A 288,358-nucleotide genomic window follows, 5' to 3' on the forward strand; every position below is an offset into this window, starting at 1 on the left:
AGAAACTCAAGGCCAGCCTCTGCTACATACTATGTTTAGTATACCATCTCAAAAAGAAAAGAAAAACTCACAGGATCTATACTAATGGGTTTAGATGACGCTCACAGGAACAGAAACCCTTGGTATTAAATGGCACCATTACCCACCCCAGCTCCAGCCCCCAACTCTTACTTTGCGGTCCTTTGTGATGGCCCAGACCACACTGACTCCCGCGGAGACGTGCATGATACCATTTTCAGACCCAGGAGGCTCCACTATGGACCAGGAACTTCCTGCCAGTCCCCAAAGAAACCCCAGGCAGCCTCCATCAGCCAAGATTCTGGACAGGAAGTACCCCGCTTCCTGTTATGGGGCTGGCTACCTTTTGGGTTATTCCTGCAGATTCCTTCTCTGACCAGGGCTTGCCCTTCCCAGAGGGTGGCCCATATGAGGTCATGAGGCCCACAGCTGATCTGGACCACCTCCCCTGGGGTATCCACAAGAGACCAGGAGGAGCCTTCTGGGTTGGGGTGGCTGACATCCTCTCGATACCACACCTGGGAGGAGAGAAGCAAAAGTGGTATTCACATCATCAAATCTGTCTACCTGCAGAGGCCACATATGAGGGTCTCTGACACACTCACGGACCTTCACTCTGTAGACCTCCCTTCACATACACACCTTGGTGAGAAAGTGCAAAGCCTGGATTTTGGTGGGTCTAGAGAGACAGACCTATTCTCGGCAGCTGCCTGTGAGAACAACTACAAGCCGACTCCAGTGTCAGCATGGAGTGCTCAGCAGCTCCCAGGCAGTCCATGAAACCTGTGCCCCCTAGTGGTGAAGTGCTCCCAGGACACCTGTCACAGGGGAAGGCGGGCGGGGTGGGGGTGGGTGGGGGGTGGGGGTGGGGGACGCCGATGACCCAATGTCTGAAATGTCCACTTCTTTTGCTCTTTAACCTGAACAATGAAATTCCTCTTTCCCATATCTTTGCCAAGGATTGTTGTCCGTTAATTTCTTGATGATAGCCATTCTGACTCCGGTGAGATGGTATCTCAAAAGCAGTTATGTCTCTGTGTGTGTATGTTTGTGTGTGTGTGTGTGTGTGTGTGTATGTGTGTGTGTGCATATTTACATTTGTGCATGGTCACGTATGCATAGGGCCCATCGAATAGGACTTGTAGCTGGGATCGACAGCACATACCTACGCAATTGATTCAGTTCAGGTAAAGGAGAACCATCTTCAGACTAGGGACCCTGACTTCTCTGGTCTTGCCACCCTACCCTTACGATGGGCCCTGCTGGACCAGCTCTGGGAAGCCTCTTTTTGGCTACCAAGTAGGCAGCCTCAGGGAACAAGTCTCTCCCTTCCGGAGCACAGGGCCCTGGGGCCACTTCTTACAGAGCGCAGGGGTGGTGCTGGGTGATCCTGGCTCACAGCCAGCTGACACTCAGGTGGGTGGCCCTACTCTACCTTCTCTTCGCATCAGGTGGGATGTCTTGAGCTGGCGCTCCCACTCTGCTGGACCCCCACTCTGCTCGGCCCCCACTCTGCTGGGCCCCTCTCCACCACCCTTCAGAAAGGCTCCGAGGAAAGGACTGTGGTTTACCTAAACCTGAGAGAGCATGACCCCAGCCAAAGGAAAGCCTGCTGAAAAGATCTGCTCTGATTGTTCCAAAGACAGTGAAGACCTGTGGTTAATGTGGTTAATGCCGGAGTTACTGAATAATCATAAAATAAGGTCTAAAACCACAAGGAAGGCATCAGGACCCCTATGCTTAGGATCATCTGTGCTCCTGTTACCATCCAGGTTTGGTGTTTTTCACAAACTCTCTGAGAAAAGATTTCTCCCTAAATATGCATCTATCCATCACTACCAGTCTACATACCTACCACCTACCCATCCATCCAACCATCCATCCATCCATCCATCTACTCATCTATACATCTCCCTCACCCTCCATCTATACACCTACCATCCATCCACCCGCACATCATGCATCCACCCTCCCATCCATCAACCACTGGACCCACTCCTCATCCACCTAATCACTTCCCATCCATTCACACACCCATCATCCACTCAACCATCCACCCAACCATCTACTCACTCACCCAGCATCCATTTGTCCCCCCACTGACCCATCCGTCTCCCTGTCATCTACCCACCCACCCACCTACCCACCCAGGAGTCTTCTGTTATCTATCACATCTACTTACTCTACATCATCCATCCATCCACATACCCACCATCATCCATCTAGCGATACACCATCAGTCTCTGCACACATCGGCCATTCGCCCACCCACACATCCACAATGCTCCTGGAGACTGGAGGAAGGAGCTGGCAGGGACCCCAGACTCTGTCCCAAGGAGACAGAATTGACTACATCTGAGTCTGAAGTGGGCTAGGATGAGGAACAGGTCCCAAGGCTTCCAGGGTATCGTGGAGTCTGGTAACTTTTGTGCCTGCCCAGAAAGTCCCAGTTCCAGGGACAGGAGGCCGATAGCTCTCTTCCTCCTGCACCGCTCCAGCCTGCAGCTGGTCTCCTTTGCCACGTCAAACCTTGGGCACCGTGGTAGCGGGACTTACCTTTCCCTGCAGGGACACAGCCCACACTGACAGGCGGCCCACAGGCTCCTCTGTGATCTCCCACCCTCCCACAGACAGGTCATTGAAGGGGTCAGGGAGTTCCTTGGGATCATCCTTTGAGGGGATCTGAAAAAAAAAAAAAGGGGGGTGAGAAGCAATGGCTGTCACCACCTGGTGACCCGCACTGTGTCACCCTCCCCCGCCGGCCTCTCCTCCAGTCCTTCCACCCTCCCCGTGGGCCACGCTGTCTGACTTCACAAGACTGCAGGCCTGTGGACCTGGCCGTGGATACCCTCTGTTGTCCCCTTCATACAACGCCAGACCTGAGCCACTGCTTTGGAGTTGGGTCATGGGGACAACGTTAGAGCTTTGGTGGGGGAGGGGAAGCCTAAGAAAGGACAAGTTTGGTGTTGACTTTGGCCCCTGTGTGGCTGTCTCCCAAATGAGGGGACTTGTAGGGCTACAGCAAATAAATCAAAGGCCAGGTCCTAGGGTGGGCATGGTGTCCCCTTCCACCCCAGTGCGGGGAAGAAGATGCCTATCCTTGTGACGCTATCGGGGACCCCAAGCCCCACACTCTTGCCCCATTTAGGCACAAAGACCTTGGCCCAGGTGTCCCGGGATTTGTATCTCCTATACCGGATCCACTTTCGCCTCCGCACGCATGAATTCCACTTCTTGTCTCTAGTGTAGGTGGCGGGAAAGTCCATAGCGTACGTCCACCCCTGAAATACCAAGGTTGGAGCCTTATCTGGCTTGGCGGGGGAGGGTGTGGAATCTGAAGGGATGGGAAGGTGGAGGAATAAAGGGAGGGAAGGAGGGACTAGGGTATCCAATCCCGTAGCAAGCAGAGGTTGGACACCAACAGGGAGGGTGCCACTGGGGGACAAGCTGAGCCCAAGGGGCATCCATGGAGGGTACTGAGTTCACCTACCCCTTTCTCGGTGGGCTCCCCTCCAAAGTTCTCATCCACGTACCAGTCCGATTCCCATTCCCAGTGTGGCGAGGGCAGGGCTACCCCGTCCAGCGGCCGATGCTGGAGCCCACTCACATCACTCCACGACCAGCGGTCACTCGGCAGGAGCTTCTCACAGAAGCCTCCCATGGGGTTCCAACGCTGAGGCCAGGAGATACAGGGGTGGTCTCAGGGACAAGCTGGAGGAGAGCGGACCACCTCAGCAACCCCCCCCCCACACCCACCCACCAGCACTACCTGATTCTCATAGGCCTCCTCTCGGTGGCGGATGGGCACGTCACTGGAGCACACGTACAAGTAGACCTGGTTGTCGCAGGCGATGCCCCAGCAGCACTGAGTAGCTGCGCTGACCCGCTTGAACTCCATCTGGACATCCTTGCAAAGCTCCCAGTACTGGCCAGCCGTCGACAAGGTATACACTCTCCCGAAGAGGTCCACGGCCCACAGCACAGAGGCGGGCATGGCCACAGCGCTGTGGCGAAGACGGGGACGAGAGAAAAGCCATCAGCGTCATGGCTCCTGGACCAGGGGACATCATGGGAACCTTGTTTAGTGGCCGCATCATCCCACACACGGCACAAGGAGGTTCCCAAGAGACAAGGAAGCAGTCACCATAGCAACCAGAAGCAAAGTATGCCTTTTAGTATAAACTTCTTTCTTTGCCTCTTCTTCTTTCTCGTTATGGGGATGCTTTGCCTCTTTAAATTTGAGATAGGGTCTCATGTGCCCCAGGGCTGGTCTCATGTTCTCTGTAGCTAGGATGATCTTGACTTCTGATTCTCCTGCCGCTGCTTCCCAAGTGCTGAGGTTACAGGCGTGCACCACCACACCCAGTTTATATGAATTATATTAGCATGCACGGAGTGCTGGGTTTCATCTCCAGCATCCCAGAGACTAGGTGTGGTGGCTCACGCCTGTAATCCCAACACTCAGAAAGGTAGAGCTGAAGGTCCGCCTAGGCTATGTGAGAACCTGTTGAGAGAGTCCAGCCCGGGGAATTGGAAGTACTGGGAAGATAGGTAAGTTTATTTAGGGACCTCGAGGCTGTGCCAGGCCGCTCCACTCTTGCAGTCTGCCACAGGCACGGGGGCGCTCCAGAAGGCTCCGCCAGTGTGATGAGGACTGGAGATGGAACAATCTGGAAATAGGAGCATCTGCCTAAGGCAAAATCGGCTCTTTTGGAACCCACTGAGTCTGACAGTCACAAAGGAGAAAGCGGGCTTGCAGGGATATGCAACAGGAAGCCAGAGGCAGGCAGGGACAACTTTTGAGAAACATCCATGACCTGAAATAGAGACTCCAGGAGGGAGACTGACCACCAGAATGCACCAGAATGCAGTGATTTTTTTTTTTTGGGGGGGGGAGAGAATGGAGTGTTCCCACAGAACCAATGATTTCTTCAACCACAGGGGCTCTCTCTTCCTCTCTAGCAAACACACACACACACACACACACACACACACACACACACACACGTGTACACATGTGGGTGGGGTGGGAATCAGGATACTAGCTTTCTGAGTTCATCTCTGTCTAGAGACCTTAGTTGGGGCCCCAGTGGCACCAACTAGCTATCCTTCCTTCCTCTGGGCCAGTCTTGAAGGTCCCTCTACCTGCTTCACACTGACCATTGAGAGTTGTCAGAATCCAGAGCACCAGAGTTTGGGGCCTGGCTCTATGACTTCTTTTCTTTATTATTTTGTTTGTTTGTTTTTATTTTGCTTTGAGACAGGGTCTCCCATAGCTCCAACTCACTGTGAAGCAGAGGATGATCTTGAACGCCTAACTCCACCTCCCGAGGGACGGGCTTACAGGTGTGCACCCCCACAGGTGGCTTTTAACATCACCAAAGCTAACTACCCTCTCTGTGCCTTGAGTACATGTAACAACGTGTGACAATCAGAAAGGAAAAGAACTAAATGAGGTAACACAGAACTTAGGATAAACACTGTTCAGTGTCCAGCATGACCTCTGTGACTGTCACTGACGTCAGTTTATCACTGGATACACAACCATTACACGCTCACCTCAGTTTTTGTTTATATGTTGGAGTCAAGGTCTCACCCCACAATCTTTCTGCCTCAGTCTCCCTAGTGCTGGCATTACAGGTGTTTGCTGTCTTACCAGGCTCCAGTCTCTTGAGGAGAAAAATCAAGCCAGAGGTGGGCAACAAGGCTCAGTAGGTAAAGGCCATTTGCCACACAAGGCTGGCGATGTGAGTTTAACCTTCTGAGTCCACATAAAGGTAGAAGAGGAGAACCTACTACACAAAGTTGCCCTCTGACTACGAGTATGTGCACACACATACACATACACAATATTAACAAATAAATTTAAAAAGCAATTTTTAAAAAAGGAAATAAAACTCAAGCCAGCCAAGGTGGTACATTCCCGTAGTTCCAGCACGTAAGAGGCAGAAATAGGATGAGGAGTTCAAGGCCAGCCTAGGCTACATTGTAAGATTCTGTCTCAATCCCCACCTCCTCCAAAAACAATTCACAGCCGGGCGTAGCTGCAAACTGCCTTTAATTCCAGCACTTGGGAGGCAGAGGCAGGCGGATCTCTGTGAGTTCGAGGCCAGCCTGGTCTACAGAGCAAGATCCAGGACAGGCACCAAAACTACACAGAGAAACCCTGTCTCGAAAAACCAAAACCAAACCCAATTCACAATTCAATGTATAAACAACCAATTAAGTCAAGCAGAGCCTGAAGGTTGAGCTCAAAAAGTAAAGAGGTATTTGAAACATTTTCCTTCAGATAAATGACTAAGCAGTAATTTTCTTTCAGACATAGTTGAACCTTCTGGGCAGTTAATGGAAGAATACTCTGCTGCAGAAACAGGATGGAGCGGGGGCTGTATTTACCAACTCCCTTCCAAGTGGGGACTCAGGCACCAGTCACATCTGAGCTAAAGGCCATACCCGGCAAACATCCTTGACCAACCACAACTCCTTTGTGCCTCTCCACAGGATGCTTCCCCAGCGGGTCACATGCCTCTTCCTGTGAGATCACCATGCAACCTGGCTTGGGTCACTGGGTCACAGGACTCTTGAAGTGGGTGTATGGAGGTCTTGTGATTCTGGGATCCTGAGATATCATTGTTTTTGCAGAAGCGAAGGGATAGAGGGCACATCTCCCACGGAAGCAACCTCTACTTCACCACAAACCTAAAAACAAATGTAACTCGGTCCTTCGGGCGTTTGGTTAAACAGACTCAGCACCACAAAAGCCAGCTGCCTTTCTGGGTCAGTTTATCCACAGATCCCTTCTGAGACCGAAAGAATAGCCTGGTGTGGTGGCACATGCCTGCACTCTCAGCCCCCCGAAGGCAGGATTGCCCTGAGTCCAGGCTAGCTTGGCCTCAATAGTGAGCCCTATGTCTCACAAACAAAGACAAGAGGGCTGGGGAAGTGCCTTGTTGGTAAAGTGCCTTGTAAGGAGGAGGACCTGAGTTCAACGCATGTTAAAAAAGAAAAAAAAAAAAAAAAAAAAGTGTGTCCTGGGGGTGAGGGGAGAGGTGTGGTCAGCCCGGGTGGCTGATTGGGTAAAGATACTTTCTGTCAAGCTAGACAACCTAAGTTTGATCCCCTGGGACTCACATGGTGGAAGGAGAGAACCCGCATCGGCAAGTTGTCTTCTGATCTCCACATGTGAGCCCATGGGAAACGCAAGCGCAAGCGCAAGCGCGCGCACACGCACGCGCACACACACACACACACACACAATAAATAAATGTAAAATAAAAATTTTAAGTGAGGCATAATGGCACTTGTTTATAATCCCAGAGTTGAAGAGGTGGATCCTTGGGGCTCCTTTGCCTGTCACCCTAGCCTAATCAGTGGCCCCAGGCTAGTGAGAAATCCTGTCTTACAAAAAAAAACAAAACAAAACAAAAAAAAAACAAAAAAAAACAAGGTAGATGGTGCAGGTCGACCTCTGGCCTCCACATTCACGTGTGCATCTATCTGCACAGAGAGAGAGAGAGAGAGAGAGAGAGAGAGAGAGAGATAGTGCCTAGGGCAAGTAGGGGGTAGATGTCCTAGAAGCCACAACCCTGCACCAGGAAGCATCCAAATGTTTACTTCTCCCGAATCTAAGGGCTTCCTCTTTTTTCTATTACACCCCCACTCCTATCTGCTGTGCACTGGCTATTAAAGTTGTTTTTCTGGCTGCCAAGTGCAGGAACTACTCCAAAGCGACATTAGAGTTAAAAGAGAAGACAGAGCTTGTACGGGAGTGGGGGCCCTTCCTGAAGAATAAACAGAGTCCGCCCAGCCCCGGCGGCGGGCAGGAGGCACCCTGGCTTTCATCCAGTTCCTGCACTTGGCCGACAGGTGGGTCCCCCGCACTGCCATCAGGAGCATATGTTCGGAGCTGTAGGGCCCTGACCATCTGCCTACACTAATCCCAGGGCAAGGAGATTTGCTCCCAACAACGTCAAGGGAGAAGACTACAGACAGGCCCGTGGACGCTCCATTCCTCTAAATCATTCAGGCTTCAGCGATCGGCTTCTTCAAATCACTGCGGTCCTAAGGCTGCAGTGGGGGCGTGCTGTGAACCCGGTCCCTGGGCTGGAATTTGGGGGTTCGAGGTAGGGGTTGGGGTGGGGGCGGTGCCCCGCAGGTGTGCAGCAGAGAACACAGGTACAGTCCCTCTCCCTCTATCGACCGTCCCAGCAAACGCAGCCAACGGAGGAGGGGGAGCGGGAAACCGGAGGCACCTCGGCTCTGAGCCGCCCCAACCTCCCCGGATAGGAGCCCCCCCCGGTCCTGTCACCGATGCTCTGGGGACACCGCTGCACTTACCTGGGCCCACGCCCGGCGGGGCGGGTTCCTAGTGGATGCTCCTGAACTCCTAGTCTATTGCTTCAGCCGGGTCCTCCCCGGGCCTCAGGTGAGAGGGCAGGCCGGAAGCAATGGTCAGCTCAGCACTGATTGGTCAGACTCACGGTGACGCAACTGCCTGGGAGCTCTCGATTGACGGCTGCTCTCCGCGGCCGGCGAGCTCACCGGCGCTGGGTCGGCGCGCTTGCGCACTCCCGCGGCCCGGCTGAGTCCTGCGTGCGAGGATGCTGGGCGCCAGTTGCTGCATCCTGTCCCCTCAGGACCTGGCTTCCGGAGCGGAGCAGGCCGGGGTAGACGCGAGAACCTCAGGCGAGGAAGGGCGGGCCGGGAGCATGTTGAAACGCAGAACGTATGGTGACCTGAGGACAGGCGGGCGTGTGGGGGGGCCGCGCCTGGCCTGGAACCCGCAGAGGAGGACATGGCGACTGGATGGATTCCTTGGAACTAGAAAGTAGCCCTGAGCACAGACGTTAATCTTTTTGGGAGGACTCCTGGAAACGTGACTTTTGTGACTGCACCGTGGCGTCAGGGTATTTATTGCTCCGTCTCTTGGGGTTGCCGTTTGATAACCTAGATCGATGGAGCATAATATTAATGTTGATGTGTGAGTGTTCCCTGGATGTACTGATGTCTTCCCACTTTGTTGCAAGAATTCCTTCCCTGAAGGGGGGAGGGGAGGAATGTCTTCCTACTCCTCATAAGGTCCCAATGACTGATCAAACTGATTGCACTGAAGTTCATCGGACTTATGGATGAGGGGTTGCCTACAAGAGTGACCCTGAAGTTGGACCCCTGAAAGTCCCCACCCGTCATAGCTAATGGCTTCCGCATAGTCTGTGTGCTCTAGCACCTCCTAAGATCCTATGCAGTCGGGGCCGAATGGCATATAAACGGCTGGGGGAGCATCTGAAAGCTCTGGTCCAGTGACCCTTCCAGTCCCCTCTGAGGGAACGTCAGCAGTCTGGCCTCTAGCACGCTGATCTCATGAGCATGGCAGCTGCTCTCCTCCGAGGACCTCGTTCTACAACACACTTTGACCTACGCAATAATCCGAAAGAGTGGAGAGACTCAGCCCTTTACTTTCACTCACTTCTTGAGTTTATGGCCTGATAGAGCAGACTTTGCTCGGCCACGTGCTTCCTCCATGGTGTGTTGCCTAGCTAGGGACCTAAGAGCAACGGGAGCCATGGACTCACAAAATTGTGAGGCGAAATAAACATTTATGTATTTTTATTTTATTTATTTATTTTTTTTTTTGAGACAAGAGTTTTGGTATATAGCCCAGGCTGACCTTGAACCCATGGTCATCCTACCTCAGCCTCCTGAGTGCTAGGATTACAGGTGTGTACCATCGCACCCGGCAACCTTTCCTCTTTATTAGTTATCTCAGGTGTTTGCTGCAGCAATGGGAGGCTGACCGCACACCCTCCTCCTTTCTTGGTTCTTTCAAAAACGTTTATGTGTATGAGGGTGTTCTCTGCATTAAGGTATGTGCACCGTGGACATGCAGTGCCTGAGGTCAAAAAGGGCACTGGATTCCTGGGATCCAACCCCTGGGGTTGTGAACCACTGTGTGATTGCTGGGAATGGAACCCAGGTCCTCTGTAAGAGCAACAAGTGCTCTTAACCACCAAGCCTTCTCTCCAGCCCCCTGTCTTGGCTCCAGTCCGTTTCTGAGGAAGCATATGTCCTGTACAGGAAGCCCCAGACAACTTCAGGGGAAGAAAAAGCAGAGGCTCCTTGTGAATACTGTGAGATTGGCATTGGTGGGTTCAGTGTGGAGATATGGGGAGAACTCTTTCAAAGCATAAGGTCTCAGAGAGGCAAAGGGGGCAGTTCCTCTGAGATTAGGATACTGTCTGCTGCACCACACAAGCATTAGCGCGGTCGTAGGAAGACCTGGATTCTGTTGTCTGTGACACTTGTAGTCTTCTTTGTCCCCAGTGTGCTCATTGAAAGACACCAATGAGATCACCAAGGACCCTGTGGAGTTGGTTTTATTTTGCTGTCAGGAGTCTGTTTTTCAGCCTCCACCAGAAAGGATAGTCGTCATTTCCAATTCTGTATTTTTTAATTAGTTTTTTAGATCTAGTTTTGTTTATTTATGTGTGAGAGTGTATGCAAATGTGGGGGGCCGGGGTGTACACCCGTATACAGCTCTCACAGACCTGAAGAGAGTCAGGTGTCCTCTGCTGTGGCTTTCTGCCTGTTCTTCGGAGGCAAGGGCCTTGCCTGCACCCAGGACTGACTCACTGTCTCAGGCTGGAAGCCAGCAAGCCCCAGGGATCCTCTTGTCTCTGCTCGCCTTGGGGTTGGAGTTAAAGGCATTTGCAGAGCCACCTGGCTTGTTTAGTGCCCGTTGGAACTGAATTCTGGTCCTCACGGTTGCAGAGCAAGTGCTGTGGCTGTCAGAGCCCTCTCTCCAGCGCCCAGTTAGTTGTAGGGTCCTTCCCCCGCTTACAACATTGTTTATTTTGTGTGTGTGTGTGTGTCTGTGCACACATGCACATGTGCCACAGCACAGGTGTGGTGGTCGGAGAACAACTTAGTAGAATTGCTTCTCTCCTTCCACCGGGTGGGTCCCACATGGGATCAAATTCCGGTTGTTAGTGAGAACTTTTACCCTCTGAGCCATCTCGCTGGCTTGCTTGGTTAGTTTTTGACACAGGATCTCACTGGGTTGCCCAAGCTGGGATGGAACTCACTATGTAGCTCAGGTTCGCCTTGAACTTTTTTTTTTTTTTTTTTTGGTTTTTTTCGAGACAGGGTTTCTCTGTGTAGCTTTGCGCCTTTCCTGGAACTCACTTTGTAGACCAGGCTGGCCTCGAACTCACAGAGATCCGCCTTCGCCTTGAACTTTTAAACCTCCTGCCTCAGCCTCATGAGTGCCGAGATTACAGGCTGAACCACGACACCTGACGTTCCGCTTTATTTTGACATTATTATTGTGTGTGTGCATGATATTCCACAGTACTTGTGTAGGGGTCAGAGAATAACTGTAGAGCGGCCCTCTCCCTCGACCTTTACGCATTCTGGGGATCAAACTTCCCGGTCACCAGGCTTGCCCAGCAAGTGTCCTTAGCTACCAACAAACCCTCTGTATTCTTTTAACTTCCTTCATACTTTGTTCCTCTCCATCCTTATCTTGCCAATTCTCTAGTCGGCCAAATTGCAACTCTGTCCCGTACACCGTGAGTCACTCAGGCTCTGAGTCTCCGCTGTAACGTCACGTTATCACTTGCCTCTTGTTGGGAGGGTGGAGGAAGAAGGTATGCGGTGCCACCCAACATGTTGCTGTGTCTTCTGCATCCATGGTTTTCTTACAGGGCCTTGCACACACACGCTAGGCAGGTATTCCACCACCAAACTCCCTTCCCAGCTTTTCTGTACAATCAGATTCAGGTCATTTGGTTGTCGTTGCCCATTGCCTGGTGGGAGTTCTGGAAACACTTTAGGAAAAAACACCGGCTTACCACCCTCTCCCAGAATTGACAGTTGCTGTGCCTTCTCTGTCAATGTGGAGTGTACTCTTGAAGTATAAGCCCAAATTCATCCTTCTTTCTGCTCTGGCCTCGAAATGGACAACATACAAACTGTAAGGATTCTGTCCTTAATTACGTCACCATCCTGTGATGGCGTCCCAGCCTAAAAAGCGGGTGGGCCCTCTGTGTGCCCCCCTTCTTTTTCCGCTCTCTCCTTCCGTCTGTCCTCCCCCCCCCAATAAAGCTCTAAAAGGTAACCATGGCCTGTGATTCTTCCGATCAGCACTCTCCTCCGGCCAGCCACAAGCAGCGCGCCGTTTAACCAACACAAACAACACGAGAAATAGATAAAAGTGAAGTTAAAAGTGTGTGTCCCTCTACCCTTGGCTGGGGAACGCTCATGGAAACTGCTTACCGAGGCAGCGTGTGTATGCACCCACGTCGGCATATCTAAACGTGATCAAAAATGCCCTGGAGAAGTGATCTTGTTTTTGTTGTTGTTTTAAGACAAGCTCTGAGTATGTAGCTCTGGTTGTCCTGGAACTTACTCTGTAGACCAGGGTGGCCTCGAACTCTCAGAGATCCGCCTGCCTCTGCCTCCCAGGTGCTGGGATTAAGGGCGTGCACCACTACACCCAGCTAAAAAGTGGTATTTTTGACTGGTGACGGCCTACTATGCAGAGTCCTGGACTTAAGCCCTGGTTCAACCCTGGAGGGAAAAAAAGAGGAAAACAGAAGTTTTTTTTTTATTTGTAAAAATAATAATAAAAAATATTAAGCCACAAAAAACCTCTAAAATAACAATTTTCCCAAGTCTCATCCCTGAGAAAATTCCTCCCAGAGTCCTGGGGAAGATGCTACCTCAGCGTGGTGTATCTGAGGGAAAGGAATCTACGTACATTACGCTCTTTTGTCCGTTTACTTTATTCCTTTATGACTGTAGCGAGCACATAGCCCGGTTACAGGGGAGGAATAATCACTCTTGGTTCAGACTTGGTATAACACTCATTTATTCACACAGCAAGATTACAAGCAATATTTATCTCATCTTCCAAATGGAAGCAGGAGTACCTCTCCGGGTGTACAGGTCTGGACTCGCCACGTCTGTTCCTCTGGATCTTGGGTCAGCCTTCCTGTGGTCAGCGACATCTGCACTGGGGACAGGATCTCACGTCTCTGGTGGAGGAGAGTCGTCTCGCGGGCGCGCGAGGGCCTGACGAGCTCTGTTGGTCGGGTCTGAGGCTTCATCTTTTATATCCCTTTCTGGCTAGGTTTCTAGTCTTATCCCTACTTCCACACATAGCTTATAGCTTATCACTACTCCGTTTGTGGTTTACTTACATCATTCTATTGCTTATCACTCCTGACCAGGGTTGTTCACCCTAGGCCTTACATGTTCCTTACAATGACAAAACTCTTCTTCAGTTCCGTCCTGACTCTCAGTTCCTCTCTCTACCTACTTTTTCTGTCCCCTCATAGCCCTGGTCATAACTAAGCCCTTACGCTTTGGGTCTCATCTTCATCCTTTGTTCCTTCGTCCTCCATCTGTTCTTCCTGGCTCCTTACCCCTGGCCCTGATAAACTCTACAAGAGATCTGCTTTACCCTCTCCAGAATATGACTTACTCTCTTTTCTCTGGCCACACAGTTCTGTGTCTGCAGCTGGAATTCCGCTGCAGTCCTTACTGCACCTGGTTATGCAAAAACCTCCTTTGTTGTCTCAGTCAATTGCTCTGGAAAGCCATTAGGCCTGAAGGCAAGGGATGGTCTGAGCTTCATTTGCACAAGAAGCAAAGCTATGAATCTACAGCCTGCTTGTTTCCCAGGCTCAGCAGGGGAGTTAGTTACCTAGAGGTTCAGCAGGTCTGAGAAGCTGAACCATTTGCCAAATGGTCTAGTAGTATATGGGCCCACAAGAAATTCATAGCAAGGCACAGCTCAATATTAAAGCTGTATAACACCAAGTATTACGTGATAAATGGCTTCCCACTTGACGGACCCTTGGTCGGTCAAAGTATAGCTTTAATACACAGCTGAATCTCTATAATATATTCTTGCAGCTTGCGAGACTAAAATACAGATAAACAGCGGTGGGCCAAACCTGGAGGTCAACAGTAGTCACTCAGGGTGCCTGAGAAAGTGCAGGATCCTCCCTACATCTTTACAAAGTCCCTCAGACATGGTGAATGAGGCATGCATTTGACAGGCATTTACAGATTCTGTATTAGCACAGTGGTTTATTCAAATTAGCCAAGAGATCTTTTTCACCAAGAGCTGAAAAGGTGCCTGGGAAGAGAAAGAAATGTTTGAGAGAAGGCAGGAAAGAACCCATGCAACTCTAAGGGTCTGAGCTGTGTGAGTGAAGGGTTAAGAAGGCTGAACTGATAAGGTCTGTGGTGGAAGTACAAGGGTCAGGAGCAGGAGGTGGAAGCCTCAGATTAATTTACCTAACAGAAATTACTCTATGGGAGGCAAATAAAATTTGCACTCCCCCCAGTGCGTGCACACCAGCTGCTGCCCGCCCATCCCTGTGTGTTCATGTGGGACTAAAGCTTGCTCTTGCGGTTTGATTCTTACAACAGGAAAATTTCAGTGTATTCAAAACCAAGCTATAGCTCCGGAAACAGTTTTTGTTGCTTTTGTTTTTCTGGCAATGCTGGAGATCCAGTATAGGTCCTTGCACACAGACTAGGCAGCTGTCCTACTACTGAGCTGCATCTCCAGCTGTGGTATACTTATCTAGACAACCTATCTGGGGCTGGGCTTGGAGCTCAGTGGTAGAGACCTTGTCTTTCAGGTGTGGGGACCCTGGCTTTGATAGCTAGTAGATCACTAGGAAAAAAAACAACATGCAAACATATGTATTTTGTTTTTACTCAAGAAATGTAATCTGTCAAATAAACCAGATTTTGGAACTAAGTATCTTTCATGGTTTTCTCTAATCATTTGCACAAGCATTTGTGTGTATGTGGTGAATACCCGTATACATGCACATGTGTTGGCCATGCCGGCAGAGGGCAGAGGAGAGTGCTGATCGGAAGAATCACAAGCCATGGTTACTTTTTTAGAGCTTTATTGAGAGAGAGAGAGAGAGAGAGAGAGAGAGAGAGAGAGAGAGAGAGAGAGAGAGAGAAGAAAGAGAAAAAAGGGAACGCACAGAGGGCCTGCCTGCTTTTTAGGCTGGGACACTGTCACAGGCTGGTGACGTAATTAAGGACAGAATCCTTACAACATGTGTGAAGACAGTTTGAGGACATCACATGGCTTCCTCTATTGCTCTCTACTCTTTAAATTTGATTTTTTTATTTTTTGATTATTTTTATATTTTAAGTGCGTGTATTTTGCCTGCAAGTATGTGCACTGTGTGTGTGTCATGCCTGGTGCCTGTGGAGGTCAAAAGGGGGTATCAGGAATGCCAGCTCTGAGAAGGGCAAGTGGATTCAAAGTCCCATTCCTAACCAAGAAGCTATTTGCGATTGATACCTGCTGGGAAGGGAAAATCCTTTTCTCCAGTGGAGTGTCACTGGGTGTATCAACCGCATTCCAGGGCTGAGATTAAAGGCATGCACCCCCCCCCACCTTGATTGAAATTTTAAAAAAGAGTTGGGAAAAGAAAAGAAAAAGGTGCCAGATCCCCTGGACCTGGAGTTCTAGATGATTGTGAGCCACTGTGGTGGTCTGAATGAGAATGGCCCCCATAGGTGCAGATGTTTGGATGCCTGGTCCACAGTTGGTGGAAGTGTTTGATAAGGATTAGGAGGTGTGGCACTGGGGGTGGGCTTTAAGGTTTCGAAAGCCTATGCCATTCCAGTTAGCTCTCTCTGCCTCTCACGTTTGGATCAGGTTGTAATCTCTTAGCTCCATCCACAGTGCCATGCCTGCCCGCCTGCCTGCCTGCCCACCTGCCTGCCCGCCTGCCCACCTGCCTGCCTTCGGACACGCTTCCCACTATGAAGGCCATGGACCCACCCTCTGAAACTGCAAGTAAGCCTCAAATTCAGTGTTTTCTTTTATAAGTTGACTTGGTCATAGTGTTTTCTTCGCTATGTAATGAAACTAAGTAGTAGTAAAGTAAGTAAGACAACCACCCTGTGGAACCACATCCTGGTCTTCTGCAAGAACAGCAAATGTTCATAATCACTGAGCAACCTTCTAGTGACTTATTTTTATTTTATTTTATTTATTTATTTATTTATTTTTGGGAAGCAGGTTCTCACTCTCCCTGCTGGCCTGGAACTTGCTCTGTAGACCAGACTATCCTCAAGCTCATAGACATCTGCCTGCCTTTGTCTCCTGAGTGCTGGAATCGGGGGCATGTACCACCACGCCTGGCTCACTGCCTCTTTTCAATCTTTGTGTGTATTGTAGGAACGCGGGTCATACTATAGCACACTTGGGGAGGTCAGAGAATGTTGTTAGGTGTTCACCCTCGCCTTCCACCTTGAGACAGAGTCTCTTGTTCTGCACTCGGACACCAGGCTACCTGGCTTTGAGGCTTCTACTCTGCCCACCTCCAAACTCTGCTAAGAGCACTGAGATTTTGGACACGTGCTACCATATCCGAGGGTTTGTTTTAACATCACTCCGCAGCTCACCCAGCCCTCCACCTTTAGTTTGTGAGCAAAGGTCTCTCACTGAACCTAGAACTCAGCAACCCAGCTAGACTGGCTGGCAAGCGCTGGGGAGCCTCCTGTCTCAACCATCCTTGTTCTAGCATTTTCTGTGCTGACACACCCGAGTGTTTACACGCATGCTGGGGATCCAAACTCAGATCTTCCTGTTTGCATGCCAACATTTACCATCTCCACAGCCTCCCACACAAGTTCTGCATAGTGTCATCGACCTAAATGGTGATTTCTTTTTTTTTTTTTTTTAAAGTATTTTTTTTTTAAAGATTTATTTATTTATTATGTATACAGCATGTATGACCAGAAGAGGGCACCAGACCTTATTACAGATGGTTGTGAGCCACCATGTGGTTGCTGGGAATTGAACTCAGGACCTCTGGAAGAGCAGTCAGTGCTCTTAACCTCTGAGCCATCTCTCCAGCCCCCGATTTCTTTTTTTTCATCCCAAACTCCAGCACAGAAATGGAGTCCCATTGACGGCTGCTGTAGGTAGGATGCGCCCTCTGTGGAGACTGACGAAACCCTGGTTTCTGCCCTGCTGAGCCTCATACAGCAGTTTTAGGCAGGCAGGACACTCAGATCCCAGATCCGTGTCACCCAACCAGCAGGTGAGAGTTTCCACAGTGATCCATTATGATCCTCCACACTTCCCAAGGGCAGTCATGTACAAGGGCCAGACTTGAGATCAGCAAAGAAGTAGTCTTTGAGAAGAAGAAAAACTTGAAGAAACTTTACAGGCACATTGGAGAGCAGAAGAACGTAACTGGATGAGCTGTCAGGAAGATGCTTGAGTCTGGACATGGTCACTGTGGTGGTTTCAATGAGAAGGCCCCTGGAGGCTCGTAGATTTGGACCCTGCTGCTGGCACACGTGCAGTGAGTCTCCAAACCCTTTGTTCTGGTTACATCTGAAGTCAGAGGCCTGAGTGATTGGCTCATATCCAGACCTTCATCCTTGTTCTAGGGACTGGGCAGTCGAGAGAGCTAGGGCCTTGGTTTTACCACCCCCTACCCTGGGGAAATAACTGTTTCTCTACAGTTCACATGAACACTCTGAAGTAATTTGTGTGTGTGCATATACGTGTGCGGTGTATGCATGTGTGGCAGTTGTTTGGGTGTGTGTGCGCGCGTGCGTGCGTGCGTGTGTGTGTGTGTGTGTGTGTGTGTGTGTGTGTGTGTATGTGTGTGCGTGTGTGCATGTGTGTGTGTGCCTCCACCTCCTGGCTGCTGGATTGCAGGCATTTTTGCAGTGCTGGGGATGGAGCCCTGGACTTCCTGAACTTTATGCATGCTCAGCGAATACTCTACCAATTGCCAACTGAGCTAACTCTTTATCCCCCGTTATGACTCAAAGACACCATGTGTATGTCTGTGTACACACATGTGTATGGAGGCCAGAGATCAATGTCAGGTGGCCTCTTCAATAACTCCACCAAATGTTTTTTTGTTTGTTTTTTGTTTTTTTTAAAGACAGGTTTTCTCTGTGTAGCTTTGCGCCTTTCCTGGAACTCACTCTGTAGCCCAGGCTGGCCTCGAACTCACAGAGATCCGTCTGCCTCTGCCTCCTGAGTGCTGGGATTAAAGGCGTGCGCCACCACCGCCCGGCCCACCATATGTTTTTTGAGACAGGGTCTCACTGAACCTGGAGCTCATTCAGAGGCTGTCCTGGCTGGCCAGCAGCTCAAGAGTCCTCCTCTCCCTCCCTCACACTGACATTACAGGCACGAGGCACGGCACCTGGCTTTTCCCCCCCGAGTGCTTGGGATCCAATCCCTGGTTCTTGTTACCTGCGTGGCAAGCACTTAACTGAGCCATCTCCCCAAACCTCACTTGTAGTCTTTTCTGTTAATATGGGAAACACCAAAGACGAAGATTTGCTTAGTGTGGTGTGTGTGTTGTGTTGGAGACAGCCCCTGACTTTGCACGTTCTAGGCTGATACTGACCTACATCCCAGCCCCATGTATGTGGTTGGTTAGTTAGCTTGTTTGTTTGTTTTGTTTTTCTTAGGACGAAAGTCTCGGGCTGACTGGGATTAAATTTGTGGCAGTCTTCCTACCTGCTCCTCGTGAACACTGGAATTGCAGGCAGGGGCCAACATGCCCGCCTTTGTGTCCAGTTTTTTCTTTTGTCCCTTGGCTTGTAGAGCTAGAAAGGCTAATTTCCAGGAAGTTTTCTTTTCTTTTCTTTTCTTTTTGTTCTTTTCTTTTCTTTTCTTTTTGTTCTTTTGTTTTTCGAGACAGGGTTTCTCTGTGTAGCATTGCGCCTTTCCTGGAACTCACTCTGTAGCCCAGGCTGGCCTCGAACTCACAGAGATCCGCCTGGCTCTGCCTCCTGAATGCTGGGATTAAAGGCGTGTGCCACCACTGCCCGGCTAGGAAGTTTTCTTTTCTTTTTTTTTTTTTTTTTTTTTTTTTTGACTTTTCAAAACAGGGTTCTCTGAATATCCCTGGCTGTCCTGGAACTCACTCTGTAGACCAGGCTGGCCTTGAACTCACAGAGATCCGCTGCCTCCCGAGTGCTGGGATTAAAGGCATGCATCACCACCCTGGCTCCAGGAAGTTTTTCTAAAACGAAGGAAAGAAGTGACTAAATGGAGAGCTGTTAACAGTTGGCTATGAAGTTCTCCCACAAAAGGCGCATGTAATAACTGCATGTTCCCAGTAGATGGCAGTATTAGAGATGGCTTCATGAAGGCACCAACCTCACCACTGGGCTCATCATAGGAAGCAAAGCCTCCGAGGTACACATTGGTGGCACACATTTGTAATCTTAGCAAGTGGGGAGGCTGAGGCAGGAGGATCTTGAGTTAAGACCACTCTGGGCTACATAGTGACACAGTGTCTCCTCTCTTTCTTTTTGAGAGTTTCTCTGTGTTGCCCTGGCTGTCCTGGAACTCACTCTGTAGTCCAGGCTGGCCTCAAACTCAGAGATCCACCTGCCTCTGCCTCTGGAGTGCGCCACCACTGCCTGGCTGTGACACAGTGTCCTAAGAAGTAAAAGATATTTAGTAGGCAGTGGGACCTGTTTGGGAGGATTAGGTTACTGGGGATATACTTTCGAAGGGTCTGTCTTGCCCTGGACCCTGCCTGCTTGTCTGTGTCCTGACCACTGTGGTGTGAGCAGCTTGTAGCTCCTTGTGCCCCAGGTCAAATACAGTGCTGCCACAGACCTGAGACTGAAGCCCCCAAACTGTGAGCCAAAGGAAAATGTTCCTCCTTTTAAGTTACCCTCTTCGTAGTCAGTCGTGGGGGCACACACCTTTAGTCCCAGCACTCGGGAGGCAGAGGCAGGCAGATCTCTGTGAGTTCAAAGCCAGCCTGGTCTACAGAGCAATTTCCAGGATACCCAGAGCTGTACAGAGAAACCCTCCCCTTCCCCACCAAAAAAAAAAAAAGAGTACGTCACTCTCTTCAGATGTCCGTGGCAGAAACACAAAGTCCAAATAACATAATGAGCAAAAGGAGTCCAGGCAGCTAAAGGTCGGGTCTTGGGTGTTACCTCAGTGTCTGTCAGGCCATCCAACAGACGTGACTGGCGTCTTCTGTGTCCTTTAATTGTCATTCTGGCAGGAGAAATGGTGACATAATGTATAGCATCTAATACAAAGCACAGCAGAACACAGGAGTGCTAGTGAGCGCATGGAATACAGAGGTGAAGAGAAGGATCGTCACAGTTCTTTGTCCTGTTTTGGGAGAGCTGCCTACATCTACAGCCTTATTTTTCCAGGGATGGGCACTTATTAGCTGAATGTGTAGTGTTTTTAACCTGAAGTCTCAAGGGGCTTCAGTAAGCCACTTACATTGAGATAGTCTCTCTCTCTGTGTGTGTGTGTGTGTGTGTGTGTGTGTGTGTGTGTGTGTGTGTGTGTGTGTGTTGTATACTTGTGTCTGCATGTGGGGGAATTGCTAGAAGAGACCAGAGGTCGACTTTGGCTAGCTTGCTCTATTGTTCTCCACCTTATTTTTTTGAGGCATTGAGCCTAGAGCTTGCCATTTTGCCAGACTGATAGCTAACAAGCCCCCAGAATCCTCTCATTTCTGCCCCAGAGCTGAGGTGACAGGCACACACTGCCACATTCAGATTTGATGTGGGGATTGGGGAATCTCAATTCAGGTCTTCCTGCTTGTGAGCCTCTAGGATGGTGTTCTTTAAGTGAGACATAGGTCTGTCACTTTAGGAGCACAGGGGATAGTTAAGAATTCCTAACGTGGAGGCTGAAGAGATGGTTCAGCTGTTAAGTGCACTGGCTGCTCTTATTGGAGGACCCAGGTTCAATTCCCAGCACCCACATGGCAGCTCACAGCTGTCTGTAACTCCAGTTCCAGGGGATCCACCTTCCTCAAATGGACATAGATGTAGGAAAAACAGAAATGCAGAAAGTAAAAATAAATAAATTATTTGAAAAAAATTCCTAATATGATCTATGAGGCTGAAAGAGCTTTTATGAAGGTGTTTCCAGTACAAATAATCACAGAGTAGAAGACCACATGATGGTATTTTTCATCTCTAACAGTGTGCTGTAAAAAGATTGTTCTATAAGCTGTGGGTTCAGTTTAGGGGCTTTTGTTAATTATAATAATAAGTCCCCGTATTTGTCAAAATATTTGTCAAATATAAAGAACCACTTAGGAGGGGGAGAGAGATGCCTCAGAGGTTAAGAGCACTGGATGCTCTTCCAGAGGTCCCGAGTTCAATTCCCAGCAACCACATGGTGGCTCACAACCATCTATAATGAGGTCTGGTGCCCTCTTCTGGCATGCAGGCATACATGCAGGCAGAATGTAATAAATAAATCTTAAAAAAATAATAACGTTGGAGCTAGGCCTCTAGGCATGCCTGTAGGGGATTGTCTTGATTGTATTGCGGTAGGAAGGCCTGCCCACTGTGGGTGGCACCATTCCCTGGCTGAGATCCTAGACTCTACAGTTGGAGCAGGGGAGCTGAGCCAGTGTGCATTCACCTCTCTGCTTCCAGACTGTGGATGGGTTGTGACCAGCTGCTTCAAACTCTGGTATCCTTGACTTTCCCACAGTACTTTTTTTATTTGTTTGTTTTTTGTTTTTGTTTTGTTTGTTATTGTTGTTGTTTTCCAGACAGGGTTTCTCTATGTAGCTCTGGCTGTCCTGGGACTCACTCTGTAGACCAGGCTGGCTTCAACCTCACAGAGATTGCCTGCCTCTGCCCCTCCCAATGGACTGTACTTTAATAGTGAACCAGAATAAAGCTTTTCTCCCTTAAATTGCTTTGGTCAGGTTTTGGGGTGGGGGTGGTGGTGGTGGTGGTGGTGGTGTTTTTGCCTGTTTGTTTTTTATTCACAGATTTAATTGGCAGGATTTTTTTGTTTTGTTTTGTTTTTTGTTTCTTTGAGACAGGGTTTTTCTGTGTAGCTTTGCACCTGACCTGGAACTCACTTTGTAGCCCAGGCTGGCCTTGAACTCACAGAGATCCGCCTGCCTCTGCCTCCCGAGTACTAGGATTAAAGGCGTGTGCCACCACCGCCAGGTGGCAGGATTTTTTTTAAATCACAGCAACAGAAAGAAATGAGACAGTAGTCCTTTATCTAGTCTCATGAGCGGCCACTGGTGGTTTAGACAGTGACAGCTTTTAGCTAGCGGAGATCTGTGATTATGCACCATCGTGGTAGTCTTAAGCCAAAGAAAATTAAAGTTTTTCAATAGTTTAATCATTTGAATTAGCACATGCCATCCGTCTCAACAACCAAGAACCATGTGCAAAATGGCCAGGTTGGAATGTGGAATTGCAGATTTTGCAAACGACTGAACAGATCACCTAGTGTTACAGAGCCCCTGTCACTGTGCAGCTAGGCTTCTCCCTGTCTCATCCTTAGTCACTGTCCATTGCCGTGAAGAGACACCATGACCAAGGCAACTCTTATAATAGAAAACATCTAATGGGGGCTAGCTTACAGTTTTAGAGGGTCAGTCCATTCTTGGCGGGATGCAGGCAAGCATTGGAGCTGGAGCTAAGGGCTACATCCTGATTCGTAGTCAGAGAGAGAAAGACTGGGCTTGGAATGGATTTTCGAAACCTCGAAGCCCATCCCCAGTGACACACTTCCTCCAACAAGGCCACACCTCCTAATCCTAATCCTTTCAAGGAGTGTCACTCCCTGTGACTAAGCATTCAAATCTATGAGCCTGTGGGAGCCGTTTTTTTACTCGAACTTCCACACTCCCTAAGAAAGGATAATCTTCGTGGGTAGTATTTTACTGAGTGCCGTGTCTCAATTGCTGAGATTACAGGCGTGTACCATCATACCTGGCCAAGAATCATTTCCATGTGTGTGTATATGTATGTGTGTGTGGGGTCAGAGATCAACACCAAGTGTTTCGGTCACTCTTCCCTTTCTGTGTTAAGACAGTCTCCCTCCCTCACTGATTAGGATAGGCTGGCCGGCCAGTGAGCTTCAAGGATCCCCCTGTCTCTGCCCCCCCAGGACTAGGATTATGGATGTGCACCTCCAGTGCCTAGGGATTGGAGTCAAGTCTGCATGCTTGCAGGGCAGGCACATTACTAACAGCCACTCCCCAGTCTGTCTTTTTCTTTTTTGCAATGCGAGGTGTCAAAACCCACAGAGTCTGACACAGGCTGGTCAAGTGTAACTGGGAACTCTACCCGAGCTTTTCCCCCAGGCCCCTGCGGTGCCAGTGGTTCTGAATCAATGCTGTGTGGGAGCGCAGGTGCTGAGAAGGAAGAGATAAAGAGAACGTGGGCAGATCGGAGCCTCGGTGTGCATCCTCTGGGCACAGTGTCCTTGACTGGCTCTCCTAATTTGCTTCTCTTACTGTGATAAACGCCGTGACCAAAAGCCACTTCAGAGATGGAAAAAGCGTATTCGGCTTGCAGGTTATACAGTCCGTCATCAAAGGATGCCAAGACCTGAACTCAAGGCAAGAACTTGAAGCAGAAAGTGTCCACAGAGGAACACTGCATTTGGCTTACTTAGCTACTTGTACAGCCCAGGCCCCACAGCCTAGGGAACACACACAGTGGGCTGGGCCCTCTGATGTCAGTTAGCCATTAAGAAATACCCCACAGATAAGGTCACAAGCCAAGCTGAGGCATTAATTCGTAAGCTGAAGTCTCTTCTTCCCGGTTACCATAGGTTTGTGTCAGTCAAGTTGATAGCTGAAGCTAGTTAGCTCCAACATTGGTTGTTCCCTTTTCTTCCGGCTGCCAGGTATCAAAGGATGGAGGTCATTGCCAAAGCACCCGTTCCTAGGCATTTGATGAATTGTGTACCAGTCCTTCCTTGACTTGCCAATTCATTCTAAAATACCCTCTAAAAGTTGCTTTTGTTTTAGTTTTTCTTTTCACAGTTCATTGATGCATTATGAGGGATGCACCTGAGAAACAAGCAGCCACAAGACATACACAGCAGGATACGGTTTGGCTTTTGGCTTCCGTACCGCCTGGGAGCATATATGCATATATTCATTCATCAAATGTCACTGAGAGAAGTCCCTCTCCCCTTTTCCTGTATGTATGTACACCAGGTGCATTCAGTGCCCACAGAGGCCAGAAGAGGGCATTGGATCCGCTGGAACTAGAGTTACAGACAGTTGTAAGCTGCCATTTGGGTGCTGGGAACTGAACTTGGGTCCTCTGGGAGAGCAGCCTGTGCTGATAACCACTGAGCCATCTCTCCAGCCCCAGAAGCTAGGTTGTTTTTTTTTCCCCTCCCAAGGGGATGAGGAGCTGGAGTTTTAGCTCCATTGCTAGAGTACTTCCCAGCATGCACGGGCTCATTCTCCAGCACATAATATGCCACCACATTTGTAATCCCAGCACTCGGGAAGTGGAGGCAGGAGGATCATAAATCCAATGTCACCCTCAAGTGCTTATCAAGCCAAGTGCTCTCCTGACTTGTCATCTCCCTGGCCCTGTGTTTTAAAAATAAGATGATTGAATTTCTCTGAGGGCTTGGCTATGAAGTATGTTGAAGGCTTGGTCTTCAATGCAGTGTTCAGAAGTGAAGCTTGGACATGTGATTGGACCAGAAGAGTGCTGACCTAATCAATGGATTAGCGATTGATGGTTTTGTAATTGATTGGACTATTGAGAGATGGTAGAAACTGTGGAAGGTAAGTTCTGGGAGATTGCTGAGAGATAGGCCATTGAAGACTATATTATTTATTTGTTTGTTTGTTTGTTTGTTTATTATTTATTTATTTATTTATTTATTTATTTATTTATTTATTTTGGTGTTTCAAAACAAGGTTTCTCTATGTAGCCCTGACTGTCCTGGAACTCCTCTGTAGGCTAGGCTGGCCTCAAGCTCACAGAGATCCACCTGCCTCTGCCTCCGAGTGCTGGGATTAAAGATGTGTGCCCGGCTAGACTATGTGGGTCTCCCTTTCCTCTGGGGTCATTGGCCACTGGCTCTTGAGGCCAAAGGGAGGAGTGAGCAGGGTTTGGATGGTCATGAGCATGTTGAAAAAAACTTCCGGGATACAGCTCATTTTATTGGCCCAGGGGTAAGGTATATAAGGTTCCTAGGGTTACAGATGGGAAGGGCTGATTGGTCACAACACAGCCTCTAATTATCATACTGTCGGGATGAAGATCGAGACTTACGTGCTGAGTCATACAGCGTTTGTAGGGAGCTCTGTGCAGGGTCACCCTCCAAATAAGGTCGGGCATCTGAACTTAGAGACACTCTCCAATAGGTTAGAGGAGAGGAGGAAGCCCCGCTGAGACAGGGGGTCCTCCATTTTGTGCTGAGCTGAGAGAAAGATCCTGACATGGTGGAATGCACCCTTAGTGGCAGGGGCTCTTCAACAAGACTGTATTTTTTAAAAAAGATATCTGCGCCGGGCGGTGGTGGCGCACGCCTTTAATCCCAGCACTTGGACAGCAGAGCCAGGCGGATCTCTGTGAGTTCGAGGCCAGCCTGGGCTACCAAGTGAGTCCCAGGAAAGGCACAAAGCTACACAGAGAAACCCTATCTCGAAAAACCAAAAAAAAAGATTCATTGTGTATGTATGTGTGTGTGCTTGTGTGAGTTTATGTGCACCATATGTGTGCAGGTATCTGTGGAGGCCAGAAGAGGAGTCAGTTCCCTTAAAACAACAGTTAAAGGCGGTTGTGAGGCACCTGATAATTGGTGCTGAGAACTGAACTCTGATCCCTCCATGAGAGCAAGAAACACTCCTAACTACCAAGCAGTCTCTCCCGCCCTGAAGACTGTGTCTTGTCCCTGGTCTCCTCCATGTCCCAATCTCTCGGTGTGTGTGTGTGTGTGTGTGTGTGTGTGTGTGTGTGTGTGTGTGTGTCCCGCATTCCTGAGGTGAGTGACTTTGCTTTGCCACACCTTCCCCACACGCCTATAGTAGTGAAGCAGCCCAGCCCAGACTGAACCCTTTGCTCAGCCATTTTGTCGCAACAAAAGGTGACCAATACTTTCTCTTTTGAGCCTTTTATTGTCATCAAGTGTATGGCTTGTTCGTTTGTGTGTGTGTGTGTGTGTGTGTGTGTGTGTACAGGGGCATGTATGTGCATGTATGTCCATGTGGAAGCCAGAAGCTGAGTTAGGCTGTTGTCCTCAGGAATGCTATCTTAATTTTTGAGACAGTGTCTCTCACTGGCCTGGAACTTGCTGAATAGGATAAGCTGGCTGGCCAATGAGCCCCGGGTGTGTGTGTGTGTGTGTGTGTGTCCATCTGTTTCTGCCTACCCAGTGTTGGGATTACAAGAGCATGCCATCATCAGGGGCTCAAGCTCAGATCCTCATGTTCGCATGGCTGACACTTTCCTGCTAAGCATTTTCCCAGCCCCTCATATGTATGTGTATGTTTTGGGAGCGAAGGGATCCTTATGAGATATGTTCCCCTAATTTCTTTCTCTCTCCTCCCTCCATCCCTCCCTTCCTCCCTCCCTTTCTCTCTTTCTTCCTTTTCCTGGGACAGAGTCCCATTCTGCAGTTCAGGGGGTCCTGGAACTTGCTCTGTAAAACAGGCTGGCCTGGTGCTCACAGAGATATGCCTGCCTCTACTTCTCAAGTGCTGGGATTAAAGGCGTGCGCCACCATGCCTGGCATGTCCCCTAATTTCTATTTTACACTTCCTGTCACTGCCCTTTCTCCCAGGTGGTAATGGTCATCTGTTCAGGGAAACTGTAGGAATGTTCACTTCAGTATAGCTTGTCCCCACTTCACTTCGTGACTCCCTGTGAGACAGGGTCTCACACTATAAGGCAGGTTGGTCTCAAACTTGATATCCTCCTGCCTCAGTCCCTGAAGCGCTGGAGTCATAGGCAAGTGTCACCGTGCGTACTTATCCTTGGCATAGTCCTTTGGTATCACTGGTGCTCTGTAAGTGCTGGTGTTGGTCTCAGGAGATGATGTCCCAAAATGGAGGACTTTGACATGCTGCCTGGGGAAGTCTTGGAATTCAGGACACTCTAACCTCTCACTTCCATGTGTGTGCACATGGAGCTAGAGGACGATTGCGTCACTCTTTACTTGTTCCCTTTTGATAGCATGTCCTGCTGAACTTCTAGCCAGCAAGTCCCAGCAATCCTACCTCTGCCCCATGACACTGGGTTACAGGTTTTTGTAGCCATACTTGGCTTTTTTGGGTCATGTGGATGCTAGGGATTTGAACTCGGGTCATTATGCTTTCTTAGCAAGTGCTCTCACCCACGGAACCATCTCCTCAGCTCTTTGTCTTGTCTCCTGCAGGGCAGGGGAGAGAAAGTCTTTGTGATTCCCTTCCCTGCCTAGAGGCTAGACTTGTCAAAGCAAACACAATCCTCTGTCTCTGAAGTCTCATGATTTGTGACAGGGAAGACCTTAAGGCTACAGCTGGGCCCAAGTACATTTGTCAAAATATAATGCCTGTCTTAGACTCATTCCGATTCCAAAGGAAACAGTTTATGGGGCTGGGGAGATGGCTCAGTTGGTAAAGTGTACCCAAGTATGAAGCCCCAAGTGTGGATTCCCAATACCAATGTGAAAAGCTGGGCGTGGTGGCACATTCTCACAGTCCCAGTGCTGGATAGGTAGTGATGGGGGGACTAGGGGGCTTGCTGGTGAGCCACCCCAGCCAAATGAGTAAGCTCCAGGTTAGTGAGAGACCCTGTCTCAAGAGAGGTGGACACTGTTTCTGAGGATGACATCTGAGGTTGTCCCTGGCCTCACCAGGCCATGTGTGCAAATATACTGTGGGGGACCAGCCCCCCACTTATCTACCCCAGGAACTCTTGAGGATTGAGGAATAAGAGATTTAGTTAGAAATAGAGGGGAGAGAAACAGAGAAAAAACACAGGATAGACTTGGTCAGGTAGGCCTGGATCCTTATCCACCGGCCCAGAACTTTATTCCAAAGGTCTATTAATAACACTTGCAAAGGGTGGAGCAAAAGACCTCCCCCTTGCTAGTTACAGTCACCTGGTGCCCAGGCCTGTGGTCCAATCAACCTCTTAGGCAATCCTGCTGGCTACAGCCACTAGGAAACCTCTGACAGTATACTTGTTGTGTTTCAGAAACCCGGGACAAATGGCTAGCTGAGGTACCTATTAACATATCAAAGTGGACGCTGGCCAGTTCTCCCTAGCATCACTCAGTACTTGATACCTAACAGTACTCATCACTCAACACTCAGCACACACACACACATACACATTCAAGAAAACCATTTACAAGTTAATTTCCATTTCCTGGGCCCCTAATTATTTATTCCTGACCCATTTACTCACCACCATTCCCTCTGTCTTCCCCATTCAGGAAGACACAAACCCCGAGCTTGGGGTTGATGGGTAATCATATTCCTGTGATACCCTCTGTGCACATAATACATTTGTGTCTTGTCCCTTCTTAATCCCTGTCAGCACACACCTGTGAACTGTCTGAGGTTTAGGGAAGTTCTCACACACTGTAGGGAGTCAGAGATGGGGTAGGTAGTCGAAGTGATTTGGAGAAAAGAGAATTTGGGTCAGGTGTGGTGAGTCTCCCTTGGTATGTCAGCTTGTGTTATTGTCTCTGTTCTCATTAGTTAGCATTTCTATTGCTGTGAGAAACACCACGATCAAGAACAACTTGGGGAGTTTACTTGGCTTTTTCTTCACCTTAGAACTCTCAGATCACAGTCCATCACTGAAGGAAGTCGGGGCAAGAGCCTGAGGCAGGAACCTGGAGGCAGGATCTGAAGCAGAGGCCAGGGAGGAACTCACTGGCTTGCTCCCCATGGCTTGCTCAGTCTGCTTTCTTTTTCTTTTCTTTTCTTTTTTTTTTAGAGATTTATTTATTTATTATGCATACAATGTTCTGTCTGCAGGCCAGAAGAGGGCACCAGACCTCATTACAGGTAGTTGTGAGCCCCCATGTGGTTGCTGGGAATTGAACTCAGGACCTCTGGAAGAGCAGCCAGTGCTCTTAACCACTGAGCCATCTCTCCAGCCCCTCAGTCTGCTTTCTTATAGCACCCAGGACCACCTGTCCAGGGGTGACATCACCTACAGTGGGCTGGGCCCTCCCACAGCATCATTAATCAAGATAATACCCCACAGATCTGCCTACAGGCCAATATTATGGAAACATACCCTCAAATAAGACTCCCTCTTCCCAGATATTCTTGGTTTGTGTCACACTGTCAAAAACTTACCAGCACACAGCTGGTTAACGTGAAGAATTTATGCCACGTGCTTGGGCAAAACATCATGGTGGTGGGTGGGAACTCAGAGAAGAAGGCACAGTGGACAGGAAATAAACAGAAAGTGGCCAGAGCAACGCAGAGCCCCAAGGGATCACCTTCAGTGATCCACTTTCTTCAGCTCAGCCCCACCTCCTCAGTTCTACCATCTCCAAACATTTTGAGACATATTCTCATGAGTCTAGGCTGGCCTTGAACTTGTTATGTAGCCAAGGCTATGAACTCTCATGTAGCCAAGGGTAACCTTGAACTTTTGATCTTCCTGCCTTCAGCTCCCCAGGGCTGAGATTACAGGCAAGCGCTTCTGTACCCATCTTATGCAATGATGGGGATCAAACCCAGGACCTCTTGTGTGTTAGGCAACTAGTCTATCAACTGGGCTACACCCCGAACCCTTCTATTCAATTTATAAAAAACATTCATTTATAGCTAAGTGTGGTGGCACACACCTTTGATCCCAGCATTCCGGAGGCAGAGGTAGGTGGGTCTTCGTGAGTCCAAGGCTAGATTAGTCTACACAGAGAGTTCCAGGATAGCCAGGTCTATACAGCAAGATTGTGTCTCAAACAAACAAAAACAAAACCTGCAATTTTGTGTGTGTGTGTGTGTGTGTGTGTGTGTGTGTGTGTGTGTCTGTCTGTCTGTCTGTCTGTCTGTCTTTATGTGCCTGTTAACTACTTGTGTGTAGGTGTCCCCAGAGCTGGAGTTACAGGCGGTTATGAGCTCCCTGACATGGGTGCTGGGATCCCAGCTTGGGCCCTCTGCAATAGCAGTGACGCTGTTAACCACTAAGCCATTTCTCCAGCCCCCTGTCTGCAGTTGTTTTTTTTTTTTTAAGTAAAGGAATTGAGATTTATTTTTTACTTTTATTTTATGTGTTTGGGTGTTTTGCTTGCTTGTATGTCTGTGTACCACTCTGGTGCCTACTGCCCTCAGGCCAGAAGAGGGTTTCAGATTCACTAGAACTGGAATTACAGACAGTTGTGAGCTGCTATGTGGGTGCTGGGAATCGAACCAGGGTCCTCTGCAAGAGCAGCCAGTACTCTTAACCACTGAGCCACTCCAGTTCTTTAACTGAAATTTAAGCCCAGGATTTGGTTTGTGGATTTTAACATCGGCACATGCCTTTATTTGTCATGTAACAGGTGCTGTGTTTGTACTGCATTTATTACCGCAGGTTAGATTGTTGAAGAGAATTAATTTAATATTCTTATAAATTGTCAGATGTGCCAGGGAGAATGGTGTTAAAAATTTGGCCTGTAAGATTTACAAGGTTTTTGTTGTTGTTTGCTTGTCTTTTGGTTTTTCAAGACAGGGTTTCTCTGTGTAGCCCTGGCGATTCTAGAACTCACTCTGTAGACCAGGCTGGCCTCAAACTCACAGAGATCCACCTGCCTCTGCCTCCCAAGTGCTGGGATTAAAGGCATGCCATCAAGCAAGACTTACACTAACTTACTTACTAGCAGGCAGATCTCTTTGAGGCCAGCCTGGGCTACAGAGTGAGTTCCAGGAAAGGCTCCAAAGCTACACAGAGAAACTCTGTCTCGAAAAAAACAATAAACAAACAAACGAATGAATGAATGAATGAATGAATGAATGAATTGAGCATTAAACAAGATACGGAGAGTGTGGATGTCATTTTTCCACTCAGTGCTCTGGGACAGTCATTGTTTTATTGTTTTTATGTTAACAAACACATTTCCACAAAGGTAAACCATGAGCCACACACTAGATATAGACTCGTTTTATTTTTATTTTCCATTATGCGCGTGTCTGTGTGAGTATATGCATTTGAGTGTAGCTGCCCTCAAAGGCTGGAAGAGGGTGTTGGATCTCCTGGAGCTGCCTGACCTGGGTGCTGGGAATGCAACTTAGGTCCTCTGCAAGAGCAGAACATGTGCTCAGCTGCTGAGCCCTCTCTCTACCTCCAATGCAGTGTTTACAGGAGAAATATATCTACTCCGAGCTGACTCGTCCTTTCTGCCATGTCCTCAAGGATCCCCCTTTACTGCTGCTGGTGGCAGGGCTGGGCGGCACCTTCTGCTGACATCTTTGGCGGCCCGCCTATGGGTTCCTCTAAATCACTGTTGCTTCAAAGTAATCCCCAGGACAAGGTCTCCTACACAGTGTGAGGATACAGTCCATCACTGCGGGGAAATCAAGCATCAGGAGCCCAAGGCCTCTGGTCACATTGCAGCCACAGTCAAGAAGAGAGAGATGGAGCAGTGTTGTGGTCTGAATACTCCATGTCCACCACAGGCTCCTGTCTTGTCTATGTGGTCCCCAGATGCTGGCACTATTTTGAAAGGCTGTGATGGTTAATCTCCCTTGTTAACTTGACAAGTCACCAAGGAGGCAAGCCTCCAGGTACACCTGTGAGTGGTTATCTAGATTAGGTTGAGCTGGCCGTGACAGTGAGGGGTGACAAGGTCCCACCCTAAAGGACAGTGACACCATTCTCTGGACTAGAGTCTTGGATTGTATGGTGGCACACACCTTTAGTCCCAACACCGGGCAGGCAGAGGTAGGTGGATCTCTGTGAATTTGAGGCTAGCCTGGTCTACACAGTAAGCCCAGGCCAACCAGGAGATAGTAAGACTCTGTCTCAAAAAAAAAAAAAAAAGTCTTGTGAATTTCTCAACATGATGGGACTATGAACCAAAACATGTTTCCTCCCTCACATTGTTTTTGCCAAGGTGTTTTGTCCCAGCAAGTGTTAAAACAAGGTAGATACACCGTGGAAACGTCAGAAAGTCTGGCTGGATGAAGAGGGCCCCTGGGGGCTTGTGCTGGGGTCTGCTGCTCACCATTTTTCTTTATTCCCATTCTCTGCTTTCTGGCTGCCCTGCTGTGAGCTGCCCTCCTCTGCTGTGCTGAATCCACGGTTATGTGATCCTTCATCTGGATTGCTGACTTTAAAAATTACATTAATTTAAAAAATTGTTTTTGGTAGGGGAGGTATCACAGGACAAGTGGAGTTGGTTCTCTCCTTCATCCATGTGAGTGTTTAAGCTTCAGACATCTGTTTACTCCCCTTAAAGATATGGTCTCATTTAGTCCAGACTGACCTCAAGCTCACTGTGTAACCCAAGATGATCTTGAACTTCTCATCCTCCTGCCTCCACTTCCCGAAACGCTGGGATGACAGGCGTGCACCTCTATATCAGGTTTGTGTGGTGCTGGGGATGTAACCCAAGACTTGGGAAATGCTAACTGAGACACACCCCCAGTGCCACACCCCTTCATTTGAGTTTTATATTTTGCATGGTTCCCAGGGATGTGTGCATGGTGATAATTAGCCGCCTCCTCTTTCTCCTCCTCCTCCTTCTTTTCTTCTTCTTCTTTGTTTTTTTTCAAGACAGGGTTTCTCTGTTTTGCTTTGGAGCCTGTCCTGGATCTCACTCTGCAGACCAGGCTGGCCTTGAACTCACAGAGTTCCGCTTGCCTCTGCCTCCCGAGTGCTGGGATTAAAGGCGTGCGCCACCACGCCTGGCCCTTTTTTTCTTCTTAATCTGCCTTTTCTCACTATATTTTCATAAACACTGTATTCAAATCTTCAGAAGGAAAGACGTGTATGTGTGTGTGTATGTATGTGAGTTTATGTGTGAATGTGTGTATGTATATATGTGTGTGTATGTGAGAGTGTGTATATGTATGATGTGTGTATGAGTTTATGTGTGAGTGTGTATATGTGAGTGATTGTATGTATATGTATGTGTATATGAGTGTGTATATGTATGATGTGTGTGTATGAGTTTATGTGTGTGAGAGTGTGTATATGTATGATGTGTGTGTATGAGTTTATGTGTGAGTGTATGTGAGTGTGTATATGTATGACATGTGTATGTGTAAGTGTGTTTATGTGTGTTTATTTATTTATTCTGAGACAGTTACTTCACAGAACCTTAGCTGGTCTGAAACTTGCAATCTTTCTCCTCCGGACCCCGAGTGCTGCACTTACAGGTGTGCCCCACCCTGCTCAGCCTCATGAAATTATTATATAATGTTCATTGTTTATTTAGTTCAGGGAACGTCGGGGCTATTTCTGCCTCCTTGGGGATAAGGCTGCAGGTCTTGCCTTTCACTCTGACCTTTCTGGGGCCACAGGCTAAAGTCTGACACTGGACCATGTCTTTATTGCCTTGTGGCAGTTCATCACATGGTGGCTCTACAGTCCCCGCATGAATCCTGGGTTGTATCACATCTCTTGGCAGAGGGATAAAATAGCTGAGCTGGAGTCACCTCCTGCTGACCGGAGCTCAGAACCTAAGAACCTTGGCACAGAGCAGGATTGTGAGGCTACATTCTGTCCCCTGTGAGGCCCAGCCTGCCCAGTTCCTCCCTACCTCCCCCACATTCTCAATGGTATGACTCTTCCTCACCGGCCTTCTGGGTCACTCCTTCATGTCGGTCACTGCCTGTCAGCTGCTGGAGCATAAGGGGGCTTTTCCTGGCCCAACCTCAGGCTTCCTCTGGCCACTCCTGGGCATCTTGCGGGGACTAACCATGGGCACCACAGTGCAGGAAGCAGGTACGAGGCCCTGGGCTGAGGCTCGGGGGGCCTGGCTGGGGAAGGCACTTGGAGGGAGTGAGAAGGGACCGGAAAAGCGGGTGGTTTTTTTTCTCTGTCCCTTTATCATGGTACCCCCCCCCCGTGTGTGTGTGTGTGTGTGTGTGTGTGTGTGTGTGTGTGTGTGATATGTGCAGTGTATGCACATGTATCTGTGTCAGCCACAGAGGACAGAGGACGTTGGGTGACCTACTCTATTACTCTCCAACTTATTCTTTTGAGACAGGGCCTCTCACCACACACATGGTGGTGCACACCTTTAATCCCAGCAGAGGCAGGCAGATCTCTGAGTTCAAGGCCAGCCTAGACTACAGAGAGACAGGGTCTCTCACCTGGACCTAGGCTAGTGGCCAGCAAGCCTCAGTGATTGTCTTAGTGACTTTTCTGTTGTTATGATAAAACACCATGACTCAAGCAGCTTCTGGAAGGAGGGTTTATTTGGGATTATGGTTCCAGAGGGATGAGAGTCCATCCTGGCATTGATGTGGCGGCAGGCTGTAGACACGGCTGTAGGAACAGCTGAGAGCTCACGTCTCAAAAGCACAGGAAGGAAGGAGAGGGAGTGAACTGGGGAAGTGAGTCTTTGAAGCCTCAAAGCCTCCCCCAGGGATGTCTATCCTTCAGCAAGGCCACACCTCCCAAACAGCACCGCCACCTGGGGCTCGCTCCAGACTATGAGGGACATCTCATCCAGACCACCCCAGTGATCCTCTAGTCTCTGCTCGTCACAGCACTGTGGTGACAAGCATGTGCAGGGACAAACCTGACAATGTGGGAATCTGGGGATTTGAACTCATGTCCTCCTGCTGGAGAGTTAAGTGCTCTTCCCTGCCGAGTCGCCTCTCCAGCATATGGCATCCTCTCCTGTCAGCAATTCCCCAAGCTCGCTTGTCTCACAAAGCCAAGTCCCCGTGACAGCATCATCTTAGATCCTCTGACTTTGAGGAGGACCAGTTCTGGGTGGCTCTGCAATACTGAAAGTGGCTGGGAGAAAGACAGCAGGATCTTTAGCCACCCCACACATGCAGAGTCCTCTGAGGAGCTTCCAGGTTGGGTCCTAGACATCCTTATGGACCCAAGAGTCATGAATTATTTGTCTCAACTGGGACTGGCCCCTTGTCTGCTTCCCCCAAACAAAGAGAATCCATGTTTGTCACCAAATTCAGTAATCAGTAGTTGGGCACAGGTGTGCCTTCAGGTTCTACTTGGTCTCCCGTTACCATTGTAAGTTAAACACAAAGAAACTTCTTGCAGCACTCTGGATCAAACTCAGGGCCTAACGTATGTTGAGCAAACATTCTATTGATGGCCACACCCCCAACCCCTTACTGGGGGATTCTAGGCAGGGACTCTACCACTGAGCCACACCCCAGCCCCTCACTGGGGGATTCTAGGCAGGTGCTCTACCACTGAGCCACACCCCAGCCCCTCACTGGGGGATTCTAGGCAGGTACTCTACCACTGAGCCACACCCCAGCCCCTCACTGGGGGATTCTAGGCAGGTGCTTTACCACTGAGCCATACCCCAGCCCCTCACTGGGGGATTCTAGGCAGGTGCTCTACCACTGAGCCACACCCCAGCCCCTCACTGGGGGATTCTAGGAAGGGGCTCTACCACTGAGACACACCCAGCCCCTCACTGGGGGATTCTAGGCAGGGACTCTACCACTGAGCCACACCCCAGCCCCTCACTGGGGGATTCTAGGCAGGGACTCTACCACTGAGCCACACCCCAGCCCCTCACTGGGGGATTCTAGGCAGGTGCTCTACTGCTGATTTTACATCCCTACCCTGGAAAATACTTCTGTAAATCCAGGTAACTTCCTATCTATCCTGTGACAGAGTAGAACTGTGGAGTTACACACCATTTTCCCCAGTGATACTATGCAACCACAAAAGATCATTCAGTGAGATCCTAGGCAGTGCTCATCTTCTGTGATGCTGGCAATTTCCTTACTTCTGAGTGGTCTTGATTATTGCCCCCTACTCCTTTAAGGTGTCTAACATAGTACAGGCTGGCATGGAACTCTGTGCTGACTAGTTTCATGTCAGCTTGACATAAGCTGGAGTCATCTGAGAGGAGGGAACCCCAGTTGAGAAATTGTTTCCATAAGATCAGGCTGTAGGCAAGCCTGTAGGGCATTTCTTAACTAGTGATTGACCCGAGAGGGCCGAGACCATTGTGGATAGTGGTTCTGGGTTCTATAAGAAAGCAAGCTGAGCAAGCCACGAGGAGCAAGCCAGTAAGCAGCACCCCTCCATGGCCTCCACCTCCTGTCGATAGGTTTCTGCCGTGGGTGAGTTCCTGCCCTGACTAACGCGATGATGAACCATAAGAAGGAAGAATAAGGGAACTCAACTCTCTCCTCCTCAAGTTACTTCTGGTCGTGGTGTTTCATCATAGCAACAGTCACCCTAACCGAGGCCAGCTTTGAACTTCTATACTCTCCTGTTTCCACTTCCCAAATAATGGGATTCCAGGTGGTGGCCATTTTTGCAGTGCTGGGGAATGGAACCTAGGTCTTCATGCATGCTAGGCTGGCCCACAACTTTCTCCATTCTTCTTTCTAGGGGGACATAGGGTCTTGTGGAGCTGGAGTTGCAGGCATGTATGGGCTGCTTGATGTGGGTGCTGGAACCCAAAGTCTGGGCCTCTGAGAGAGCAGTAAGTGCTCTGAACTGCTAAGCCATTTCTCCAGACTCCCATACACAGACAGCTTCCCTCCACCTCATTCTGCATTTTTGAAAAACCAGACATGGCTTTCTGGAATGACGCAGACATATTTTTGACCTAAAGTGGGAATGTACTTTGTGGAGTCTGGCCAGAACTGGAATTTAGAAAAGGATTTTTGTTTTAAGATTTACTTTATATTATTTTGAGACAGGGTCTCACCGTGTAGCCCTGGCTGGCCTGAAACTTATTATATAGACCAGGCTGGCCTCAAAGTTGCAGGGACTTCATCTGCCTCTTCCTCCTGAATGCTGGGATTAAAGATGTGCACCACCATGCCTGGTAGGATTTATTTATTTTATATGTATGTATGAGTGTTTTACCTACATGTAAATATGTGTAGCACATGTGTGCCTGGTGCCCATGGAGGTTAGGATATCTGATCCCTTGGAACTTGGAGTTATGGATGTTGGTGAGTCACCACGTGGGTGCTGGGAACTGAACTGAGGTCCTCGGCAAGAGCGGCCAGCGCTCTTATCCACTGAGCCCTCTCGTCTGCTCCAGGGCGCATGTTTTCTTGACTAGGCTGGAGGCCAGGAAGCTGCAGGTATCCTCCCATCTCCCCTCCCCTCTGCACTGCGGTTACAGGTAGACATGGGATACCTGGCTTCTAACATGGGCGCTGGGATTCAAACTCTGATAGTCATGATGGTGGGGCAAGTGCTCTCAACCTCTGAACTACCTCCCAAGCCCCAGACCTTGTTTTCAGAGACAGCACTCAATGGCCTTGAGCTTGCCAATTTGGCTAGTCTGGCCGGCCAATGAGCCTGGGTTCCAGGTGCATGCCCCATGCCTGTTTTTTTGTTTGTTTGTTTGTTTTGTTTTGTTTTTCAAGACAGGGTTTCTCTGTGTAGCTTTGCGCCTTTCCTGGAACTCACTTGGTAGTCCAGGCTGGCCCCGAACTCACAGAGATCCGCCTGGCTCTGCCTCCCGAGTGCTGGGATTAAAGGCGTGCGCCACCACCGCCGGGCTGTTTTTTTTTTTTTTTTTAACATGTGTTCTGGTATCAAACTGAGATCATCATGGCAGACACTGTACCGATGAACCATCTCCCAGCCCAGGAAACTGTTCTAATGTTGAAAGATATTTGATGTCTCCAGTTTAGGAGGCTCAGTTGCTTGCTCAAATTATTCAGGAAGTTCCTAGCCTAGAACATTCTTGATGAGACCCAGTTGTTCTTCCAACCAGGATCTTCCCCTCTACCTTACCTGCCTCAGCATCTAAATTTGGATGAAACGTCCTTGGACTCTCTGTCCCTCAGTCAAGAAATCTGGGAAGATTGGGGCGTAGCTCAGTGGTAGAATGCTCGCAGTGTGCCAAGGCCCTGGATTTAATCCCCACAGAGAAAGAGGAAAAGCAAAGGGCATTATGTACATTTGAATATGTATATATATGTGACTTATAAAAGATTGTATGTGTGTCTGTGTGTGTATGTGCGTGCATATGGGTGCAGCTGCACGTGGAGACGCAAGCACGTGGTGACCAGAAGTTAACCTTACACGGTATTTCTCGGGATTGCCCATCTTGTGTCTTCTGACAAGGTCCTTTACAGGCCTGGAACTTGCCTCATAGGTCAGGCTGGCTGGACACTGAGCTCCAGGGATCTGCCTGTCTCTGCCTCTTCCCCCCCCAGCCCCCCCCCCCCCCCCCCAGTGCTGGTAGTACAAGCCTTGGCCTCCATGCTTGGCCTTTTTGTGTGTATTTGGGGGATCAAAGGCAGGACATCATGCTTATAGGGCAAGCACTTTACCTATGAAGCCATCCCGCAGCCCCGTGACTTATGAAAGATTTACCATCCGACAGCAAAAGAGACACTTTCATGTGTCGTGTGGAACCCGATATGCTTAATTTATAACAATACTTAGAAGTATTTGCCTAGTAGAATTGTAAAGCTCACAACCGGCTTACCATAAAACTCCAAAGTGTTTATCTAAGATAAACATTTAGTTGCTATTCAGCAAATATTTGGTAACGTCCTTCCCCAAGCCAAGCCCTTGCAGTTCGCTCCAGCCCTGGCTTTTGACACTCTGCTTCCTTCTTGTTTTTTTTTCTTTTCTTTCTTTTTTTTTTTCTTTCTCCTTTGGTCACAATCCCAGCCATGTGAGGTACCCAGTTCCTGTATGTGCCAAGAAACCCACGTGATGGGTTATCAGCGCCTCTCAAGAGCATGCAAGAAAAGGGCACGACCTTTGTTTCGGCTTCCTCTGGTCTTTGAGGACAGTCACAGTGACTGTCAAGGTCTGGAGCATGACCACTGCCCCAGCCCCCAGGCAGGGGCCGGCACATCCTCCATGTGCCCAGATCCCGTCTTGTGCCCTCCTTAGAAAGCATTTATATACTCTACTCAAAATCAGAGTTGCATTTATTTGTTTTTAACAGAAATGGCAATACTAAAAAAATAAATAAATTTAGTGTGCAAGAGATGTATAAGCAGATAAAGAATAGAATTGAAGTTATCAGAAAAATATACACAGGACTTACTTATGAATGGTAGGGTCTCATGTAGCCCAGGCTGGCTTCAAATCCACTGTGTAGGGTGACCTTGACCTTTCGCTTTGCCAGCCTCTTCTTCCTGAGGGTTAGGATCATGGGTGCATGCCACCACACCTGGTTTTATCGGTGCCAAGGATTGAACTCAGGGCTCATGAAGGCTAGGCAAGCACCACAGCGACTCAGTGACATCTCTAAGCCTTACTTTTATTTTCCGTTTGGTGCGGAGTCCTCTTGCATGCCACACAAACATCCTACCCCTAAGTGACGTCCCCAGCCCAGAGAAGATATGCTCTAAATGAAACAAATTCCCTCTTATTCTGTGGGAATGTATTTCTCATAGAACCAGTGGCCAGCCAGTCTGCTGAAACAGACTTGTAACCTCAGCTACTCAGAAGGCTGAGGCAGGAGGATCACAAGTTCAAGGCCTGTCTGGGCTACAGAGTAAGGTCAAGACCAGTGTGGGCAACTTAGTGAGACCCTGTCTCAAAATGGTAAAAAGACTAGATCGACTGGACTTTTGGGTAATACCAACCATGAAGAGGACCAGCAGTGTATAGCTCGGTGGTAACTCAGCTGGCGAGCCAGAGGCCCGGGGTTCAGTCTCTAGCAAGGTAAGGGCAAAGGCATGCACACACACATACACACACACACACACACACACACACACACCACAGTCACCAGTGTTTCCCTTTTGCACACTTGGTGCGGGAGAGCATGGTGTAGTCTCAGGGCTGCAGGTGGTACACTGGTGTTCAGAGGCCAGGATTCCTTGTAAGCGCAACTGAAAGCGTCTGTGCCTGAGTCTCCTTTGCAAACAGCGAGGGGGCGTTGATGTTTACTTCCGTGGGATAACTCTAAAGAAGCCAGAAAACAAAACATATGACATGCCATGGAGAGTGCCCAACATACCCAAATCACTGTCGCTGGAGTTTTTATGGTTAAAGAAGACCTGATAAGCTAGGTTCAGCCACCCGGCCTCAAATACACCAGTTAACGAGATGCATAATAGTGAAAAGCAGAGGTTTATTCAATATGGCTACATTGGAAAGAAGAACAAATGAAGAGGTCCAGGGACCCCAAAGTCCACTTTCAGCGTCCTGGTATAAGGGTTCATGATTTTTAATTTTTTTGTTTTAATTATTATTATTATTTGGATCTGCCTGGCTCTGTCTCCCAGAGTGCTGGGATTAAAGGCGTGTGCCACCACCGCCGGGCTTGTTTTAGTTGTTTTTATGTTATGTGAAAGGGTGTCCTGACTGCATGCACCTCTGTGCACCACATGCATGCAGTTCTCGCAAAGGCCAGAAGGGGGCATCATATCCTCTGGGACTGGAGTTAGAAATGGCTGTGAGCTGCCATGTGCGTGCTGGGAATTGACCCCAAGTTCTCTCCAAGAGCAACTAGTGCTCTTAACCACAGAGCTATCTCTCCAGTTTCTGAGGTTTATGTTTAAATAGGGGTTATGCATAGCTAAGAAATCTCAGTCAATTCTGAGACTTGGGGTGTGTGTGTGTGTGTGACTTCCAATTCCACGGAGACCATTGTTTCTATAACCTCACAGCTGAAGGGAGAGCACAAGTGTCTCTCTTCAGTATATCGTGGCTCCCGCCATGCCAGTGACACAGGGCAGCTGGATCCCGACTGTATGAGGGTGCTCTGAGGGAAGGGGAAGGCTTGGGCATGTGTGCATGGAAATGACAATGCCACTCTATATCAAGCTTGAGCCCTAAATGCAAACAATGACTGGTGTTCTTACAAGAGGAGGGGCCTAGAGAAACATGAGAGGGCTGGAGACTCTTTCTTTTTTTTAAAGATTTATTTATTATGTATGCAGTGCTCTATCTGCATATACGCCTGCAGACCAGAAGAGGGCACCAGATCGACAGATCTCATTACAGATGGTTGTGAGCCACCATGTGGTTGCTGGGAATTGAACTCAGGACCTTTGGAAGAACAAGCAGTGCTCTTAACCTGAGCCATCCTTCCAGCCCCTAGAGACACTTTCAATTGCTGTGTGACAAGGGATCTGGAGTCACCAGGTACTAGAAATGACAGGAAGGGGCGTTTCCAAGAGCCTTTGGAGGGAATGAAGCCCCCGCCCACACCTGGATTTTTAACTTCTGCTCTCCAATGAGACAGGACAGAAAGACAGGGCTATGATGGGGGCAGGAGAACAGAAAGGAGTCTCATCCAGGAGCCTGCTTGAAGGCTCCCTCCAGCTAGGAAGTCAAAATTCCAGCACCATTAGCCACATTTCCTTAAGACCTTTCTCCCTTCCCAGCTGTGACCTGCAACTTTCCAGGAATCTCAGATCAGACACTCCATTATGGTAAAAGATACGTCCTAAACCTTGTGCAACCCTAGTGCTTCCTGGATTTTCCTTATCAGATTACGACTCCACGCAAGTCCTCTACAGCCACTTATCAGGAAGAAGAGGGTAGGGATATGCTCAGCTGGTAGCAGGTTTGGCTGCCACCATTATGAAGCCCTGAGTCCAGGCTTCAGTACCATAAACTGTGTGTGTGGCGCACAGCTGTAATCCCAGTGCTTGGCAGGTCAAGGTCAAGGCAGGAGGGTTAGAAGTTCAAGGTCATCCTCGGCTTCATAGAAGGCCACATGAGACTTTGTATCAGAGAAAGAGGGAAGGGAGGGAAGAGAGAGAGAGAGAGAGAGAGAGAGAGAGAGAGAAAGAGAGAGAGAGAGAGGAGAATGAATACCTTTAGCAAGCCTTTGAGATGTAACTTGAGAGTCACCAAAATGGTAAATGTGGCTATTGCCAGGACACTTAATTGTTTCTCCCCCTTAAGAAGCTGTATTAGGCCAGGCGGTGGTGGCGCACGCCTTTAATCCCAGCACTCGGGAGGCAGAGCCAGGCGGATCTCTGTGAGTTCGAGGCCAGCCTGGGCTACCAAGTGAGCTCCAGGAAAGGCGCAAAGCTACACAGAGAAACCCTGTCTCAAAAAACCAAAAAAAAAAAAAAAAAAAAAAAAAAAGAAGCTGTATTAGTTACTCTCGGTTGCTATGGTAAAACACCATGACCAAGGCAACACAGAGAAGAATTTATTTGGGCTTATGGTTCCAGAGGGATAAGAAGGTTCCGTTGTGATAGAGAAGTGTGGCAGCAGGCAGCAGCTGGAGCAGGAAGCTGAGAGTTCACGTCTTTAACTGTGAGAATGAATCAGAGAGCAAATTGGAAGTACGCAAGGCCTTTAGTCTCAAAGCCCTCCGCAATGATGTACTTCCTTCAGGAAGGCTGCACCATCGCAGTCTCCCAGGGCTTCAGCCTTTTCTTTCTCCAATGTCTCAGTTAACTTTTCTATTGTTGTGAAGAGACACTAAGGCAATCTATAAAGGAAAGAGTTGGGGGTTGGGGATTTAGCTCAGTGGTAGAGTGCTTACCTAGCAAGCGCAAGGCCCTGGGTTCGGTCCTCAGCTCCGGGGGGGGGGGGGGGGGGAGATAAAAAATAAAGGAAAGAGTTGATTGGAAGCTCACCCACACTCAGAGGGTGAGCCCATGACCATCATGGTGAGCAGCATGGCAGCAGCAGGCAGGCAGGCATAGTGCTGGAGCAGTAGCTGAGAGCTCACATCTGATCACAAGGACAAGGCAGAGAGAGCTAACTGGGAGTGGTGGGGGTTCTTGAAACCTCAAAGCCCACCTCTGGTGACACACTTCCTCTGACAAGGACACACCTCCTAACCCTTCCCAAACAGTTCCACCAATTGGGGAACCATGTATTCAAACTATGCACCTATTGGGGGGGGGCACATTTTCACTCAATCCATAATACCTTAAGTACGAGATTTCCTGGGCAATTCTAATTCCTTAAGGTCCATTGTTTCATCAGCCTGATGGCCGGAAAGGAGGGGCTTGAGAACATTTTCCCTTCTGCCTGTATGGCTACATTACTGCCTCACGTGGCTCCACAATCACACTGTAATTCTTCCTCTTGCCTGCTTAGACTCCTATTCTCGGGAGTCCCACAAACCATCTCTTTCTTACACTCTCTCCTCTGGTCTCAGACTCAGTTTCTGGCTTTGCTCTCAATTTCATGAAGGAGTTAGCAACACTCAGGAGAGAGCTCCCACGCTGGGGATGTAGCTCAGGGTTGGGTGCTCATGTAGCACCCCCAGTAGGAAGGAGAAGGAGAGGGAGAGGGAAGAAAGAAAGTGGAGAAAGGGGGAATGAGAGGGAGGGGTAAGGGAGGGAGTGATATCTGTCCTAGCACCTTTGTGTCCCCTTCTATGGGTGACCAGTCCAATCCGATAGGGACTGTCTCCCCTCACCTATCACCCCTCTCCCTGCCCTGCTGAATCCTATCACTGAATCCTATCACTTTACAAGTGATCTGGTGTTTGCCCACATTAAACAAGCAAGCAAGCCTGGACACTGTTCCTTCCATCTCTACATGGGCAACTGTTTCGTTTTCTTGTTTTGAGTGTGTGTGTGTGTGCACACACGCGTGCATGTTTGCACTTGCATGCATTTGTCAGTGTGGAGGACAGAGGTTGAAGTTTGGTGTCTTCCTTGATATTCTCTCTCTCTCTCTCTCTCTCTCTCTCTCTCTCTCTCTCTCTCTCTCTCTCTCTCTTCTAAGACAGGGTATCTCTGTGTAGCCCTGTCTGTCCTGGAACTCACTCTGTGGACCAGGCTGGCCTCAAACTCAGAGACACCTGCCTCTGCCTCCCAAGTGCTGGGATTAAAGGCGTGTGCCACCACTCGGCTCCATCTTATTTTTAGAGACAGGGTCTCTGGTTTAACTTGGGTCTTATCCATTTGGCCAGGCTGGCCGGCCAGTGAGCTCCAGGGATTCCCGTTTCTGCCTCTCTAGTGCTGGGGTCGCAGGCGCACCCCGCCTTGTCTGGCTTTTACGTGGGTGGTAGGATGCAGACTCAAATCCTCACTTTACTGGCTGATCCAGCAGCACCTCCTCCCTCCCTTTTTTTTTGGTGACAGGGTCTCGTGTAGTCCAGGCTATCCTTGAACTTTCTATGTAGCTTAGGATGATCTTGAACTCTTGATTCTCCTGCCTCTACCTCCCACATGATGGGATTAGAGGTATGACGCAGCACCACACATAGCTCCTCTCTCTAGTCTTTTCTCTGGTCAAATGTCTCCTTCCAAACTAGCCACTCCGCACACCGGGGGACAGCTACAGCTCACCCCCTGTCCTGACTCCCCATCTCCTTGAGCCTGTTCATTCCCACGGCATCACCTCTTAGTAACTCCGTCCCCAGCTCGTTACATCAGCTCCAAAAGCAGGTGACTGTGTCCTTTCAACCTGCACAAACCAACACAACAATCAGGTGCTCCGTGGTGCTGGCACCTGAGCGGATTCACCATGAACAGATCAGGTGCTCCATGGTGCTGGCACCTGAGCGGATTCACCATGAACAGATCAGGTGCTCCGTGGTGCTGGTACCTGAGTGGCTTTGACTATGAAATGTCCCAGACCTTTCAGCAGCAGGGTGGTATCAAACCAGCTGTGGTGTTGTGTGCCTGGAATCCTAGCACTGGGGAAATGGAGACAGGAGCATCAGGAGTTCAAGGTCATCCCTTGTTAGAGGGTGAGTACAGGCCAGCCTGGGCTACAGAAGACCCTGTCTCCAAACTACCATCACACACACACACACACACACACACACACACACACACACACACACGCACGCGAGCGCGCATGTGCGCACACACACAGCTGGCTGGAGAGATGGCTCTAGTGGTTAAGAGCACTTGCTGCTCTTGCAGAGGACCTAGGTTCAGTTCCCAGCACCTACATGGTGGCTCACAACCATCTATAATTCCAGTTCCAGGGGATCTAACACTTTTTTGGCCTTTACAGGTACCAGGCACACATGGAGCGCATGGGTACACATGGGGGAAAATAGTCATACATATAAATACATAAATTTAGACCAAAACACCGTAAAAAGGAGGAGGATGTTCCCAACACCTGCTCAGACTCTCCCAGCTTTTATTAGGCGTCACTTAGGGAATGGGCTGGGTGAAAAACTGGACCCGTCTGGCTCTTCCCCCAAACACAGCTTTGCCTTTGTGCACAGCCAGGTGCTAGCCCTCAGTCCACCATCCGAGCCACAATCGTGAGCATCCTATCAGCAGTTTGGTACCTCTCCTCCTAGAAGTTGCCAAGTCTTTTCATTTCAGGTGGGATTTTGCTGGCCTGGAATTCTAGATCCTCCTGCCTCAGCCTCCTGAGTGCGGGGTTGCAGGTGCATGGCACCAACCCTGGAAAGGTCAACAGACTTTAACAGGTACCTCTCATTTTCCTTTCTTCCCAGTTTCTCCCTGGCCTTTGCTGCTGCCTGTCATTTTCTTATCCATCTATCACCAGGCTTCACTCCGCTCAGCTTCAGAGATTCAGGGCGGTTATGGCTGAGGACACTGGTTGATTATCTTCCAATGTGCAAATCTGATGCTCACCCCTGTTTAAACACACGTAGTTCCCAGGTGGTGGTGGCGCACACCTTTAATCCCAGCACTTGGGAGGCAGAGGCAAGTGGAGCTCTGTGAGTTCAAGGCCAGCCTGGTCTACAGAGTGAGTTCCAGGACAGCCAAGGCTGTTACACAGAGAAACCCTGTCTTGAAAACAAAGCAAACCAACCAACCCCAAGCCCGTGAGTCCCGCAGTCAGATCCTTCAAGGCACTTCCTCCACTCTAGTGTCATCGACTTCCCTGAATAGGGAGGGCCTCCACCTTTGCCTCTTGGGGACCCTTTCTGGCCACCCCAGATGACTTAGTATCAGAGCATGGAACTGCCCTACTGTTGATCTTTTGGGATTGTACCTTGTGCTCCTTGGAAAGCTCTTGCCCGCCTGGGAGGTTCTTGTTCTGGTCCCGAGGGTCACTCCTATGGCTTCCTCTAGACATTAATCCCGGGTTCCTGGGACACCCAGGCTCGTGGATTCCTTGTGTGCCATCTCTGTCCCTTTATTTCACTGCAGTGTCATTTCACTGGCTGGCTCCCTACCTGACTGCTGTTTAGCATCCCATTCAGTGTCATCTTTTCCATGGAAAGCTGTGGACTAGCAGGTACACATCCACGAGCAGCTGTGGACTAGCAGGCACACATCCACGGACAGCTGTGGACTAGCAGGCACACATCCACGGACAGCTGTGGACTAGCAGGCACACATCCACGGACAGCTGTGGACTAGCAGGCACACATCCACGGACAGCTGTGGACTAGCAGGTACACATCCACGAGCAGCTGTGGACTAGCAGGTACACATCCACGAGCAGCTGTGGACTAGCAGGTACACATCCATGAGCAGCTGTGGACTAGCAGGCACACATCCACGGACAGCTGTGGACTAGCAGGCACACATCCACGGACAGCTGTGGACTAGCAGGCACACATCCATGGACAGCTGTGGACTAGCAGGCACACATCCATGGACAGCTGTGGACTAGCATGCACACATCCATGGACAGCTGTAGAGGGTTTTGTTGGTAAGTGGCATTCTTCAAGGCTACACTGGGAAATTCCAAAGCCCCATCCTCCAACTCCAGCATTCATGAGTCCTTAAGCAGAGGCACTCCCAGGGAACCAGAGGTTCTCGTTTTCTGTGGGGTTGGATCAGCAAACATGGGCCTGTGAGAAAAGAAAATTGACCTCAAATTGAAGTCTACCAAGGTGTATGATGTCTGATAGGAAAGGGCTGGAGAGGGCAAGGGACTGTAAGGAGAGTCCGAGGTCGGCAGGATGGCTCAGTGGGTAAAGGCATTTGCTAAGCAAGCCTGGTGGCCTGGGTTTAGTCCCCAGAACCCACATAAAGGTAGAAGGAAAGAAGTGTCCACAAACTAGACCTTTGACCGACATACATATACCATAGGGCATGTCCCCGCTCCCCAAATCATTCACACAACAATAATGAATACAATTTTTTTTTTTTAATGAAGCAGTCACCACCTGGGAGGTCACAGGGGAGCATCCTGAGATGAACCCACTTCTCATGATGATAAGGGTTGGTGCTGCATCCCATGCTCCCCTGGAGAGGGGTTACACTGCTGAAGCCTTTGGGCTCTATCCTGTCCCCCACCCCACGAGCTTCAGCCCTGCTCCTTCCAAAGTCCTTAGCCATGTTCCATCAGCCAAATTCTTTTGTTGTTGAGACACAGTCTCAAGTAGCTCAGGCTGGCTTTGATCTTGCCTTTTAGCCAGGGATGGCCTTGAATTTTGGACTCTCCCATCCTCACCTCTAGAGTGCTAGGATTACAGGCTACCTTGAGCTACCTTGCCTGGTTAATGCAGTGTTGGGGATGGATCCCAGAGCTTCATGTATGTAAGGTGATTGCTCTACCAACTGAGCTACACATCCAGCCTCATTGGGTTTCTTTTGAGACTGACAGTCTCAACATGTTACTCAGGATGGCTCTGAACTCCCAATTCTCCTTCAGAGTGCCACCAGATAGATACACACACTTGTCCTTGATATCCTCTCTCTCTTTTAAGACAGGGTTTCTCTGTGTATCCCTGGCTGTCCTGGAACTTTCTGTATAGACCAAGCTGACCTCGAACTCACAGAGATCTGCCTGCCTCTGCCTCCCAAGTGCTGGGATTAAAGGTGTGCGCCACCACTGCCCAACCTCGATGTCCTCTCTAATGTTTATTGGTCAAGGGATTGACCGGCCTCTCAGTTCTCCTCATGAGATGTTGGGGAAATGACCAGTGCAAAACGAAGAGGAAAATGGGAATGGGCTTGGAAGAACTCAACAGGTGAGGAAGGGATGTGAGTTTCTTATTAGTCACCCAGATGTGGATCCTGTGTGTACACAACACCGGGAACAGACTAGACAAGATGCGCTTGGTGGGACAGTAGTAGCAAGTCTGTTGTTACAGGGCTAACCAGTCGCTCTCTGAAGGGCTGCTTCAGGGCAAGGACTCCTCACTCGTACCATAGACTGGGTCAAAGCCATGGCTAGGGATGACAGAGGCCCTAGCAGAGAAGCTCCCTCTGTTAATTTGCTAAAATGAAAGTAACAAAAGAATAGCAGCACAGGCTTATAATCCCACTGTGGGCAGATTATAGGCGTATCACAAATTCAAAATAAATAAATACAAACTGAATCTCTGAGAAGCTATAGTTACCAAACCTGGGTCAAAACACAGATCACATAGAAAAGGACAGGAGGTGGGAAGTGTCACCGAAGCAAGACCCTGGAAACACAGAGGCAGCAAACGGGAAGGGTTCTAAGTGTTCCAACATTCCTTTTTGGTTTGGTTGGTTTTGGAGACACAGTCTCCTTGACACATGGTCTCGTGGAACTCAGGCTGGCCTTGAACTTGCCGCGCATTAGAGGATGTCACTGAACTCCTGATCCTCTTGAGTCAGCTCCCAAGTGCTGGGATTACAGGCATGCACTGCCGTACCTGGTTTATGGAATGCTGGAAATGGAACCCATGGCTTTATTCATGCCAGGCAAGCACTCTTATCAACCAAGCTACAGGCACAGCTCCCAGTTCGCCTTACTAACCAACTAACTAACCAAGCATCATGCTTGGGACCACTTCAGCCAGAGGCATGACAGTAGCCATGTGGAGACTGCACCCCCTGCCCCTCCCCGTGGGTGGTGATCCTGGCGCTGGGGGCGGGGAGGGGGGGAATTTGAGGGTTTAATATAGTGATCAGGTGCCGGCAAGGTGGTCCATACTTTGGGAGGCAGAGGCGAGGGGATTAAGAGTTCCAGGCTCCATAGTAGTGAGGTCGAGACCAACCTGGGATGCGTGAGCCCACAAAAAAAAGTGTGTGTGGGGGGGTGATGAGGGGGTGGCCGTTGGCGAGATGGCCCAGTGGGTGAAGGTGTCTGCCGCTGAACCTGACAACCTATCTATCCCAGGACCCATATGGTGGAAAGCAGGAACCCACTCTCTGACTTCCAATGCATGCCCACTCATATAAACAGCCCCCCCCCAAATAAATGTAACAAACTTTTTTTAAACAAAAATTTTAAAAAGATCAGGAGCAAGGTGTCAGGACTTCCCTCGAAGCCCTAGAGTCTACGAGGGGCGGGACTGAGATGAGGACAACGCCCCACCACCACCACCACCGGCCGCCGAGGCGTCTTTAAGACGCCCTCTCCAGGCCCCGCCCACAGCCCCGCCCCGCCCCGCCCACGTGACCCCGGTCTTGTGACCGGCAGGAGGGCGGGGAACCCTTGGCGCGCCCGCCCCGCCCGGCGCGCGCCTTACAGGGCCGAGCTGCTCGGGACCCCGCCGTCGCTGCCGCCACCGCCGTCCCCGCCGGGCCGAAGGGAGCGAGCCGGGCCGGAGCTGGCGGGCGCGCGGCCCCGGGGGCCGCCATGGACCACAAGCCCCTGTTGCAGGAGCGCCCGCCCGCCTACAACCTGGAGGCCGGCCAGGGCGACTACGCGTGCGGCCCGCACGGTTACGGGGCCATCCCTACCGCGCCCCCGCCGCCGCCCTACCCCTACCTCGTCACAGGTGGGCCCGCGGCTCGGCGGGGGGTCCCCGAGCGGCCTTCTGGCTGAGCACCGCGCTGTCCCGGCGCAGGCCTGCAGGGGCAGCTGCTGCTGCTGCTGCCTGGAGCGCCCTGCCCGGCCAGGCCCTGCCCCGGTGGCCGTGAACTTTGTGTCGGAGGGTTTGCACTTGGCTTCTAGAGCCCACCCGCGGGGCGCGCTCAGCCCAGTTGGAGGCGGGGAGGACCGGGGATTAGGGGGAGGGAGGAGGAGGGCCGAGAACGCCCGGTGCTGATCTGCGCTCCGCTCCCACAGGGATCCCCACCAGCCACCCCCGGGTCTATAACATCCACAGTCGAACGGTCACCCGGTATCCTGCCAACTCCATCGTCGTGGTCGGAGGCTGCCCGGTCTGCAGGTGAGTCTTCAGCTTCTAGGGGTGGTGGCGGCGGAGAACGCACGTGCCGGGATCTTGCAAAAGGCCAGCGGGGGTGGGATGGGGTGGGGTCACAGCCGGGATCCCGTCTTAGAGGGAGTCCCGCATGGGAGGGACTGCAGTGGGAGAAAGGTGGGGTCACACACCCCTGGCTCTGAATTTACTTTATGCGGCAGAAGGATGGGGTTCCCTTTTTCTGTGGGGAGTTGAGTGCATTTGGGAGGCATGGCACCCCGAGTGCGTGGGACGCAGGAATGTTAACAATGGAGACTGATGGGTCTTTCCTCCCTGGTTCTGGGATCCGCAGCGAATCAAGGTTTATTTTGGTTTTTCGTCCAGTTTCCGCTAGTGTACTGTTACAGTTGAGTCTTATTTGGGAGGTACTGGGACTCGAGTCCGCTGGCCAGTATGCCTAAGGACTTGGGAGATCCAAGTAGCCAGGAGAGTAAAGGCCGTGAGGGTGCAGAATGAAGACTAGGGCTTAACAACTCCGGGCCGCTAGCTGGCCCAGGAGGAAACCCCGTGCTTCTTTGTTCCGGCCTGAAGTGGCTTTTTTTTTTTCCATATCCTCAAACTGGAGCTGACAGAAACTTTGTGAGGACTTTATGTAAGGCAAGAGATGCAGCCAGGCTCGTTTTAGGCAGCTTTGAGGAGTCAGCGTCCAAGTAAGACTTGGCCACTCACTCAGATGCGCAGGGCAGGGCTTCAGCCTTTGTCTGAGAGGAGGAAGTTCAAGTCTACGAGATGGGATTAAGAAACCCTTGTTTGGATTTAGACTTTTATTTCAAAAGTGTGTTTCAGAGGCGCGGAGTGGAGCCATAGGGAAGTTAATGATTTCAGAAACTCAGGAGTGGCTTCACAGATGACTGAGGGCGGAAGACACTGACTGGACCCTCAGAGCTGATCGTGTGCGAGGTGACGGAGAGTGAGTGCTGGTTAGAGTCCTCATTCAGGGACCCCAGTGCAAACTCAAGGCTCTGTCTGGCGCCCTTGGTGGGTCATTGCCCTGCTGACTTGGTCTTTGGAGCTGGTGGAGGAGAGAGGGGCAGAGGGTAGGAATCAGCTGCTCCCTCCAACTGTAGCCGGGCTCTCCGATAACTTAGTCTTGCTGACTCCTCCAGAGGGCGGTTCAATGCAAGAGTTCCACCTGAGGGTTTGAGACACACCGGGTAGACAAGAGGGAGTACCGACTGGGGGGGTGATTCTGGTTTGTTGAGCAAGGGCATCAGTATAGGGTCCCCTGTGCAGAGAGCCTTTGGGGAGTGGGGAGTTGCATGGAGATGGGCAATGGGAAACCTTCCTGTTTGGTGTTGAGGCTGGTCCCTGGGGGCCTCAGAGCCCTAAGGATGGGGTAAACGTTAGATGATCTCTCAAGTTTAAGGAGAGGTGTTAGGCTGGCTGGCTGGCTGGCTGAGAACGGAGAGAGGCATGGCACTGGAGGAGCCTCTATTTCATGTCTCTGCTTTGTTCAGCAGCGAGCTGGATGAGGAACTGGATCCAGATCCTGACCCTACCACGTGCAGCTGTTTTGTTCTCCATCAGTGGACAGGGGTGTTCCCGTGAGGCTCTTGGCCCAGACCTCTGAGCTCAGAGAAGGGGGGAGGGGAGACCAGCAGCAGGGAGCCTGGGAGTCAAGGCAGTCCAAACCCAAGAGCTGTGGAGTGTCCGTCCAGCTGCAGTCTGGGTTACTGAGAACACTTTCCCTGGGACGTGAGTTGTGTGGTTCCTCAGGCTTGTGGCTTCTCATGGGGCCCTTCAGTGCTGCAGAATCTGGGACAAGGTCAGGCTGTGTCCGCCACCCTCTCAGGAAGGTCTTGGGCTCTTGTGGGTGCTTCCTTTGGGGACTGTTAACTGCCACTGGGTGGAGGCATCCAGCATTCAGGAAGCTGGGTTCTCTGAGCACAACTTTTGGGGGTGCCTGATCCTTAAAGTGGTGACCACTCTTGGATCTTGCCAGGCCACTTGTGTCCTGGCTGGGAGGAACAGGCTGTTAGGCACACCTGGGACCCCTGCAGGCTGTTCACAGTGCCCTCTGCTGCCAGCCCCTGGCTCCAAGGCTGATTCCTATTATAAAAGCAGGCATGCAGGGTGTGGGGCTCCCTCTCCCAAGCAGGGGGCGGGAGGTAAGTATGGAGTGGGCAGCACAGGAAGGGGTGGCTGGCTTTACCTTTGGTTTAGGGAGTGTGTGTGTGTGTGTGTGTGTGTGTGTGTGTGTGTGTGCGCTCCTAGGGTTGGGACAGAGATGTTCCCCTGGAAAGATTGAGTCTGCCCCTGCCTGGCCTGTTAGGGCTGAGAGATAGGACACATCTCATGTGACCAGGCTTTCTCCCTTCCAGATGGAGCCTGCCAGGCCCTGTCCCTTCCCTCCCTAGTGGCTTGGCAGGACTTTGCCCAAGTCACACGTCTGTGATTCCCTCCGAGTGAGACTTGGCATAAGAGGCCGGCGTCGCTTGTCACTTTGCCATTCTGTCTGAGCCGCAGTTAAGCAGCCCGACTCCATCTTCCCTTTATAGACATTTGCGAGAAGATGTCTCTCCTCCCCAGTGGATGAGCCAGGCCCTTGCTGGGCTTCTTCCTTGAGGTTTTCCCGCCCCACCTGCAGCAAGCAGGGTATCCACGAAGGTCCTGTGTCTCTGAGGCTGGCACCTTTCCAGGGCTGTGGGTTGACCTTAGATACAGGGCAGGTGGGGCTGCACGGTGTGCCCCGGGAGCACAGGTCACAGCTGGAATGTGCATGCACAGGGTGAGTGGCACGGCTGTGAGTGCAGAGCTGGCAGGCACCGGCTCCTCGTGAGTACTGGCTGGGTTCTTACCCGGTGTTTAGTTCTGGAGGTGACCAAAGAGACAGGAAGAAATCCAGGGGAGGGTGGAGTCTGGATACAGCCCTGGTGTAAGTGCTGCTGTTATGAAAGCCCGTGTGGGCTGGGGTGGGTTTGGGTGATATAGAGAACGTGAGGTGGCAGAGAGTCTGGAGAAGATGGGGTAGTGGCAACCCTGGGTTTCTAATAATGGTGGGTGATGGAAGGGCTGTTCTGCCCCTTCTGTGTCTGAGGAAGGAGGTGAAGGAGCTGGCCATGCTGGGCAGGAGCTAGAGGCTGGTGTCCTGGCTGTGTGCTGGACAAGGCATGCAGTCTGAAGGAGGCCCGCTTTTGTCTCCCAGTCCTATCCGGGGCCTACCAGCTCTGGCAGTGTGGGATGGCACAAGTCTGAGTGGTGGGGCCTGAGGGCACATGCCTTGCCCTCTTTCCCCCCACTGTGAACACTTGAGGTTAGGCCTGACAGTTGGGCTTTTGAGACCTGTGCTTAGGTGGCAGGATATTTTGGGGGAGGTCCTGGTGAACTGCCCACATCAGGGTGGTGCTCTCTGCCATGTGGGGATGCTCTGTGGAGTGGAGACTGTTGTCTGGTGGCTCTGTTGGGAGCTTTCACTCAGTCAGTAGCTGGTGGAGGAAACCCTCGCATCCTGTTCCTGGGGATGTTGTCCTTCTAGTTCTGAATGTTGCAGGTGGTTCCTAGGGCTGGATGGTGCCTCGGGGCTCCCGGGCTTGGGAGTAATACTTGAACATCCGGAGGGCTGGGGCCAGCTTGGATCCCTGCCACACTTCCACAGCTGTATGGCCTCCTGCAGCTCCGACCTCATCCACCTGTAAGATGGGGCCAGGCTGTACTGATGGAGTGGGGTTCTGTAAGGACACAGGACGGCTCAGGATAGTCCTTTCTGGCTAAGTACTTGGCCCTTGGGACCTTCCAGGGTTGCATGGTCTTCCTGCAGCTCAGAGCTTCCCTCTCCCTTCCTCCGTCCACTTCCCTCCTGCGACCAACCTGTCTGGCAGATGTCAGGGTTGAGTTGCTGCTTGTTTGTGGAGGCTCCAGTTAGGGGTTCAAGAATTAAGGCTTTCGAAGTTAGTTATTTTCCTAATTCCCTGTGCTGTTTCCTCCCCTTTTCGTGTGACTGGGTAAGGGTGGAGGAGGGGCATCCAGGTGCTGCCAGGAGGCCCAGCTTTGGGTTCTGAGCCAACTGAAGAGTTGAAACCTGTCCTGGAGCTCTGGGGAGGCTGCAGAGGAAGAGAAGGTGAGGCTGTGGGGACAGGCAAGCTGGACGGCAGCAGCTGTTCTCTTGGGCAGGGTCTTCACTTAGTGCTGTTACCACCTCAGTAGCCTGGAGCATTTGGTTGAATATAAATTGACTTAGAGGCCATATTGTGTTTCTGGAGTCAGACATCGGCTTTTAGAACTAAAACTTTTGCCAATGTTCCCTTTGAGATCTGGGGCAGAACTGAAGTTAAAATGTTAGTATTTTTGCAGCAAGATGTGAATCTTCATGTTAAGTGGCTATATTAAGACTATAAATAGCTGGGCAGTGGTGCACGTTTTTAATCCCAGCACTTGGGAGGCAAAGGAGGGTGGATCTCTCTGAGTTTGAGGCCAGCCTGGTCTACATAGAGTCAGGGCTATGTAGAGAGCTTGTCTAAAGAAACAAGCAAACAACAAAACAGAGACTGTAATCTCCTCATCACATTCACATCGTGCTGCATCCAGGTTGGGCTTACTCCAAATTTGGGGAAAGTTCTGCTTTGGGCATTTGGGTTTGTGGGTTGAGGGACAGGGATCCTGGGGCATGAGTTCCCTCGCTTACAGCTAAAGATAGAGGGCTGGAGCAGCTCTCTCTTCCTCATCCCTCTAGTTCACTGAAGCCTGCTTAGAACTTGGGTTCAAGTTGTTTTTGTGGGATGAGGATATGTGAGTCTCCAGTCACATACTTCTGGTTGCTGGCAGGTGTCCAAAAAAACCGTAGGTGACTGGTCTCCAGATAGTGTGACTGAAGGAGCATCCTCACTTTTCCTGGAGGCATAGCGGCCTTAGTCCTCTCAGAGGTGGGCATCCCTGAGCAAGTTGAGGGGAAGGCTCCTTAGGAAGCATGAGGTTCTCAGTACCAAGTCTGGCACTCGTAACTGTGGAGTCAGCAGAAGGCGGCTGCTTCCCAGCTCTGAGCCTCTGACAGAAAGTGTGGTGCTTGCAGGGAACCCCAGGTATGTGAAGACTAATGCTTTGAGCCGTCCCAGTGCCTGAAGGCCCAATAGTGACAGGTCAGCTGGGTCCACTGTGGCTCTCTCTTGCTTTTGAAGGTATGAGCACTGTTAAAGGGTTCAGAAGATAAGAGGTCTTGAGCCAAGACACTGGGCCTGGCTACTTCTGGTAATTGTGCATCAGGCAGTGCGGGCCATGAGGGAGTGCTCGGAGGAGTGACCTGCCATCCTGGGCTCCTAGTTCTGCAGCTGAGTTGCTGGCTTATGGTCTGGATGGAGCATTCAGAGGGACAGCAGGGTTGGAGTGTGCTGCTGCTCTAGAAGGATTGCCCTCAAATACAGTAGTAACCCACAGCTGGGCTACTCATGTGGATGAGATGCAGGGCAGCATGGAGAGCCCACCCCAACCCCTTACACGCTGGCATAATCTTACAGTGCTCCAGCCACTGGCATCTTCTGGGCTCTCCCTTTCCCTTGGGAGCAGCTTGGCAGGTGCTCCTGTCTCTTTTCTTGGGTATTGAAGATCTTGAGGCCCCTGGTTTCTTTGAAAGTTTCTGGTGACCAATCAGAAAGCAAGATTTGTTTCCTGTGACCCAGTGCTCTTTTGTGGGACGTTTTCTTTCTTCTCCTTTCCTTTCCTAACCTTTTAAGACAAGGTCACATGTAGCCCAGGTTGGCCTCTAATTTGCTGTGTAACTGAGGATAACCTTGGACTTCTGATCCTCCTGCCTTTATCTCCTGAGTGCTGGAGATACAGGTACACACCACTATACCCAATTTTCATGGTATATTTTCTAACTGGAATATGCAGACCAGTGTTTCTTGGAATTTTACCTCAAGATTGGACAGTGTGAAGGTGCTAGGAGAAATAGAAGGATGCAACCCAGACAGAAATGCCCTTAATGGGTCAGGACCACATGGTCTTCTGCCAGCCACTCTGGACATTTCTGGGCCCAGGGCCCTGCCCACCTGTGCCTGGGGGCAGCAGAGCAGCCTGAGGTAGTTTTTAGTTGGGTTTTTCATCCGTTTCACCACTGGTTAGAGAGGGCCCTGCAGCTGCAGCCTGGTGGAAGAGTCCTGCCCAGTGTATGGATAAGCTAAGGAAGTGTGGTGACGTGGTGACCTTGTGGTAGTTAGAAAGGGACACTTTAGTAAGAGTCATATGAGACAGGCCTTGGTGGCACATATCTATAATCCCAGAACTTGGGAGGTGGAGGCAGGAGGGTCAGAAGTTCAAGGTCATCCTCAGTTATAGGGAGTTTCAGAGACCCTGTTTTAATGCCCCCACCCCCAAATCACACAAGAGGTAGCTTTGCTGACACAGTGCAGGCATCCCGATTCGTGCTGCCTTAGAACAGATTGGTTTCTCTGTGCTCTGGCCTAGCTCAGCAGCTCTGTCACTAGCTCAGGTGTTGGAAGCTCGGAACCAGGCGGAGTGGAAAGTGCCCAGAAGTGGGGTTGTTTCCCAGGCCTGCCTGTCCAGAGCCCCCGCACCCGCTTGTTGGGGTTCAGGGTCTTACTGCCTGCTATAGGCTTGTTTCTGGCGGTTCCTCTTGAGTGGGTGGGGGAAGCTGGCATGGAATTTGCCTTGTCTTTTAAGGAGTTGAAAATGTGATTCCCAGAGTATCTGGGTTTGTCGTGGCCCTAGGAAGTCCCAGAGCTGGGACCCTGCCCACTACACCTGGTGAAGCCTTCAATTTTGGCTCTCACCTGTTGGGTCTTTTAAGCCTTCACTTTCCTGCTCTCTGAGTAGCCAATGTGGTCTAAAGGACAGTTTGCAGTATCTAAGACCGTGGGGAGGGAGGGATAAGATGCTGGGAGCCACTCCACTCCCTCCCCCTCCCCTCCCAACCCAGAGGGAGCAGAGCAGGCAGGGTTGAACCTCCAGGCAGTTTGCTGTCCCTGTGATGGATGTCCCTGCTGAGCTCCGTCCTTTGCAGACCAGCTCTGATGTCACTCGGACAGTGTCTCTTCAGCAGCCCCCTCCCCTTCTCTCTTCTCTGTCCCAGCAGTGTGTACTGCCCATGGGCTAGTGCCTGGAGCACTGGCTGGGGGTCCCTGTTGGGAGAAGCCTGGGGAGAAGCTCGCGGGAGTCTGTTGGGTAGAAGTGAGGCTTGGCGTCTAGAACTTTCCAGAGGAGCCTTTGGAGCTTTGCTTCCCACCTTTGGAATTTGTGAGAAGATCCTTGAGCTACCTTGGTGACAAAGACCTGGAATCCTAATAGGCTGAGGCAGGAGGAGCCAGAGTTTCAGGCCAATATGGGTCACATGGGGAGAAAAGATGACCTCTGACAGAGACATCTGGTCACCGGACCTGTTTCCATGCTTGATACAGGCTTTTCATATGATGTCCCTTTGTCATTGTGTTCCACATTATGCATGTGCACTTGGTTTTTTTTTTTTTTTTAAAGGGTTTATTTATTTTTATGTGCATTGGTGTTTTACCTGCATCTGTGTGAGGGTGTCAGATCCCCTGGAATTGGAGTTAACAGTTGTAAGTCGCCATGTGGGTGCTGGGAACTGAACCCAGCTTCTCTGGAAGAGGAGCCAGTGTCCTAACCCCTGAGCCATCTCTCCAGCCCCCTAAACTTTTGGCTGACCTAATTTCACACCAACCAAATGATCACTTTTAAAACACTTTCCCTTAGAGGACAGAAAAGAAACCTAAAACATTTCAGCAGTGGGGCAAGACTCTGGGTTTGGAGACAGAGCACTTAGCCGGCTACTCAGGAGGCTCGGTTTCTGTTCCCAGCACAGCAGACACTCTACGGTGGGTTTCATTTCTGAGATGTCAAAATTTTTTTTTAAATAATTTATTTTTATTTTATGTGCATTGGTGTTTTGCCTGCAGCATTTCTGTGTGAGGGTGTCAGATATTGGAGTTATAGACAGTTGTTAGCTGCCATGTGGGTGCTGGGAATTGAACCCGGGTCCTCTGGAAGAGCAGCCAGTGCTCCCAACCACTGAGCCATCTCTCTAGCCCGAGACGTTGGAATTTTTATAGAATCATTTGCTTCGCTCTTGTTTTTCCTGTTGTGTATGAAGGGGGAAGCCAAAGGACAGCTTCCTGGAGTTGGTTCTCTCCAGCCACCTCCAGGGGCTGAGAGGATCCAACTCAGGTTGTCAGGGTTTTGTGGCAAGCGCCTTTACAGCTGAGCCGTCCCACCAGCCCCATCTCACCCCTTTTTGTAAGACTGTGACCTATGGAAAGTTCTTGCCTTTATTTGCATTAGGGGACACCTTTCAACTGTATTCTCTGAATTTGCCCAGGGTGCCTTCAGTAGCAGTGGCAGTTTGTACTGGCTCCAGCCAGTTCTGTGCACTCCAGCCCTGGGCTGTTTGCTGGGGTGTGTGCCTATTTCAGTCACATTCCCCCTGCAAGTCAGGCAAGCGCCCTGTATAGTGTGTGTGTGTGTGTGTGACTTACAGGAGGGGAGGGTGACATCCCATGGGTTGTCAGGCTTGGGGGTCCTAACTTGGTTGCCTCTCTCTGCAGGGTTGGTGTCCTGGAGTACTGCTTCACCTGCCTGGGCATCTTCTTGGCCATCGTCCTGTTTCCTTTTGGGTTCATCTGCTGCTTTGCATTGAGGAAGCGAAGATGCCCCAACTGTGGAGCAGTCTTTACTTAAAGGGAACAACACACCCAGTTTTCCTACATTCAGCTATCTTTTCTAATGTAAATGTTGTGTACAATAGTTTTATTTGATTAAGCTTCAGGACTGTTTTGTAAAGTGTGGTGGGATAGACTTGGCATACACGGGCTGACTTGCAGGTGAAGGCAGCGAACTGCTCCCGAGGTTAAGAGAACTCAAGAAAGTACTGCTTCTAGTTTTTGCAGTCTTCAATTTGAGATGGTGAGAAATACTGTTTTAAATAAATGAGATTCATACCATTGTGTAGCTTGTTCTGCTTGCCCAGTGTTTTTACACACTGCCCCTCTGTGAAGTCTTGTTGTGGAAATGTCACACGGGCAAAGGCCCTGTGGCCATCTTCTAGTCTTCGGGTATCACTTACGGCTCAACATGTGTTTCAGACTCTCCTTTATTATCAACATGAAGCAAATGGTAACCTTGGTGTTTGCAGCGCTGCGGCATGAGTCAGGTAAGTGACCCCGTGAGGGAGAGCACACCCCAGCAGACGTTTCTGTATGTGTGTGACAGGAAGGATGTGCGTTCTCAGTGCCACTCGCCCTTCTTCACATATCGGAAAGCCACGCTTGTTTGTTCTGTCGGCGAAAACACAGGGCTTCTGCCTTCACCTGCACTTACGTGTTGATCACCGAGACGGTTTGAAATGTGGCCCTTTCTCCATCAGGCCGGGACGCCTGCCTCACACAGTGATAAAACAGGGCATGACCCTGACTGTGATCTGCGGAGGGTGTTGGCATGGGCAGGCCTGTGCCAGTTGCCCTCCCTTCATGGGGCCAGCAGGTTTGTCCTTCCACGTGAGCCTGGCACTGTGTGGCCGAGCTGGAGAGACTGAAGTTTCACGTACACAAGCCCTGACCAATTTGCAACTTGGGGAAAAATGATTTCTCTGGTGAGATCTAAGAAACCGAGATAAGCAGCAAGCTTCTATCAGTAGTGACTTGCCTCGGTGTTGCTTTTAATCATTTGCCATCCCAGAATAGATCTACATCTTGGGCCGGTAGGGGCAGACTGATCCCTGGCTCAAGGCTCTGTGCAGTGGCCTAAGCCATTGTTGGTCTCAGCCAGAGTCTGAGTGTGAGACCGTGTTAGGCTAGAATAGTGAGCACTCTGCCTCTCCTGCCCACCAGTCACCAGGCTTTAGAAGTGCCATTTACAGGCCAGTACCTGATTAAAAAACGGAGACACCCAAACCTTTGGAGGTGTCACCACGCTTAGAGAGATGTACACAGACCCCTGCTGGTGACTTGGTAACACTGAACTCAGTAGTTCCTGGAGATAATTTCCTAAGTGCTGATGAGGCAGGCAGACTGTCAATTGAGGTCAGAGTTCTCCATCTTTGAGATGAGCTCCACATTTGTTTAATCAAAAGGTTAAAATTGGGTCATTTAAAAATATTTAATATAGTTTCATAATTTATATTGCTTACTAGATTTGCATGCTCTGATACAAACTTACATAGTTTCTTTAGATGAACATCATAATGCTACTTAAGAGCACAGGCTTTATAAAATAAAACCCTGGTCTTTTTGCATTCAGCCACAGAAAGCCAGGCACAAAAGCATAGATAAGACTAGCCCTTATTCTGGCTATTTCCTTAAAAATTAAAATTAGAAGAACTTGAACCAAATTTACTGCTTTTGAATAGAAAAGAAAATATTTCAAATGATTGATCTAATCACTAAGCTACTCATTTACCTTAAAGACAAAAATGTGTAAACCCAGCTCTGTTAAACTGAGAAAATACATTGATTTGCTCAAGTGGGGTTCACTGAAATCAGGCACCCTCTGATACTCTGACAGTGCCTGCACCGGTCCAGCAACCTGTCGTCTCGCAGGTGAGAACTCAGATAGAGGGACTAGCAGGATCCCTCCTGTCTTCATCGAATGACTGGTGCTGATCGGTCATTTGTCACTGTCGGCCGGAGTTTCACAGTAGCAAAGGGGTTCTCTCCACTGTAGGGGAGGCAAAGAGGAAGAAAAAAAAGACAGGAATTAGATATTGTGGACACATACGGGGGTGTATCCACACCAGAGTGCTCGCCACATGTGCAGGCCAAATGTCATGGCTAGGTGTTTTCTGTCACACTCCACCTCCTGAGACTGGAATTTGCTGTTTCTATGGGCTAGCCATTGAGTGTCCAGAACCTGCCTGTCTTCCTCTATGGTGCGGGGTTATAGATGCATACTGCGATGGCCTGCTTTTTTGTGGGTGTTGGGGATTTGAACTTGGGTCCTTTTTATGCATGTGCAGTAAGGACTTTACTCATTGAGCCATCTTCCCATTGCATTCCAATCCTGGACTGTCTGTTCTGAACACACAGGTGTCTGGCCGTTTACTGTGCTGAGCTAGGGAGCAGGTCACACAAAAGGCTGCTTCAGTCTGATGGACAGAGCCCTGTGGGACAGGCCACCCTGCCATGGGTTAGCTGAACCATGCTGCTCTGTCACTCTGCACCCCACTCCTGGACTGTCTAAAGCCGGTGGTGATAGGAAAGGGGACATCAGTTTCTTCCACCTCCATGAAGGGCTTCTGGGGGACACTACTGGCCACTTAGCGGAGCAGGACCATGACACTGACTTTGTACACTGGGATGTACATACCTGAGGAACGGTGGCTTTGCGGTCCCGTTTGTGTCACTCTGGAAAAGACAGATTATGTAAGGCTTGGCATTGGGACATGTTTTATAAGACCCACAGGTAAAGACATGCAAAGTTAAGTTTAAAGCCACTGGTGGGGCTGGAGATACAGTTCCGTGAGGAGATACCGAGCTGTTCCTGTAGAGGACTCGAGGTCAGCTCCCAGCCCTTATATGCAAGCTCCCAAGCACTTGTAACTCCAGCTCCAGGGGATCTGACTTCTAGAATCTACACTCACGTGCTTGCACACACATGCAGACACACAAATAAATCTTTAAAGCTATTCATGTTTAAAAGCACCCCCCGATCTCACACTGAGACTGCTTTATGTGTAAATTATTTCAAAAGAGTAAGCCAAGAGGAGAAAATGTTTTAGAACTCTGAGGGCCCTTTGTGTGTCAGAAGGTGGAATAAGGAGGTGCCTCCAAGTGTGGCAGCAGTGCTCACTCAGGTCAGCATGGGACATCCTGAATGCTCACAGAAACTCAGATCTTACCAAATTAAACAGCAACAGTCATGGCATGGAAGGAAAACATGTACAGATAGGTTTCAGACCCAAGCTATAGTAAGTAGTAGTGTATGTAGTGACTGTGGCCCCCACCCTACCCTCTGTCTCTATTTTTAGACTGGAGTCCTCAGTGATGACATGAAAGTAATAATAACTTGGTTTGGGAGACTGATGCTAACTGATGGAGCCAGCTATCTGGGGATCTGGGGTGTGGCTTGGTAGAGCACTTGACCCAGCTTGTAAGAGGTCTAGGCTCAATCCTAGGGAAAGCAGGGAGGCAACAAGGGGTGGGGGCTTCTAAATTGAGGATCTGTCCAAATCCTGCAGGTGTGTGGCTCTGAGTCTCACGGCAGGTCACAGATACCATCTTCCTCCAGCATATCTATCTCTTGGGTGTTGGCGGGGGAACTGGAAATCTTGCAGTCTCAAAAATCTTTCGTGTTGTTCCTGTAAGAGCATTGGCCGGAGCACCACCCAGCAGAGGGCAGTAGAATATCATCTTAAGCATCAGAGTTGTCTTCAAGTGTCTAGAAAGCTTCCTAGGCTTCCCAGTAGTCTTGGGCACATGTAGATTCAAAGCAATCAACTCACTTTCTAGTGTGAGTTCTGAGGCTGAAGGTCTGGGCAAGACTCCTGCAGGGCATCATCTCTTGAATACTGAATGGGATATAGTATCTCAGGCTGAGGCAGGCTGCAGGCATGTGGGCTGAGACCTCAGGCTCCCCAGGGGTCAGCACAGTCATCTAGCACAGGACGCAGTGTATACTCATCACAAGCACAAAGCGACTGCCTGGCTTGGCACATCTTAATCAGGCTTGAAGTGGTGTAAAAGTGATTTCTTCCTTCAGGGCACTCCGCTTCCTTAGCAGGCCTCTGGACAAGTCACTTCTGATGTAACTTCTTATGATAGGGATGATTAAGAGCCGATTTATGATTTCTTTGTAAAGAACATCAGGAGGTCTGGCCTGCTGAATGCCTGCTCAAATTGCTGGCATGATTGGACTGCCTGGAGCAACAAGCCAGGCAATAGCCCTAGTCTGGAAGGAGCCTCTTGGCACCCAGAAGTCAGACCAGAAGAGCAACCTTGCAGCCCCAGGCTGCCTCACTTTCCCATTGGAAACCTTCAGCTTTCCCTTGGACAACACACTGGCCTGGCCTGTGTGGCCTCGAGGAGGACAGCATCATATCCTCACTGGAAACCAGAGAGCTCTCCACTGGACATCACCTGCAGTTAACCTTTTTTTTTTTTTTTTTTTTTTTTTGGTTTTTCGAGACAGGGTTTCTCTGTAGCTTTGGAGCCTGTCCCGGACTAGCTCTGTAGACCAGGCTGGCTACAGACCTCGAACTCAGAGATCCTCCTGCCTCTGCCTCCTGAGTGCTGGGATTACAGGCGTGCGCCGCCGCCGCCGCCGCCACCACCACCACCCAGCCAGTTAACCCTCTTAAAACCACCAGTTCAGTGGCATTTTAAGGCGCTGGGATGCCTCAGCATTCAGCACACTAAGTCAGAGAAACAAGCACAGCAAATGCTTGAAAGTAAAGTGTGTCCATGTGGCCACAGACACCAACGTAGCCCCAAGAAGAAATGCCCAAAAATCCAACAGAATAGCTCTTGACTTTCATCCATTCTGTCCCTATGAGATCTCAGTGCCAGGACATGGGGATTCTGTCTTTGGAGGAGAAACAGTAACTGAGGCATACACAAGGTGTCTGAGAATGTTGTTTTTTGATCTGACACTGATTCGACAATCACTTCAAGAAAATTCGCTTTAAGGCCTGGTGTGGCATCCAACACCCATATGCCTAGTACTTGGAAAGCTGAGAGAATAGTTTGAGGCCAGCCTGGGCCACATAGTGAGACCCTATCTCAGTTCCCCCACCTACTCCCCGCAAAAGATCTATGGATATAGTTCAGTTGGTAGAGTATTTTGTCCAGCATGCTAGGAACTGGGTTCTATTCCCAGCACTGTATAAACTGGCCATGGTGACACCAGGTTGTAATCTCAGCACTGGGGAGGTAGAGGCAAGAGGATCAGAAATTCAAGGCCATTTTTGGCTACACAGCAAGTTTTAGGCTAATGTGGGCTATAGGTCCCTGTTTTTAAAAAATGAATGTTGTGTACTCTTTGTGTTATTCTTTTGTGTGTTCATGCACATGTGTATGTAATCCTTTAATAAAGTGTTTACTTGAAAATCAAGCAATGGCAAGTCCCTGCCTTAAGGTGGTTTGGTGTGATTGCTTTCAATGGTGTGAAAGTGATACATTCAGTAGAAAACTATGGTGAATTTGGGATGTTTTTTTCCTGGGCTGGTGATATGTGATATAGTCCTTTCCTGTGGGATGCTGGAGGTGGTGTTGAGACACAGCTTCGGGCACTCGGCGGTATGCTGCCTCACTAAGTTAGGACGTGCCATAGGTTAGGTGATGCAGGACATACCACCACAGCAAAAATCCAGGAACATGTATCTGTACAGGGCATTTTCAGGTAGCTTCTCCCAAACCCAATATGGCTATTGTACTTGCTCCTTAGTTACCCTCTTTGAAGCAGCACTATTCTGTTGCTGATGGCAGGGGGTCCTCATTGCTTCCCCTATCTGTGCTCCTAGGACTCTTGATTTGAGTTGGTAGCAATGACATATGGGTGGCTTGTCTAATGGGAAGGGCGGTGTCAGTGAAGATTGGCAGTTCTCTCTGTAGTCTGCATAGGATCTAGAAATATTGCTTCAAGGTGTGTTCTTTCTGTAAGTGGTAAAAATGCAGTACAAACCCATCATCTAACCTCATCCTGTAACCTTTGCATTTATGTAGGGGTCACTGTCCATCTTCTCTGTTTTAAGATAGCGCAAAGTAAACATCCATAGTGTGATTGGGGATAGGGACCCTCTAAGCCTGGATAGGGAGACACTCAAGTTTTTTTTTTTTTTTTTTTTGGAGATAGGGTCTCTTGTAGCCCAGGCTGGCCATGACCTGCACTTCGGATCCTCTGCCTCCACCTCCTGAGTGCTTGGATACAGGTGTGCACCACCATGCTGGGTTTACGTGGTGCTAAGGATGGAACCCACAGCTTTATTCATGCTACACAAACACTCTAACAATTGAGCTACACCCCATTATTTTCTAGTGACTTTTGACTAGCTGGTATTTTCCATTATCCTCTGAATCAGAAAGGCAATCCTGCATCATATCAGGGCCTTGGTAAACAGCAGAGAAGGCAGTGGAATGTGCCTTATCAGTCAGAGCTCCCAGCTCCCTTCCCCTCCTTGTGCTGATAAACAGTGCTAGTCTTTACAGTACACTTTTCTCAATACACTGCAGACCTAGGAAGTGCCTGTCATTCTTCTCTGCTCTCCCTTTTCCTCCATTTCCCACGGTCCTGCAGCCCATTCCATCCTTGGATCCAGCCAGGCCAGCTCACAGCAGGGTCCAGGAGCAGCGGCTCAATTGCTATCATTCCACTATGTGTGGGTGTCAGGTTGGGACAGGAGTTGAAAATATCTATCATCCATCCATCCACGTATCTACCTGTCTATATTTATTTAAATCTGTATCAAAATAAATATAATGGAATGTTACTCATATTCTGGAAATATAAGTATTACTAAAACTTTTCCTTTAATATTTTTTAGTTTTCAGAAAACCAAAACAAATCTATCTTTTTATATTTTTGAATGGTGCTGGGGGATCAAATCCAGGGTTTTTCACATTCTAGCCAATTGCTCTACCACTGAGCTATATCCCTAGCCCCCTGGATTATTGCTATGATGATTATTATTATATATATTTTTTGTGGTGCTTGGGATGGTACCCAGGATATTGTGCATGTTACCCAAGTACTCCACCACAAAGCTGTACCCTCACTCAAAGTGTGCTTTAGATAAGGATGTAGTTACTAGCATTTTATATTTTACAAAAGGACTGGGACAAAACTTAGACTCTGATCCTAACGAAAACGTGTAGCTGTGGCTGCCCTGTGGACTTCCGTGAGCCCAGCCCTAAACAGGGTTTTCTGACATTCCTCTAAGGCTCAGGGACATTGTACAAGAGGGGGCAGACTCCTAATTTCTTTTCCTTTGGAGGGGTGGTGTTTTTGTGACAGAGTCTCACTATCTAATCCAGACTGGCCTGAAATTTAGTTATCCTGTTTCAACCTCCTGAGCTACAATTACAGGTATATGCTACCACACTGACTCGGTTTCTCGATATTGACAGTAGCTTATGATTTAGTCAAGTCAGAGGTTTAAAAATCAAGCTAGGTCTTATTAAAACTATAAAATGCTAAATGGGGAATAAGTTATTATTACTGATTATATTTTATTTGTATGTGTCTGAGAATATGTGACTCTGGTCAGTCAGTCTGTCTATCTATCTTTACTTATTTATTTGGAGACAGGGTCTCACTATGTAGCCCTGGCTGTCCTGGAACTCACGATGTAGACCAGGTTTCCCTTGAACTCACAGAGATCTACCTATCTCTGCCTCCCAAGTGCTGGGATTAAAGGCATGTGCCACACCACACCACCCTGCATTTTTTTTTTGAGACTCCTTTTTTATTTTTTGGTTTTGAGCCAATATTTTTATTTTAAAACTGGACTTGTCAATTTGTCCATTCCATGAAGTGAGGATTACTCTCTCAGCTCACGTGATCCATGTGACAAGAGTACTGAAGACAAAAACATGTTTTTGGGAATGAAGAGAGAGGGCTCAGAGGTTAAGAGCACTTGCTGTTTTTTTAAGATGTTCCCAGCATCATCAGGCAGCTGGAACTGTAACTCCAGCTCCAGGGGATCAAATGTCCTCCAGCCTCCATGAACATCACCTCACACAGGTGTGGAACATGGGTGAGTACACACACATAAATAAAATTAAATTTTCTAGAACGGCAAGGACGTAGCTTTGGTAGAATACATGCCTAGCAAACAGCTTTGGGTTCAACCCTCAGCAATGCAAAATAAAAACAAGCAAGCAACCAACTGGCAACTGTTCCATGGGCAAAGTGCTGGAGGTTGTTGTTACTGTGGATCGAGCTCAGGGTCTCATGAGTGCTATGCACCGTACCACTGAGCAGCATCCCCAACCTCTCCTTTTAATCTTGAGAAAGAGATCTCACTAAGTTGCCTAGGCTGGCTTGAACTTGCGATCCTCCAAGCAGCTTGGGAGTATGCCATCAGACATGTCTTGGACAGGATTCTTTTCTCTTAGAACACATTAGACAACCAGGTGACCAGCAATGAACTGTTGCTATCATAAAGAGGGAACGCATGCTGACTACCAAGGACAAGTGATCAAAGAGCAGCAAAGAGACTGGGCTGGAGCTCCAGAAACAGGACAGTGAGGGGACACAGTAAAAAGCACTATATGGATATAATCGGCATAATGCAGACTGGAGACACCTTCCAGGACAAACAACCCGGTTGTTCTAAATAATGATGATGATATAATATAAAAATAGTAATGATGATGATGATGATGATGATGATTGCAAGGAAAGAGACAGAAGAGAGACTTGTCAATGGGAAAGACTCAAGAAACCTCTTGACTAATTACAAAGTCTAGAGCTGATTTGGATCCAGATTTAAATGGCTGTACTATATATACATGATCTCTCTGTCGTCCCCCCACCCCCAACCCTTCAACCAGTCTCTAGTCTAGGGCTTGCCTCACTATATAACTAAAAATGACCTTAAACTTCAAATCTTACAGTCTCTACTACCTGAGTACTAGGATTACAGGTATGTGCCACTACATCTGGCTCTATAAACAATATTTTAATGACATCATCAGGAATTAGAACAGTGACTAGTTGATGGTGTTCACAAACTATTGTTAGTTTTTAAAGATATATTGGCCTTGTTATAATTTTGAAATGGATCTTTTTTCAGTCTTTACATTGTGTGGCATTGGTACAAACTGAGCAAGGAATGGAAGAACCAGGGAAGACACAGGTTGGTAAGAGAGCTGGTAACTGTTAAAGTGGAGAGGGGAGTCATTATTCTATTTGCATTACATTTGAATTTCTATAAGAGACAATGGAAAGTTTAACAAAAGTAGGGGAAACACTGTAGGCTCAGAACATGAACAATGGCTCCATATGTCAGACTTGAAGTTGTGACATGCAATTGTTTGTTTGAGACAGGGTCTCACTCTGCAGCCTCGTTGGGCTGAGACTCACTACATACCCCAAGTTGGTCTTGAACTCATGGCAATTCTCCTGTCTCGGTCTCCTAAGTGCTGGGATTACAGTTATGAGTCCCTAACCTGGACTTTGTGCAGTTATACAATGTGCTATCCAAGAAGGAAGCCAAGACACTAGCTCAGAGCTCTCGTTTCCTGGGCCCAAATGTGCCCTGTAGCCGAGGAGAGGGAGGAAAGCAGATCTCAAGGCTCACATGAGAGCAGACGTGTTTTTTGTACAGAACCCCCATTTCACATAACTGAGAGACTGCACTTGTGCACCATGCACTGCTCAACAAAACCTGCCTTGTAATTGGTTCTTGCTGTGGGGCAAACTGTGGAATTGTACCCCTCCTGAGAGATGGGAGGCAGAAAGGACAGTACAATAGTAAAAACTAACAAGAAGACAAGTAGTAAAAGAGGTGTGGACTCAGTTGAACCTGCTCCAAGAGGAACCCTGGGGAAGGGTCGCGGGGAGCTATGGTAAACACAAGTAGGGCAGGCTCTGGTTCCACTTGGCTCTGTCCACACCTGGCTGTGCTGCATGGGTACACATAACTTTCAGCTACTCATCCTCCTGAGTCTAGCTGTTTCCTATTCTCTGCCACTCACTCCTCAGCTTCCTACCAGTTTTCTCCATGCTGATTACACTCCTCAAGGAGACGCCTGCAACTACCCCATCCCATTCACATTCCATGGAGCCTCCTTAGCCGGTATGGATTAGTCTCAGACAACCACAGCCACGCCTTCAGAAACACCCCCAACTCCCCAATCCTCCCAACTCAAGTACTATGACCTCAGGTAATCCCCAACTATTTGGTCATGCATGAGGCCTCTCCTGTGACGACAGACTGACTGACTGTGTATGATGTCTCAAGTTTGTAGTCCTCAGACTTCCAATGATACATTTCTCAGAAAGCATCCCATCAATAAGGCACACGATGATACTTCTCATCTGGACTTGAGCAGCTGGGAAACACAGTGACAATTTCAAATCACTGCCAGCAGCTTTAATGGGTGCATGGTGTTGCCCACCCTCCTGCTTTCCTGGTGTGCATGAACTATCCCTCTGCACACTTAATTTGTCAAACCTTCTTGATACCTGGACCCACCCCAGCAGCTGCTGATCTTCCTTCACCATTAGGCAAGCAGAAACAGCTAGAGAGGAGACACTGGCCAAGTCAATGCCCCGCTTTGCCTTCTCTCACAACAGGCTCTTATGCCTGGATGCATCCTGACTCCTCAGCCATCTTCCTTCTCTCTGTCTTGCCCTCTTCTGTCTTCACTGGAGAGACATCAGGAGGAAGTCCCCCTGACCCAGAGCCAGTCCTCTCCCAGCTCCATTCCCTGTGTATGTGCATCACACATAATGTTTAACTTTTCTGCTCTCTGCCTTCATACACATCTCCCGGGGACTTCTGCACAGTGGTTCTTTCCTGTTTCAGCTTGAATGTCACGTCAGAGAGACCATAGCCACATATGCTACCCTGTGATGCCTGTTGTCCTGGATGTACCCTACACTTGGGACAGAAGAGCTGACTCTCAGATGCAGGAATGTGTCTAGTAGGCTGCCCTTGCTTCTTAACCAGCTCTGGCTGAAGGTCTCGCCCCTCCCTACAAACCCAGACCCACTGAGGCCCAGCTCTCTCCAGGCAGCTTGAAGGCCATCCCAGCATGCTACTCTCAGTGGAATCCCTGGAGGCCTAGGCCAGCTCCCCACTTGGAATGGTTCTTTTCTTCCCCTTCTCAGGGCTCCATCTTGGGACACTGAACTTCAAACAAGTTTAACCTGTCACATCCACCTAGGATGTCACCCTATCCACTAGTACCTCCCCCTATTTTCATTCTCAGCATGGCTTTTAACCGGTTTTGGTTTATTATCTGCTTCCAATCACTAGGATCTATGTTTCAAAGGAGCAGGGGCCTCACCTGTTTGTCTAGAGCCCAGAGTGTGCCAGGTGCTCTGTAGACACTCTACCTGCAGTTGCCAAGGGCAAAGAAGTGGCTAGGAGCCCAAGCCCTCCATTTTCCTTCTTAGGGTAGTTTAGGATTAAAGACAATGTCTGCACACTGGCTGGCACCAAGTTCCCATTTTTAAGCTTAGTCCCTCTCCTTTTCAGAAAACAACAGGAAAGGAACAAAATGCAGAGGAAGAGGAGTAAAAGAATAAAAGATGAAGACAAACGCAAGGAGACATGAAAGTTCCAATAATACCTAGCAAACAAACTGCTAATTGTCCTGCACAAGATAAAGTAAAAAGGAAAGAAAGAAGGCGTAGAGTTGAGGAGTTGGGGGGAGCATGTGTCTATGAAGAAGAGAACTCAATGCCCTCATCCCCCACCAGCCATGAACAGAGCTAGGGCCTCTAGTCAGCACTCACCGGAGATGTGGATGTGGCATCTGGTCTGGACACTGGGGCTTTGAAGGTAGAAGTAGTAGTCTTGGGAGCATCTGTTCTCTTGTCTGAGGTGGCTCCCATGGACAGGCACTCCAGGTAGTCAGGAGGAGGGATGACAACATTGCTCTTCTCAGTCAGGTCCACAGTACTGATGCTTCTCACGGGTGCAGGGCTCAAAGCCAAAGGTTAGGGAGCCAAGTCAGATAAGATCATGCCACTTGCACCCCTATGCCCCAAACATCCCATGGCCAAGGCTAGGGTAGTGGGCAGTAACTTGACAAAAAAGGATGTGTCAGGGCTAGAGAGATGGCTCAGCAGTTAAGAACACTGGCTGCTCTTCCGGAGGACTCCAGTTTGATTCCCAGCACCCACATGGTGGATCACAACTATCTGTAACTCCAGTTCCAGGGATCCAATGCCTTCTTCTAGCCTCTGAAGGCACTGAGCACATATGTGGTGCACAGATATACATGAAACCAAAACATCCATTCACATGTAAGAAACGGTGAAGAAAGAGGGGATTCCAACACTGCACTACATACATACATAGTAGTTTATATGCATAAGTGTGCATGTTTATATACATTGTATTTATCTTTAGCTATATATTGAGACCCTGTCTCAAGAAACAACTCTTACCTACTCCCTAAAATGATAATTTTTCCTTCTTGGTACAATGGCATTTTTAGACTCTGCTAGAGAGGAACATATGGAGATATTCTATGAGGAGAGGGCCTGAAGGATGCTGGGCATGGCATTTGAGGGTTCAGTGGCCAGAGAGTAGCATGCATGAGGGAGTTTATGGTAAAGATGACCAGTTCAGTGTAGACATGTTATTTCCGAGGGTCCATTGGGCAGCCAGCTAGAAATATCCACATTTCAGCCTGGATGAGTTATAACTGAGTTCCAGTCTTGGTTCTGTCCTTGAGCAAGTTCTTAAAACTTCCCCGTGCCTCAGTTTCCCCAGTTTTAAAGTGGAGCCCTATCTCACAGGGTTGTGAGAACTCATTGTGTTCAGCAATTTAAAGCCCTTGGGATTGTCTCTAAGAAATGGCTATTTTTTTTTTTTTAAAGATTTTAAATGTACGTTTACCAGTTGTGAGCCACTAAACTGAGAACTAAACTTGGGTCCTCTACAACAGCAGAATGCATTCTTAAACACTGAGCAGCTCTCCAGTTCCAAGATGGCTATTTCTACTGTCACAGCCTAGACTGAGGAATGGGATTCTCAGCATGGAGGTGACAGGGAGGCCCAATGGTGTAGCTGCAAGTATAAAGGTGAATGAAATATAGCTGGTGAGGTGATCAGGTGCCAAGGTGCCAAGCCTGACAACCTGAGTTTGAGCCCTGGAGCCCACATGATGGAAGGAAAGAACTGACTCCAGCAGGTTGTCTTCTGACCTCTACACATGTGCTGTGCCACCCGCTTCCTCCCCCACCAAAATTCATCAATAAAACATAAAAGAAAAAAGTAGATGAAACAGCCCGGGGAGCAGTGGAGGACTGAGGGTGGATCCCGAGGAGCAGGAGCACCTACGTGGTGAACAGGGACAGAGGAGGGACACGGAGGGAAGAGCAAGCACAGCACTAGGTCAGGAACTCAGGTGAGAGAGCATTTCACGAGAAACAGCGAACACGTGCTGTGGACGAGCACTGCAGCTGGCGGGCTGGGCTGGCCTGGTCACAGCAGATAGCTAGGGAAGCTCGTGGACCACAGAAACCAGAGGAGCAGCCACTGGCTCCTGACACACAAGTGACGAAGGTTAACCCCAGCGTGGCTGCACATCTAGGTTGTAACTCTACTGTGTCTGGGGACATCAGGGTCAAGGCAAGCTTCCAGTTGCTGGGAGAGCCAGGCCATACTCCCCTACCTCGGTGTAGGCACAGACACTGCTTCCTTCACATTTTCTTCCAGCAACTTTGTGTATGATGATGGGAACCAACCCCTCCTAAAGGTGAAGATAAAGAAAAAGACCCATCTGTGATACCTGAGGCAGGCACGTAAGTAGTACTCATATTTGGGGACATCCTGGCGACAGCTTGGGTGGGCTAGCCACTCACAAACGGGCTGAGTGAAATGGAGGCTTTTACAGGTGTCTCCTACACACACAGAGACACCCACCCACCCACCCAATGATAGCTTGATGATCTCTGGAATCCACATGCTGGAAGGAGAGAACAGATTCCTCAAAGTTGTCCTCCTACCTCCAGATTATATACACACACACATGCATGTACACACGAGATAAATAAACATAAAAATATTTCTGCTTTTTGTCAGCAGTGACGTAATATGACCTGATAATCTGTTTTGTACCAAGTTCACCTATACATACACCAAATAGCTTGTGGTGTAATAACAGCAGCTGCCACACTATAAAGAAGAATAAAGGGTTCCACGGCACAGACAACTTGCAGTTCACAGGGAAGGCAGCAGCTCTCAGAGGCGAGGGCCATTTGAAACTGGTGCAGAGAGGTTCGTGCCAACTCACGCTTTGGTGGTGTCATGCTCTCCATAGAGCCAGCCGTCCTTCTCCTCGGGGATGAGCAGTGTGATGATGTCCCCCTGGGCAAAGCTAAGTAAGGTCTTGTTGTTGCCAGCAGTGTGAGGGAAGATGGTCTTCACTTTTTGTTTCTTCATCATGTTCAGTCCGGTTGCAACAGAAACGGATCTTTGTAAACTGGGATCTTCTGAGGTGTCTGTGGAAGCGAGCATGGGAATGATGAAAGAATGCTCGGCAGGCAAGCTCAGTGAATAACCCCAGAAAACCATTTGTTTCTGTATTGTACCCACATGATCCTTTTATGGAAACAATTTCTGGCCTATTTCCAGGCCTTTCACACTGCCCATGAGGAGGAAACAGGTATGCCTCAGCCTGGAGCCTTTGCAGAGGGCAGAGGAGCCCTGCAGCCAAAAGCACTTGTAAGAAGAGAAGCCCAGCAGAGTGTGCCAGCTTCACCTGCACCATGGCAGCTAGGCCGGTTCTTTTCCCTGGTGAAGTGCCCACACTGTACTGCTCTTTCAGTTTGGAACACAGAGGCCGCTGAGGCAACAGCTCAGACCCACTGCCTTTCTCTGTGCACAAGAGAAGGAGTGAGCTGGAAATGCTGGTGTTCTGCCTTCTCACCTGAGCATGGACACGTGAGCTGCTGAGTTCCCTTGGCTGGGAATTTATCAAGAATCTCAGTGCTATGTAGCCACCAGCCGCCTCCAGAGGAAGGCTCTGTGACTGCTGATACTGACAGACCAGGGAATTAAGCTCAAAAGAATTCCAGACTGGTCCAGATCACAACTGGCAAATGGCAGCTATAGTCACTGGAGGTACCCAAGTCCACAGGCACCTACACTTAGATACTATGTCACCACTGTCTCTCAACTTAAACACAGGCTGATATGTGCCACCCCAGAAAATGGGAAACTGGCATAGGGATTTAAAATATCTGCTTTATTATTGCATCTTTGTAACAATTACAATACAAATTTTGCTATTCCTTAACATGTCTCTAACTATCTCAGCACTAAATCTGCCAGGAATTCTCACTTGGCTTTTACCAAAAAGAACCAGAGATATTTGAATGAATTATATACTTTAACTTTCTTCAAAAGCAAATAACTACAAGCTATTATTTTCCCTCACTGAGCAATCCTGGTTGTCTTTATAGAAATCTCTTCTCAATCTCTCATCTCCCCCTACAGCTGAATACTACAGGCTGTGGGTTCTCTCCAGAGCACAACTTGACTGCCATCAGATTTGTACTGAGGGAGCTATCAGATACGGAACATTGTGTGAAACTAAATTATTATAGTCTATCCTGTTTATTTTTAAAAGTATTACACTTGCAGAGAATCTGAATTAAATCTTAGCACCCATGGCAAGCAGTTCAAAACTGCCCCTAACTCCAGTTCCAAGGGATCCTATCTCTCTTTTGGCCTCCATAAGCACTGTACTCATGTGCATATATGAGTATGCACACAGGCACATGATTTAAAAAAACACGTCTCAACAGTATATTTACTCTGTAGACATCTACCAGTAGATAGAATAGTGCTATAGAAACATGTTACTTATTAAATGTCTTATGGTCTAGACTAGACCTTATTTAGTTCATCTCCCTCCCTATTCCCTCCCCACCAAATATTGGGAGTGGAACCTAGAACTTCACACGTGCTAGACAAATGTCCTACTATGGAGCTACACTCTCAGCTCTGGCCTTATTTCTTTGAGGTATAAGTTATTCGAAGCTAGGGCTGTATGTATCCACTATACCTGTGTGTCTGCCTTTCCCTCATAGTACATTTATCAAAAAAAGTTATTTGAAAAAGTATTTTTAAAATGTAAAAAGGGAGCTAGAGAGATGGTTTAGAGGTTAAGAATACTTCCTGTTTTGGCAGAGGACCTGGATTTAGTTCTCAGCATCTGTATTGAGTGGCTCACAAACACCTGCAACTCCATCTCCAGGGGATCTAAAACCCTCTCCTGGCCTCCAAGAGCATTAGCACACATGTCACATACATTCATGTCACACACATACACATAAATAAAAACAAATATTTAAAAATTAAATAGAACAATTTAATACGTTTCCATAAAAGAAATCAAACTAAATCTCTTACCTGCTGAGTTGTTTATCTTTTCTGAACTCTGTGCAGCTGTTGCTGGGTTATTGAACATATCAATCAAAGGGCTGGTATAGGCTTTGACTGAAGGAGCAGGGGGCATCTTTGGTGAGTATTTAGAAAGGGTGTCATAATCTTTCCCAATCTGTAGAAAAAATCTTTTTTAGTCTAATATTAGAACAATACAAGAGACTAATACAAGTTTCTAGGATTGCTTTTTATTATATAGCAGAAATCCCACTTTCTTAGTTGTGAATTATTCAAATGTATTATTAGTTTTAAAAAATTATTGATTTAGAGAAAGAGTCTGACTATGTAGTCCTGCCTAGCTTGGAACTCTCTGTGTACTCAAACTCAGAGAGTTAACTGTCTCTGCCTCCCAAGTGTGAGCCACCACATCTAGGTAGGCTCCTTCTTAAGCACTACTTGGCTTCAGGAGTCTACATTCGAAACAATTATTTGAAAGAATTTTGAATGTGTTATATTAACTTGTTAAGCATATAGCTTCGATGACAATTAATTTATGGCCAATCTTGTATCATATATGCCCTCACTCAGATTCCCAAACAAGGCCTGCATTATTTTGATGCAATTCTCAGACATATAATTTCTTTTCTTCTTTTGGATAAAGGTCTCACTATGTAGTCTAGGTTACCTCAAACTTATGATCCTCCCGCTGCAGTCTTCCAGGTGCTGAATGGCACCAGGGTTTTTTAGTCAGTTCTCTCAGACAGCTATACTGTCTTCATTGGTAATAAACTTATAGTGTTGGAATACAGTAATAATGACATTTCTAAAACATAACAGTTTTAAGCAGAATATAAAACATTTGCACAGTCAATTCTAGTTCTAACGGAAGTGGGAAAAAGGGAAGAAATGGGGTCTAGGAATAGGAAAGAGGGACTCATGGTTTCTATCACTGAAGTCAGTCCTGGTCCTGAGTCAATATGAACTAACTCATACTAGTGAATGTACAAAAGGGGGACTGATTCCTACCATCTTGCTTCTCTCGATCATGGGTGAAGGCTGTGGTGTCCCGGACACTGGTGTGGAGATGGGTGTCTTTATCTCTTCTATCATGTTCATGATTTTCTCTGGTACTTTTGTGGCATCACAACAGGTTTCCTGCCACCGGGGCAGCTTGGAATTAAGTAATTCTGCAGACTATAAATCCAGAAGAAACAAAATTAAAGACAGCCGGGCGGTGGTGGCGCATGCCTTTAATCCCAGCACTCGGGAGGCAGAGCCAGGTGGATCTTTGTGAGTTCGAGGCCAACCTGGTCTACCAAGTGAGATCCAGGAAAGGCGTAAAGCTACACAGAGAAACCCTGTCTCAAAAAACCAAAAAAAAAAAAAAAAAAAAAAAAAAAAAAAAAATTAAAGACAAAGGTGCACTGTTTGAAGAGATGACAAAAGCTGCCTCAAACAGTATCTCTATTGATGTATTAAGACTTGCAACCAGGAGTGGGGGCTCAGAGTCTAATTCAGCAACAGTTGAAGCAACTATGAACATTTACTGTGTCTTGACTGCTGAGGAGGCAGGCTCAGGACCTAATGGGAACTTACCTGCTTTCTCAGCATGAATACAGAACTTCCAGTTAACATGGGACCATAAATGATTAAGAATCCTGCTGGGACTGGGAATAGCTCAGAGGCAGAGTACATGCTTATTATGCATGAGACGTGTGTGTGCTCATGTACATCTCAAAAACAAAACAATAAAGCCATTCAAAAGCTAAAAGGGAGGACCTGAGCAACCAATATGAAAGTCTTTCATTTTCCAGATGGCCCTGGAAAGGACAATCACCATCTCCCCACCAGTCCTTCTAAAATCAACACCTCTATTGTGGTAAGAAGCACAGGAGTGAAAGTGTTAGGCAAGTGAATGGGACTCTGTTCCAGGAATTCCACTTGTGGGAAAGAGCCTATAGGTGGAGTGGTGGGGATGGGAGGGAGCAGGTAGGGATGTGTTATGTGCCTAGGGATGCTGGCTCTGCACAGTAGTTGGGTGGCAGCACAAAGCAGACAAATGGGCAGAGCTGAGACACTGCAACACTGGAGGCTGAAGCTGAGGAGCCATTTGTGCTCCCATGAGCCTGGCTCTGCTCCTGCAGTGGGACTCTCAGAGGCTCCCACAACCTTCCAGTGAACTCCTTTTCCAGGGTAGCACTCTGGTTGGAAAACGAAGTAGGGTTCCATCCCTGAAGCTATTTGCAAGGCAACAACACTGTTTTTTTCAAACTCACACCAACCACTTCCGACTCTGACAGGCTGGGGAGTGGCATAATGAAGATCACTTGCTAGCACTGGCTAGGGAAGGACTAGAATGTTCTAACTGCAACAAGGGGGAATCACAAAGCAGTTTTCAAATAGCTGAAGAAGCTTCTGGTACAGAAAGAAGCAGGTTTGGTCTATGCTGTTCTACAGAATACTATTAGGGCCCAAGGATTAGTCTAAGAAAGACCTTGTCAGTAACTAGGACTTTCTGAACAGCCCAGGTCACCTCCTGACATTGTGGGGCATTGCCATAGGAAGGAAACTCTCCCTCTACAGTGGTGACCCTGTCATTCTGCCACAGCAGGAAGCCCTCATCACGGAAGCATGCATGCTTCTAAACATACTCAGCACTGCTCTTACTCATGTAAATGCACTGTGGGCATCTACAGACACATCCACACTAGGGCAGACATGAAAGCCAACACCGAAGACAGCACTTTTTTATTATAACCATTTTAGATCTTAAGTATTTGGATTAGGAAGCTGTCTATCCTTCGAGTTACAGAATATGTGACCCACACACGCACACACAGGGCAGGGTTTCTCCCCTTGAAAGAGTTGACTTATATTCTAGCGTTTGCAGAACTTCTTCTCATATTTCGGGATTCTCTCTTAAATCATGTGCTTATGAACAACAGTGAATGTTTGACCTCAATCATGCTAGCTTAGGATGCTTACATAGGCCCAAGAAAATTAAAAGGAAAAAAGGGCTCTAACCCCACAGCTGCGTCTGTCAGGAGGAGGGAACTAAATCAGCCATTTGGTTGAGGTGATCATGAGTGAATACTGTAAACAAGAGTGAAAAGTAACAACAAAACTCAGTGTCTTGATGGCTGTCAATGGGGAGAGGGGTGTCTGTAGCCTCGGGCAGAGCTGCCAGTGGTCCTATTTATTTCTAGGATCATCTAGAACCACTCAGAGATTGAGTCTAGTCAAGCCAGTGACACCCAAGATACATAGGAGTCTATCAAAAGTTAACTTTTTTAGACTGTGTCTTTTTATTGCTTTGCTTTGAAGACATAGCCCAGGCTAGCCTCAACTCACTATGTAGCTGGGGATTACAAGTGTGTACCCAGTTTATGCAGTGTGCTAGGAATCAAACCCAGTGCACACTAGACAAGGAGTCTACTAACTGAGTTACAACCACAGCCCCAAATGTGTCATTTTTTACAAGGGATTTTAAATATGGATACATTAGGAAATTAATGATAAGTGGATATTTGATTATTCATTCCATCTGTATTTCTGTGAAGGTCTATCCTTATCTGTAGGAAGCGGCACATCGAGGGTTTCTGACTATAAGATAAAGCTCCTGCCACACTTAGTGCACACTGCCACACACTCACCTGCAGGTGATAGTAGTGTATGTGATTGGCAAAGCTACAGTGCTTGTCCACCAGAAAGCAGAAGCGCCTTTTTTCCTCAAGCAGGGCTTCTTTGCAGCCATCTGCAATGAACTTCTGGATTTCACTCTGGCGAGAAGTAACAGTCTCCACATACTATGAAAATAAACAATAGAAGCATGACAGGAGGCATCTGGTTCCTGCACGGCATGACATTTATCACCAGCCATCTTTATACCCAGTTTACTTTGATTATGGAGAAAACACAAAATGCAAATAAACACTGGACAAAATACTTGTCGCCTAGTCTGAGCAGATATCATCGTCATTAAGACACTGACTCATATGTAGAGAAAGGTTACTGAAGGCTTTACATTCTCCACTGAGCAGCTGGCATAATAATACAACTCTGTACTCTAGGGATGACTCTCTTCTACTGAAAAATCCTTTGGAACCAGAAGTTTCAGGTTTGATCACTGTTCCATGGACTTAATCTAAGTTTCATTTTCCTGTGGTAAAATGAGGACAGTCAGGTCAAGCATGGTGGTGGACACCTTTAATACTAGCACTTGAGAGGCAGAAGCAGGTTAGAACTCTGTGAGTTCTAGGACAGTTTAGTTTACACAGAGAGTTTCAGGCCAGCCAGTTTACACAGTGAGGTCCTATCTCACACAAACAGGAGGGATAGTCATGCTAGTTACAAAGGTGCCTTCTTTCCCCTGAGTTAAGGGGAGATGCCTGTAAGTACCATGTGCTATGACCTTAACTCTGGAAAGCCCTGCAATACTATGTCAGCTTACACATGCTTTGTTTTTCTTTTCTTTGACACAGGGGCTCATCATGTAGCACAGGCTAGCCTAGAAGTTAAGTCCCTTCCAACTCAGCCTTGAGAGAGCTGGGATTACAGGCATGTGTTACCACACTCAGCTTGGAATGCTTCTATTTCACCTCAGCAGTAGCACAGAAGGGAGTGATATGGTATAGATGACTGAAGTAAGCCTCCCCTTAAACTGTACACACAATAATTGACAAAGAAAAATATTGACGAAAAGCTCACCTCAATTTCTTTGTGTTCATATTTGAGTGCATTTCTTCCTCCTTGACTTTTTCTTCTGATCTTCTTCAACTCTGCCTGAGATTTCTCCAAAGAATCTAATTTATTCCTGTGTTCTGCTTGGTATCTTTTTAGAGTAGCCTGGAAGTGAAATGCTGTTTTACTATGGCACCAGACAGGCTGTTGTGTAGTCACTTTGCTCACACATCCACTGTGTGTGGCTGACTGGCCTCGACATCCTCACACTCCTATGGCTCCATTCTGGCTGGGGCTTAAGAATGTCAGTCCACACCATTCTCACACCCACACTCCAGAGGATCCCCTCCATTCAACTTGAGTTCTTAGGCATTGTTAGTTCTAATGTTTCTGTTTATGAGCAGCTCTCTAAAGATAAAAATCCTTTCTTTTTAATTCTCTCCTTTTTCAAAGTTTTTTTAGACTCTGTGTAGTCAGTGCTTTGGTGACTACACAATACTAAAGGGCTGGAGTTGTAACTCAGTGGTAGAGTGCTTACATAGCGTATGTCAGGCCCTGGGTTCCATTCCCAGCTCGTGAGCATGCGTGTGTGTACACACACACACACACACACACACACACACACACACACGCACACGCACACGCACACGCACACACACGCACACATTCCTGGCTGTTACATGATTTACAATTCAAGACATACAATGAATAAGTGCAATTGCTCATGAGTGTTCGGGGTGCTGTATAGCATAGTGTTTAAGAAACTAGAATAGCTTCTTTCCTTATTACCTGTGTGAGCTCAATATTACCTGTGTGAGCTCAATACTTAATTTCTATAAACCCATGTTTCTCATCAAATCTGTAAGATGATCATAAGAATATTGATATAGGGATTTTGGTAGGGATACAAATTAGAAAATGAGCTGGGCATGCTAGTGTATGCCTAAACCTCTGCCCTTGGGAGGTGGAGGCATGAGGATAAAGAGTTTGAGGTCACCATCATCATACCAGTGTGAGTCTACTCTGGGCTCCATGAGACCCTGTGAAGGGCAGTGAGGGGGAGGAAGAGGGTGGTTGGAAAGTTGGCTCAGTGCTTAAGAACATTTTCTCCTTTTGCAGGACCAGAATTTAGTTCCCAGCATCCATGTCAATTGGCCTACAACTTTTAATTCCAACTCCAACCTGTGTGTATGTGCACTCACACATATACACACACAAATAAATCTTTTATTTTATTTTTTAAAAAGAGAATGTAAAAGGCACAACATGAAGTCCACCTCAGCAGGTGTGTGTAACCCTATGGCCTGTGCATGCACAGCTACAGACCTTATAAAGATCCCTGGAGAGGATAATTTGGAAGGGTAACACGGGGAGACCATACTAAAATGGGGAGGAGGCTTTGGATGTCAAAAGGAAGTAAGCATCCTACAGCAGAAAGGGAAGATGTCATGAGCCTGGCTCCTGGGAGACTGGGAGCTGGTGAAGGGAGGCCTACAAACTGCCTGGATGGACAGCTGTGTGACAGGCAAGCAGCCACAAAGCACAAGTGTTCTCCTAAGCACAATCATATCTAGGTGCCGCTTAGTGAAGGCACCAGCTGTAGACACAGACACAGATGTCCTGTCACACTAGCATGTTCTCTGAAAACACTGTCCTCTGTAAGTAGTGATTTCCAGCATTAGTTTTTCTGTGCTTTTGTTTTTTTTTTAATTTATTTTATATTTTGCCTGTATGTACATCTGTGCACCACGTGTGTAAGGCCAGAAGAGAACATCAGATCCCCTGGAACTGGAGTTACAGATGGTAGTGAGCTGCCATGTGGGTGCTGAGAATTGAACCTGGGTCCTTTGGAGGAGCAGCCAGAGCTCGTGACTGCTTTAGCCTGTTTCTGTGTTGTTTTGTGTTTTTGTTGTCATTTTAAGATAGGGACTCACACTCCTTTAATCCCAGCACTCGGGAGGCAGAGGCAGGTGGATCTCTGTGAGTTCGAGGCCAGCCTGGACCACAGAGTGAGTTCCAGGAAAGGCTTCAAAGCTACACAGAGAAACCCTGTCTCGAAAAACCAAAAAAAAAAAAAAAAAAAAAAAAAAAAAAAGGGACTCACAATATGTCCTAGGCTGGTTTCAACATCCTGCTCCTATCTCAAGTGTTGGGAATTACAGGCGTGTGCCACCACACCCAGTGCTTCTCTAGTTTTTGTAACACACATGCCAAGCAGTGGCAAAAATGAGCCCACTTAACCCAAAGGGAATTTGTTAGTTTTGTGTATTCCAGTTTGTGTCAGCACCCGAACTCCAGCCTACTTCCAGAAGTAGACAAAACTCTCTGTGTGTGTGTGTGTGTGTGTGTGTGTGTGTGTGTGTGTGTGTGTGTGAAAGTTCTCCTAGGCTGAGAGCTCAGGTGTTGGCCAAGGTGGATGAAAACTGTACTCACATTCATATACTTTACGTCAAGTTCTGTCTTCTTCTCCAGCTCATGAATAATCTCCTTATGGAATTTTTTGAACTGTTGAAAAAATGAAAATTATAAAAAAATTCACATCATATTTGAGTTTTAGGCAAAATTTTTAAAAATACATTTAAAAAATATAACAACTGCTCACGTACATTTTCATCAAGAGTCTCATTGAGTTTCTTGTGGATGCTGGAAATCTCTATGAGGACATGGCCTGTGAACAAAACCAGACACATAAGGGGAAGCCATTGCATGGTTTTGCAAAGACATAAACAGAAACAAAATAATGGAAGCAAACGGTACAAGGTTGCTCTCAGGGGCTCCAAATATTAAACCCCAAGACAAGTCAAGAGTACACTGGCTCCCCAGGGAAGGCTCAGAGGGAACACCTGTGAACTAACTTCCTCCTCGAGTTAAGAACACCTACTCTGTTCTTGGATTCATGCTAGTCTATTTTACTCATTCCCTCAGCCAAATCCTATATATATATATGGTTTTGTTTATATGTTTGTGCAAATGTGTACGACGTGTGTGTGCCCATGGAGGCCAGAAGAGGGTGTCAGATCTGTAGTTACAGGTGGTCATGAGCCGCCCGATGGCTGGGGCATGTTCTCTAAAACTCATGTTCTCTAAAAGAACAGCGCTGGTATTCCCTCTTACCCGTGAAGGCGTCTTTCCAGCTCTGTGATTTAACTTTGAATTCTCTTACAAAAGATTAACTCAGTCAACACAGTAACTAATTATAGGAACAGAGGGTTTATTTTTATCTAATCCCCAGAGTAATCTGATTATCTGCTAATCACAGAGAAAAATCATTTTCTTTTTTTCATTTTAGTTCCTGTATTTGTTCTGGAAAATATTAGCACAAGGGGAAACTGTACCAACCACAGTGTTCCATTTTGGATCTTCTGGGAGGACACAGAGTCCCTGCAACAGAGACTGTTCAGGGCAAAGGAGCCTCCCTCCAGAAATCAACAGGGTGACCACCTGGTTTGCAAGGCCAGCTCCCTTACAGTTGGGGGCATGTGCTAAAGCTCTGACACTTGTCTCTGATAAAAGTGGACAAGACCCTCTCTGCCAACCTACCTGCCTCAGACACCACATGGGTCTGATGAATATAAGTAGGAAAACAGAGAGACTCATTTGGAATGACTGCCACTGCCATATGAAACCATCACAGAATGTACTGGTGGACTGCTCTACAGGTCAGTGGCTAGATCCAAAGGAATTTTTATGGCAAGCTGAATATGACAGCTGTGGATGAGAATGGATGACACAGTAAGACCCTGGTAGAATAAGGGAAAAGAGAAAATGAGCATAGAGCCCACATGGCCTCAGCTGTCACTGGTGTACAAGTGACTCAGCCATGCTTTCAGGAGCATTTGCAGACAGCTGCTTCTCAGATATGCCAGGCCAGGCCAAGCCCCTCCCTCATCTTCCATCTCAGAAATCCAGTCTCCTCCCAGACTTGGGTGTTCCATGTGTAAGAGTGAGCTCACCGGTACTGTGCTTCCTAATCCACCTAACCCCAGTCAGCCGGTCACGGTGGGAAACCTCTCACCTATGTGTCATGCAAGAGTCACTGACTGTGTACTGGGGCCATCAACTGAAGATGGCATTGGTGCCATGGCAACTGGTGCCATGATGAAGAGTCATTTACTGTGTACTGGTGCCATCAACCTCTAGGGAAGAACATGAATGAGTTTACTCACACTACTTTCTTGGGCCACAACTATGCTTGTCCGACTCTGAGGAGAAGACACACTGGACAAACTATGAAGTCAGACATATACTTCCTAAGTCCACTCATCAGAAGTGGGAGGACTCTCCTTGGTCCACACACAGATCCAGATGGCTAGGCCTCTAGGAGAGTCTCCTTCACTCCATCCCTGGCCTGCGTGTGCTCTTACCTCTCTGGAGTATGTTCTCTTCCAGGTCACTTTACATGGTGCCAGGGGTCTTTCTGAAAGCAAAGGCGGCAGCCTCCCTGCTCTCCCCACAGTGTTCCAGATAAACATACTTGTGAACTACAAGCTGAAGGCCTCTATGGACAAGTGTTGTCTAAACCTTGGGTGTGGTGGGCACAGAGAACTGCTTACAGAAACATAACCTGAAGAGGTCACAGGCCATCAGGATCCAGGGATACACATTATTCCCAAAGCTCTGTGAATCTAAGAAGTTCCAGTCAGACAATGTGCTAGATAAAAGATGGTTATGGCAGAATCATCCTCAGGATTCAGGTTTTTTTTCTTCTGTCTTGTTTTTTCACCCACCATGTTCATCAGCTTCCTACCCTGACGATGCCATCTAAAATTCCCAAAAGTCAATATGAAAACAAATGAGAAAAGCCTGCAACCTGGCCAAGAATATAACTATATTACTATGTCATTTCAGACACTGAAACATTCAGTTACTTTTATATCTACTTTGAACCATAAACAATTCCTTGTTGGAGATTAAAAAAAAAAACAAATAAGATCAATTTTAATTATTTGAAAACTAAGCACTCAGTTCTTGGCAAGTTGGATTTTTTTTTTTAAAGTTGGATCTTCTTAAGGAAAAAAAAGATCTAAAAATATTTTGGCTGAAACCATCAGAAGAATTCTGTTGGAAAGCAAAGTGGTCACATTTCTTTCTTACATGACCCTCGTTGAACTGTGTTTCCACAGTCCTACTCAAACACGGACCTCAGAGCAACATGCTGTGTGTTAGGCACAGCTCTGACCTTGGGGCTCTGCCTCACTGGCCCAGCCCACCACGTGGTTCTCACTGTCCATGCTCCTGTGTGGTTTCTGTCACTGCAGACAAGTTCAATGAAACGGGCCATTCACAGTGTAGGACGGGAACCCCTGACCTTGCTAATCGTGTCCCTCATGGTTTGTGGAATTCCAGAGCTTGTCTCCCAGTGGTAACCCCGGAGTCCTTGGTTTTAAGGATTGACTGAAACACACCTTAGCTGTGATTGTGCAAGCTGCCAAAGCACACCTTGACACAGAACATGAAACTGCCTTTAGGTTCACTCCACAGATGTTTATTCTTAAACTGAGTAAGTCCACAGATGTTTACTCTCCAATTGAGCAAGTATTACTTCAGATTGAAAACGCTCTGTTTCTGTGATGTTTTACTCTTCATCCTCTAACCCACTTTTTTGTGAATTATATTGGAGAAGGAAAAAGACGCAGAGAACATTTGAGGGAGGAGCTGAGAAAGCACAACCCAGATTCAAACAGAGCGGAACGGAGTGCATGCCCCGACAGGAAGCTTGTGCTGCGTGCTGCACCAATCCTTTCCTTTTCAAGTTTGGAGCCAATATCTCAGGAAGAAATTCATATCATTACAGCCACGTGACTCAATTGGAATAAACTAGATTCTTATGGGGGCAATAATAAGGAATTTATTATTAAAATTAAAATTTTTGCAGCACTGGAGATGGAACTGGGGTACTCACCCGAACCACTGAACCACAGCGCTGGCTCAAAGGAATTTAGGTACAACATGCACACATTTCAAATTCATAAACTCAACTGAGACAATGCTCATAGCCATTGAAAAAAATAGCAGCATTAACTCTAGGTTTTAGGAACTACGAAGAAATGTATCCAATATTTTGAACAATGCTATGTAAGGCTATGCATGTGGCCAGTAGGCAATGTGACCTTTAAATATTAAATAACAAAACTTAAAGAATGTTATTGGTATGAGATACTTTTTGTTTGAAACACTTTTGCTGATTTTTTTTTCCTGGGCTGGCACTGCAGATGGAACCCATAGTCTGGCTTTGTGCAAGTACTCTTCTACTAACCTATGTCCCTAGCTCCCATTGGGAAGTTAGTTAGTTCTTTGACACAGGGTCTTGTTACATTTATATAGCCCAGGCTATCCTCAAATTTACAATCTTCCTACCTCTACCTTCTAAGTGCTGGGCTTACAGACACGCATCACCACACCCAGCTGGTCTATTAATATGTTTCAGTGGGATAGATAAGTCTTTACCAATTCACAGTAAGAATGTGGAGGAGCCAGATGGAGCCTGCCAAGGACAGAGACATCAAAGAACACATGCTGAATTCAGGCAGACATTTAAAAAAAAGAAAACCAAGCCCAACTCTTTCCATTTATATCTGGTCACAGATAATTACAACACGTTTGTTATTTCCAGAGAGTACAGAGTAATGGCTGAGTCACACGCCACTTCCTACGTGTTACTACAAGTGGAATCAGACAATAAAACGGTGGTGTGGAAGCCAACCTACTACTGGCCTAAAGTCACACTGTGAAGACTGAAGTGAAAATGACCAAAAACGTCACTGGGAAATGGATAGTTTTTCTGACATTTTTACAGACCGTAAATGTGAGAGGAGAAAACACAATGAGGGCTAAAAAGAGGTCTTAGAAGGAAAGGTGCTTGCTGCCGAGCCAGACAACTGAGTTCAATCCCTGGGACCCAGTTGGTAGAAGAAAAAAAGCAATTCCTCTAAGTTCTCTTCTGACTGCCACACACAAAATAAATAAAATGTGATAAAAAATGTAACAGTACAAGGAAGGGAAAAGCAAAGCACACAGATGTTATGCTGAGTAGACAGGTATATATGCTGGAGATCCACATCACCCACACTTACCCACAAACACACGAGCACACTGGAGATCCTCTACTGCCTCTAAGAAGGGCTCTCAGTCCCTGGAGGCAGGCAAGTGGCTCTCCTCTGACCAGTACTATGCGATACAAATAGCAACATGTAGCAGTGCATGGTGGGGCACATCTTTAATCCCAGCACTCAGAAGGCAGAGGCAGAGGCAGGTGGATCTCTGAGTTTGAGGCCAGCCTGGTCTACAGAGTGATTTCCAGGATAGCCAGGGCTACCACGGAGAAACCCTGTCTTGGGAAAAAAAACAACCAACTAACCAATCAACCAAATGAACACCACCACCACCACCAACAACAACAACAAAACTCCCACAAACAGCAACAGTTTAAATGGGTCTCATTCTTGGCTTAAACAACTGAAGTGCTACAGTTCTAATTAATGTCTTGCAATCATCATATAATTATTCTTCCAGTGTTCCCCCAAATAAACATGGGGTATTCTACTCTGAGCATCAAAAGAGTGAAGGATGGTAATAAACTATAGATCACTAAAAAAAATCCAGGGATCTATGAGTCCACAGCAACAGACAATGTAGGGAAAATGGATGTTCCTGCCAAAAGTAAAATGTCCAGTACCAGTGGGGAGAGGCTGCTGGCCTTGGGAAATCACCATTTTTCTGCCATCATAGTAAAGATAGGTTAGAGCCAAAATCATTAACAGATGTAAAACTTAAGATGAGGAACAAGATATTGCATAGTCTGGAAGTTTCCCTCTAAGATTGCTTGTTAATAGAAATATTTTTAAAAAAATCCAATAATGAGCTAGAAATCAGACAGTACCTTTATATCAAAAATGAGAGGAAAATGACCAGTGTGCTCTCATTTGATACTCACCAGATGCAAATCGGCTTGGATAGTATTCTAGCAAGAACAAAGATCTGGCATCTCAAGGTCCTGAGTACCCTCAGCCCCCATTTAGCAGTTATAACAGGCTTACAGCACCATACTTTAAGATTCTAGATTTTTTTTAAAAAATTTTTTATTTTAAGTTTTTCGAGACAGGGTTTCTCTATGTTGCTTTGGTGTCTGTCCTGAATCTTGCTCTGTAGACCAGGCTGGCCTTGAACTCACAGAGATCTGCCTGGCTCTGCCTTCCGAGTGCTGGGATTAAAAGTGTGCGCTACCACTGCCTGGCCGAGATTTTAGATTTTAAAATTACATTAATTTATTTGGTGTGAGGTGTACATCCACGTGGAGGTCAGAAGACACCTTGGCTGGAGTTCATTCTCTCCTTTTACTATGTAGGTTTTGGGGACTGAACTCAGCCAGCAGCATACAGGCTTTTGCTCACTGGGCCATCTCACCAGTCTGTCATGTATCTGTTTAGCGTTGGAGGAGGAAGACGGAGAAGAGGAGATAACAGGAGTGAAGAGGTGTGTTGGTAGGTGAATTGATATCAATGTCGTACTTAAAGTAAGATCTCTGACAGCCTACTTCTTATCAAGTGGGCAGCACGGTCAAAGACCTGAAAGTGAATATTTCTCTGAGTCAAACAGAAGTTGCAGCCACAGGCTGGAGAGATGGCTCAGGGGTTAGTAGCCTTTACTGCTCATGCAGAGGACATGTTTTTAGTTCCCACTACCCATGACTAGCAGCTCACAACCTCCTGTAACTCCATCTCTGTGGGGATCTGATGCCTCTGATCTCTGTGGGTACCTAGACACACATGTGCACACACCCTAAACACACACATAATTAAAGATAATAATTAAAAAAAATCCTTTTAAAAGGTTGTAGTCATAGTGGGGAGTGGTGGTTCACATCTATAGCCCCAGAATTCTAGAGGCTAAGACAGGAGGATTTTTTAGTTTGGTGCAAATCTGGGCTATGGAATGCGATCCTGTCTCAAAAAACAGAAAAAAAATATAACCGTAAATGTAGACTTTATTCTTGTTTTTGGAGGTGTCCCTTTTAGACACAGTACAAAAAAAACTTTAATTTTTGATAGCTGGGTGTTAGTGGTGCACGCCTTTAATCCCAGCACTTGGAAGGCAGAGGGAGGTGGATCTCTGTGAGTTCAAGGCTAGCATGGTTGACATGAGTTCCAGGACAACTAGGACTATAGAGAGAGACAGACTCTGTCTTAAACATCAAAACAAACTCAACGAATAAGCAATGACAAAAAATAAAACAGAACAAAAGCAACTTGATTTTTATGTGGAAGTCTAGAATAAACTGTCCAAAAGGAATTGGTTTTGCACGTTAGACTGTCAGACGCTACTGTTGATCTTTCAGTACTGGAGCACAAAATCATTACGAAGAAGGTGGGAGATGGAGAAGAGCAGGTATGGGAACTCTCGGTCCCCACAGAGCTCAAGGGGCGGGAGCCTCAGCCAAGGTTAAAGCATTTGCAGAAAGATGTGATGGTGCCCACCAGGCTTCTCAACACCAGTGCACATCTAGAACATTACTTTCCATATTTAAAGAGCCCCCATACTTCCCAGAGTTTACCTCTACGAGTACCAGTGTTTGCTCTCTGAAAAGACGGGGCAAATTCCCCTTAGGCTTCTCCCAACAGAGACAGGCAGTCATCCTGAAATAAGTCCAGAGTCCTGTTCTGGGCTCTGTCAGAGGACTGGCCCTCAAGGGCAAGCTGCTGCAGTGAAGTCTTAACTGACCTGGGAACAGCAACCAGTTATCTCGGGCCCCCTCAAGCTTTCTCACTAAGCGGAAAGAAAGGCTAAGGAGCTCTTCCAAAGGTCAGATTCCAGGTATTCAGGTTATCCAAAACTTTCACAAAACAACTCAAGATTCCCACTGAAGATAAAGGAATGAAGCTTTCCTTTCCCAAGAATCATCAACGGGGCCCCAGGAAAGGATCCTGGGTACACCTGTAGAGCTGCAAGGCACAGACTCCACTAGGAATGACACCAGGAGGAGAGGAAAAATAAAACCTCTGATACAGTTCCAGCTACACCCAACATTAAATCTATCCCAACGCCTAGCCAGATTCAAACAAACAAACAAAAAGCCATTCCTCCAAAGGCCTATCTTCCACTGTTCCTATTACCTGATATATTATATTCAGTTTTCATTGATAAAATTAGACACACTAAGGAAAAACACAATCTGAAGAGACAAGGCAAACATCAGACCCAGACTTGGATATGGTGATTTTGAAACTGCAAGACTATTAACTTAGCTAGGTGTAATAATGCACACCAATAATCACAGTATTCAAGGCTCCCAATTTAAGGGCAGCCTGAGCAACACAGTAAATTCTAGGCCAACCTGGACTACACAGTAAGAGTCTGACACACCCCCAAACAAAACAAAACAAAAAGACTAAGAACTTGAAACAACTAAAATTAATATGCCAAGGATCCTACTGGGAAAACTGAGTGGCATGTAAGAACATATAAGCAATGTACTCAAAGACTGAAATTTGAATAAATAATCAAGAAAATGATAGAAACAGAGATGTAGAATGTCTCCGATGCTCTTTCCAGGCAACTGGACACAGCTGAGAAAAGAACCAATGAGCTTAAAGATATGTTGATACAACTTTCCAAAACTGACATACAAAGAATGAAAAAAATGGAACAAAATATCCAAGGACTGTGCGCAATTAAAAGAGTAAAACACCAATAAAGGGAAAAGCAGAGAGAGAAAGGAGTGGAAAGCCATCCGGAGCAATAGTGTTGGAGACTACTCTTTAAACCTAAAGACAGCTATCAACTCAGACCAGAAAGCTCAGAGAACACAGAATAGACACTGAAATACTGACACTCCGGTGTATCACACACCAACTACAAAACACCAAAGATAAAGACACATTCTTGGAAGACGCCAGAGGGTGGGAAATGCCAAGGCTGGAGAGCCACAGGATAAGAATTACACCAGACTTTCCCTCAAAAAACCACTTAAGGGAGTGTAAAGTGGGTCATGGGGGGGGGGGGATGGTGGAAGCTCAGCACTCAGGGGTAGAGCTAAAGGATTGCAAATTCTAGGCCAGCTTGGTCTATGCAGTATGGAGAAAGCAAACGGCATGGTGGCACACAACCTAACCCTACACTCCCAGTACTCAATGCTTGAAGAAGGACTGCCATAAACTCAAGGCTAGCTGGGCTATGTAGTGAACCACAGGCCAGTTAGGGCTTCACACACTACAAAATACCAAAAATAGTAAAATATCTAAGAATTCCAAGATTCACCACCGAAAATTCATTTATCTAGTAAAATTATCCTCTAAATATACAAGAAATAGGCGTGCGCGCACGCACGCGCGCACACACACACACACACACACACACACACACACACACACAGGTAGGATTGGGAGAGAATGTGTGTTTTGAGACAGGGTCTCACTATGTTACCCTGGCTGGCTTGGAATTTGCTATGCAGACTAGGCTAACCTTAAACTAACAGAGATCCCTGCCTTTGCCTCCTGAGTTCAGGGATTAGGACAGTACCACTGTGCCCAGCTGATTTTTTTTTTTTTCAGACAAAATCTGTCACCAGTAGGCTTCAGCTACCAAAAATATTAAAAGATGTTTTTCAAAGAAACATGTCAGAAATTCAGAGCTACACAGAGAACACTTAATAAAAGGAGAACATTCAAGGAATAAAGGTAATAAAGTATTTTTTCTTCTACCTTCCTTTTTTCTATTTTTTTGAGATAGGGATTCATTCTTTGGCCAGGCTGTTCTTGAATTCATAACCCCCTACCTCAGCCTGTCCGCCATAGCCAGTTTTGTAAAAACTGTTCTTGGGGACTGGGGATGTAGCACAGTTGGTAGGTAGAGTGCTTGTTTAACATAAACAAGAAGCCTTGTGGTTGGTTGGGCTCCAGTACCACATAAAATGATATGGTGGTGCATGCCTATAATCCCAGCACTCAGGGAGTAGAGGCAGGAGGATCAGGAGTTCAAAGTCATCCTTGTTACAGGGCAAGCTTGAGGCCAGCCTTTGGCTACATAAGACCCTCTCTCGAAATAACAACATCCCCCCAACTATCCTTGGTTACAATGATAGATGACTGTACAATACTAACAGAAACTGAGTCGTTTTAGTCTGTGGATAACTGAAATTGATGGCAACAATGCCACCAAGATGGAGAGGAGAAACTGTTCAGCTCCCATTACTAGAAAAAATGGTCTCTGTCTGTCTTGTTTTGTTTGTTTGTTTGTTTGTTTTTTAGTGGTGTGAAAGAACCATGTAACTTGTTTCAATAGAAACTGCATTTTAGACTTTCACTTTTGGTCTTTTGCTGGGCTAGTGATACATGGCACAATACTTATGATGTGGGGCAGTGTTGAAGGGTCAGGGCTGAATCAGTCACTTAATCACAAGGGGAAACACCTGGGCATGAAGCAAATGTTCATTGTTCAGTGATGGACCATGGACAGTTGAGAAACATGGACACAAAACTTAAATATTCTATTATCCCAACGATATGACACTCTAGGAAGGCAAAAACTTCAGAGACAGTAAAAAGATCAGTGGCTGCCGGGGGCTTGTGGGTAGTGACAGAATGACAGTGTACACTTGCCAAATTAACAGAATGTAGCATGAACCCTAATGTAAACTGAAGCCTTTAGTGAATGATAGCTTACCAATACTGTTACCTATTATCCGCACAATAAATGTATCACACAAAGAAAGATGCTTAAAACGAGGTGCCTGAGTGGAGGAAAAGAGGATATATGGACACAATTCAAGATCTATTCATTCTGTAGGCATTTTCATTCAAGGCTTAAACAATGCCACATCTGGAATTGTACACATTTCTGTTTTTATTTTATTGTGTGTGTGTGTGTGTGTGTGTGTGTGTGTGTGTGTGTGTGCATGCACATGCCACATGTGTGAAGGTCCTGGAAAGGCTAGAAGAATGCATCACATCCTTTGAAGCAGGAGTTACAAATGGCCAATATGGGTGCTTAGAACTGAACTTGGGTCCTTTGGAAGAGCAACAGTACTTACCTGCTTAGCCATCTCTCTAGCCCCTGAGGATTTTACTGAGGTTTTGAGAGATTGGAAGACTTTCATTAGAGTGAGACCTATGTGGTACCCTGAGCTTGTGATCCTGACTACTAGGTATCCTTGATTCAACCGTGAGTCAAGAACCCACAGGGAAGGGGAATTAGGTTTGCTCTACCGGGCACCTATGACTGTTCATCTTCACTGTTGACTTGATTGGACTGGAAACTCACATCTGGGGGTCTGGGAGGACATTTCTAGAAAGTATTAAATCAGGAAGGCTCTGACTTACTCAACAGATTAATCTCTTGATGGATTCGTACTATGAAGGCATTACTGGGAAGTGGTAAAAAGTAAGGTAGCTTGTGGAAGTAGGTCCTTGGTACTGTGGGGATGTATATCTTGCCTGGGTTACTTCCTCTATTTTTGTTTTGTTTTGTTTTGTTTTCTGCTTCCTGGCTACCATGATGTGCCTACTCTGCTCTTTCACACCTTCTCCTCCATGACTGATTATCACCGCTGAGAACATGAGCTCCAATCAGTAATTCGTTCCCTTTACATTGTTTTAGGTATTCTAGCAACATGATGCACAGTAACTAATAAAGTACATAAGGCTGAAGTGATGCCCAGGATGTGGGAGGCAAAAGTCTCATCAATATCAGAACACTCTGGATTGGTGAGATGATGAAATGGCTCAGTGAGTATAGGGACTTGACACCAAGCACGATGACGTGAGGACTCATATATTAGGACAGAGCTACTCTGATAAGTTGTCCTATGACTTCCACATGCATGCATGGCACACTCATATATGTATGCACAGAACTATGTAGCAAAATAAAATGTAATAAAAATTTAGAAAACAAACTACTACAACATTTGAATTCTTGTTTAAAAATAGAATTGTGTAAAGTTGGGCAGAACCATAGAGGCACACATAGGCTAAGGATTGGACTGGTCCTTGGAGCTATTTCAGCCCAGAGTGAAAGGGCCAATAAGAGGTAAGACCAAGGTGGTGGAATTGTCTTTCCAAGGCTCCACTGGAAGCCTGCTGGTGTCCTAGCTCACATACACATACAGAAGCCCCAAAAACAGGTAAAAACAGGCTACATGACTGTCGTCTGCTCCACACTCTCACCAGCGGGAGGCCTTTCAGAGAGATCTGGGCTCCTGGGCTTGGTTGTGAAGCACACAATCTCTAGCTTGTCCTACGCAGCCAGCTGAGTCTGTGAGACTTGACAGAAACCCCTACTAGGACCTAGTGACAATCAAATGGGAAGACCATAAAAAGAGTGTGGCACAGTGTGGTCTTAGAGAATGGCCGCATTTCGGATCCAGGGAAGCCCCAAGCACTGGCTTAGTTAGCATCCCTGTTGTAAGGCTAGTGAGACAGGGCTGCCCCGGGGCCACACAATGGTCTCCAGACTCAGGTTTCTAGGGGGAAGGCTCAACATCTCCAGCTGATGAAACAGGCACCCAGACTTCCTTCTAGAGTGGTGATGAGTGGACCAGCAAACAACTGTCTCTGTTTCCACCTCCAACCCAACCACCATCCTGCCCGACCTGGTCTGACATATCAGCTTTGTACCACGCTTCCCTATTTCTACCTTTTACCATTTATTCTTCATCCAGAAGCCAGGAAAAACTTTTATAAATCTAAGTCTGATCATTCCATTCCCAGGTTTGCCGCCTTCAGAGCCTACACATCCAACTCAGGTTGAAAGGCCAAGTCCTTACCTTGGCCCACAGCCCCCATGTCCTGGCCCACCTTCTTACCTTCTTCATCTACAGACCTCACTCCTTCCCAATTTCCTTGCTTTCTCAAGGACAGAGGCCTATGCCCACTCTAGCTCTAGGACCTTTATATTTATTTGCTGGTTTTCATTGGAATGTTTGTGTCAGACATCTACCTCACAATATACCTTCCCTAACACAAGTTGCCTACTGCCAGCATACCTGACATGCTACACCATGTGTCAACTATCCACTAGAAAGTCTCTGAGAGGAAGTTTTGTTTTATTCATCTTCAAAATTAGAACAGGGCTTATTAGACAGCAGATGCTCATTTAAATCAGAAAGGAGGGGCTGGAGAGAGGGTCCAGGTTAAGAGCACTGTCCTTGCTTCTCAGAGGACCCAGGTTTGATTCCCAGAACTCACATGATGTCTCACAACTATCTATAACACCAGTTCCAAAGGACCCAACAGGCATGCACATGGCACACATACATGTGTGTAGGAAAATATTCATACACATAAAGTAAAATGAGTAAATCTAAAATATTATAATACTAAAAACTAAAAAATAAGTAGGAAAGAAAATACTCTGTTATCACTTGATTCAGCTGGAATTTGGGTTTTATGTAGCTTTTCAGAATACCCAGAATGACTTTCCTCTGTTCAGTTTTCTCTAAGAGCCAAGAACAAAGAAGTTCCACACCTCCTCAGTACCACAGTGTTTCCCTTCCTCTCTAGCACCCAGTTCTAACAGAGGAAAATTTACAGTGAAATATAGACAGCCATAAAAAATGAAGTACACCATCAATGGGGAATATAGCTCAGTGGCAGAGCATTTAACCAGCATGCATGAGGTCCTAGATTCAATCCCTAGTAGTGGAAACAAACAAACAAACAAACAAACAAACAAACAAATTGTTTATCACCCCAAGTGAAGGTGCTCAAGCACCTGGATTCAAGCACTAGCACCAAAAATTTAATTAATGGAAGTTAAAAAATAAGTTTTAGAAATAGTCAAAATGAATCTTTCCTCTCATTAAAGAGTTGGGGCACTGGGATTGGCTCAGTTAGCAGAGCTACACATGCCTAGCATGCATACAAGTCTGGGTTCGGTCCCCAGGTGTACAGAATCACATACACAGGGCGTAGCGGCACACACCTGTAATCCAAGCACTTGAGAGGTGGAGGCAGAAGACTCTGAAGTTCAAGGCTACATAGCAAGTTTGAAGACAGCCTAGAATACATGAGACTTTATCTCAAAAAAAGGAGGGCTGACCAAAATAATTTATAGCCATGGGTTTAACTCTGTTAAAATAGACACTTTAAGACAATAAGAGAAAAACTAAATTTGATGTTTATTAGGTTCATTTTTCAGCCAACATATAATTTTTTAGAATGTAGGTTTTAATTCTCATTATAAAATCTAAGTGTGTCGTTTTCAACATCCCAGAGGACTTGTAAATTGTAAAGCATTAATATGAATGGGAAATTAAGCTGGATTGAGTAGAGAATAAAAGAGCAATAAAATTAAAACATTTAATCAGATACAGTAAAATTTCAAAAGAAGAGCCAGGTGTAGTGGTATAGGCTGAACTCAGGAGAGACTGAGATGGGAGGGTTTTGAGTTTGAGGTCACTATGAGCTACACAGAAAGACCTTGGCTCAGAAAACTAGAGAAAAGCTGAGGACAGAGCTTAGTTGGTGGAATGATGCTTTAAACCTCCAGTAAATAAAACAAGCTTGGTGGTACACATCTACAATCTTTGCATTTGCACTTGGGGAAGTGGAGAAGGAGGATCAGGAGTTCCAGGTCATCCTCAGCTACATAGTAAGTTTGAGGCCAGCCTGGACTACATAGAAAAACCTTGGCTCAAAAAAACCTAGGCAGGGGCTGGAGATGTAGTTCAGTTGGTAGAGTGTTCACCTAGCATATATGAGGTCCCAGGTTCTGCTGCCAGCACTGCATTAGCTAGGCATGGTGGCATGTACTTGTAATTCCAGCTCTTGGGATGTAGAAGCAGGAGGACCAAAAGTTCAAGGTCATTCTCAGCTACATAAAGTTTGAAGTCATCCTAAACTATATGAGATTATCTACCTATCTATCTATCTATCTATCTATCTATCTATCTATCTATCTATCTATCTATCTATCTATCTATGTATCTATCTATCTATCTCCCTCCATCTCCATCTCCATCTCCATCCATCCATCCATCCATCCATCCATCCATCCATCCATTCATCGGGTTCTTGTTTTGCTTTGGTTTTTGGTTTTTGGAGACGGGGTTTCTCTGTGTAACAGTCCTGGCTGTCCTGGAACTCACTTTATAGACCAGGCTGACCTCGAACTCACAGAGATCTGTCTTGCCTCTTCCTCCCAAGTGCTGGGATTAAAAGTGTACAGCACCACAGTTGTTTTTGTTTTTTCAATGCAGGGTTTCTCTCTGTAGGCTATCCTAGAACTTGTTCTGTAGACCAGGCTGGCCTCAGACTCAGAGACCCGGCTAACTCTGCCTCCAAAGTGCTGGGCTTAAAGGTGTGCATCACCATGCCCTGTGTGTGTGTGTGTGTGTGTGTGTGTGTGTGTGTGTGTGTGTGTGGAAAAAAAAAACAACAAAATGAGAGAAATGATGAGAGAGAGAGAGAAGAGAAAGAAAAAAAATGAATGAATGTAAAGGTGTGCCACAAATCCTATCATGACAAAAATGGAAGCTGTGCCTGAGTGATGCCTCAGCCCTGGGGCCCTGCAAAGTCACAGGAGTCGACTGCTGCCCTGTGAGGTGCAGGTCATGGTTATAAAGTACCTGTCATTCAATGTGCCTCCTTACTCATCTAGTAATTTGCACTGTACCTTTGAACCATGCTCCTAAAATGAGTCAGTTCCTAATAACTCCCAACCTTTTGGTGCCAATACTACTAATTCCTCAATTTGAGATACTTAGAAACACTGAGAACCAAGAAACAAGGTTCCATTTTCTTTTGCACATTATTTCTCATGATCCTCTCCACAAGCTCCAATGCCCAGGTAAGTGGAGACAGCCCTTATTCCCTAAGAGAAAGCACAGCTTCCTGAATCTCCCCTGTAGCCCATTCAACATTCTCAGACTTCAGTTTCTCTGCCACTCTCATGTACGTGGGGTCATCTTTTTCCATTAAATTCTGTAACTCTTGTTACTCTTTACTCCAGTGCCAATCCCAAATCAAATTATGTATGTCTATATTTTCACAATCCCTTACTGTGTTGTAGGTGAAGACAAGGTCTGCTGCAAAAGATGGCCATGGTTTTAAAAAACCCTGATTCCTAGATAGGAATCCAATACCCTATGTCAACTCACTTAGCCAATCAAGCATTTTAAAGTTTATCTCTAACGCTTCTTCTTACATCCTTGTCTCACCAATCAGCTTACAGCTGAGATGGTAAGACATTGGTTCCTGCTGCCACCTCTCCTCTGTCCTGTCCGTCTGGTAGTTCCTGCTGATGGATCACTAAGACACCTTTACCCAGCCTCACAACCATTCCTGAGACATGAGGTTGCCAGCTCTTTTTAAATTTTTAATTTTTAATTACACACACACACACACACACACACACACACACACACACACACGTTTATGTGGGGGAATGTGAATACTTGTGGAAACCAGAGGTCTCAGATCCCCTGGAGCTGGAGTTACAAGAGGCTGTGAGCTGACTTCTGTGGGTGCTAGAAACTAAACTTGGGTCCTCTACAGGAACAGCAAGTGTACTCAATTGCTGAGCCATCTCTCCAACCCAACTTACTTTTTGTTGCTGCTGTCAGTAAAGTACCCCTAAGTGTTAATAGTAACAGTATATTCACCCGCACTACTGCCTAGACCACAAGCATTTTTACCACACAAAAAGAATCCCACTACTCATTAGGTTAACAAGCCTCATTTGTTCCCAGGAAACCTCAAATTCTGCTTTGTGTTTATGAATGTTTTTGGATATGTCATATAAATGGAACCATGTAATATATGGATGGTCCTTTTATTTGGCTTCTTTGACAGCATGTTTTAGAGGCTCAACCATGTGGCAGCATGCCATCAATACTCTATTTTTCATGGCTAAATAATACTTCATTATAGGGACAGATCACAAATTGGCTTTCTAATCATCAGTGTTATTAATGTTTAAGATTATGTGGTGTTATACATTACATTTCTCATACATATCTGAGAAGTAGAATTGTTGTGTCACATGGGAATTTAAGGAACTGAGGCTGTTTTCCAACACAGCTGTTCCATTTTACATTCCTACCAACAATATATGAGACCTTCAGTTTTCTGTATTTTAATTAATTTTTTGAGAGAAGGTCTCCCTGGCTGACCTGGAACTCACTGTGTAGACCAGGCCTGCCTCAAACTCAGAGATTAGCCTGCTTCTGGCTCCCAAGCGCTGTGATTAAAGACATGTACCACCACACCTGGCTTGCTACATCTTTGCTAACATTGTTATCGACTACCTTTTAAAACAATTTATATATATATATACACATACATATATACACACATATATATATACATATATATATATATATGTACCCAAACTAGGGTGCACATGTAGAGGTCAGAGGACAACTTATGAGAATCAGCTTTCTCCTTCTACTATGTGGGTCCCTGGGATCTAACTCAAGGTTGTCTGGTTGGCGATAAGTACTTTTATTCACTGAGCCATCTTGCTGGCTCTTGGCTATTGTTTTAATTGTAGCTGCTCGGCTGGGTGTGAAGTGGTTGTTTTGTGGTTTGGGGCAACCCCCACCACGGCACTACTGCATGCTGGGAAATGTCTGCAGGAACAGGCCAGGCGTCACTCTTGATGGCCTCTTGCTATTCCTGTGCTCCTGAGCACAGCCATTGACCTTGGTGTGCTCTCAAGTGCCTCTCTGTGTGCTATAATGCAGTGCTTCCCTTTCTGACACAGTGCTGCTAAAAGTTTAAGAAACCTGCATTCATTCATTACAGAGTGTAAGACGCTCTAGTCACCAAGGATGGTGTCAGCATCTGAGGCACTGATCCCTCAACATGATGGGCCATTGCTTTGGCCCCCTGAGCCAGTCTGACAACATGAGTACAAGGGTACCTACCGCCTCAGCTTTTTTTAATTTAAAAGTTATATTTGTATTTGTGTATGTATGTGTGTGTGTGTTTATACACACATGTGCATATGCCTTAGGAGTGCAGGAGAGGGGGTCAGATCCCCTGGAACTGGAGCTGTAGGTCCTCTTAACCATGGAGCCACCTCTCCAGTACTTTCTTCCTTATCTTGAATTGCTTGGAAACTTGATTTTCTTCTAGGAGAAAAAGACCAATTTAATGGATTGGGAAAATTGGGGTGAAAATTTTCTGTTTGTACATTTCCAAATTCAAAGACTCAGAGGATGGGCAAAGTGATAAAGTGTAATGAAAATCAGATGTTGTTTCAGATTCAAATGTGTTCAAGGAATCAGGCAGCATTAAATGTTAGCCTAATAAGGATCTCATAACCTCACCTCTATGGGGTCTGTCACGGTTCAAACATGAAATATCTCTCACAGGTGTATGCATTTGAAAACATGGTCCCCAACTGGTGGTGCTGTTTTGGGAGGCTGTGGGGCCTTTTAGATAAGGGGCCTATCCGGTAGAGTGGATCTCTGGTGTTGGTCTGGAAGGGTATAGTTTTGTCTAGTTTTGGCACAAGCTCCCTTTCTGATCCACTAAGAATGTGAAGAGCTTCTACCACACTCTGGCGTTGCTATAACTCTGCCATAGCTTCCATGACCATGATGGACCAAGCTCGTGAGTCTAAAGAGCCCCTCCTCCTTTAGGTTGCTTGTGTCAGGGGTTTTATCACACTGAATAAAACCAACTGCTGCCAAGCCCGACAACCCAAGTTCAATCACCCAGACCTACATGGGAAGTGGGGAATCAACTCTTCCAAGTTGTCCTCTGGCCTCCACTCAAATGCCACAGTACATGTGTTCCCCCGCTTAAATAAATTACACAGGTAATAATTTCCCCCCCAAAAGCTAGAATAGCAGGTTGAAGAGATGGCTCAGTCATGTAAACATAAAGACCTGCATTCAGCACTCAAGCACCTATATAAAAAGCTGGGCCGGGCGGTGGTGGTGCACATGCCTTTAATCCCAGCACTCGGGAGGCAGAGCCAGGCGGATCTCTGTGAGTTCGAGGCCAGCCTGGGCTACCAAGTGAGTTCCAGGAGAGGCGCAAAGCTACACAGTAAAACCCTGTCTCGAAAAAACAAAAAACAAAACAAAACAAAACAAAACAAAACAAAAAAAAGCTGGGTGTGCTAGAGGTAGTTTGTACTCATAATCCCAGCACTGAGGAGGGGGAGACAGTTGGAACCCTAGAGCTCCATGACTATCCAGTCTAGCCTCAATTGGTCATCCAGGTTCCAGTAAAAGACCTGTCTCAGAAAAGGAAAAAAAAAATTGTACCAGGGGAATAATACCTGCACCTGAATACCTGAAGTTGAATTCCAGCTTCCAGTTGATGCACATGTGCATGTGTGACATACATGCTGGAATATGTAGTCATGCTCTAAACTGTTCCAGCGTTTCTGGCCCTGTGGTGGCTATGGTTTAATACTTTCTTTTATTCTGCTGAGTAATGATGACAGGATAATCTGACTGACATATAATAAAACACATCAGAAAACTATCTTTTTGATGTATAAAAAGTTAAATTGGTGCTTGGTGGTGGCGGCAGTGCATGCCTTTAATCCCACCAAGCCTGACAACCTGGGTTCAATCCTTGGAAACTACATTGTTTAAGGAGAGAACTGACTCTCTTTGTTGTCCTCTGCTCTCATACCAGCATGTACGCGCGCGCGCGCGCACACACACACACACACACACACACACACACAAATAAAATAAAATGTAAAAAGAAATTAAATGCATAACTCAAAATAATGGAATAGCTTACTAAAGTAGAACAAAAAACACTGTCTAAATTTATGTAATGGTGAGATACTAAAAAAATCAAAACAAGTTTATAAATTTCCAGAAGAAAGCCTGTTTTTTGTTTTTGTTTTTTAAATAAATAAGTGCAAACAACCTTTACTTTTTTTCTACTTAAAAGATCAATTCTCGGGGCTGGAGAGATAGCTCAGAGGTTAAGAGCATTGACTGTTCTTCCAGAGGTCCTGAGTTCAATTCCCAGCAACCACATGGTGGCTCACAACCATCTGTAATGAGATCTGGCGCCCTCTTCTGTATACATAATGAATAAATAAATCTTTAAAAAAGTATTCTTTGTTTAAAAAAAAAAAAAAGAAAAGATCAATTCTCTCCTGGCCATCTTCTGTTTTTCTCTTTCAATGTTTTCAGTATTTTCTAAGTTTTAAAAATAAGTGCTGTGTAGCCGGGCGGTGGTGACACACATCTTTAATCCCAGCACTCATGAGGCAGAGCCAGGCAAATCTCTGTGAGTTCGAGGCTAACCTGGTCTACAGAGCAAGATCCAGGACAGGCACCAAAACTACACAGAGAAACCCTATCTCAAAAACAAAACAAAACAAAACAAAACAAAAAAAGTGCTATGAAATCAATATGGCAGTTTCTCAGAAAATCGGGAATCGATCTACCTCAAGACCTAGCTATATTACTCCTGAGTATATACACAAAGGACACTCCATCCTATCACAAGGGCACTTGCTCAGCTACGTTCATAGCAGCTTTATTCATAATAGCCAGAACCTGGAAACAACCTAGATGTCCCTCAACTGAAGAATAGATAAAGAAAATGTCGTACATTTACACAATGGAGTGTTACTCAGCTATTAAAAACAGTGACATCATGACATCTGCAGGCAAATGGATGGAACTTGAGAGGCTAACAAGGAGGGCTGAAGAGGGGATGGATCTCGCTAGGAAGGGGAAATAGAATAGATTTCATGGGTGGACTGAGGGCAGGTGGGGTTGGGAACAGGAGTGATCAAGTGTGTGTGTGTGTGTGTGTGTGTGTGTGTGTGTGTGTGTGTGTGTGGAGTAAATACTGGGGGAAATGACTAGAGTTGGGGGCCATTTCAGGGGTGAGGTGGAAACCTAGTGTAATGGAAACTCAACAGAATCTATGAGAGCAATGCTAGCAAAGAGTCCTAGCAGTGGAGGACCTGGAGCCTGAACCGTCATTTTCTGTAACCAGGCAAGGCCTCAGTGGAGGGACTGGGACACCAACCCAGCTACAAAACCTTTGACCTACAGCTTGTCCTGCCTGCAGAGTGTTCTGGGACTGGAGGAGCCTAGCAGAATCAAAGAGACTGGAGAGACTTCATCCAGCAACTGATGGGAGCAGATACAGAGTTCCACAGCCAAACATTAGACATAGCTCAGGGAGTCCTGTGGAGGATGGGGAGGAAAGATTGGAGGAACCAGAGGGGCCAGGGACACCAGAGAACATGGCCCACAGAATCAACTGAGTGGGACTCAAGGCAGCTTGCAGAGATCAGAGCACCTGAGAGGTCTGATCTAGGTCCTCTGCATATATGTTATGGCCGAGTAGCCTGGTGTTCTTGTAGGATTCCTAACAATGGGAGCAGGGGTGGTTGCTGACTCTTTTGCCTACTTATGGAACCCTTTTCCTCCTACTGGGTTGCCTCATGGGAGCAGGGGTGGTTGCTGACTCTTTTGCCTACTTATGGAACCCTTTTCCTCCTACTGGGTTGCCTCATCCAGCCTTGATGTGATGTGCTTGGTTTTATAGCAGTATATTATGCTGTGATTAGTTGATATCCCTGAGAGGACTGCTCTTTTCTGAGGGGAGACAGAGGGAGAGTAGATCTGGAGGAGAGGGTGTGTGTGTGTGTGTGTGTGTGTGTGTGTGTGTGTGTGTGTGTGTATGGGGGAAGATGAGGGGAGAGGGGAGGAAAGAGAAATTGTGGTCAGGAAGTAACGTATGAGAGAAGAATAAAAAAGTGGGGGGAAAAAGTGCTGCTTGCTTAAGAGATAAGCCTGACATCCTACTCACACTGCACTTCCCCTCTTACGTATTAAAGGTCAGCATGCTGCCAATTTCAGCTATGGATATGGCATCAAGTTTTTGTTTTATGTGCCTGACTATAGGTCACACCCTGGCACCCATAAGTCACAATGGATTAGACCACTTTACCTGCTGAATCCTGTCTACAGAACTACAGAGCTCCGAGTCTGTTCCTCCCAGCAAGCCCAAGTGGTTAAGGACTGAGTTCCTTAGAGTGCTGTAGTTATTGGCATCCAGTCCTTAATGTCTGTTAAGCCCAGGCATTCAGAAACAGTTTTTCCTATCAAACCTCTGTCATGATCACTCATGTTTAAGCACCTGCATGATATTAAGGTTTGCTCTTTTTTTGAGACAAAGTCTCACATGGCCCAGGCTGGTATGAAAACTCACTGTGTTGTTAAGAATAACCTTGAATGTACGATCCTTCTTCTCCCTCTCCATCCCCAACAAAGTGCTGGGATTACAGGCATACGCCACAATGTCTGCTTTTATGCTGTTTGGGGACTGAAGCCAGGGATCTGTGTGTGTTGGGCAAGCATTCTACCAATTGAGTTTTGTACCCGGCACCCCTTCTTTTGTCTTGCTATGTAACTTAAATCACTAGAAACATTAAGACCTAAAGTTAATTTGTTGTTTTTATTTTATTTTTTGTTCTTCTGAGCAGGGTCTCATTACATAGCCCAGGCTAACCTCAAACTTGTGATCCTCCTGCCTCAGCTTCCTGAGTACTTGGGCGGTGGGTACCACCACATCAGTTGACTTCTATTTTCAAAGCTGGTTTAGGGTAAACCAGGTATGGTGGCACACACCTGTAATCCCAGCATTTGAAAGGCTGAGGCAGGAGGAACAAGAGTTTGAGGAAAGCCTGGGCTACATAGTATGACCCTGTCTCAAAACAAACAAAAGCAATTACTCAGGAATAATTTCAACAGCGCTTGCTAGCTTCTCATACAACTTCAGATAAGGACCTAGAACATCTTTCCTGTGCTTTAACAAATTGTCACATCCTTTCTAAGTTTGGATATGCTTCGATATGTATGAAAAAGATGGATGATGCAGCTCAGAGGTAGAGCTACATTTGCCTGACATGTGCAGAGCAATGTCAATATGGGGGGTAGGACAGGAAAAGGCAAACTCAAATTCTTCTCTTATATTTTCGAAACACAGAATGCTTTGTGACTATGCTCACACACCCCCAGAAAGCAGTTCTGCACCAAATGACAACTGGGTGGCCTCAAATTCAATTCGGACACCATCTACCTGAAGACAGTGACAGATCTCACCAGCTGAGACCTCAGTCTCACAAGGTTGCTCCTATTGCACAGCTAATAGAAAGTAGATTATCTCTTACACTTTCACCTGCCAGCTATAAGCTGGGGTTCCCACCCTGTCTTCCAAGGGTTTGGCATGGGGGTCTCCCAGAACAGGTAAACATTACTGGTTCATTAGAAAGGACTCTTGGCCAGGCAGTGGTAGCACTATCTTTAATCCAAGCACTCAAGAGGCAGAGGCAGGTGGATCTCTCTCAGTTTGAGGCCAGGTTAGTCTACAGAGTAAGTTCCAGGACAGCCAGGGCTACAGAGAAATTCTGTCTCAAAAAACACAAAACACAAAACAAACAAACAAACAAAGTAAGGGCTCCTAGAGGGACACTTAGAGCAAGGGGACAGGCTCCCTCTCCCTCCCTGGGCACTACGCTCCATGAACCAACCTGTCTAGAGCTCCCCTTGACCCAGTCCTTCTTCTTTTTTTTTTTTTTTTTTGGTTTTTCGAGACAGGGTTTCTCTGTGTAGTTTTGCGCCTTTCCTGGGACTCAGTTGGTAGCCCAGGCTGGCCTCGAACTCACAGAGATCCGCCTGGCTCTGCCTCCCGAGTGCTGGGATTAAAGGCGTGCGCCACCACCGCCTGGCCAACCCAGTCCTTCTTATAGAAGCTTCTTTAGGTAGTCACGACTGGTTAAATCACTTGCTGGCAAACTGTCCCCATCTTGAGCTTCAGGAGTCCCAGTTGTCAGTCAGCTGCTTAGCATACAAAGACTGAGAGTCAAAGGTAAGAAGCTCTATGCTACTGAGCTGGACAAAGATCAAAAATTTATTTCATAGCAGGTATCACAAAAAGCTAAAAAACATTCTATCCTTTGTGGTTATGGTGTTGAAATGTCTTGAGGAATTCCTTTCATGTGAAGGGATTTTGCTAGCATCATTTTCTCAGAAATATCTTCATCCTTTTCATCACAACCACTTCCTCCAATTATGCCAATAAATCTGGGCTTCTTTCAGTTCCTGAGGTTGCATATGCAGAGTCTGCTGAAAGAGAGCAGGGCAACTGGCTCAGTCAGCTATGCCTTATCAATTCCATTGGCATTTGGTTATAGGCTATTGTTTTTCATTTCTTTTCTATTTTAATCTGTGTGTGTGTGTGTGTGTGTGTGTGTGTGTGTGTGTGTATGTGTGTGTGTGTGTCACCATGGAAAATGTGTATTCTTACAAACCCACATTACCTACTTTATGGATGAAAAGAATGTCAAGGAAGAACACTGGTAGTTTGCTGAGTTTCCAAATGTTTGAGAAGTGGGGACTAGAGGCATCTTTTTTTTTTTTTTGGTTTTTCGAGACAGGGTTTCTCTGTGTAGCTTTGTGCCTCTCCTGGAACTCACTTGGTAGCCCAGGCTGGCCTCGAACTCACAGAGATCCGCCTGGCTCTGCCTCCCGAGTGCTGGGATTAAAGGCGTGCACCACCACTGTCCGGCTTTGTTTTGTTTTGTTTTGTTTTTTGGGGACTAGAGGCATCTTATAGTCTTTGATACTTTAGAAGCTGGGAGGCACAGTATCTCATTTCCTCTTCAAAGAACCTGCACAGCATGACCTTCACCTCCTTTAAGCACGCCCAACCCACCCATAAAGGTCAAGTGTTGCTCAAGCTCTGCTGCACCCATAGGCAGCAGCAAACTGTCAACACACTCTATGGAGGTCTCTCCAGTAACAAGCAGCCTCCCACCTAGAGGTCTCAGCATACTAAACAGTAGCCTGGCTTCATTGTCCTGGGCACAGGGTCTTTCCCAGGCTACAGCTGGATGGTGTACACTCTACAATGAAGGCAGCTGGACCTGTCCACCTCCATAGGGATCTTGGGCTTCCCGAGTGTTGCTCTGTCTTGTTTGACTACAAAGTACATCTCCAGGGAGACTGACCCATTGTGGTCACCATGGAGGTGGGTAATCTCTTACCTCTGCAGAGGATAGGCCTAGCAGCCACCCCTAAGGGATCATTGCACCTGCAAATCATTCAGAAAAAATTCACCCAGGAATGAATGGAATGACTAAGGACACCAGGTGATGGGGAAAGAACCCCTCCCCTACATTTTCAGTGAGCATTTAATGAGACCCAAATTTGGGTGGACAGTAAGACACTGTGTGCATGCATGCATGCGTGTGTGTGTGTGTGTGTGTGTGTGTGTGTGTGTGTATGTGTGTGTGTGTGATTTACCTGTTATTTAAATATCACTAACTTCTGGACTCCTGTTATTAACAGACAGATCTGGAGGAACCATCCTTTTCAGGGGAAACTGGTCATCACTAAATATACTGGCCAGGCCTGCTCTGCCACTAAGATTAACTTTGACAACTTTCCCTCTTTTTTTTTTTTAAATTTTAAAATTACATAAAAATTTGAGAGGTTGGGCAGTACTTGCCACAGTGTGTATGCATGTGGTGGTCAAAACACAATTTGCAGGAATTAGTTCTCTCCTCCTACCATGTGAGTTCCAGGGAGCAAACTCAGGTCTTCAGACTTGATGGTAAGTACATCTTGCCAGCCCACTCACCGTTCTGAGTTAGGTAGGGCATGACTACATAGCTCAGGCTAACCTTGAACTCAGGATCCTGAATGCTGGGAACATAGGCATGTGCCACCATGCTTGGCTTCACCTCTTTTCTGAAAAGGCCCCTAATGTTGAGAATTCAGTGGCTCCTGGGCTGGCCCTTTCCTCTCCCATGTGTCTCAGTGCCAGTACAGAGAGGTAAAGAACTCAGATTCTAAAGTCAGATTGCCAACAAACTCAGCGATCTGAGCGGGCAGCAAGTACTTAGTGTGGGCTATTACTTCTACAGTGTGACTGGAGACGGGTCTTATATTTCTCACTGGGAAAAGTGGGCTAGACAAAGGGGGGCACACTATCTAACAGCACACTCTTTAGAAGAGACTTGTACAGGCATATGGCAATGGTAGATAGATGTACACAGTAGTAACTTTATGGGCGATATTTTTAACTTTTCTCTGTTTTCTTAATTATCAATCACAGGCTGCAGGAATCACACAGGAAAGCAGCTACTGAGCAGAAGAAAGGAGGCAGACACAGGAAAACTACCCTGGAGTCCATAGTCACAAGACACTCAAAGGTGAGCAATAAAACTCAGTAGGTGGAAGAAACAAAAAGTCCCCAATGCTCCTTCCTTCCTGGTTAGATTCTTGCCTCTAAACAGAAACACATGGGAAGAACAGCTGTGGCCTTCTGGGAAACGAAGCACATGGGGCCTAGGAGAACAGGTGACAAGGTCTGATGTATACAAATGCTGGGCAAATGCACACCAGTCCACATGGGAAGAAAAAAACCATGCAAAATGCAGAAGCATCACAAATGTCTGCAGGGAACATTTGTGTAATGTCTTCCCCTTCACCCAAAACCACTGAAACCAGATCATTAATGCCAGAGACGCCTGATACCAAGATTGTCTCCTAACAGCTGTACCCTCTCCTCTGCAGTCCTTGGCCAGCCACACCAAGGAATCTTTCTGGCAGCTGGACATGGATGAGTGTGACCTAACCTGGGTTTGGAACGTAGAGGGATGTGTGCTGGAGCTTCTGGGCAAGGGTTCCCCCTTTATAGATGGACATGCTTGAGAAGACATTTTACTTCCTGTACTTGCAGACAATGAGAAGACAAATGTGATAATCAGACTGGTAGCCATCTTGGGGCCATGGGGGAAATGGGTATGAAGACAAGAAAAAGAGATGGAATCTGAGTCCTTGGTGATGATTAACTAAACAGGAACTTGCTGCTCCTGGCCTTACATGGAATAATAAACAGCCTATTGCTTAAATCACTGTAAGCTGGACATTTTGTTACGTTTGAGCAAAAGCATACTAAATTATTCACATAGTAACAGATGAACTGATGCTAAGTGGAACTGCCTAAATGGAACCATCTACGTTAAAAATCCACTCCATCTTTACCAACAGAAGTTAATTCAAAAGACACGCTGAAATGAAAAACTTGAAATGATTCATGGTTTCACTGAAGTTATACTGTAGTCTTTGTGCTGGGATGGAACTCAGGGCTGTTTGTGTGCTAGCCAAGTACTGTACCCCTAAGCCATATTCCAGTCCTTCATTTAAAGTTTTTCTAAATTTACATTAATTAAGTGTGTGTGTGTGTGTGTGTGTGTGTGTGTGTGTGTGTGTTCAGGCGCAGACCACAGGACACGTGGAGGTCAGAGAAAAACCTTAAGGAGTCAATTCTCTCCTTCTACTATATGGGTCCCTGGAATTGAACTCAGGTTGTCAGCCAGCAGCACACACCTTTCCTGCTAAGCCATCTTGCCAGCCCCAGTCCCACTCCCTTTTTTGGAGACAGAGCCTCACTATATATAGCCCAGGTTGACCTTGTGATCCTTCTGCCCTAGCTTCCAAGGTGCTGGGATTACAAGCATGTGTCACCATGCCTGGCTTCTCCTTAGTCTTTGTGCTGGCTAGTTTTACGTCAACCTGACACAGGCTAGAGTTATCTGCAAAGAAGGAACTTCAGTGAAGAAAATGCCCTAACTAGGCTAGCCTGTGGGCAATTGATGATTAATGTGGGAGGACTCAGCTCACTGCAGGTGGTACTGTCATCCCTGGACTGGCGGTCTTCGGTGGTATAAGAAATTAGGCTGAGCAAACCGTGAGGAGCAAGCTCTATATCAACTCCTGCCTTCAGGTTCCTGCCTTGTTTGAGTTTCTGTCCTGACTGCTTTTGATGACAAACTGTGATATGGAAGTGTGAGCAAAATATATTCTTTCCTCCCTAAGTTGCTTTTGGTCAGGGTGTTTTATCACAGCAATAGAAACCAAACTAAGACAGTCCTAAATAAACTTTATGTTTCATAAGGTTGTGAGGACCAGTACCCAAAGGCTATAACCACACAAAATATTGGGAAAACAAAAGAAACACAATCTACCTTTGGTTATTTATTCTTTCTTTTGGGGGGCAAAGGTGTGTACAGGTACCTGTGAACATGTGTGCATGTCTGTGGAGGTCAGAAGTTGATATTATACGTCTTTATTTTTGAATCAGGGTCTCTCACTGAATCTGGAGTTCACCTATTAGAGGAGACTGCCTGACCACCAAGGCCAGAGACACGTGTCTCTGCCTCCCTCCTAGTGATGGGACTGTAGAATGTGCTGCCATGCTCTGCTTTTCCATGAAGGCTAGGGATCTGAACTCAGGTCCTCATGCTTGTGTGCCAAGTAATCTGTTCACATTTCTCTAGTCCTTCTTTCTCTTTCTTCTTCCTCTTTTACTTTTTGAAAATATGTGAATTTTCTGCTCCTCTTCCATACAATTTAAATGGATATAGTATGGTATTTTAAACAATACCAAAATAAAAACTATCCAAGTCAAAAATAGTTATTATTAGGTTCCCCCAAAGCAAGGTTACTGAGGTGAACTTTTTATCTAGGATAAGAGCCATAAATGGGTAAAAAACTAGTAAATCTGAGACAGTGGACACAAGCAATTGGACAACTTGAAACAAAGCAAAACTTGGAAGGAACTTTACTTCCATTTCCTCTTCATAGGAGGAACCTGCACCTCATATCATACTTTCCCCACTGAAACTGGAGTTTCAAGGTGGTGTTTATAACAACACTGTTACTGTGGAAATAGTTGATTCAGTGTTATGAATTTGCAGCTGAATAAAGTAAGGTGTGGAACAGAAGTCTTATTTAAACAGTGGCAAGACCCATAAAACATTAAAACGGCAAACTGAATGGTGGTGAGTCAGAGCACCATATGTTTTAATGTGAGGGTCATACTTTTTTTTCCCCCTGCTGCCTGGCACAATGGGATGCTTCTTTTTAATTTAAGCTTATTTTTGGAACCCTATTATCATCTCAGCTGCTTCCGGAACCCCAAATATCTGAAATATTGCTATCTGCTATAAAAGGCAGGCTGCATGTCATTAAACTGATGGTGCTTCAGAGTTGCTACCAGTCATCATGACACTGGGAAGTCACAACACCCACAGAACACGAGCTGGGGTTTTGAAAACCATATGTGATCGATTCTATGAAACACGGCAGTGCTGCCACTAACCATACAACATCACTGCACATGTACACTGTGCCCTTTGTCTACTGCTTCCCTAGCTTCTTAGGCATAAAGCAGCCGGAGAACACAAACCCAGCCTGTCCCCACCCTGCCACCAGTATCAAGGCTTGTTCCAGCCTTTGAATGGGGTCAATGAGTTTCTCAGGCAAGTCTGAAAAGCCTCAAGACTACTGGACACTGAGTAGAGGGCATGCCACTCTTTACACACACACACACACACACACACACACACACACACACACACACACACTTCATTATGTTTTCCAGAATCCTTAAAGCAAATTCTTAGCATCCATACAATAAAACATAGTCCATAAATTTTAAAGACATGTGACATGTGGGTCTACTGGCAAAGTAGCCCTGCCCTGCAGGAGATGACCACAGCGCAGTGGCATAGCTCTGTAAATAGAAGCCCAGCTTCCCTTGGCTGTGGTGGGGGCTGCCCAGGGTGTGGCTACCCTCCTTGCCTGCACAGGGGATCCATTCATACCAGCAAAACCGGAAAAATCACAACCAAAGGCAACTGGGGAAGCATGGGAGCCAAGAGTACAGCATAAAGGAGTCAAGGAGTCATTTTCCACAAGGTGAGTCACCGGAACCACTTGGCCTGGTCAGAGGCCTGTCTCACCCACCTTGGTTCAAAATGTAGGTCACAGTTCTTCAAGTTGGAACTTCAGAAATCTGAGGTGACAGGCGAGAACCCAGGCAGCCAAGGCAGGAGCAGAGATCCTAAGAGGCCTGGGAAGGGGCCTCTACCCAACCCCTAGGTCCCTCTAAGGCTTTGCCTGTTCTCCAAAAACCTCTCCATTTTCATGAGTCAGGGTGAACTCAAACTACAGTGCCCAACCAGTTCCCTTTTGGGTTCTTGATCTGAGTCACCTGACACACTCTTATCAAACTCCTAGGAAAGCAGGTTAGGTTTTTGTAAAAAATGGATGGTCAGCTCACCTAGTTCTGTTGATACTGGAGACCCAGTGGCAATCTCACCAATCTTGGCCACTCCATCGTAGTAGGCCTTTCCAGCCAAGATCATAGCTAGAAAGGAATGTGATACACAAAATCATTACTCAGACAAGGAAAGGAGGAAGTACCACAGGTTCAACATCCCAGTGTGCCTCTGGCTACAAGAAGTTCTAGACCAACTGTTTCAGCAGGTGAAGTTCATAAGGCCCTGCCTGCTCCTGATGTCAGTTCCAGGGCATATGTTCCTGACATCAAACTGACACTGGGAACAGATACATTATGGGATACATACAGGTCAGTCATGTCATTACTCAAGGAGTCTTGAGTTCAGTGGCCTAGGAACCTGTTTCATGAAAGCACATTTTTTTTTTTTCCCATTAAAAAAGAGCCAGGTCTGGTGGTATAGGCTTATAATTTCAGCTACTCAGAAGGCTGAGGCAGGAGGAATTCAAAGCCTGCCTAGGCTTCAGAGTGAGTTCAAGGCCAGCATGGGGAACTTGATGGGACTCTATCTCAAAATAAAAATAAATGTGCTGAAGATATGAAGAGCAATTGCCTAGAATCCCTGGTGAGGGGCTGAGGGTATGGCTCAGTGCAGAGAGCTTGCCTAGCATGCACTATACCCTGGGTTCAATCCTTAATACTGTAAAAAGACAATCTGAGTCACAACTAACCAACACATTTGCTACTGGAGTAAAAAAAAAAAACTATGAAATTTGAAATACATTAGCATTCTAAAAATTACAGACTTATCTAAAAAATAACCATATGTTCTCCTTCCTTTTCCTTCCAGCAGAAACAAGCAAAGGTTTTATTGCAGCAGAAGCTAGGTTCTCATCATCCTAAAAATACGTTTCTTTAATTAAAAAATAAATAATACTTTTAAAATGGAGTTAAGAATGCATACTACTCTCGCAGAGGACCCAAGTTCAGTTCCTAGCATCCATGTTGGGAGGCTCACAACCACTTGTAACTCAAGTGCCGAGGGATCCAATGTCTCTAGCCTCTGTGGGCACCCTCACTCACACGCACACACATATACACAATTTAAAATAATTAAATTAAACATTTTAAAACTGTTTTCTCCTTCAAACTGGCCCTGAAGGGTATTTGGACAAGGTATGTGCCCCGGTGGAGATGAAGGCTGCCCATCTGTAAAGTTCTCTAATAAAGTCAGTGTGGGTCAGGCGGCGGTGGTGCACACCTTTAATCCCAGCACTCAGGAGGATCTCTGTGAGTTCGAGGCCAGCCAGAGCAAGATCCAGGACAGGCACCAAAACTACAGAGAGAGACTCTGTTTGGGGGGGGGGGGGGAGTCCGTGTGGGACAGATAAATGGCAGTCTGGCTTCTTTGGCTTTACAGGCAATTAAGCTGGAGAATGGTGTATGACAGACAGGCATTTCAACAAGATCCAGCCAAAGCCAGTGTGATTCTGGAGGAAAAAAATCTCCACCCTTCCCCTAAACTCAGAGACTGCCTTCATACACAGAAATCAGTTTTTCCTGGCGCTCTGGAGAGCATAGAAACTTGTTACTTAAAGGGCCTCTGGCCCATTCTCTTTATCCACAGAACAGTAAGTGCTTTACCACTGAGATGATACATCCTCAGTCCTTTAACTGTATTTTTCATTTTGAGACAGGGTCTCAAGTTTTCTAGGCTACCCTTGACCTTGTAATCCTCCTGGCTTTAGCTTCTCAAGTATCTGGGATTACAAACCTATGCCACCAGGCCAGGCTAAAAAGTAAGTTGTCATTCATTCATTCATTCATCTATCCATCCATCCATCCATCCATCCATCCATCCATCCATCCATCCATCCTTCCATCCATCTATCTGTTTATTGTATGTGTCTACATACACTCTTGAATGCATGCGTGGAAGACAGAAGACAACCTTGGGTGCCATCCTCAGGAACATGGTCTACCTCCTTTGAGACAGGGTCTCTCACTGGCCTGGAGCTAACCAATTAGGCTAGACTGCAGAGCAATGAGTCCCATTCCAGTGCTCTGCTTCTCTCTGCCTCCTCAGTGTTGGAATTACAAGCCTGTGCCACCATACCTGATATTTTTACATAGATGGTGAAGAGTAAACTCAGGTTCTCATACTTGAGACAAGCACTTTACCGGCTAAGCAATCTTCCCAGTCCCTATTTGTTATTATTAAGATAGAAAATCATATGTTGTGTATGTCTGTGTGTGAATATGTCATGTATATTTGGATACCTGCAGAGGCTAGAAGAAGACACTGGATCCCCTGGAGCTGGAGCTATATGCAATTGTGAGCTGTCTGATGGTGATGGGAACAGAACTTAGGTCCTCTGCAAGACCAGCAAGTGCTCTTAATTGCTGAGCCATGTCTCCAGCCCCTATTTGTATTTTTAATTCTCACATGCTAAGGAAGCACTCTACCACTAAGCTACACTACCACTACACTAAAAGATTGACTTTTATGGGGAACTTTTTTTTTCTTTGTTTTGTTTTGTTTTTTGAGACAGGGTTTCTCTGTGTAGCTTTGGTGCCTGTCCTGGATCTTATTCTGTAGACCAGGTTGGCCTCGAACTCACAGAGATCTGCCTGCCTCTGCCTCCCCAGTGCTGGGATTAAAGGCGTGCGCCACCACCGCCCGACGAGCAACAATGAAATTATTTTTGTTTTGTTTTGGTTGGTTTGGTTTTTTCGAGACAGGGTTTCTCTGTGTAACTTTGGTGCCTGTCCTGGATATTGCTCTGTAGACCAGGCTGGCCTTGAACTCATAGAGATCCACCTGACTCTGCCTCCCAAGTGCTGGGATTAAAGGTGTGCGCCACCACCACCCTATGGGGAACTATTAAAAAGATCAGATAATTCATCATGTATGCAGGTGTAGCTGAAGGTATTACAGGCCAAATTCCTGCCCCTGTAATTTTTTTTAATATTTCAGCATTTACTATAGTTTTAAAAAATATAAATAAATGGGGCTGGAGAGATGTCTCAGTGGTTAAGAGCACTGGCTGCTCTCCCAGAGGGCCCCCAGTTCAATTCCCAGGATCCATATGGCAGCTCAAAACTGACTGTATGTAACTCCAGTTCCAGGGGATCTGACACCTTCACACCAATGCACATAAAATAAAGTTAAATAAATTAAATATATATAAATTAAGGCTTTTATTGTATCTGCATGTAAGTTTAAGAAATGCAATGTTCTGCTGTATTACTATTTTATAAGACTGGAGAAGAACTTACAGTGTAATTATCAATAACAGACAGCATTTATATAGACTTTTCAAGTCATTACTTCGCTAATCTACTGACAATGTTAAGACACGGGTGGGTAATGTTATCAGCTCCTTTTGCTAAAGGGAGTGGAGTGGAGACATTTCAGGCTGTCCCCAAGGTCAACGTGAGTCAGCCACAGTGTACACAACTCCTGCTGAGGTACTTCACTTCCTCAGTTCTAAATCATAGTGCTTTGGCTGGAACTGAAGAAAAAGCAACTCCACCTAAAAACAAGTGTGCTGCCAGTGAAATGTCAAGTCAATAGATGATGCTGGAATGAGAGGTTTAAGTTGTAAAGTACTGATAAACTGAAGAGCACATTAGTGGGAGAGTTGCATTCAGGATTACACAACAGTTAAAATTTCTGGTTCACACCCACAATGTGCCTTGAGACTCCAGAGAGCTAGCTACCTTGCCTTTACAGGGGAAACATTAAATTGAGATTTTTTTCATTAACTGTTGACTTATATTTAAAACCATGTAACCTTCTCAGTCTTTCAAAGTAGCTTTACTTTTATTATTATTTTTTTACTTTTCACATTTAAAAATTATTTGCTTTGCTTTTATAATAAAGCTAAATTAACTTAAAAACCACGTAACTTATCCAGAACTAATAGTATTTTGATAACTTTGCCCCTCCCCTGCTTTGTGAGTTTGTTTCTTACTATTTAAGGAAACCTATGAATTCTTTTTTTTTTTTTTTTGGTTTTTTTGAGATAGGGTTTCTCCGTGTAGCTTTGTGCCTTTCCTGGAACTCACTTGGTAGCCCGGGCTGGCCTCGAACTCACAGAGATCTGCCTGGCTCTGCCTCCCAAGTGCTGGGATTAAAGGAGTGCGCTACTACCACCCGGTCTATGAATTCTATTTTAGTGATCTGGTGGTCCTTGAAACATACTATGTAGACCAAATTGGCTTCGAATTCATAGAGATTGACCTACCTCTGGCACCCAAGTGCTTGGAATAAAGGCATGTGCCATGCCTGGCTGATAATATTTTTCTTAAAATATAGTTTCACTGGGTTACTGTTCTACTAAAGTCTCCATGGATCTCCCACAAGCCCACATTCCACAAGCTCATGATAGATTTTTATAGTAATAGTTTCAGTGAACTACACCCCTCCAGATTTCCAGCCTGTGGTTTCCTGAGACACTGGTGATGGAACTTGGTTTGGCCAGTGTGGTATCAACAAGCATGGCTTACACAGGAACCTAGTAAATGCTAGGCCTTTAAGGCTAGTGCTGCTATAGTAAGGGCTCAGTGTGGTTTTGATGGAGAAAGGCCATCCGAGAACAGAGTATGTCAAGCCCCCAGTGGAATGTGCCTTGAGACTCCAGAGAGCTAGCTACCTTGCTTTACAGGGGAAACAAAGTGGCATCTTAAGCTACCCAGTCTGTGGACAGCTGCAGTATTTTCTGTAATAGTAGGTGCCTGGTGCTACACTGCAATGCATGGCTAAGCTGACATTGTCCAGTCCTACTTCTCCCCAGTGTAGGGTGGCTCCCAGGGCTCATATTTTCTGCTTGAAGCAGTGTGTCTACTGTTATCTCCTATCTGTTAGTTAGCTCAAGCTCTTGCAAGGTTTCCTGCCTGCTCTGGTCCACACCAATCACTGCTGCTCTGATCACTGCTGACAATGGTCTAGATTTCTCTCTCAGCCATTCACATGTCACTCCACCTTTATAATCTATTGACTGCACTTCTGGCTGACATCCTCATCTGTACTCCAAATTCTTACCAAGGGCTTCATAAATGTATCTAAAATTATCAGTGGCTTCTGATATATTCTGATATATATATATCTAGATGGCCTGGAGAAGTTCTGGGAATACTTATCAAGTACAGAATCATCTCTAGGAGGTGATGAAGTGGTAAGAGCCCTTTGGGAGAAGTCTTGTTAACAGGAAGCTGAGCTGCAAGCAGCTCACTTAGTCTATAATTATGCCTTAGAAAGTAGTTCAGGCTACACAGTTAAAAAAAAAAGTTCTACAGTGTTTTCCCTATGAAAACTGGAAACAGTGATGACTTTGTGGCCCAGTGATTAAGCAATCGCTGAGGGGCAGCGGGAAGGTCAGCCTCTTGCTCTCAGAGGAAGGAAAGTGCCTGTAGAAGGCGAAGACACTGTTGGGAAGAGAAGCAAGATCCTAGATCTGTTATATTTCCTGGTACTGAAAGCTGTACATAAAAATGCACAGCCAAGCAGTCTACTTTTCCAGTGACTGCAACTATCACGTTTCTTGCCATCCACAGCTTAGGGCCTAGGCAGTAAGTACACTGTCTTGCTGGGCCACACTTTAGGGTGGTTATCAATGTATTCTAATTCTAATAGCATTCGCTTTTAGTAGGAGTGCAGGAGTGGCTGCTTATAAACCTCAGTGAAAACCTTTTCAAGATAGCTAGCAACCTGGGTCCCAAAAGAGAGGCAAATATCAACAGTTGAATTTTATTTATTTATTTATTTGTTGGGAATTGAAATTAGGGCCTCATTCATGTTAAATAAGTACTTCTCCAGCTTGCACATGATTCTGCAGGTACATCCCAGCTAGCTGGTTGCTTGCCTGAAACTCCTCATCTGTCCCTCTCTCCCTATCTCTCTATTTTTTTTTATAATTTATTTAATTTTATTTTATGTGCATTGATGGAAGGGTGTCAGATCGCCTGGAACTGGAGTTACAGATATTTATGACTTGCCATGTGGATACTGGGGATTGAACATAGATACTCTGGAAGAGCAGCCAGTGCTCTTAACCTCTGAGCCATCTCTGCAGCCCATCTCTCTATTTCTTACCTTTCTTCCTTTCTCCATCTCTCTCTGTCTCTAAGACAAGCTCTTTCTAAGTTGCCCAGGCTAGCCCAGAACTTGTAATCCTTCTACCTCAGACTCCCAAGTAGCTGGGATTATATACCCATGCCACTGGGCCCAGCTTCAAATCAGTTTCAATGAAGCACTTACTTTGAAATGATAATTTAAGCATAACCTTTAATGTAGATGTTCTTCTACTGAAGTTAAAAATATTATTTTTCATGTTACTATTAAAAAAAAGATAATCAGCAAGGTGTTATAGTGGCTCACAGTTGTAATCTTGGCACATGGGAGGGTGGGAAGGGGGATTGCCTGAGTTCAAAAGCTGGCTAACCTATGTTACAAAGTGAGATTCTGTCTCAAAACAAAAAAGTAATCTATCTAGAGGCAAGAAATTCTATATAGCTAAATGAATGATTCTCATGTAGCAGGACACTAATGTTCAAATGTTGTTGTGTAACCCTGACTGATTTTATTATGTAGACCAGGCTGGCCTGGAACTCACAGAGTTCCACCTGCCTTTGCCTCCCAAGTGCTCGGATTGGAGGCATGTGCCACCGTACCACAAATATTCAAATGTTTTAAATATAAGTTATTAGTTCACAAAGATTTGGTTTACAAATAGAAAAGTTCATGGAAATGATATTAAAGCCTAATTTTGTATACCAGAAAGCACAATTTTAAAGTTAAAATATGTTACTTATAGTACCTTCACAATTACTCAATTAACTCACTTCAAATATATTAGTACCATCCTGCACTGCTACTGCAAAAATCCTGTAGATAAATTATAAAATTCCATTTAAAGATATTTTAAAAATGCCAAAAAAAAAAAAAAGAAAAAAAGAAAAAAAAAAAAGCTGGGCGGTGGTGGCGCACGCCTTTAATCCCAGCACTTGGGAGGCAGAGCCAGGCGGATCTCTGTGAATTTGAGGCCACCCTGGGCTACAGAGTGAGTTCCAGGAAAGGCTCAAAGCTACACAGAGAAACCCTGTCTCGAAAAATCAAAAAAAAAAAAAAGTATTTTAAAAATGCAATGTTAAGTATTTAAAGATAAATAAAATGTTAACAGATTTCATATGTGCTTTACATTGATTGCTATAGAAACAAATCAAAAGACTTACCATTCACTGCTTTTTCATAATTTTTTCCTAGGTTTATTAAGTTTCGTAGTCCAGGATTGAATTGTTCCATAACATTCTGACAAACAAACACACAAAACAGACAAATCAATAAAACAAAAGAGGGAGGGATATCTAGATTTTATCACTATCAGGCCTAGAATTCCTATATAATAAATACAATGTACAACAATAAAGTCTCAAATGTTCTTTCCAGACAGGGTCTCAGGAATCCCAGGACTGGCCTGAATTTGCTACAGATCTGAAGATAACCTTGAACTTCTGTCCTTCCTGCTTTCAGCTCCTAAGTGCTAGAATTACAGATGTGTACCACCATGCCTGGTTTACAGTTTGGGGGATCAAACCTAGGGCTTCACATATGCTAACTGAGCCAAATCCTTAGCCTACAAATAATGCAGATGTAAAAATTTCAATGAGCTCGATTTTCTGGCCGGATCGAACAGGCAGCAAGGTGGATACAACCTAGCAATTTTCAGTTGCCCAAGGGCTGCCTACAATTTGCTATAAAGGAAGCAAGCAGCAGACATTCACATCTCTATCATACCCCAGGGGGCTGTGAGCCTGGAGGCCAAAGAATTCTCTCTGGTACAAGTAGATTGCTCATGGCCCTAACTCTAGCATTACGAAATAGTCTGCTTGAGCAGCTACCTCAGTTTAATTTATAATTAAGGGTAATGTTTTGGCTATGGAGTACTTAAAAACTTCAGGGTAATCTTGCTTTCATTTTGCCTAAACCTGTACAGTACAGACAACAAGCCACTCCCAGGGCGCTGGCTTTATGACCAAGAATACATTAATATATGGTGACTATAGATATTTGCTCCATCTTGGATCAACAAGTTGCCCTATATTCATCCTTCCAAATGGACCACTCTGGTATCCCCACCGCTCTCCCATGTATATAGTTATCTGTAGATGACCAAATGATAAAAGATGGAAAATGAGCCAACACTCAATGAGTCAGATGCTTCACATCCTTCAGAAGGAAAAAAAGGCTCTGCATTAGTAACTGGGAACAGACAACTTACAGTAATTGAATAGTGATAAAAATCACAAAAAGCCTACACCTCATGCTTTCTCCATCCTTGCTATTACTCCCAAGAATGCTTCCAATCACATGGTTACTCTCCCCTTTATTACCACCATTTTGACTATTCACTAATCTTCAATTTTCGACAGTAACTTCTGGCTCCCTCTTATAGGTCAGGAGGACCCTACTTCTCTATTATACTCCTCATTCTTCCTGTTTAATCGACAACTGGTCAGTCAATCATATTAATTATGACTGTAAATATTGGTTACTACAATTCAAGGAATGTACTAAAGATCACATTTCTTTCTTAGTAATGCCTTTTTGTTTTTCCTGGAATAATTGGCTTGCCCCTCTTCCCTCTTGTTTCTACGTATCCACCCTAAGTCCTTTCCCATGCAGTGTGTCAGATCAAGCACAGGCCTACCAACTCATTTCTCAAACACACAGAATAGTCGGCTGATCTCACATCTCATTTTCCCCTCCTAAAACTTCCTCCAAGGATTCTCTGTCCTCTCCCTCAGCCTTATCTGATTTCCCCCAAGTCTGCCAGGCTGTTGTCCTTGCACGTTCCTATCTGGCTGCCTATATCAGAGCTCTCATTCTCAGCCTGCGGGGATGGCCCACACCTTTAATCCCAGCACTTGGGAGGCAGAGGCAGGCAGATCTCCGAGTTCAAGGCCAGCCTGGTCAACAGAGTGAGTTCCAGGACAGCCAGGGATACACAGAGAAACCCTGACCCTGCTTTGAAAACAAACAAACAAACAAACAAACAAACAAAAGCTCTCAGTCTCATGGTCTACTTCCTTTTTGGTGGAGATTATTCTTCAAAACTGATGTAAGAATGATATGAGAGGTGTATCTGTGCCCCCACATGCCTAAAACTACTTAAAAATTTAAAATTATTTATTTATTGTGTGTGCAGGAGGGAGGAAGAGGATGAATTGAAAATGCCACAACACATATAGAGGTCAGAGGACAACCCGTGGTCATCAGTTCTTCCCTTATAACATGTGAGCTCTGGGGACTAGACTCAGGTCATCAGGTTTGGTAATAAGTACCTTCCCTATCCCCTCAAACTACTTTTACCTTGACATCTGTTTGTTGTTTTGCTGGACAGCATATGATATACTGGCCTGTCTTCCTCAGAATGTTTAAGATACTGCTGTTACTGTCTTTAGCATCCACTTTTGCTGTTGAGAAGTGGCCTTTCTGTTTGTTTGTTTGACTCCCCTACCCCTGACTCTTTTGGAATGTGTGTTTGTGTGGATGCCAGAGATCAATTACAGGTGTCTTTCTCTATTGTTCCTCACCTTGAGTTTTGAGACAGGGTCTCTTATTGAACCTGGAGTTTGCCAATTCAGCTAGACTAGCTGACCAGCAAGACCCAGGGATACACCTGTCTCTGCCTCCACAGCACTGGGATTACAGGTGTTTGCAGCTGTGCTTGGGTTTTATGCGGCTGCTGGAGATCCAAACTCAGGTACTCATAGTTGCAAGTCAGTACTTTACTGACTGAGCCATATCTCAGCTTCAGACTTCCCCCTCCTTTAAAGCTTTGTTTTAGAAGCGAGCTCTTTATCCCTATGTTGTAAAATCAAATACTAATCTGCTTCATTGTGGGTATCTTTTCCATTTATTTTATGAGATGTTTGGTGGCTTCTAGCCATGTGGAAAATAGGTCTCTCAGATCTGGAAAATGCTTGTTTTAACTTTTTGTGTCTTTATTTCTTTTGGAGCTCAGATGAAGGTTTGATTTTTTTTTTTTTTTAAAGGAAGGGTTTCTCTGTGTAGTACTGGCCGTCCTGGAACTCACTTTGTAGACCTGGCTGGCCTTGAACTCACAGAGATCCACCTGACTCTGCCTCACAAATTCTAGGACTAAAGGTGTGTGTCACCACGCTCAGCCAGATGAAGGTTTTATGCATCCTGGATTTATCTAACTTTACCTTTTTTCTATTTCTCTACTGTCTTTATGTTCTACATCTGAAAAAGTCTCAACTTTACATCCTAACTCTTTTATTCTTTTTTAAGCTTTTGAGTTTTGTTTTCTTTTGAGAAAATGTCTTGCTAAGTAGCCCTTAGCTGGCCTCAAACTCATGATCCTTCTCCCTTAGCCGGCTGAGTGCTGGGATTACAGGTGAGTGTCATCATATTTGGTGCATTCTTTCTTTCTTTCTTTCTTTTTTTTTTTAAAGACAGAGTTTCTCTGTGTAGTTCTGGCTGTCCTGGAACTCACTCTGTAGACCAGGCTGGCCTCAAACTCACAGAGATCTGTCTGTCTCTGCCTCCCGAGTGCACCACCACTGCCTGGCCATACCGAATGCTTTAAATATGTATGTATGTATGATGATGTATAAAATATATATATGTAATTTTTTCTAAGAGTTCTTTAGTATCTAACTCTTCCTTTTTAAAATCACCATTCTTGTCTTGGCTTATGATGCTTTGTCTTCTCTGAGTAACTGTAGAGTGTTAGTATTCTATTCCAGTTCCCCATGGCATCATCTCCTAATTACATTTTCTTTTTATCCAACTAAAGGCTTTTATCCAACTTCTGGTGTTATTATTTGTTTAGTTTATTTAGTTTTAAAAACTATTTTACTGTTTTATGTGTATGAGTATTTTGACTACATATATGTCTCTGTATCACATGTGTGTCTGGTGCCCACAAAGACCAGAAGTGTGCAAGTATGTGCCAACATGCTTGGCTTCTGGTGATTTATTTATTTATGTATTTGTTTATCTATTTATTTGAAAAGACAAGGTCTTACTATGTCACCCTGGATGGCCTAAAACTCATTATATAGACCAGATTGCCTCTGTCCCTTGAATGCTGGGATTAAAGTCATGTACCACCATGCTTGGCCATTTCTGGTGATCTTTAAAGTGAGTTTGGGGGCAGGAGAGAGAGTTCAGTGATTAAGAATACATATTGCTCTTACAGAGAATCCAAATTCAGTTTTCAGTACCCACACCAGGCAGGTAACAACTGCCACTAACTCCAGCTCCAAGGGATCTGATGTTCTCTTTTGGCCACTCTGGGCACCTGTGCACATGTAGTGCACGCGCGCGCGCGCGCGTGTGCGCACGCGCGCACACACACACACACACACACACACACACTTTTCTTTTTTTAATAAATCAGTTCATATTTTCAAGTAAAGCCCTTCTTGCTGCTGCAAAGCTGAGGGTTGACTAGTGGCTTCAATCACAGTGTCTAGACAGCAAGTCCATGGGGAGCCTGGTCACGGACAGTACTCAGGACCACTGTTTCTACAGAGATATTCCTAATTCCCAGTCACCAGGTAGAAAGGAGGGCATCCAAGAGATGGTTAGCCTTTCTACCAGTCATGAATGGGGGTTGAGAACCAGAGTATACTGAACCACTGTCCGCCAAATTCCTCTGTGAAGTTTTACCTCTGGTGTTTTCAAGACCCAAGCTCCAACATGCCCTTAGATTAAATCTCTGGTCTGCAGGCAAAAGAGATCTGTTCTCAGAGTCAGCTGGGATAGGGAAGGGAACCTGGAAGTTCAACCTTATATACATACATACTTCTATACCAGCCCTGTGTGTCCTTGTCTCTACCCTTGACCATTGGGGTCCTAGGGCAAATGGCTCACTTATTCCCAACACTTCTCTATGGATCCTTTGAGAACCTGTAAGTCAGCCAACACTCTATACTCAAATGATGCTTGCTTGCTTGCTTGCTTGCTTGCTTCCTTCCTTCCTTCCTTCCTTCCTTCTCTCCCTCACATGTCTTATGTACCCCAGGCTACCTTCAAACTCTTTATGTAGCCAAGGAAAACCTTGAACACTTTCTGAGTACTGTGATCAGAGGTGCATGTTATCACTATGCTCAGTTTATGTAGTACTAGGGATGGAACCCAAAGCTCCAGTCATGCTAGGCAAGCACTCTAGCAACTAGTTATATCTCCATCCATATTACCCAAATCTTCTTTAGATGTCCCCTTCAGATCTCTGCACTATATACAGATTTATATGGTGTGTGTGTGTGTGTGTGTGTGTATTATTCTATACTGCTATCATAGAGAAAAAGAAAACACAAGAGTGACCCTCTTAGGTCTACAAGTGGCCAAGAGGCCCCCAGAGCCTCTGGCTCCCATTCTTTCCAAGATGAACCCTCAGTACCTAGTATTGTATATCTGTAGATACAGCTGCTATTGCTCTAGTCTCTTCTTAACTCCCCTTTTGAACTTTTTATTTTTAAAACAGGTTAAGCCTCATAGAGTTATTAAAACAAAATATATGCAAATGTATGCTGGTGAAATGGCTCAGCAGGTAAAGGCACTTGCTGCACAAGCCTGACAACCTGGGTTTGATTCCTAGAACTCATGGTGGAAGAAGATAAACAACTCTTGAAAGTTATCCTCTGATCTCCACACATGCTATGTCATGTACATGCTTACACTCACGTATCATACACACTCAAACACATACACACACACTTTATAAAAGCACGAAAGAACCCACTGTTCCTAGACATGATTTCCCTTATCCCCACAATGACATTTTCTATAGCCACAGTACAATTCTATAACCCATTAAATAGCTACTGGTACAACTATGGGCTATGATCTTATTTAGATTTTGCCAATTAAAAATATTTTTATCTTCTAATTATGTGCTAGATAGTTTTTTTTTTAAATCAACTTTGACACAACCTAAAGCCATCTGAGAGGAAGGAACCTCAATTAAGCAAATGCTTCCATAAGATCAGTCTGTAGGCAAGCTTGTAGGGCAGTGGTTCTTCATCTTCCTAATGCTGCAACCCTTCAATACAGCTCCTCATGTTATGGTGACCCCCAACCATAAAATTATTTAATTGCTGCTTCATAACTGTAATTTTGCTACTGTTATGAATCATAATGTAAATATCTGATATGTGATCCCAAAGGGTTGCGACCCACAGGTTGAGAACCACTGCTCTGGGGCTTTCTTTCTCTTTTTTTCTCCTTAATTAGTGGTTGATGGGGGAGGACCCAGCCCATTGTGGGTGGTGCCATCCATGGGCTACTGGTCCTGGGTTCTATAAAAAAAGTAGGTTGAGCAAGTCATGAGGAGCAAGCCAATAAGCAGTGCTTCTCCATGGCCTCTGTGTCAGCTCCTGTCTCCAGGTTCCTGTCTGGTTTGAGTTCCTGTCCTGACTTCCTTCCATGATGAACAGCTATATGGAAGTGTAAGTCAAATAAACCTTTTCCTCCCCAAGTTGCTTTGGTCATGGTGTTTTATCACAGCAATAGTAACCCTAACTAGGACAAATTATATGTACTTGTGTGTGTGTTGTGTGTGTGTGTGGGGTTACGCACATGAATGCAAGTGCCTGCAGAGACCAGAAGAGGAAGTCAGATGCACTGGCGCTGGAGTTCAGGCAGATGTAAGCCACTTTACTCGAGTACTGGGAACTAAATTTGGATCCTTCATAAGAGCAGTATGTGCTTTTAACTGCTGAGCCATGTCTCCAGCCCCAGATTTTGCCAATCTTTGTATCCCTTATTGTTTTCAGAGAGATGATTATCTGTACAAAATTGTATCATGTACATGGATCTGCACAGCCATTACCTCAACCATAATGCAGGATGGTCCCTTCAACACAAAAATCTGTGTCCCTTCCTAGTCACCCTTTCCCCACCCATCCTGACCAGCACTAATTCTGTTCTTGTGAGAATGTTATGTAAATGGAATCATATACAGTATGTGACCTTTTGAGAGTAGTTTGTTCATTCAGCACAATGCCTTTAAAAAGTATCCAACTTGGTAGGTATACCAATAGTCTATTTCTCTTTTCTGTCTTTTGGGTGCTAACTGTGTTTTATGGTATGGATATATCACACTTGCTTATCAATTCATGCAGCAAAGAGCATTTGGGTTGTCTCCAGTTTGGAGTTATTCCAACTAAAGCTGATATGAATGATCATGTACAGGTCTATGTATGAACATAAGTTTTTATATCTCTAGGATAAATACATAGGAGTTCAACTGCTGCGTCACAGGGTAGGTGTGTGTTTAACTTTAGGAGATGCTGCCAGGCCTGTAGACAAAGCAGCTGGTCACTCTGCCATCCCATCAGTAGTCTAGGAGAACTCAATCATTCTTAAAATCTCATGATTTCATGGGGTTAGGGAATGTGGCTTACTTGGTGGAGCATTTGCCTAGTAAGCATAAAGTCCTGGGTTCCATCGCCAGCACTACATAAACTGGCCAAGGTGGTACAAAGTATAATCCTACCACTTGGGAGGTGGCAGCAGCAGATCAGAAGTTCAAAGTTCAAGGTCATCCTTTACTACATAGAGAGTTTGAAGACAGCCTGAAATATGTGACTATTTCAAAACAACAACAAAAAAAACCCTCATTAGAAAATAGTCACTTTCTAATTGAAAAATAAAATTAAATAATAAAATTTAAATAAAATTTAAAATTTTAAATGTAATATGTCTAAAATTCCTATAATATTCTTATGAAGCTGTGTATACAGTAAAAATAAGAGGAAACCACTACATAGCTAACTTGTCCTATAGCATACAAGAAACCATACAAAGATGGCTAGATCTGTTCTAAATATATTACTTATATAAAATCAGAGAAAAGTATAATTTGATGGTGTATGCTTGTGCATGCATGCAGGTGTGTGTGTGTGTGTGTGTGTGTGTGTGTGTGTGTGTGTACACATGTGGAGGCCAGTAGTCAACCTTAGGTATCTTTCCTCAAGACCCACCACCTTGTTTCTTGAGACCAGGTCTCTCACTGGATCCCAGGGCTTGTCTATCAGGGTAGGTGGCTGCCCAGCAAGCCCCAAGCATCTACTTGTCTCTAACAATTGGTGAATACACAAACATGCCAGGTTTTTATGCCAGTGCTGGGGGTTGAACTCAGGTCCTCATGCTTGTGAACAAGCACTTTTCCAACTGAGCTATTTCCCATGGCCCCATAATTTGTTGATTGTTTTTTTCTTTTAAGACAGAGTCTCTTCCTGTAGCCTTGGCTGGCCTGGTACTCACTATGTAAACCAGGTTTGCCTTGAACTCTGAGATCTGTGTGCCTCTGCTTCCCAAGTGCTGGGATTAAAGGTGTGCATCACCACACTTGGCTCATAATTTGATTTTTTTTAAAATATAATTCTTAAAATACTTATTCTTAACAGCTTATGAGAACACTGAAAATCATATATAAACCACTATCCACACACACAGTTTTAGCTAAAAGGCCAAGAAATGAGTATCACTAAATAATTCATAGAGAGTTCTTAAGCTAGATAAGTTCAACATGTGCAGTTTAGTTCTTTGCTATTTAGGGTTAGCTACAGAAATGCTGGCCCCTTTCAACCATGGAAAATCCATTTCTTGACTGGCTTTTGGCCATTAATCTAGTTATTTTAGCTGAAGTACAAGTTATTTTTAAACCCAAGAACAACAAAGCAACACTGCCTTTGTACTATGAAATCTGCAAGATGTTACAGCAGCAGCCAGTGCACTTGTGTGTTGAATGCACCCTGTGTTTTAGGAAGGCAGTCACTGGCTCAAAGGCCAGGGGCTGTGGCCAGGTTTGCTAAGAGCTGTGGCAGAAGTCTATAACTGAAAGATCAACTCCATTTCAAGTTTGGAGGACAAAACCAGAAGACTTAAGACAACAGTATTTCAAAATAAATGGAAAAGATATAAAAGGGACAAGAAATACTACTTTTGTTAAAAGAAAAAAAAAAAAGCTTAGTATATACCCACCAGTTAATACTTGTCAATTAGTATAATTTATCAAATCAGTTTCCACTAGAATGTTTCTTTTCCATTCAGAAGCATGGACACTTACAGTTACAAAATAAATTTTAGGCTAATCCACTGGCAATATAATTCTGCTTGTGCCAAATCTGATGTGAAGAGGGGCCAAAAAAACTCCATAGCTCTGGAGAAAGGGTGGCTGTTTGAAATAAACTGCTGTGACAGCACACATCTGCAGTCCCAGCTACTTTGGAGGTTAAGGCAGGAGGATTGAAAGTGGGAGGCAGCCTGAGCTACTCAGGGAGTTCAAGGACACCCTGAGCAATTTAGCAAGACTGTGTCTCAAAATAAGAAAAAATTTTAAAGGGCTGGGATGGAGCTCACTAGTAGAGCACTTGCCTAGCATGCATACATCCCTTAACTTCAATCCTTATCACTTTAGGTTAATAAACAGATTAAAATAAGACAGGTAGCTGGGCGGTGGTGGCGCATGCCTTTAATCCCAGCACTCGGGAGGCAGAACCAGGCGGATCTTTGTGAGTTCGAGGCCAGCCTGGTCTACAGAGCGAGATCCAGGAAAGGCGCAAAGCTACACAGAAAAACCCTGTCTCGAAAAACAAAAAACAAAAAAAACAAATAAAAAAAAATAAGACAGGTAGGTATGGTGGTGGCATACATCCTACCACTCTAGAGGCCAATGAAAAAAGATCACTGAAATTTGAGGCCAGCCTGGTCTACACTGTGAGTTCAAAGCCAGCCAGGGCTATATAATGAGACTTTGTCTCAAAAACAAAACAGAACAAAACAAAAAACCCCATAGGGCTAGAGATATGGCTCAGTGATTAAGAGTGCTTACTACACTTGGTTCCCAGCACTAATATTGGGTAGCTCACAATCACCAGTAACTCCAAGTCAAGGGTGATCTGATGACCTCTTCTGGCCCCTGCAGACACACACACACACACACACACACACACACACACACACACACACAAACAAAATTTAAAAACTAAGCCAAAGCAAAACAAACAAAAAATAAAACAAAACAAAAACCAGAAACCAGAAATAAGCTAAGTCCCTTATCACTCTAGCTGGTCTGGCTATGTTAGGCATTTACTTCCCCTGCCTCATGTAGCTACAGATAATAATTTAAAGACAAGTATACAACATTATGATTTTTAACTTCCTTAGCATTTGGCTTTTTATACTTCAACTTTACCAACACAGAACTATGCATAAACTAACAGTGATACTTGGTTGACAGTTTTAAAAAACACACGAGTATAAGTTGATGGGTAGTGAAGCTAAACAGCCCCAAAGTTTCTGAGACTGTTCTCTATAGGACCAAGGGCAAATTGTTTATTATTTCAGTTCTTTGTCTTTTGCAGTTAAAAATATGAGTAATATTTACAGAAGATAATCTTGAAGTGATTTACAAATCTCTAAGTAAATGTGAAGTTCTACAGCTTGGAATTTTATGTCATTTTGTACAATCCCTCGTATGAATAGAGACAGATTTTAAAGTTTTGTGGCGAGAACATCTGTAACAAGAGTTAACCAGGCTAAGGCTTCATCTGAAGAAAGCTTTGCTTCCTCCTTCCTTGAGTGTTGCTGGAAGCGGCTGTTCCTGTCCTAACCTTGCCAATATTTGATTACCTCCTCGGCCTTGAGGAAAGCATTAGTAAGCAAATTTGGCAAAGAGACAACTGCTTGAGGGCCAACAGATATCACAAGAGTCACATTGTTCATGCCCGTCATGGATGTGGGGCACACACACGGTCAAGGAAACTTAGATAATTGAGATGGGTATTTTTGAGGCATTAAGCTAGACCAGAAATACTTATTTGAACCAGCTGTGGTGATATATGCCTGTAATCCTGACACTTAGGAGGCTGAGGCAGGAGGATTGAAAACTGGAGGCCAGGCTGGATGACTACTATATAGCAAGATCCTGTCTCAAAAAGCAAAACAAAGCAAACAAAACTTTTTCAAATATGTAAACTCAAAAATGCTCCCTGTTGCTAGCTGTAGTGGTGTATACCTTTATTCCCAGAGGCAGGTGGATTTCTTTGAGTTTGAGGCCAGCCTGGTCTATAAAGCAAGTTCCAGGACAGCCAAGGCTGTTATACAGAGAAACCCTGTCTCGAAAAACCAAAACAAATAAATAAAAAATAAATGTACCCTGTCAAATATGAATAATGTTTTGGCTCCCATAAATCTGTCCTATCTATTGTATTACCTATCAGATGGCATTATATACTATTTGTATTGTCCGTAATCTGTAACATGCCATCATAGGAGCAATGAATGTGACTGCAAGTGTTGGGGACAAGGCACACTTTGAATAATAATTGAGTGAATAACATCACCTCTCTGTTTTTACAAAACAGAAATAGTGATAATTTTCATTTCCTAAGAAGTATGAAGACTGGATGATAATCTAACATCATGGAGCACTTATTTATTACATATCTATTTTTGTAGTTCTGTGAGCAAACTCAGAACCTCGTGCATGCTAGTCAAACACTCTGCCACTAAGCCCCACCCCCAGCTCTAGAGAGCACTTACACACTCTTCATAATACTCAATGCTTGGTAAACATGAACCAATGGTGATTAATATTTCAAGAGCAAAGCTCTAAAATACTGGTTGATCTTCAAACAGATGGTCATTCCTGTTTACTCAGGAATCTCTAGGTAACATGGAAACAAATACATCAGCTCTCCTACTTCAAAATGTCATTATCAGGATGAGAGAGGTCATGACCACAAAATACCCAGAGAAGGGGCCAACTACAGAAAGGTGAAGGTGTTCTTTCTTATCTGCTTTACTCGGCTGAGAGGCTCTGATTCTTTTATTGTTTTCATGTGAAATAGCTGTTAACACTCATGGAGTTCTATTCCTGGCTCTATACCCAGCATTGACTAGGACCTTATTTGATTTCAATTTCATTGTTATTAGTTATCCCACTTTATAGATGAGATTCAGGAACTCTGAGACATTACATCTTTTTTTTTTTTTTTTTTTGGTTTTTCGAGACAGGGTTTCTCTGTGTAGCTTTGTGCCTCTCCTGGAACTCACTTGGTAGCCCAGGCTGGCCTCGAACTCACAGAGATCCGCCTGGCTCTGCCTCCCGAGTGCTGGGATTAAAGGTGTGCGCCACCACCGCCCAGCCGAGACATTACATCTTAAACCAGGAGGATCTCTGTGAGTTCGAGGCCAGCCTGGTTTACAGAGCAAGATCTAGGACAGGCACCAAAGCTACACAGAGAAACCTTGTCTCGAAAAAAACAAAAAAACACATTTTTCACTTTTTAATGAACACACATACAAATGTACACATACTCATCATATAAAAACATTGAATTCTGCTCATCTATTCCTCCACTGAGTAACAAGCTGATTCTTACAAGCTTGTGCTACCAATCATGCAGTAATAAACTACATGCCTCCTATATGCAGGGGTAAGAACTTACGTAAAAACAGAATTTATGAGACACAGAGTATGTAATAGATTTTACTACATAGACCTCCAAACTGGAAGAAAATGACTGCAGCAATTTATACCCCCATAACTGCTACACAAAAATACTATTTTGCCACATCTTTGCCAATATTTTCAATTATCATACTGTTTGTCTACTTGATAGGTAAGGGCAAGACTGCTACAAAAGTTCCAAAAGCTGTTTCCAATGTCAGTATTAAAAGTCTATATATCTGGTGGCTGGAGTTCTATCTCAGTTGGTAGAGCTTATCTCACATACATGAGGCCCTGGGTTTCCTCCCTAGCACCACAAAACAAAAACAAATAAAAACCCAAAACTACACATCTAAAAACATCTATTCAGAAGAAACACAATCTAATGTAGTTCCTGGAAAAATCTGATGGATTTATTTTCAGTTTGATTTTTGTCATTTTAGCAGCAGGGCATGAGGAAGAGATAATTCAAACTGGGCATTCCTGCAACTGAAACTCCACCACCCCAGCCACTGTGCTCCAGGTTCTTCATAAGCGCAAGTCTACAGAGCCAAATCAATTCCTCCACGGGGAATTGTACTTGCTCCTCCTCCCAATTGAGGGCTCTGGCTCTGGACACCAGGCCCACTGGGTCTCAGCTCACTTCTCAGATACCTACCCTGACTCTCTTCTTCCCACAGGCAACAGCACCTGCAGCCTCTTTGCTGTGTTCCTGGATCTTTCTTCAAGAGCTTGTCCTTATTTACACGCTATTACCTATCTGTTTACTCCCGGTCACCTTATTTGAATGTACATGTGAATTAAGGTCAAGGACCTGAGTTTAGGCCCACTGCATCGCTATTACCAGGAACAGGAGCACTGCCAACCCTCAATGTCCCACAGTGAATGAGGCGGCAGTTTTGGAAATCGGTATAGAGAGATGTATGTGTTCATGCTGGATTCCCTGCTTGCTGTCCTTTCAGCTCCACAGGCACATCTGAACACAACCACTGCAGACACAATGGCCCAGTGGGCCAATTAGCCATGAAGAGCAAGCATGAGATAATGGGGCCACTGCTTGCAACTTCATTAACTCAAAGTAAAAGCTTCACTAGAGAATCATAAAAGCTACAAGGCTCTGCCCTCTATCTACTAAGGATTAACAGGCTTGCAAAATCTGAAAATACCAGGGCTTTCCTTGTGAATTTTGCTTCCAAACCCTGTGTCCTTCCTACTGTCATTTAAATCACCTTATTACCTAGGTAATAATGTGTCTCTTAAAAAAGAGCACCTTATTAGAAACCATCCAAATGCCCATCGACTAGTAAATATAAAAACAAAATGTGGTATATTCATACAATGAAATATTATTTGGCTATTAAAAGGTATCAAGTAAAACACAATACTCCAGCATGGATGAATTCTATTACACTCAGTAAAGAAGCCAATCACAAAAGACCACATATTGTACTAGGGAGGCAGCTCCAAGGTATAACATTTATCTAGTATGTAGGCCCTGGTTTCAATCTGCAGTACCAGAAAGATAGAAGAGGAGGCAGGGACATTGGCATTTATATGAAATAGCCAGAGATGAAGACTCTATATGAAATAGTTAGTTTTTTGTTATTTTGAGATTTGGTCTCACTATATAGCCCAGGTTGGCTTGGATCTCATTAGGTAACCCATGATGACTTCAAACTTGCAATCCTCCTCTCTTAGTTTCTAGAGTGCTGGCTGGGATTGCAGCTGTTCACTACCAAGTCAATTCGGAAAAGGTAGATCGATAGAGAGAAAATACAGTGTTGGTTGCCTAGAATTGGAAATAAAAAATTAAAAAAAAAAAAGGGAATCACAGCAAATGGGCATGAAGAGTGTGCATACTTTAAATGAGTGAATTTTATATTACATAAGTTATAACTCCATAAAAGCTTAAAAAACAACACAGTAAAGAAGCAAACACAAAAACCCTTTGAGGGATGGGGGATGGTTTAGTGGATAAAGGCACTTACCACCAAGCCTGATGACCTGAATTCAATCTCTGGAACCTATATGATGGAAGGTAAGAAAGGATCCCTGACAGTTGTCCTTTGATGTCCATATATGCACCATAGCACATATGACTCCTTCAAAAAGTATGTTAAAAACAAAAAAAACTAGCCAGGCGGTGGTGGCGCACACCTTTAATCCCAGCACTCGGGAGGCAGAGCCAGGCAGATCTCTGTGAGTTCAAGGCCAGCCTGGGCTACAGAGTGAGTTCCAGGAAAGGGGCAAAGCTACACTGAGAAACCCTGTCTCAAAAAACCAAAACCAAAAACCAAAAAAACAAAAGAAACTGACAGCTTTAAAAAAATCACTTTGACTGCTAAAGATTCTCTCTACATCCTTAATACTATGAGATGGCACAATGCATTTGCTTATTCCTTTGTTGTAGCTAAACAGTCTACATACAGATAGATGATCTAGCTGTGGTGTGTGTGTGTGTGTGTGCACGCGCGCGCGCACGTGCGTGTTCGTTCTCTCTCTCTCTCTCTCTCTCTCTCTCTCTCTCTCTCTCTCTCTCTCTCTCTCCACACATACAAAGGTCAGAGAATAACCTCAGGCATTCTTTAGATAATGCCCACCTTATTTATTTATTTATTTATTTATTTATTTATTTATTTATTTATTTATTTATTTATTTTATTTTATTAGACAGTCTGTCACTAGCCTGGGGCCCATTAGGCTAGACAGCTGGCCAGAGAGCCTCCAGAATCTGCCCGTCTCTCCTTCCCCAGTGCTGGGATTACAAGTGTGCACCACCACGCCTGTTTTTGTTTTTTTTTTTTAATGTGTGTTCTGGGGATCAAACCTAGATTCTCAGGCTTGCCTATTGAGCTGTCTCCCCAATTCAAGTCAGATGTCTCAAGATGAGGTCACCCACTGTTCTTAGTAAACACTGGTTCAGGATGAGCAGAAAGTACTCATAGTCTATAAAGTGTTTATGCCCATGTCACTGTCTGCAGCAATTGCCTCTCCCAGGGTAAAAATCAATTTGGGCCATTAGCAGAAAATGGTAACACATCCATTTTGAGTCAGATCTGCTGGATTAGCATCTGTCTTTCCAGCTATGAGTGGAGAAGGTGTTTGGCAAACATTTGTTTCCAGGAAAATATAACCTTACTGTGTCCTTCTATAAAGGGAATTTCCATAGGAAACATCCAGCTCCCAGAGAAAACCCTCCACTGATCATTCATTATAACTTCAACATCATTTTCCTTCTTCCGTAATGCCGCTTTGGTTACACAGAATTATTTCTGCAAAAGTAGTCCTTCTAGGTGCAAAGGTCACATAGGAGGGCCTATAGGCTCACATGGATCTGTCCCTAGCCACATGGCCTGAGCGAAAAGAAGCTACCGGGGCAGTGGACAGGGATAGTCTTCTGTTATAGAAGAATGTTCTTGAGCAGTAAAAGGAGCACCTCTTAGGTCCCAATATTCCCAATAATCAGTTGAAAAATCAGAAGCCAGGGTCTTCTGATTTTTCAGAAGACAAGAACACAAGGTCTCTATTGTCAGGTGCAACTCAGTTTCCATGAACTTCTATTCTACTGTCTAAACAGATTTTAGGGATGGGTAGAGTGCTTGCATACCATGCTTTGTTCATTTCCAGCACCACATAAAGTAGGTGTAGTGGTGTAGACCTGTAATTCCAGCATTTGGAAGGTGGAGGCAGGAAGATCAGGAATTCCAGGCTAGCCTCTGCTACATGAAATCAGCCTGGGCCATGAGACCCAGCTTCAAACAAACAATAAAGAAAAAGATAGATGCTGTGAGGAACCCGATCCCTACTTGTTTAGGAACAAAGCCTGAAGCTAAAGCTCAACAAAATCAAACAAAAGGGTCCTCCATCACAGAGGCGGGAGTGAGAAAGCCGCCCTACAGCTGCTCCTACCTTTTGAGTAAAATTTTCATGGCTGCCAAGAAAATTACTTTTCAGAGCATTCAAATCATCATACTAATATATAAAGTCTAGGTTCTCAATTATTATTATTTTTTTAAAAACATGGGTGATATGCAGGGGCACATCTGTAATTCCAGCACTCAGGAAAAAAGCAGGAGAATCATGGCAAGTTCAAGGCTACATAGTCTAAATGGTGTGAGTTCCAGGAACTCGGGCTACACAGTAAGATCTAAAACCAAACAAAGGCTGGTGAGATGGCTGAGCAGGTAAAGGTGCTCACAGCCAAGCCTGATGACTTGAGTTTGATCCCTGGGACACACATGGTACAAAGGAGAGAACCAACTTCCAGAAGTTGTCCTCTGATACACACACACACACACACACACACACACACACACGATTTTTACTAAAAACAAGAGCAACAACAAAAACAAAAAATATGGAAGGAGATAGTCAGGTGCAGTGTTACGTGCCTATAATAACAACACTTGGGAGACTGAGGCAGGAAAATTGAGAGTTCAAAGCCAGCCTGGGCTAGTGAGGCACTGTCCCCCAGACAAAAATTAAATAATCAAAGTAACTTGGAGAGGCATGCACAGGTATTCTGACTGCATAACTGTCTGAGAAGTACACCAAAGAATAAAAAAATGACTGACATCTAGTTCAAGTCTAGAAAATTGCATTCTACTTTAAACATTAGAGTTTAATATTTGTGTCAGGGAAGAATTACTCTAAGCCTCTTTCTCCATGATTCAAGTGCAGGTGATTATACCAAGTTTTAGTTTAGAAGAGTCTATAATGCTATGTAACTACATATAGCTATATACAACTATATATATATATATATATATAAAACTATATATACATAAAATCACTAAAGTAGAAACTACTCAAAATTCCAAGTACAGTCTTCTCCACTACTGCTTGATTTGTAGAGGTTTGTTTCATTGGAAAGAACAGGAATGCAAGGATTCCTAGTGTAAAGTACAGTATTGTCAGTTATATAACTTTAAATGTGAAAGTAACATTTTAACCAGAGCTGAAAATTTCTGGTATTTTCCAGAAATAAAAATAAATATGAGAATGAATGGATCATGGCAAGAACTGGAGAACATGCACACTTAAATTTCATTCTACTAACTCTGTAAAGTCCCCCCATTGAGATATTTAAAACAACATTAAAAACCAGCCATTTATGCAACTTTTATTAGAAGCCCACATCAAGCTTGGCCCTATGCTAGGTCCATTCATCTACAAAGATGAATGAAGGGAATTCTAGTTGCATGGCCAAATAGAGAAATGGGTATGAAAAATACCAAGGCAATCCAAATGAAGACGGAGAAAGTAAAAGCGCAAATACTGGACTAGGAGATGGCTCAGAAGGTAAACTTACTTGCAGTGCAAGAAAGAAGATCTGAGTTTGAACCCCTAGAACCAACATGAAAGCTGGTTGTGTACTGCAGTGTCCACAATCCCAATGTACTCCTATGAGGAGACAGAAGGTAAAGACAGGACAATTTCTTGAAGCTTCCAGGTCAGATAGCTTGGCCTACACAGTAGCAAAACAACAGAGACCAGACCCAAAGAAGGTGAAAAGTCAGGATGGGAGGCTGTCCTCTGATCTCCATGTGTGTGGTGGTAGACACACAACTGGACTCATTCACATGCACTCAAGCTCACACACACACACACACACACACACACACTCACGCAATGCCCACACATGCATGCACACACAACTGTATACATACAAATATTTTAAATGTTACTCGTATATTGCTTGAAATATATAACTTTATCACAGAAAAGTTATATATGGGGGCCAGTGAGATGATTCAGCAGGTAAAAGGGGCTTGCCACTAATCTGAGTTTGATCCCTGGGACCCACAAGCTGGAAGAAGAGCACCAACTCCAGAATATTGTCCTCTAACTTCTAAAAGTGTGTCATTGCCTACACACACACCCAAACAGTTTTTTGAAGGCAGACATTAAAGAATTAATAATTTAGTAATTCAAGGGTTTTAACTGTCAATGGAAATATACTCTGAAGGAACACACTAGACCAGTTGGTTAAGTGGTCTTACCTGCCTGGTTACTGTTTGTTTGTTTTTTCTGCTTGTTGTTTTTAAAAGATATGCCCTGAGCTGGGCGGTGGTGGCGCACGCCTTTAATCCCAGCACTTGGGAGGCAGAGCCAGGAGGATCTCTGTGAGTTCGAGGCCAGCCTGGTCTACAAAGCGAGTTCCAGGAAAGGCGCAAAGCTACACAGAGAAACCCTGTCTCGAAAAACAAAAAAACAAAACAAACAAACAAACAAACAAAAAAAAGGGGATGTCCTGGTATAAAAAGCAAGCAATAAACCAGGCATGGCTTTAATCCCAGCACTTGGAAGGCAGAGGCAGGAATTCTGTGAGTTCCATGTTAGCCCATCTACATAGTGAGTTCCAGGTCAGCCAGAGTGACAGACTAAGACTTGGGGGGCGGGGAAGCAAACAATGGGTTTGCAGGAAAGGCTGGTTTATATGCTAGGCTGAATTTGTTTAGAAATCCCCCAGAGGACTTAACAGCAACAGGAACTTTATCAGATCAAGTACACTCATTTCATACAAGTACTGTTGGTTGTTTTAAGTGCACCAGTTCCCTCCAAGTACCATTCTTACAGTAAAGTGTGGAACAACTCTAGGGAGTCCCCATCAAAACGACCGATCATTCTAATGTGCATTACAATTGCACCCCTTGTAATCAAAGAGAAAAATTTTAGATAATCAAGTAATTTTAAGATGGCTCATGATCTTTACTTATATTCTCAGATTGAAGGATGGGGAATGAAAATCTATTTTAAATATATGCGTTTTTAGATTTATTTGTATGTATGTGTGTCTGAGTGTGGGTATGTACTTGTGAATGTGGCTGTCCACAGTGATCGGTGGGTGTTTGTTCTCCTGCATCTGGAGTTACAGGTGGTTGTGAGCCACCAGTGTGGGTACAGGGAACCTAACTTGGGTTCTCTGCAAGGGCATTATGTAGTCTTAACCATGGAGGCATCTCCATAGTCCCTCAAGTATGTAATTTTTGTGTCTCATCTACTCCTTTCATATTTCCACCTTCTCAAAAAGGTCTTACAGATTGCTTTAAAAAAAAAAAGTTCAAAGAAAAGAACAGACAAGCATGGCCTAGGACTAGACCTGGGGTTCCTAGCTACTCAGGAGGCTGAAGCAAGAGGATCTTGAGTTCAAGTCCAGCCCGGGCAATTTAGTGAGACACTACCTCAACAGAAAAAGTAAAAAGACTGCCGGAATGTAGCTCAAGTGGAAGAACATCTGGGAGTACGGCTCAGTAGAAAACACTGTCTAGCATGTAGGAGGCTGTGATTTTATCCTAGTATTGCAAAAATAAAAACAATAAACAAGAAAGAAAGTTTTTAAAAAAAAGGATAAAGAAATAAACAAAAAAGGTAGCACCCTTCTGGGCCAGGTCAAGGAAGCAATCGATGGCCCTGGGCAGGCCGAAGCTGAGGGCAAGTGCTGGCAGGGTTGTCCCGTCATTAGCTATGCAGACCCTGTTGCTCTGCTCTCCATGGTGGTTTCTGGTGGGGACCACAGGACCTGGCACAGCTGTGGTAATTTAGAGAATAGCTGAAAACATGGATGCGTGTGATAAGCTTGGCAGAAGCATAACAGATAACAGGTGCTTGAAACAAGTAGTTGTTATTATTGCCACTTTCTCAGTCCCCTTGGTTAAGGAGCAAGTAACAACTGTAGTCACCAGAATGTGATCAGTACCAATCTTCAGCATTTATATACAGATATTTCTGAGTTCTTACTCTGTCCTAGAACAGTGAAGGATTAAAGACTGCTGAAGGAGTGTGTAGCTAATTAAAGTAGGGGCAATGTGTGCTGATAATTTCAGCACTGATCTTTTATCAAATATTTATCTAGCTCAGTCCATGTATCAGTCACCCCTCTAGATACTGAGAATAGTAGTAAAAGAGGCAGGAAATCAATGCTTGCATCATCGTTGCCGTCCAGTTAACACACACTACTTCTACAAACAGCTAACATTAACTGAACACCTACCTGCCTGACATTGTTTTACTATCACATTTGAACCTAGCAGTAACCTCATAAAGTAGACACTATTTTTAAATTGTTTTAAAATTATGTATATGTGTGTGCCTATGAGTCCAGGTACCTGTGGAGTCCGGAAGAAGGCATCAGATGCCCTAGAACTGGAGTTATAAGCAGTTGTGAGCCACCTGACATGGGTGATGGGAAATTGGACTTGGGTTCTCTGTAGGAGCAGTATGTGCTATTAACCACTGATCTATCTCAGCCCTGAAGTAGACACATTATTGTCTTTATTTATAGAAGAGAAAACTGAAGCATAAGGTAAACAAAGGAAGGTGGCATTATTAAGTATCAAATGTGGGATAACACAATGGATGCATTGGTTAATTGAAGAAATCTTCTCAAAGGGCACACAGTTTGATAGATTTTTAGTAAGAACCAGGTTCTAGGCAGGTGTGGCAGCACACTCCTTTAATCTCAGCACTCAGGAGGCAAAGGCAGGTAGATCTCTGTGAGTTTGAGGCCAGCCTGGTCTACAAAGCAAGTTCAACGACAGCCAAGGCTGTTACACAGAGAAATCCTGCTGTGGGATGTTCTGTATGGCAAATGTGTTGCTGACTGGTCAATAAAACACTGATTGGCCATTGGCTAGGCAGGAAGTATAGGCGGGACAAGGGGGGAGGAGGAGAAAAAAGCTGGGAAGTGGAAGGCTGAGTCAGAGAGACACTGCCAGCCGCCATGATGACAAACAGCATGTGAAGATGCCGGTAAGCCACGAGCCATGTGGCAAGGTATAGATTAATGGAAATGGATTAATTTAAGCTGTAAAAACAGTTAGCAAGAAGCCTGCCACGGTCATACAGTTTGTAACCAATATAAGTCTCTGTGTTTACTTGGTCGGGTCTGAGCGGCTGTGGGCCAGGCAGGAAAACTCTAGCTACAAAACCCTGTCTTGAAAACAAAACAAAACAAAAAACAAAAAACCCAACCGAACAAACAAAAAAAGGAAAGAAAGAAAGAAAGAAAGAAAGAAAGAAAGAAAGAAAGAAAGAAAAAACAAGTTTTACATGTTTAAAGTATTTTACACACTTAGAGATACAAGGTACTAGCAAACATGGTCGATATCCTCAAGCTGCTCCAAGTAACGACACTCATGCTAACAAATTTTTAAAAATCTATTTGTTCATTGTGTATGTTCGTATACGTGTGTGGCGTACGATGAACACTTGAATGTAAGTGGGTTTGTGTGCCAGAGGAGGATGGGGTATTCTGCTCTATCACTGTCTCCTTTTCTGGAGATGAGCCCTCTTCTGAACCTGGAGCTAGGCTAGTTAGTGGCAAGTGGTTCCTGCCATGCTCCTGTCTCCATCCTACATAGTGCTGCATAGGCAAGCATGTGGCCATTCCTGGGTTTTTATATGGGTACTGAATTATATGGGTACTGAATTAGAGCTCAGTTTACCATGCTCTCACAACAAGCTTTCTTATCATTGAGCCATTTCTCCAGACCCTATTTATTTAGTTTTAGGACTTCATACATGCTAGACAAATGAGGCCTCTACTATGAGCCACACTTCCAGCCCAATTGATAAAATTCATTAAAATAATCATAACAACACAACTTAAGTATAGGGAATTATCACTGTCATTCTCCTGGTTTGTTATTTGAGGATATTTTTCAGTCAGAAATGAACTGTCTATTACCTGCAGTCCCAGGAACCAGACTCTGACAAGCTTCTGAAAGTGACAGGACTGTTGCCTGTACCTTTCTAATAAGTCACAAGGCCAGCTCTGCACTTAAGAGTAGCAGTTGTCTGACCTGTCACCTGTCCTAACCTACACACCTATCATCCCTGTGTCTGTCCTGGGTAGTGTGCTCTCACCAGATGAACTTCCCCATACTTTTTCAGGTTATCACTAGTTTTGAACCTGTCCAGGACATAGCTGCACATAGAAAGAGATCAACTACTGGCAACAGGAAAAACTCTAAAAACAGTCTCAAGGTTTGTACTTTGAATATTTTTAACTTAACTTCTGTTGCAATTGTAGTTTTAGATTAGTAAGCATCTCAAATGTATCCCCATATGTGAAACTTATGAGAAAAATCTTAAGACTTTAAAGGTTAACTTGCGAAACAGGTAGCAAGTAGCAAGCTCTACCTCAGTTCCAATATATTTAATTGAAATGGAATCTATATATCCATTTCTGCTTATTTCTAGTAAAATATAAAGTAACCATTTCAGGGCCAAGGAGATGGCTCAGTAGGTAAAGGTACTCACTTTCAAGCCTGCTAACCAACTCTAACTCAAGCTAAATTCTATCCCTGGAACCCACACAGTGGAAGAATCAATTCCCACAAGTTGTCCTCTGACCTTCTCGGGTGTGCTGTCTCTCACACACATACATATACACACACACACTGACACATACACACACAGACACTTTTTTTTTTGCAAATCTAACACATTTATGCTTCTTTTTTTTTAGAAGCATAAATATTTATTTGTAACAAAGAGCTTGTGTACAGTGTTGAAAATCTACAACTTCTTGTTAAATTCACATTTGCACTTCACCTTTTTAAATAAACATTTATAATCATTATCTTATACAGATATAGATATGTAAATACAACATCGAGTTCAGTGGTCCTTCAGCATTTTCCCCTTAAATTTTTTTAAACATAAAAACAGGTTATAATTTTAAAATCCAGAGTTATTTGAAACTGGAAAATATTAAAAATGTTAACATTTCCCAATAAGCCCTTTTAAGCCAAATAATAACTGAATTATACATGTAAATATTGATTAGATCCTGGGATACAGAAGAAACCTATCTTCATCTGTCCAGAGAGCTAGGTTTTACTTAAGTTGTGTAAGTGAGATTCCTATTCATCTTCCCCTTCACTGTTTGATTTATGGCAGACATTTTTCTATAGGCTCATCCATAATCTAAAAAGATTTTAGTCTCCCCTCCTGAAAGTACTGTCATCATATCCTTTCATCTGCTTGATACAGTACAAATTCTTATCCTAATAGTAAAATGTTTCACTAAAGCTTGCCCAGTGATTGGGCAAACCCAAAACTTATTATATGCCACAGTCATCCTTAGGGTCCTGCCTGCTAGGTGGCCTCCCTGAATCTGACACACAGACACTCTTAAAAAGTAAATGTTTCATACAAAAATTGTAAATACTCAAGAACGTAAGAGTGTAGAAAGGCCAAGCTTCTCTCCTGCTGCCCTCCACTTAACTGGTTTGTTGTTGTTGTTGTTGTTGTTGTTATTGTTAAGTTTTTATTTTTAAATTCTGTGTGTATGTTTGCACATGTGTACATGTGAGTGCAGTGAGTATGGAGACCAGAAGAAGGTGTTGGCTCTCCAGGAACTGGAGTTATAGGCAGCTGCATCCTGGGTGCTAGGACCTAAACTTAGAGTCCTCTCTCCAGCCATCTCTCCAGCCCTTACTATTAAGTTTTATAGTGAAGGGATTGTTACTGCTTTAGGACTTTGAATCTCCAAAGTAGCAAATAAATAAAGCAGTTGAAGCAACAAACTGGAAGGCATCTCACCCCCCTGCTGTTACATGGCCAAATGTGCACATTCTCCAGCCTGTAAACAACCCTTTAGATCTCTAAGGTTTGCTTCTCTACTTCACTCCCTGTTTTGGGAACATACTAGCAATATAACACCCCCCTACCCCCGACCCTAGAAAGGGATCGAAAACTGAAACATTTTATCTCATTTACACTTGTCTCACCTTTATCCACAAAGATCTGAGGTAACTGTTACAACCAGTGACTAACCAGAAAGAGAATCAAAGCAGAGAAACAGAAAACACTATATTAAGGCTGATGAAAACAAGAAAAGAAGCACACAGGCCTGATTGTTTACAATGCCATGTGATTATTCTGTAAATACCCATAAGTTCCAAATTATAAATTACACTAATAGAGGTAGACATGAAATCTCAGGTGTTCTAGACAATGTCCATATTCTATATATTGTTGACAGGTGTGTTTTTCTACTATAAACACATAAAATCTCTGTCTCTCTGGATTAATAAAGGAAGTGGTTTTAAAATACCTCTGTAACTGACTGGAGTTCAGGGTAAGGTATACTCACACAATTCATATTACAGCATTATTTGGTGCATATTTGCTTTATAATGCAGCAACCCTTGGACCTATAACTACCTTCTGGGAATTTAACTTTTGGAAATCAACCTGGATTGAGGCAAAGCTTTACTTGCAGCCATGCCCACTGCAGTGTTTTAATAGCAAAGTACTGGCAATGATCTACATCTAACAACAGGGCTGGATCAATAAGTCATGATGAAGAATTTCAGAATACTGTAGAGTCATCAAAATGATGAAGCACCAAATACTGACATGGAAATATGTACTGGAAAGAGTTGACTACAAGAGTTAGTGTTATCTATGCATTATGAGAATCTGGATGACTTATTTTTAGAATTTTCATAGAAACTCTGGATATTCTGCTAGAAGAGAAAAATAGTTTTAAAAATCCTCTTAACTTGACAAACATGAAACACTGTGGGAGATGCAGAAAAGTATACTTTTCAGGACTTGCTTTCAAGTACATACAATTACAATGCAATCAGGATAAAGACTCCAATTAAAAATAACATTTCTGAGGGCTGGGGATTTAGCTCAGTGGTAGCAAGCGCAAGGCCCTGCGTTCGGTCCTCAGCTCTGGGAAAAAATAACATTTCTGGCCAGGTGTGGAGGCATATGCCTTTGATGTATGAGTCTGAGGCCAGCCTGGCTGCATAGTGAATTCTAGGCCAGCCTAGGATTTACATAGAGAGAACCTGTCTCAAAAACAAGCAAGCAAGCAAGCAAACAACAACAACAACAACAACAAAAACCCCACAAAACAACCAAACAAAACATTTCCTGGGCTATAGAGATAGCTTAGTTGATACAGTTACTATCAAGCAAGCATGAGGACCAGAGTTCGGATCTCTCAGTACCATGTAAACATCAAGTGTGGCAGCCATGTCTGTAAACCCAGTTCAGGAAGTGGAGACCCAGGGACAAGAGATTCCTAGAGCTCACTGGACAGCCAGTCCAGCATGATCAATGAGCTCCAGGTTTAGTAAGAGACCCTGTCGGTAAAAATACAGTGAAGTGTAATTAAAGATGACATCTGATGTTGACATCTGGCCTCCAAATACATGCATACACATGTGGTGATATACTGTGTACCCTAATAAAGCTTGCTTGAGGATCAGAGGACAGAGCCATCCACCAGACTAGACATAGAGGCCAGACATTGGTGGCACACACCCTTAATCCTATCACTGGGAGGCAGAGATCCATATGGATCTCTGTGAGTTCAAGGCCACACTGGAAATAGAGCCAGGCAGTGGTAGCACACACCTTTAATCCCAACACTGCGAAGTGCGTGTGCACGCGCGCACACACACACACACACACACACACACACACACACACACACACACACCTTTAATCCCAGGAAGTCAAGGCAGGGTGGAGAAAGGTATATAAGATGTGAGGAAACAGGAACTAAAGCAGTTCAGCTGAGACCCTTTCCTGTGAGGACTCAGAGGATTTCAGTCTGAGGATTCGTGGAGTTGGTGAGGTAATAGGTGGTGGCTGTGGCCTGCTCTGCTTCTTCTTTCAGTGTTCACTCTGATATCTGGCTCCAGGTTTTTTATTAAAAGACCATCTAAGGGCCGTGCAGTCATAGTTTATGCCTTTAATCTCAGCACTTGGAGGCAGAGCCAGGTGGATCTCTGTGAGTTCAAGGCCAGCCTGGTCTACAGAGTGAGATCCAGGACAGGCACCAAAGCTACACAGAGAAACCCTATCTCGAAAAACCAAGTCAATCAATCAATCAATCAATCAATCAATCAATCAATCTAAGATTCAAACAACATACACATATGTATACACACACACACACACACACACACACACACACACACACACAGAGAGAGAGAGAGAGAGAGAGAGAGAGAGAGAGAGAGAGAGAGAGAGAGAGAGAATGAATTAGATAGAGACACAAAAACATTTCCTTTAGTAGATACCAGTACTAAAATTTCTTGATTACACTGTAACTCACTGAAACTGCTTTTAAAGACTAGCTTACAGTATCCATACCAATAAAATTTGTACATTTCCAAGAAAAGTTATATAGAAAGAGAGGTACTTTCATTAACACTCAATTAGCAAGAAAATCCAATTGACTGTAACTCTACATTCTATTCCAAATATTCCAGTGTATTTAAATAGAACTCATTGAATGTCTTGGACATCTCTTCCATAATAAAACTTTGTAATGTGTTCAGCTATGACAGTGTAGTCTCTAATAACGTTAGTGCTTTACTTTAGTGAAAACCATAACAATATAGCCTGAGACCCACAATCCCTATAGGTCCTGACTCTATCTCTGAAAGTAAGTGTTCCCTACCAGATCCATATGAGATCCTGCACAGAAACAGATCATCAGCAGACCTGGGGCAAACATTTTGAATGTCAACTTTTCATGTACACAAACTAATCAGAGAGCAAAAATGAAGAAAGACCAACAATGTCAATCTTGGGCAAGGTTACAGAGCTACTGGAACTCTCACAGGCTGCCTAGAGGGAAGTTGAGGAAGTCAACCAGTATAACCACTGTGGAAAAACCCTCAGTACTTCCTACTAAATCTCAAGATCTAAATGCTTCACACTTAGTCGAGTTACTCCTGTGTGCATTGTGTGCATGTCCAAGAAATACGAGAGCCTATGCCTATTAGACATATACCAGAGTGTTATAAAGTATTATTTGTGACATCCTGGAGAAGTTTAAAAACAACCCAAATGCCTGTGATATATTCTGATGGTAAAATATCAATTAGCAACAAGAATGAACCACGACAATTATTGTACCAACATAGATGAATCTGATAACCACAAACAGCAAATACCAGTAGAGGTTAGCAGAGTGACTACCTATGCTGATAGAGTGACCCGAAGGTAACACAAGGGCAGTTGAGGGGGGCCTGTCTTAGTCTACTTCTTGATCTAGGTACTGGTTACATAGTGTTTACTTTGTGAATACCTGTGTTACAGGTAAGTCAAGTCAATGTTAGTGCAGCTTTTGTGGTAGTTTTTACTTTGTCACTATAGAATAAATATCCACATGGAATGTTGGAGGGGAAAAAAAGTCCTTACAATTAATTCCATGCACACTAGGTTTCTTTTGCAAGTCTATGCAAAGCCAGACATAATGCTAAGTACTGAAAAATGTCACAAATATAAACTTAAAAGCTACCTAAAACTCACAGAGGATGCCATTACTTTAAGTGGGCCCAACTTCCCTCATATCACAATAAAGGATGTTGCACAGCCATGTTACCATAGTTGTAAAACTCCTTACAAACAAAAACGTGCTTTGATAGCAAAAAGCAAACTACTCTTTGTTCGCTTTATGTTTTTATTTTACCAGACAAAAAGCTAAATTACTGGGCTGTTCCCATTCATATTCAAAACCTGGCAACTTCTTCTGTTGTTCCCTGGCACAGAGTTCTCACATCCCCTTTTTAGTCACTGGATAGCTAAGAGCAAGTTGTCCAGACTTCTGCAAATCTCATTTTATCTTTAGGATATCTGAAAGAAGAAGAGTTATAGGAAAAGATAGAGATGCCAAATAGGGTACAGAGCTACAGAAATAAATATACTAAACGCACCTCAGAAGGGTAGTTGGTTTTTTGGTTTTTTTTTTTTTTTGTTTTGTTTTTAACTTTTTAAAAAAGCTACTGGCTTTTAAAACAGATTTATTTGTATTTATGCATGTTTATGTGCACACACCATGTGTATTGGAGGTATGGGATCCCTTGGAGCTGGAGTTGCAGGCAGTTGTGAGCCATCCAACGTGAGTACTGAGATCCAAACATGGATCCTCTGGAAGAGCATTATGCACTCTTAATTAACCGCGGAGCCATCTCTCCAGCACTTGTTTACTTTTCTGAAACAATGTCTTACTCTGTAGCCTAGGCTGTTCTTAACTCATAGCAATTCTCCTGCCTCAGCCTCCCCAGTGCTGTGATTAAAGTGGGTAAACCACTATTCTCAGCTAGAAAGGGTTCTTATGAAGGCATTTTAAAGCTTTATATACTAGAGTTGTCTATCCACTCCGGAAACTAAGCAGACCCTTTTACTTACATACTCCCCATTAAACTCAAGCTGAGAAGATAAAGGAAAGACAAGGAAACACATGCCCAGATGGCTTGCTCTACCCAGTAAGAGAACAAAAGCATTTCAGTTTCTTAAAGGTTTGTTCAAAACATGTCTACTATGATGAATTTCCAGAAAAGAGAAAATTTCAGTGACATTTTAGATCACCAAATTATGAAAATGTATTTGGTGTATACATGCGTTCGTCACCAGAAACAATCACTATTCAGAGGCAATGGGAGTAAATGACTAAAGCTGGTCACTCGGACTCCAGGTCTCAGTTTCCCAACTTAAAAATGGTTGGTGCTAAAGATGGCTCAGCAGTTAAGAGCACTCACTGCTCTTGCAGAGGATGGGACTTAACTCCCAGCACCCTCAAGGCAACTCAAAACTGCCTGTAACTCCAGCTCCAGAGGATGTGACACCTTCTTCTAGCCTCTACAGATACCAGGTATGCACATATATACATGCAGGTAAACACTCATACACATAAAATAAAAAGTTAAAGAAAATCTTGTTTTCTCTGTTTCTTTTTCTAAACTTCCTTTTATTTATTCTTTGTGTCTTTCACATCACGCATCTCAATCACATTCATTTCCCGTCCCTTCGTATCCTCCCTCTGCCCTTGCAACCTCCCCCACCCACACACATACACAATAAAATAAAATTAAATTAAAAAGAAAAAAAGAGGAAAAATCTCATTGTGGAAGCTGTAGTATGACATAGTGAGTCACACAGTAAACCCTTTTATCCATATATCTTTATGTGCAAGTGTTCATTGCATTGTTTGAGGCCTCTGGTTTCTGCTGCACTATCGATGCTGGGCCCTCACTAGGACTCCTCTTGAATATCCTGTTGTTGCACTGTGTGGTAGAGATCCTGTTGCTTTGGGTTTCCAGACCAGTCCCAGCAAATCATAGATGGGGTTGATGTTGGGGTGGGCCAACTCATAACCCTGGTTCTGGGCCTGGGTAGTTGCAGGGTTGTTCAGCCCTGTCTTCATCACCAGGGTGAGCCCTCCAGCATTGCTCTTGCTAGTCTACCCCTTGCAGAAATGAGCAAGGGGCAGGGCCATTCTCCTGCTTTCATAACTTCAAGGTCAGCTCTCCCACACCTACACCATCAAGGCCAGCTCTACTATGTTGCCCAGGCGAGGTGTAGGGGCCACTCTCTCAAGTGCTGCAGCTGATGAGGGACAGGAGCAGCTCTTCCACTCTTAGGACCGCAGAGCCAGCTCTCCCATCCCTCACAGGCAGGGAGGTTGGGGGCATCTCTCCCTGCACACCACCACATGGCAGATGAAGGGCAGAGCCAGATCTCCCATGTTCATGTTCTCAGGGCAGTTCACCCACACCCCCTTCAACAGGGTCAGCTCTGCTGGGCTGACCACGAAAGGTGCAGAGTCCACTTTCCCAAGTGCTCCAACTGGTAAGGGGGAGGGTTAGCTCCCTCACCCACCACAGGTGGCAAGGGTTGGGGGAAGAACACGTTTCCCTCACCCTCACCACCATATGGCAGACAAAGGGGGAGGCATGGCCAGCTATCCCACTCTCACACCTTCAGGGCCAGCTCACCCATGCCTCTGCCAACAGGGTCATCTCTACTGTGCTGCCCAGGTGAGGAGCAGGGTTCACTTTCCTGCTGCAGCTGGTAAGGGGGAGGGTCAGCTCCCTTGTCTGTCACAAGTGGTGAGGGCCAAGGGGTAAGGAGGGCATCTCTCCCTTGCCCACACTGCCACATGACAGATGAGCAGTGGGGACAGCTTTCCCAGGCTCACAGCTTTGGGGTTGGCTCTATTGTGCTGCCCAGGAAAGGTGCAGGACCTGCTCTATTGTGCTGCCCCCAGAGGCATCTCTCCCACTCTTACCACCTCAGGGCCAGCTCTCCTCCTACCTGCCTCAGGAGTTGAGAGATGGAAGGGCATCTCTCCCCGGCCCATGCTGCCATATGAGGAGCAGAACCAGATCTCCCACAGTTGCATTCTCAGGACCAGTTCACCTGTGGCTCCCCTCACCCTCCTCAACAGGGTCAGTTCTGATGTGCTGCACAAATGAGGTGCGGGGGGTGGGGGATGGGGCTGGGGCTGGGGGATGGGGATAAGGGTGGGGGTGGGGGTGGGTGAGTGGGTAGCTTGCTTTCCTGAGTGCTGCAGCTGGTAAAGGAGGGGAGGGTCAGCTCCCTCGAAAGCTGAAGGTGGTAGGGGCAAGCAGGGAGGGCATCTTTCCCTCGTCCCCACCACCACACCACAGACAAAGGAGGCTGTACCAGCTAGGCCCCTCATGTCCTCAGGGCTGGCTCACCAGCACCCCTGTAGGGTCAACTCTACTATGCTGCCCAGGTGAGGAGCAGGGCCTGTTCTCCTGAGTGCTGCAGCTGGTGAGGGGTTGGGTTAAATAAAATCTTTAAAAAAAAAAAATAACACAAAATCCACATCTACCTTTAGGGTAGATGTAGCATCATAATGTCAGGAAGCATTTTATGAAAATGTCAAGGGAGGGAGCAGAGATCTGAACAAAGGATTAAACACTTAAATTGATTGAATGTGCATTGGTTCAACAAATACACCTTCAAACCAGGAACTGTTCTAGGTGCTTGAAATACAACAAAACAAAGCTATTTACCTTGTGTGGCTCACATTCCCGCTGGGCAGGAAAGAGAGATGAACAAACATAATGAATAAACATATCACACAGTATATCCTACAGTTGTAAATTTTATGGGGGGAAAGGTAAAGTAGCTTAAGGTGGGGTTGGGAGATAGACTGGTAATTCTAAGAGAGTTAAACAGGCCTTCTTGAAAAGCTGACATTTACTGACTGCTTTATGGGAAACATTTTATTGGACTTTCCCCAACTTGAGACAGGGTCTTACTGTGCAGTCCTGGCTAGCCTGAACTCACTTTACAGACCAAGCTGGCCTTGAACTCATGGAAATCCACTTGCCTCTCTCTCTCTCTCCTGAGTGCTGGGACTAGAGGTATGTACCACCATGCCAGGTATGATTATTTTAAAAACTAAATTTGGGAGTTGGGAAATGACTCCGTAGGTAAAGTGTTTTCGCATTAAGTATAAGAACTTTAGTTAGTTTAGATACCCCCCCACACACACACACACCAGAAACCACATAAAAAGTCAAAGGAGGCAGTGTGCACCTGAAATCCCAGTACTGGTGAAACAGAGACAGGAGGATATCTGGGGCTCACTAGCCAGCCAGTCTACCAACATGGTGAACTTCCAAGCTCAGTGAGAGAGATCATGTCTCAAAAATAAGGTGGAAAGTGACAGAGGAAGATGCTTGTTGCAGACCTCTATTCCCCACCACTTACATACACACACACACACACACACACACACACACACACACACTCTAAATTGTTCCTTGGCACTATAAATAATTTTGTGAAGACTGAAAAGAATTACAATCTTAGAATTTTAATAATTACAATTGGTGCTAAATGTTTGTTTTAAAAAATGTATATTTGATTTTGTTTGTTCTAAAGATTTATGATTTATTTTTTATTATTTTAAGTTGTATTTGTGTGTGCGCATATGAGTGTAGGTGCCCTGATGACCAGAGACATCAGATCCCCTGGAACTAGAGATATAGGCAGTTATGAGTCATCCTCCATGGGTGCTAGGAACCAATTCTGGAAGAGCAGTAAATGCTGAGCCATCTCTCCAGCTTTCACATGTGTCTATATATAGTCCTAAGTCCTATGCATTGCTCCTTAGTTCTTTGACAGAATAACTCTTACTATGTTAAGACTGTGCCCGTGTTTCCTTCCCTCTTTGTCATTTCCCTCTTCACTCATTATAAGACTCATATAGAACTAAGTGTGGTGGTGCACGCCTTTAATGCCAGCACTCAGGAGGCAAAAGCAGGTGGATTTCTGTGAGTTCTAGGCCAGCCTGGTCTACAAATCAAGTTCCAGGACAGCCAGTACTGCTAACACAGAGAAACCCTGTCTTGAAAAAATAAAACAGCCAGGCGGTGGAGGCGCACGCCTTTAATCCCAGCACTCGGGAGGCAGAGCCAGGCGGATCTCTGTGAGTTCGAGGCCAGCCTGGGCTACCAAGTGAGTTCCAGGAAAGGCGCAAAGCTACACAGAGAAACCTTGTCTTGAAAAATAAAAAAAATAAAAAAAATAAAAATAAAACAAACAAAAACAACAATAACAACAACAACAACAACAACAACAAAACGAAAAAATGTCTAACTGCTAGGAAGGTTGTGGTACCTTTTAAAGTTTTTTGAACTTTACTTCATCCTCATCCACTAAAGGATTGAGATCTTTGGCTAAACTCAGATTATCAACAGTACTTCATATTTCAGGGCTCATTATCATGCTATTTGTTTATGAGGCAGTAAAACACACATCCTTTAGGGTGTTAGCATGGATATCCAGTAATCATTTGTCTAAGTACATTTTTTAAAAAACTAAGCCAAAGTATAAATATATATTTAAGGAAATCCGATACCGCATAGAGGATCACACTACTTTACCAACCTCCCATTGCTCCAAAGAATTTATTCTTTTATTTAAAAGATATTTGAGTATATATTTAAAAAACACACACACACAACTAAAATCCAGACAGGCAAGACATTAAATCTCATCTGCAGGTGGCCTTTGTAATCGTACCTGGTTAGGTTGTGTTTCTATTAGTAAAATACTGTAGATTGCTAGGTAACACAAAGGGAAATCTGTTTTTAAAAGAACAGCATTCACCAACAATGCCAATAGAATTTTTGCAATATTGCACTTAAATTGTTTTTAGCTTAGATTATAATAAAAGGCTTTTCAGGCTTCTAATCACCCCAGGAAATGTAAAATTAAACTGTGAATGTCCTTAGAGGCAAACCATGGCCTAGCAGCCTTCACTTTATTTTATAGATACAGAAACCTCCTGTCTAGTGCGGTGATTTTTTTTTTAATCCCACTATCTAACATTAAGCAACAACAACATACTGGGCAGTGGTGGCCCATGCCTTCAATCCCAGCACTTGGGAGGCAGAGGCAGGGGGATCTCTCTGAGTTCCTGGACAGCCTTGTCTACAGAGTGAGTTCCAGGACAGCCAAGGTTACACACAGAGAAACTCTGTCTTGAAAAACCACAAAAAAAAAAACAAAAAACCCAACAACAACAAAAAATTGATCCCAAAATACTAACAAGGAAAAGCTGGTTAAAATCAACTGACATTTTGCAAGCTTGTGAAATGTTTTCAACACCTGGGAATAGAAAGCAATAAAGCACTGGTCTCTGATCCTCAAGCTATTATATTTTTTCAAAAACTGAAAATGAGCCACTGTGGTGATACATAGTTTCAATCCCAGCACTGGGGAGGCTGAGGCCAGCCTGGGCTACATAGACTACATAAACGAAAGTGGCTCAGAAAAAGGGAAAAAATATACCCCCCCCCCCAAAAAAAAATCCAGCCAGGAGTGGTAGCCCTTTAATCCTAGCACTTGGGAGGAGACAGAGGAAGGACAACCTCTGAATGTGAGGCCAACTTGGTCTACATATCAAGTTCCAGGCCAATTAGGGTTATATATTGAGACCCTGTCTCTAAATAAATTAGAAAAACAAAACACCCTAAAAAAGATTTACTATGCCTTATGTCTACAAATACGGATAACTAAAACAACAAAATCAACAATTCTCCTCTTGCTCTAGGTCTGTGGGTAAAAAGACATGCCAAGGTGGTTAATAGTTGTCGTACTGTAATGTGCTTGGACACACCCCACCCAAGATTTCTCAGTCAGTAGTGAGAAAAAGAGCCGTTGGTTTACTCAGAGCATCTGATTGCTTGTCTCAAGTTGACATTTTCTTTCCAGACCAGCAAGATAAACAATCGGGTGTCTGAGAAACTTCAGTGCTCATGTGTTTTCTCCCCGGAGGCAGATCCTCAGATCCCACACACAAACTACAATAATCTACATCCTCTCAGTTACAGCTTTTCCTTAACTCTCATCTGAGTAACTTGTCTCCCCCAAGGCTAAGAGTTAGACCGATTTACTTACATCCTTTGTCAGCGCCCTGCACCTCCAGTCCTACCACGGTCAGATCATGTAGGAACAATCTCAACCCAAATATAAGGCTTTAAATTAACATTCAAATTTCTGGCATTTCTAAATTTGCCACACATCAATAAGAACAGGTTTTGGTCATAGCTGTGGACCTCCAAAATAACAATAATGACAATAATGTCTACTTTGTCTACCTAAAAAGTATAATTCGTGTTAAGTGTTATGTAGTACACAGATGAAGGGAGTTGATAAATTTCGGAGCTTCAATGGACTTTGAAAATATTTTCATGCTACTTTAAAATGATTTTCCAACAAGCCAATAAATTCCCCTGATTTCAGAAACTCAGACCTTGCAAATCTAGAAGTTCAATTTTAGGGATTTAAAAAAAAATCGATAGAAATGACCAGTGAGTGGGCTTTAACCATGGCTACAAGTAAATTTAGAGAACTTTAAATCTCTGGGGTTCAATGGGCCTAAGTGGAATTAAAACAAAAGTTGTTTTGTATTCTATTAATAGCATATGATTAAACGCATATCTTATTTCAAATGGAATTCATTTATAAGTACTTAAACTTACTAAACTGGCCACTAATCCCATGTCTGTTTCTGGAAAAATTCTCTCACATAACATGCAAGTTAAGCGACCAATCACCACGCGTTCTGTTAGCTTAGGTCAATTCTTATTAAAATCTCAGTGCTCTCTGACTCCAATAACCTCCCCAAATCATCGACGTAGAAAAAAAACCAAACATGAGCAAATATGATCATAATACATCGTGTACATGTATAAAACTGCCAAAGCGGGAACAAAAAAAAAAATCAAAAGAAAAGCCAAACTGAACTTAAAAGCTCCGGTATGAAAGAGTCCAAGAGGGGAAGGCGTTTCAAGTCTTCCCAAGAGCAGATTCGCTGGCAGCCTAGAAAATTCCCTGAACTGAGGGAGCCAGGCTCACCTGGCCATGGATTCCTAATTACGGAGGAGTTTCTCCCCTACATTCTTGAGCGCTTTCTTTTCTTCGAGGAAACTCGAGCTTGTCTCTTTTTTTTTTTTTTTTTCCTCCTCTTTTGGATCTGGGAAAGGGTTTAGCCCCAGCGGTCAGACCAGCACCGTCACTGATCACAAAGAGAAGCTGAGGGGAGAGCAAGGACTCCGGGGACCCCAGAGATTGTCTTCCAGCCCCCTCCCCCCACACGGGAACTGTGAGGGTCCCCTGGGCGTCTCCGAGGGTCCAAGGGGGAGGAGAGATCCTTCCCATGAAAAGTCCCCACTTTACCTCAAAAGTGAAAAAGAATCTCGACCTATACCCCCTGGTGACAATGGTCAGCTGCTTGGCGGGGCGGACGTTCCTGGCCTCGAACCCGGGAGTCCCCAAGTCTCGGGGCCTCCCAGCCTCCGCCCTCAGCCTCGAACCCCGACCCCACGGGGTCCCAGACCTCCCTTCTCCGGTCTCGAGCTCTTCGAAGTCCCACACTTACCCGGTACGTGTTCTCCGTGAGCCGGTTCACCTCCTCCGGCCCCCGAGACATGGCTGCAGCCTCCGGGAGGGCGAGCGCGGGAGGACGCGGCGGGGCCTCGTGGCCGCGGGACTCCGGCCGGCGGGAGCGCCTAGGACTTGGGACTGAGCGGCCTCTGGAGAGTCGGCCGCCGCCACAGCCGTCAGCCGGAGAGAGCCAGCGCGCGTCTCCGCTGCCAAAATGTCAAAACTTTGCGGCGCTTCGGAGCCCCGGGGAGCTGCGAGGTAAACGTAGCCTGACGCGGCTGGGACTAGCGAAGGGACGGGCAGCCCCACCTGAGGCGGGCGGAGTGGGCGGGGCGGGGCGGCCAGGGGGCGGGGCAGCCCCACCTGAGGTGGGCGGGGCCTAGGCCGGGTAAGCCGGGGTGGGCGGGGCGGCCCCCCGCGCAGAGGTGGGAGAGGCGGTCTCTGTTAGAGCAACCGCGGGGACAGGGAAGAGACTTGTTGCGCTAGGTGGGCGTGGCCTAGAGGCTGGCTGGGCGGAGCTGAAGCCCGGCCAGCCTGCAGGGCTGATTGGCCCCCAGCTGAGGAGGTGGAGGGGGTAGTGCTGAGAGGCCAACGGGAGGGGGCGCGCCCCTACCCCGCCTGAAATGGCCTGCTGGGCGTGGCCTAGATGGCGGGTGGGCGTGGCCGAAACAAGATGGGACGCGGTGGCCGGAGCAGCCCCGGCTGCAGAGTTGAGCCGGTGGCTGGGTCTCGCAGATTGATGGGCGGTGCTGAAGCGAGGATGGAGTGGGTCGAGCGGCCCCAGCTGAGGCAGGCAGGAGATAGAGGGGTCGTGGTAGACGCTGGTGGACGAGGCTGAAACGGTGCAAGGCGAGGTGGGTGGAGTGTAACCTAGACCAGGCTCTAGGGATCGATCAGGGGACCCTATGCTCTTGGACCCAAGGAGCCAGGCCACCTCTCCCGTGGCTGGCGGGGGTAGCCTTGGTGCGCCCTCTCCCGGCCCTCCCAGAATTCCAGCCACGCCCCTACACCCTCACCCTTGCAGTACTTTTTAGAGCAGGACCTGGACCTAGGGTCTAGGTCTCTGGTCTTGTGCTCCCCACAAGGTGCTGGCCCTGAAAGCTCGAGGCCCATGCCCTTCTTAGGCGAATCCTCTGAGCTCTCTGCCTTTGAGGGGACTGTGAGGAGAGGGTGTTCCGCATACACGTATTGATTTCCCTCATAGACCCCTCTCTGTTCACCTCGAAGGTCCGTAGGATACGACTTCACATGGATGGAGAAAAGGAGCTGCCACCTGCAATTTTGGAAGCTTCGGTGTGTCAAAAAAGTAATTAACGCCAAGATCTGATTCCTGGAATAACAGAACATTAAGCATAACTTAAAATTCCGTGCCTTACTACTGTGTAAATCACAAGACTGTTATAAAGTTTCGTGTGTGTGTGTGTGTTATACAAGAAGTCAACCTTAGGCATCATTCTTCAATCGATATCCACTTCTTTTTTTGAGACAATCTCTTACTGAAGTAGCCAAGTTGACTAGACTGATGGCCACCAAGTCTCCACAAGTCCCCAGGGATCCATTTGTTTCTCACTGGAATTACAATCTACCATATGTAGCTTTTTTCTTTTTTTTTACATGGGTTCGGTCCCAATGCTTGCACCACAAGCCCTTTACAGACTGACCCATCTCAGCCCCCTGGTACAGCACTTTTTAGAGTCATGGTCAGCTAAGGTGTTGAGGATGTCTGTTTTCCTTTCCTCTTGCAGAGGCTATGGAGGTGTGTGGCTCCTGGCACTTCTTTTTATTTAAAACATTTTTTTTGTTTTATACATGCAGATACTTTGCCTGGATGTATGTCTGTGCACCATGTATATGCCTGGTGCCCTCGGAGGTTAGAAGAGGGTTTTGGATCCCCTGGGACTGGGGTTACAGATGGTTGTGAGCATCGTGTGGGTGCTGGGAATCAAACCTAGGTCCTCTGGAAGAGCAGCCAGTGCTCTTAACCACTGAGCCATCTCTTTAGTTCCTCCTGGTGCTTCCTGTTCTGTCTTCACCCAGTCACACCCTGTCCAACTCTGGACATGTACTGGAGTACGAATCTAGGTGACCCAGACTTCAGGGCCCACAACAGCCTTCTCCATAGCAGGAAACACTGCCTAGTATTTGAGATTTGCACTCAACCAGAATGAGTGAGGTCTTACTCTTATTTTTAAAAGCTGTTCAGGTACAATTGCTTTGTTTATGAGCTCTTAGGATCTGAAGCTTCTAAATTGCTCTGGGATAAAGTTCACTAGGAAATAACACACAAAGACAACACTGTGTAGCCCAGATGGAAACATGGAAAGTATGAGATGCCTCTGGACTTAGAACAGACACAAGTGCTTGGACTCTGGTGCAGTCTTATCACGTTTTGCAAGCTATAAAACATATCTGGCTTGGGAACCAAATGATGGTGTGTGTTGAGTGTTGGAGGAAATAACACTTCGGCCCTAGGTTGTAGGCCATGGAAGAAATTCCCCATTTCTTTAAAGGACCTTCAGGAGCTGGCACAGAAAATGTGGCAACTGGGTTTCCCTTTCCGTATGTGGGGTGGTAAGCAGGACCCTATAATTACCACCATTACATATTAGGGTTCATCAAGCGTGTCTGCTGGCTTTTATTTGAACTTGAAAATTCTTGTCTTACTTTGGCAGATCACCTTTTGTCTCAGAACGTCTTACTGTGCTTTCCTTCTGATGAATGAGGTCATTTCACCCTCCGCTGCCAGGCAGTCATCCGAGGAGCTGGAGAGAGAGCAGAAGCTTAACCTCTAACACCCCACAGCTTGGCAGCACCAGTTCCGAGCCAGAGAAGACAGATTAACAAGCCATCATAAAGCCAGCGAGGATCTCAGATGGCCCAGTTAGACTGCCAAGGTTGGAATTTGATCAGAGACCCGGGTTCTTAATTGTATGCAAATCTTTACACAGATTATCAAGGCGTATTTAACTCAACTTTATGAAAATAACTTCCTAGTTATGATCTTCCTGCTTCCTGTAAATCCTTTGAGAATGGTCAGTTTTGTATTTTTTTTCTAATATTGCCAAGAATGGAACCCAAGGCCTTGCTCATGCTAGGCAAATGCTCTGCTGCTAAGCCATACCCTAGACCCTCACTGGGGGATTATAGGCAGGTACTCAACCACTAAGCTATAACTCTAGAGTAGTAATGGTCAGTTTTAGCCAGGTGGTGGACTTCTGGCTGAGTAGTAGTGGTGCACACATTTAATCCCAGAAACTTGGGAGGCAGAGGCAGGCAGATCTCTAAGTCTGAGGCCAGATGGTCTACAGATTGAGTTCCAGGACAGAGAAACCCTGTCTCAAAAAACAAAACAAACAAACAATCAAAAAACCCAAACCAAACCAACCAACCAGCCAAACAACAACACCAACAACAAAACAGAATGGTTAGTTTTAAATCTGTCCAGGAATCAAGCTTAAGGCTTCCAATCCCAGCTCCAGGATAGGCGCTAGGTATTTAACCTAGGAGGTCTTTGTTGAACAAAAGAGCAAGTAGATATTGCTTGTTTCCTTAGTGCCAGGTACTCTGAGTATATGTGGATGTGGGTGGGGGTTGTTGAGAGGTAGAATGAACTGGGCTGGACTCAGCTTTTAATGCATGTGCAGAAGGCAGAATTTAAGGATTGAGATGAAAGCTGTAATAGAGGTACATTGGATCGTGCCATGGGCAAAAAGGTGGGCTCAATCTCAACAAATCCATTTAGACTCATCAAGGGTGTTTGTTGATGGCACACACACTTGAGAGCCCATGGGGTCTTAGATGTTCTTGGCCTTTACAGTGCTCATCAAGAATGGAAGAAAGTGAATCGATAGAAAGGAATGACTCAGTAGAAGGTAAGGTGGGCTGGCCGCCATGGCCTTGTTTCTCGGTGCAGTAAATGCTGAGAAATCCACCTCCCCGCAACCCCTAGCCATCTAGCCTCTTACTATCTTAGCAAAGTACTTCCCCAGGGTCAGGGAACTACTGTCTCCTCTTCGGGCTCTTGCTTCAGTTAAGGTAATCCAATGTCCTGTTTATGTTGACATAGTTTGTAAGATGCAATCGTGGGACCTGGGAGATGGTTCAGTGGGTAAAATGTTTGTTGTGCAAACTTGAACACCTGAGGTAGGATCTCTGGCACCTACACACACACACACACACACACACACACACACACACACACACACGCCAAAACAACAACAAAAAAGTCCACCCAAACCAAAAAAACCTAGGTGTGGAGTCCCTGTCTCAAAAAAATAAGGTGGAGAGTGGTTGAAAGAAATACTGGTGTCAATCTCTGCCTTCCACATCTCCACACATGGGTACACATATCTATATATTAGCGCACACCCAGGCATGCAACACACACACACACACACACACACACACACACACACACACACACACATTCACTCAAAAGATATAATTGCAAGTGGTAATGCCAATAAGATCTTTTATTTATTTGTAAAGGATTTACTTTATTTATTTACTTTTTTTTCAAGACACGATTTCTCTGTGTAGCCCTGGCTGTCCTGGAACTCACTATGTAGACCATGCTGAGCTCGAACTCACATAGATCTGCCTGCCTCTACCTCCTGAGTGCTGGGATTAAAGGCATCATACCACCATACCTGGCTGATTTACTTCTTTTAAATTTACGTGTCTGTGTGTGGGGTTATCCTTGGAGGCCAGAAGAGACCCTCAGATCCCTGTGTCTTAGTTAGGGCTTCTATTGCTGTTAAGGGACACCATAACCATGACAACTCTTACAAGGAAAACATTTAATTGGGGGTTCACTTCTAGTTTCAGAGGTTCAGTCCATTATCATCATGGTGGGGAGCATGGCAGCATGCAGGCAGACGTGATGCTGGAGAAATAGCTGAGAATCCTATATCTTGCAAGCAATAGGAAGTTGACTGACAGTCACACTGAGGGAAGCTTGAGCAAAAGAGACCTCAAAGCCTGCACCCACAGTGACACACTTCCTCCAACAAGGCCACACCTCCTAATAGTGCCACTCCCTGTGGGGGCCATTTTCTTTCAAACAACCACACTCTAGAAATGGAGTTACAGGTTGTGTGAGCAGCCCGATATGGGTGATGGGAACCAAACTCAGGCCCTCTTTAAGAGCAGCAAGCGCTCTTAACCAGAGAGCCATTTCTGCAGCCTAGTCAATAACACCTTGATGATCCCAATCAAAACAAGCTGGTTGGTCTTCTCTTGAATTTCTTGTGCATTTGCTCAGGGCCTCTCTGCCTCTGGAGTGTGCACTGTAGAATTCCCCAAGGTCTTATGACCAGAGAGGTTCCTGCTGGGCACAGTTGTTAGGGGTGAGCTCCTATAGAAAGGCCAGATCCTACCCAATAGAGCTGAAAACTGTTGTATTCTTGGGAAGAACCAGGACTGGAGGTTTTGGGTATTCACTTCTTCAACATGTCAACCTTGTTCCTGTTGTAGGGTTTTCACTAGCTTTTCTCTTTGCCTGGAGTGTTCTCTGCCTTGGTCTCCTGTCATTTGGATTTCTACCTAGATGCCTTTCAGAGAGACTATCCCTGGCCATCCACCCAGAACTAATATTTTAGGCCTTCTCTGTCCGATGCCGATCACAGGATAGAATAGGCTGAGTGATAACGGTCCCCCAAAGAAGCCCCCTCCCCCACACTTTTTTTAGTTTTTGAGACAGGGTTTCTCTGTGTAGCTCTGGCTGTCCTGGAACTTTGTAGACTAGGCTGACCTCATAGAGATCTGCCTGCCTCTGCCTCCTGAGTGCTGGGATTAAAGGCATATGTCACCACTGTCCAGAAGTTCTTGTATGAATCCTGGGAACCTGTAAATGTTACCTCCTATGGCAAAAAGCACTCTGCAAATGTGATTAAGGAGTGTATGTGCTGTATGCACTTGTTAGTGTAGGAGTGTGCACAGGTGTATATAGGAACACATGCACATACATGTTCTTTCATGGAGAGGCAAGAAGCTAGAGTCAGTTGTCTTTCCTCAATTGTTGTCCACCTTTATTTTTTATCATTTTTCCTAGACTGGCTGGCCAATGACCTTCAGGAATCTACCTTTCTTCTCCCCGCTCCCAGCACTGGGGTTACAGGTGCATACCACCATGCCTGGCTCTTTACATGGATTATGGGGGCCCAGAGTTCGGTCCTCATGTATGTGTGCGTGTCCGTGTATGTGTTTGGATATGCTCACACCATGTGTGCACGTGGAGGCCAGAGGTTGACATCGAGTATCTTCCTCAATTGTTCTCCACTTTATTTTTTGAGGTAGGCTCAATCGTTGAACCTGGGACTCACTGAGTCAGCAGGACTGGCTGGCTCACAAGCCTCAGATCTTCACGCCTCTGCCTCCCTGGCACCAGCATTATATATGCACATTATATATGCATTCCAGTTTTTGCATGGGTGCTGAGGAACTGAACTCAGGCCCCTGTGCTTGCACACTCAATGTTTTACTGGCCGAACCACCTCCCTAGCTTATCCTTTTTTTTTTTTTTTCAAACCCAGTCATATACTCAAACATTTTGATCCATTCTGTCCATCACCTCAAATCTTTGCTACCTGACAAATTCTGGATCGTCCTGCCTGCCAGAAACCTGAAAGGGCCTTTGTTGTTTTCACTTGAGATGGTGTGTGGGGTGATAAGTCCAGAACAGGAAGCCGAGAGACCGGGTTTTAGTTTGTGTTTATCAGTACACAGCGGCAGGCAGAGCATTCCTCACTTCTTGGTCTTCGGTTTCTCGTTTCTGGAATAGGGGAGTTGGTCTTCAAGTTACTCTTCACTCTCCGACTCTTTCTTTCTTGTTAGTCTTCTGTGCAGAGCTCTGATTGTGAAATCTTTGTCCCCAGGTGCTGCTGACCTCATGAGGAGAGTCAGCAAGATAACCTGAACATTCTTCATGCTCTTCCAAGGTCAGAAAGGGAGAGACACTGGTCTGTCTTGAAAATTCCTCTATGCTTTATCTCGCAGGGAAATAGCCTAGGGAATTTGTGGAAGTCAGTCTTCCAGGCCTAACCTCATTTGCCTTGTCTTGCGATTTTCTTTTTCTCCCCTGTGGGAAAACAGTAGCAGAGAAAGTTCTTGGCTTTTTCCGCTAAGTGAATGTATGTTCTATGTTTACTAAACTCCAAAGATTGGATCACTCTTGTTAACTTTCTTATAGGGACCTTACAGTCTCTCACATGTGCTTGTTATTTTTCCTAGTTAAACAAGAGCAGTAAGTTCTAGAATGATTGTGTCTTTCAGTGGGTTTTTGTTTGACACAGCTAGCTTCGAATTACCTATGTTGTCCAGAGCACAGCCTCTTGAGCACTGGAATTATGGGTGTGTGTCACCATGTTTAACGAAAGAGGACATGAAAAACGTTGACATGAATTATTTTTTTTTGCAGAAATATATTGAGCCAGATAAATAGTCAACCTTCTTTCCCCTTCTGAGTGGTAGAATTAAAGGCAATTGCTACCACGCCCAGCTCTACCTCACTTTTGGAGACCGAGTCTCTCACTGAGCCTGGAGCTCACTGATTGACTGGACTGGCCGGCAAGCTCTGGGATCTGCTTGTCCCTGCCCCCACAGTTCTGAGATTACAGACACGGACTGCCATGTCCAGTTTTTATGTGGGTACTCAGTCTGCAGGCCTTTGAGGCAAGGATTTCAACTCTTTGAGCCATCTCCTAGGCCCCATTTAGTTCTCTTTCAAGGAGAGCAAAACCTAGTGACACAGACAGGATACACTGAGGTTCCATTTGGCACCCACCTTGCCATCCGTCTGTATTTGTACATGTCTGTGATCCTAACGCTTGAGAGGTGGAAGCATGAGGTAAAAGGGTTCAAGGCCAGCTTGGGTCATAAGAAACCATCTCTCAAAAAAACCCCCAAATTAAAAACTACATTTGTGTTCATGTACTAGGTGACACTCTCTTTCATGCTGGATCTTGACATTTCTAGCAAATTCCGTTTTAGGGCAATTTGTTCCCCCACGACCTGTGGCCCTGAGCACCAGCATCCCTCAATTCTAACTTCAAATTTCTGTGAACCTATAAGAGTAATAAACAAGTGGCCATTTTGCTAAATGGGAGAAGATAGATCAACCTCTTGGATCTTGAAATTCAGCAGAAAACATTAGGGTGAATGCATACAATTATAAATAATTTAGCAAAACCTTGAGTCGTAATTTATGTGTTTCTTTTTAAAAGTCCCCAACATATTGACATTGACCGAAGAGAGCAAGGATTCTTAGGAATCAATGGAGACTCTGCTGAGTAGGAGTGAATCGAATGGCGGACTTTGCCAGTTATTGTCCCATCGGCATCTGATCACTATAAAAGTTTTAGCAGGAGTTTGGCAATGATGTCAGGAAGTACTGTGGGCCCAGAAATAGGAGCCATAAATTCATGGTGGAAAGAACTTCACTATTTCCATATCCATCACTAAGATGCATTCACCAATTGCAGGCATGCAATCTGTGCATTATTTGTGGCATTTGGAATCATTTAAAGTCTTTCGTTGCTGTAGCATTAGTCAGGTCGGAAGCAGGAATATAAAGTGCAGAGATCAGTTCCTCTTTTCTACTCTGGAGCTGAAAATATGTGCTTTTCTGGCCTCTTTGCTTTGAAGATGCATCCTGGTCAAAGACAGATCTGCTTTCCAGGTACTTCTAGAAAATGTGAGCATGTAAGAAGTAGTCACCTTATGTAAGTCCCAAGAAATAAGCATGGTTAAACACAATCAAGTCGTAATTAGCAAAGTAGGGATACAGGTCAATGGTAGAGCACCTGCCTGGAATCCCCCAGTGAGGAGCTGGGGTGTTACTCAGTGATAGTGCACCTGCCTAGAGTCCCCCAGTGAGGGGCTGGGGACTGATTCAGAACTAAGTACTTGTCTGTTATGCTTGAGTCTCTGGGGTCAGTTCCCAGCACCAGAAAAATGAAAAAAAAAAAAAAAAAAAAAAAAAAAAGAAGGAAAAGAAAAGAAAAAAAAGAGAGTAACTAGCTGATGGGAGAGATGGATCCAGGGAGTCCCACACATAGTGAGCTCCAAACTTTCTGTTCTTTGAAGCCAAAACATTCCTTAAATGACACTCCTTGCTGTCTTTTGGAACTGTGGGAATTGGTTCTAGGAGTCTTGTGTATATTCAGCTTCTAACTTCTATAAAAGCATATAGTCCTTGTACAGAACTTATACTTTATTATTATTATTATTATTATTATTATTATTATTGTTATTATTAAAGTTGGGACAGTAATATGGTTCAGCAGGTAAGGGCCCGTGCCACCAAATCTAATATCCTGAGTTTGATTCCCTGGACCCAAAGAGTGGATGGAGAGAACCAACTCCTGAAAGTTGTTCTCTGGCCTCCACACACTGTGGTACTCATGGCCACACACATATACACACAAATAAATACAATGTTTATTTTATAAACGTGTGTGTGTGTGTGTGTGTGTGTGTGTGTGTGTGTGAATGCTACAACACATATGTGGAGGTCAGAAGTTTGGAAGGCAGTCCTCTCTTACTGTGTGTTCTGGGGACTGAACTCAGGTCATAGGCTTGCACAGTAAGTGTTTTACCCATCGAGCCATCTTGCTGGCCTTACTTTATTCTTTAATATTGGCAGTAGCCGGGCGGTGGTGGCGCATGCCTTTAATCCCAGCACTCGGGAGGCAGAGGCAGGCGGATCTTTGTGAGTTCAAGGCCAGCCTGGTCTACAAAGCGAGATCCAGGAAAGGCGCAAAGCTACACAGAGAAACCCTGTCTCGAAAAACCAAAAAAAAAAAAAAATATTGGCAATATTTCATTTATTTTATTCATTATTTATCTATTTGTTATACACCTTAGGCTGGCCTCAAGCAAGTCTCCAGCTTCAGCTTCCCGAGTGCGGATTGTAGACATAGCCACCAAGCTCTGTTTCCTGTTTCCTCCTTCCTTCCTTCCTTCCTTCCTTCCTTCCTTCCTTCCTTCCTTCCTTTCTCTTTCTTTCTTTCTTTCTTTCTTTCTTTCTTTCTTTCTTTCTTTCTTTGTTTTTTTCTTTCTCTTTCTTTCTTCCTTTCTTCCTTTCTTTCTTTCTTTCTTTCTTTCTTTCTTTCTTTCTTTCTTTCTTCCAACTCTTTATGTAGCTAGGGATGATTTTGAACTTCTGATCCCCCTGCCTCCACCTCCTAAGTGTTTAAATTGCAGGTATGTACCTCCTGGTGCTGAGATGGAACCCAGGGCTTTGGGCATTCTAGGCAATCACTCTATTAGCTGAGCTATATCCCATGGTCAGCTTGCTCCTTTATACTTGTAAATTCTCTCCAGATAATGTATAATCCCTAACATGGTGTGAATACTAAGTAAAAATTTATCGTACTATATTGTCTAGTATGCTAGTTAGGGTTAACTGTCAGTGTGATAGAATCTAGGATCACCTGGGAGTGGGGCTCTGGGTATACACATATGCCTAAGGAGATTGATTATCTTCTTGTGTTGAGGTATAAGAAGACCTGCCACTATGGGTTGGAACCACTCCCTGGTTGGAATCTTAGGCTGTATAAGTGGAGAGTGGGAACTGAGTAGCACTATGCATTTCTCTCTCTCTGCTTCCTGACTGGATGTGATGTGACTAGCTGCCTCATCCCCTGCTGCCTTGACTTCCCTACCATGATGGACTGCACCCTTGAACTGTGAGTCAGAACAGACATGTTCTTCCTTAAGCTGCTTTTTCCAGAATAAATTTATCACGGTACTAGGAAAAGAAGCTGAGATATCTAGGGAATAATGGAGGAAATGTCTGTGCTGATTCTGTACAGATGGAGTACAGACTGAGTGTTTTCAATTCATGGTTGGCTGAATCCAAGAGTATGGAAGGATTCCAAGGGTCATCTGTACTGCTCCTAAAATTTGGAAGAATTTGAGATTGGCTTGAAATCAACACAGATAAACATCATGAATATTCAAAAAAACTCCAAATGGTAAGGAAGGGTATATTAGTTATTTTCCTTGTTGATGTGACAAAATAATACCAGACAAAAGCAACTTAAGGAGGAAAGTGCAATTGTTTGCTTCTCTGTGACAATGGCAAAAAACGCTGACTGAAAACAACATTAGGGAGGAAGGGATTTATTTGGCTTACATGTCCATGTCACAGTCCACCATCAAGGCAGAAACTTAAACAGGAACCTGGAGGCGGAAACTGAAACCGAGACCTTGGAGGAACGCTGCTTACTGGCTGGCTTCCCTTAGCTTGTTCAGCTCCCTGTCTTATACAGCCCAGGCCCACCTTCCCAGGCATGGCACCAGCCCCAGTGGGCTGGGTCCCCCTTCATCATCTGCAATCAAGAAAATGACCCACAGACATTGCCACTGGCCAATCTGGTGGAGGCAACTCCCCGTTCGAGGTTCCCCCTCACAAGTGACTCTGGGTCTGTCATGTTGAAAGCTGAAGCTAACCATGATAGAGGCTATTTTGGCGCACTGTTCAAGAGTACAGTCCATCACAGGAGGTAAGGCAGAGTGCCAGGAGTCTGAGGCGCCTGATAACTTTGAATCAGCAGTCAGGAAGTGGGGAGGGAGAGCGAGAGAAAGACAGAGACAGAGACAGAGGAGAAAGAACACATATGATGTGTATATGTACATGTGTGTGCATACATGTGGGCTTGTGTGGAGGGCAGAGATTGACATCAAGATGTCTTCCTTAATCTCTTTCCACCTTATTTTTCAAGTCTCTGAACCCAGAGACAGGTTGGGCAGTGAATCCCTGGGATCCTCCTGTCTCTACCCTGAAGTGCTGGGGTTATAGATGAATACCACCATGTGGAGATTGAAGATTCATTCATTTATTTATTTATTTATTTATTTATTTATTTATTTATTTATTTATTTATTTATTTATTATTGACCTTGATATCCTCCTTGTGCTAATTCCCTGCCGGGTTCCACCCTCCTAAATGCTTAAGGGAAGTTCCTTGTCTGTGTATCCTGCATAATGGGCGTTAACAGTTTAGATGCAAGATTGTAAAACATCAGTAGTGAACTTCTGCCCTCCCGGGGTTCTTCCATTGTGCTGTAAGCCTGTATTTAAGACCTCCTCCCTCCTTCAATAAGTGGCATTCAGGGAAAAAATAATTTATACTGTATCAAGCTGATAATAGAAAAGTAAATAAAAATGAAAAAAAGATTTATTTTATTTTATGTACATGACTAATTTGCATGTATATATGTGTACCTTGTGTATGCATGGTGGCCTCAGAGGTCAGGAGAGGCCATCTGATGCCTTGGAACTGGAGTTATAGACAATTGTGAGCCATCATGCAGATGCTGGGAATCAAACCCAGGTCCTCTGCATGAGTAACAAGTGCTCTTAACCACTGAGCTATCTCTCCTGCGCCCATGCCTGGCTTTTATGTTGGCTCTGGGGAGCCAAGCACAGGGCTTCATACTTGCACAACACTATACACACAGAGCCTTCTTCCCAGCCCCATTTCTCATTATATTCAGTCCAGGACATCAGCCCACACAATGGTGCTGCCCACATTTGGGATAGATCCTCCTACCCCAAGTGATATAATCTTGAAACTCTCCCACAGACGTGCCCAGGAGTTTGTCTTCTAGGTGACCGATTTGAGATCCTGTCAAGTTGACAACCAGGACTAAACATCACAGAAGGTGTTCTTGAAACTTCATAATTTAAGTTTTTCTGTCTTGGGAATGACTAGAGTTTAGAAGAGCTATAAATGATCAAGTAAGAATGTGATTAGGGAGACTAAAAGGGGATGGGTACCATTAAAAATTTAACTCTTGGGGCTGGAGGGATGGCTCAGCGGTTAAGAGCATTTGTAGCTCTTGCGGACACCTGGGCTGGATTTCTAGCATTCATATGGCAGCTCATAGCTGTTTGTAACTCCATGCCAGGGGATTCAACACCCTATTCTGAACTCTGTGGGCACCAATCATGTGCATAGTGCAAAACACTCATACATATAAAATAAAAATAAACAAATATTTTTCTTTTTTAAAGTAGACATCTTAAGCCTGGTGTGGTGATTTGAATGAGAATGCCTCCCATAGGCTCATAGATTTGAATGCTTAGTCACCAGGGAGTGGCACTATTTGAAAGGATTAAGTGTTGCCTTATTGGAGGAAGTGTGTCACTGGGGGGTGGGCTTTGAGGTTTTCAAAAGTCCAAGCCAGGCCAGCTGGCTATCTCTCTTTCTGCTGCCTACAGATCTGGATGTAGAACTCTCAGCTACTTCTCCAGAACCATGCCTGCCTGCCTGCCGCCATGCTTCCCACCATGATAACAATGGACTAAACCTCTGAAACTGTAAGCAAGTTCCAACTTTGTTTTCCTTTATAAGAGTTGCCATGGTCATGGTGTCTCTTCACAGCAATAGAAACACTGCCTAAGACACTTGGGTTGGTGGTTCACACCTGTAACCCTCAGCTCTCTGGTGTAACCTCAGTCCTATGGAAGTTGACACTGGAGGGTCTTGAGTTTGAAACCAACATTTTGAGATAGTGAGATCTGATCTAAAACAAAATAAAACACCAGTGATTAGCCTGAAAAATCTTGTATTGCCTATGAGTTCATATTCTTTTTAAAAACTTTGTGTGCATAAGTATGGGTGCACATGCACCAGGGCTCATGGATGGAGGCTGAAGAACAATTTGTGGGAGTTGATTCTTTCCTCCCACCACCTGGGTTCCAGGGACTCAAACTCAGGTTGCCAGGATTGGCAGCAAGTATCTTTACCCACTGAGCCACCTCACCAGTCTGAGTTCTATACTTTAAGATAATTCTTTAAACTGGGGTTTATTTATTTGTGTATCTGGGTGAGGGTTCCACAGCATGAGTGTGAAGGTCAGAGGACAACTTGCAGGGGTTGATTCTCTCCATCATGTGGGTCCAGGGATTGAACTCAAGTCTTCAAGCTTGGCAGCAGGACCCACTGAGCCATCTCACTGGTCCTGAGCTCTCATCTTTAAGTCACTCTCCAAATAGTACTTCTATTTCATGATAACCGATGGGCATCAATTTACATCCACTTTTCTAGTGAGTGAATCTCAGAGCCATTTCCCTAAGCTGTCAAATAGAACCCTGGTAAAGAGAAATCACCCACTTTGCTTCAAGTCATTTACTAATTATGACTGTGAGACTTTCCAGAAAATAGCAACAAGAATAACACTATTTTTAGAAGTCCCCAAATAGGAAGATACTCACATAATATTTGGTAAATGATGATATATCTCTGACCCCTTAAATTAGATTATGATCCTCAGAAGAGTTCTCTTGTTACGATAGCTTTCCTCTGAAAACAAAAGGAGACCAGATTGAAAAAATATGTATATGTATATGTTTGTGCGCGCGCGCACACACACACACACACACACACACACACACACACACACACACGGTGTGTAGAGGCCAGAGGACAACCTTGGGTGTCTTTCTCAATTGCTCTCTTTATATTTTGGCACAGAGCCTCTCTTCTGAACCTGGAACTCAACAGTTCAGTTAGATTAACTAGTCACAAGCTTCAGGGACCCCTCCTATCACTACTTGCCCAGTGCTAGGATTACAGGACATGACATAGCACCTAGCTTTATGTGGGTGCTGGGGATCAAACTCAGCTTACACAATGCTTACACGATGAGCACTTTACTCACTGGGATATCTCAATACTCCAGTAGATAAGACTTTAGCTTATTACAGAACATCATTCAGAGCTCCTTAGGTCCTGAGACATTTAGATGTTTGACATGAAGGTGGTGAATACTTGGGTGTCTGCGTTTCCTTGTACCTGCATCGACTGAGCTGGTTATGAATTAAGCAGATTCCAGGGTCTAGAGTCAGTGGGTTATTCCATATAGGCATAGCTTCTGGGAGCAAGGGCTAGCTAGCATTTGCATTTTTTCCAAGCTTGGGTTAAGCATGGCTATAATAAGAAACCACCTCCCCCAGGAGTGTTGTGGAACACCAATACTATCTTTTTTTTTTTTTTTTTAAAGAACACCTTTTTTTTTTTTTTTTTTTTTTTTGGTTTTTCAAGACAGGGTTTCTCTGTGTAGTTTTGCGCCTTTCTTGGAACTCCCTCTGTAGTCCAGGCTGGCCTTGAACTCACAGAGATCTGCCTGCCTCTGCCCCCCGAGTGCTGGGATTAAAGGCATGTGCCACCACCACCTGGCAGAACGCCATCTTTTTGACATGACATGGCAGTTATACCCATGAGCTCACAGCAGCACTGGTGACCTACACAAGACTGGACCCATCAACATTCTATCACAGATGGCGGAGGAGATCAGGAGGCCACACCCTCCCTGGGGAGCTCGTCTAGTTGCTGGGAGAGAGGGAGTCATATCCTCAGTGGTAGAGCCACTGGCAAGTTGTCCTTGCTCAAATAAATAACCTCCACCCAAGCTCGTGCAGGCAACTCTAATTGAATACAGTGGGGCACCAAAAAAAGGAGGAAGGTTGACTTTTGGGGAAGAAGAAAGAGTTGAGGTGGAAAGAGAGGGTCTAAGAGTGGATAAGGATGTGGGGGATACAATAATAGCACATTACATGTATATAGATGAAATTGTGAAAGAATAAATCATTTTTAAAAAAGAAAGAAACCACCTTTCCCTACCCAGAGTGTGGGCTGACAGAATCTGCCCCTTTTGTGACATGGTAAACACACACACACACGCACATGCACATGCACACACACACACACACACACACATGCACACACACACACACACACACACACACACACACACACGCGTGCACATGCGCACACACACACTACCACTACCACCATCACCACCACCACTGCTGCTGTCAGAATGTAACAGGCTATGAGCACAAGTCAAGTGTTCTTTACTTATGAGAAGACAGTCTGGCAAATGCAGTTCTCCCTGTAAATGACCCTGTGACCCAGGGCTAGTCACAGCATGTCCCAGGCCTGTCTCCCATCACTAGGAGTGGGGGTGGGCAGTACTTCAAATGACCCTGAGGGGGTAGTGAGAGGCCGTAATTTCCCTTGAGGGCAGGTCTCTAGACACAGCTGTCCAGGCTCCAGGCTGCCAGGTGTGACTCCATGCCAGGGTGCCCCTTGGAATGCGCAGGATAAGCCAAGCAGACCCTCCTCTCCCCACTGCTGGGGCTGTTGGCTGGGAGGAGGTCCTGGGAGGTCACAGGTCCGGCAGCTGTCCCTGCCTGTTTCCTCTGAGGTTACCTTTGATCTCCACTGATAACAGAGATTGCAACTCAAAGGGAGAGCTCCTGAGTGCTCCTCCACCTCCACCCCCACCCCCACCTTCAAGCTCCAAGCCTGGACCAGCAAACCCTTTATATTCCACTCTCTTTGCGGGTTAAGCAGCTACTATGCAGTTGTATCTGCAGCTGAATTATTTTTGTTTCTTTTTTTTTTTCTGCCTCCACTCAAAGCAGTTTCTTATGCTGAGTTGATTCTGCCACCCAATATTGCTTGGTATTGAACCCAGGGCCCAGTGTATATTATGAAAGCTCTCTACCACTGAGCCACACCCCAGCCCCTCACTGGAGGATTCTAGGCAGGTGCTCTACCACTGAGCCACACCCCAGCCCCTCAACGGGGGATTCTAGGCAGGTGCTCTGCCACTGAGCCACACTCCCAGCCCCTCACTGGGGGATTCTAAACAGGTGCTCTACTACTGAGCCACACCCCAGCCCCTCACTGGGGGATTCTAGGCAGGTGCTCTACCACTGAGCCACATCCCAGTCCCTCACTGGAGGATTCTAGGCAGATGCTCTACCATTGAGCAATGACCCTATCACTCTCCCCTTTTCTTCTTTCAGATTTGGAATCAAGAGTTTTGCTATAGTTCAGTCTGGCCTGAACTGACTCTATAGCCCAGGCTTGTATGGAATTCAATATCCTCCAGCCTCAGCTTCTGGAGTAGCTGTGATTATAGCTCTGAGCCATGACACCCAGAAGTCTTTATCTCCTTATTTTCCAAAGTGTAGTGAGATGCTTATAAGCTTCACCCATGTGGAATTGTTGGGGTGATGTTTCGTGAGACTGGGGGACACTAAAAATCCCTTTATTGGCACTAATTAGACTCAGCAACCTAGTCTCCTCTGTAAGGTTTACCCCAACTTAGTTCTCCAAGGACCAGGTCACCCTGGAGTCACATTCTTACCAGTTTGGGCGGGTCAACACATTACTCACCTTGACCAGCCAGCCACTCACCCTTGAGTCACATTGATCGAAAGCCTGGGACAGATATGACATCATCAGCAAATATAGCCAGTCACAGATTTGGGTACAGTTCTATTTGCCTTGGAGATAAATGTCTCTGGCTTGGCCCTTTACATGGAGGGTGAAGGACACCGAGCCTGTGAGTGTTAGTTAACTTCGTGTGATGACGTGTCAGCAAAGAGACCGAGGAAAGGGAGGGTGAGAAAAATCCTTCGGGACCAGCCTGCCGCTCTGCTACAGTAATCATGAGTGAGAAGGTGTGTCCTTGGCTACAAGAGGGACAGGACTTCCAAGCAGTGGCGCTCCCTATTAACTGATTGGCTGTTCTGAGCGTGTGCCCTATCTCCCCTGGGTTGCTATCTTTTATATACATGCACACATATGTATCTATATTATGTATGTTTGTGTGTGTGTGCATATATGTCTGATGTATGTATGTGTGTGAATATGGGAACAACAGTACACCTGTGGAGGTCAGAGGATAACCTGACCTAGTCTAGTGTCAGTCCTTGATTTCTATCTTATGAGAGATGGTCTTAAGCTGCATCTGCAAGATTAGCTGGTCCAGCTTCCAGATATTCTCCTGCCTCTGTCTCCTTACCTCCCTGTAGGAGCACTGGGATTCTGGATGCCCGTGATACCATCTCTGGCTTCACATGACTTCTAGAGATCCCAACTCAGGTCCTCAGGCTTACATGACAAGAGCTTGCCCATTGAGCCATCCCGTCAGCCTATTTGGTTTCTTTTAAAGACCAGCCAGAGAGTCTCCTAATGGTCTGCCTCTTGTTACTCTATGTCTCAGTTCAAACGTGGTGGATGTGTCAGTTTCTTGTCTCATTGCTGTGACAAGATACATCACAAAAGCAACTTAAAGAAAAACGGGTTAATTTGGGTTTATGATTGGAGGGGATCATGGTCCATCATGGTGGGGAAGGCATGGTGGCAGAAGCAGGGGGTGGCTGGTGACATTGCATCCACAGTCAGGAAGCAGAAAGAGATGCATGCTGGTGTTCAGCTATCTTTCTCCTCCATCTTAAATATAGCAAACAAATAAATAAATCAACAAGCAAATAAATAAATACATTTGTTATATATATAAATATATATATTTATAAATAAATATATATATATATTTATAAATATATATATTTGCTTGCATATGTTTGTACATCATGTCCATGTTTGGTGCCCAAGGAGGTCAAACAAGGGCAATGGATTCCCTGGAAGTGGAGTTATAGACAGTTGTGAGCCACTCTGTAGGTGCTGGGAATCGAACCTAGGTCCTTTGAAAGAGCAGCCAGTACTCTCCACTATGGAGTCATCTTTCCAGCCCCTCAGTTCCTCCATTTTATTCAGCAGAGATTAAAAAGGTAGGAGGCAGAGACAGGAGAACCTCTGGAAGCTCGTGGGCCAGTCACTCCAGTCCATGAGAGCATCACTCACATCCAGGGTGGGCCTTCCCTCCTTAGTTCAGCTTTACTGGGAATGTCCTTATAGACACACCCAGAGGTGTATTTCCACGGTGATTATAAATCCAGCCACGTTGACAACGAAGGTCAACCATCACAGTAAGCAAGAAGTGCGTGGTGGTACATGCGTGTAATCCCACTACTTGGGAGGCTGAAGGGGCAGGATCATGAGTTTGATGCCAGCCTGGGCTACACAGGGAGACTTTGTCATGAACAAACAAAATCCATACAAAGCCAACTGCTCAGCTAACCTTTGGCCCTTAGGTCTCTGCCTTCCTCTGTCTCTGTGTACAGTTCAAACCAATATTCTCTCCTTCAAAAACCAAGAGTCCCTCTCAGGCCTGGGTTCTGCAATTTACTTCAGGATTATATAATTCTTTGTTATGCAACAGGGGAGAGAATGGAGTTTCCTTTTCAGATGTCAAAAGGGTTTTGGGACAAGTTCAAGGTGAGGTTTGCACAACACTGGGAATATACTAGACACATGAGATTGGCACATTTCCCTCTCAGCCTCTTTAGCTTTGTGTTCATTTTTAATTATGTGTATATCTATGTGTTTGTGTTGGGTATGTGGGGGGTATGTGCGGGTGAGTGTAGGTGTTTATTGGGGCCAGAAGTGTTATTCCCACTGGAACTGGAGTTACAGGTCATTGTGAGATGCCTCACATGAATGCAGGGACTCAAACTCAGGTCCCACTGAGCCATCTTTCCAACCCTAACATACTTCTCTTTTTGAGACAGGGTCTCACGTATCTCAGGCGGGCCTCAAACCTGCTGTATGGTATTGGGATCCCCCTGCCTCCACTTTTCATTCTATCAGGGTGATGGCAGTAGTCTAGGGGATTACCAAGTTAGTTCCCTGGCAGGAACAAGGAACTGATCAATCTGGAAGGACAGAAGCCCAAGCTACAGAAAAGAGGAAGGAAACAGCCTCATACATTTGGGATGGGAGAAATAAAAGGCTGGAAGTCCATTAAGTCGAACAGACAATGGCTTGAGAATTTTATGGGGCTCATGGGCCCTCCCTTCCCCCTGCTCGTCCTATCTAGATACTCAGCCCTGTGCTGTCCTGGCATGTCTTATTCTGGGAACAAGAAGCCACCACCTCAGGGAGTTTGCTTTTGTTTTTGTGGTCTCCTTCATTGGTTCTTGGATTACTGGTGTATGCCATCTTCCTTGGTTATGGAGTGCTGGAGATCAAACCCTGTGCTTATACATGCTGCATATACCAATTGAGCTATATCCCCAACCTTTTCTTTTTATTTTTTGAGGCAGTGTGTAGCTCACTATGTAGCCCAGGCTGCCCTTAAATTTGTAATTCTCCTCCCTCCACCACTAGAGTTCAGCACCACACCTGGCCTGGCTTGACTTGTACATTTTCAAATGGTTTGCTTCAGTTCTATTTCAAGAACAGAAAAACCCAACACCAACAACAATAAAACTAAACGAGGGGGCCAGTGAGACAGCTCAGCCAGAAGGGGCACTTGTGACCAAGCTTGATGACTTCAGTTAGATCCTGGGATCCATAACATGAGAGGAGAGAACCTGCTCTTGTGAGTTGTCCTCTGTCCTCTTCACAGGCACGGTGGCACACATGACTCCTTCTCTAAACAAATAAATGTAATTAAAAAAACTCAAAACCAAAAAAAAAAATCAGGGCTGCATGGTATTGGCAAAGGTCTCTGCCTATGGGCATCTCCAGTAGGTGTTCACCAGCTCTGTACAGTTACACAATCTTAAGCCCTGGACCTTACAGGTCCAGCAACATAACCACTTAACAGCCAGTATCCTGTAGAAAGAGTCAAAGAATGACCAGGGGCTTTGCCCTGTCCACCCTGCTGTATCATGGAAATGGATGGGCTGATGCCATTCATGTGCCCAGGACTTTGGCTGTCAATGCTGCTGGACCCCAAGTACTGGCCTAGCCTGGCCACCCTGGCTGATGTACCAGGTGCCCTTTTGTCCCTCCAGGGCCAGGCTGACGAGCACAGGGCAAATGACATGCCCTGTGAGCCCTGCTGGAGCCTGAGGCAGGTGGCAAGTTGAGGCTTGTAGAGTTTTGCCTTTATTAGGAACTGGGTACTTAGTTCATTGTGAAAATTTTACACTACTTTTACTTTGTTAAAATACCATGTTGAGCCGGGCGGTGGTGGCGCACGCCTTTAATCCCAGCACTCGGGAGGCAGAGCCAGGCGGATCTCTGTGAGTTCGAGGCCAGCCTGGGCTACCAAGTGAGTTCCAGGAAAGGCGCAAAGCTACACAGAGAAACCCTGTCTCGAAAAACAAAATAAATAAATAAATAAATAAATAAATAAATAAATAAATAAATAAATAAAAATACCATGTTGAGGGGACGCCGGAGTCAGGTCAGCTGGCTACACAAGCATGAACACTTGAGTGTGACCCTCAGCACCCATGTAAAAAAACGGTGGTGGCACACGTTTGTGATTCCAGCTCTGGGGAGATAGAGAAAGATGGATCTCTGGGGCCTGATGGTTAGTCTGGCCAGCCTATTTAATGAGCTGCAGGTTCAGTGAGAGACCCGGTTCCAAAAAACAAGAAAAGTCTCTAATGAGGTTGATTTCTGGCACATACACATACATGCTTACCCACACACCTACACACATAAATAAATGTAATATTGAAAAGAGATTTAAAATAATATTCATGTGTGTGTATATGTGCACGCACACGTCCGAATGTGTACATGCACACGTGTGTTCCATGAGAGGACAATTTTCAGGAGTCAGCGCTTTCCTTCTACCACGTGGGTCCCAGGAATTGAACTCGGGTCATCAGGCTTGGCTGCAAGCACCTTTACTATCTGATCCATCTCATTGGCCCATGTTAAATCTCTTGAAGACCGAGCTGTTTAGCTCTCCCCACCCCCATCAGTACTAGAGTTTGAACCTAGGCGGTGGGTAGGAGGGCCCTACCACTGAACTGTATCCCCAGCCCTCAGTTATTTCTGAGACAGGATCTCACCATGTACCCCAGGCTGGTTAGGACTCTCAAACCTCCTGTTTCTACTTCTGGAGTCCTGGGATTACAGGCATGCCCCACTGCCATGCTGGGCACTAGTCAAATCATTCTTCCCACGCCTGCTCCAGTTGTCATGAGAATATCAGAGCTGTAGATGGAGGCAAGGCAATATTACAGTAGGAGCAGGTCCACTTTGACCTTCAAGGACAGTCCCTAACCCAGCCTTACTCTTCAGTCTACGGTTAGTTGAACATCCACAAAGTCCCAGCGGCCGCTCACCTAGGACCCAGTGTATGCAGTGCTGCATGAACTGCCCCATACAGCCGCTAGATGGCGCCCTGACCACACAGGCGTGCATGCGTGCGTGCGTGCGTGCGTGCGTGCGTGCGCGTGCGTGCATGTGTACCTATCAAGACTAAGACAGCTTTAGGACCAATTTGTTATGAGTGGGTTTATGTGATCCCCTCTGAAGACTAGATTGAGGAAACACAGAAGGGTGAGACATGGAGAGGTGATGTAACTGTTGTTCTTTAATACCTAATTAACATTGCCTGTGGGTTCTAGTATTAGAGCTGACTGACATATCCGAAGACAATGAAGATGATGAAAAAGATGATGATGATGATGATGATGATGATGATGATGATGATGATGATGATGATTTTAGTCCAGGGGGGCACTGGAAATAACCACCTTCCAGCCTCCATTTCCTGAGTACTGGGATTACAGGCACATGACAATGCCTGGTTTTATGCAGTGCTGGGAATAGAATCCGGGATTTTATGCATTCTAGGCAAGCACCCTACCAACTCAGCCACTGCCCCAGACCATTTGTTCTTGGTCTGTTTAAGAGGTATCTTTGAAAGTGTGGTGAGAAATGAAAAGATCTCCTCTTTGGAAAAAAAAAAAAAGGAATTGACATGTCTCAAAGGCTCCCCAGGAATAGACTCAGAGCCTCTCTGACATATTTTCCGTGTACACATTTGATTTGGGTTGTCTCTTAAGCCCGGAGCTTTCTGTTACAGATATTAATGTAACTCACCAGTCCATATGTTCATTCATATTTTAAAAATTCTTCATTTACTTGTGTGTGTGTGTGTGGGGCGGGGGTGGGTGGGTATATGTGTGTGTCCACTCCCCCAGACACTTACAACACACACACATACATTTGTTGTTGGGGTTTTTGCTCTTTTGAGGGGCCCGCCACCTAGGTCCCAAACAAAGAGGTCCCACACACAGAGGCTTATTCTTAATTATAAATGCACAGCCTTTGCTTGGCTTGTTTCTAGCCAGCTTTTCTTAACTTTAAACTATCTCATCTATCTTTTGCCTCTAGGATTTTTCCTTTTCTGATTTCTGTGCATCTTACTTTCATTCCTACTTGGTGGCTGGCCTCTTGTGTCCTCCTCCTTCTCTGGCTACTTCTCCTCCTCCCAGATTTCTCCTTCTATATATTCTCTCTGCCTGCCAGCCCCACCTATCTTTTCTTCTGCCTCGCTATTGGCCATTCAGATTTTTATTAGACCATCAGTTGTTTTGACAGGCACAGTAAAATAGCTTCACAGTGTTAAACAAATGCAACATAAACATAAGTAACACACCTTAAAATAATATTCTGCAACATGCATTCCCTTCCTCTCTTTGTGTTCTCTCCAGTTTTTGTTAATAACCCACTAAGTCCAAGAAGTGTGGCCTGCTGGGAAATTGACTGATCTTGTTGGCTTGATTTTGTGCAAGTGACCATGGCTGCAGTGGACATGTCATGTCCAGAAGACAGTATTTCTCAGCATTCTTCTCCATCATCTGACTTCTAAATTCTTCCACTCCCTTTTCCATGATATTCCCTGAGCCTTGGTGGTAGAGTGCGTGATATAGATGTTCACGCACCTGATAGCCACTTATTTTCAGCACTTTAACTGGCTTTGAGTCTGTGTTAATTGCTGACCACTGCAGAGAAAAGCTTCTCTGGCCAGGCTGAGGGCAGCACTCATCTATGGGAGAAATCCTAAATATTTAGAAAGCAGTTTGGCAACATGTCATTTAGCAGCACAACAGTGATAGGTCCCTTCCTAGGTCCTATGACCTCTCATGCCATTGACTTTTGAGCAGATTTACAGTATTAGACATGAATTTCTTCCCATAGAGCAGGCCTCAAGTTCAATCCCAAAGCAGTTGGTTTCCCCCATAACCTTCAGGGCGCACATCTTACCCGGCAGATTGGTACAGTACCATGCAGGGTTGGCTGTAGGGATACCACTGGTGATTTTTCTCCCCAACAGCACCTTCTGGCACTATGAAAGCTAATCAGCAGGGAGGAAATTTGCAGCTCAGGTCCAACTTGCTGTGTCTATGTCCGGCACCCAGAGTGGGTTATATCTTCAGCAATAGGGTTTTACCGTCTAGTTCTGTTGGGCAACCAAGAGCAATGGCAATAGCTTACATAGTTTTGGATGCTTCTGCACCTCCCTGACCAATAAGTTACAGGGAGGTAACCTGTGCCTGTCATGAAGTACAGTTTCTACTAAATGCTTATTTCCTTTAAGAAAGGTTTATTAAGCTGGGTCTGGTGGTGCATGCTTTTAATCCCAGAACTTGGGAGGCAGAGACAAGTGGATTTCTGTGAGTTCGAGGCCAGCCTGGTCTACATGAGTTCTCAGACAGCCAGGACTACATAGAGAAATCTTGCCTCAAGCAAAAAAGCTTTACTTATTGTTGTTGTAGTTGTTGCTGATGATGATAGTGATAATGGTGATGATGGTGATGGTGATGGTGATGATGATGGTGATGATGATGGTGATGATGGATGATGGTGATGATAGTGATGGTGATGATGATGGTGATGATGGTGATGATGGATGATGGTGATGGTGAGGTGATGATTGTGATGATGATGATGGTGATGGTGATGATGATGGTGGTGATGATGGCAATGTGGGGGGAGTGCATGCAGCAGCAGATATGTGGAGGTCAGTGGACAGCTTTGTGAAGTCAGTTCTCTCCTTCCACCTTTTCTTGGGATCTGGAGATCGAGCTCATGTTGTCATCCTTACACAACAAGTACCATTACCTGCTAAGCCATCTTGCTGACCCAGCATATCACTTTTGCTCCATCATAAAGTCAAACCATCTTGAGTTGAGGACCACCTATAAACATGTTTTTGAGGCTGGGTCTCACTGTGGAGTCCACAATGGTCTGAAACTCTCAGTGATCCTCCTGCTTCAGCATCCCCATTGTTGAGATTAAAGGCCTGAGCTAGTACACCCACCAGACATTTTTAAAAAATGAATTTTAGGGGTATTTGTTACTTCAGAATAACTTAATCTATTCCAACTGATACACACAATAACATGTAATATAATGTGATTATATGGCTGGCTAGAGGGAGATCAGAGCAATAAAACTATAAAATTTGAGGGGACTGAGGAGATGACTCAGAGTGTAAAAGTGCTTGCTGTACTTGGTAAAGATCTGAGTTCAAATCCCCAGGGCCCACATAAAAAGCTAGACTTAGGCATGCACATCCTTGTAACCCCAATACTGCTGGGAACAGTGACAGGAATATTACTGGGGATTGCCGGCTGATTTAGTGAGAGACCCTGTCTCAAAGGAATGAAGTGGGGAGTGACACAGCAGGACACCCAGTGTCCTCTGACCTCCACACTCAAGTCCATAGATGTGTACACCTGCATGCATACGATGTGTATATATCATATACAACACACACACACACACACACACACACACACACACACAAACACACACACACACACGGGGGGGCATTGAATGGGAGAGGGTAGAGAATTATATACATGTGCAGAATGGCCAGAGAATGAATTGAATTACTAAAAAGGAGAAGAGGATGAGGATGAGTGCTGTTGAGGGGATGGAGAATAAGGGGCTAGAGGATGAGAAGGAATTTTAAATGGAGGAAGCAAGGTAGGCTTTGTTGACAAAGTGGTGTCTAGGAAGCCAAGAAGCCACACAGGTGTCTGGGTCAAGGAGTGTCTGCTAAGAGAGCAGCCAGGACAAAGGCTATCTATGTGTCCAAAGAACAGCAAGGAAATGATGTTAGTGGGGCAGAGGGACGGTGACGTCAGAGAGTTGCAAAGGTCAAGTATTGTGCAGTCTTGTGGCTTTAGCATGTTTTCTGAATGCTATGAGGATGTCAGCACAAACGTGACATGATCTCTCTGTCCTCCCTTTATGGTGTTAGGGATGAAATCCAGGATCTTGTGCATGCTCAGCAAAGCTCTACCACCAGCCACACCCAAGTCTCTTACTGCAGGACTCTAAGCAGGCTTTCTACCACTGAGCCACACCCCATCCCACAATGGGGGATTCTAGGCAGGTGCTCTACCACTGAGTCACACCCCATCCCCTCACTGGGGGATTCTAGGCAGGTGCTCTACCACTGAGCCACACCCCAGCCCCTCACTGGGGGATTCTAGGCAGGTACTCTACCACTGAGCCACACCCCAGCCCCTCACTGGGGGATTCTAGGCAGGTGCTCTTCCACTGAGCCACACCCCAGCCCCTCACTGGGGGATTCTAGGCAGGTGCTCTACCACTGAGCCATACCCCATCCCACAATGGGGGATTCTAGGCAGGTGCTCTACCACTGAGCCACACCCCAGCCCCTCACTGGGGGATTCTAGGCAGATGCTCTACCACTGAGTCACACCCCAGCCCCTCACTAGGGGATTCTAGAAAAATGCTCTATTTATGAGCTATATTTCCAGCCCCAATTTACATTTTGAAGGGTTCTGGTTGGGAAAAGCTGGAATAAGGAAACATGGAAGTGGGGACCTGACTAAGAAGGTCCTGACTATCCCAGGTGTCAGCTGCCAAGTGGCACTGTGCCATGGTAGAAGAAGTGTCAAAAAGTGGCCAGAGGAACACTTCCAAAATCTTTTCGAGATCGAACCAGTCATTTTCAGGATTGATTAGGAAAAGGATGACTTAAGCTCAAGGCTTTTGTTCTCATCAAATGAGAGGACGGATTTGTCGTCAGCTGAGGGGAGCAGGGAAGGGAAGCTCTAAATTTATGGAGCTGGTTAGAGCTAATGGGGCAGAGGTTAGTTCTAGCTGGGGTGGGTTCCCATGTCTGTTAGATTTGAGGTGGCAGTGCGGGGAAGGGGGCTGGACGTATATGTCCGGAGATTGGGGAATACAAACTGGGGAGTCTCGAATGGAAAGATGGTAGTCAAAACTTAATATCTGGAGCTGGAGAGATGACTCAGTAGTCCAGAACACATACTGTCCTTGCAGAGGACCAGAGTTTAGCTCCCAGCAGGCACATCAAGTAGCTCAGAATTGCTTGTAATTCCAGCTTCAGGGAATCCAACACCCTCTTCTGGCCTCTGTGGGTACTACACTCACATTCAGAAGCTCCCCTTATCCCCTCACCCCCACCCCACATTAAAAAGAAAGAAGCATAAATGTTTAGTGCCTTACCTCCATGTTTGTTGTGACCCTATTCACAATAGCCAAGTTGTGGAATTAGCCTTAATGTTCACCCACAGATGAATGGGTAAAGAAAATATGATGCCAGGCGATGGTGGCGCCTGCTTTTAATCCCAGCACTCAGGAGGCAGAGGTAGGTGGATCTCTGTGAGTTCGAGGCCAGCATGGTCTACAGAGTGAGTTCCAGGACAGCCAGGACTACACAGAGAAACCCTGACTTGAAAACAAAACAAAACAAACAAAAAAGATATTATCTAATGGACTGTTAATCTGCCACAAAGAATGAAATTACGTCATTTGCAGAAAAATGGATGAGACTGGAGATCGTCATGTTAAGCAAAACGAGTCAGGCTCAGAAAGACAAATGCCATATGCTGAATTTGATGTTTTTTATTTTTTAAAGTGAGACATGAAAGTAGAAGGGAACTATTTGGGATGAGGAAGGACACTAGGGGATGAGGAAAGGGAGAGAAGAGAGAGATGCAGCTAACAGTCATTATTTCCTACAAGAAATACATGCTAATTAAAAATATAAAACTTGCTCAGTAGACACCTGCTGCACAAGTAAGAGGACCTGAGTCTGGATCCCCATGCAACTCATCTAGACATGGTAGGACTGGCCTGTAACCCAGCATTCCCATGAAGATATGGCAGGTGTTTGCAGGAGGACCTGAGTCTGGATCCCCATGTAACTCATCTAGACATGGTAGGACGGGCCTGTAACCCAGCATTCCTGTGAAGATATGGCAGGCGTTTGCAGGAGGACCTGAGTCTGGATCCCCATGCAACTCATCTAGACATGGTAGCGCTGTCCTGTAACCCAGCATTCCCGTGAAGAAATGGCAGGCGTTTGCAGGAGGACCTGAGTCTGGATCCCCATGTAACTCATCTAGACGTGGTAGCGCTGTCCTGTAACCCAGCATTCCCGTGAAGATATGGCAGGCGTTTGCAGGAGAATGGTTGGAAGTTCCCGAGCTATTTAGCCCATGGTGCACAGTGTCAAACAAGAGACACTGTCACATAGTTAAAGAGTAAGGACTGACACCCGAGGTTCTCCTCTGACCTCTTACACACATGTTGTGGTGCGCTTGACCTGCACTGACACACAGGAACACACACACACACACAGAGATGTTTTTTAAAAAGGAGAAAGGAACATAAATGTAGTCATGGACCCTTGATTTGAAAAAGTCCATATTAAACATCGACTCTTGATGAAGGCATGGGGGCTGGTGAGATGGCTCAGCTGTTAAAGGCGCTTGCCACCAAGCCTGACGACCTGAGTTCGATTCCTGAGACCCATATGGAAAAAAGCAAACTAAATGCCCACTTTGTCCTTGGACCTTCACATGTGTGAGCCTGCATACACACACTTACACAAACACACAAGTAAATAAACAAGAGACTTTCAAAAGTAAAGTAATATACATGGGACCGATTCTGAGAAGTTCAAATGGCCATTATGGAAAACAATGTGGCTAGCCTATCAGTGTCTTTGACGGTTTCAGGGAAACTATTTGCTCTTTGTTTTAAGAATGTCAAAGTGGGCCGAGGATGTGGCTCAGTTGGTAAAGGCCTTGCTGTGCCAGCACAAGGACCTGATCCTAGAGCCCATGTTTAAAAAAAAAAAAAAAAGCCAGGCATAGCGCTACGCTGGTTATCTCAGCTCTGAGGAGACACAGGCAGAGGGTCTCGGGGTCTGCTGGACAAACGCCAATGTAGACAATCAGTGGGAGAGCCTGTGTCAAAAAAACAATATAGAGAGTGACCAAGGAAGAGAGTGACCAAGAAGATGCACTGAGGTTGACCTCTGCCCCCATATACGTGCACACACACGTGTGCCGCGTGGATACTCATGAACACACACACACACACACACACACACACACACACACAATGTCAGAGACATTGTCTTTTGTATTGAGCAGTGGTCTCTCTGTTCTGAGTAAGACATTTTGTTTCGATTTGTTTTCTTTGGTTAAGTCTTTGCAAACGCTCTATCTTCCCCAAGGAATCGAACAACAAGCTTTCTTCTTGCTGAGAAAGGAAATTATAAAAAGAGAATTCTGGCACTCAGGAGGTAGAGGCTGGAGAGGGAGAGAGGGAGAGAGGGAGAGAGAGAGAGAGGGAGAGAGAGAGGGAGAGAGAGAGGGAGAGAGAGAGAGGGAGAGGGAGAGGGAGAGAGAGAGGGAGAGGGAGAGGGAGAGGGAGAGAGAGAGAGAGAGAGAGAGAGAGAGAGAGAGAGAGAGAGAGAGGGAGAGAGAGATCAGTGGTTATGGGGCTTGCTGTGCAGTTATGCGAGCCAGAATTGAGACTCTCAGCCACCATGCAACAAGCTGGGCACTTGGCAAATACTTGTACCTCTGCCTCCAAGTGATCCAACGCCATCTTCTGGCCTCTGTGTGCACAGCCCATTGTCTTAGTCACTGTTCTATTGCTGTGAAGAGACACCATGACCATGGCAACTCCTAGAAGAGAAAGCATTTAATTGAGGGCTTGCTTACAGTTTCAGAGATTTAGTCCATTATCATGGAGGGAAGCATGGCGGCAAGCAGGCAGGCAAGCAGGCAGGCAGGCACTGGAGTAGTACCTGAGAGCTACATCCTGATCTGTAGGCAGAGAGAAAGACTCTAGGCTTAGCATGGGCTTTTGAAATCTCAAAGCCCCACCCACCCACCCCAGTGACACATCTCCTCCACCAAGGCCACACCTCCTAATCCTTATAATCCTTTCAAATAGTGCCACTCCCTGGTGACTAAGCATTCAAATATATGAGCCTATGAGGGCCATTCTTATTCAAACACACATTTGGACACAAACCCATGCAAATAAATAAGTGAAAATAAATCTTTATGAAAATCCATAAAGAGGAACTGGAGCAGGTGAAGCACTTGCCACCCTGGCAGAGGGTGCGGGTTCAATTCCCAGTACCCCCAAAAGAGGCATTTTCTGCCACCCTGTTCCAGGGGATCTGACACCTGGTCTCTGCAGGCACCTGCACACATGTGGTACACATACGTACACTTAGGTACACACAAACATTTAAAGAAAACCTTAAAATATGTAAAAATTGTGTATGGTGGTGGCACATACCTTTAATCCCAGCACTTGGGAGGCAGAGGCAGGTGGATCTCTGTGAGTTTGAGGCCAGCCTGGTCTACAGAGTGAGTTCTAGGACAGCTGGGGCTACACAATGAAACCCTGTCTCGAAAAACCAAGGGGGGGGGGAAGATTGTCTCTTTTTCCTTCAGTTGCTAGGGAGCTCAGACCTGAGCTGGAAATTTACTCAGTTTTGTGGAGTTTGTGTATATTTTAACTTTCCTTCACTCCAACAAAAACAACTTTTATTTTGAGATGGGTCTCACAGACCAGGTTGGCCTTAAACTGTCGAATATGACCTTGAACTCATGATCCCCCTGCCTCCACTTCTTAAGTGCTGCGATTAGTCACCTACCAAGCCCTGTGCGACGTCTTACTGTTAGCATTTCCCTTTTCTTTTTTCAATTCTTATTTCCGTCACAGCTCAGCCTTGCTTTTAACTCGCCTCAAATCTATATGGAATGAGGCAGGATGAAAAAGAAAGAAACATAATTGAATAAAATTGCTTTTTAATAACAGCACAACTCATTTATAAATAAAAAGATATTGAAAATTTGCCTCTAAGGTAATTTTATATAGGCAGAATTTTATATTCCAATTGACTTTCATTATAAAATTGAAGATAGGTCCCTCTAGGAGAAAGAATGTTAGTCTCGAAACATCCTAAAAGAAAAAAATCACATTCCAAAAATGCAATACTTTTATAAATTCTCATATTTTAAAGGAACTAAGCATGCTACAATAAGACCCTGAGAAGAATATGCAATATAATTCACAAAACAAGAAAGTGCAGAATATTGCTTTTTATGTCCTGGAATAACCGTTTAAAGCTTACAAGAAAAGAAAGTGAGCTTCCTATTTAGATGTCTTTATGTATGTATGTATGTATGTATGTATGTATGTAGTGTGTGTGTGCACTCATGCATGCAATGTGTGCATGGAGGTCAGTCGGAGGACAACTTGTGAGAGTCCATGGTCCTTCCACCTGGTTGTCGTCCTTCCCAGGATCAAACTCAGGTTGCCAGGCTTGGCAGCAAGCGCCTTTACCTGCTGAGACATCTCGCTGACTCTCTTAGGCACACAGTCTTTCATCTCCACTGTTCCAGTTCCCCCAGAATCCTTGGAAGCAGGGTTTCTTAGACCTCAGACAGGCTCATACACCTTGACTTTACCTCATCTCTCTGAGGTTCTGTTTTATTAATCTGTCAATATTGGATGTTCAAATCAATTCCTTGTTTAAACTTAAATAGACGTACAGAGGAGGCAGTTTAAATCACATACTATAAGCATAATTTATAGGTTTGCTCTTGTCCTAATGCATGTTATAATTAATTCATAAATACTTAAATTTGTGTGCATGTACATGAGTGTGTGAGTGTGCATGTGAGTGAGTTGCGTGTGAGTGTGCATGTGAAAGTGTGTGTTCCTCAGTCACTCTTTACCTTACCTTTGTTTGTTTGTTTTTTTTTTTTCGAGACAGGGTTTCTCTGTGTAGCTTTGCGCCTTTCCTGGAACTCACTTGGTAGCCCAGGCTGGCCTCGAACTCACAGAGATCCGCCTGGCTCTGCCTCCCGAGTGCTGAGATTAAAGGCGTGCGCCACCACTGCCCGGCTTCACCTTACCTTTGTGATGGGGTCCCTCGGTGAATCAATGGAGCTCATTGATTAGGTTAGGCTGATGGCCAGTGAACTCCAGGGATCCTCTCAGTGCTGGGCAGTCTCCATGCCTGCCTGTTTTTTTATGTGGTTATGGAAAGATCTCACCCTTGCGTGCCATACACTTTATCTCCTAGGCCATCTCTCTGGTCTAAACTTTTTTTTTTTTTTAATGTTGAAACAGATCTCATGTAGCCCAGTGAGCCCTCAAACTCATTATTTAGCAGAGGCTGGCCGTGAACTCCTGATCCTCTTGCCTCTCTACCTCTCAAATGCTGAGGTGACAGGTGTGTGGCTCCCCATGCCTAGCTCATTTGCATAATAAACTTGTGGGTTGGAATTTCTCCACTGCTCACAGGTATGGCTTAGACCTAGGTTGTGTTCTTGTGACTAGTGCTGTTAAGCCACAGGCAGAGGGTACCCTGGCCGCCCAGCCATCCAGTCTCTGGGTGATGAGGTGGGGGAGTGCTATGGCAGAATTTTCGCTTGTCATGTCATAATTGGACCACCAGGAGGAGCAGTGGCTCCACAGTTACCTGATGCTCCCGCACTATTCAAACTGTCGAAATAACTCTCCTTCTGAGGATCTTCCAATGCTATTCCCTCCATACCTCGCTGGCACTTGCTAATTCAGTCACCCTTCCACCCCACAAAAGGACCAGGGTGCTGCACCACAGGCTTTCCTTCCCTTCCCAGCAGGACAACATAGCTTACCCAGTCCTTAGCCCTCAACTTTCTCCAATCCACTAGACCGCACTGTTAGCTTTGCAGATTTCAAAATCAAGCAACCTCCTGGCAAGGTCTTCACACTTTGACCCGTCCCTCCTTTCTCTTATACCCCACATTCTGCACAATTCGAGGGAAGATGAAGAATATTCCCTGCTTCCCACAGTCCTTTCTAAGACATTGTCTTCTTATTCAAAGTCCAGCCGTTGGGCTGGAGATAGCTCAGTTGTTAGGAGCGCTTGCTGCTCTTCCAGAGGACCCGTGCCAAGCAGCTCAGAAAAACCTGTAAGTTCAGCTCCATGGATCCAACAACCTTTTCTGACCTCTGAGAGTACCAACACACATGTGGCAAACAATCACCAAGACACACACAAGTACACAGACATACAAAACAACAACAACCCAACCATGGGCTAGGGATGCAGTTTGGTTGATGATGCGCTTGCCTAAGCAGACATGGGCCCCTGGGCTTGATCCCTAGCCCAACTTTAAACTGGGCGTGATGATGTAAGCCTGCAGTCCCCACATTAGGAAGTGGAGGCAGGAGGACCAGGAGTTTAAAGTCACCCTTGGCTATATGAAAGAGGCCAGACATGAAGCCCCGTCTCAAGCAAAACAGAACAACAAAATCCAAACGAACGCCCCTCTCCCCCAGCCATGCTGGTGGTCACACTGAGTGCCTGCTGTCCCCTATATTTATCCAGTTCATTTGGCCTGCTGTCCCTCACTCTTGCTGTTGGGGTTGTCTCTTCCGGATGGGCTGTTTTATTCCTGGCTTCTTGTCATCTGGTGGCCACACCTCCAAGGACCTTCCCATGCTCTGAGTCAGCTAGCTCTTCTCATGGTGATTATACCTGAGGTCTGGCCACTGTCTGTAAAAGACACATCAGACGGCCCCCTCCTTTGCCTCACTTGTCCCATCTTCACTGAATAACTCTTCCCTTGCTCTGGTTCCTTTTGTTGTTGCTACTGATATTTTATTTGTATGTTTTGTGTGTTTACATTTATGTGTGTGTGGGTGTATGTGTATGTACACCTATCTGTGGAGTCAACCGTTGGTGGTCCTCTCACTGAGACCTGGGACTTGCTAATTAGGCTTGGCTCCATGGTCAGCTAGCCCTGGGGAATCTTCCTGTCTCCTGGGATGCGACTCAGTTGGTGAAATATTGGCTCATTTTGCATAAAGTTCTGGGTTCCATCTCCAGCACTGCTGTCTTAGTCACTGTTCTATTGCTGTAAACAGACACCATGACCAAAGCCATTTAGAAAGGAAAGTGTTCAATTAGGGGCTGGCTTACAGTTTAAGAGGGTAAGTCCATGACCATAATAGCTGAAGGTGTGAAAGCAGGCTTGTAGGCTCGGTGCTGGAGAAGTAGCTGAGAGCTTACACCTGCTCCAACAGAGCTACACTTCCCAGTCTTTCCTCAAACAGTCCCCTCAACCAGGGACCAAACATTCACATATATTAACCTATGGGGGTCACTCTCATTCCAACTACCACACCTGCCTAGATTGAATGTGGTAGTATGGATTTGTAGTCTCGGCACTGGGGAGATAGAGACAGGAAGATCAGAACTTCAAGCCCAACCTTAGCTACATAGCAAGTTTGAGGCCAGCCTATGATATATAAAGCCCTATGTTAAAAAAAAAAAAAAAAAAAAGACTTGGGTCCTGGCCCATTGCTTGTGTGTGACATGGGTCATCAAGTGGTGGCTTCCCACTCTTGAGAGAGCAATCTGACACTGCTGTGGGCTGGGATGGTGTGAGTCCCTTCTGTTTGGGATCTCTTGGGGACCTCACCAGAAATGATCTCTGGAATGAGGGTTGTGACTGTTACTTTTCTCTTTGCTGTGACTAATTCCTGACAAACAACAACTCAAGGAAGGACGAGTTTGTCTTAGTTTACTTTCTGTTGTTGTGACAAAACACAGTTTTAGTCACTGTTCCATTGTTGTGAAGAGACACCATGACCACTTATTAAGGAAAGCATTTAATTGGGGCTAGTTTACAGTTTCAGAGGTTTAGTCCATTATCATCATGATCAACATGGTGGCAGGCAAGCAGGCGTGGCGCAAGAGAAACAGTAGAGAGCTACGTCCCGATTTCCAGGAAGAGAGAGAGAGAGAGAGAGAGAGAGAGAGAGAGAGAGAGACTGGGCTTTTGAAACCTCAAAGCCCCCCTCCCCCAGTGACACACTTCCTCCAACAAGGCCACACCTCCTAACCCTTCTAATCCTTTCAAATAGTGTCACTCTTTGGTGACTAAGCATTCAAATACATGAGCCTAAGGGGGTATCCCTATTCTAACAGCCACAGGGTTTGTTTGGGATCCCAGTTGGAGGGTACAGTGCAGGGCTGGCAGGAGCTTGAAGTCATTGGTCACATTGCACTCACAGTCAAGAAACAGAGATGAATACTGGTGCTCAGCTCTCTTTCTCCTTCGTATTTAGTCTGAGACCCCGGGCAATGAGATGGTGCTGACCGCATCTAGGACAGGTCTTCTGTAGTTGTTGTTTTTTTACTCTTTTGACTCTTTGGGGGCCTGCCACCCAGATTCCAAATACATACCCACATGGAGACTTATTACTTATAAATGCCTGACCTTAGCTTGGCTTGTTTCTTGCCAGCTTTCTTTCTTTCTTTTTTTTTTTTTTAAAGATTTATTTTATTTATTATGTATACAGTATTCTGCCTGCATGTGTCCTTGCAGGCCAGAAGAGGGAACCAGATCTCATTACAGATGGCTGTCAGCCACGATGTGGTTGCTGGGAGTTGAACTCAGGACCTCTGGAAGAGCAGTAGGTGCTCTTAACCACTGAGCCATCTCTCTAGCCCCCCTTGCCAGCTTTCTTAACTTAAGTTACCCCATCTACTTTTTGCCTCTGGGCTTTTATTTTTTTTCTTTTCTATATACCTTTCTTTACTTCTTACTCTGTGGCTTGCTGTGTAGCTGGGTGACTGGCCACTGATGTCCTCTCTCCTTCTCCTTCTCTTGTTCCTTGATCCTCTCTCTTTTTCTCCTTCTATTTATTCTCTCTGCCTGCCATCCCCACCTATCCTTTCTCCTGCCTTATTATTGGCTGTTCAGCTCTTTATTAGATCAATCAGGCAAAGTAATCAGCTTCACAGAGTTAAACAAATGCAACATATAACAATGCAACACTTCTTTGCATCATTAAACAAATATTCCACAGAATAAACAAATGTAACAAATCTTTAACTAATATTCTACAACAGTCTTCCTACCTCATTGAACTCTATTTAGAAAGTCCCTCACAAACATCCCTTACAGAGGTTTCCAAGGTGATTTCAGATTCTGTCAAGCTGACAAGCAATACTAACCAGCACAAATGTGTTCTACTGAACCAACACCCTTAAAATCCCAATCTCTAGCATTTAGCTGACCTCTGTGACATGGACACACCCACCACAGCTGTCTCCAAGCTACCAATGGGATGCCACCAAATGTGGAGTAGTGCCAAGAAACACATAGCACTTGGGAGCCTGGTGTTCTGGCCACCACAGAATATTGTCTGCTGAAGGTGACAGGAAAAGACGGCTGGTGGGGATGAGTGAAGGGAGGGTGTTCCTTCTGGAAGCACAATTCATGATGAAGTGACCCTCATGATAAGCTAGATCTGAAGAAACCATTTAAAGAGAAGGCTATCCTCCACGAGAGAAATGGGGTTTAGGTTTGATTTCCTCCCCTTTGTGGATACGGCAGAGCCTGACATTCTCATTAGATGGAGTTTGAATGGGACAGACATTGGTGTACAGGTGAGTGCTTTCAGTTTACAGCTGTGGGATAAATGTCAAATCTTTTCACAGAACGAGTCTGGAATATAGAGAATCACTGTCTCCCCCCCCCCCCCCCCCCCCCCCCCCGCGCAATGAAACACATGATTCTCTCTACAGAAGGTTCTAGGTCAAGAAGAGGGCACAAATCTGACCTCTAGGCAGGAATTCCCTGGTCTTTTTTGGGTTAACTTGGTGAATTAATGGATTTTCCCATTGTGCTGTTTGCCGGTTCTGATGGTAAAGCTGAGGAAAAGGATGGAAAAAAGAAAACTTCAAAGTAAGGAAATGTATGTTCCAGCCATCAACACTAAGGAGACTGAGGCAGCAGGTGTACACGCTGGAGGCCAGCCTGGGCTACATAATGAGATGCTATCTCAATAAAATACAATAAAACAGAGGAAACTTTTGGTGTCAGAAGGAAACTATGCCTGGTGAGAACAAGGTACAATTTGGCCTCACAAAAGATCAGGCATGGAGCCCAGGAGTTAGTAAAGCGCTCCATGGGCAGGCATGAGGGCCTGAGTTTGATCCCCAGAACCCACATAAGAAACAGGGCATGGCCACACACTTGTAACATCAGTACTGGAGAGGTAAGAACAGGAGGATCCCTGAGGCTCGTTGGCCAGTCAGTCTAGCTAATCAGTGAGTTTCATGCTCAGTGAGGAACCCTGTCTCAAAATCAGTGTGAGGAATGGTGGAGGAAGACAACAGACATCAACCTCTGACCTCCACGATATCAATCCAGGGAGAGGGTGCCACCCACAGTGTGTCTCCTCACACCACTTACCCCCAAGAAGACATTCCCTCACAGTCTTTCTCAGAGGCTACTCTTCCTCTAAGTAATCCTCCACAGGTGTGCCTGGAACTCCAGCTCCTAAATGATTTTATATCCCGTCAAATTGATGATTAACACTGACCATTACAGCTGGTGAGGCAGCATAGGAGGACTGCTGGGTGTGGATAATGTGGGGTCCTTCTAGAACCTTCTGTTCTTCTCCCTGTGTGGTCCAGCATGCCTTAGCTTTAGGGTGGGCACTGTCTGAGTTGCTGGGATTTCATTGGATTCCGATAGAATGTGAAAGCAGGCAGAGTTCTTTTTCTCCCATTTTTCACTGTGTGTGTTTGATGGATGTAGACAAATGTGTGGGTGCACATGCATGTGGAAGACCCTGGCTGATGTTGTTGAATCACTCTTCCATCTAATTCTTCGCAACAGGGTCTCTCAATCAAACCCAGAGACTGCTGATGAGGCTAATCTCAAAAACCAGCTTTCTCTGGGGATCCCATCTCGGCCTTCTGAGGATGGAATTACAGGCAGGCAGACAGACAGACAGACACACACACACACACACACACACACACACACAGCATTCATGTGGGCTCCGGGGACCCGAACTCTGCTCCTCAGGCTTGCACAGCGAGCAGTTTAACCACAGGGCCATCTCTCCAGCCCCAATTACTTTTCCTTAAATTGAAATTTTAAGATGTTTCTCATGGTTCATTTATAAAGTGTTTTATTTAATGATAATTACTTGTAGTCACTAACAATTATTTGTGCAAAAATTATTTCTTCCACCTTCCCTTCCCTTCTTCCCCTCTCCCTTCCTCCCTTCTCTCCCTCCCTTCCTTCTTTCCATTCTCAGCTTCATTCTTTGTCCTTGCCCTTCCCCTCTCTCCTCTTCCCTCCCTGCATCCCCACCTCCTTCCTTCCTCTTCCCTCCCTGCATCCCCACCTCCTTCCTTCCTCTTCCCTCCCTGCATCCCCACCTCCTTCCTTCCTCTTCCCTCCCTGCATCCCCACCTCCTTCCTTCCTCTTCCCTCTCTCATTTATTTCTTTCCTTCCACTGTCTTTCCCCTCTCTCTTCCATTTTTTTTCTTTCCCTTTTTATGGTAAGGTCACACTATACGCCCAGGGCTGGCACTGAATTTGTGGTCCTCCTGTCTCAGCTTCTTGAGTGCTAGGTTTACACTGTCTTGGATACACACAGCCTGGTGTCCCCTGCTATAATGGCAGGCACACAAGTGAGAAGGGGCACTGTGGCCAGGGGGGTAGGAAGTTGGGTTGCCACGGAATCAGCGGCCCCTCCCTGCAGGCCCCCCCCCCCCAGAAGAGTTGCACTTTTTTCCCCCACAGGCTTGGCCTTGAGACGGAAATGGGAACAGAAGCCACTCCTGTTCTGTTGGAGCAGACATTTTACAAGCCATTGTCTTGTTCATTTATGATGTTTCTAAGAGATCTGGTTCTAGGATGAGAGGGAGGAGATCCAGAGCTAGCCTGCAGCAGGCAATAAAGACAACAGGATACTTCCTCCCCGCCCCCTTCCTCCCTCCCTCCTCCCTCTCCCCCCATCCTCAATCTTTCCTTTTTCCTAGGTCTTTGTCTCTTCCTCTCTCTTTTTTCTCCCAGACTTCCTCCCTGACCCCTGTGGTATATTTGCACATGCACATATGTGAGCAACACCCAGGCCCTGTGCACACATGCAGAAGCCAGAGGAGGACATTGGGCGTCCCGTTCTACCACTCCCTTAAGCAAGGATCTGTTACAAGCTTGTAGCTAGGTTGCCTGTCAGCAAGTCCCAGCAATCCTCCTGTCTCCACTCCTCAGAGTGCCGGAGATGCAGGTGTGCATTCAGCCACCTCCAGCTTTTTATGTGAGTGCTAAGAATTTGAATCAGGTCTTCATGCTTGTACAGCGAAGCGCTCTTACCGCTGAGATACCTTTCCAGCCTTTCTCCCTTCATTCACCTCTCTTTCCCCCTCCCTCCATTCCCTGATCCCTCTCTCCCTTCCTTCCTTCCTTCCTTCCTTCTTTTCCCACTGGGATTTTTGACACCATTTGTTACTACAGCACATAACCGAACATTTCCTGGCTGTTGCACCAGGAAACCTGGAAGTGCCCTTATGTGGTCCCCTCAGTCTCCCAGACAGCGCCCCTAAGTGAGAAAGTGACTTTGAACTTGGGTCTCAAGTCCTAGTGCTGAACCTTCACTGTCTGCACTGGACCCCACAGTCCACTCTTTCCTCAGATGGCGGGACTTTAGACAGCAAACTTAACATAGCCTGTAATCAGAGAGAAAGTGGGGTGGAGGCAGAACCTTCCAGTCTCAGTGTCTGAGCCTCCACTGCAAACTGACCCTGGAGACAGGAAAGAGGAGAGGGCTGGCTTGACGTCTGTCCATCACACTAGCACGGACAAAGCCTATCCATAGTGTTGGATGGTGCTTGATCACATCCTAGACTGCCCTATTTACCACCACCTTCCACGGTTCATCTCAAAGGAGAACAGGAACTTCTTAAGAATGTATAGCCTTCAAACCACGAGTAGCAGTGTGTGGCTATGATCCCAGTGCATTCAAGGCTGAGGCAGAAGGATCAGGAGTTCAAATCTAGCCTATGATACATAACAGGACTCTAGCTCAAAAAGCCAAGGACTGGGAGTGTCAATCAGTGGTAGAACCTAGATTCCGCCTGTGAGGGGCTGAGGGTATGCTCAGAGGTGGAGCAACTTGCATGGCATACACAAGGCCTTGGGTTCAATCCTTGGTGCTGAAAAAAAAAAAGTAGCTGCTCCAGAGCAGTCTTGACACTGAGGATGAACCCAGTCTTCTCACTGCTCTTATCTCTTGAGCACAGACAGGGTGGGGGTTACAAAACAGCTTTATAAATCATAAGGAATAATGTAGATGATGGCCTTCATCATCATCGTCATCATCATCATCATCATCATCATCATCATTATTGATGCTAAGGATTGAACCCACAGCCTCTCCACATGCTACACCAGCACTCTATCACTAAGTCACCTCTGGAGCCCCTCTCTGGGGGATTTTAGCTAGGTGCTCTATTACTGAGTCACCCTTCACAAGCCCCTCAATAGGGGATTCTAGGCAAGTAATTGCTCTACTACTGAGCCACACTCCAGCCTTCTCAATGGGGAATTCTAGGCAAGTGTTCTAATACTGATTCACACCCTATCCCCTCACTGGGGGATTCTAGGCAGATGCTCTACCACTGAGCTACATCCTAGCCCCTCACTGGGGGATTCTAGGCAGGTGCTCAACCACTGAGCTACACCCCAGCCCCTCACTGGGGGATTCTAGGCAGATGCTCAACCACTGAGCTACACCCCAGTCCCTCACTGTGGGATTCTAGGCAGATGCTCAACCACTGAGCCACATCCCAATTCCAATGATTCAGTTTAAAAAGGGCCCGGAAGAAAACGAATGCTAACACCAGGGAGATTTCTTCAATGGGAACTTTTTTCCCTGGATACTGCTTTGGTGGGGAGGTGCTACTTTTGAGATACTAGTATTCCTCCTTGCACACCTGGAATGAACCAGGAGAGACTTTTCTTCTTCCTGGTGCAGTGTATCCATGGCCCAGACAGATGGAATCGTTTATCTAAAACTTCCGGCCATTAGCATTGAATCACCGGCATCCGATACCTCGGGAGACAGAGGCGGCTCTCGGCTCAAGAGCTCACCTTCAATGCTACCTAGCAACAAACCGGAACCGCAGTCTCCTAAGACTTCAAACACAGACCTGGGTTGCAGCCATAAACTTGTGTTTATAGCGTTCTAGGGGCGGAGAGAAGTGCCCGGGAGCAGGAGGTTGCTGAAGAAACCAGAGAGTTATTCCATACGTGTTTTTTTTTAACCGGAAAAAAAATCCATCGACGGATGAATCACAAGTTGGAGCTGATCTTTCGGCCTTGAGCTGTGACAGAGCTGCAGGACAGGAGGCCGAGGCTGCTGGCCAGGGACAGCGGCAGCCAGCCAGGCAGTGCCCGCCCACCGGCGACTTCGGCCCCAGCGGGGGTTTTGCTTATTCTCCTGCAAATTCCCCGCCCCCACTCGTTTTCCTAACATCGCCCTCCTTTAATTTCCTTCTTTTCTCTCTTCTTCCTCTTCCTCTGTCCTTCCTTCCCTTCTTCCATGGTTTTTTCTATTTTTTCTTTTTCACCTCTTCCTCCTCATTGTTCTCCCTCCCTTCCTTTTTCTCCTTCTCTCCCCTCTCTTCTCCTCCCCTCCTCTTCCCTTCTTCCCTCTTCCTACCCTTTCTTTCCCTCAGGCCCCTTTAAGAAGCCCAGGCTGGCCTCTCTTACCTCAGCTACCCATGAGCTGGGATTGTAGGCTGGACCACCAAACCCAGTAACCTCTAATTGCTTTTTTTTTCCCCCTGGGAACTTTCTGAGGGTGGCTTGCTGTTACAGTCTCTTTCCTTTTAAAGAACTATATTCTTGCTAGGCATGCTAGTACATGTCTGTAATCACAGCTCTTGGGAGGTGGAGGCAGGAGGACCCAGAGCTGAAGGTTGTCCTCTGCTGTACCAGTTTGAGGGCAGCCTGGGCTACATGAGATCCTGTCTCACTTCCCCAAGAAAGGACTTTTTGATGCTCCCACTTCATCTTCTAGTTCCTGGGAGTGTTGACCACTGCCACACACCGCTCACGTTTATCAATTGCCAGAAAAATCCCATAGAAAAAAGAATCCCTCATGCCAACTGGCGCTGCTGGGATCAGTGGGGAGAGGGAGGTGAACTATGACCGCCAGCTGGCACAGAAGGAAGCAGAGCCAGCCACACAGCAAGGGCCAGAGAGCCCCGCTAAGAGCGAACTCCTGGGAGACAGCAAATCCTTCCTTCCAGCAGCTCGGGGTAGCCTTGGTGAGAGGTAGGGGGGTTTACTGAGGGACATAGAAACCCAGAGCAGCCAGAGTGCTTGGAAACTATTCTAGAACCTTCTGTGGTGTAGCTTTGATTTTTCCTCAGATCTCTTCCCTCACCAGCCCCCAGTCCTGGGTGGGGGGGAGTGGTGGGGTGGTTCTGTGGATAAGGGACAGACATAAGAGGGACTTCTTAGGGTTCTTCCTCACACATGTCTGGGATGTTCATTTGTTCAGTAGAAACTCACTGACTGCCACACTTGTGTTTGTCAGGCAGCGTTTAACCCCACCCCACACGGGCTCTGATGGTGGGCCGCCTGGATTCGAATCCTAGCTTTACTGCACACAAGCTGTGTGACTTAGGACAAGCTGCTTTAAACTTCCTGTGCCTCAGTTTCCACAAAGTATGACACAAGGACAGTCATAGAAATATCCATGAAAATGATACTGCGCAGCTTCACGCAGAGTAAGGGGCACACAGTCAGCATGACATAGGGAACAAGCCTGTGGTCTCAGCTATTGGGAGGCTGAGCAGGAAGAGCACAGATTCAAAGCTTGTCTGGGCTACCATCGTGAATCCAAAGGCCAGTCTGCGCAACTTGGCTAGAGAGCCTGCCTCCCCCACCAAAAACAAAACAAAACAAAACAAAAACAAAAAACCAACCTAAAACCAATCTCAATTACCTTCTATCAACATTATGAGACAGAGATAGTATATTAAAAAAATACTAATGATGGGGCTGGAGAGATGGCTCAGCAGTTAAGAGCACTTGTTCTTGAAGAGGACCCAGGTTCAATTCCTAGCACCCACATAGTGTCTCAGAACCACTTGTAACTACGGTGCATATATGCAGGCAAAACACACATACACATACAATAGAAATAAATAAATCTTTTTTTAAAAGGTAGAAAAATGATTGAGGAAGACACTGGACACTGACTTCTGGCTCCCACACATGCATATAACCCACCCCTCCATGACTACACACACACACACACACACACACACACACACACACACACACACACACACGCACAATGATGACCCAATATTGTACTATAGTTTTGCAAGATGCCACCATTGCAGAGCAAATAGGTAACAGGAGCCACGGGCTCTCAGAGCCCCTCCTTATAACTGAATTTACAATCATCTCGAAATGAAAAGTTTAATTAAAAGAACTGGTGACCCAGAAAATCAAGTTATGAATGGGGCGGCAGGCAGCTTGGGGGCAGGTGCCACTCACTGATATTCATCAGCTCCTAACCCGGCGGGGAGATTGGGGGCAGTTCATCAGGTAGTACAGTCCCCTGAAGGGACCATGGGTGGTGTCTGAGGGGCCAAAGGGCAGCAGCTGTAGCATCTGAGGGGTCTCCGGTCGAGGGTCGATGAAGTGCAATGTGGCTCATCTCTCAGAGGCCCTGACAAGTTCTGGAAAGTTCTCTGAGGAAAATGGCTTTAGCAAATCATCTCCTCTAGCAATTTCAGGTCACCTCGGCAGTTTGAAGGAGGGAGAGCAGAATAGATAAAAGGGACATGCTAGCCCCTAAAACTTTAAGAGAGGACGGGATGAATTCTGTAGGCCTCTACTTTGATTAACCACAGTCAGGCTCCAAGTGGGTATAGTGGGAGCAGGGGTGTGGGGGCATCTCATCTTGATATTTGCAGATTTATTCATGGAACTCCCCACACATCTGGATGAGAATATATGCCTTGCCCCCTGGAGGAAATAGTTAAATGAATCGCTAAAGCACAAAATGTTCCTGTAAAATTGCTTCCATATTTTATTAGACGCAGATGAGCATAAATTATTGTGAAGCCAACAGAGGGGTTTTGCAAATTGGGTTCTGGCCCTTTTCCATAAACAACTCTTCCTCACTCAGGAAGACTTTAATGGGTGTTGGTTTCAGATGGGACCATTGAATAACACATTCATTCACCCAGTCAGCCAGCCAGCCATCAAACATTTATTGTGAGCACCCAGGGCTTATCAGGGAGTGCAAACTAAATTATATCTGGAGATAACATTCTTGACCTACCTTCAATGGTACTGCTGATCTGGGCATAGTGGTCTGTAAGCCCAACACTTAGGAGGCTGAGGCAAAAGGATTCTGGGTTGGAGTCCATCGTGGGCTCCAGACTGAGCTCCTGATGGAAAAGCAAGCAGGAAATGGTGAACTGAATACAAACGTCCTTCTGAGGTGCACCGGTTTGGGTTTGCTGCTCTGGAGACACTTTCCTGGGGAGGAGGTTTCCTTTCGTGTATCTCAAGTGTACCGCTGTCTTAGTCATGCCAATGAGAGAGAAGGGACATTTTCACATGGCCCCTTTGAGGTTGGAGAGGCTAATTAATGTTAAATCCTCCTTCCTACAATCTCTTCATTGGTGTCAAGGTGTGAAATGTCTTGGGGGGCCGAGAATGGACACAGTTGTACACCGCCGACTTTCCAGATGAATGGATCTTATTACTTTCTCACACTCCGTGTGGCTCTGCCAAATTGATCCCAGCTGGGCATTGGAGGTGCTGACTCCCATTCAGAACCCTCATGTTGTATGAGATTTTTGGCGAGACATCTCTCTCTCTCTCTCTCTCTCTCTCTCTCTCTCTCTCTCTCTCACACACACACACACACACACACACACACACACACACACACACACACCAGAGATCCCACAACAGACCAAAGTAACAATTCTACCAAACTCCAACTTGGTGAACATATGAGGCTTATTTTTCAGATTTATTTTTTACTTGTGTTATGTGTATGTTTGTGTGCATGCATGTGTGAGGTGTGCACATACTCATGTGTGTGTGTGTGTGTGTGTGTGTGTGTGTGTGTGTGTATGTCTGTATGTATTTGCACGTGCATTACAGGTACTTGTAAATGCCAGAAGAGGGTGCCAGACAGATCCCCTGGATCTGGAGTTACAAATGATTGTGGGTCATCCATGTGGGTAGGAACCAACTTCCCCTCTGCAATAGCACTGAGCACCCTTAACTACTGAGCCATCTCTCCAGCCGCAAGCAATGATGTTCTCTTCGGGTTACTTACAGCAGAATGAATGAGGGGCAGCTTGTAGGAGCAGGGACCAGTTAAAGGCAGCTGCGTGACGACTCATGGAAACTTCACCCTCGAGCTCTCTGCCTGTCTCGTAGGCATCTGGACAGGTCAGAGAATCTTCTCTCGACAGCCGCATGGTCAGTTCCCCAGCAGTTATTTACTGCTCCCACAACCTTAGGAAGGGGCCATCTTGAATTTTGCAAGTTTCAGCTTTCCCACGTGTGTTTTCTCCCTGAGTCTCATGAGCCTCTCCTCTCCTCACTTCAGAGGAAGTTGCTAGACAACACCCCAGGACAGGACGGGGCCCCGAGGATTACAGAATTCTGATCCTGTTTCTCTTCAGCTCTTGGGAGGTCTGGACGATCAATGGATGGAGGAACCTTCTCATGTTGCCACCACGGAGTGGCCGGCCAGGGAGGGATGTGCCTGCTTTGTCGGGACAACAGAAGGCCAGAGGCTCACCTCATGGGAGGGGTGAGCTCTCGCTCTGTCCTTAGCAGGGGGAGCACTGTGTTCCGGGTACCTGTAGATATTCAAGGAAATGAAGAAGGTCTCGAGTTTGTGTGTTTGCCTGTGCTTTGCTGCATGAGACTCTCATCGCAGCCTGGAGGATGGGCTGGAGAAAAGGAGCTCTTCTGGATACCTCCTCTCAAGTGGGAGGTTCAGAGAAGCATGTCAGAAAGTGCAGCATCACATCTGAGGGGTTTCTTTGTCACGTATTTACTTAAGGAGAGGACCTCATGCATGCCAGTTGGCCTTGAACTGGCTATATAGCCAAGGATGACCTCAAACCCTTGATCTTCCTGCTTCTACCTCCCAAATGACAGGATTGTGGGTGTGCACCATTGTGACTGGCTGCTGTTGTAGAGATTGCATTTAAACTTGCCATTTATGTTGGTATCTTTCAAGAAGGAAGGAAGGAAGGAAGGAAGGAAGGAAGGAAGGAAGGAAGGAAGGAAAGAAGGAAGGAAGGAAAGAAGGGGGTTGTATTTCTGGCTTTATACATACTAGGCAGGTGCCCTATCACTGAGCTACACCCCAGCCCCTCGCTGGGGGATTCTCGGCAGGTACTCTCCCACTGAGCTACACCCCAGTCCATGTTGTAAAATAAGTATATTGAAGTCTCTGTGAGGGAACGTTAGGTAGGAGAGGGACCCTTGGTTGCTTTTGGGATAAATTGTGAAGGAGAATGATCTGGAATGTCTAAAAGGATTCTCCCTTGTTTGAGAGATGCTGTTTGTGATCAGACAAGGCAGGCACAAAAAGTAGCCTTCGTTCCAAACGATGAGTGCCTGGAATGGCGAAAGATTCAAGGAATGCATTTGGTAGAAACTGAAATTCTACTAATTACTCTTTAGATCTAGAGGACTCAGGAAATGGGTATGGGGTCAGGGGTGCCTGGTTTTCATTTACTGAACACTCATCTGAAACCCTTTTAGTCTAAAGGTCTGAGCTATTGTGTGATATTTATTGTAGAAAAAGCAGCTTCCCTGCTTCCAGATGCATATTGAAAATGTCCGTTTTGGTAAATGGGGTGGAATAAATGTGCTGACATCTTCATTTGAATAATTGAAGACCCTTTCTGGGGCAGTGGTTCATTTTAGTGTGTGTGTGTATGTGTGTGTGTGTGTGTGTGTGTGTGTGTGTGTGTGTGTGTAAGTGAGTGTGTGAACATGTACACATGTATATGGAAGCCAGAGGACAATCTCAGCGATTATTCCTCAGGCATGGAATTTTTTTTTTTTTTAAACAGAGTCCATTACTGGCTCACCAAGTAGGCTGGGATTCTCCTGTCTCTGCCTTCTCAGAGCTGGAATTTTAAGTGTACTCCATCACACTCAGCTTTTTATGTGGAAGCTAGAGATCAAACCTGGATCCCTGTGCTTGTCAGGCAAGCTTGTTACCAACTGAACCATCAGTACAGCCTTGATCTCTGGGTCAGAGGACTCAGGTTGGAGTTTGGCTCTGGTGTCTACTTGTCTGGGTGACTGCAGGCAACTCACCATATAGTACCTTCCTCTGTGACAGTAGGAGAGAGGAATGTGTGCCACCTGGATCATCCAAGAGGGTTGTAAAGCTCACAGTACATGAGATGCTCTCTCTGTCTTTGCATGTCGGCACAGTGATCACTATGTAAGTACGGATTGCTGTAATCAACCAAGAGGCTGGGTGTCAGAGGAGACGTGAACAGATGTCTTCTAAAACAGATTAGAAGCTGAGTATGGTCATACAGGCTTGTAATCTCAGCACTCAGAAGACCGAGGCAGGAGGATGGGGGTGTTTCAAGCTGGCCTGGACTATATACAAAACTCTGTCTTTAAACAAAACACAAATAGCATCAGCAATAGCAATAACAACCCTAGATGAAGCTAAATAAAACATCCAGGTTAGGTGGGTAGACTCTTCTTTTCATTAATTTAAAAAGTGTATTTGTGGGGGACTGGAGAAATTGCCAAAGAGAACTGCTAAATTTTTGGAACGTGTGTGTGTGTGTGTGTGTGTGTGTGTGTGTGTGTATGTGTGTTGCATGCGTACATACTTGTTTGTATGTATGTATATATGGAGGCCAGAAGTGACATCAGGTGTTTTCCTCTATTGCTCTCCATCTATTTATTTATTTATTTATTTATTTATTTATTTATTTATTTATTTATTTATTTTTGGGTTTTTTGAGACAGGATTTCTCTGTAGCTTTTGGTACCTGTCCTGGAACTTGCTCTGTAGACCAGGCTTGCCTCAAACTCACAGAGATTCACCTGCCTCTGCCTCCCCAGTGCTGGGATTAAAGACATGGGCCACCACTGCCCGGCCTCTCCATCTATTTTTTAAGACAGGGTCTCTCACTGAACCTGGAGCTTACTGATTTGGCAAGACTCCATCATACCCAGCTTTTTATGTGGGTTCTAAGGATTGAACTCAAGTTCTCATACTTTTGTGACACCGAGCTACTTCCCATCTCCAAACTTTTAAATTCTTGGAATTTCCTCAGTGATAGACACATGTGTTGTACATAATGGAATCCTTGAACCGAGTTAGCCCTTGGATTTTTGTTAAAGAGATGACTGGCCTAAGTGCTGGCTGTGACCAGACCAGACCAGAGCGGGCTGGAGACTGAGTTCAGTCCTGTGCACAATGAGTTCATAAGTGTGTCTATGAGGAGACCCTAATAAAAACCTGGGACACTAGTTTTGTAGAGCTTCCTAGGGGGTGGACACTAGGAGTGCCAGATTTCACAGGGATTCTGTATTCAAGAACTTCTCATACCTTGCCCAGTGGTTTTGTTGTTGTTGTTGTTTTTGTTTTTTGAGACAGGGTTTCTCTGTGTAGCTCTGGCTGTCCTGGAACTCACTCTGTAGACCAGACTGACCTCGAACTCACAGAGATCCACCTGCCTCTGCCTCCTGAGTGCTGGGATTAAAGGTGTGCATGACCACTGCCTGGCCTCAGTCATTTTTGTTTTTGTTTTTGCTAGCCCAGTCCTGATTCATGTCCTTCATAATAAAACCGATGGCAGGGGCCTGTGGAGATGGCTCAGTCAGCACAATGCTGGCTGTGAAAGCAGGGCCCAACTTTGCTCTCCCAGAACCCACATAAAATTCCTGATACTCAAAGTGCTGGGAATAAGAGACAGTGAACGGGGCAGTTCTAAGTGGGACATCTCTATCAGCCCTCTCCTCCCAAGGCTCAGAGGACATGTCAACAGAGGATCCGGGAAGAACCTAAGAGCCAGAGGGTGGTAAGGACCGCTGGGGAATGCTGTCTTCTGGATATGAGATGCCTGTTGTGCTCATGGACTCACAGAAGCGGCGGCCTCCCCACATCTGCGTAGGATCAAGCCAACAAGCTCAGTCAGCATCCCAGCGGGCAGCGCTAATTGGCATCAGTGAGTTACAAAGAAGAGAGAGACTGGTGTGAGGGGGGGATGTGGGGGATGTGGGAGGACAGAGTTGAAGGTGGTTAGGATTAAAATACATTGTATACATGTATGGAATTGTCAAAGAATAAATAAATGATACTTCATAAAATAACAGGCCAGGTGGTGGTGGCGCACGCCTTTAATCCCAATTCCCAATACTCGGGAGAAAGAGGCAGGTGGATCTCTGTGAGTTTGAGTCCAGCCTGGTCTACAGAGCAAGTTCCAGGACAGCCAGGGCTGTTACACCGAGAAAACCTGTCTAGAAAAACAAAACAAAGTAAGTAAGTAAGTAAATAAATAAATGAAAGTAAAATAACAACAAGAAGGCTGCTATGGCATGAATCTGTAATCCTAGTGCTGGGAGGTGAGGATGGGAGATCTCTGCAGCTCATAGGCCAGGCTAGTCAAATCAGTAAGCTGCAGGTTCAGAGAGAGACGATGTGTCAATAATTAAGATGGAGAGTGACTGAGGAAGACATCCAATGTTGACTTCTTATCGCCACATGTACAGATACGTGTGCATTTACACCTGCACACACACACACACACACACACACACACACACACACACACACAAATTGTGAGTATAGAGCTTATTGAAGTTCTTTCTTTGAGTCAGTCTGGAAAACAATTGAGCCGAATTTGTACTTGAGTTCACTGGTCAGAAGAGCAGGTTTTCCCAAGGACACATGAACTTGAAGTCAGCTTCTGACGTTAGGGACAGTCTTACCCAAGCTTGTGTCTTAAACCCATGAACCCTGGTACTAGCTCTGAGTGGTCAGTATCAGAAGTACTTGGCAGGAACTTCAGAGCCAGGAGAACAACACATCTTGCTTTTTTTTTTTTTTTCCCCCACTAAGAAACATCCCTTGAGGGTTTCCTTGTGTCACAGCAGGCCTGGTGCCTGGTGGCAGGTACCACATGTGCTCCCTAGCTTCTGAATGTCGTGCTACTGAAGGAATCCACATGCTTAGAATATCAGCTGTGTCAAAGGGACAGCATCGTGAGGAACACACTGAGATCGGAATTGCTATTTTGGGAGGATGCACAGATTGGAAGGACCAGATTTTTCACATAACTTCATCAACCAAGGAAGTCTAAACACTGTGAATTCAAAGGCTGGAGAGTAAATTTTGCCATTACCTTGAGAAGTGCCCCTTGAAGAGCTTGGAGTCATTTGTGGGTGGAGAAAGGGTGCTGGCAGCTGACATTACTTCCTGGTCATTAAGACCTCCTTGGGATGTGTCAGTCCTGGGAAGTTCAGATGAGTGGGGTTTTGGAAGTCAGGGCCTCCGTTTCTTTGCCAAAAGACTCTCTTATCCAGAAGAGCTAGAGCTTTACAAAAATCATAACTATTTATTTGTTTATGTTTATGTGTGTTGTGTACATGCACATATGTGTCATGGCATGTATTCAGGGGTCAGAGGCCAGCCTTTAGGAGTTGGTTTAACACTTGCGGATCCAACTCAGGTGTTAAACAGATTTGGTCATCAAAATAAGAGCTAGCTTTTATTTGTTGAAGAACACCTCAAAACGAAGAAAACGGGGCTGAGGAGATCGTTAAGTTGGTAAAGTGCTGTCTTACAAACACGGAGACAAGAATATGAGCTTTGGAACTCATGTAAAAAAAAGCTGGATATGGGGGTGTGTGCTTGGAACCCCAGCACTTGCTGAATGGAGAAGGAGGATCCCTGAGGCTCACGAGCCAGCCCACCTTGTGCAATAAGAGATGTAATGTTGTAGACAAGGTATGGGGTGTGGGAGAGGGGTGGTTCGATGGTGTTGAGGTAGTTTTGGGTGTAAGGACACGTCATTTCAGGGCCAACTGTACCATTCTCAAACATGTGTGTATGAAACCTTTCCCATCCATTGTCGGATCACATGATACACAGGTCATTTCCTTGCTTGGGACTTAAAAGCTACCTAATGCCAGAGGCAGTGGAGAGTGGCCAGATGCAGAGTGACCAGGGCACGGATTTAGAGTGGGCTGGAGAGCTGGCCCCACTCTGATAGGATAGTAGGAACTGAAAAATCGGAACCCAATGAACAAGTGAGGAAGACCGGAAGCCCTTCCTTCTGCAGCGTCATCCAATGGACAGAGCATGCGCAAAACAACGGGAGGAGAGAGGACTATAGAAGACCATATGCCGGGTGACTAGACACTTTGGGGGCTCATTCTCAGCTCACTCTTGGGGGTACCTCTTCCCTTTCCTAATAAACTGTCTCTTTTTTTTTAATTCTCAAAGGATTGAATTTACTTTACCTCCCAACAGCTGGCAGGAGTTTCACTACGTCTTAGATGCTAATAAAATGATCCTTGAGCTTCCTTTTGAATCTATTTCTAAATTCTTTTATTAATGATACTAAGAACCCCAAAAGGGAACCCCATTTCCCCCTCTAACACCATTAGGAAAGGAGATCTGGGGCTGGCTGTCTTAAAAAAGTAAAAACAAGATGGGAGCCTGGGAGATGGCTCAGTGGGCAAAATGCTTGAGGCGTAAATGTAAGGACCTGATTTTTAGATTCCCAGTATTTATGTAAAAAGCCACATATGGCAGTGCATGTCTATATCCCCAGCACTGGGGTGGAGACAGGTGGATCTTGGAATCTGGCTGACCAGCCGGTCTATTTGAAATAGTGAGCTTCTGGGTTCAGGTACCCCTAGCTGAAGAGTCAATGGCTGGGTGAGGTAGAGTCAGGTCGGTGCTGCAGGAGATGATGCCACAGCCATCTACTCTATGGGCAGGGATGTAGCAGGAATCTAGAGAGTCTTATTAATAAAATCAAACCCGAGGCAGGTATTGGGGTGAATGCTGGTAGATCAGAGAGACAGAACAAGCCACAGCTATCGCCTAGCCAACTTCTCAGCTGGTCTTGTTTCCTCAGACTGGAAGCCTCTGTGTCTTCATCCCAATGGCTCTCAGCTGAACTGCTGCTCAAAATCCTGAACGCTTAACCAGCCAAATGCTTCTAGTTTCTGGTCCTCACGCCTTATAAACCTTTCTGCTTTCTACCACCACTCCCTGGGATTAAAGGCTGGCTTTCTGAGATTAAAGGCGTGAGTCACCATGCTTGGCTGTTTCCAATGCAGCCTTGAACTCAGAGATCCAGAGGGATTTCTGTCTCTGGAATGCTAGGATTAAAGGCGTGTGCTAACATTTTCTAGCCTAAGTATCTTGTGGCTTTTCTGTTCTCTGACCCCAGATAAGTTTATTAAGGTACACAATATTTTGGGGAACACAATACCACCACACAGGACTGATTGGATTCAGCGGGTTATTAAAAAAAAAACAAACAAAAAAGGACGTGAAGTTGGGAGAAGGCAGAGAAGGAGTAAATCCGGGAAGGGATAAAGGGAGGAGTGGGGGTGGTTATAGTAAAAATACGTTGCATTGCATGTATGAAATTCTCAAAGAATTAATAAAATGTATTTAAAAAATAAGGAGGAGGGCACTAGAGGAAGACACCTGATGTTGACCTCTGACCTCCACATATGCACATGTGTGGGCACACACACACACACACACACACACACACACACACACACAGCATACCACACTGCACCAAGACGGACATTTGAGGAATGACAGCCAAAGCCGCCCGCCCTTCGGCTTTCCCCACATGGCATGTGTGCATGCACATACACCTGCACGCAGCAGCAGGATTCAGGCTGGGCTTTTGCCCACTTAGGCAAGTGAAAGGCTTGTGCGTGTGTGTGTGTGTGTGTGTGTGTGTGTGTGTGTGTGTGTGTGTCCTTTTCCTCCCAGGTTTAGAGAAGGGCCGTTCCCGCCAAGTGGAGGACGCTGGAGCTAATAGGAGGGGGATGAGCGCAGAACTGCAGATTTTCAACCGGGAGCTAAATAAGGAAAAGAAAGAAGACCGAGAAAGGACAAACTCCCAGGGAGTTCCCAAGGCCTGCCCTGGGCGCAGCTAGACCAGTAGGCGCTCAGCCCAGGTTCTAGAAGCTTCTTCTACAGGCAGGCATAAATAATGAAACGCTGTAGCTACTTACAGAATCACATTTTCGCAGAGTGCTTGCGGATTCTCTTTGATCCCTCCTTTGCACCTGTGGAGGGCCTGCCTCTGGCCTTCCCACCCGCAGAGAGGCTGAGCTGCCCAGAGGGCTGTTGAGGGTGTGGCTGAGTGCAGCAGCGTGGGTCTCAGAAGCAGCCAGGTCTCCAGGCTTCTGCTTGGTCCCTGGGTCCTCCTACCAGGCAGAGATGCCAGGCACCACTCTTAGCCAGGGGGCTAAGGTGGGCTCCCACGGGAAAGTTGTTTAGGAAGGTCTGTGGTTTTTTTTTTCTTTTTTCTGTCACTGCAACGACATACCTGACAGAGCCACGTAAGGGGAAGATTTGTTTAGGTTCACAGTTTCAGAGGGTTTCAGTCCCTCACGGCTGGGAAGACTGGTGTCGTTCATGGTGGTGGGAGGTCATCAATTCCGCTGGCCTGGCCAGCCAGTTTGATTCAGGGATCGCCTCCTATGTAAAAGCCATGTGTGTGTCCCCATGCTGTGGCAAGTACTTTACCAACTGAGCCGTGTCACCAGTCCCTCATACCCTGGCCTTTTTTTTGGGAGGGGACAGATTTTATGCATCTCATGCTGACTTTGAACTCATTATGTATTCAATGGCGGCCTTGAACTTCTGATTCTCTCGCCTCCACCTCCTGAATGCTGGGGTTACAGGTGTGCACCATCCACCACACTTAGTTTATACAGTGCTGGAGATAAAATCCAGGGCTTTATGCATGCAACACTCTACCAACTCAGCGCCGTGCCGAGCCCCGACTTTTCCTCTCTTTAGGAGGGACTGCACCGGAATTCCTACCACGGGCCACTGGGAGAGACAACTGACACATGCATCTTGGACCCAATCCTCATCCTTGCGTGCCTTCTTGATTCCCTACTCCTTGCATATACTTGTAAGTCTGGTCTCTCTGACGAGTGATCCTCTGAAAACTCCACAGTACTGGCTGTGCACTGAGACCAGCCGGTCACAATTGGATAACCATCTGGCAGTTCTGGAATCGACAGCACACACTTCTAACACCTGAGCGTTTTGGTTTCTTTTCTGTTGCTATCATAAAATGGACCAAAATGAACTTTAGGAGGAAAGGGTTTATTTGTTTTATACTTCTAGATCATAGTCTATCACCCAGGGAAGTCAGGCAGAAACTTGAAGGAGAAACCATGGAAGAATGCTGCTTGCTGGCTAACTCAGGCATACTTAGCTAGCTCTCTTGTACAGCCCAGGAGCACCTGCCTAGGGAATGATGCTGCCCACAGTGTACCCTCCTACATCAATTAACAATTAAGATAGTCCCTGAAAGACGGCCCATAGACCAATCTGATCTAGGCAGTTTCTCGATTGAGATTTTTCTCTTAGATGACCCCAGGCTGTGTCAAGTTGACAATTAAAGCTAACTAGGTCACTGGAATTTGTGACTTTCCCAAGACCCTTTGGATGGTTCATGGTAGAGGTGAGGCTAAGACAGGATATGAAACTGTTTGGCTGTTGTGGGGTGAAGACTGCAGGGATCTCCCTGACAGGCCAGGGTGATGAAGCCATTCTTGATTTTCAAAGAATTCTTAACTTGCTTGGTGACAGAATGGAGCCCTGGGGTTCTGCATTCTTAGTGGCCCTACTATTGCTAAGGTGGGCTTACCTCCTCCCCAAAGTGCCCAGGAAGGCCACTCGAGTGCACTTTTTGCTCTGCTTCAAGGACAGAACTGAAGTGAAGCCCTCTACCAGCCCCGGGCCTCGTCAGACTCCCTCCGTTCCCCACCCTCCCTGGGCACTTTGCACATTCAAAAGCTATTTTAGAAGTAGCGGCACATTTCATTCTCTTTAATGCACTTCCAGGCAGCACAGATGTGCATCAATGAACGAATGTTCCCTGAACCAAAGTGCTTCTCTGGGCCTCCTGATCCTCTCTCCTGGCGCCCACTCCCAGGCCAAGAGCAGCCTATGAATCATGCATTAGTCCCAGGATTGCTGCACACAGAGGTTGTGGCTTTTACAAAGGGAAGGAGGGGTATTGTCTGCTGTGGCAGTTGAAGGGGCCTGGTCTTGTAAGTGAGAGGTGTCTGAGGTCAGTGACTAGAGGTGAAGCGTAGGCTGGTAAGATAGCTCAGGGGATTAAAGTGTGCAAGCCAGACAATTTGAGTTCAATCTCCAGAACCCATGTATAATAAGCGCTGGGTGCAGTGGTGTGCATATGTAACCTCAAGAGGAATGCGGAGACAGGGAATTGCACTTCATCGCAGGAACAACAAAGAGGTTGCCTCAACAAGGTGGAAGGAGAGAAAAACAGCTTTTGGACTCCCAGAAGTTTTCTCTGGGGGCCTGTAAAGATGCCTCAACAGTTAAGAACACATACTGTTCTTGCAGAGGACACAGGGTCAGTTCCTAGCATCCACTTCGGGTGGCTCACAACCATCTGAAACTCCAGATACAGGGAACACTGACATCCTCTTATGGTCTTCTAAGATACACTCATATACATGGACACCCCACATATACACAAAATTACATATTAAAAATAAATCCTTGAAAATGAAAAAGTTATCCTCTGACCACCATATGTGTGCTATGACCTGCAAATACCCACATTCATATGTACATATCACACACACACACACACACACACACACACACACACATACACACACACACACATACACACACACACACACACACACACTACATAATAAAATGTATTTAGAGGTGAAGTTTACAGAATCCAGAGAACTAGCACCAGTTCCCATGGCAACAGGGCCATGGCTACAGGCCTCCTGTACGTGTTCATAGACACACCAGATTTGATTCTGAATGGAAAATAGGGTGGTCCCATGTTGAGCCTGACTTACCCAGGAGAGAGCCAGGAAGGGGACCAAAGAACACAAAGTAGAATACAAGATAAAAGAGAAACACTCCAGGCAGGGCCACCACAATCAGCCAAATTATAAATGATGTCAATGTGCTCTATGGAAGCTTCCATGGAACATCAAAATCATTGCACATAGCCCATTAAAATATATAAAGGCAAAAATTAAGCAGGGTGGCCGTCTGTCTCTGAGATGTGTCAGTCAGACAGACAGATGACTGAGGAAAGACATTTGATATTTCTGTCATTTGTAAAAATACAGTATTTTGATCTTGAGGGGGAGGCACAGAGATTCATGATTCAACGTTTAATGTGATTTTCAAAGTTTTGAGGGTTCTTTTTTTTTTTCTTTTTCAAGTTAAAAATGTCCCTAGGAAGACATGTGTTATTAAAAGATGAAAGTCTCTCTCTTTATTGAAAAGAAGGGAAGACATGGCAATACCAGCCAAGCAGGTGTCCTCAGCAGTAGTGGTCTGCTTGGGGAGAGCCAGGTGACAGTGAAGGGTCTTCACATTTCACAGGTGCAATTTATTCCCTCTCTTTCTCTCTGCCTCTGTCTCTCTCTCCTTGTACACCAGACTGTCTTCAAACCCTCTATGGAGCTGAGGACTTGAGTGCTAGGATTAAGGGCATGTGTCACCACACTTGTCTTCATAGAGTACTGGGAATTGAACCCAGGGCCTCATGCATGTTAGATAAACATTCTATTAACTGAGCTACGTTCCCTAGATCTTCTTTCTTTCCTTTTTTTAAAAAAATATTTATTTATTTACTTATTTGTGTGTGTGTGTGTGTGTGTGTGCGTGTGTGTGCAAGTACATTCATGCACATGAACTCATAGGCCACAGTGTGTGGAAGTCAGAGGACAACATGTTGGAGTCAGTTCTCTTCTTCCATCATGTGAGTCCTGGGGGTTGAACTCAGATCATCAGGCTTGGTTGCAAGAATTCTTGCCCTTGGTGGTGGTTTGAACGATAGTGGCTCTCAACAATCATATAGTTGGTCCCTAGTTGGTGGAACTGTTTGGGAAGGATTAGGAGGTGTGGCCTTGTTGGAAGAGGTTTCAGAAAACTTGTGACATTCCTCTCTCTCTCTCTTTCTCTTTCTCTCTCTCTCTCTCTCTCTCTCTCTCTCTCTCTCTCTCTCTCTCTGTCTCTCTCTCTCCTTCCCCCCATGTTTGCGGATCAAGATGCAAGCTCTCAGCTGTTCCTTCTCTCTGCCATCACGGACTCTGACCTTCTGAAACCATAAGGCAAATTGAACAGGTTCTTTTATAGGTTACCTTGGTCATGGTGTTTCATCATAGCAACAGAAAAGTAGCTAAGACTCCCATTGGGCCATCTCACTGCTCTCCAACACCAGGTTTTTTTTTGTTGTTTTTTTTTTTTAATGCAGAAGACTCACTATGCTTTGGATTTGAAAAGTTCCTTGGGGCTCCTGGTTCATGTGTTTGAATATGTGGTCTTCAGTTGGAGGTACTGATTCTGGAAAGCTGTAGAACCATTAGGACATAAGATTTAAGTTGACACACATGCGGCTGTGGGGCAGGATTTGAGGACTGTAGGTTGGCCCTGATCTCACCTAGTTATCTCTGCTTCCATGGTCTATTGAGACAATTCCTGGTACTGCAGCTGGTACAGCCCTCCACTGTGCATCCCCTTTGCTGTGGTTTGAGTGTGAAATATCCCCCGCAGGCTGCTGTGTTTGAATACTTAGTTCCCAGCTGGTGGGGCTGTTTTGGGGAGGCTGTGGAACCTTTTGCAAGTGGAGCCTCACTAGGGGAAGTACATCACTTGGGGGCAGGTTTTAAGGTTTTTTAGGCTGGCTCCACTTCCTGTTCCTTCTCTGATTCCTGAGTGTGGCTACAATGGGATCAACCTGCTTCCTGTTCCTGCTGTTGTCCCTTCCCTGACTGCTACCATATCTTCCCCAGTGTGGTGGATTTGATCCCTCTGGAACTGTAAGCCAAAATAAATCCTTTCTTTCTTTTGTTTTTTCAAAGGATTAATTGTTTGTTTGTTTTGAGACAGAGTCTCTCTACATAGCCCTAGATGTCCTGGAATTTGATTTGTAGATGAAGCTATCCTCAAACTCACAAAGATCTGCCTGCATCTGCCTCTTGAGTGCTAGAAGTAAATGTGTGTGCTACCACACCTGGCCCATTTTTTGTAAAAAAAAAAAAAAAAAAAAAAAAAAAAAAAGTTATGTGTCTCTGTGTTGGTGGGTATGTGCAGTGTCCTTGGAGACCAGAGGTGAAGAATATTCCTGGAGCTATAGAGTCACAGGTGGTTGTGAGCCACTGGATGTGGGTGTGGGGAATTGAACTCAGGGCCTCTGGAAGAGCAGCCAGTGTTCTTAACCACAGAGTCATCTCCCTGGCCCCCTCTTAAGTTTTTCTGTTACACATTCTATCACATATGATGTACGTACTGAAAGTCCAGGCTATCTCTCCATCCATTATCTCAACCCTGTTCCAGGAATGCATCCCCCAAATACAGGGCTTCTATATTTTTTTATTTTATAAGATTTGCTTTATTTTTAATTATTGTCTGTGTGGGGGTATGTGCATGTGAGTGCAGGTGCCCATGGTGGCCTGAAGAGGGCATCAAATTTCCTCAATCTGGAGTTAATAGGTGGTTTTGAATTGCTCAGCATGGATGCTGGGGACTGAACTCTGATCCTCTATGAGAACAACAAGCTGGGGAGACAAAAACAGGAGACTCCCTGGGGCTCATTGTCAGCAAACCTAGTCAAATTGGCAAGCTCCAGGTCAACAAGAGACCCTGTATTTAAAAACAAGGTAGAAGGCTCCTGGAAAATAAGACCACACACACACACACACACACACACACACACACACACACACACTCACTACTTTTTTTTTTTTAAAAGAGAAGAAAGCACAGTTAGTGCAAGACAATCTATCTGAGAAAGTGGCCAGCTGACTGATGGTCACTTGACGCTCCCGAGAGCCTGCCTAAGGGAGAGAGAGTACTAGTCTGTTACCTCACACACCCAGTAGCTCTGTCACTCAGGGTAACTTATTAAATTGGCACTGTGGCTTCTATTCATCAGTTATTTTGAACTTGGTTCATGCCAGGTCACCTCTGCGAGAAATGGAACCATTTTGCAGTGCCCAGAAAAATCAACATCTGGTACAGAAGCCACTGCTCAGTAAATAGCACCCGAGTGAACGGAAAATTAGATTTCTAAGCCTGCTGGGGGAGGGTCAGACCCAAGAAGGCATGAAATCCCAAGGAAATGCTCACCTTGTTGGAGCCAGGTAGGGGAGTGGCTGTCCTGTTCTGGTCTTTGGTTTATCACAAGCAGCATGGAGTTTGAGTGCAAAGTATCCTAGGAGCACAAGTGAGTATCCTTATACACCCCTGCTGAATCCTGTATAATACTGTTGGTGAGACTGTCTGAACACGCCAAACTCATACTCCTTTCTCCCTCCCTCCTCCCCTTTTCCTTCTTTCCCTCACTCTCTCCTTCCCTCCCTCCTTCTCACCCTCCCTCTCTCCCTTCCTCCATTGTCCTTAAACTCAGATGGCCATAGTAGCTTGCTGTACTCTGCAGCCTGGACGGATTTTCTTTGTGAGTGTGTACATACATTTGTGCCACACCTGGATGGATTTTCTTTGTGAGTGTGTGTATACATGTGTGCCACACCTGGATGGATTTTCTTTGTGTGTGTGTGTGTGTGTGTGTGTGTGTGTGTGTGTGTACATGTGTGCCACACCTGGATGGATTTTCTTTGTGTTGTGTGTATACATGTGTGCCATAGCATGTGAATAAAGGTCAGAGGACAATTTTCAGGAGTCCATTTCTTTCCACCTTGTCTGGCAGGGTCTCTGTTGTTTCTGCTGCTGGTGTTTTACTCAGGACTAGCTGGCCTGTGAGCTTCCAGGTTATTTTCTCCTATCTCTACCTCCAAGCTCATCATAGGAGCACTGGGATTACAGATGTGCATCACCACATCTGGTTTCTTATGTGGGTTTCAGGGCTCAAATTCAGGTCATCAGGCTTGTTTGGCAAGTACTTTTACTCACCAAGCTATCTTTTCATATGTGTGTGTACATATATATGTATATGTTTATATATATAAAAAATTTCTTCCAAGGTATATTTTGTATGTTGAACATATTTTCTCCAACCTCACTACTCTGTTCTATCCGCTGTCTCCTCCAGGAAATCCCCTTCATTCCCTTAGACAATTTCACTTCTAATTTTATATAACATACACATGTATGACATGTGACTATAAAAAAACCCAGAAGCCACAAACCAGGGAAAAAATACATTTGTCTTTCTATTAACAGCTTAATATGATGATCTCCAGTTGTATCCATTTCTCCACAAATGACATAATTTCATTTTCTTTATGGTTGAAAACATTCCATTGGGTATACACCATATTCGCTTTATTCCTCTGTTGATGGACACCTAGGTTGTTTATATGACTTAGCTACTGTGACTAAAGCCACTATAAACATCGATGCACAAGTATCTTTCTGGTGTATTGACTTAGAGGCCTTTGGGGAAATACCCAGGAATGGCATTGTCTTAGTTAGGGTTTCTATTGCTGTGAAGAGACACCATGACCACGACAACTTTTATAAAGGAAAACATTTAATTGGGATGGCTTACAGTGCAGAGTTTTAGTCCATTATCACTATGGCAGGACATGGCAGCATGCATGCAGGCATGGTGCTGGAGAAGGAGCTGAGAGTCCTACATCTTGTTTGGCAGGCAACAGGAAGTGAGCTGAGTTTACACTGAGTGTAGCTTGAGCATAGGCAACCTCAAAGCCCACCCCCACAGTGACATACTTCCTCCCACAAGGCCACACCTACTCCAACAAAGCCACACCTCCTAATAGTGCCACTCCCTGTGAGCTTATGGGGGCAATTACATTCAAACTACCACAGGCATAGTGGGGTTTTTTCCCCTGTTTTCAAAACCTATGCCTATCTCTTCCCTCCTAGTTCCCTTCTTAAAGAAATCTCCCAACCTCTATCTGTCCCTCCATCTCTCCTTCCACCATGGTGCATGTGCATACTCACACAGGCCCAGGAGGACATTAAGGATCCTGCTCTCTCTCTCTCTCTCTCTCTCTCTCTCTCTCTCTCTCTCTCCCTCTCCCTCTCTCTCCTCTCCCTCTTCTCTGTGGTATATGTGTACATACACGTGTGGGTGTGCATACCTGTGTGTATTCACACAAGCCAAAGGAAGGCATGCTGCTTTATCATTCCTTACTTTATTGCCTTGCTCCATGCCAGTCTCTTCCTGTGTACCTGCCCTTCTTGCAGACCTGGGCTCAGCCTAGCCAGAGACCCTGTCCATCAGCTCTGCCTCTCATTCTTCACCAGGGTAATGATCTGGATCTCTACCTCCCAGGTCCTTAGAGTCCTCTTCTATCTTGTCTTTTCCAATTAAAAAAAAATCAATTCATTTCCTTAATTGTTAATCTTTTCTATATGTCTATCTATCTGTCTATCTATCTATCTATCTATCTATCTATCTATCTATCTATCTATCTATGTATCTATCTATGTATGTATCTGTCATTTTATTTGTATATGTGCCATGGTCAGAGGACAACTTTCCACTATCTTGGTTCTAGGGATCAAACTCAGGTTATCAGCATGACAGCAAGCACCTTTACCCACTGAGCCATCTGGCCCCACCCCCGTCTGTGTTTTTAGTTTAGCTCCTCCTCCTCCTTCTCTTTCTCCTCTTGTTTCCAAAATTAATGAGCTTAAAGCTACTTTTGAGGACTTTGGGGAGATTTGGAGATGCCTCTTTAGGGAGCAGGATATTGCTTGGGGGAGGCTGGTGTCTACTGATTTCATAAATGTTTTCTGTGGGCCTGAGCCTTTCACTGAAGGAGTGGTTCTTTGGGGACCTTAGTTGACAAATATTCACCGTTTGTCTGCAAGCCTCAGGGTCTGTGGACTGGAGGGAGAAAAGTGTGGAACTCACAGGTACACAGGAGGAAGAATAAGGATAACTTCCTGTCTTAGTTAAGAGTTTCTATTGCTGTGAAGAGACACCATGACCACAGCAACTCTTATAAAGGAAACCATTTAATTGGGGCTGGCTTTTACAGGTCAGAGGTTTAGTCCATTATCATCATGGCAGGAAGCAAGGCAGTGTGCAGGCAGATGTGGTGCTAGAGAAGGAGCTGAGAGGCCTACATCTTGACTCACAGGCAGCAGGCAGTGGTCTGAGACACTGGGTGTGGCTTGAGCACATATGAGACCTCAGAGCCTGCCTCCATAGTGACACACTTCCTCCAGCAAGACCACATCTACTCCAACAAGGCCACACCTCCTAATAGTGCCACTCCCTTTGGGGGCCATTTTCTTTCAAACCACCACATTACCTAAGGCGATTTACAAAGAACATTCGTCTCTACCATCTATTTACTCCTTTCTGAATGAACACAGAAAATGTCTATCAGTTTCTCTCCCTCCCTATCTTAAAGACTGAGACACCAAGGCTCAGAGAGGTGAGCTGGAACTCATCTGCTTTAACAGAGCAAGGAGACCTTGATATTCTACTAGGAATTGGGATTATGGTCTAGAGTTATAGAAAGGATGGTGTATTAATCATCTTTCTAGCATTATAACCAAATACCCGAGACAATTAATTTATAAAGAAAAAGGGGTTTTGTACTTTTAGGGGGTAGCAAGGAGAGAGACAGGATCCTGTGTAGTTCAGGTTGGCCTTGAACACTCAATGGGATAATTTTGAACTTTGACCCTCCTGCCTCCATTGCCTGAATGTTGGGATTATGAATAAGCACATATCAGTTTAAAGAGGTGCTGGGGATGGAATTCAGGGCAATCTACCAACTGAGCTGGCCTTTGGCTGATGGTTTTTGAGGTTGTACAACTGGCTCTTCAGCTTCTGGGTCCAGTGCAAATCAAATGGCCTCATTGTTCTGGGTGTCAGAGGAGGCAGCACATTGAGATGGGGGACCCAAAAATGTACAAAAGGAAGAGGAGTGAGGGATCCCACAGTCCCCTGATGACCTGAGTTCCATCTCTAGGACACATATGATGGAAGGAGAGAAAAGATTTCTGTAAATTGACCTCTGACCTTCCATGTGCAATGTGGCACATGTGTATATGCATAATCACTCACATAGAGATAAATGTAAACAAAAGTTCAAGATTATCCATTGGCTACATAGTGAGTTCGAGGCCAGCCTGGGCTACACAGGACCCTATCAAACAAATACGTTAGATATAAAAAAGATGATCAGTGAATCCAGTCAGGGAACATCTGTCTCCTGAAAGTGGTGAACAGGATGACGGACGCTCCTGTCATCTTGGGTTGACATACTTTATGTGTGATCACTCTTTTGACAACAGACGGTACATAAAAAGGCTCAGTTACAGTTTCTTGGAAATAATAAAATAACTTGGAGGGACTTGTACGCCAAGAACTTTGAAGATGGATGCCCGGCTATAAAGGCGGACTCACTTCATATTTCATAAGGCTGCGGTTCGGCTGCCTGGCAGGTGAGCCGGGAAGAGTGGATTATTATGAGAAGGTTTACAGTGCATCTAGAAGCACCAAGTTTATTGGCTAGAAAATGTTTATATTTGAATGAAGTGAATCATACTCTTTCTTGAAGGGGTCCTTTGGGATATGATAGTTTTAGGGCTGGTTGACTGTAACATAGTGATTATCTGCCCCTGCGATATCAGAAGGGCATCCATGTTCAGTCTCTGTAGCAAATGCTGTGTGTTGGGCTGCTATTCTGAGAACCTCAGAGGCTATTATCTGCATATTACAAATGGGGACAGCACTGTAACTTGCTTAATGGCAAAAATAAAACAAAAAAGTACTGGGAATTAAGCGAAGGACAGAGGACTGAGAAACCCCTTGAAGGCTGCATGCTCTGCAGATACATTAGGCCACTGGGAGAGATTGTGCTTACAGCATTAGACTAAATCTTGCCTTCTCCTCCTCCCCTTACTTCCAGCTACAAATGGGGTGGGGACTTTGGAGGAAGATGGAGTTATTTACAGGTCTTATTTATAGAGGACTAAAATCACACTTGGCACATCTGTATGCAGTGTGGATGGACTCATGTGATCTGGCTACAAAGTGAATGCATGTGTTTTTTTCTTTTTAATCCAGATAGAGAAACTGGAGAAAATCAGGGTTGGGGTGTGTGTGTGGTGGGGGGATAGGGGGTGGGGGGTGAATAGTAGAAGGTTTGCCCAGAATGCACAAATCCCTGTGTTCCATCCCAAGCATAGAAGAAGAGGAGGAGGAGGGCAGATGTTGCCAGGCCTGGTGGTGAAGGCCTGTAATCTTAGCTCCTTGGTGGACTAAGGTAGGAGGTTTGCAGGTTCAAGGCCTGCCTGAGATACAGACTGACATCAAGACCAGCCTGGGCAACTTAGTGAGACCCTGTCTCAAAACAAAAAGTAAGAAGAGGGCTGGAGACGTGGCTTGGTGACAAAGCACTTACCTAGCATTTACGAGGCCCAAGGTTCAATCCTTGGTGGCCCAGGGAGGGAGAGAGAGGAAGGAGGAAGAAGAAAGAAAAGGTGAAAAAGGAAAAGGTGGGGCCGGTGAGGTGGCTCAGAGGGTAAAGGCACTCACTGCTCAAGCCTGGCATCTACGTTTGTAACCCACGTGAAGGTGGAAGGAGAGGATGGGACTCCACGAAGTTGTCCTCTGACTTCCACACACGTTCTGTGGCAATGGCATGCACACCAACACACACACACACGCACACACACGCACACACGCACACACACACACACGCGCGCGCGCGCGCGCGCGCGCGCACACACACACACAGAGGAGGGGGGATTCCAGGCCAGCCAGGGCTACATAATGAAACCTTGGCTAGAAAGAAAGAAAGAGTCAGGGGAATCAGGGGAAGGTGGGTGTGGGGGAGGGAGGGAGGGAGGGAGGGTGGAAGAAGTAGTTATAGAAACACAAAAAGAAAAAGGAAAGGAATTGAAAAGAAATATAAAGATGCGTCTAGATTTGTGAACTGTTAGCACAGCAGTTCTCTGGGTAGAAGAGACATTCAAATGTTGTTGCCCGATGATGTCCTAGCCTCTCCCTTCCCCCCATCTCTCTTCTCCCTCCCATTCCTTTTCTTTTTCATTCCTTGAAGTGAGTTTTACTATGTCCCCCTGACTTGCCTGGCGCTCACTATGTAACCCAGGCTGACCTTGAACTCACAGAGATCCTCCTGTCTCAGCCTCCCAAGTATGTACGGCTTCTTTAGTGTCTTCTGAGATCATTAGAGCAGACAGGTCTGATGCAGGTTGAGGTCTTAGGCAGGGCTGTCTCAGCATGGTATAGGGACATCCCACAGAAGGGAGCTGAGCACCCTGCCAGGGGCCAGCAGGAGGGATGGAGGCTTGCACAGGGTCTGAGGATCCCTCTGCCTGAGCTGGCATGGGAATTCGGGATGTTGGCTCTCCCGCCACCATATATATCCCCATGTGGCCTCAAGATTCATCAGTTAGCAGGGGTCGATTCCAACCCAGAAGTCACTTTTGGAGCCGTCTGAGACGGTGGAAACTTGCAGGAGTGGTTTCTCTGAATGTTTCTCCACTGCAGGGAGAACAGGCAGTTTTATTTAGTGTTCATTTGCCTTTGCTGTACACGAAATGATGGGTGATACACAGAGCTCTTGATTGATTCTGAAGGGCCCTTCTCTGAGAACTCTAATAAAGTCCTAAATGGATCATGCCTGTTTGGGGAAAGATAATTCCAGAATGGGACCTGGAGTTTGTCAGAAGAAATTCCAGCTGGGTGAGCATTTAAAGACAGGATGAAGTCTGCGCTTGAAGACAATGAATTCAATGGCTGGATGTGCCACCCGTAATAATGACAAATAGTGAATGACGGGGAAACTGCTGTAACTCACGGAGTGTGGAAAGGAGACTGGAGAATTTATGGCCTTGTAGTACCCGAGGAGAGTGTCTCAGACATGGGCTCTGGCTTTTGAAGAGGAGCCGTCTCAGAGAGAATGTTTTCCTGGAGACTCTGCTTGCTTAAAAGAGCATCCAGGTTTCTGAAAGACAAAGATGGCTGTTGATAGAGAGGCTGCAGCCTTTTCCACCCCTCTCCCTGCAAGATCCCGTTTGTGTGTGTGTATGCATGTGTGTGCGTGTGTGCGCGTGTGTGTGCGTGTGCGTGTGTGTGTGCGTGTGCGTGCGTGCGCGTGCGTGTGTGTATGTGTGCATGTGCATGTGCGCGTGTGCGTGTGCATGTGCATGTGCGTGCGTGTGTGCGCGCGTGTGCGTGCGTGCGTGTGTGTGCGTGTGCGTGCGTGTCTGTATGTGTGTGTGTGCGTGTGCATGTGCGTGTGTGTGTGTGTGTGTGTGTGTGTGTCTCAATGGGCACGTGGGCACACATGCCGAGGTCAGAGGAAAACAGTGAGTGTCTCCTTCAGTAGCTTTCTGACATATTTCCTTGGTACAGGACCTCTTACAGTTGAAGCTCATGGTTTGGGTAGACTGACTGGTCAGTGATTCACTAGGATATGCTTGACTCTGCCCCTCCATAGTGAGGCTAACGTGTTAGAGGCCATGCCTGGCTGTTACGTAGGTGCTGGGGGTTTGAACTCAGTTCCTGAGCTTGCACAACCAGCCCTATTAACCACTCAGTCATCTCCCCAGCCCCAACCCTGCAAACTCTTGACAGTCAGAGTGAGTGTAACTGCAGGGACAACCCATTGTCCCATCCTCTCCTAGGTGACTTTCATGGTCTCTTTCCAAGCAGGAGGAGGGCTCACGGCATGTGTGTTTGATGCCTATCTCAAGGGAAAGAGCACCAGTGGCGGGAAAGAAATGCTACAATTTGGCCAGAAAGCACGCATCTAATGCACCAATGAGCCTGGTATTTTTGTTGGGGTACAGGGGTTGCATCTTCAATAGCTACCCGGGGTAACCCTCAGAAGGATATGAATTAGAATAAATCCAGCCTCAGGCCTGCGGATCGATGCTGACTTTTTAATCAATTATTCATCATTTTCCGGGAAGTAGCGATGCAGCCAGCAAGAGAAAGTGCCAGAAGGGGCATCTTGCAACTTCTCCCTCCCAGATCTTTCCTGTCCACCTACAAGAGCTGTGTGAGCATCTTCCGTTTTAAACAGCCAGCCTTGGCCTTCCTTCTTGGCCTGGCCTGGTCCCCTTCGTGGGGGTCTCCTTCACAACAGTTTCTGAATGGGTTGCCCAATGAGTGACCTTCTTCCAAGCTACCAGTTGTCTTGGTCAAGTGCTGACCAAAAAGCCACCACTGAACTCTGGGTTGCCCAATCCAGGTACTTTTGGTCACCTCACTTGGTGCTTGGTGACATCCAGCATACCTCACCATTACCTCTGTCTCTGTCCTGAAAAGACTCCTTTATTTTCTTTTTTTTCCTTCCTTCCTTCCTTCCTTCCTTCCTTCCTTCCTTCCTTCCTTTTCTTTCTTTCTTTCTTTTTTTTTTTTTTTGGTTTTTTGAGACAGGATTTCTCTGTGTAGTTTTGGTGCCTATCCTGGATCTCGCTCTGTAGACCATGCTGGCCTTAAACTCACAGAGATCTGCCTGCCTGTCTTTGCCTCCTGAGTGCTGGGATTAAAGGCGTGTACCACATCACCACCGGGCTCCTTTACTTTCTAAGCTTCTGTGACCCCCCATCTTCATCTTGGTTCATGATTGGTGTTCAGGTCTTCATTTATAAATGATGTCTGAGTCTGGCACCAAGAGAACAATGTTGCAAAATAAAAGCCAGGCTGGGATAAAAAATAAAAGCCAGGCTGGGATGTAGCTCAATTGGTAGAGTGCTTGCCCATCACGCACAAACCCCTGGGTTCAATCCCCATCACCACATAAACCAGAAGTCAGAGCACACAGCTGTAATCCAGTGCTCAGAAGGTGTAGACAGGAGGATCAGGAGTTCAAGGCCATTCTCAACTACATAGCGAGAGGCTAACCTGGGTTACATGAGACTCTGTCTCAAAATATTTTTTTTAAAGTTTAATATTAGTCACAGTTGCCCTGGAAACAAGATTCAGGGCACCCCAGGCACAGCCACATGAGGAAGCGCCAGACTGGGGTCAGGAGGCTGCTGGGCGGAGGGAGAAGCAGCCAGGCAAGCTGCTGCTGAACCAGCCTGGTTTGCGGGCTGTGCAGGATGCAGATCACGGGAGTGAGCCTAGCAAATGAGAAAGACAGTGAAACGTGAGGAGACGGGAGATCGGAATCTCAAGTGTGCTCTGTGGAGGACAGAGTGCAGGGATCTTCATGGGAAAGTATACAGGAGGGTGCTTAGAGCTTAGCTAAGGAGGTGGTACAACCAATTGGAGCATCTACCTGTCATTCCCGAATGGAAGAGGTGTTACCTGTGGTCTCCTCAAAGCACCTCAAAGTGGAACTGGGAGATTGCCCAGTGGTTAAGGGAACTTGCTTCTCTTGTGAAGGACCTGAGTTTGGTTCCCTGAATCCATGCCAGGCATCACACAGCTGCCCATAACTTTCTCTAGGGCTTTTGAAACCCTCTTTTAGCCTCTGAGGACACCTACATTCAGGTGTGCACACACATACATATATATGATTAAAAACAATTTTTAAAACTTTCTAAAAGTTAGCAGAGATGGAGTCTATAGGGTGTGTTCCTGAGCTAAGGGCAAGGGAGATTATTTAATATTTCTCTCTGTTTCAAAGTCTTCACAGTATTTTTTCCTATAGCAAATGTGAGGCAGGGTTGGGGAGATGGCTTGGACTGGGGAGTCTGAGTGATGCTGGTGGGCTCTGGGATATAGAGTTGGTTTCTGGGTATCTGGTACATGGCCTTGGGGAGGCCTAGGGCACAGGAACTATTGTCACGGTATGACAGGCTGATCAAGGAGGTGGCTGGTGATTTATGGATCTGAAAAACAAACATTCTGGGGTTGGAGAGATGACACAGTCAAGTGCTTACCTTAGAAGCACAAAGAATTGACTTTGATCTCTAGAACCCATGTAAAAATAAAAGCTGGTTCAAAGGAGGAAATCCAAGCCTTACTGTAAACCTTGTTAAAGTTGCTGTGGGTTTATGAGTGCCATGGCCCTGTCACGTCCTGAAGGTGGCATTTCACTGTGTACCTGCACACACACACACACACACACACACACACACACACACACACACACACAGATCACCACCACTACCACTTACAAGTAAATATTCCATTTTCTTTCATTGTTTTTGCTCAACGTAATTCTATGAGCAGAAGGTGTAGAACTCTCCTCGTTCAACTGATTCTCCCTTCATCAGCAGCATATTATTTAATCCAAGTCAGCTCCGGCAGTGTCCACTTGAACGTACTGTCAGATCTCACAGGCCGGGGGCTCACTCTCACGAGGCTTCTTCTCATCCCCCGACTTCCGTTGCCCTTTCTAAGCTCCAGGTTGTCACACACATGTTTCTGACCAATTGTCCGTAAACTGCCTTCTACAATTCTTTCCTCTGGTTCCACCATGCTAGAGCAGCTTACGGAATTTCAGAGAAGCACGTTGCTTGTTTGTCATGAAGGGTGGTACAGAGGACACGGGTGCACTCACAGGTGAAGGGCTACACAGGGTGAGGTCTGGAGCATCTCTAGGGAAGGCGCTTCCATTTTCATGGGGTTGGAGGGGCCTCCTCCCGCCCAGCAAATGGATGCATCCCAGCACCTGGAAGCTCTCCAAAGCCTACAGTTTGGGGATTGGTACTTTATTGGCTGAGTCATCTCTGCATCTAATGATTGTTTTAAAAAATGGATCTCCAGCCCTCTCGCTTTTCAACAGTGGTCTCATTAGAACAGCGGTTCTCAACCTCCCTAATGCTGTGTCCCTATAATACAGTTCTTCATGTTGTGGTGATGCCTCCCCCAGCCATAAAATTAATTTCATTGTTATTTCATAACTGTAATTTTGCTACTGTTATGAATCATAATGTAAATATCTGATATGCAGGATAGCTGATATTTGATCCTGAAGGGGTCACAACCAACAAGTTGAGAACCACTGCATTATAACAAAAGACCTTCCTAAGCTTGGGAAGCTTTAAGAAATCAGGATGGATGCGTCAGGATCTTGTGTCGGGGCTCTTCCATGTTTATTGCTCAGGAAACAAATAGCAAAGGGCTTAGGGATCCTGTTACTTTTTTCTGTGCTGTAACAAAATACCTGACAAAAGTGACTGAAGAAAAACAGATTTTATTTCAGCTCACAGTTTGAGGGTCTACTAGGGTGATGAAGGCATGGTCCCAGGAACATGAGGCAGGTGATCTTGTTACGCCCACAGTTAGGAATTGGAGAGAGATGCACGTTGGCATTCAGTTCATTTTCTCATCGTCCTACAGTCCAGGACTCAGTACACAGCAGTGCTGGGAATCTAGAACCCCATCCACAGCCACGCCCAAAGGCTCAGTTCCCAAGCGTTCCTAGGGCGTGTCAAGTGGACCCAATGTAACCATCCTACACTACATTGTGTCAGTTTGTAAGGCCTGTGTGATGATTCACAAAAGCCAGATGGCAGGGCATCAGTGTAGAAGCTGCACAGGTTGTTACTTTGGCCCTGTAATGAGCCGATGCCCAGGGAGTGAAGTCGGCTCCGTTCTTCTCTACCTCCCTAGATGTTGGGTTGTCACCCATCGGGGTCTTCTCACTATACTTCCTGGAAAAGATCTCCGAATGCATGGATTTAAATGTTCTCTCTCTGCACGGAGACCTCAGTGAACATAATAATCCCCTGTAGCAATTCAGGCACTCACACTACACCCAGGAAAAAGCTGTGCTGGAGGTAGAAGCCGTTAGAAGGCAGAGTCCGACTCAACTGCACTTTTGATGCTGTGTTGGCTGAATTGTTTTCTTGGGAGTCTTTAGTTTCCTCATTTCTACTTTGCTCATTCACTAAAATTTCATGGGGGTGGAGAGATGGCTCCACTATTAAGAGTAGTTGCTGTTTTTTGCAGAGGACCTTGGAAGCTCACACAACTGGCTCTATATACTACACACACACACACACACACACACACACACACACACACACACACGGTGGGGGTTGAGTGCTTCCATGTTTCTTCTTATAAGAACACTCATACTGTGAGTTTAGGGCCCCATCCGCATGAGCTCAGTTAACTTTAATCACCTCCCAAAGGCTCTTTCTCCAGTCACATTGTGGGGTACAAAGCTGAGTCAAAAACCCATCTCCCGTCTTACTTCTCCATTTTCCCAATGTCTCATGGGGGCATCTCCCAGGAAATGACTTTTGTTCCCTGAGCCCGTATCTCCAGTCTGCTCGAAGATAATACTGAACAGTGGTGTAGCTATTTCCTCTGAATTGAGTTAGTCAGGTAAAGCCTAGGAAGTAAACACAACTCACAGATCTCAGGAAGCCCCTGAAACTTAAAAGATTTACAAAGCTCTTCCATAGTCATAACAGCAGTGGCAATAGCTGGGGAAAGGAGACTCTGCAAGCTGTGCAAGGAATTCTGGGGATGCAGCTTTCATGAGCCAGTTCCACTCAGTTGGGGTGGGATTCTTGGTGATGCAGGTGTCTTTGAGTCTTCCACGATCCTCCAAGCAATCTATTACTTGTTGTCCTTCTTAGCGTTCACTGTCAACTTGACACATATGGAACTCCCCTGAGAAAGGAGTCTCAACTGAGACATCGCCTAGATCAGATTGGCCTGTGGGCATGTCTGTCGGGAAATGTTCTAATTGTTGACCGATGTAGGTGGCCCTAGCCCACTGTGAGTGGCACCATTCCCTGGGCAGGTGGTCCAGGACTGTATAAGAAAGTCAGTTAAGCATGAGCCTGTGAGTGATCCAGCAAGCAGTGTTCCTCCATGGTTTCTGTTGTATTTCCTTGGCTGTAAGTGAGTTCCCAGCTCAGAGATAATGCTGTGCTGTCTTCAGGTTCCTGTGTCATCACACCCAGATGACAGCCACCTCCTTTCTGTGTCCTCCCATGGCCTTTGCTCTGTGCATGCACACACTCTGTACATACACAGAGTTCCTTCAGTGATGGACTGTGGCCTGGAAGCATAAGCCAAACGAACCCTTTCTTCTCCTAAGTTGTTGTGGTGGTGGAGTTTTGTAACAGCAACAGAACAAAACTAGATCAGCTAGGCTTCTCTAAGTAAACCCCAATCATGAGTTAGACTTGGGTAGACTCTGTCTATGATACCCTATCTGAGGAAGACATTTGTCCACATCTCCCCAGGAAAAGCCACAACATGATGCACCTCCTAGACTGAAGGCCTGCTAACAAACAATGGTATTTGTAGATGTCTCCCCACAAATGTCCCATAGACCACTGGGGCGACTCCCAGGTCCCACTAAGAGCTCATAGGCTCTGCCAGTCTCTGCTGTCCCATCTCTCACACTGAGTCCTCTCGTTCCATTTCCTACCTCTTCCTTGTCCTCGCTGGGGAGTCATATGGTTCTAGGCTGGCCTGTGCCCATTGTGGGTGGGGTGTGAGAAGCCATCAGAGGGGCTAGCCACGGGGTTTTATTATCTTGATCCCATATCTGGGGCCAGAGATAGTCAAATGGGGAAGACAGCGGAAGCCATTTTGCAGGCTATCCCTGGGAGGCAGAGTCTGTGCTATGTATAAGGCCTGCCTGGTGGGTCCCTGCCAGGTCTTGATGAGAGAGGAAGGATTGCCTGTGTCTCCGGGTCCTAGTTTTTGGACACTGTGTGTGCTTCGAAGGACGAGGAGGCTCACTGAGCGGGCCGCGGCTGCTCATTTATTATTGATGCAGCCCTTGTCTGCCCTCGTTGGAGCAGCTGCACTCTGTATGTAAATTCCAATCTGGCTTCGGAGCAGTGAGGATGTGCTGCACAGGCAGGTCCATGTTGGCTGTGGCTGCTGGGAGTGGTGCTGGACCCCAGAGGGCGTGTTCCCACCTGACCCAAAAGACCCCAAAGAGCCTGCATAGCGTGGTTCGTGAGCCCCAAATTTTAAGGCATCTTGGCCCTGTTTTGTTTTGGCTCACTCTTCAGGGATGACTTTGTGTGTGAGTGCGCATGTACGTGCATGCGTGTGTGTGTGTGTGTGTGTGTGTGTGTGTGTGTGTGTGTGTGTGCGTGTGTTGCCAAGAGGTCAACTTGAAGATGTTTTTTTCACTCTCCCTCCACTATTTTGTCTGTGTTTGTGTATTATGAGACATATGTCTTTTCTCTCAAACTAGGTGGCCTCTATTTCAGAGAAATAACTGTTTAGATTGTATCTAGATTAAGGTTCCAGGAGGCGATCTCACAGGAAAAACAACTAGGGACTTTCCAACTCCCTCACTCTTCCCTGAATTCCTACCCTCCCTCTGCTTTGTTTCTGACTAACTGAGACCTAGATTGAGGGAGCGCCTTTGGTCTCAGCCAGCGAGAACAGGTCAGGCTCCCTTTGCATTAGGAATAAAGACCAGCTTCCTGGGCACCTGGTGTGTTTGCTCCTCCTTACAAGGCTCCAGTGCACCCTCTGCAGAAGTCAAACTGTCTTCTCAGCTACCCCAGGTTGTTAGTGCTCTTTGTGGGCTCTGACATTCCGTTCTCCCAATAGTACAGTGTGCGTGCGTGCGTGCGTGCGTGCGTGCGTGTGTGTGTGTGTGTGTGTGTGTGTTCGTGTGTATGAGTGCAGGAGTGTCCATGGAGGACAGAGGGCACCTTTGGGTGTTGTCCCTGGCCTTCCACTCTTGTTTGACACAAGGTCTCTTGCTCTCTTCTGTGTACGCTATGTTAGCTGGCCTCTGATTGTCCTGTGACTTCCTTGTTTCTGCCTATCTCTCTGTAGGAATGCTGGGATTGCAGGCAAGCACTACTGTAAGTTATTCGGGTGCTGGGGATCCAAACAGTGGTCCTCATGCTTGAACAGCAGGTGCTTTCCTCACCGAGCCATCTCCCAGGCCCTCTACCCTGTTTTTGTTTTTGTGAGACAGGGTCTCTCGTTGAGCCTGGAGCATATGGATTCAGCTGCGCTAGCCAGTGAGCTCCAGAGATTGGAGTTATTGTCCATTGGCCGGCATTGAGGTTACAGATGCACACAGCCATATCAAGCTTTGTGTGTGGGTACTGTGGATTCGAACTCAGGTCCTCATGTGTGTGTAGCAAACACATTAAGCCATCTCCCCAGCTCTAGGGATGACTTTTAAAAAATTATATCATTTTTAAGTTTTTGAAGCTTTTACACATGTACACAATGTGGTCACATCCATCTCTGACTCCCTGCATCTAGCTTTCCCTCCCCACTGTATCCTCCACTTCCCTCCTAACCTGGAGCTTTTAAATTTTATGTACATGAGTGCTCCATCTGCATGTACACCTGCAGGCCAGAAGAGGGCATCAGATCTCATCCTAGATAGTTGTGAGCCACCATGTGGTTGCTGGAAATTGAACCCAAGTCCTCTGGAAGAGCAGCCAGTGCTCTTAACTGCTGAGCTATGTCTCCAGCCCCAACTTCATGCTTTTTTAAAAGTATAATGTACTAATAATGTATTAGTCAGGGTTCTCTAGAGTAACAAAACTTATAGAATGAATCTCTGTCTGTCTATCTATCTATCTATCTATCTATCTGAATGACTTCTAGGCTAATCCAACAATGTCTGGCTATGAATGGAAAGTCAAAGAATCCAGAAGTTGCTTAGTCAACAAGGTTGAATGTCTCAGCTGGTCTTCAGTGTACACTGGAACCCTGAAGAAGTCGGCTCCAATGCCAGTGAAGGAATGAACTTGCTAGCAAGAGGAGAGCAAGCAGGCAAAGAGAAAAGCTTCCTCCTTCCACATCCTTATACAGGCTTCTAGCAGGAGGCATAGACCAGATTAGATCTGGATTAGAGGTCTGGATTAAAGGTGTGTCTTCCTCCTTCAAAGATCCAGATTAGAAGTACCCTTCCCACTTCACATTGAGTAGAAATCCCTCCCAGGTTAGAGGTTTTAGTTATTCCAGAAGCAGTGAAGTTGACAACCAAGAATAGCCATCTCAACTAAGTCCAGTCAGTGCTGCCCTTATGCACCCGTCTATGGGAGTATCAACCGACGCAGTAACCTACCAGTGGTTGCCTCCTCACCGGAGAAAATGACTCTCCCGTGCTTGGCAGCCATCAGCTGTGGAGAGAATGTGGAAAGCTGGAGGATGAACCCAACGGTGGCGGCACACACATTTAATCCCAGGACTCGGGAGGCAGAGGCAGGCGGATCTCTGTGAGTTCGAGGCCAGCCTGCTCTACAGAGAGAGTGCCAGGACAGCCAGAACTACAACACAGAGAAACCCTGTATTGAACCCCCCCCCCCAAAAAAAAAAGAAAATAAAGCAGGGGGGAAGATTGCTATAAAAAGCTGACTCCTAGACATAACATAGATCTTATGCACGTGAGCTCATGGCAATTGTGGACACACACACACACACACACACACACACACACACAAAGACTTCCCCAAGACCAAGAGAGTTAAAAGTTTGAATATGGAGGAGGGAGCCCCTCCCAGTGCCTCAAAAATAGCCGAGGAGTTAACACCATTTGAAGACTGATTCCATATTACCATCCAGGTCACCTATAGTAGGTGCCTGCAGGTCTCTCTCTTCCAACCAATGCCACCTTTCCTCCGCTCCAGTGACCTGCCTACATGCAATACTGTTTGTTAGGAGGTTGTTGCTTATTGTTTATGCACAGCGCACAGAAAGGACAGAGTGTAGAGTTGATGGTGCTCATCCATCTGGCAGCTGTGGACCATGTGTGGCTGGGTAACGTTAAGTAAAATTTGCAATTCAGTTCTCAGTCACGTTGGCCACATTTCAAGCACTCAGTCATCACAGGAGACTGGTAGCCACCATATTAGACAACATATTTTCAGCATTCTAGAAAATTCCATTGGCCAGTCCTGGATTAGTGTGTTTGACTCTGATGGGAGTCTTGATAGGGAGCATTGCAAGGAATGCAAGAAATCCAAGCCTAGTGGCTCAGGCCTGTAATATTAGCTACCCAGGAGGCAGAGGTGAGAGGATCACAAGTTCAAGGTCAACCTGGGCAACTTAGTGAGATCTTGTCTCACAAAAGTAGAAACAGAGCTGGGTATGTAGCTTGTATACAGCTTCTGCCTAGAATCCCCCAGTGAGGGGAGAGGGGTATGGCTTAGCGGTAGGGTACTTGCTTGGCATGTGTGTGGCCCCAGGTTCGATCCTAGTGCTTCAGTAAATAAGTAAGCAAATTGTAGAAGTTCATTATCATCCTACAGGAGAGAAGGACAAAGCAGAGAAGAAGCAAAGGCATCAGACGCATCTGGGACAGAGACACAGGTGTGGTAGCATACACTTGTAATCCCAGTGCTCAGGAGCTCAGGTTCATGGGCTACTTAAGCCACCACAGAGAGACTCTATTCAAAAGATGAGAAACAGTGGCAAGGAGGAAGACTGAGTGGGTTAAGGGCTCATCATCAGGACCCACAGGAGGCCGGGGCAAGTAGCAGCTTCTGTAAATCCAACACACCTGCACTGGCATGGGAGGAAGAGACAGGGCACTCTCCAGAAGCTTGTGTGTGTGTGTGTGTGTGTGTGTGTGTGTGTGTGTGTGTGTGCAGCAGCCAGTTCAGCATTCAAAGCACAGACATAAACAACAAAGGGACCCTACCTCAAACGAGGTGAAAGGTGAGGACTGGCACCTGAGGTTGCCGAAGACTTCCACATGCATGCTGTGACACTGGCACCGACTCACATACACACGTACACACACATGCACAGCAAAAAAAAAAAAAAAAAAAAAAAAAAAAAAAAAAAAAAAGGAAGGAAGGAAGGAAGAAAGGAAGGAAAGGAGGGAAGGAAAGAAGGAAGAAAGAAAACTAAGAGTTTTTGAGGCAAAGACTCTTTCGGACATGATTCATCTGCCAAGGAGACTGGGCTTGGAGTCTCCTTGCTCACCACAGGAGTATGTGAGGGTTCAGTGAGGATGGGGACAGTGTTCTAGATGGTGTACCAGCCTATTGTCCCCACACCCGTCAGCTCCGCTGTTCACAACAGCAGCAAGAGGTAAGAAAATAAAAATAAAAAAGACTGTCACTCTCTTTAGTAATAGAAGAGATGAACTCCTCTATTAAGACCAGACGTCACCTAGCACTCATGCAAGTTTTACTGTTCATGCACAGAACAGCAGTGCACCCCGCGGCTCTCATGAAGGGGACGCAGGATTCGGATGGTTTTGGTTCTGCTGCCAGCCCCACCAGGCATGCATGCCATTTTTGAGATTCATTTCAGCAGTATCTGCTCCCCTGGCATGCTACACAGATCTGAAACCTCGTTTGGGGCGAAGTCACAGAGGGGCATGGAGCTGGAAATAATATTTACTTGCCTCATGAATGAGTACGCCTCCTATTTCATAGGAAACCATTTGGATATCCGTGGTTGGGCCTTTCCTCGCTTTTGTGTATTTGGCTTTTGCTTGCTCATCTGAGACCACGTCTACCTTTGGAGTCTAGGTCTGGTATTTATGATTCTCCTGCCTCAGCCTCCTGAGTGTTCGGATTATAGTGTGCGCCACTGTGCCTGACTTTATTTCCTCATTTTTAAAATTTTAAATTGTATTTATTCCCATGAGGAATTACCCTACACAAAGAACTACAGGTAACTAAGGAATACAGGAGAAATAGTCTTCCCCAGGGAAGAGCATACTAATTGGTTATCCAATACTAAAGGAGTAGCCCTGAAAACATACATATAAGTAACATGATATAGACTGAGCATGTTGTATTTTTGTATTTAGGAATACATGTATACACACACACACACATACACACACACACACATACAACATGTAAAACAACAATTAATGAAAAAGGAGTCCATGAATTTGAAAACCAGTAAGAAGGGGTAAATGGTAGGAGTTAGAGGGAAGAAAGGGAAGGGGGACAGGATGTAATTAATTATAATCTCAAAAAATGAAAGAAACAATTTTTTAACATTGTATTATTTATTTCCTAGCATGTGAGGCTGAACCCAGGACCTTGAACACATGGAACCAATGCTTTACTACTGAGCTACGGTCCCCGAAGTGATCTGAAGTTTTCAAAGAGTGGTTGGGGATCTTCATGGCAGATAACATTGGAACAGAGGCTTGGAGGGGATGAGGAGGGAGCCACTGAGGCAGGAGGAGACCATCACTAGAGGAGAGGAGAGCAGTGTGTGAGCCTGTGGTTTGAGCATGCTGCGGGGAGGTCAAAGAGGAAAGCTCTATGAGGTAATCAGGACCCAGACTAGGGAGCAATTGGCAGCCCTTACACGAGCTTTGGGTTTTTTTCTAAGTGAGATGGATATATATTAGTTTCCCCTTGTGTCTCAGTGACTCACTGCTACCCTTTTTTCAAAGACTTCACAACGTCTCAAAACAGCGCCACCCACAGGGGACTAAGGGTTTAACATAAGTCTATGACAAACATTTCACATTCAAATTGTACCAGGCTACACGGGACGCCAGTCAATCTAACAATAGACAGCTACTGAGTGACTATTTCAAAAGTGCCTACTCTTAGACCAGTGGTTCTCAACCTGTGGGGTGCGACTCTCTGGGGGAGGGGGTGTCACATATTAGATCTCCTGCATATCAGATATGATTCATAACAGTAGCAAAATTACAGCTATGAGGTAGCAATGACATAATTTTATGGTTGGGGGAGTCACCACAATATGAGGAACTGTTATTAAAAGCTTGCAGCGTTAGGAAGGCTGAGAACCACTGCTCTTGAATATTGTTAATCTGATAAAACTGCTGTTCTGTACTTGGCTTGAACTGGCATGGGTTTCCCCAGGATTGTTCTGGCTGACAGTGGATGTTAGTGGGGACCCATGCAAAAATGGAGAGACCACTTAAGGTCTTGTAGCATCCGAAAGAGAGATGAGGGTGGTTTGGGTTAAGATGGTAGCAGTGGGGGTGGTGAGACGTGAAGCCTGTATTCCTGCTGGGTTAGAAGTATTGGGGGAAGGGAACACAGCGCACCCATTATTTCTGGACCAGCTGCTCTCAGAGCCTATATGAGTTCTAGGACCGTCAGGACCCTGTCTTGAAAAACCAAATATAGATGTGTTGAAGGGACATCTTCATGGATTTAAAATAAAGACTAACTTTGACTTGTGACCATGAACTTATTAGGAAGTAGAGGAAGAGACAACAAAGGATCTCAAGAAGTCTATGGAAAAGGTAAAGAGGAGGGAGCCAAGAGGAGGGATGGTGCTGATGGGGTGGTTGATACGGGAAGGTCAGTTAACCAGTATTACATTCAACTATGACCTGAAAGCATCACAAGGGAAATCCCACAAGCCAACAATTCATATTTCTTAAACTACAAGTCCTTCTGAGTAGCACGGTTCTATCCCATCCTTCTTAAGATGGGAACCATTTCTTCATCGCACATCCATCCTGTCTCTGCTATACTCCCACTAGTCGCTTCCTAACCTTCTCAGTTATCAAACCAAGGGTGGTTCAGCATATCCATGTTGTATAAGCTATCCTCCCATTGGTCATTCAGAAGCTACCCTCCCATTGGTCATTCAGAAGCTATGCTCCCATTGGTCATTCAGAAGCTACCCTCCCATTGGTCATTCAGAAGCTACCCTCCCATTGGTCATTCAGAAACTGCCTCAGTTATCTGAGCAGTTGCTGAGGTACCACACTGCCTCCGTCCCATTGTCTACCTGCACCATCCATGTCATGCCACCTCATCCTGTAGGCATTGATTGCATCACTCACAGCATCACAAGAAAGCCAAGTTCAGTACAGTGTGACATTTCAAGAGAGAGATGATGGTCATTCACATAACTTCCATTAAAGGACAGTGTCATAATCTATTTTATTGTTGTGCTTAATCTTTTGCCGTGCCTGATTAATAAATTAAGCTTTATCATACATATTCATGTCTGTGTGTGTGTGTGTATGTAAAAATCAGTTTATGCATGCCTTGGGGACTATCCATGGTTCCAGGCATAGACTGGAGTTCTTAGAATAAATCCCTTGTGAGGAAGGGGAAGATGCCATGGAGTGTTTAAACCTGGCTTAACAGGAGGTAGGAGAAGGAACTGGAGCAGAGAAGTGGGCCAACGGTTGGGAGAAGAAAATAGGGTCAGGATGGGATCTGAACGTGGTGAATGCAGAATCTGCATTCTGGTTGCACATGTGGTTGCCATGGTGGGACCTGGTGGGGAATGCCTCCAACCCTTTTCCATTTCCTCCAAAATATCATAACTATTTTCCATGCCTTCATACTTTATATCAGTTTTGCAATGTTTTAATATAAACCAATGGATTATTGAAGACCACTCCATTATTCATCTGGAATCCATTTTTACCTTTGGAAAGCCAGCGTCACTTTCCATCACTTGAAATGCTCGGGGCTTCCCACACTACCTGTTCACTCTCCGCTTTAGAAGCTGGGAGAGGCTCTTGGCAGGCTCCATGGTCAGGGTGGACAGGTGCCCAGTGCCCAGGGCCTGGAATGGTGATTGATTCCTGGAGTAAAGGAGGCTTATAGCTGTTGGATTCAAACCTTGCAGTCTGCTCATGCAGTCATGGAAATGTCCAGAATTTAATTACCAAAGCATAGCATACAAATAAGAGGGTGGGCAGAGCAGATGAGGGAGTATTAAAGCCAAACAGAGAGAGCCCAGGGCCATCAGCTGAGGTAGGAGGGTGTTTTTGTCTCTGGCTGGCCAGTGTGACTTCTGTGTTTAAGCTGATGTGGAGGCAGGCCATGAATGTGAGCCAACCCATTACTCCATCTGTCAGGGAGCAGCCAAGGAAACAGGGCTGCCCTACTGGGGACTGAGATTCAACTTGCTAAAGACTGTATGTTCATGCTCTCCCCAAATTCTTCTGTGGAAGCCTTAATTCCCAACTAGATGGTCCTAGGAGGTGGAGCTTTTGGGAGATGATTAAGTCATGAGGGTGGAGCCTCATGGATGACATCAGAGTTTGCAAGAGACAGGCAACAGGCTGGCTTGCCTGAAGACCAGAGTTCAGTGGCAGAAACCTACAAGTAGAGAACTGAGTCTTGCAAGTTATCTGACCTCCACACATGCACCATGGCATGTGTGTAAAATGCATGCTTACCTGTGTGTACACACTAAATAATTAATGTAATAACAATTTAAAAATAAGGGAAGGAGAGGCGGAAGGAGAGAGGGCAGGAGAGACAGAGAAGAGAGAGAGAGAGAGAGAGAGAGAGAGAGAGAGAGAGAGAGAGAGAGAGAGAGAGAGAAGGTGTTTATCTATAAACCAGGAAGAGAGCCCTCCCCAGAACCATCCATCCATACTGACATCTTGGTCTTTAGTTTTTTGTTTTTTTTTTCAAGACAGGGTTTCTCTGTGTAGTTTTGGTGCCTGTCCTGGATCTCGTGCTATAGACCAGGATGGCCTGGAACTCACAGAGATCTGCCTGGCTCTGTGTCCTGAGTGCTGGGATTAAAGGCATGAGCCACCACCGCCCAGCAGTTTTTTATTTCTTGCTACTGTTTTTAATTTTATTGGTTTTGAGACAGGGTCTTGAACTTTCTGTGTAGATGGAGAAGGGCCCTGAACTCATGACCATGCTGATCTCACATTCCAAGTGCTGGGATTATAAGTAGGAGCTACCATGTTTGTTTATGTTTTTTTTTTAAATTGTTGTTGTTATTTTTGGTTTTTGAAGACTTGGTCTCACTGTGTAGCCCAGGCTGGCCTTGAACTAGCTGTGTAATGGAGACTGGTCTTGAACTCAGGATCCTTCTGTTTTAGCCTCCCAAGTGCTAGGATTATAGGCAGGCACCATCAAACCTGGCGATCAACAGCCTGGCCTTAAACTTCCAGGCCCTAGACTTGTGAGAATTACATTTCTGATGTTTAAGCCCTCAGCCTGCTGCATTTTGTTACAGAAGCCTATGGTAACTGAAAGGCGGCCCTTTGAAGCTGTAGAGAACATGGGAACCTGAGTTCAGATCCCCAGAATGTGTGTAAAAGGCTGGCTGTGGCAGCACTTGTAAGCTCTGGGAGGGAGAGAAAGAAGATTCCTGGAGCTTGCTAGAGGATCAGACCACCTGCTTGGCAAAGCTCCAGGCCAATGAAAGCCCCTGACTGAAACAATAGATGGAAGGCATTGTGGAAGGGTGTCTAAGATGTTCTCTGACCTCCACATCCATGTGTAAACACTCACAAGTGTGCTCCCCACCCGGTCTCTGTCTCTGTCTATCCTACACACACACACACACACACACACACACACACACACACACACACACACACACACAGTGCCACTTTAAGGAACAATCCAGAGCCTGTCACAGAGCTTGGCAATGTGGCTACAGGGAATACCTCCCAAAGTGTCACGTCCTCCTTTTTTTCTGGCCCATCTAAAGGTTTTCTCAAAAGGGAGCTATTTTCTTTTTCTATTTTCATGTATGTGTGTGGTATACATGTGACATGTGGGCACACATGTGTGTGTGTGGGGTGTGAATGCATATGTGAGTTTGTGTGTGTGGAGGTTGGTGTTAGGAACCATCCCTGAACCCCCTTCTACCTTGTTCACCGAGGCAGAGTCTCACAACTGAGCCCAGAGCTGAGATCTCAGGCAGGCCACTCCACCCACTCCGCATTTACAAGGCTCTGGGGCTCAAATATCCAGTCCTCACGCTGGGTGGCAGGTGGTTCAACCACTGGGCTATCGCCTCAGCCCTTCAAAGCAGTTTTGACTGTACATATGGCTTGCTTGGAAAATGGATTTATCATCCCCCAGGAAGCGGTGGTGTCCTTGCTCTGGTTCATTTGTCCATCCCTTCATTCATTAAGAGTGTGACTGAAACACCCATCCCACATCCGGCCCCTCGCTGTGTCAAATAAAAAGATTCCCCAGTCATTTGTCCACTGAAGGCCAGGTTACCAGGGTAATTGGAGGCCTCTGGGTCCCTGTGGATTAGAAATCCTTGTACAGAATGACACATTTGAATGGGGTCAGACCCTTGCAAAAATAAGCTTTCAGTAGTGGCTCCTTGCCAACAAGCCCAACCATCCATCAAAACTGCCACCTGGGGCCTTGGGGGACGGCTGAGTGGATGAGAGGCAGCTGCTTCCAACCTGAGGGCCCGAGTTCGAGCTCCAGAATCCACAAGGTAGAGGAGCAGAACTGACTCCTAGAAATTTGTCCTCTGATGTCCACACGTATATCTTGGCATGCGTGCACCCCTGCACCAACCAACTGACCAACCAACCAACAAATAATGTAATTACAAATCTATAGGATGTTGGGATGGCTCATTTGGTAAAGTGTCTGCCATCAAGTCTGATGACCTGAGTTCAATCTCCAGGGGTGGAAGGAGAGAACTGACTCCTGGACGTCCTGTGATTTTCACACACGTACCATTTCATGTGTATGTGCATACACACACAGTTAAAAAAATGTAAAAAGAAATCCTACACATACATTGACCTTCCAGAGGGAGCTTCCAGGTCTTGAGGAAGTTTTCTGGCTTGAGGTCCCCCAGAACCTCTTTTGATCACTGATGTTTCTCAAAGTCAGGTTGCATCTAACCCATTAACCCTCCGTCATTCCCCATGTTACCTGCAAGGCAGTTCTGCCCAAATACACCTCCCTCCCTCTGCTCCACTCTCGGCTCTTTCTGACTTGCGCTGGATGGTGTTCCCCATAAGACCTTGCTGTGCTCAGAAGGCAAGAAAGGCAGCTCTATTTCAGTGTCACTTGTATAGGATTTTCCTTTTTATTTATAATGTGTGTCTGAAATGCACCAAGTGTCAAATCTTCTGGAGCGTTATAGAGAACATCCCCACACATGGCAAAAGTCTTTAGTCTGTTATCTAACCATTTCTTTTGAAGCTTGCTAAGACCATGCACGTCCTAAAGGTAGCCTTTTAACACACAAGAAGTTCTAAAGGGAGGCTCCTTAAGATGGGAAGTGACCAACTCAGAAGCCTCAGGAAGTCCCTGAAACTTACTAGATGCATTAGGTTCTTCCCTTCTCAAGGTTACACAAGCAGTAAGGCCTGCTGTGGAGACTCAGAGCAGCTGAGCTGCCTACAAGGGGTATTCTTTGACCTGTCAAGCTCAGTGCAGTGAGCTCCAAGGTTCCAGCTTTGATAAGCTGTCTGTCACTCATCTAGGGTGGGCTTCAGTGATGCAGCTCTCTTTGACTCATCTCTGCTCCTGTCAGTCAACCCAGGAAACTTGGTTCATCAAAGTGAACTTTGAGATACTGTTACTTTGTTCTGTGGTGGTTTCTCTATCTGGGACAAATAGACATTTGCATTGCATTTCCCCAGGACAAAAAAAAAAAAAAAAACACACGACACCGAGCAAAGAGTTGCCACAGTAAATTTTATTCAACTAGATGCTTAAAAAAGCAACAACAACAACTTTTTTTGTAATGACAAGAGAGAAAGTACCCAGGTTGATGCTTGAATTGGAATGTTGCCCAATGGTCAGAATTTGTTTTGAAAGGAACACAGAGATTGAGAGATATCTCTGGCTAAGAGCATGTACTAGATCCAAGTTCAGTGCCCAGAACCCACGTGGACAGCTCACAATCACCTGTAACTCTAACTCCAGGTGATCCAACATCTTCTGGTCTCCACGGGTACTGCATGCACGTGTATAAGCATACACACAATCCACACATTAAAAGAAAAAAAAAAGATGCTCACAACATGTCATACTGTAGCAGATATGACCTCTCCACCACCCTACAAATGTGGCTACAATTTATTTCTGAGGTAAAGTTTTATGATCCAAGGATATTTCTATATATCATTTCAAAATTAAACTTTGTTCTAATGGAGAGACTGATACCAGCAATGTGTTTTCTCCATACCTCTTACCTTTAGGATACTAAGTAATTAATTTTAAAGTTATTAAATTTTCTTTCATTTCATTATTAAATTATTTTTAAGATTTTTTTCCAAAGAAATATCATTTTCATCTTTAAAAAATATATAATCAGCTGGGTATGGTGGTGCATGCCTGTTTTCCCAGCACTCAGGATCTCCAGTTCCAGACTAGCCTGCATAGAGAGATCCTGGAGAGAGAGATAGAGAGAGAGAGAGAGAGAGAGAGAGAGAGAGAGAGAGAGAGAGAGAGAGAGAACAGTCAAATTCCTGATCCTTCTCCCTCCGTGTACCAGCAGCTCTTTCACAACAATTTAAATTAAGCTTAATTTTTGTTTTTGAGGAATGTTGGTTTTTTCAAGACAGGGTTTCTCTGTGTTGCCCTGGCTGTCCTGGAACTCACACTGTAGACCAGGTTGGCATCGAACTCACAGAGATCTGCTTGCCTCTGCCTCCTGAGTGTTGGGATTAAAGGCATGTGCCACCACCGCCTGTACTTTTTTGGGGGCTATTTTTTAAAAATTAATTAATTAATTAATTTGTGTGTGTATGTGATTGCGTGTGTATGTGAATGTGGGTTGTGTGGGCGGTATTTGCATGTGTGCAGGTACATGCTTGCTAACTGCATCTATCCTTTAAGGTACCTATGGTCAAAGCACACAGAGCATTTATAGCGTTGGAGCTATACAATGCATAGATATTCTTAAATTTTATTTATTTTGTTTTATGTAGTGCTGGGGGTGGAATCCAGGGTTTTGTATTTGTTAGAGTGTTCTACTGTTGAACCACACCCCAGCCCCTCACTGGTAAATTCTGGGCAAGTGTTCTGTTGTTGAACCTTATCTGTGGCCACTCACTAATGAATTCTAGGCAAAGGATCTACTAACAGCACACTTCAGCCCCTCACTGGTGGATTCTAGGCAGGTGCTCTACCACTGAACCATGCCCCAGCCCCTCACTGGGATTCTAGGCAGACACTACTAAGCCAAACCCCAATCAAAGAGTACATAATCATTCTTCTATGCAATATAACACAGTAGAACTTTTTACTCCATTGAAGATAGAGTAGGATTTCTACTCTTCTTATTTCTTCATCCTTCAGGGCTGTGAGAAAAGATGAAAGAGACCAGGGGCTGCAGCAACCTGCCTGGGTGTCTGTCACAGACTGTCCCTCTGGGCTGAGGAGATAGTGAGCACTTAGAGGATGTTTCAGAGGAAGGCACTGCCATTCACAAACATAAAAGCCACGTGATTTTCTGCCAAACATCTGTTTTATTAATATTAAATGAAAGTGCTTTTGGCTGTGGAAAAAACAACCATAAAGCGTGTAAGTACAATGATCACATCCTTAATACGTTTTATGAGATCCCCTGTATGGAGAACGGAACACTCTTCCGCTTGTGTTTTTATCCTATGCCAGTGTGGTATGTAATGAGAACATCAATCTACACGGAATAATAAAAATAAAATTTAGTGTGCCTGCTTGATAGTAAAATTGTCTTGAGCTGTACCATGTTCCTCTCTCGGTGAGATGAATTTGAGCTTATTTGAAAACTGGTTGTATTTGTCTCAAGTGTTGGCCCGGTGGTTTAATGAGGAGGTCCTGATAAAGCTGATTTGTGTTAGCTTGTCCATCTACGACACAGTTTTGAATCTAAACACCTCCCGTAAGGATTTGTGTGTTAAAGATGTGGTTGCCAGATGGTGGCCCTGGGAGAGGCGATGGGATCATGAGAGTGCCAACTTCCTTAATGGATAAATCCACCGATGAGTACTCATGACCCAAGAAGCTACTAAGAGGTGGGGCCTAGTTGGAGGATTTGGGGGTGTTGCCTTTGAAAGGTATGTCTTGAGTGTGTGTGGGAGGAGTGGAGATGGAGTGTGTTCACAAGCACATGTGTACACATATGTATGGAGGTTAGAGGTTGGTGTCTTGTCTTTTACAGTCACTCTCTGTCACATGTAGCAATTTCCTTCAAATTGAAACATTCTACCCTGGAGAGAGGTTCCTGAAGACTCAGAAAGTTCTAGAAGGAGTTCCTTATGACTCAGGAAGTAAGCAACTCATGAGTCTCAGGAAGTCCTTGAGGCCTCTCCCTTTCTATGTAAGTGGTAAGGATTGCTGAGGAGAAGGAGCCTACCACAGACGGAAACATCTCCAACCATCAGCCCAACAACAGTCTTTCCTCTTAGCTGTCTTGTGGATTTTGTCACACCAGTAAAAAGTGACTTAACACATTTGGCAAGAGCAGGATGATCTGGGGAGCCAGCTGCTCATTCTTAAGCACCTCTTGGTTTCCTGGAGGAGATATGTGTAGCTAAAAGTCTTGTTCAAGGGCTTGGGTTGGATGACTTGGTGGGTAAAAGCATTTGCCACACAGGTGTGAGGACCCAAGTTCAAATCCCCAGAACCCCTCTAAAGCTGGGTGTGCTAATATGTATCTATACTCCCAGGACTACTACAGTGAGCTGGGAGACAAAGACAGGCAGAACCCCAGAAGTTCGTGAGCTAGCCAGCCTTGTGTGTGCAGAGGCACACAACAAAGAGATATTATCTCAAACAACATAGAAGGCAACAACACCTGAGGATGTCCTCTAATCTCCATATGTACACTGTAGTGTGTATGCACCCTTCTCTTACACACACACACACACACACACACACACACACACAAAAAAAAAAGATCTCATCTCACCTGAGTTCAACAGTGTGTTCGGTAGTCCTTTGAACATCAGCAGTATGTTGAGAACACAGAGGCAAGCATTGGGGGACATGAAGGTGAACAAACAGGGTGGTGTGTGACTTCATTAAGACAGCTATTTGTGCAGTCTGAGGTTCCCTTTCCATTCGTGTGCATTGCTTCTCAAGGTAGCAGAAAGCATAGATCACAAGACATGGTTAACGCCGCCTTCTCTCTACCAGAAATCTCCATCAACCAGCCGATCTGCAAATCTATGGCACAAATAGGAACTGATATCCACAATTATGACCCTCCAGCAGCAAAATTCCTAAGGAGCTTTTGTGTTTATCACAGACAGATTAAATTATGGGCACCAAGGTTTTAGTGCCAATATATTTTGCTGTTTCTATCTTTCTCTGAGCACAGGAGATCCGTGTAAGGTATGGCTAAATGCTCCATTAAGTAAGATATTTGATTGAGACAAAAGGCCTCATCCACCAGTTCTGCTAAAGGGCAGAATTGCCTGAAATCGGCTCATAAAATTTACAAAAGGGGATCTGAGGGAGGGGCTCAGTGGGGAAGTACTTGCTAGGCAAACAGGAGGACCCGGGTTTGGATCCCTAGTACCCACGTAAAAAGCTGGGTGTCCAGGTGCAGACCTGTAACCTTTGTGCTGAGGGAGGTAGAGACAGGTGGATCCCTGGAGCCTCTGGCCAGTAAGCCTAGCCAACATGGTGAGTTTCAGGGTCAATAAGAGTATGGTGATTTGAAAGAAAATGGCCTCCATAGGGAGTGGCATTATTAGGAGGTGTGACCTTGTTGGAGGAAGTGTGTCACTGTCAGGGTGGGCTTTGAGGTTGCCTGTGTTCAAGCTACTCCCAGTGCCACAGTTGTTTCTGCTGCCTGCAGATGTAGACTCTCAGCTGCTTCTCCAGAACCACGTCTGCCTGCACGCCATTATGTCCCATCATGATGACAATGGACTGAACCTCTGAAACTATAAACCAGCCCCGATTAAATGTTATCCTTTATAACAGTTGCCATGGTCATGGTGTCTCTTCACAGCAATAGAAACCCTAACTAAGACAGAGAGACTCTGCCTCAAAAAACAAGATGGAGAACCATCAAGGGAGATACTTGACTTCAATCTCTGGCCTCACTGAACATACAAAGGTGAGCCCATTAGCAGACATATGCACACACATACACGCAACACACACACACACACACACACACACACACACACACACACACACAGGTGCTTGCACATGCCTGCCCTGCCACTCCCCACCCCTACACTTTAAAATGGCGAAATGGCAATCCAACTGGGCATGGTTTACCTGGGACAATGGTGGGGAATGGGGGTTCATGTTGGGCTGGTATGAATTAGCTCCAGGATAGTGTAAAGAGTCTAAGTGAAGCTTGTGGGAGACGAAGGTTATTCAGGAACTAATTCACCTGGACTCAATGAGCCATGAACATCCCACTCTTGTCTGGAAACCAACATGTTTGCCCTCTCTGTGTCTCTGACATAATGGTAGACAGCTGCTGCCTCCCCAGCCTCTTCCAAGGGTGACAATAAATTCTGCATATATCAACAGGCACAGATAGACATTTGTATGTGGTACAAATGTCATATTGTTCTTTCTAGACAGCACTGTTCATAGCTGAAACTCAAGGTCCAGGTCCCTCCTACCAACACCAGCTTAGATTATGAAAAATATTTCTGGTTCCAAGTGGCTCCTTTGGAGTCAGAGGTACTTGTGCTTTAGAGACACAAATGGGGTGGTGGTGGGGGAAACATGGTCCTGCTTAAATCAATATAGTAGTTTATATCGTTTTGGGTTTTATTTCAGGTACTAGGAATTGAACCAAAGGCCTCACACATGCTAGGCAAATACTCTGTTGCTGAGCCATGCCCCTATCCCCCCATTGGGGTGTTCTAGACATCTGTTCTACCACTGAACCACACCCCAGCCCCTCACTGGGGGATTCTAGGCAGGTGCTCTACCACTGAGCCACACCCCCAGCCCCTCACTGGGGGATTCTAGGCAGGGGCTCTACCACTGAGCCACACCCCAGCCCCTCACTGGGGGATTCTAGGCAGGTGCTCTTCCACTGAGCCATACCCCAGCCCCTCACTGGGGGATTCTAGGCAGGTGCTCTAGCACTGAGCCACATACCAGCCCCTCAAGTATATGTGAGACAATTTTTTTTTTGAGGCAGGATCTCATGTAGCCCAGGCTGGCCTTGAAATTAATAGGACAACCTTGATCTTGACCTTCCTGACTCCAGAATCCACAAGTGCTGGGATTATAGGTGTGAGCCACTGTACTTGGTTTTTATGTGGTTTTGGGGATCAAACTCACATAACTTAGTTTTATTTCCTGTTGCTGTGACAAGACACCCTAACAAAAGCAACTGAAGGGAGAAAATTTCAGGTCACAGTCCATCGCTGCTGGGAAATCATGGAGGAAGGGATTTGAGCAACTGCTTATGTCACATCCACAGCCAAGAGCAGAGAGCAATGGATTCATGCATGCCTGCTAGTGCTCAGTGCTCACATTCTCTCCACTCTTAGACAGCTCAGGAACTCCTGCCCAGGAAATGGCGCCATCCTCAGTGGTCTGGGTCTTCCTACTTGTAGAGTGACAAAGCCTTTTCTGGCAAGACACGACACACACATACCCACTCCAGATAGGGAACTACAACAAAAAGTACAGTCCAATCAAAAGCCAGCTTGGTGAACCAGTGAGTTTTATTGGTATATGGGTGAGGAGTTACTTACAAGAGCATCACCAAAGCCCACCCCAGCCTGGGTGACAGCTCACAGAACTGGGAACTTAGAGCACATTGCACAGCCTGCAGGCAGCTCACCATGTTTGAAGAGCTATCCCACCTTTCTAGGTGGCTCAGTTGGTCTAGATGTCTTCCAGGCAGCTTGGCTGGCCAGAGAGTCTTTTTTATAGCTCTGTTCACTAGTCTCAAAGGGACACTGAGCTTTTATTACTTACTCTGGCTGGAAGGGGCCTAGTGAATCTGGTAGGTTTCAGGGACTTCCTGAAGCTATTTTGAATTGTTCACGGTCCTGCTTAAGGTGTTCCCTGCAGGATGGAATGTTTCAATCTGGGAGGAAACTGTTAAACAATGTTACCTTAATGAACACAATGAAGATACACAGCCCTCAAAATATAACTACAGGCCAGCCTTACCTGAACAGTTTTCCATTCAGACTCCCTTTCCAGGAAATTCTACATTGTGTCAAGTTGACAGTCAATGTCACAGTAGGTAAACACTCTACCCCTTGAGCTAGAGCTCTAGCCCCTCCAATTGTGGTAATAAACACAGTGACAATACCAATGGTTACATTCACATAGCGCACTCCCCAAGTGAGACACTGTTCTAAACATTATGCCAAGATGGAGCGGCGGCTCAGCAATTAAGAGCACATATTGCTCTTGTAGAAGACCTGAGTTCAGAACCGAACACACACATTGTAGAGCTTATAACCATCTGCAAGCCCAGCTTGAGGGGATCCAGTACCCTCTTCTGGCCTCCATGGACACTGCACTCACATGCTTACAATCTCACACAGAGACATATGCACACCATTAAAAATAAAACCCTTGGGAAGCTGAAAATCTAAGTATGTGCCGTTCTGTACACAGTCAAAGCCATATCATTTTGCTAATGGGGTCAGAGAGGTTACGGAACTTGTTCGCTCAAGTTCATCCAGCTGATGGGTTGAAAAGTGGAGCCTTGAATCCTGAGTTCTCACATACAGGCCTTCCTCTGGGATAGCAGGGTGGTTTGAGCATGGTCATATGGTAGAAGTGGCAGGCCAGTGATAGCCAGAAAGAGAGGCATTTCATTCCCAAAATGAGAGTGAAGTTGCTGACATAATGCCTTGTTATCTGTGGCTGCTGGTTAGAAATGTCCCAGGAGGGCTTCTGTAGAGTGCTAATGACTCTGCAACCAAATAGAGGCTCAGAGGAGCTTAAACCCAGCTCTCCAGATTCTCAGCAAAGAACAGGAAATCTCTACCCAAGTAACACTGAGAAAAGAGCCTCCTTTTACCTGACGATGATTGGACGAATTGCATGGAATGTCTTTGGATTCTTGCTAGCTGCAGATGGAAGCTGCTGCCAGGAATTTATTTATTAAGTTTGAATCAGGTGGCCAATGCACAGTCGAGTGGCACAACCAGGCTTAACTCTCAGAGGGTCCCATGTGTACTGAGAGGGAGGATGGAACAGCCAATCAAACCTAATTCAGGCCTCTACCTGCATCCTCCTTTGCTGTGATCTAGTCAGGTTATCTGAGCCTCTGTTGTCTTTTTTAAAATTACATTTGTGAATTTATTGTGTGTGCATGTATGCCCATATATATATATATGTGTGTGTGTGTGTGTGTGTGTGTGTGTGTGTGTGTGCACATGAGCACAGGCCATGCACATGCTATGGCGTTCATGTGGGGGTCAGAGGACAACTTGCAGGGGCTGGTTCTTTCCTTCCTCCATGAGGGGGTCTCAGGGATCGAACTCAGGTTGTCAGGCTTGGTGGCAAATACCTTTACCCACTGTGCCCTCTTGCAGGCCCTTTATTTTCTGTTATGTACCCTGGGAGCAGGACTTTCATGAGGAGCAGAATAACCTACGTGACATGCTTAACATTGAGTTGATTCTCAGCACAAAATAGTGACTCTATTAGGAATCAGTGATTGTGGTTTGTGTGTGTGTGTGTGTGTATACAGATGCATGTGTATGCATTCCAGCATGTGTGCATGCGTGCATGCGTGCGTGTGTGTGTGTGTGTGTGCATGTGTGTGTGCATGTGTGTGTGTGTGTGTGTGTGAATAAGTGTGAAGTTCAGACAATATCCTCAGCTGTCATCCTCAGGAATGCTGTCCACTTCCTTTGAGACAGGGTCTCTCACTGGCTTGGAGCTCACCAATTAGGAAGCGATACCCCTGTTCCTGCCTCTCCAGAGCCAGAGTTACAAGTAGACACCACCACATCTGGCATTTTTGTGGGACTTCTGGAGATCCGAATTCAGGTCCTCAGGTTTGCAAGACAAGTGCTTTACCAACGGAGCCTCCATTTTCTATTCTGCACAGTAGAAATGATGCAGGGCTTTCACGGGGTGAAGGAATAGTCCATGCAAAGTGCTGGGCATTGGATTGGTTCCCAGTGCAAAGCAGTGAGTCTATCAGAGTTCTATAAATTTTTAAATGCATTTCATTTTTATTTATGTGTACATATGTGTGGGAACACTATGTGCATGTGAGTGCAGGTGGCCATGGAGGCCAGAAGAAGATGCTGGATCACCTAGAAATGGAGTTACGGGAGGTTGTGAGGCACCCAGTGTGGATGCTGGGAATCAGCTACCTCTCCAGCTCTGGGAGTCTATGATTTTAAAGAAGATGCTCAGTGCAAAATCATTTCCATGGGTGTCTGTGCCTACTTCGTGGTACATCTAAGAGCTCTGGATCCCTCTGCCCTGACAGAGGAACCCCAATTGCTCCCTTGGCTGGTATATATTTGCTTGGAAGTCTGTTTCCCCAGAGAACCTGACCTGTATGTAGAACAAGGAATTTCAAGCATATAACACCCCCCCCCCCGGGCTGTCCTTACACCTCTAAGAAGGCCTCATGGGGCTGGTGAGATGGCTCAGTTGGTAAAATGTGTGTCATACAAGCATGAGGAACCGAGTTCAATCCTTAGGTGTTTTTTTTTGTTTGTTTGTTTTTTTGTTTTTTTGTTTTTTTAAAGCCAGGCATGACAGCTCTCTTGTAACCCAGCACCAGGAGTGATGGAGACAGGAAGATCTCAGGCTCCCAATTCACCCTCACTGTACCAAGAATGTACCAATGTACCACCCTGGCTGGCTTCTCACAGGGTCCTGGGGATCGAACTCAGGTCTTCATAGTTGTAAAGCAAGCGCTTTGCCCGCTGAGCTCTCTCCCCAGTCCAGTGTCTTGGTTTTCATGTTGTATTATAGCTATTAACGCCGTGACCATTGGCAAAAAAATGGACAAGGCAACACAAGAGGTCCCTGTGATGTCTTTGCTACTTCCTGTGAGTCCTTGCTTATTTATGAATTTAAAAAGTTAGAGAATAAAGGAGGCACACAATTTCTAGAGGAGGGTCAGTGGGAAGGCTTAGTGGGTAAAAGCACCTGCTGCCAAGCCTCACAACCTGAATTCAACACCTAGGACATACAACTGACTCCTGCATGTTGTCCTCTGACCTCCACATGCCCTCTGGTGCACACGCGGACTTGTACAAGACACCACAAGCAAAATAAAATTAGAAACTCAAGAGAAAAAACGGATAACTTTGAAGTATATAAAAGTGATTTTACTTATTTTTTTATTTGTGTGTTATGTGTGTGTGTGTCTGTGTATGCATCTCTCTCTCTCTCTCTCTCTCTCTCTCTCTCTCTCTCTCTCTCTCTGTTCATGAGTGCAGTACCCTCAGAGGCCGGAAGAGGGTGTTGGATACCCTGGAGCTGGAGTTACAGGTTGTTGTGAACTAGGGGATGTGGGTGCTGTGAATTGAACTGAGCAACAAGGGCTCTTTCCAATCTGAACAACACAAACTTTTTCTTTTTGATGGAGTAGATTATACCATAAAGTCAAGAGGCAGATGAGAAACCAGAAGAAATGTATTTGCAGCATCTGTGGCAGACACACATGATGAGCCAATTTCACTGTTTTTAAAGACGTCACACATCAATCACCAAGAAAAAAAGAACCCAGCAGAAACGTGGGCAATGGATGTGAGTGGGGAATTGATGGTAAAATACATACAAATAGCCATGGGCTTTGGGAAAGCAGACCAGCCTCATTCTTAGTGGAAAAATCAAGAAGCAAACAACAGTCAGGTTGGTTGTTGACTTATCAGGGAGCTGCCATGCCGGGGCTGGCAAGAGTGACACTTTCCTACACAGCTGGGAAGGACATAAATCCACACACTTCCCCAGAAGACAATTAGAGAATAATTATAAAAGTTAAAAACGCCCTCAGGGCTGGAGAGCTGGCTCAGTGGCTGAGATGGTTTGCTGCACAATCATGAGGACCTGAGTTCGAATCCCCAGCACTCATGTAAGAATCTGGGAATGGCTGCAGCCTATAACCTAGAGCTGTGGGGTGGGAGTGGAGACAGAAGGATTGTCGGAGTCCTTATTGACCAAAAGCCTAGCTCTAGGTTCAGCGAGAGACTCTGCCCCAAAGGAATAGATAGAGCAGGACATCTGGCATCCTCCTTTGGTCTCCTCACACACAGCTGTACACAGCAAGTCCATTGCTGCTAAGTTACCTTAAACACATATTCTCAGGCCAGTAAAATGGCTCAACAGAGAAAAACCACTTGCCTACAAACTTGACCTGAGTTCCATCCCATAAGGGATACACAAGGCTGGAAGGAGAGAACTGACTCCTGAATGCTGTTCTCTGACATGCATGCTTTAACATATATATGTGCCCCCCCCCCCACGAAGACTATTTGTATTTAAAAATAGGAATGTTCATCTAAATGTGAATATTTTTGCTGGATGTGTATTTCTGTCTTAATCTATTTTCTGTTGCTATAATAAAACACTCAAGGTGCTTTATAAACAAAGGAAAGAGATTTATTTAGCTTACAGCTTAGGAGACTAAAAGTCTAAGAATGGGTGGCCTCCATCTACTCAGGCCATGAGGACCTCATAGTATGTAATATCACAATGGTGGAGTCCTGTGTGCAAGAGACACAAGAGAGATTCAGCCACCAGGCTGTCTTTATAACAATTCTCTCTCACAGGAACTAGTTCAGGTCTCATGAAAACTTCCTTGAGCAGTGTTCCTAACAATCAAACTACCTCCCATAAGGTCCCACCTCTCAAAGGTTCTACCTCATTCTATAAAACATTCATTTTTATTTTTCCTTGTATACATGAATAAATGAAAAAAATTAATATTTATTTTTATTTTATATTTGTGTGTGCATGCATGTGTGGTGTGTGTGTGTGTGTGTGTGTGTGTGTGTGTGTGTGTGTGCACTACATATATGCCTGTGTCTGTGGAGACCAAAAGAAGGTATTGAATTCCCTGGAGCTAGAATTACAGGCGGTTGTGAGCCACCCAACATGGGTGCTGGAAATCTAACTAGGACCCTCTGGAAGAATAGGAAGTGCTCTTCAAGGCTGAGCCATCTCTCCAAACCCTCTTTCTAAATTAAAACACTTTTATTTACTTATTTTGTGTGCATGCGTGGGTATATGCGTGAATACGCACATGCCATGGTATCTGTGAGGCGCTCGAGGAAACTCTCAGGAATCAGTTATTTTATCATGTGGGTTCCCATGGTGGCACTTAGGTTGTTAAGCTTGACCTCAGTCACTTTCACCCATCTCGATGGCCTCACCTTGTTTTTTTCCAACTGTGCCTCTGGTTGGTCTAGAATTCACCAAGTAGGTGAGGCAGACTGCCAGAAAATCCTAGAAACCCGCCTGTCTTCATCTCCCTAGAGCTGGGATTACACCGGTGTGTCACCATGCCCAGCTTTGTTTTAGTCATGGGCCTTCTGGGGCAAAACTCTGCCTTAATATCACCACACTGAGGACCAAGTTTTCAGGCCAGATCTAAGCCGAAGCAAGAGTGTTTGGTGTGGTGTTTTATCCTATACTGGCCACAACCTCTGCTCATCTTAAGCATTTCCCAGGGCAAGAGCTGACCGCCCACCACCCAGAAAACCAATGTCCTCGGTCCACAAATCTTCCTCCTCCTGCCTATGATCAGGAAGACTCTGACCTTGGCTTGCTGGATGTGCAGTGTTCAAGGTGGGTCCAGTCGGACGTCCTTCATCTGCCAGGAAGTCATGCCTCACAAATGCAGGCCAGGCAGGATGAGAAAAGGGAAGGAAGGTCATGCCTTTCTGGTTGGGGTGGGGGTGGGGGTCATCTCGTGACAGGTGTGAATGTTTCTAAAAGTCGAACAGCAGGAAGTCAGCCTGTGTAGGAAAGGCAATTAGCACCACACTCCTTACACCTCTGATCTCACTTATCTAATCACTATCTAATTAAATAAGATGTACTGCCTACAGTCCCAGTCCCCGCAGCCACTCACAGGGATGCTGTGACTCACTCATCAGGAAGACTTGAGAATACTTGCTCCAGTGTTAGTGGCCAAAGAGCTTACTTTAGATTAAAAAAAAAAAAAAAGATTTTCCTTGGGGGAGGTGGGCAGAGAGATGGTTCAGTGGGTGAGAGTTTGCTGGGAAAGCATGGAGACCAGAGTTCAATGCCAGCATCTATGTAAAATGCTGGGCATGGCCAGGGTGTGCTTGGAACTCCAGTGCTGTGAGACCAAGTGGGCAGAGACCGGAGGATTGCTGGGGCTTGCTGGCCGAGAGCCTAGCTCCAGGCTCAAAGGGTAAGGAGGAGAGATTTATAGATCAGGCCACATACCTCCTCCTCTGGCTTCTACACAAATGCACAGGCTCACACATCCACTTACACACGCACATAATGTCACACACATCATGCATACACATTGAAAGGTCTCTGCATGGGGGTTCAAGAGAAGTTAGAAGACTTAACACAACCAACAGACAGATAGACAACAGCCTATTCGAAACTCTGAAGAGAGTTCAGCCCCAGAGACGGTGTGGAGGGGCCTCTGCTCATACAGCAGTAGTGGGGTCTTTCTTTAGACCTCTCTAAGGATGGAGGTTTCACAGTACAGCCTTCACCAGACTCTGAGACTCCTAGGCAGAAGGTGGGGGACTATGTGGGGAATGTGATGTGTGGCTACCAACGCCTCCCTTGATGTAAACTCACCTTCCAGATGGGAGATCCTGGCATCTGCAAGCCTGTTAGCTAGGGCCTCAGAGGATGTCTCAATGGGGTGCTTGTCAGTGTCTATGAGAGGGAGGGGCTGCTGAAAGGTACTGTGGCCTGAGCCACAGCTGGATTCTAAGATTACATTCACACACACACACACATACACACACACACACACACACACACGTACACACGTACACACATACACACACACACGCTCAACACGCACGCACACAATTTTTAATAATACATTATTTCCTGTGTAGTTGTGCATACATGCCACTCTGTGTGTGTGTGTGTGTGTGTGTGTGTGTGTGTGTAGGTCAAAGGATGATTTGCTGGAGTCAGTTCTCTTCTTCCACATGTGGGTCTGAGGAATCAAATCCAGGTCATCAGACTTGGCATCAAGCGCCTTTACCCACAGAGCCATCTTGTTGGCCTCTCTGATTTTTTTTTAATAAAAGATTTTCCATAGCTGGGCGGTGGTGGCGCACGCCTTTAATCCCAGCACTCGGGAGGCAGAGCCAGGCGAATCTCTGTGAGTTCGAGGCCAGCCTGGGCTACCAAGTGAGTTCCAGGAGAGGCACAAAGCTACACAGAGAAACCCTGTCTCGAAAAACCAAAAAAAAAAAAAAAAAAAAAAAAAAAAAGATTTTCCTTTAGAATACAATTTAAAAAAAAGAATTTTGACTTTTTGTTTTGAATCTGAATCTGTCATTCTTCCTTCTTGTGTTCCTTGATGTTACTGAAGTATTCTTTTTTTTTTTTTTTTTTTTTGGTTTTTCGAGACAGGGTTTCTCTGTGTAGCTTTGCGCCTCTCCTGGAACTCACTTGGTAGCCCAGGCTGGCCTCGAACTCACAGAGATTCGCCTGGCTCTGCCTCCCGAGTGCTGGGATTAAAGGCGTGTGCCACCACCGCCCGGCTACTGAAGTATTCTTTAACCTGTGAGGTGCAAAGAAAATTCTAGAACATAGCTGACAGTGGTGGTTCAAAGTTCTATTACATGGGTGGATATGGTAGTGCACAGGTAGCACTAGGAAGCTGAGGCAGGAGGATTGTGGTTTGAGGTCAGCCTGGGCAACATAGAAAGACTTTGCTATTAAAAAAAAAAAAGAAAAGAAAAAGAAAAGACAATCCACAAGGCTGATTGTGGTGACTCAAGCTTGCAATGCCAGTACTTAGAGGTTGAGGCAGGAGGATTACTGCAACTTTAAGACCAGCTTGGACGACATAGTGAGCTCGAGGTTACCTTGAGATTCCATCTTGAAACAAATAAACAAACCAGAAAATTCTAGAAACATCTGTAAGTGTCTCAGAAGCATTCATGGCAGTACCATCTTTGGACACATACCCTTGCCAGATTACAGAGTACTGTATCAGCAACGATATACCAGTACATCCCAGCTCAGACACCAATCACAGGAAAGGCGCGGGAGGTGGGAAGACACCCAGACATTACAAAAACATCAAGAAAGTTAGCTTAAGGTGAAAGAGCAGAAGAGACAGCCAGGGACAGCATGGAAGGAGGCTCTGAAGGAGAGTGTGTGCTTGATAAATTGTCAACTTGACACAGTCTAGAATGTGGGGACGTGGTCCAGTGAGGAACTGCGTGGATTAGACTGGCCAATGAGGAATCTTCTCAGTAAGTTAACTGAGGTGAGAAAACCCATCCTGAACATGGGCGGCATCCGTTCATGGACTCAGGTCCCGGACTGAATGAAAAGGGCAAGGTGAACTGAGTGCCGGCATTTATTTTTGTTTCTTGACTGCACATATAACACAAATAAACCCTTTCTCTCCTATGTGGCTTTTGTCATGATATTTTATCAGGTAACCGGAGAGGAAACAGAGAGATAGGAGCGTAATGAGAAAGAACCAGGTCGTAGGGGTGGCGGGGGGATGTGCTTGTGATTTATTTGTTGAATAAGTTTTATCTGAGGCTCTTTGGTGGACCATGCGGGAATGCTAAACAGCTAAACAACAACTGTCTCTTCACTTGTCAGATTAAGAGTGAGTATTGCACTTGCTGAAGTTGCAAGAACACAGTTGTCCCTCTCCACTCTTTTTTCTCACCTCCCCTCCTCTCTCCATGTGTAACCTTTATGTAATTTGCCATTCCTGCCTTGGTTCTCTGGGTAGGGGTTGTGCGACTTTTCCTGGGGAGACCTGAACTGTTATAAAGTAAGTTCCTAGGAGTTGAAACATTCAGTCCTAGATGGAAGATCCTTAAGATTCCGGAAGTAAGCAACTCAGAAATCTCAGGAAGTCCCTGAAACTGACTACATTCATGAGCCCCTCTCCCCAAGGTTATATAAGCAGTAAGGACTGCTGTGGAGACTCAGACTAGTAAAGTTGCCTGAAAGACATGCTCTGACCTGTTGAGCTGCCTACACATCACACAGTGAGCTCTGGGGATGTGAGCCCTCACCCGTGGTGAGGAGGGCTTTCAGTCATCCCTCTGAGTCATCCCTGCTTTTGAAAGTCACCCCAATAAATGCGTTGGTTCATCAAGTTGGACTTTGGTGTAATTGTTACTTTGGTCTTTTGTGAGTTCTCTATGTGGGATGAACAGACATGTCCCAGAGAGTACACCTATGACAAATCAAAGAAGCAATTCTACCCTTGTCTAGCTTAGTCAATCAGTGAGTTGATGGGGTTACTCAGAGGACTCTGGGTGAGGGGTACTTATAGGAGCGTGGCTGACTTAGAGTTAGCTGCAGATCCGAAAGCCCATCCTCGCCCTGGTAAGAACTCACAAAGGCTGCATCCCTGGAGTCCCCTGCACAATCTGCAGGCAACTCCACTGGTTGGAAGTCTCCTCAGCAACTGTTAATGTTTGTACAACTTTGGGAGGGGCCTTGGGAATCTTGCAAATTTAAGGAGCTTCCTGGGCCATAAAGGCATGTTTCAGTAAGGAAATACTTACACAACAGGGACACTTGAGCGTCCTGTGGGGGTGTTCAGACCTTCCCCTAGGGGTGAATGGGCAGGTCAGCCTGGTGGTTTTGCTCTCAGTCCCTGTAGTCTGCCTGGGGTTTAGTCTTACCCTACACAAGCTGCTAATGCAAGGGAAGGAGAAGGGGTGTGTGGGGGTGGTAGAGACAGGTGTTTCATAATCAGCTCAGTTCCTACTCTGCTCCTGTGCCACCCTCCATTAGCCCATCTGGAGGGAGCCCTCAGATGCCCCCCTTGCACCAACTCTAACCCATGACTTTACCTTTCTGCAGGGCCCCATTCACTTGCTTTGTATGTGTGCGTGTATCGGCACGTGTGTATGCACTCGTGTGTACAGGCCTGAACTTGACAAGTAGGCTAGGCTGGCTTGACAACCAGCCCCAGGGAGCCTCCTGTGTATACCTTCCCAGCACTGGGATTACAGCCCTGTGACACCACCCGTGGGTTTTTAAATGGATTCTGGGGATTGAACTCTGCCCACATGCTTTCACAGGAAGCACTTATCCAATGGAGCCATGTCCTCGGCCTGGGTGCATTCTATCTTTATTTCCTCGGTCTGCATTTTTGGCCAGAAAATCACGTTAGCCATTTTGACAGGTCTCCAGAGGCTGCAGCAACAGGGAGGCTGGAGTCTGGCTGCCAGAGTTGGCCCTGAGCAGACAGTCTGAAGAACCTGATCAGCTGATGACGGGCAGCCTGGGCCTCCCAGGGTTCCCTTTATAGTTATTCCGGACCACTCCGTCCATCTTTAACTTCCTCCCAGGTTTAAAACAATTGCTCAAGCTGGAGCAATTTGGGGGGTATTGAGTCGTCTTTAAAGTGGTGAGGATGGGTTGGCTGTGGGGCAAACCCACCTGTGTATCGCTGAGGTGGTCTCTGTCTCTCTGAGAAAATGGGTGTCTGCCAGTCTGGCCACTTCCAGCACCAGATCTGTTGAAGTTCCGTGAAAGTTCTAACTGATGCCCCAAAGGTTACAGCCTGGGCCCTGGCAGCCCCGTCAAGCCAGGTTCTGTTACCATCCTCAATACAGTGATTAAAGAGATGCATAATAGTGAGAAACAGAGAAGGAGTGGGGATGAGGTGGCTCAGCCTGTAAAGTGTTTGCAAAGGGCCCCAACAGTTTAGATCCCCAACAGCCATGGGAAAGCAGCCAGTGGAGTTGTGGGTGCTTGTAATCTCAGGGGCAGGAGGCAGACGACAGGAACTTACTGATGGGAGAACCTCACTTACAGTGAGGGACCCTGTCTTTAAAAAAAATACAAGGTGGATGGTACCTAAAGAATGACATCCAAGGTCATCAAGAGGCTCTGGCCTCTGCTACATGCATGGACACACATGAGCACATACATCTGCCCACATGTGAGTGTGTGCAAGTCCATCCTCTGGGCACTGACATGAAAGGCTTGGGTTTAAAGAGGGCCAGAGTCGTGCATTGCTAAGCCTTCCTGGTCAAGGTGTGGCCCTGCCCATCACTGACTCATTATTGTCTCTTTCTGCCTCTATCCTCCTGCAAGGTACTCTAAACAAATTGTCAGATCTGTGAGAAATCTCTTCGTAGGAGACAAGTTCTAACTGTCTCTAACTAGCCCAAGACTTCAGCCTTTACTTTTCCCCGTGCTGAGACTCCTGGGGAAATTCCGATTCCTTGGGGACCATTGTTTCTATAACCTCATAGCTGAAGGCAGGGCATAACTGTCTTTCTTTAGAATATTTTTATTCCTCAAGTATAGTTAGACTGTTACATCATTTCCTGTCTTGTGTGTGTGTGTGTGCGTGTGTATGTATGTGTGTGTGTGTGTGTGTGTGTGTGTGTGTGTGTGGTGTGTATGTGTGTGTATGCATATGTGTGTTGCAGGTACACATTACATGGATATGCACATGTGTATGGAGGCCAGGGGTGGATGTTGGATGTCTTCCTCAGTCACTCTCTGCCTTGTTTTTTTTTCTGAGGCAGAGTCTCTCACCAAACCTGGAGCTCACTGATTTGGCTAGGGCACTGGTCGATGAGTTCCAAAGATCTGCCTGACTCTCCTCTCCCAGCATTGGGATGACAGAGATGCTGTGGCGCCCAGGTTTTACGTGGGTGCTAGGGATTGGAACTTAGGTCCTCACGCTTGAGCAGCAAGCACTTTGTCCACTGAGCCGTCTCCCAGCCGCTGTTATCTTATTTCCTAAAATAGACCATTGGGCACAGAAGGGTGGCCAGGCTCTCACTCAGGCTTGGAGCTGTAGCATGGTGATAGAAGTGCTTGCCTAGCATGTGTGAGACTGTGTGTGTGTGTGTGTGTGTGTGTGTGTGTGTGTGTGTGTGTTTCCACTTGTTTTGTTTTCTGAGACAAGGTCAAGCTGGCCCTGGTCTTAATGCGCAGCTAATGATGACTTTGGACTCCTGATCCTTCTGCCTCCAGGTTTCCCAATTGCTGAGCTTATAGGCATGACCCACCACACCAGGCTCCATGTCAGTCTTTGTAGATGGAACCTCTTCCCCAAAGGCTGAGTGACTCTTGTGATTGACAGCCAGTAGGAGTCCAGCTGGCCCCAGGCTGGCTACTGCCGACTGTGCTCAGGAGTCAGAGCCTCTCCACGCTGGATTCTTGGATAATTCATCAACACCACTCTGCAGATGGAAGCCTTGCTGGCACAGGTCTATTTTTATTATTATTTCCTCTCAAAGAATTTTAATTAGGGTTTTAATCAAACTAAAAAAAGGACAAAGTGTAGCCAGGAATAAAACTGGAAGTAACAAACTGAACTATGATCCACCTAAAAAATAATATGGATAGGGAAAGGTCCAGATCACAAAGTAGTGAAACTTCAAGCACAAGCCAGGCCAGGCGGTGCACGCCTGTAATCTCAGCACCCCAGAAGCTGGCCTAGAAGGGTGGTGAGTTTCAAACCAGACGGGGCTACAGCTCAGGATATTGCCGCCCACGCCTTCAGGTCCATTCGTGGATAGACGTGTGATCATTAATATTGTCTACTTGTCAGGATCCAGAATTCCCTCAGAGACAAACCTCTGGGCGTTTTTGTGAGGGAGATTCTAGATTAGATTAACGGAAGTGAAAAGATTTGCCCTAACTGTGGATGACACCATCTTTGGATTGAAGTAAAAAGAAGAGAGCTGCATTTGAACCAGTATTTGTCACGGAATATTATTTTAACTATGTAAAGGCGTGTTACATTTGTTTCTGCTGCGTTTGTTGAATTATGAAGAGATGTGTTATTGTTTCCCCTTGCCTGCCTAAGGCACCTGATTGGTCTAATAAGGAGCTGATTGGCCGTTAGCTAGGCAGAGAAAGGATAGGCAGAGCGGGCAGCCAGAGAGAATAAATAGGAGAACTCTAGGCTCAAAAAGAACAAGAGGAAGAGAATGAGGGAGAAAGAGAGGGACACCTGGGGCCAGACAGCCAGGCACGGAAGAAGCAGGAAAAGTAGGACACACAGAAAGAAAAAGTAAAAATCTCTGAGGCAAAAGGTAGATAAAGAGAAACAGTTAATTTAAATTAAAGAAGCTAGCCAGAAACAAGCCTAAGCTAGGCTGAACATTCATAACTAATAAGAAGTCTCTGTGTCATGATTTGGGAGCTGGTTGATGGCCCCAAAGAAAAAGCCTGGTACAAGCATTCATCCTCTCTGCTTCCTGACTGCGGATTCGATGTGACCCACACACCCCTCCTGCCACACCTTCCCCATCAGGATGGACTGTATCACCTCTGGAATTGTAAGTCAAAACCAAACCCTCTCCTTCCCCATTAAGTTGCTTTTTGTCACAGCAGCAGAAGAGTGACTCATGCAGGCCCTGATCGGTAGCCATGGGATATCTGTGGGAGTGTGCATATGTATGTGACGGGGATGGGAAGTGTATTGCAACTGTTCGTGTGTGGCTGAGTTGACATGTGTGCAAATGAATCAAAAATTTGAGCACATCATGTGCCATGTGTGTTCTTGAGCATGTGAGCAGGCATGTGAGAGGATATGAAGTAAGTGTGTGACTGTGTGTGTGAGCTTGCCTAGGTCCTTAATGGCTGTAACACTTTTATCTGAGAAAAGCTGCCACTCTAGTGCCCAGGTGAATGGCCTTTCTGGCTTCCAGTGTTCTTGCTCTCCACCCCATAACAGCTCCTGGAATCTCCTGGGAGACTGTGAGTCTCGGAGCCATGTGACCTTGGACAGTCTGCAATTCCAAAGTGAGAGGCTCAGGGTTGGAGGTGTAGCTCAGTGGCAAAGCGCTTGCTAGCATGCATGAGGGCCTGGGGCTCATCCCCAGGACTCGCAAAAGCAAAGCTGTGGGGGTGGGTCATTGGTGGAACCCTCGTTCAGGGCCTCTAGGTTCCATCCCTAGGCAGGAAGAAAGAAGGACTCTGGGAAATAGAATTGGCCACTTGGGGCTGGCCGCCATTATTATAGGATCTAAAGCTGGCTTTGAAATGAAACTGTCTGGGCTTATGAATACTGTCCCAGTGTTCCTATCTCACCAGGCTAAATCTTATGACATTGGGGGTGAGGGGACGGGTAAAGGAAACCCTGGGCTCATCCTGGGGTGCATTTACTCACCATGAACAGCAGGGGGCAGTATCATGTACAAAAGTTGTGAGTGGGAGCTGAGGAATATGGAGGTTGGGAGAGGGCTAGACTGGCCTGGCAGACTTCTTCTATCCCCTTACCCTTCATTCATCCCTCCCTCCAGCTCCCTCCAACTCTAGCCAAGCTTCCAAACCCATCATAGCTAAAATAAGCTAAGTAGATTCTTTCTCCAAACCTTGAGGGGATCAAAGTGTGGTTGACTTGTACAGAGACTTGTGAGGTTTTCTGAGGAGATTTGCTTACTATGTAGCCCAGGCTGGCTTTGAACTTAGCGACCTTCCTGTCTCTGCATTCTAGTGCTGGGATTACAGGCCCGTGCTGACACTTCCAGTTCTGGGTGGAATATATATATATATGTATAAAATCTTCATCACATGCATTTGTGAAGAAATAGGTGTAGGTGAATATGTGAGTGTGTATGTTCATATGTGTGTGGAGGACAGAGATCAATGTCTGGTATCTTCCCCCCAGCATTCCTCATCTTATTTTTGAGGCAGGGTCTCTCACTGAACCTGGAGCTCATCGGTTAAGCTGAAGCTGGCTGGCCAGCAAGCCCCAGGGATCTTTCTGTCTGCAGCACCTCAGTGCTGGGATTAGAGGCATGCATTGCCAGGCCCGGCTTTTATGTGAGTGCTTGAGATCCAAATGCTTGTGGGGTTAAGCACTTTATCGAGGAAATCACCTACAGTGTCCCAATGGTAAAGATTTTTAACCAGTCCTGAAGAAGTTTCTTTCACAAAAAAAAGAAAGAAAGAAAGAAAAAGAAAAAAAGAAAGAAAATAAAAGAAAACAGTATCTTGGAATGAATTAACCCCCTCATTCAAGACCCTTCCACAGAAATTGGCTATATTCAGTTATATTATTTTTCTTTTTTGCCTTTCATCTTTCTGGCTAAGATTTCTCTGCTCAACCATCAGCCAGCCTCTCCCCAAGCTTCACATTAGCACCACAGCCCTACGAAGCTAATTCAATCAGAGGCTTATTGGATTGCAGCTGCCCGGACGGATGGTGTCTTTGACAAGGGCATTCTGCTTTGAGATTAAATTCTCCCACAGAGACAAGGCCCTGTCGTTCCGGTAAAATATGAGCTTCAGTCCTCGAGACTGCCCTCAGATCCGTGGGAACTCTGCTGCTGAGCCTTTGGGGACAAGGACAAAGAAGTGTTAGAGATGTTCTCTGTGCCTCAGCCCCCCCCACCTCCCCCACCCCAGAATGGATACTCCAGGCTTCGGTGGAAAAGCCCTGAGTTAGAATGCTTGCTTCATGTCCTCCTAGTCAGCAGCCTTGAGCATCTTGCTTCATGTGCCCAAACTGCTGGTGTCCCTGCTGAAGGGTCAGGGGTATGACGTAGAGCTGTGGTGCAGATGGGAAGCCAGAGGAAGAGGCAAGTACCATGCACCTTGCTTTTTGAAACATGATTCTCTCTGGGACCTGGAACTCACTGATATATTTGGTTTTGGCTGGCTGGCTAGCAAGCTCCAAGGATCCTCCTGTCTCTGCTCCCCACCTCCAGCATTAGTATGACAAGGATGTCATCACCCCTGACTTTTTGCAGGTAACTTAGTTTCTCTTCCTGTGCCTGTGATAAAATACCGACAAAGGCAATCTAGGGGAGAAAGGATTCATTTCGGCTCGCAGTTCCAAGTTATAATCCAGCATTTGGTCACATCACATCCCTAGTCAAGAGCAGAGGGGAAGGATGGATCAAAGCATGCATAACAGTGCTCAGCCTAGTTCCTCTGCTCTTACACATTCCCTTGTCCAGGGAATGGTGCCACCCACAGTGGGCAGGTCTTTCCACCTCAAGATATGGAGCTCCAGGAATCCTTCTGCCTCTGCTCCCTGTCCCCCATGCTGAGATGAGAATTGCACACCACCACACTCTGCTTTTTTAAATAAGGATTCTGGGGGACTGAATTCTGGTCCTCATGCTTACAAGACAAGAACTTTACCAAGGAACCATCTCGCCGGCACCATCGTGGGGCTTTGTTAAGGAGGTACTACATACATCTTTGGAGATTGGTGGGTAAGCCAGGGGCCTTAAAAGAGCATCAGATGAGAGGAATTTTGGCAGAACACGGACGCAATCTTTGCTCACCAGAACATTTCACTGCAAAGAAGAGCGGAGACGAGCTGTCGGGGGAACAGGGATCTTAAAAAATAACAATACACATTTTCTCTTTTTAGATGAGATAAACAAGTTTGTTTTGATGCTGCTGGGGATGCCCTAGCAGCTGTCAAAACACGATGATGCAGGAGCTAGAAAGGCTGGTTGCTAGGGGAGAGCCATGTGTTGTATGGAAGGGAGGTCTCTCCTTCATTGGAAAGCATCTAGTGAAGAGGTTCTCAACCTGTGGGTCACGACCCAGCCACAGGGTCACCTAAGACCATAGAAAAACACATTACAATTCATAACAGTAGCAAAACTACAGTTATGAAAATAATTTTATGCTTGTGGGGGAGGGGCAGGTCACCACACTCTGAGGAGCTGTATTAAAGGGTTGCAGCCTTGGGAAGGTTGAGAACCACAGGTCTAGTGGGAAAGGTGTGTGTTCAGGAACGCAGGAGGGCGGGCGGAGTGGGTGGACTGAGAATAGCTGACCACTAAGCGCTCCACCCTAAAACGGACATCTGCCTCACCTACTCCGACGCTCAGGGAACATAGAGAAAAGGGATGGGGCAGAGAGGAAGAATGTAAGAGCTAGAAGGAAGGGGTGGAGTGCAATGCATTGCTGACCTCAAGGCATCCCTCACGAACTCACGGCAGCTGTGATCGCCTGCACAAGATCGAGTCCACCAGCGTTCCAGCATGGGGGGGGGGGACCTCAAGCCAGCACCTCTCCCTGAGGATCTATAGGTGGGTAGTGGTTGCTGGATTTTAATTGCCAGCACTCCTGTGAATAACCTCTCACCTAAGCACCTGTGAAATAACTTCTATGAAACTCATTAGGTCACACACACACACACACACACACACACACACACACACGAAGATGAAGGAAAGATGGGGACGAATTGGGAAGATGAGGGTAGAGGGACAAATGAAGGCAATGGGAAATGAATATGATCAAAATACCGTACAGCTGTACAAAAATGTCGCGACGAAATGCAGTGTTGCGTATAATTAACACATAATAATAAAAATAAAAACAACAACAAAAAGAACAACACTGGAGTGTCTGTCCAGTACAGGCCAGTGGTAGGTGCTGGTAGGTAGGTGTGAACATGTTACAGCTCACCTCCACAGTACCTGCAGCTCTGGCCAGTAGCACTGGGGCCTGTCTGCATGCCTGGTACTGGGCACAGCAGCCGTCAAGTACCAGGTGTTTGGTGCACCAAGACAAGACAGAACAAAGCAAATTGTTGCACATGTAAGTCGCAAACACACAACAGGCCCCCAACACAAATTGATGGTGATTAAACAAAAACAAAAACAACACAAAAAAAAAAAAAAAAAAACCAGGCTGGGTGGTGGCGGTGGCGGACGACAGTGGCACATGCGTTTAATCCCAGCACTCGGGAGGCAGAGGCAGGTGGATCACTGTGAGTTCAAGGCCAGCCTGGTCTACAGAGAAAGCTCCAGGACAGCCAGGGCTGTTACACAGAGAAAACTTGTCTTGAAAAAACAAAACACACCTATTGGTGGTCAGGTGAGTTGGCTCAGCTGGGAAGGTGCATGCTCTCAAACCTGGTGACCTGAAGTTCAGCCTCCTGGTCCCACCCACGTGGTGAAAAATGAGCATAGAGTCTTGCAGGTTGTCCTCTGATCTCCATACAGTACTGTGACAGGCACTCCCTCACAAGTAAATAAAATGCAATACATTTAAATTGTGTATATGTGTATAGTGTTGTCATGAGTCTGTTCTTCACAAAATGAATAATATGGCCAGACATCTGGGAAAGAAAACAAGGCAAATCAGCTAGGACCCGAATGTGCCTTTCAACGGTTTTCTTAGTGTGAGTGTCTGGATGTGACGCACTCAGCCCAGAAGTACACCAGGCATTGATTCTCCATCAGGTTACTCAGCGCAGCATCCTGCAGGAAGTGGGGCCCGTTGGGTCTGTTTTGCTGACTGCTGTGGGCATCTATGCCCTGCAACACCTAGGTGGCTCTATCCATGCTCTGCAGAACTCAGTCAGTCCATGTGGATATCTTGTAAAAGTGTGTTATTAAAAAAAAAAAAAAAGGTTAGGAGGGAGGTGAGGGGTGTATATTGGAGGTAAGGGGATGGATATGAGGGGTAAGAGGTGGGTATGGGAGAAGTTGAGGGGAGAAGTGAGGGGTGAGAATTAATAAAATAATGTTTTTTTTTAAAGACTATAATGTGGCTCTCCAGGTGTGGTGGTGCACACCCAGTATGCCAGCAATCTGCACGCTGAAACAGGAGCGTCATGAGTTCTAGTGTTCAGTCCCTGGAACTCATGTGAAAAACCTGGACATGGTGGTGCAGGCTGGGGATTCCTGCTCAGGAGATGGAGACAGGAGAACCTCCATGCTTACTGGCCAGCTTAGCCTATGTGGTGAATTCCAGGCCAATGAGAAGACTCTGCCTCCAAACAAAATTGAACCTCATGGGGACAGGCTTGCATTATAGCAGGAGCACCCAGTGCAGGGCAATTGTCCGTATTCACGTGGGCAAAGCAAAATACTTGCGAACTTATCTGTGATGGGGTTTGGGTGTGTCCCCCTCAGTACCCCCCCACTCCTTCCCAAAGAGTGAGTTATACAACACAGGCCCGGAAGGCTCCTGTTTTCTTGCTCTGAATGTTCAACCCTTGGAGCAGAGAGCAGTCATGATTCTTCTCACTTCTGTCTGGTCTTTAAAGTAAACAACCCACCCACACCCTGAGAATTTACAGATTGAGAAGGATATAAATACATCCATTTGTTTTAGGGTGTTGGAGAGGAAGAATTACACTTTTAGCATTGAGAAGGGCTGAATCATGCTCCTGAGGTATGCAAGTGGATCGGCTCCTTGGCTGGGTCGAGCGTAATTTTAGAGCAGAATAAGTGTAATTCGTGATGGAGCTGTTATACTTATCCCTTTGCCCCTCATTTTCTCCAATTATAAGCAGAGATCGTGCTTTATTGATTGATTGATTGATTGACTGATTGATTGATTGATTGATTGACTGACTGCACTGTTGAGGACAGAATCCAGGACCCAGGCAAATGCTCTACCATGGAGTCACCTCCAGCCCCTCACTGGGGGATTCTAGGCAGGTGCTCTACCATGGAGTCACACTCCAGCCCCTCACTGGGGGATTCTAGGCAGGTGCTCTATCATTCTGAAACATCCTTAGCCCCTGGTTTTTCGTTTTGTCTTTTTTTTTTTCTTAATACAGTCTCATTACACATCCCAGGATAGCCTTGAACTAAAGACCTTCCTGCCTCAACCTTCCAACTTCTGGGATCACAAAAATAAACCACCTCACCCAGTTTATGGCTCTATGTGTTTTAGGGTTTCCCAAAAGGTTGAAGGTGTACTTTTAGATAAGTCTGGGAATTGTGGCGAGAGTCTGACATTGCTTTTCTCTGCCAAGCTCCAAGTGTCTAAGCTACAATAACATGTCCTCATGATCCTCAAGAGAAGGACCCTGTAGAGGCTGGACTCACAGGCTTCTCCTGCTGCTGTGGATTCATTGTCCCCCAAGTTCCAATAAGATTCTCTCATTATTCAGCCACGCCATCTCCAGGAGATTGGAAAGTTGTAACCAGGACAAAATAGCTTGCAGGAAGTACTGGAGAAAGATGTCTGTGAAGTCTATAGTTTAGAAACTATAGGCACTTTTCATTGCTGTCCTTGGAGAAGGTGCTCATTGTGTAGCCCAGGCTGGCCTTGAACTTGCCATCTTCCTGCCCCAGCCTCTGAGTATTGCTATTCCATGTGTGAGCTGCCATGCTCAGCTCCATATACACCCTTTACACTGTTAGGGAGGAAGGCTATGAAAGTCCTGATGAGAGGATGGTGTTTGCATAACCATGATGCCTCTGCTGGCAGATGAGGCTTTGAATCTTGGGCTGGGAGTCATGCAAGAACCCCAGAGACTCTAAGGAGAGCCTAACATTATGGATGTATGTATGCTTCAGCCCCTCCTGATCGTATAGGCGAGACTGGGGCTTCAGGTTGCCCACCCTTGGTTTCCTTGTCCATCCAGGGCATGTTATGGTGAGCTGATTTTCTCTTTGGTTGGGGTCTTGGTGGTAAACTGAGAGATATTTTGGGACATTGAAGTCTTTGGAGGTGAGTCTCAGGTTTAAGGCGGGGCATTCTGGAATGTCCCTCTGCCCTTGGGGCTTTTCTCTGCTTTCTCTTCTGCCATTTCATAAGAATGAGTGATTTCAGAATCTGAAGTTGAGCTGGGGAGATGATTCAGTGGTTAAGAGGACCTGGGTTCATTTCCCAGCACCAACATGGCAGAAACTCCAGTTGCCATGGTAATCTGACGCCCTCTTATGGCACCCTTGGGCACTGCATGCACGTGATACACAGACACAAATGCAGGCAAAACACCCATACATAAAGTAAAATGGAAAGATTGAAAAGAATCCAAAGTCATGTCTACCAGCCATGCCTAGTTTTAGAGGAAACCCAACTTCTTCTGTAGCTTGGTTTTGTGCTGCCTTGTAGGGTTTTATTTGGAAGTAGAAAAGTTTGAAAAAAATAACCAGCGGTTTAAATTAATTCAATTTTATGCCTTGCTGGAAATTGAACCTGGACATGTGCATGATGCTAGGTGGGTGCCCTGCCACTGAGTCATGCTCCCAGCCCCTCACTGAGGTCCTGGGAAACCCCTTTACAACTCAGCTACTTTTCCAGGCTGAATTAAATCACAATCCTTTTTTCCAAATAGTAATAGAGTTAAAGCAGCCGACCCCACCCCCCTACCTCCAAGGTCCTCCTTGAAGACAGCCTTTCCTCTTCAGGTTTTAGCTTTCTGGCACCTTCGACATCCCCCTTCACATTGCCTCAGTTTCCCAAACCAGCCCTAGGGATGTCAAGCAAGCAGTGAGTCCTCATCCTGGGCCGGCTACCTGTGGAAGAAAGCTGGTGTGTTCCCTCTCACACACACTCCTCTACCTCTCGAATGAGTTGAGTCACAGGGCTGTTACAGCCAGAGGAGCTTCACAATACACCACTTGGATTTATTTCAAGTGCGGATTTAGTTTCTTTCTTGCAGTTAGTAAGAACTTATTCCACCAAGGTAATTTGTTCTGCTCTGGCCCAAATGAGACACAGCAAGGGAAGACAGGAAATCTTCAATTTGGGAGAAGAAAGAACATAAATTCCAAAGTGTGTGCCCGCCAGTGTGGTGAGGTCCCATGGGAGGAGGCTGTGAAAGAATTCTATAAAGTTTTAATAACATAAGACCCAGGGCAGCAGAATTCAACGCAAGCCTGGGGACCCACTCTTTCCTTGATTGTATGAAATGTAGGGAAATTTGCATCCATTCTGGCAAGTCCTTGGGTCTGTGAGCAGAGTATAGATGCTTTGAAATTTCAAGGTTCATGTGAGTCCTGGTCTCATCAAGAAAGATGGAGCCATTTTCTGGACCTGTCAAGTAGCATGATTGGCATGTAGTTACAGGTCCCCTTCACTGGGAATGACAGACAAGACCAGGGTAAGGAGTGAGTCCCGGCTGAGAATATGTATGGGGGTGAGGGTGGGGGGGTGGCAGGCCAGACAATGTCTATTCTCAGTCATGGCTGTGGGACAAGCATTGTGTTTGGGGTGGGGGTGGTGGTGGTGGTGTGTGTGTGGTGATGTACTTGTGTGTGCAGGTACAAATGCATATGTGTGCCCATACCTGTGGGGGCCAGAAGACAACCTTGGCTGTTGTTCCTCAGACACCATCCATCTTGTTTCTTTGAGGCAGGGTCTCTCACTGACCTGGAACTCACCAATTAGGCTAGGCTGGCTGGCCAGCTAGCAGCAGGGATCCACCCATTTCTGCTTCCCTTAGCACTGAGATTACAAGCATGTGCAGCCACACCTGGTTTAGAAAATAATTGTGGTTTCCTGGATCTAAACTCAGGTCCTCACACTTGCAAGGCAAGTACTTTAACAACTAAGTTACCACCCCAGCCACAGATGGGGGTTCTCTTGACACAAAAGCTCTGAGTATATCAGTGTCTTGCTTAAACAGATGCTGTGTTGGGGGAGGGGAAGTTGTTCCCCTAGAGCCAAGAGCATCTTCATCCTGGTGGCCAGTGATCTGTAGGCACCTGCCCATAGTCTTACTGGAAGCATCTCCTGCCTGGCCGTTAGCTACTGCAAATAAACACATCAGACCTCCCTAGATCATAGGCTAGATTATCCTGTCTCAGTGCCTTTACACATGCCATTCTGGTTGCTCAATGCCCTGTCCCATCAATTCTGTCAAAATCCTACTCGTTCTTCAAGATCTCACATAATGTGATGATCAGCTTCAGTTGTCAACATGGCACAAACTAGAATCACCTGGGAAAAGAGTCTCATTGAAGAATTATCTACCCTGGATTGGACTGTGAGAACATTTGGGGAAGATTGTCTTAGGTAATCAAGTCAACTTATGTGGGAAGACTCAGCCTACCATGGGCAGCACCATTCCCTAGGCAAGGAGTCCTGAACTGTGTTATACTGGAGAAAACAAGCTGAGCACAAACAAGTAAGCAAGAAGCATGCAGACACGAATCCTCTTTCTTTGACTGTAATATAACCATGACCAGCTATCACAAGCTCCTGCCTTGCCTCTGTAACTTCCCTACAGAGATGGACTGTAGGCTGAAATAAACCCTTTTTCCTCAAGTTGCTTTTCATTGGGGTATTTTGTCAAAGCAGCAGAAATAAAACTAGAATACACAACATCTCATGACAACGCCCCCCCCCCCCACTGCCGCTTTCTGGCTCAGCCCCTTTGTAACTGTGAACTTTGGGAAGTTACATAATGACTTCAGTTTCCTAAACACATGCATGCACATATATACACACATACACAGGGCACCCCCACATGCACCCCTATACCCCTCCATACACATGCACTTTAGTCCCTATGACGAACACTTGTCTTTACTTATTTTAGTGGAGTTAGGGATAAAACCTAGTACCTCATGTGTTTCATGAGCTAAGAAAAGTTTTGAGTCCCTCCCCAAGGCCCTCACTGGAGGGTTTTATTTATTTACTTAACTCTTACGTGTTCACAAGCACGTTTGCGTTCCGCGTCTCGAATGTGGAGGTCAGAGCACAACTTGTGGGAGAAGCCGGTTCTCTTTGCACCGTGTACGTGCTGGAAATGGAACTCAAGTTATCTTTTGGAGCCAGTAACTGCCAATGCCAGCCGTGACAGCTGGCTTCTTACATGCGTTCGGGGATTGAATGCACGTCCTCATCTTGCTGGACACGCACTTTACCCGCTGAACTACTGTCCCTGTCCTGTTACAATCTGATGCAACATCACTCTTGCAAAAGCCTTTTACACTTCTGTGCTGGAGCTGGACCACATTGATCACCTTATCCCGTGTCTCAGGGCATGTGAGCCTTAAAGAAGTTGACTGATGGGCGGGGGCTGGACCATGTTCATGGCTGATTTCTTAGCAAAACGCTGAGTACTTACCTTCCTCCTTTCCTCCTCTTCCTCATCCTCCTCCTTCTCCTCCCTCTTCCTCCCCGTTCTCTTCTTCCTCCTCTTTTTGCTCCTGTCTCTTGTGAGCCCTGGTTTCAGACAGAGACAGACAGGCAAACATCCTACACCCCCTGATCCAGCTCCTCCCTGACCCCCTGATCCAGCTCCTCCCTGACCCCCTGATCCAGCTCCTCCCTGACCCCCTGATCCAGCTCCTCCCTGACCCCCTGATCCAGCTCCTCCCTGACCCCCCTCATTCAGCTCCTCCCTGACCCCCTGATCCAGCTCCTCCCTGACCCCCTGATCCAGCTCCTCCCTGACCCCCTGATCCAGCTTCCCTCATCCTCTCCTTTGCTTATTTTCTTTCCAGTACTCCTCAATACCTGTTTCCTTCCATGTCAATCAGGAATGGAAGTTTGGGGCAGGGAGGGATCTGGTCTGTCTTATCTTAAATGGCTGCTTTCCAATAGACCACAGGAGTCTAATACTTGCTCCCTCACCAGGCCTCTGCCTCAGCTTCATCCTTTTACCCGTCCACTTAACCCATAGTCTGAACTATTGTTTAGGTGACCAGGGAAGCTGAACGGCTGTAACTTCTGGTCTTCATGTTCAGCCCTTTCCCCAAAATGTCTAGATCGCTGGGGTCACGTCAGGTGCACTTTCTCTCCCCTAGCTGGCCAGGCTTTCCTTTTTGTCATGGTTCTGTTTTCTTTTGAGACACCCAGGTAACCTGGAATCTGTCATCATCCTGCCTCAGCCTCCCAAGTGCTAGAATTACAGATGTACACTAGTTCATATTTTGGTGTGTATATGTGCAGGTATGTTCAGGGTTCACATGTATGTGGAGGCCAGAGGTCAACCTCAGGCTCCATCCACCTTGTTTTTTGAGTCAGGGTCTCTCTCTGGGACCTGAGGTTCATTCAGTAGGCTAGGCTGGCTGGCCATCGAACTGGGTGAATCCTCCTCTTTCCATCCTCTCCCCCTGCCACACACACTGGCATCACAAAGGCACACCACCACGCTCTGTTTTTTACCGGGGAGATGAGTACAACCCTGGCCCTTGCGCTTAGGAAACAAGCACTTTATGGACTGGACAGGAACCATTTCCCCAGCCCACACCCTTCTGTTTTAAAAGTCTTCCTGTGTGTGCAATGCAGAACAATACAGTCTTTGTGCTATTGAATGGAGCCTGCAGCCAATCGGAGGGAGAAAAAAAAAAAAAAACCTTTCACTGAGTAGGGGAAAAAATACCTCTTAACAGGGAACTCAGCCATTTGTACAGCGGATCCTTTTCCCACAAATGGTTTCGATGCCCAGACACCACACAGTTCCGAGTTTGGCGCCGGAGCAAAGTGAAATTCCAGGCGGCAGGGGGTGGGGTGCTGCCCCCTGCTTCCTGGAAGTGTGGTCATTGGTGAGACTTGATAGGGGCTGTGACTGCAAGTGGCCAGGACTGTGGTAATTGCTTGTGGGAGTGGTGCCAACCGGCCTGCCAGGCAGATGCTCAGAGGAACCAGCACCCAGCAGAAGCTTTCACGGAGGTTGGGGGTAGCAGGCGGGGTAGAGAATAAGAATAGAAAAAAAAGAACAACAACAAAAACAAAACAAAAAAACCACTTAATGCCGGTGTAAAGAAGGTGCCTAGAGCAGGGGTTCTCAACCTGCTGCTCTTCCCTTGGCTCTTTGGTTTTGCTGAGATAGGCTCTTGCTCTGTAGCTCAGGTTGACCTTGAACTCAGGATCCTCTGTCTGAGCCTCCAGAGTGCTGAGAACAGAGGCACATGCCACTGCATTCAGCAAGCGATGGCTTCTGCTGCCACCACTGCCTGCTCCTTCCTCCACCTCCTTCTTTTGAGACATGGTCTCATGTAGCCCATGCTGGTAACTAACTCACTGTGTAGCCAAGGATGGCCTTAAACTCCTGATCCTCCACTTCCACCTGCTGAGCCGAGCACTGAAATCATAGTTTATGCTGCAGATGGGATCCGGGGCTTTGTGCATGGCAGGTAAGAGCTTTAACAACAGAGTCATAGGCCTCGCTCAGCTCTCCATTTTATTGAAGAAGCTGTGCAGATGGTAGAAGGACAAACAGACATTGTGCTACTGACAATCACTGCCATGATTACCTGTCTCCAGGAAATGAGGCAAATCCCTGCTTGCCATAAGACTCTAGATGTTCGGAGCCCCCCCCCCCATAAACCATACATAATCCATACAGTCTCCCCTTTCCCAGGTGTCTGTGTCCAGGTCATCTGCAGGCTGAGCAGAGAGGACCCAGTTGGTGGGTGGACCTTGTTGGTGAAATGCTTGATTAGCTTTTGATTATAGCCATCTGCACCCCTTTGGCACAAAATACTGCTTTTAGTTAAATTAGCAAGAATGCTAATTCTAATTAGTGGTTGTTAATGTTAGCACAATACATCCAAAGGAGTAGCAGAGGGCCAGGAAGAGTTATAGAAGAGGAACTATTACACACAGGCAGGACTGGGACTCTGTAAACTAAAGCCTGGTGTCGTTTGCTGTTGGTTTTTGACACAAGTTCTGACTATGTAGCTTCAGGTGGTCCCAAACCCTCAATCCTCTTCCTTCAGCCTGTGGGTGCTGAGATTAGAAGCATGAACACCATGTTTGGTTCTCCCCCGCAGCACATGCAGCACCCAGGCCAGGCAACTCAGAATGGCCCGTAACACTAGCTCCAGGAGATTGGGTGCCCTCTTCTGGCCTCCAGGGGTACTGCACTCATGTGGCATACACACACACACACACACACACACACACACACACACACACACACACACAAAGGGAGGGAAAGGGATGGGGAGAGAGAACTAACATAAAAACAAAAAGAATCCCCACTGTAGAATTGTCACCTCTTAGCCAGGAGCCATTTATTGTATACCTCTTGGGCAATGTTCTCCTACTGTCTAATTGCTAGTATATAGTAAATTGATAATGTTAACAATTGGTGTGATACCTTGACCTCATTTAAAAATACAGGCATTTCTTAAACTTATGATGGGTAATGTCCTGATGGACTGTGACTGGAAAATACCTTAAATTTAAAAATGTACTCTTGATGGCCCTCATCTACCAAACATTATAGCTTAGAAACAAGTATGATTTATTATTTATTTATGGTTTTATATGGTCTAGGGAATCATTTATGAGAGCTGTACTTTTGGTTTTAAACAAGTGGATTTATTAAATACATAGCAAGCCAAACTAAAAGAATAAATAGTTAGAGATAGGTAGGTAGAGAGATAGATAACAAAGAACCATCCAATCAGCTGTTCCAAGCATCCAGCAGGAGCTAATTGAGGAAGTGTTAAGGCTGGGCTTCCCAATAGAGAGGGTCTGGAACAAAGCAGAGTGTCCCTTCACGTGAGGCTTCCAAGGAAAAGGACAAATAAGGACAGAGATCATGTCAAACCAGGCACTCGAAGCATGCAGCAGGAATCAACTGGGGAAGTTGAGGCAGGCAGCTGGAGTTCCCCGTTGAGCTTTCTCTCTATGGAGGAGCATCCCATGGCTGAACTCCCAGTTCTCTTTCCTGCTGAAAGCATTTTTATATCATGGGATAAACACTGGTGACCCCTGTTTGGAAACGGCTTCCTTCAAGCTGTTCTCGAGGACACCGTGTTTTTACTTGGGAGCTGTTTTGCTGTTCTCTTCCCTCCCTACCACAGAGCGAGGGGACCAGCCCGTCTCCGGGGGTCTTTGAGGATGCTTTGAGACAAACATGCTTGGGTGAACAGGGGCAAACCCACTTCTGGAGCCAGCATCTCAGGGAGCTCATGCAGCACATGGCAGTTTCCTGATTCAGTGCACATTACATTTCCTTATATGTGTGCGCAAGTGTCTCCGTGTGTGTGTGTGTGTGGGTGTGTGCGCGTGTCATTCTGAGATATCTCCTGTTGGGTTCTTGTCCTGCCTCCACTCCAAGAATGAAGTGGGCAGCCGGCAAATGCTAAACAAACAGGGATTGATACTGGAATAGAAACACAGAAGCCCCGGGCACTCAGTGGCATTGCCACGCCCATCCAGAGGACCTGCAGTGTTATAAAAACCCTTGGTGAGTCTTGGGATGCCAACTCAGAGGGTTACAGATGGGTGATACAGCTCTGAGCTCTCAGCGACATCAAGAGGCCAACCAAGAGTGAGTCTGTGGAGAGCAGGTCTCCGAGGGGGAATGGAAGTCGCTCAGTGGTAGAGCACTTGGCTAGCATGTGCAAGTCCTGGGGATCTGACCCTCACATAGATAAATAAGATAAAACTAAATCAATGAAATAAGAACAAGAAAGGAATGGGTGGTTGGTAGTGAGGATGGTGGAAATGTGGTGTTTATGGTGACAAAAAGGCTTCCATGGTTCCACCCCTTGCAACTGCTATCCTGTCTCCCTTTGAGCCTCTTTCAGACAAATTTTCTATAGAAAATTTCCTTACATGTTGTTTTTAATACACGGGCAGTATTGGATAGTCTCCAAACTGACAGGCTGACCCCTGGGTCACACGAAACATTTGTGGTGGCATGGAAGACATGATCAGTCTCACTAGATGGCCTGGCACAGAGCAGGTAGACAGCTTGCTGAAGCCAGGTACATCATGGGAGTCTGGATGCTGTGGTGTTCTTGAGTGAGGGGGGCTGGTGGGCACCCAATAAGGTCCCCCTAGGGATGCTAATGCCTTGTTCTCTGTGTCCCCGGGACGGAACAAACAGTTTTGTGTGTTCCTTGACATTGGAGAGGCTGTGATTGGCTATGGGGATGTGTTTCAGCTGAAGAGCCCTCAAAGGACCCAGTGTTCTCCCTAGATCCTGGAGGCAGCTTTTCAGCATCCCTACAGCCCTGTGCAGCCAGGAAGTGAAGCATGCACCAGGGTCTGTAATTGCCTAATTAAGTCAGGCACAGAGTGAAGGGGGATCTTTAGCAGGTGGGAGGACCAGAAGGTGGGTATCTGAGGACTTTTGCAGCCTGAGGTGCCAGGCCTTGAGTAAGCACGGCCTTGTGGCAGCTCACCCAGGTTGGGGACATGAAGGTACCAAGGACTAAGGCTTCAGCCAGAGCGGTTGACAAGGTGCTCAACCTGGCATCCAGCCTCCTTCAGCCGGAGGGCGTATCAATTTCACTTTCATCAGGCCCAGACAAAGAGAAGGCTGTTAGTTAATTCTGTGCCCCAGGCTGTTCTGTGGGTTTTCTTGGTTACTGCTTAACACTGGCTCAAGTTCACTCAGGTCCTGGCTTGGGGAGGGCCCTTGGGCTCCCCTCTTGATTGCAGAATTTATTTACTTATCCAGAAGTTGGTCCCTGAGCTGGGTGGGTGGGGGCTGTCAGGGCCTGTGTGGGATGCAGGAGAGGGAAGGTGGATTGTAGAAAGAGGGTGAGCTTTGTGTAACTGTTCACTTGCTGGGAGGGTATGGATGTGGTGGCTTTAGTTTTCAATGTTATTTATTTATTGACTTTCTGAGACAAGATTTTATAGACCAGGATGACTTGAAACTAACTGTGTAGCTATAGCACTATACCTGGTCCACGCACCACTATACCCGGTCCACGCAGGGCACCACTATACCCAGTCCACGCAGGGCACCACTATACCCGGTCCACGCAGGGCACCACTATACCCGGTCCATGCACCACTATACCCAGTCCACGCAGGGCACCACTATACCCAGTCCACACAGGGTACCACTATACCCAGTCCACGCAGGGCACCACTATACCCAGTCCATGCAGGGCACCACTATACCCAGTCCATGCAGGGCACCACTATACCCAGTCCATGCAGGGCACCACTATACCCAGTCCATGCAGGGCACCACTATACCCAGTCCACACAGGGTACCACTATACCCAGTCCACGCAGGGCACCACTATACCCAGTCCACGCAGGGCACCACTATACCCAGTCCACGCAGGGCACCACTATACCCAGTCCACGCAGGGCACCACTATACCCAGTCCACGCAGGGCACCACTATACCCAGTCCACACAGGGTACCACTATACCCAGTCCACGCAGGGCACCACTATACCCAGTCCACGCAGGGCACCACTATACCCAGTCCACGCAGGGCACCACTATACCCAGTCCACGCAGGGCACCACTATACCCAGTCCACGCAGGGTACCACTATACCCAGTCCACGCAGGGCACCACTATACCCAGTCCACGCAGGGCACCACTATACCCAGTCCACGCAGGGCACCACTATACCCAGTCCACGCAGGGCACCACTATACCCAGTCCACGCAGGGCACCACTATACCCCGTCCACGCAGGGCACCACTATACCCAGTCCACGCAGGGCACCACTATACCCAGTCCACACAGGGCACCACTATACCCAGTCCACGCAGGGCACCACTATACCCAGTCCATGCAGGGCACCACTATACCCAGTCCACGCAGGGCACCACTATACCCAGTCCACACAGGGCACCACTATACCCAGTCCACACAGGGCACCACTATACCCGGTCCACGCACCACTATACCCAGTCCACGCAGGGCACCACTATACCCAGTCCACGCACCACTATACCCAGTCCACACACCACTATACCCAGTCCACACAGTGCACCACATACATGCAGTGCCTCTGGGAATCAGAAGGGGAACTGGAGGTAAAGGCAGTTGTGAGCCATCCGATGTAGATGCTGGGAACTAAACACAGGTCCTTTGGAAGCCCAGCAAGAGGTCTTAACTGCTAAGCCATCTCTCCAACCCCTTCAGTTTGCAAAACCCAGGGAACCACCCATCACTGCCTCCCTAGTGCTGGGATTGTAAACATGAACCAATACACCTGTTTTTTCATGTGGATGTGGGGATCAAACTCACGGCCTCAGAGCTGTACAGCAGGCACATTATCAATGGAGCCATCTCCCCAAACCCGAGACTTCTTAACGGTGTAGGAAGTGGAGACCCACGCCAAGCTGGCACACAGATGGACTGATGATACCAAAAGTATCTGGTAAGTTGTGCAGTGTGGCACAAGTACCACGTGAGGAGTGGCTAGGTGTGAATCAAGTCTAGGGCTTGGGAAAATATCCCGAGAGGTCTGACTTTCCATTGGCTGTGCGTCACCAAGAGTCAAGGTCACCTTCAAGTATGTTCACCCAGGTTAAAAAATTCATATGGAAGAGACAGGTATCTGAGATGAGCTTAATGTTGGGAGGATGGAGGACAACCAGAAAGTGTCTCCAAGGAAGCTGGACCACAAGCTGGGCACAGGCACAGGGCAGAGCTAGGGTGCAGGTATTGGCACCAGCACTGCTACTTTGCACATTCTCTTCCAGTCTCTGTTCCCAAGAAATACAGTCACAGCTCTCCCAGCTCCAAAAGAGACAGCCTGTAGCTGGAGAATCTCTCCAGCTCCCGCCAAGTCCCGCCAGTCCTGGAGCCCACTTAGAACAGCCTTCACCAGTTATATGGCAAGTCACCCAACTGAGCCCCTATGTCTGATGTGGGGCAAGAAATTGATTTTTAAAGGTTACAAACATGACAGGTGTCCAAAAAATGTTCCTTGGGTGGGTGGATGGATAGATATATAGACAGATAGGTAGATGAGTGGATAAACAGATGGATGAATGGAGAGATGGAGGGATAGAGAGACGAGTAGATAGATAAGTGGGTGAATGAATAGATGGTGGTTAGAAGGATGTATAGGTGTATAGATGGGGAGATAGGTGGAAAAATGGATGGACAGATCAGTAGACAGACAGATAAGATGAACTGATGAATAAATGGATGGATGGATGGATGGTGTGAAAATTTCTTCCCTAGGGAAATGTAAACAGTGTCTATCCTTCCTCATAAGGTCCCAACAACAAACCAATGTATGATTCTACCGAAGTTCACTCTGGGGAACCAATGAGTTTATTGAGTTTTCTTATAGCGCATGGGAGAGGAATTACTGGAAGAAGTGTGGATGGCCTTAAAGCAGCCACACTAGAAACTCTGCACCTAGCCTGGATGATGGCTTCCCCACAGCAGTACGGTGGAAGCCTCTCTTTAATTAACCTGCTCTAGCCTATACACTCTTGTACCTCCTGAGACCCCAAGGATATGTGCAATTATGACATAATTGGATATAAATGGCCAGGAGGGTCAGCTGGAGTCTCAGGTCAGAGGCCAGTGATACTTTCCACCACTCCCTTCTTTGAGGGAATGTTGACAATCAGCAGGCCCAGTCATAATGGACTCTTGCAAGCAGACACAGCAGATCTGATGAACATGGAGGCTGTTTTTCTTGAAGGACTACATTCTACAACAGATGGGTAGCTAGATGGGGGGATGGGATGCACAGACTGAGGGAGGGTAAAGTAGGTGGGTGATTGGATGGACAGGTGGACCTATCAAAAGAATTTTTTAACTATTAACTGAGAGAGTATGCACACACTTAAACTAAGCCTGTGGCAAACAGGAGTTGAACACAATATCAGCCATTGTTAGGATGTATGCTCACTTAGGATGGCTATGACATCAGGCATGTCACCCCCTAAACTATGCCACCATCCCCACCAGCAAAGCCTCACCCTCAGAGAACAGCAGAAGCCTCACATTGGCAACCCAGGAATGTGAGGCTTCTGCTGTTCTCTGAGGGCGAGGCTTCGCGGGTGGGGGTTGTCGTTGGTGGTGATGGTTGAGTTTTCTTATGTTGTCATTTCTCTGATAGAGGTAGGGTGGAACTACTAACACCAGGTCAGGTGGTCTTCCATAATGTGACGAATACACACTGAACTCACACAGCAAAGCTGATGGCTCTGTTCTCTAGACCCCCGTGACGAGTAGATAGGTGATGGACGGATATGTAAATGGGTACAGGGATGTGTGGGTGATGGGTAGATGCATGAATGTATGGATTAGATGAATAAATTGGTGAGTGGGTATATGGGTGCATATATGGATGGTTGGCAGAGGAATGGGTGGATGGTGGGTAGACAGATGTATATGTGTATGGTGATGAATAGATGTGTGGGGGACAGGTAGATGGATAAATGCATGCATGCATGGATAGATGATGCATAGATAAGTGAATCTATGGGTAAGTAGATAGGTGAATATATTGATGGTTGGTAGAGGATTAGAGGTACCTATAGCAATCAAGGCACCAACACTCCCAAATGCCCTTTGCTTCAAATGCACAGAGCAACTGCAGATACTCATGGCTGACAAGCCCTGCTCAGATATTCAGGAAGTTCCTTATTTTCCCTGTACTCTGTTTTGGCTTTAGACAAATGAGATGCATGTGTGGGGACCTGGGAGAATGGCTGATCCAAATCTACTCTGAAGACTTGTGATTTCAGCGGAAATAATGAGTGGAGATGAATAATGAAGACTTTGCCCTTCCCATGAGGCTGATGGAGCTCAGGCTGAGGGTTTCTCTGGTCCTGGGAAGTCAGGGATACCTACCTTGTAATCCCCGGGTGTCTAAAGAGTCAGGATCTACCCAAATCTGGCCTCAGTGAGACCTCTGAGGCTATTCCCAAAAGATGATCCAGAATTCAAGGGATGACTTGGGCATGAGTGGGTACAGCAAAAGATTATTCTGATGAAAGATTCAGTTACATCTGGTTTGTTCCCATCAGTTCTATTTCATATAGTTTTCCCAGCACCTCACCAGGAGAATACTAAATAGGGGTTTGGTCGTGCAGCTTTAATAAGGCCAACAAAGGAAGAGGAAGGCATTTGAGGATCCACACGACTCTGTAAGCATGAACTCCGCAGACTGTCTGGCAGTTTCTTCATTTAGCAGCATAATTAATCTCCTGCTGTGGACTCAACATTGTGCTAATGACTGATGGGGCTATAATGGTTTGGGTGTGTCTCCCAAAAAACGTATGTTAGAAACTTATTTGTGTGTGTATGTGTACACATTTGTGTGCATGTATATGCTGGAAATTTGATCAATGCATCAATGTTGGGGGGGGTCTAATGGAAAGTGTTAGGTCACTTGAATGAATTCATACTGATGATCAAAAGGTCTGGAGGATGTAAGTTCAATCTTTTGCTTTCTTTTTTATCCTATCTTTGTCCAGCTGCTATGAAATGGCGTAACAAGAAGGTCCTTGCCAGGTGCTGGCATTCCCATCCTGGGATTCCCAGTCCCCAGAACTACAGCTCAGTTAATTTCTGTTCATTATAAAGTACACAGTCTCATGTATTCTGTGGTAGCAGAAGTATGTTAAAAGAGGTTCCAAACATGGCAAGTGCCCAATAATTGCACCTTGGATGGGAGAATGGGTGTGTGAACTGATGAATGGATGGATAGGTTGATGAATAGATAGGTGAATGAATAGATAGATGGGTTTATATGTAGAAAGTGGGTAGAAAGATGGATGTGGTAGACAGATGGATGTGTTTAGAGTGATTGAATATGTATATGGTGGGTAGGTAGATGAATACATGGGTGAATACACAGGTGCATGAGTGGGTGGGTGGATCAATGAGTAGATAGATGGGAAGGTAGATAAATAGGTAAATGGACAAATAGGTGTGTATGTTAATGGTGGGCAGATAGATGAATGGATGGGTGGTAAGATGCATGTGAATGGTGGTTAAATGGATAGAAGTGTGGATAGTGAGCAGATGGATAAATGAATAGATGAGTGGAATATGGATGCAGGGTGGGTAGATGGATGAGTGGATATATGTATGTGCATGTTAATATATGGATAGACGAGTGAATAGGTGGATGGGTGTGTATATAGATGATGGGTAGATGGACAGATAAATACATGAGTGGTGGTTGAATAGGTGAGTTTTTGGTTTATGGATATATGTGTATATATATATATATACATATATATATATGTATGGATAAAAACGTAAGTGGGTAAATGGATATGTAGATGATAGGTGGATGGATGGAGGTCAGTGGTGGGTAAATGGATGGATGGGTGAGTAGATGGATGAAGAACAGGAAGTATGTTGTGTCCTCCAGTCACCATGGTGACTCCTCCTGCCCCTTTAGGTTGGAGTAGGGGTAGAACCCTGTCGTTCATCTTTGTGTGGTCCTCCTCGTATGTTCCATGGTAGCGTCAGCTGCACATTGTGAACGACTGCCTGTCCTCCCTCTGACGCTAGGGTCAGGCCTGATCAGGTTTCCATGTTCCTTTATGAACAGCTTTGCTTTTCTCTATTTCAGCCCAATTCCCTGGACAGAAACAGAGCAGCCAGTGGCTGGGAGAACCTCTAGCCCAAACAGACTTCCTGTCTCAGATAATAGCAAGAGCTTCCTCACTGGGTGCATTCTATTGGACTTTATGTGAAGAGTGGGCTCCTCTCCAGTTCTGGACCATCAGTACCATGCTAAAGAAAACCCTGGTGATAAGTAGGAGAAGAAGTCCCCAGCAGTGTGGCACAAATCTTGGGAATTTTTCATTTGCTATAATCAGGTATCTAGGGACAGTTGTTCCAAAGGTCCCTGCTGAGACACGTTGCTAAGGGTTGAAATCCGGGATGACTAATTAACCTTAGTTCCTATGACAACCCAGGGGAACACCATCTGCCTCCAGGTGAGGAAGCATTCCTACCAGTAGCCTGGGAGAGTGGGGAGAGGGGAGAGATGGATAGGAAAAGTCAAAAGCTGTGGTCCCCACTGGGATGACAGAGTTACTTTAAAACAGTGGAGTCCAAACTGTGTTCCTCTTATCAGCATCCTAAATACTGGGAAACAAACATTAATGGAGGAACCCACCAGGGCATGCTTGTTCATCTGTGATCTCTGAACACACTGGATGGTCCACAGCAGGGACACGAGAGCTTGGAACCAGCCACTGCAGCTGTGGCCAATCCTTTCAGAATACTGGTGACCAACTTTGTCACAGCTCTTGGGTCCTGTGTCCCAGAGGAACCACTAATTGATATGGGACAGGTATCTTAGATTTATACATATATTATATAATTCATATATATGAATTCAATATATACAATTAATATATATGAATCTGTATACACACATATATGGTGTATGTGTATCTGGTCATGCACTCACGCATGTGGAGGTCAGAGGTCAACGTGATTGCAGTCTTCAATTGTTCTCTACTTTATTTGTGTGCAGGGGCATGTGTGTGCCACAGGGCATGTGTAGAGGTCACAGGACAACTTTTGGAAGTTGTTGCTTGCCTTCTACCTTATTTGAGGCAGGGTCTTTCTCGTTTCTGCTGATGCACTGTGTACTCCAGGTGATTCTCTTGTCTCTGCCTCCCATCTCACTGGAAGAGTGCCAGGATCACAGACACTCACTACTACATCCATTTTTTTTTGTTGTTGTTGTTTTTTTCAGTGTGAGCTCCAGGAATCCAAACCTGAAGGTCGGGCTTGTGGCAAGTGCTTTTACCCTCTGATCCAGCTCCTTGGTCCTCATCTCATGTTTGAGAATTTCTCACGGAGTGAGAATGCTCTCGTTCAGACCGGCTGGCTGGCCAGCTGAACCCAGGGATCCTCCTCTTGCACCTTCTCCGTTCCTGGGACTGTGGGTGTCCACTGCCACGCCTGCCGTGGGCCATGCTGGGGTCCAAACTCAGATAGGTCTTCATGCTTGCAAAACAAGCAGTTTCCTGGCAGAGCCACCTCCCCGGCCCCCTAAATCCACATGTATTTTTAGGTTAGTTAATTTGGGAGATGGCAAAAAAAAAAAAAAAAGGAAAGGAAAGAAAAATATGCGTGCATTGCTGGGGACCTTTGATCCACAGCAACTGGCCTTTCCTTGGAGACATTTCAGAATCTGATGCTAATTGACATTTGTCCTTTTCTCTGAGAAGGCCACTGTCCTTGTGTCATTAGGACACTGGGCACTGAGCTTTAGTCTCTATCTAGGCCAGACACTGCAGAGATTATCATAACAACCATCGCATCAGGAACTTGCTTTTGTAGAGGTTGCTAGATGGGTGCACACGTCTATTTATCGGCATGGGAACCTTCTAGGCATCCTCCACATGGAACAGAAGGGCCTACATGTATTCACTTCTCCCTGACTTCTTCCTCCATCTCCAAATACTGGCTGGGTGTCGGGGTCACCCTACTCTCCGTGGAAGTAAGCCACCTCTCCAAAGAAAGGACCCGAGAGGTCGAAATGTGTGTGTGAAAGTTCATTTATCTGATTCCACATTGGTGGGGAAGAAACCATTTTTATGCAAGTTCTGTATTCAGGAAGGGGAAGGTTTTGACATGCTTGCCCCTAATTAGTGGTGGATAGTTTGTGAATTAATTTTGAAATGAGGCAAAACTCCAAGCAAGTTGGGGAGACCATCCCTGGCAGGAAGGTGTTAGGGGCATGTTGTTCTCAGGTAGGGAAGTTGGTGCGATTCACTTAGCTGCCAGAGTCCTGTGGCTGGCCAGCTATGCCCTTGATGGTGCTTTTGATGAACAGCTAGATCTGGATTCCACAGGGTCCCAGGGATCCCTTCCTGCCATAAGAAGCTTCCTCTTCCACTCCCTGATGGCCTTGCTCCATTCAGATGGCACTGTGTGGACCTTAGTTCACAGCCTCTACCACATGGCCATAGGTGGGGCACAGTGTCACGGCAACAGCGTCATCTGTTCTCATGGAGGGCACAGTGGGAAGACCCTCTTGGTCATACTGACCAGCACAAAACTGTGTCTCAGGGTCTCAGATCATTGGGTCTCATTGTCCTGGAGTTCACTGGTTAGGTGAGATTGGCTGGCTAGTGAACCCTAGGGGTCCCCTTGTCTACACCTCTCCATTACTGGATCATGATCATGGCATCTCCTTGCCCACCCCCCCCCTTTTTTTTGAGACAAGGTTTCTCTGTGTAACCCTGGCTGCCCGGGAACTCACTCTGTAGACCAGGCTGGTCTTGAACTCACAGAGATCTGCCTACCTCTGCTTCCCGAGTGCTGGGATTAAAGGCATGCACCACCATTTTTTAAGATGGGTTCTGGGGATTGAACTCAGGTCCTCATATTTGCATGAAAAGCACTTTATGGACTGAACCATCCCCTCGGCCTCTTGGACAGATCTTTTAACATCAATGGACTTTAGTTTTTTTCATCCATAGAATGAGCATAATGACAACATCTATGTAAAGGGACAGTAAATGTGAAATAAGATGCCAAACCAGCCCCTTCTCAGTCTGCAGGGAAGGCTTTGCCCTGGAGGAGGTAGGAATGGGGGGTGGGCTGGGGGGAAGGTGAGGGGGGCGGGAGGGGGGAGAACAAGGGAATCCGTGGCTGATATGTAGAACTGAATTGTATTGCAAAATAAAAATAAAAATAAAATTAAAAAAAAAGATGCCAAACCAAAAAAGTTATAACGTACACTTAGCTGGTTTTGGCATGCATAGGTGGATGTACTACATATGAATACATCTTTGTGTGTGTGTGTGTGTGTGTGTGTGTGTGTGTGTGTGTATGTGCATATGTGTGCGTGTGCCTATAAAGAACAGAAGGTGACATTGGCAAGACTTCCTCAATCACTGTCTTTCACTTGATCACAGAGATTGTTGATTTGGTTCATCTCTCCAGACAGCTTGCTCAGGGGGTGGGGGGGTGTCTCTCTGTGTTGGGATCACAAGCAGGCTTCCATGCCCACCCACTGCTTATGTAGGTGCCCGGGATCTGAGTCCCACTCTTTACACTTATGATGTGTATGTACACTTTCATTCACCGAACCAGTTCCACAGCTCTTTGTTTTTGAGACAGTGTCTCACTATATAGTCCAGACAGGTCTTGAGCTCAAGATGCTCCTTCCTCAGCCTCCCGAGTGCTGGGATCACAGGCGTGTGATATCATGACGGGCTCTCTACCGAATCACCAGTGTATGCTGCTGGCTGCCAACGCATTATTTCCTGCACCTGCTGACCCTCGTGGACACAAATTAACCTCAAGAACAGGAAAAAGGAAGATAACCTGGGGGAGGCAGGATGGGCTCTTCTCTCCTTACCACGAGTGTGTAGGACCTGTTTCCCACACCTTGAATGTGCAGTAAAGATGAGTAACAGCGGAACGGAACAGCCAGCAGAGACTCAAGGGCCTGCTTCTGAGTGGTGCTACACTGGCAGGTTCAGAGTAGCTCCCAGACAGATCCCTGAAAGACAGACAGAACAATGGCCTCCCTGAGTGAGGTGTCTGACGCCAGGCACACACAGAACCATGAGGGAGAACTGCAGATTCATGTGGGGAGGTGGTGTGAGCAATTTCCCGGGGAGCCACAGAGGCTGGGGCTGGGGGCTAAAGGAACAGTACCTTATGAGCAGGTGTGATTCTATGGCCCAACGGCCCCTTATTGATTCACTCTCAGCCCTTGTGACTCACCGTCTCCAATGAACTATTGTTGGGTCTGAAGGAGGCGAATGGGAAACCAGTGAAAAAAGGTGTGAGAGAGAGAATGTTCTGTTCTGTTCTGCCCTAGGATGAAAAGCACCCACTTGGCAGAGTCAAAGGCTAGGACAGCGTACAGAGCATGTCCTTGAAAACTCCCAGGCAGTCGGGGCTAAGACTAAGACAAGAGAAGCCACTGGCAGCTGACAATTGAAGAGCTGAACAAGAATGCATGATTTTATCCATTCCTCAGTGCTCACGGGGCCTCCCCTTGGGACTCTTGTACGCACTGCAGGATGGAGGCCCCCATCCCTCCGCACAGCTGGGTCATAGACGATGAAATCTGTTTGTTTTTGTTTTGAGACAGGGTCTTTCTATGTAACCCAGGCTGGCATGAAATTTACTGTAGAGTCCTAGCCTTGAACACATCATCCTCCTGCCTCCACCCCCTGAGTGCTAGGATTACATTTATGTGCCACAACATGTGGCATGACAGTGAAAATTTTATTTTTGTTGATTTTTTATATATATATATATAAACAAATGTTAATTATATTTATATACATATATACCCGCATACATATACACATACATACACACACATGCATATATATATGTATATAATTTTTCATATGGTCGTAACAGTTTACCTGAAGCTCCCAGGGGTTAGTTCTATTTTCTTTTCCTCCCTTTTCCTTCCTCCTTCTCCCTCTTTCTGTGTAAGAAGCCTGCGTTTGTGTGGCTGGAGGAGGATGTCAGGTGTTCTGCTCTCTCTCTCTCCACCTTATTCCCCTGAGGTAGAGTCTCTCACGGAACCTGGAGGTAAGAGACCAGCAAGCCCCGGAGATGCTCTGTCTCCCCACAGTACTGGGGTTCCAGGCAAGTGTGGCCATGCCTGGCTTTTCCCTGAGTGCCAGGATTGGAACTCAGGTCCTCGTGGTTGCCCAGCAAACATTCTTATCCACTGAGCCATGTCTCCTGCCACTGGGGGTGAATTTATAATCCCACACAGATGCATTGATTTTAATGGGACAATTTCAACTCAAGTGACATACTCACCCACCTTGTGGAAGCTACTTTCTCAGAGAAGAGTCACCTGCTGCCCCCACAGTGAAGCTTACTGGAAGAACCAAAAAGCAAGGAGAGAGACTCACCTTGGGCTGAGTAATAGAGCCCAGACCTGCAGTAGACTGAAGTAGGCAAAGTCACCTTAAAGAGAGTAGCTCCCGTCAGCAGAACTATAATTGGATTTAATGTATAACTTATATAAAGACAGATTGTGTCGACAGGAAAGAAAGCCCTTGGTAGGTCTCCTCTCCCATCAGCCCAGGCCCTACCTGGCTATCTGGGCTGGATCCTATCTGCAGAGCATGGAGCATGGGATGCTTGATATTGTCGACCTGACGGAGTCTACAATCACCGGAGACACACCTCTGGGTATGTCTGTGAGGGGTTTTCTAGACTGGCTTAATTGAAGGGGGGAAGACTCACTTGGAATGTCGGTGGCACCCTGCCATGGGCTGGGGCCCTGGATTGAGTAAAAAGGAGAAAGTGAGCTGAGCGTAGACATTCATCTCTCTAATCTTCCTGACTGTGGGTTCAATGTGACCAGCTGCCTCACACTCCTACCACCACGACAGACTGTATCCTCCACCTTTGAGCCAAAACTAAGCCCTCCCTCAGATTGCTTTGTGTCGGGTGTTTGGTTACAGCAAAGAGAAAGGTAACTAATAAAGAGCACCTGCCAGGCTGACCCAGGTAAGCAGTTGCTTTCCTGCCCTGCGTTTGCAAAGACTTACCCAAGGGCTGACACTTTGCACCCCTCCTGGCCTCAGCTTGCTTTGGCCAATGAGTACTAGCGGATGTGATGTGAGCGCAAATGCAGATATTTCGACATCTGAGCTTGCGGAAACAAGTCACGTGACTCTGAGCCAAGGCCCCTGCCTGGCTCTGCTTGGTCTCTGGATGTCTGTGTTAATTACGTATTTCCTTACTATGACCTGACAGGAAGCAACTTAAGGGACGGTTTGTTTATTTGCAGCCATCACGGATGGTCACACGGCATCTACAGCCCGGAAGCGGAAAGAGATGAATGCCGGTGGTCAGCTCCTTGGCTCCCTTTCATGTATTCCAGGACCCCAGCCCATGGATGAGGCTACCTGCACTCAGCTTGCATCTTCCTGCTTCTGTGAAACCTTTCTGGAAACATCCTCACAGGCACACCCAGAAGTGTTTTTTCCACGGTGACTCTAAATCCAGTCAAATTGACAATGACGATTGACTGTCAGAAGAGCAAAGGTTTATTTGGCTCACACTAGTAGACAGAATTCAGTCCATCACCGTGGGGAAAGGCATGGTGGGTAGGAATGGCTCCTTCCATGGCGGTGGGGTCATGAGGCGGCAAGTAGAAAATGGAGAGGAGCCACAAGTGGGGATGACCTTCGTAGGCTTAATCTAGTGTCCTACTTCTGCCCCCTACATTCCACCTCCTAAAGTCTCTACAGCTATCAAAACATCAAGAAATGGGAACTGGGGAAATCAAAAGATGAGCCTGTGGGGGACGGTGCAGATTCGAAGTATAACAAAAGATTTTGCTAACTACACTGTCTTTGGCTCATGGTGTTGATAGCAGATGCAACTGTGTTCTCTCTCTCTCTCTCTCTCTCTCTCTCTCTCTCTCTCTCTCTCTCTCCCTCCCTCCCTCCCCCTGCCTCGTGTGTGTGTGTGTGTGTGTGTGTGTGTGTGTGTGTGTGCATGTGTGTGCATGTGTGTGCGTACCTGCGTGTGGAGGCCAGAGATTGACATTGGATGTCTTCCTCAATCACTATCTTATTTTTCAGTCAGGGTCTCTCACAGAACCTGGAGCTCTCTGACTGGTTAAACTGGCTGGCCGCACCACCCCAGGGATCCTCCTGTCTCTGCCTCCCCAGTACTAGATTATGTACAGCAGCACCTGGCTTTTCACATGGGTGCCGGTGGCCCCTGAGCCATCTCTTCCAGCCCTATGATTTGTTTTTTGTTTGATTAGTTTTCTGATCCAGGGTCTCACTTTATAGCTCAGGATGGCCTGGAATTCATTCTGTGTGGTACTGGGAATCAAACTCAGGTCCTCTTGCAAGAGTATTATTACGTCCTTTCATCCTCTTAACTGCTGAGCCATGTTTCCAGATCTAGCTCTATGAGTTTTCATAAAATATGTCATAGAATCCTGGAATCACACCCTCACACCTCCCACATTATCTCATGCCCCTCAAACAGTCACTTATTATTTGTACCTTTTCTCTGGTCCTCATCTGTCCCTATAATTTCATACTTTCCCATAGTATATAAATGGAAATATACAATATACAGACCTCTGAGTCCAGCGTCTTTCAGTTAGTGATGCATTTGGATCTTAAGTCCCTGGTCCTCCTTCTCCCCCCTCCTCCCCCCTCCTCCTCCTCCTCCTTCTTCTTCCTCTCTCTGTCTCTGTCTCTGTCTCTGTCTCTGTCTCTGTCTCTCTCTCCTCATTCATGCATATGCAGTGTGCATGTAGAGGCCAGAGTACAAACTCAAGTGATGTTCCTCAGGTGCCACCCACCTTTTTTTTGAGAAGGATCTCTCCCTGGCCTAGATCTTGTCCAGGTAGGGTATGATGCCTGGCCAACAAGCCCCAGGGATCTGCTGAGGTCTACCTCCCCGGCTCTTGGAATGAGCATGTATGCCACCCTGATCAGATTTTTGTTTGTGGCTTCAGCCAAGCCCTTTACCAACTGATGCATCTCTCCAGCCTGGTTCATTTCTTTTTCACTGCCCAGTAGCTTTCCATGGCATGGATATACTTTAGTTTACCTCTTCCTCAGGTGAGGGGCATTTGAATGGTGTTCAGAGGTCTTTGGTGAATATGAAGAAAACAGTCACGAATATTCATATCTGAGTGTTGTGA

General features: G+C 46.1%; 3 protein-coding genes across 4 annotated transcripts in view; 1 reads left to right on the top strand and 2 right to left on the bottom strand.

Annotated features, from left to right (window-relative positions):
• Positions 1 to 8,451, bottom strand: part of Tecpr1 (tectonin beta-propeller repeat containing 1) — a 28,102-nt gene extending 19,651 nt beyond the window's left edge. Inside the window, 7 exon segments of the mRNA XM_059248970.1 lie at positions 172 to 272; positions 362 to 536; positions 2,575 to 2,700; positions 3,177 to 3,299; positions 3,509 to 3,691; positions 3,788 to 4,022; positions 8,356 to 8,451. Of these exon segments, the coding sequence (XP_059104953.1) occupies positions 172 to 272; positions 362 to 536; positions 2,575 to 2,700; positions 3,177 to 3,299; positions 3,509 to 3,691; positions 3,788 to 4,012 (933 nt within the window). The 5' untranslated portion in view covers positions 4,013 to 4,022; positions 8,356 to 8,451.
• Positions 8,452 to 33,489: 25,038 nt separating this feature from the next.
• Bri3 (brain protein I3) lies at positions 33,490 to 58,758 on the top strand. 2 transcript variants are annotated; one of them, XM_059248747.1, is made up of 3 exons: positions 33,490 to 33,705; positions 49,720 to 49,822; positions 58,363 to 58,758. In XM_059248747.1, exons 1-3 carry the CDS (start codon positions 33,579 to 33,581, stop codon positions 58,493 to 58,495), a joined length of 363 nt encoding a protein of 120 aa, XP_059104730.1. In that variant the 5' UTR covers positions 33,490 to 33,578; the 3' UTR covers positions 58,496 to 58,758. The 2 variants fall into 2 exon arrangements, with proteins under 2 accessions (XP_059104730.1, XP_059104729.1); XM_059248746.1 differs by lacking the exon at positions 33,490 to 33,705 and adding an exon at positions 49,264 to 49,429.
• A 1,139-nt stretch (positions 58,759 to 59,897) lies between these two features.
• Baiap2l1 (BAR/IMD domain containing adaptor protein 2 like 1) lies at positions 59,898 to 155,022 on the bottom strand. Its single transcript, XM_059248745.1, has 14 exons — positions 154,715 to 155,022; positions 118,766 to 118,841; positions 111,572 to 111,658; positions 82,106 to 82,167; positions 81,933 to 82,004; positions 79,527 to 79,664; positions 78,473 to 78,625; positions 75,846 to 76,013; positions 74,847 to 74,994; positions 72,724 to 72,931; positions 72,103 to 72,180; positions 70,214 to 70,403; positions 61,118 to 61,155; positions 59,898 to 60,469 (listed from the first exon to the last, which is right to left on the bottom strand). Exons 1-14 carry the CDS (start codon positions 154,763 to 154,765, stop codon positions 60,394 to 60,396), a joined length of 1,545 nt encoding a protein of 514 aa, XP_059104728.1. The 5' UTR covers positions 154,766 to 155,022; the 3' UTR covers positions 59,898 to 60,393.
• Positions 155,023 to 288,358: the final 133,336 nt, after the last annotated feature.

This window comes from Peromyscus eremicus, chromosome 23 (genome assembly GCF_949786415.1).
Source record: "Peromyscus eremicus chromosome 23, PerEre_H2_v1, whole genome shotgun sequence".
Classification (NCBI taxonomy): domain Eukaryota; kingdom Metazoa; phylum Chordata; class Mammalia; order Rodentia; family Cricetidae; genus Peromyscus; species Peromyscus eremicus.

Excerpts from the sequence above, each read along its gene's own strand:
- Bri3 (XM_059248746.1), top strand. The coding sequence starts at position 49,288 with ATGGACCACAAGCCCCTGTTGCAGGAGCGCCCGCCCGCCTACAACCTG. Across the intron at positions 49,430-49,719 it reads CTACCCCTACCTCGTCACAG|GGATCCCCACCAGCCACCCC; the intron begins GTGGGCCCGCGG and ends CCGCTCCCACAG. Across the intron at positions 49,823-58,362 it reads GGAGGCTGCCCGGTCTGCAG|GGTTGGTGTCCTGGAGTACT; the intron begins GTGAGTCTTCAG and ends CTCTCTCTGCAG.
- Baiap2l1 (XM_059248745.1), bottom strand. The coding sequence starts at position 154,765 with ATGTCTCGGGGGCCGGAGGAGGTGAACCGGCTCACGGAGAACACGTAC. Across the intron at positions 72,932-74,846 it reads AAAGATAAACAACTCAGCAG|ACACCTCAGAAGATCCCAGT; the intron begins GTAAGAGATTTA and ends TCGCTTCCACAG. Across the intron at positions 61,156-70,213 it reads ATGCCACATCCACATCTCCG|AGTGACACAAACGGGACCGC; the intron begins GTGAGTGCTGAC and ends TGTCTTTTCCAG.